Source organism: Phalacrocorax aristotelis, chromosome 1, assembly GCF_949628215.1.
Source record: "Phalacrocorax aristotelis chromosome 1, bGulAri2.1, whole genome shotgun sequence".
NCBI classification, from domain to species: Eukaryota; Metazoa; Chordata; class Aves; order Suliformes; family Phalacrocoracidae; genus Phalacrocorax; species Phalacrocorax aristotelis.
The window spans coordinates 120,871,499-121,118,747 of record NC_134276.1 but is presented as its reverse complement, the minus strand read 5'-3'; the positions used below and the strand labels follow the sequence as shown (position 1 = coordinate 121,118,747).

Genomic DNA, 247,249 nt, shown 5'->3' with positions numbered 1-247,249 from the left:
AATGGGGCATTAGTTACCTTACGTAGTCTTCGTTGCAGTTAAAGCCATCAGGTGTTAGAGCAGGCAAACGTTAGCAAGCTCCGTGTACACTAAAACTCTGGAAGAAGCCGCATACAAAGGAGAAATTTTGTTTTATTTATTGTTTATATTAGTAGGTAATTCTTTCTGACTCTGCAATTAACTTTGAGCAATAAGCCAAGGAAAGCTTCTAAAAAGCTCTGCAGGGGGATAATGATTCCTTAATCCTGTCTAAGGAGATTTTAATAGAAATAATATAAAATCATATTAAACTTAAAATGATTCCTTAAGGACAAGACAAAGCTCAGGGAAGCCCCCAGCAAAGATTATTTGATTTCAGAGAACATCGGATTATGTCTCTAAAACTCCTCTTCCATCTGTTTTCTAGTGTATAACGTTTTGTCTCTTTCCTTTCAAAGTCACCTGTACCAGGTTGCCCCGGTAAGATTTTTATTCAGTGGAAAAAACGAGATCTGTTCGCCCCTTGGTTCCTTTCCAAACAGGAGGACTTCCAAATTAACACTGGCATCCTACGCAGCTTGAAACACCCTCATGTGGTATAAATGAAGTATCGAATAGCTTGCTATTGTCAAAGAGGTGACTCGCAGATGCCAGGGCTTGACCTAAAGAAAAGAGCAAAGGCAAGAGAGAGTAGCAGGCAACGTACTGATGCATTGCACTGACATACTGATCATATGCACTGACAGCGAGGCTAGGACGGGGGGGGGGGGGAAGCCAATATTACAAAGGATATATTATACGACAGACATCAAAGTATTTGCAATGGACTTAGGAAGTGCAAAAAGTTCTGTGATAGGCGCGGTGGTTTTCTGACTCAATGTGAAATGGGGAATGAACAGCGCTATTCGGTCTACTGCACTTGAAGAAGTGGCGTTTTAAACACAGTGATGGCTGCAGAGCTTTGTGATTGAGTGTACCTGATGGTTTTAAATGTTAAATAATTCCATTACAGTCAGGGTAAAAATGGTAATGAACAGCTTGGAAGAGTCTGAGTATACTTACATGAAATGCTGAGCAGTTAGCTTCTCTCTGTGAGAGTGAATCCTGCAGTTTTCTCCTCATCAGTAGCAAAGTGACCTTTAAAGCACATGGATGAGACAGAAGCCATTTCAATAACTTATTTGATCTATTGTCTGCTGATGAATTGCATGTAAGGATTTGGAATTTACATGGCACAGTAGATTTTTGGACCGAAATGGAAGATTTTGAAAACATTAACTGAAAGCTTTTTACCAGTAGCAGTGCGCCCTGTTGAATAATGGGACATGTGTTATTAGGGTGTCCAACACGGTAAGGAGAAGGAGGCTACACTCCTGGTAGCACTTGATGTTATCAACTTGTTTTCAGTTGCTTTAAAGCACTTTTAAAACTTCATCGTCCTGGGTTTATATTCTGTATATGGCAGTCAGAGAGCCATGTGTTAAAAACGAAATAAAACACATTTGTGTGTTTGGAATTGGCTACCAGCGAGGCCCATATGCCTCTTAGTGTTTAAATAGCATCAGCCTGATCCGCACAGCTAATCTTTTTACTACGTATTGGAAAATAGGAGGGTTAGGGGGTATGGGGTTGGGATTTGAGCTGCTATGTTGTCTGGGCTGCCCATGACATTGGCTTGTACTCTGCACCGAGGCACAAGGGACTAGCTGAGCTCCTTCAGTAAATCCACATCAGGCATAAATACGGCTGTATAATCAGTGGGGAAAAATGGATAGTAAAGTTTTAGTGAGGCCATCCTCATTGCTGAGTGATTCATACTTGACTACTCCAGAAACGTGGAAAAAACCAACAACCTACTGACCTTGACATGGAATTAAAAAAAAAAAAAAAAGTCAGTAATATGATGTTTTTCCAGCCTGCTTAGACATTCATTTTTGCAGCCACTTAAACACATGCTTGAAGTGGAGCATTTGAACAGTCTCAAGTGATGAGACCCTAGATATTTTGTGGGTTTAGTCTGTGGAAAATAAAATTGTATTATTAATGCGCATTGGTTCCCTCTGGCCACTGCAATTAATGGACACCATTGCAGGGTTTGGTACTGATTACAGAACAAAATTACAGAGTTTTGCGGAGATGGAAAGAAGTTGAGGTTTTGGGGAAGGGAATGGGCAATTTAATGCTCTTCTTTTCAAGAAAAGCATGAGAAGGATTTTTGGACCATAGGAAAATTCTTCTAGCAGTTACTGCTGGCAAGTATCTGTGCATTGCACCCGATGCTCACAGCTGAAGTCTCACCCTGCAGTGCTGAAAGGATGCATCTCCTCATTCTCTCGTCATTTTGGTTTTGAGCTGTTGGCGTCCTGCATGGTCTAAGTGTCCTTTGCTGCTTGCAGGTCTAGAAAGCATCCTAACCACAAGAGCCAGGGTGTACTCATGCTGCACATCATAGCGTGGGGATGCCGAAACTAGCTGTGAGCAAGTGAAAAAGTCATTGTGCTGTGGGAGCGTTGGAGTACGCTGATGCTGTCATGTGCTCCACGACTATTAAAAAGTGATGGCAAAGAGTCAGAGACTTTTGGGAGGCTGTGAAGGGAGCACGTTTGAGAGTATTCCCACTCCACCTTTAGTCCCCCTCCTTTCTAGCTGATCTGATGACGGCAGTGGACTGCCAAGACCTACTCTCCTGGCGGAGGCTACTGCCCAAAGTAGTGGCAGTTAGACTCCCTTTCCCACACCAGAGCACACCCTAGCTGCTCCCCTTCACACTCTGCTGTCTGTCATACGCACTCCATCTTCTTTATGTCATTTGAAAGATGGGAAATGCAGGATGGGGCCTGGCAAAAACACCAAAAGTACCGTCTCAGAGCTCAGCCCTAATACTTTTGGCTCTAGACTACAGCTTCAGTGTTCAGGTTCAATGACCACAGTGAAGTACTGCCCCAAATGCACAAAGATGTTCTTGAGAACATGCCAACCTCAGTGAATTGGCTATGCCTGTGCTGCAAAGCCTCCCCACCCTGGAAAGTTAAGCCGTAAAGCAGCCGTGGTTGCTAACGGTGTTTAAGGAGTTCCCATGTGCTGGTTTGCTGGGCAGTCCCAAGCCGCAAGGGTAGGAATGTCACTCGTGAAGTAACGTAGTGATTTAAAGAAGATAGACTTGCAGGGATATGGACCAGTAGTGTCACCAGTTAAAAATGTTGGAGCTCCCACATAACACCCTTCTTTCAATTCAAGATATAAATTTAATTACAAGAGAAAATGTTTATGAACCCATACCTATGGCTTTGAATAATGTGGCCTGGTCTCTCCTACATCAGAGGAACGCGTACTAGGCAGTCTTAACAGGAAGGGGGAGCAGAGCTGCAGGACAGCTGGAAGGATCGAAACGTCTCCCCCGTGTTCCGCCTCGAGGGTGAGGAGTCCTAGGTCAGGAGTGCTTTGTGAAAAACCTAGTATTGAAATTGCACTGGTTTAAAGGTTTTTCAGTATCAAAGCTCTAAAAGCAAAATGCCTTTGTTCCCTTCCTTGAAAAGGAAAATGCAAATTTATGGAAGGAGATAGATTCTGGATGTATTAGTTGAAAATATTTACTTAACATATACATATTTACAGATACATTAAGTTTATACATACTTTATATAGTTCAATTAGCAGTTTTACTGTGTATTAATGAAAACATTCTATGACTAATGTGTAAACTTTAATACACCAAACGAGAAATATCCACTTATTTAAAAAATACTTCCTTACAGACAAAACAGAGGAGTTCTGAACTATATACCCTTGGTATTTAGTATTCAGCCTTTAGTAATCTGACAGTGAAAAATTATCTTTCAGAGCAATGTTTGGTTTTTTTCACTAGCATATGATGCAGTGGACTTCAGTGTTGTATACCTGGTTGTCTCTATGTCCTGGGTGAAGAGTCTGGAAATAATACCTTTGTACATATTTGTAAGAAGCAGTTAAGAGAACTTCCTCACAAAGCATTATCCTTCAAAGATATGTAACAATGCAAGGGAGAAAAAAGACACCTTAGAGGATCCCTTTTGTCCGTTGCAGCAAATCCAGAAATTGTTTTGGACAAAATGCTTTACCCGACAGATAAATGCAGTGGAAGGCAGAGTAGGAGACTGCTGGGGAAAGGGAATTGCTGAAAGAGCGGGTGGAAGGGATTGAGGCCGCTGCATCTTGATCCTTAAGTCTTCCGCTGTGGTGTTGACGCTTGTCAGGCGCAGGACATAAACTGCTCCAGCTAATACTTACTAACCAGTTGACATCGTAAAACCATGGCGTTGGTCCTACGTTGGGGGTAACTCCTCTGGTGCTACAGTAGAGTCAATATCAGAATCCAAGCTCACAGCCATTTCCTGGTACACTTGGGGTAGCTGTGTGTGCGTGCGTGCGTGAGTGCCCGCGCATTCACGCTGAACAGGTGAGCGCATCACCACACAGCGTGTCACCACACAGCGCAGCAGTAGAAAGTCACAGGTACGTGCAAAGCTTCACAGCTGGTGCCATCAGCAGGGAAGGGCGAGCCAGCCGGCTCAAAGGGGTCTGAATTTGGGGTGACTAGGACTTAGGAGCCCTATGTGGTGCCACCTGTGGCAAGAGGACATTTCGTCCCTCAACTGACGTTTCTCTAGTCCCAGGCCCCTCTGTTCCTCTCCTCTGACACTATGTGACAGACACTATTCTGGTTTCATCAATCAGGTGGTGCAGAAAGAGGAGAAAACCGATGGTGATGGGTCTTTCAGGTGTTGCAGATGTACTGTGACAAGTACTTCCCACAACAAGGTGACACAGAGGTGGTTTTACCTTTTCCCCCACAGACAGACCCATGCAATGACATCGGGACACGCATCTGCGGGTGTCAAAATGTACGTGTCTGACTGGGTAGTAGAGAGCAAGCCTGAAATGCAAAGTTGGTTGTGCTTTGCTTATAATTCCGTATGATAGCTCAAAATATTGCCGTGTGTATGCAAAGCAGGTTATTGACGGGAAAAGCAAAAGTCCGTTCCTTTCTTCCCGCGTGCCTTCCGGCCCTGCCGGCTCCGCGCCTGCCAGCCGCTCTCCCGAGAGGGCTTTGCAGGCCCTCCTCCCGGAGCGGCGGCACGCCCCGCTGCTTCCCAGGCCCCTCAGCCCGGGGAACTGCGACCGGCGCCCGCGGCTCCGGCGGCCCGGCCCCGGGGACACCCCGCAGCGGCCCGGCGGGGCGGGGCGGGGGCGGGGCGAACAGCGGGCAGCCAATGGCTGGCCGTCGGGCCGCTGTGACGGCACCGCGCCGCACCTGTTACATAAGGGGAGGGGCGGGTAGCCGCTACCGTTCCTGGTCCTGGCCCCGCTCGGCTGGTCCCGGCCCCGCTGGGCTGGGCTGGGCTGGGCTGGGCTGGGCTGGGCTGGGTTCGGCTCGGCTCAGGTCGGCCGGGCCCGGTTCGGTTCCGCTCCCCGGGCCGGCGATGAGGCCTCCGCCGGCGGGGAGAGAGGATGGGCGGCGGGCCGCGGGGGCCATGGCGGAGAGCAAGGCGGACTGGATGGGCTCGCTGCCGGCGGCGCTGCGCTCCTACCCGCTCTCCAACCTGGCCATCCCGGGTAGGGCCCCGGGGCGAGGAGGGGCGGTTTGGGTGCCGGGGCGGCCCCTGGGGATGCGGGTGGTCCCGTCCTGTCCTCGTCCCTCCTTCGCAAAGCGCTCTCAGGCGGTTGGGCTGGGCCTTGCTGGGGCGGGCCCTGCCGCCCTAGGCCTGGCCCTGAGGGGTTCGGCCGTGCTTGGAAGCCGGAGGTGGGGTGTTGGCTTGAGCTGTGGCAGACGTGGGGGAAGCCTCGTAGTCAGGCGTCAGAGCCTGGCCGGGTTGAGCGCCCGGCCGTGAATAAGGGCTGGCCTGGGCCCGGTCCCTCGCAGGAGGGGAAGGAGAGCCTAATCTTCTGTAAATAGAGGGGCGAGTCGCTAACCTGTTGACCTGCTTGTTTTCACTGGCTTTAAAAAAAGGTAGCTGTGATCTCTGGAGGGCCTCTTAAAGGTTTCGCACGTTGTTTAAGCACGGCTAAAAGCAGATAGGGAGGAAAGTTTGTTTATGTTGACCTTAACAACGGGAGGCTTATCAGAGGGAAATGTCTTTCATAGCAGAACCTATGTATGGCTTGTCAGAGGGGAAAAAAAGAGTAGAGCATGGTTATGAAATATCCCACTGCATGATGTTATGCTAATGAGACTAAAATACTGTAAGTAGTTAGAAATTTTTCTCCCTTTCCAGTCAGCTTCGAGTAACTAACTCCTAGTTCCTGTGCAGAGTTTCTAGGCCAATAAATTGGCAAGGATAAGTGTCATTGCTTCTGCTTTATGGATAGATAAACTCCAAATGAGGAAGATGACAGATGACACTGAAGTTACTTGGGAGTGAGGCTGAATTTCCATCTGTAAGTGGCAAAAAAAAAAAAAAAAATGTAGTGTTGCTTGTAGATGTCAATAGGGAAGATTTTAGGGGCAGCTACTCTAGCAGCTCATTCTGATGCTGGATGTTAGACCCTGGTTATTAGCAGTACAGGCTTCACTTTCACAGTAGTGCCTTAGCTTGTCAAAACCTTTTGGGTACATGTTATATAGAGAACATGTGGAGATACTTCCCTAGAAACAGAGTAATTTCTTTTTTTTGTGCCAGCAGCGATAACCAAAGGACATTTGAAGCATGTAGAGGGCTACACACCTTCTTTGGAGTAACACAGCACTCGCTCCTCTATTGCCTGAAGTAGAACAGTTGAAATGCCTTCTTTTAATCAAAAGTAACACCCTTACCACCACCACCCACCGAGAGTAGCAAAATCACTTTATGTAACCCTGTTCATTTGAACAAGGAAGGGGAACAGAAAGGCAGTTCAATATTCATATAAAATACAAGCAGCTGCAGATTTTGAAACTTCTGGCAAAGAAAACATTCTCTGTTTTAGTGAACCGTAGTCAGCAGTTTTTGTTGCTGTAGCAATTTAAGGGTTGTGAAACTCTGCAGAACATTATAATGTAGATTGTTAGGTGCTTTGCCACTGTCCATCGCTTGCATGATGTTTGTAGCAGAGGAACCAAGGAAATGAGTTTTTTCAGTAATGCCACGGTGCTTTTAATATGAGTATTTTTTGAAAATTGTTGCAGTGTATGTTTATTTGTGGTCAGAATTGGTGTGGTCAGAAAAGACATTTTGGGAATTTAATTTTTTTTTATTTTAGTCCAATTATTGTTTTGCTGAAGTGGATTGTTGGTGTGGTGCTTGACAAAGCAAACTTTTTGGGAGAGAAGGTGGTGTTACTAGCAGTGTGCAAAGAATGGATTGTACAAAACAGGTTGTAGTTGAGGCATTTGTTTATATGTGCTGAATAGCAGTGAAGGCCAATGATATCTTCAAACAAGACTTGAAAGGTAGGCTGCAGCTCAGTTGAGAAGTATTTTTGTCCATGCTTAATACCTGTATGTGCATGTGACAGGTGTGGCCTGCTTTTGTCCATCTCCACGTGCATTGGGTTTTGCTGCTAGAATGATTGACTCAGCTGTTACTTGGGTTGTCTGTTTTCCCCTCCTTCCCTCCCAGCCACTATTTGTGGGTAGGAGCAGAGATGTAACTCTAGTGAAAGTGCTGGAGCAGTTGAAACCTAAAACTTTAACTTTAAATAAAGTCAACATTCAAAAACCTGAAACTGTTGTTTGTTGGTTGGTTTTGATTTTCTGACCTAAGTTGCACTTTGGAGAAATACAGATGTGGAGAATAAGATTCTACTTTTTTTAAAAAAAAAAAAGGAAAAGGGACAAAATGTTGGTCTGATAGTATACACAGAAGAGAAACTGCTTAGATGTAATTAATTATATGGTATTGTAAGTGGGAAAGTCTTAACCCTCTTCTATGAAGGTAAGGATGCCTGAATAGCGTTCTACTTTTTTATCTGTTGCAAACAGTTGTGCTTGTAGTGCTGCTTCTTTTGCTGGCATTAAAAGGCAACTGTGATCTTGGGGGGGGTCCTTTTTAACATACACTCATCTATGATTCCCTGAGGTATTAAATGTGTGAAACATTCTACCTGAGGACAGAGAGATTTAGAACTGAAGGGTAACAAAGAATGTTTGACAGGTGTTTCATGAGGTATCCAGTTCGGTGTTCACATGCTGATATAACTCTGCACTCAAAACAGAGAGGATCTGAAAAATTTGGGGTCATCCTCTAAGGGTTAGGTGCAATCAGTTCCAGAGTTCAGGCTTTTCTGTTTTTTTCTATTGGAAAAATTCTAGACTAAATTCTAAAACAGCGTAATCTCGTCCAAGGAAAGGAGATGAGCTTTCATGTGTGATGTCATGAGAGAAGGAACCTTTTGCAATGAGAAATAGCAAAATATCAAGTAACTATAATGTCATCAGCTCACATGCATAGAACATAGTTAACAAAATTAACCACCTTCAACAAGTGGTGACCTTGTGTGAAACACTAGAGGGTTCTCTCTTAATTATCCTCCAGACTAATCCTCTTTGAATGTGGGCTTAAAAATGAACTCTTAAACATTTTGATGGTGAGCATGACCTTTGGCAGGGTAATATATATTATAGTATATGTTTAATCTCCAGCTGTTTTACTTTAAACAATTTTATGAACTTGTGTACAACTGTGACACTTACTACTTTCTTTGGCCATCTCTTAATCTGCATCTGTTGGGTTTTTTCCTCCCCCTGAGGAATGGAACATGAGAAAAAGATGCAATACTGTCACTGGTCTGCTTTCAAAGTAAATTTGCTATATAATGAATTTGCTGGAGGAGCCTAACCTTTTTGTCGCTTGTATACTGATAATTCATGGCACTGTGGCACATCCAATTTGTAATGTTTTTTTTTGACGACTTTCTAAGTAATTTTTGCAGTCTTGCAATTACTAGGTGCTAGAGTCTGAGAGGTCTCTGCTTCTGAAGGTATAGCACCACTTTTGAGTTTCACTGAGCTTTTACATGAATACTGGTATTAGGACAGCTGATTCAATTAGATCTACTTTCTGAGATTATGATAAGCTTGTGCCAGTTGTGTTGAGACAGCAATCTAGCAGATGTTAACTGCTTCCTATCAGTGCTTGCTTATAGAGCGTTTTATTAGTCCAGCCTTCAAGGTGTTGGATGAATGTGATGAGCAGAAGAGTAGGCAGTTCTGTTTTCCATTGGGTCTTGGTAATAAGGCATTTACTTAATCCTGCCTGGGTTATTCCATTTTTGAATAATTAAGAAACATAACATAACATATAGGCATACTTGCTATTTTTGATCAAACCATATTCCTGGATTGGTCACCCATTTTGGTTGGGATAGTCAGTTGTGACGTTTTTTAGCAGTGCTGATTTTCTTATCTTCTAGAATAAATTTATGAATATTTAAGTAAGGATCTACTGGTATAGGGGAGGGTAAGCAAGCTCCTTCTTGCAGCAGCACCTAGAATAGTTGTGGGTGCCATTTTATAACACAGGTAAGCTAGTCAAATGCCTCTTCTGTCCCTGGCCTTCTGTCCTCCATTCCTTCCAACTCCCATCACTTGAAAACCCAGGATTCCCATTTACCTCTTGTTTGCTTGTTTGGTCCTACAAGTGTAAATGAGTGCGTTCAGCAAGCTAACATGATGGAACGCTCTCTGTTGATGGTAATGGTTTCGGGAGGATTTTCCTGGAGGAGTGGTTCTGTTCCTGTGAGAAAAGCTTCCCAAAGCAACTCTGTGTTCAGACAAACCCCAGGATGGGTGCAGGAGCATGGTGGTTAACCTGGTATGTCAGTGTTGCAGATGTAAGCAAGAAAGATGAGGTAGGATGGCCGTATTTAGGAAACACAGGGGACTATATTTTCTTTCACATAGCTTTAATGAACCTGCCATTGAGGAAAGAATTAAGCTTAGTTAGGAACAAATTAATTTCAATCTGAACTAAGCTGATTTTGAATTGAGTCTTTAGAAAAGAGCTGAAAAACAGAAAATTTGGAAAACAAAATGTTTTAGTTTGGCATTTCGAAATGTGATATTAAAAACAGTCATTTAACACCAATGTTCATGTCCTAGATTGTAAGTGTTCTTTTTAATCTTGAAATATAAATTTCTGTGTTGTAGGTCAAATTTTGTACGTTTGAATCTGATTTGAAGCCCAAGATGTTTTTGTCAGCTATGCAGGGTGTCCTGCTGGCATGGAGCGTGCAGGCAGGGCAGCCTGCATCTCTGGGGAGGGGTAGGGCAGCTCTTCAGTCATGGCTTCTGGTGATGCACAGAGCCCTTTCTGTCATCTTCTTATGTAATAGGTTGTCCTCTGAAGGTATGTGAAAGGATAGCCAGGATCTCATTTCTAAGCAACGCAGAGCAGTTGCGACATGGTGCTACTCCTGCCTGTATTGGGCTGGACAATTGGTGGAGAGCTGGCTATAGGATGCTGGGTTATAGATGGCTAAAGCTGATGGAAGAGCTCAGTTTTACAGTTCCAGAAGCAATTCTTCTTAACAAAGAAAATAATCTTGGTTCAAATTTGGCTAAAATAAGGCTACATTGGAGAGCTGAAATAGTTGTTGAAATATCTTTGTTTTTCACTGATCTCTGAGAAGAGATGGGCCCCTGGCCTTCAAAAATAGTAAATGTTGGTCTTCTGCTTCAAACTACAGCACTTGTCAAGGTGTTTGATTCCGCCCTACAATGCATACACTTTTTTAATTAACTTTCTAACTATTAATTTAATAACTTCCCATAGTTTTTACATGGTAGTGTCAGTATGACTGTAGCTGAAGCTTTTGGTGCTATAACATGCCACTGCTTTTGCCCTCTGCCAAGAAGAGCACCCCAAAAGCCTGAGGCAGAGACCTAATGGTTTTGATCTAAATGATCAAAGCCCTACAAAATGAACAGCCCTGGAAAACAAAGCTCTACAAATACAGCTAGCAGGCATCCTTAATGAGGAGCAGCCCTACCAGATGAGCCTGTAGTTAAGCCTAAAGGGGGGATACAGGGCATGGAGGGGTGTGTTTCCTGTGATGACAAGCTGCTGTTGGGTGGCTGCTGGGTGCTTGCTGTGCTCATGTGTTAGGCATGTGGGGGAATGCCTGGAGCTGGTGGGGCCCTGGGGATCTTCTGTTCATCTCCCCACCCACTGGCTCTGGCCAGCTCTGCTGTCCCAACAGTGCAACTCTTCACCAAAAGCCCTGTGAGCAGCTTGCCTTTTAGTTGGCCAGCAGAACTCAAATGGTTCTTAAAAGAAGCAGCAGCCCTGTCCAGTTACGAACTGGCCACTAGGAGGTTATTAGATTTGATTTTCTTCTCTCTGCCTGCATGACCCTGAGGCAAGCTGCTGAACTTCATAATGCTGCAGTTTTCTTGTTTCTTTGTTCATGGGCCGGTGTGTGCTATGGGCATGGCTCCTGAGGGGACAAGCAGTGGTGAGTTTGAAACTGCATCCTCCTTCCAAACAGTACTCCTTTGGAGTCCTAATTAAAAGGATCATTGAATCAGCTAAACTAGCCATCTGTTGGGTTAAAACTCAAAGGGAAGAAATATGTGAGGTTAATGTTCTGATTCACCAAGCTTTATTTTCCATCACAATTTAATTGGCATCTACCAATCAGTGAGGGAATAACCATTAGAAGAAAATATCTGCATAGGTATGGTGATGTTGATATGATTTGGTGGACTTGACAGTATTACGTTTATAGTTGGATTTGATGATCTTAAAGGTCTTTTCCAACCTAAATCATTCTATGATTCGTAAATGCAGAATTTGTGGAATGAACTCTTCCTGAAAGGACAAGTAACTTGATTACCTTGTTCATCTACTTCATTGTAGCAGCCAATCTCAACTCTTGTTAGGGAGGGGCTATTAAACAATCTGCACCACTACACTGATGAGAACATCTAATGGAAGTTGTCCCAAATAACAAAGTATTCCCTTTATACATCCCTATGTGAGGAACTGGTATGGTAGATAGTGAAATAACTGTACTGGGTCTAGGCAGGAGTTCCACTGAAAAGCCAGCCTCAGATCTTCGGGTTTCTCCTTTTTAAAGCACTACTGTTATTTCTTTAGCCAAAACTGACTTGTTCTGGAAATGCTGCAGAGTTTTCTTACCACATTATATGAAGATCTTAATTTTTTTTTTTAATCAGGAAAACTTTCTTCCTTTTTTTATTAAAATCTGTGTACCCTAGAGAGTGATTTCACTGCCTGGTAAATGAGTGCAGAACATGGCAAAGTTTTACTTCAGAGAAAACAAGTCGTAATGTTGATACTAATATTTGTTGCTGTCCTTCTCTATTGTGTGAAAGTTCCAGTTTGCCTGCTCTTCCAGAAAAGATGTAAAAAGAGGGAAAAGTACTGTATAATGAAACCAAGAAAAATTTTCCCGAGGGCTCATTCTCTTCTGAGAAGGCTCTTGGTCCACACATTTCTGAGTGGCCACAAAAGAGGAATATAGGACTCTAAACTGATTTTTTTCTTTTCAGAGCAGGTGGATCCATTAAGGCTTTGAAATGGTAGAGAAATACTGCCACTTTGTGCTTTCCCATGCGGACAGCTGAGGCGACTGATGAATGGGAGGTTGTTGCTTCATCCCAAAATACCTTAATGCCAATAACTCTGAGCAGTGCCAAATGGATTTCACCTGGCTGGAAAGAAAAGCAAACTACCATATGATATTGTGACCAAGACAGTTTTAACAGTCCTTTTCTCCATTTGTAGACATCTTATTTCCCCTCAGTCTGTCTTTCCGCCCTGAAAGGGGCAGTGGGGGGAATTCAGGGTAAATCTTTCATAGGGAGAAGTTTTCCTAAGAGGATTTGGTGTGTACTAGGCTTTGTCCTCCCTAATGAGACTGCTCTAAGAATAACTAGAGGATTCTTTTAGGATTCTGTTAAAATATAAATTTTCATTTCAATAGGTTTAGATAATTATCAAAGGATGTTTGTTATTCCTGCCTCCTTTTGCTGGGCAAGTCAACATGAACCATTCGATTTGCTTTTCATTAGTGAAGAGCTTGTAAGATTTTAATCTTTTGATTAGGAAATCTGGATTGTTAATGACCTGAATCCTGAGGCCTTCTGGGCTTTGTGAGGCACTTTTATTTATCCCATTTTTCCCTCAGTTCTGGCAAACACAGGACACCTGGTTTAGAAGAACATTTGTGGGACATACTTACCTTGCTAGCCCTTGCATCCTGTGTTTCTGGAACTTGATTACTGTGCTTCTAGATGTCTTTGCTATGTAATGCTCGCTGTGCTATGTCACGTGTGGTGTTTTGTAATGTATGGGGAACGTACTTTGTGTAGTGAGCAAAGCTTGCTCTAACAAGTTTGGCATTGCTACAGCTAGGGTGACTCTTTGTCCATAGATGACCCTTTAATGCTTTTAGTGGGTTGGTACAGTGTGTTGACTTTGCTTCTTACAAATGTTTAACATGACAGAAAGGTTTTCTTGTATTTTCATCATCCTGTTAATATTCCATTAATGTGAAGATCAAAACAAATTTGTCTGATTTCGTTAAACTTACTGATAATTCATGCTCCTGCCTTTCTGCTTTTCTGCTTTCAGTCTTGTTTCTTGGTTAGACAGATTTTTGCAGAAAGTGTCTTGGAGTTCTTGTCTTGTTTTCATGTAATTGGCAGTGCACAAGTATGTTCTATATTGGAAGATCTCTGTACTTTGCCATGTATTCATATTTCTAACAACCCTTAAAGGTAAATTTTCAAGCTTGTGAAAGGACACTGGCATTGGTGAGGTGATGCCGATTCCTTTCCCTGTGCTGCAACTGTGTATGGAGAAAGTAGTGATGCAGAAACAAGAGATAATACAAAGCAATATAGCCAGTAATTGTTGAAATTCAAGGCTTAATAACTTTATGTTGATTAGTGTCATTTGTTTGAGCTACACCATGGGTTCATTTTACTATCTGTGACTAAGTAGCATGACAAATAGACACACTGGAAAGTTAGACTTTGCTGCAGATGTGATGATAAAAGGCTGCTTTCTAACAATTAGCACAAAGGCTTCAACAAAAAAGTCACCCTGAACAGTGAAATACAGTCTATTTAACATACAAATTGAATTGAGAAGTGATCTATTTAATATACAATTAATTTGAGAAATTAGTGTAAGGAGAATAAAAAGGGATTTAAAGGTATGAATAAAAATTAATCCACAGTTGCACTTGCTGGGATAAAATTAAGAGGCCTATTCATCATTTTAACAATATGATGTCTGGAAGATACTACTTTAATGCTGTTCTAACCATATCACAACCTTTGATAGTTAAATATTGGGGCATCTGATGGCATGTGACTCTTTTCCTTGACGCTTCCAATCTTTGTCAGATGAAAGAAATGAAACCAAAATAGAGTAGCCATTGTCTCTTACACTATAAGAGCTGCCAGCTGATTACCAGTCCCCCAGTTTTATTTTTCTTTGAATGTGCAGACTTTCGTGCCTAAATTTAATGCTTGCTGCTTCATGCTATGCATCTTTGGCCTATTGGAAGCAATTGGGAAGTCGTCATCTCTTTGTTTTATTTCCTGTGCCTAGCTTGGTTTCAGGAAGGGCTGGGTACCGGATTGATGCCGTGTTACTGGAGCAGCTCAGTAAGGTTTGCAATCTGAATGCTAATCATCTGTTCTAGTGTAGTGACTCAAGAAGTGTGCTGCATGTGCAAGAACATGCCCTTGAGGGAGTTTGGACTGGGATTCTGGCCTCTGTTCACCTAAAGGACAATGAAGACTTAGGTTTTCTGACTTTTCTGTGCCTTTTGATTTCTCACTCTGTAAAATGGAAGTTATAAATACCTGGGTTTGTTAGTTGCTCTGTTCACAGTCAACAAGCTTAAGGAATGGATTTATTGAATCAATACAGGGTGTTATGTATTTTTAAGATGTCAGGTGTCATCTGAAATGTTTTGCTGACAAGACTTCCTGAGATGGGTTTTTTGAACTTTCCTGAGCAAGTAGTCAGTATAATTTGGAGAGATGCACACCATTTGGGTAGGGGGGCAACACAGACCATAGAGGATTTCTTATACATGGAAAGGACTCTTCTCTGTGTGCTACTATGAGTTTTGTGATCCTTCCTCAGTTCTGCCAGCCCTGGGACTGTTACTATACAATGAAGGTTACAGCATCTGAGTGAGTGTCTTAAGGCATCCTTATGTTAGATCTTCATTGGCAGTGTGATTGTCTGTGTTAGAGTGGCTAATAAGACTGGGCTGGTCTGCCTCATGTAGACTGTGTGGTATAGGCTTTTGTCTTTGAAACTGTACAGGTTTGATTTAGATTATACTTTTTCAAAAGAAATCATGCTGCATCAGCAACCAGCCTGGCTCATGCCATGGCTACAGAATGGCTAGGCCTTTGATGGAGTTTAGGGGTAGAGTGAAGGAGAACAGGGATTACTGACGACGTGATGTGATCAGCTTAGCGTGTAGCTTAACATCACAGCTAAGCTATATTAAAAGCCAGTGGCTGAGCTGGTAACATAACACAGTGATCTTAAATTAAAGAAGGGCCTGGTGGATGATGTGGATCCTCACCTAGATCTTACCTCTCAGCCCAACAAGTATCCAGTGCTGTTGCTTTTCTTTCTCTCTGGAGTAAAAATATTCTGGGTCCAGGTTTGGCCTGGGTATTTCTCCCAGTTGGTGTCTGGCCTTCTATGAATGATCACTGAAAATATAATTCTGCTGTGTTTTTCCAGCGTCAGTATTGATGATGCTCCCCTGTCCTCCTTAGGAAGTGGTCTTCTACCAACTATGAAAAGAGCAGCTTGTTTTTCAGATGCTCCAGCTCATGTTCTACTTAGTTATATCTAGGTATACATGTTGACTTCATTGTAAATGACAAATCTGATTTCCTAGGCTTTTAAGCAGAGCCCGAGGGAGGGCAGAGTTTTAAGGATCTTCTGTAACTATAGAAGCATGTCACACGTAGTTCAGTTTCTTAAACAGTTGCCTTGTTAATGAGCGTAGTTCTTAAAGTATGCATTGAAGAAGTTGCAATGTGCTTGTGGCTTGTTTTCTTTCTCGTTGCTTTCTAGAGCTAAAAACAGAATTTTGTTTGTGATAGTGCAAGGAGAAATTTGGTCTTTCTATCCTGAAATGTGCCTTTTATGCAGCAATCTGCAAAAGGAAAGGCTTTTGTAGCTGTAAAGCATGTAATCGGACTTCGGAAGACAAGCTGTTTCTTAACTCGGATCTGCTTAGACAGCTCTGAATTGACAATATATTTGTTGCCAATAAAGCTGTCATTCCTTTGTAAGTCAGATTTATCAGTGACACTGAGGAGTATAATGGTGTAAGTGACTTCTGTAGACAGCTCTCTAGAGGCTGCACACAGTCTTAGTTAAAATGAAAAGAAATTGTTTCTTATGAGCTTATTCTAGCATGTTCAACAATTTAGTACAGTGACCTAAATAAAGAAATTAAAATGGATGGAACTGAGAACTTTAAAAAGAAAAAGCGAAAGCCACCAACATCCACACAAAGAACAAAAACCCCCATGACTACTCTGTGCAAAGTGACTCAGAAGCAGAAGACAAGTGCAATTGAAGTCTCCTTTCCAAATATTGTAGAAGCTTGAAAGGTTCATTCTGCTGTATGGGGTAGTGTATGAAACTCAAACATCTGTAAGTTGCAGCTTGCAGTATGAGCCAGGCCTTATATGGCTTCTTCTGAAATGTTTGATGTTTGATCCTGTATTTTGTTTGGGGTTACACATTTGGAGGTTGGGAAAAAAATCCATGTGTCACTCAAACTGACAGCTACTCTTTGATGTAGTTTACTCTAACAGGTACTAAATAACTTCTTAAGGTGACATCTTTTAAAAACAGCTTTTTTGTTACTTGTCACTTGATTCTAGAAGACTGAATGGAAAGCCACAGAAGAGGCATGTTTTTACAAAGACTGAAAAATTCATGACTAGTTGATCAGAATTAGTCTTTAGTGTTCACTTGTAAAGCCTGAAAACTAACCTTCACGGTGTCTTTTCAGTACTTTTGAACCTGTTGAAATTCACACAGAAAGGGCATTTAAGGTTGTGAGCTGATGTTTGGTTTGCGCACAGTCTGTACCTCCATCTGGATTAAAATGTCCTGACAAGATAATCCAGTTGAGATCATAATCTTGTTATAGCTCTGACCTTGCATCACAGGAAATGCATCAGTCTTCAAATGGGCACTGGTACGCAAATAAAAAGTTTGGGTAAAGGAGGTTGTGGATGCCTCAAATGTTGTCTTAAAATTGGAAATGAGAAATTAGGATTTTTTAACAGGATTGCAGACTGAGGTAGAGGAGGAAATAGAAAAGTATAGTCCCAGAAGCAGAGACAGGAAACCTGGGGTGTGCAGGAAGGGAAAATGGAGATGCTGGCAGCTTTATCCCTGAGACAGCTGAAAATGGTGACTGGGGGTGAAGATTTTTTCCCTGTACTTCCAAAAAGTGGATGTGCAGGGAGCAGGTGGGGTTTGGCTCAATAGGGAACCTGTCATCTGCTGTCCTGAAGAAGAAGAAAGGGAAGCAGGCCTGTTAGAGCTCCTGTAGTGTTTTTCCTGACAGGGCCTTCACCGGGAAGTCATGCCTGGAGCAGCTGCAGCTTCTTGGCCGGAATGCTGGTGCCTGGTGTCAATGGTTCGAAATCCCTGGTAAATCTCAGTCTGTGGTAGAACAGCTTCTGTCCATCTTCGCTTTATGCTGCTCTGCTACAGTGTAAACTGAGGTACACTGCCCTATTACTCTTTGTTCTGTTACTGACTTGGCTAAGCTCGGGGTATTCTATTGATTCTGAAGCTGTTATTTTGGAGGAGTTATGTTATTTCTGGTTTGTTTCCATTTACTGCTGAATTTTCAGTTGGAGGGTTTTTCCTAGTAAGCACGAATTTTATACTGAAGACCCAGTTTCTCTGCCAAGGTATGGGTTCTGTTACAGGAGCTTTGCCACACACATTATTTTTGTAGGGACTGGTGAGTTTGATTGTTGGTTGTCTTTTTTGGTGAATTTTATATTCACCATACCTGTGGTCACTCAAAGGCACTGCCAGGTAAGACATGTTCATGAACTTTTTTAATGTGAGCTCAGTATCTAACCACACAGTAATTGGTGGTGTACTCAGTTGTTTCACCTTTAAGTTCACCCAGTCGTTGCCCACTGTTCAAACTATAGATACTAATCATTTATTTACTATCTTGAGGCTAAAGTGAGATATGCTGGTAAGGCACATGTGTGTACAGATCCTTCTGTCCATCACATGAATAAAGGTGTCTCTTCCAAGAACTTTGGTGTATTAGGTCACGGTTAGATTTACCAGGTAGAATGAAAATAAAGCCTCAGGTTCTTTCAGTGAAGCTGGAGTCTCATTTCAAATTGGTGATGTACCGGGCTCTGGAAAGCTCTGCAGGTAGAGTGATAGTTTGTAAGTGATTCGCAGTTAGAAGGAAGCTTCCCTTTACCACTGATGTCTGTCTGTCTTATAGTCATGATTTTCAGAGTGCATTGAAATTGAGAGTTCACACAAGAAAACAGTTCAAACTGAGAACCTTAAGCAAAGCTCTTGTTGTACAGTTAGGGAAAATTAAGGTGTAAAGGATAGTCTGAAAGACTTACAGCAGAGTTACGCTCAAGTGTGAACTTGCCATGCACGTAGGACTTCTTTCAGTTTACAGGGCACCTGGGTATGTGCATTTTGGGGGAGTCCATTTTCTAAGATTAAATATTGGCTTTTTTCTAGGGTCACATGATTCCTTCAGCTACTGGGTTGATGAGAAATCTCCTGTGGGACCAGACCAAGCCACAGCCATCAAACGTTTGGCCAGAATTTCTTTGGTTAAAAAGATCATGAAGAAATGGTCAGTGACTCAAAATCTGACTTTCAAAGAGCAGTTGGAAGGTGGGATCCGCTACTTTGATCTTCGTGTATCTTCCAAACCTGGGGAAATAGGACAAGAGATTTACTTCATACACGGCTTGTTTGGCATCAAAGTATGGGATGGGCTGATGGAGATTAACACCTTTCTTGAGCAGCATCCCAAGGAAGTAATCTTCTTGGATTTCAATCACTTCTATGCCATGGATGACAGCCATCACTACTTCTTGATCAACAGGATCCACTCAGCATTTGAATCCAAACTTTGTTCTGTTGAATGTGTAGAATATGTGACATTACAATACATGTGGGAGAGGAAACACCAGGTAGGGAAAGGATGTGTAATGTTTTTCAAATCCGAAAGGTTAAGATGTAAATAGAGAAGCTGGATGTGGTTCCCACTCAGTGGTATTGGACCAATGATGCTGCTGAGGGTCAATTTAAAGCCTGCTAGGGCCTCCTTTATGTAGTGTGCATGTTTCCCTCTGTTTATGTGCAGCTGTGTAGCCTTTCCATCCATGGCGTGGCTAGGCTGTGTCCTGCTCCCAAGCGTGTTTGTTAAATGATAGTATCCTTGGGGCCTTGTGCTGGTGGGGATTTGATGAACTGTCATCTTTTTGGCCAGTGTGAAGCATATAAGCTTTAACATGACTAAGGTATGGTGCAGAATTTCGTAGCTCCTTTGCAGCCATCCAGATCTATAGTGGCAAGATTAAATGCCTCTTCCCTATGGTAACAGCTCCTGTGCATACACACAAACTGGGAAAAGGGTTTCAGCAATGGCACATAATTCTTAAACCATAAAATACGTGAGGTTTTGAGGAATTCCTCTCAACAGATTCTGTCAGTGCTAGGTTCCAAAATGAATCATTTGAGTTTGGGTGTAAGGAAGCGTTGCATCTTTGTGCTGTCCTCTTACAGAGAACCACCTTACAAAGCATAAAATAGCTGACTTCTGATTTAGAGAAGACTTTGCTAACAGCAAGACTGACTTTAGCATCTCACAAGTGGAATGCTGTTATGCCAGTCAGCCCAGTACACTTTTGCGCTTAATAGGAGTTATGGAGAAGATGGCAACGCTGCTAAAATCCTTAACTTCAAGTACAGATGTAATAGTCTGACAGTGCTTTGAAATGCTTTTAAGCTGAAGTCTTTGAATGACATTTCAGTATACTCCCAGCAACTTTTTCAGTTTAAACTGTTGACCCTTAAAGCCTGAAGCAATCCTGTCCTCATAGCTAACCAAAATGATCTTTATCTCCTTTGTTGGCAACAGTCCAACAAATTTACTGACACTCACGACTCAGGAGCAGCTTCTTTTTGTTTGGTCCTCTTTTCACTGCTGTGCTAGCTGGAACAGTACTGTATAAGCATAAACCAATGCAACATCCTGTTTAAATATAAATAACATAGTTCTGATATTGGTTTGTTTTTTCTCCTTCTTCGTTCTGTTAGGTTCTCATATTCTACCACTACCCTTTGTATCAGGAGTACCCCTTCCTGTGGCCAGGGAATAAAATGCCAGCACCATGGGCTAACACAACCAATGTGCACAAACTGTTACAGTTCCTGGAGACCACTCTTGAAGAACGAAGTCGTTATGGGACTTTTCATGTTTCTCAGGCAATTCTCACTCCTCGAGTGAAAACTATTGCACGGCATCTAATTCGTGGTCTGAAGAACACACTTGTTCATAGGTAAGGACTTCTCTTAGATCTTAGTTCTTTACTTACTACGTTTCACATTAGAAGAGGCACTGAGTAAGCAAGAAACTATGAAATGTTTGCTTAGAAGTAAAACTTGAAGCAAAACTGCATGTTTTCATCATTACTATTGCTCACGAGACACATTTGCAGTCTTTAAAAAATAGTTACACAGATATCCTGTTACTTTATTATTTTCAATAATTCTCTAAGTGTGCTCTCTGGTAATTGGAGCTCTTTCTGAATATGATGTGACCTCATAAAGCATGGGCTGGACCTGTTGTTTCAAACCAGTAATTCATTCCAAATTGGCTGAACTTGAATTTAGGTGGAAAAAACACTTGTGCCACAGAGGGAGACTGCCTGTTTGTGGGCTCAGTTTTGCATGTCTGTACAATCTGTCTGATTTGAGTAGTGGCCAGATGTGTATGACGTGGGGCAGTATTTTATCTTGGGGTTTTTCAGCAAAAATTAGATTAATAATTTGACTTTTTTTATACCACTGACTTGTACAATTAATTCGCCCATGAGTAAGATCATAAGAAGACAGTTTTGCTTTGAGTAGTGCAGAGTGCCAGCGATTTTTAATAACATTAACAGCATGACCAGGATAGGTTCCATGTGACTTTATTTTATGGCATTATCACCTTGTTGGCTAAAAATTGCTGGAACGGTAACAGTCCAGGTGGGATCTGGTCTCCTGGCTCACTGTTTAATATTGCCTGTTTTGATGTCACTACAGTTTATCTTGCCGTAATGCTATTAAGTCCTAAATTAACACTTGTATAGGTGGTCCATTGGTCTAATTTGATCAGCAACTAAGCTTAATATTAAGCAGTGAGATAAACATGCACCTTCAACAGCCAGTTCATGCTCCCTTTGGGACAATCATTGGTCACTTTAGAAGTATTATTATTTTGAAGTCAAAGTCAAATAACTTAGCTTCTTAAAAAGCCTTTCTAAAAATGGCAAGTGTTGTACTTTTGCAGTAACAAGTTGTTGATAGAAGTAAGGAAATTCCAGGTGAGGTATAGACCATGGAGTTCTGTCTCCTTCCTGTTTACAGACATTAATCTAGCAGAAGATAATTAAATCCAAGTGACGTTTGTCACAATATATTCAGGTGTCCACTCTGGGTCGCACTTTGTCCACATCTGTGCAGTCAGTGTTAGACACTAGATGGTGCTTTAAGACTGCTGTCACAAGTTACACAAATTTAAATGTATATGCTCAGTGGGGATATTTAACAGAAAGCATGGATATAACTTATGTCTGCGTACTGTATATTAAATATACTGTTGCCTTGTGATTTAAAGGAAAGATTGTACTGAATTTCTATTTTTAAACTAGTAAAGGATCATCTAGTTTCATGGAATGGGCGAGCAGTTTTGTCTCCTGGCACAGATCCGTGCTGCAAGCCACTGGTAGGCTGGAAGCCTGCCCTTGCTCCATCCCTTTCCCTCAGCCCCATCCTTGCCACTTGTTTGAAAGTAAACTGTGAAAATTTAAAATAGATGCTGCTGTTTGCTAAAGCATGATTGCTCATATACATTTATACATGCTAGCGGATTTGCATGTGTAAATCTGCCTTTGCAGTTCTGTGTAGATGTCTGCCTTCTCATATGGAAATTTTGCCCTCAAGAATATTTAAGTGTTCTTGAGCTCTTGCTAAAGGAGAAATGTGAAACATTCACACTTAACTGGCTGAAGTCTGTGTCCCTTGACAAGGACAGTAATTATGCCTTCACTCAAGTTCTCAAGATTTTTTTTTTGTTTTCTGGAACAAGAGCTGTGGGATGTTTTTAGGGGGTTTTTGTTTTTCTTCCTCATCACATTTGCTAATTCACTTGCCTACCATCTTCTCATGTAATTTTGTATGTATATTATGGCACTAGTTTGAATAATTCTAATGTATATTATGGCACTAGTTTGAATAATTCTAATGTATTTAGTCGTTTGTCTCTAACTGTACTGAAAACCCTGGTGTTTGCATGTTAAAGTGCAAAACACCTTGTGCAGACTCCTGCCTTGTACTTTGTCCAAGAAATAACTTGAAATTTCTCCCCACTGTAGAACTTCTAACTCCATTTAACTCAATTCCTGACACAGCTTACCCTTCTCTGGTTACAGTGATGTGCGGTGGGATGCTCAGCTCTTATAGAGCTGAGGCCTGGAACCTGGGTTTGGTTTCCCTGATCCTGTTGCTCTGGGTGGGTCTGGAGGCTGAAAGGAGTTTGGTAGAAATGCAATGTGCTGCCCCCAACAACTTTTCCTGCCCACCCTAACGCAGAGGTGGGCAGGGGGATGTCTTGGGCCAGGTAAAGCCTTGCTTTGTGCTACACTGAAGTCTACTGTGAAATTAAGCTTTCAGTTCAACAGGTACTTGGATAAGAACAAACCAGGAGGAAAGTGTAGTGCAGCATTAAATCCTGAAGGTACAGTCTGCTTGGTGAATGTAGAGTTCACAAATGTTATTTTGTATGCGTGGTAGTTTGGACTCGTGACTGACCAGTATTCCTATTTGATAGCTCATGACAGCATGCTATATTAAGCACTCTTCTGATCAGCCAGTTGCTTTTTTGGGTGGAAGTCAAAACCTGATCACAAATGTGAGATAATATAACTTGTAAATGGCATGTTGTATTTGAAATAGAGTATGTATAGAGAAGGTTCTCTTCTAAAATGTTTAATTTTCTTTATTTCAATTTCTTTAGGAACCTGCCCATGATTCTGAACTGGGTAAAAGCACAGAAGCCAGGTGTAATGGGTGTTAACATAATTACATCAGACTTTGTGGAGCTGGTTGACTTTGCTGCTACAGTTATTGCATTAAACAACCTCCTTTTAGAAGAAGATGAATCTGCGATTAAGTCCTGACTGCTGTGTCCCACTTGTGCTCTTCAGTGGACGTCTTTGAACTATGCTATTATGTTTTATTTATTAAGTGAAACATGTTGTAATCTCTGTTTATTTAAAAAAAATTCTAGAGGAAACATGGTTAAACATCAGAGGCAGGTCCCTTCTCCCAGTGATGTGTGGAACAGAAAGTGCTGTCTGAGTGCTGCTGTGTGTCTGGCTACATGTTTGACTAAGTTACGCACACATCTGCCGCAGTCCAGCCGTGGTGTCTGCCTGCCAACAAGAGGCTGGCCTCCAGAGCAGATGTACCCGATTATGGTGCACGTCTCCCTGGTGACTGGACTCACCGTCCCCTTGTGTACCCATGCTGCGTATTTCTCAACACCAGGGCTCAAACCAAGGATTGCTGCTGATCCCTTAGCAGCAGGCTGGCTTAGTGACCTTAGTGACCAGGCTGGCTGAGATGGTATTGTTCTTGGACCAGCTCAGTCATAGCTGGGCTCAGCTGGAGGCTGCTGCTGTATTCATTATGCTGTTTCAGATACTACCTCTGACTTAATTGAAGAAACAATGTTGCTGCTGTTCAGGGGGAAGCTGTTACACTGTGTGGAATATCCAAACTGTCCTTTGGGTCGAAGAGCTTGGGAAGCTCTGCCTCTTCAGACTCCGAACTCTACTCCTGGACCTTTTTGTTTTACTTTAACACATTTATTGCAACCACGTTTGTGTGCTGCTTTTGGCATTAATTTGGAGAATATTTCAGTCTTCAAATTATGATGATGATTAACTCATAAGTCTGAACTCGTGTTGAGACATTTGAGAAGCCACAGTGCAACATTCCTCTTCTGGTCGCTGGTCACTTTTTCCATCCATTGAGCTTTCTTTGAGGAGAGCCTCTCTCTCGGGCAGCCTTTCTCTGGAAGGAGGTGGGCTGTGTGGGAATTTGCTTGGTATTCAGAGAACTGGAGCTGACAGGGACTGCTCAAAACCCAAGTATTGAATCTCTGACTTGCAATGTGACAGTGAATTCTGAAACCAGGCCCAAAAGTTGTGCTTGTAGTCAGGGAGCCACAGCTATGGAGGAGGTATTTCCCCAGCCTGTGCCTGCTCGTGACAAAGTAAGCAATAGTCACACAGGCACAGGCAGGTGTCAGTGCTGCTTCTTTCTGTAGTCATAATCATTTCTGTGTTGATTCACAAGATAACGTGACCATATGTGCTTGAGCCAATGTGATCACATGCTAGTACTTACAAGCACTTAACTGGCTAGCTGATAGCAGTCCTACAGTCTGATTTATCTTTTTTTTTTTTTAAAAAAGACAAAAGTGACTGATTAGCAGATACTTCTCTGCTCAATCGTCTTCCTGAAGCAACTGTTGGTGCACTAATTATTCAGTGATGATGAATTTGTATTAATCTCTAGACTATTTATAATAGAATGGATCATCTTTATAGATATTTTATCCAAAAGAAAAGTGAATCTTCAGTTTTATTTATTTTGTTATCATATTCTGTATCTGCCATCATAGTCTGACAGCCCAGAAAAATCCAAAACCTCTTTGCTTGCTTGTCACAAACTCTGAACTCAGGACAAGTTTAGATAAAGGTTTGCAAACCTTCCATGTGAACCTTGGCCGGGTTCTGAGCAGACTGTAATCTGGTTTATCTGTTTGTTGTATGGTTTTCATTAGAGTTCCTTGAATTTCATTTAACTGAATCCTTTTTGCTAAGGGAATTGGGGGTGGGGAGGGTGTCTGTCTAAAGCTGTCTTTCTCCTTTCCTCTTGTGTTTCAGTGATGGGGGAAGTAATGAAAATCAGTTTTTGGGAACTAAAGCTCTATTTTCCAGTTCAAAACTGCATTTGAAAACCCCAGCAGAAGGTTTTTCTTATTTTTGGTATTTTTTTTTCTTGTTGATAAAACAGGTTCCAACAGTTTCAAACAGCACTATTTTGTTTGATAAGTTATTTAAAATACCTGGATTTTCCTTAGTTGAATTTTGTGTTTACCTACTTTTCTCATAGCCCAGCTGACACTTGATGATAGTGTTAAATGTATGGGTTCGGCTTCAGTGGTCTTTTAGCTGCAAATTGCCTTAGAGCTCAGAACTCAGAAGAACTTGGTTTGAATGCTGATGAGGCAGAAATGATGTTTGCAATGTTTCCTGCAGAACTGGAGGACAAAGGGAGAAGATGAAGTGAGTATGATGTTTGCATTTGACTCTTAATATATTTTGTACTGTATATATCTACCTCAAGAGATTATCAGGCTTAAGCAGTACTTACATTGTGCATGCACAGTAATGACTGTTATCCTTCTGTTGCATTTATTTGAATAGGGATGTGATGGTTGTAACTCAGGGCTTTGACTAGATATTTTTAACTACAAACTCAGAAGTTTTTCTAACATATTTGCTGTTAGCTCTTTCCTCTCAAAATAGTACGAAGGCATGCTAGGTGTTAAGGGTGTTAGCAGAGGGAGAAGAAATAGAAAATAACTTTAAGATTAATGATGAAGTTGGGGGGGGGGGAGCGGACCGGACCACTTCTTTAAGTTTTGGCCTGTCTGAAGAGACTTGTGTATCATTTCAGAACAGCGCTTGATGTTACGTCTCTATGTGAGGAACCTGGCAGTCGCAGTAGTGAGTTGGGCAATTGGCAGATACCCTGTGCAGGCAATTGTATCTCCTGTGGATCCTCTGGGCAATGTTAATGCTGATGTTTAGAATTGGTTTTAGGGTAGTCCTAAACTGTCCTAAGCAATGTGAACTACCTCTCTTTTGTTACACATTATAGCTTGTAACAAAACTACCTGTATAATAGGCTTATCTGTCTGACACAGCACTACAGCCTATCCAGCATTCCCTCACGCTTTGCAAAACAGAGCTCATCTGGACTTGGACTTTGGGCTGGGGACTCTATTTTCCGGCATTATAAAAGTAAAAAGGTGAGCCAGGCAGGAAGGGAGGATCAAGGAAGTAGGGCAGTAGTTTGCATCCCGTGCCCGCATCAAAGGCGTGGCGGCGTTTTGCCAAGTTTCAGGCAGCAGGATGGAGCAGGTCTGGCAGGTGAGTTACAGTGGCTGCAGATTGTACTGAGAAGCTCGGCTGAGACTCTGGCCTCTGAGCAGGCTGCAGCCGGGTAGAGCATGGAGCAACTAACAGCCTGCAAGGTCACGTACATATGAGCTTGAGGAAAATGAAGGTTGGCATGAATGCAGGAGAAGGCTGGGGGTTCCTTGCTGTTGATGTAGACCTGCATCTGTTGAATACAGTGATCATCTTGCTTTTATCTTCCACAAGCAATAGGGTTCACTTTTAAACAGTTTAGGTGGGAAACTCCCCTGGAAGAATTGTTCGGAGGACTTGACCATTCTGTAGGTGCTGGGAAAGGAAAAGCCAGGAAACCAGTAGCTGCTTGAGGCAAAACACTTACTTGAATTGCATATTGTCGAATAATTAGTTGTATGGTTCATTATTACAGATTCAGGTTACTTACATGTTGTGTTATGACTGTCATTTCTCTTCCTAATGGGCAATCACTGAATGCCCAGCAAGTTGGTGGTATGCCTGTTCTCCTGGCACTGATTGCTGCCATGTGTGATTCAAGGGCACGCCTCTGTGGCACAGGAGACCTCTGCATGTATCCCTGATGGGGAGCAGCAGGGAGAAGGTTATTAGGAAGCATATATGAGCGTTTAGCATCTTACTGTACGCTTGTAGGTGAAAACAAATGAGTTTTTAGTAGATATTGCAGACTATCAATTGCTCAGCTCCTTATTTGGGAACTACTGTCTTAAATATATTCAACAACTGTGGAGCTGAGAGTTGTAATGTTGAATTTTTGAGAACAAAAGGCAGATATCTGCTGTCCAACTTTATCTCAAGAACTGAAGGGATTCCAACTTGCAGGTGCTTTGCTGTGATGGAGAGGATCCCACTGGAGGCAGTTTCAGGCAAGTTTCAGGGGTGCTGTGGTCAGTGAGAGGTGTCAGACTGGGAGTCTCAGAGCACAAATGCTGCTTGCAAAAAGGCCACCGTTCTGCTAAACAGACTGGAGAAGAAAAGAATAAAGTGAAAATAGTATTTTTGCTCCTGACACACGCTGGTCTTTGCTGTGTTGGTACCGAGTTAATATGTTGCAGTTCAGAAAGCACCTGCGCTGTAAAGCTGAAGAAGCACTTTTGAGCAGGAGTTTTGGCTCAGAGAAGTAGGGCACCTGCCGAGATGCTTATCTATTGTTCTCATCTGGCTAAGCCTTTGGAAATATTTTCTTTGCGTACCTGTCTCAGGTGTCAGAGTTCATTGTTGTATCATCTAGCAGATGAAGGTTTAGGACTTCTGTAGATAAACAGAGGGCATGGCTGTTATGATTTTAAAATGGGGTTACCCACAGAAGTCTGACAGACCATGTGTGACTTGAGGTTTACTTGAATATAAAATATTTAATACAGAGTCTATATGTAGTTTTAATAAGACTTGCATCTAGACTTGAGCATATTGTTACCCATCCCTGATAAGCAAATTCTTCAGTCAGAGGACCACTGTTCAGTACAAAACGTCAGGCAAATTTTCAGTGGTTTATTAAGCACAGAGAACTTGTCTAATGTGAAGAACAGAACTGATGCAAAACTTCATTAGAAATTCAGATCAGGCCAAGATGTAGTTGTTTTAGCAGTCGAAGATGTTTTTTGTTTTTCTGTGTCTGACAAATTCCTGTTCCACCTTTGGTTTTTGGCTCGACAGTTAGGTAGAAAAGCCAGAGCATACAGTGAAGAGCAAATAAATTTTATGCTCAGGACATGTATGTTGGGCTAACTGTGGTAAGAGTGTAGTGACTTCCTTACATTGACACCTTCCAGTGGTAGTCCTATTAGCTGTTTGGTTTAGGTTGTTAAATTAGTCTCTATGTATTTAAAAAAATCAGTCCCACTGACTCAATATATCTATCATGTTGAAGAAATATGTGTACTTCTGTAAGTGTTGTTGTTTTTCTACAAGTCTTACCAAGTAAACAAGCTGTACCTTTTAATTGTAGGGACTGGAATAGGAATGTCAGCTTTAGAACTGTTTGAATCTAATTTATATTCCTGAATATTTATGTATTGTGTGTTGTTCATTGAAACAGTACTTCTCTTAGCCTTTGTTAGACCTGTGGTAACTTGGGTATCTCACTTAAATTGAACAGCAATGTATTCTCTGAAAAAAGTATAGATCAGTACATCCTGTATAAAATTAATTCTGATGGTTCTTTGAATTTGCTGAATGTCAAATGTATTTTTCAGTTGGATTTTCTTATTTGTGCTATTTATACCATGGAAGGGGGCAGAGTGAATACAGGTGAAGAGGAGTTACCTATTCTCTATTTACATTTTGTGCAGTTTCTCTCCTTTCTCTGGCACTTTGTGCTTTATCCATGTGTCCAGTTCAGTTTTGTGAAACCAGGATGCCTCATTGGAATTGCAGATAAACTGAGGTTGACATCTGTTTGTTTCTGCTTTACTCTGCATCTAAATCATTGGGGTTTTTAATCCTGAAAATAAAAGCACAACTTGAGCTAACCATCTTCTCTGCATGCTTTGTACTGCTGATAGTTCTGATACATGATGACTACATTGTGAGTCAATTAACATCAGTTGAGCTCAGTTACTTTTCTGATGCAGAGTGGTGTCATTGAAGGCTGTTTGTTGAGGTGCCACATCTTGCTGCACTTGTGTCCCCTGGGTAGTCAGACCTCAACAACATGCTTATTTTTAAGATACACTGAGAACCTCTCTGCGGAAAGAGTAGTGTAATGTGATTGGAAAACTGTAGGCTTGGACTCGCATGCATGCACAGTTGCCTCTCTGCTTGAACACTGGGATAAAAGCCTGCTAATGGACAGATCCAGCTGAATGATCTTTGTGCAGCCTGTATGGCTGTAATGCAGGTGATGAAGCGCTGGGGTAACACTTCATCAAGAAACAAAATAGTGATAACTCCCAGAGCCTGGGCTAATGTTGGATGCTTGTAACCCAGTGAGATCAGTGAAACCCTTCTTTTGGGTTACTTTCACCTTGCCTGTCTTGAATTTGGGAGTATCAGGGGCAGGGAGAACGGATAACCCCAATTCCCTTGTGTTTTCAGACACTGGTAACTGATGGGTGCTGTGTTTGTAGATTTATTTTTGTAAATCCTAAAGGTAGAGCTGGGAGTTCAGAGCCTAATCACTGCTGTCCCTACCTGTAGTCTCAAACCTTGAGGTAAGTATTTACAGGTGTCATGGTTTAACCCCAGCTGACAACTCAGCACCACCCAGCTACTTGCTCACTCCCCCCTGCAGTGGGATGGCAGAGAGGATTGAAATGGTAAAAGTGAGGAAACTGGGTTGAGATAAAAACAGTTTAATAAGGAACAGCAAAAGCTGTGCACACAAGCAAAGCAAAACAAGGAATTCATTCCCTACTCCCCATGGGCAGGCAGGTGCTCAGCCATCCCCAGGAAAGCAGGGCTCCATCATGCGTAACGGTTACTTGGGAAGACAAACGCCATTACTCCGAATGTCCCCCGCCTTCCTTGTTCCCCAGCTGTATATGCTGAGCATGATGTCATATGGTGTGGGATATCCCTGTGGTCAGTTGGGGTCAGCTGTCCTGGCTGTGCCCCCTCCCAACTCCTGGTGCAGCCCCAGCCTGCTCGCGGGTGGGGTGGGGTGGGGTGAGAGGCAGAAAAGGCCTTGGCTCTGTGTAAGGGCTGCTCAGCAGCAGCAAAAAGATCCCTGGGTGTCATCAACACAGTTTTCAGCACAAATCCAAACCATAGCCCCACACTAGCGGCTATGAAGAGAATTAACCCTACCCCAGCCACAACCAGCACAGCAAGCTAGAGTAGATTAATGGTGACTCATACATAGCTAGCCAGTGGCTTCATTAGTCTGTCTGAAATGTTCTGTAGGCAGGGAGTGTGCCACTAGTTTTTATAGAATATATACCAATGCAGCATATGGCTAATGTGAATGGCATATGCTGCCAGTGTGTGTGTGTTTGGCTTTTTTTTTTTAAATTGGTGGTTAAATAGCTTGTAGTAGCAGTGTTACTTTTTCCCCCACCTTGTCCAAATACTGTTTTCCCAGGCCAGGAATCATATGCCTTAGAGGAACCTTGGGCACAAGAGTAAGCATGATTTCGTCATATTGCTTCCCTGGAGGGTTTAATAGATCTCTTTTTCAGTCTGTGTGCCTTTCGGCAACGCTGCACAAAGGCACACGTGCATATATGTGCACATATATGCACAAAGTAGATACCTTTAATGAGGTATGAGCGCAAAACCTAGATGCATGTTCTGTGACAAATTTATGCGTGCCCTTTATACCTAGTTTCGTTGTTGCCGCAAACCTGTGATTAGCTGTTCAAACAGAATCATTCTGGAATTGCATGTAGCTTAGTATTTGCCTCTCAGGAGATACTGCTGAACCTGCATGCAGATTTTTAGCAGTGGAGGATAAACTCTTCCATGCTGTCTGAAGGAAAGCCAGCTTGAAACCTGATGTATGCTGCCAAGTGCTCTCATGCACGTGTAGCTGGAAGGTGAGCAAAATGCTGGCAGCTCTGGAGCTGAGCAATGGTAGCGTCACCAATTCTTCTGATCAGTTGGGTGACGCACCAGCCTTTTGCATAGACTAGAAAAGCATTTGACCAAAAAGCCTCTCTCCAATTTCAATGTAGTAAGTGGGGTCAGTTTGTCAAGCTCTCGGGTGAGCAAATGCTGGAAAAATAAACCAAGTGATCTTTGAACTACTGCTGGTTAGTGAGTCCAGCTGCTTTTCTCAGTGATCCAGAGTTCGATGCTTGTTTCTGCTCTGCACAGCTGATAGCAGTGCTGCCGCCTCAGCCCAGACAAAGTGGAATCTTCTGCAGAAGACGGTGAGAGTGACCAGGATCATTAACAGGTAACTTGCTGTATGGATAGACCGTTAAGATAATCATGCTTAAAATCAACTTTCCCTCAATTTGCAGATTTGCTTTAAATTAAAAGCAAAGGTTGCTTCGGGTAGAAAACAGCTGGTTGTTTTTACGTCCTTTCTCATATAACTTTTATCTGCAGTAGAAGTAAATATACCTTGGGGGAAGAACTGCAGGATGATGTAGGGACTGCTTGAGGGAGAAGCTACCATCAGTCACCTAGCTGTGTAGGTTTTTACCTGTAGATTCTACAAGAGTTCGGCCTCAGTCAGTAGGTACTGTTCCTTTCAGTGACCAGTGAGAACACGTGCCTGTGGTAGAACTGTTTACATGGCCAAATCCATGAATTAAAAAGTTTTCAGCATAATAACCTATGGGCTGAAATTGTGTACAGTTGTGAATTAGTACTTCAGAAAGGTGAGTGCTTCTCTTGTCTACTTCATAATCTTTTTTTGTTTTCAGTAGTTTAAAAATAAACCAAACTTGTGTATTCCAAGGTATCATTGCTTAGCCTGGCATCTCATTTAGAACCAGAACTAGTACAGGGGTGATTTTGTGTTGCCATATCTGTAGCGAGCAGTTTCTCAGTGGAAGAAAGGAAGTGACCGGCAGTAGCTTAGGAACTAGTGCATCAAGGTAGCTAGCCAGTACTTGCCTGAAGAGGAAACTGTGTGATACAATGTTGGCACATAATGCCCCTTTATAATTGAGGCAGACACCTTAGCTGCTGGATGAACCTTTGAAAGAGTTCTGGTGACTCAAAAGTTGCTGAACAATGAATTAGTTGGTCTTCATGCAAAGACTTGCAGGTTTCACTGAAATGACTGAAAAGCTTGACTGGTGCATGCAAAAGCCAGATGGTATCTCATGCTTGAGTTTGAAAGGCTAATTTCTGTGTTTGATTAGAGATGTAGATGCCTTTGGTGTTTCACCTCTGTTATAATCACGAGGAAATTTTGATGCTGTTAGTGGCAGGTACTGTTTAGGTTGCTCAGCAGAGGGGCAGACAAACAGCTGGCCCAGCCACGTCCCCCCAGCCCCTCACTTTGTACTGCAAACTGCACCTTGGCACTTCAGATGTTTTTGTAACTGTAAGACCACTTTCTCTTGGGTTGAAAATTTGGGAGTGCAAAGTAGAGAAGAAATTGAAAGCTGAGTTGTTTTCTATCATGTTGCTTCTTGCAAATACCCTTTAAGAAAAGAGAAATAAAAGACTGCTTGAGGGAATGTTCCTCCCCGCATCAAAGTCATCTGGCAGACTGGGTGGAGAAAAACATACATTGTTCGGTGAGCTCTGTGTAAATAAGAATTAAAGATGGCGAATATATTTTCCTGAACTTTCTGCTACTGAGTGTTCACTTCTAATTTTGCTTGCAGCAACTGAGCAAAAGGTTGGCTGGGTATATTCCTGGGTGTCTGCCTGCTCACTACCCCAACACCTCCCCTGCCCCACAGTGGGATGGGGGTGAGAATCAGAATGGTAAAAGTGAGAAAACTCGTGGGTTGAGATAAAGACAGTTTAATAAGGAACAGCAAAAGCCGTGCACACAAGCAAAGCAAAACAAGGAATTCATTCCCTACTCCCCATGGGCAGGCCGGTGCTCAGCCATCCCCAGGAAAGCAGGGCTCCGTCACGCGTAACGGTTACTTGGGAAGACAAACGCCATCACTCTGTATGTCCCCACTTCCTCCTCCTTCCCCAGCTTTATACGCTGAGCATGATGCCATATGGTGTGGGATATCCCTGTGGTCAGCTGGGGTCAGCTGTCCTGGCTGTGTCCCCTCCCAGCTCCTGGGGCACCCCCAGCCTGCTCGCTGGTGGGGTGGGGTGAGAGGCAGAAAAGGCCTTGACTGCGTAAGCGCTGCTCAGCAGCAATGAAAACATCCCTGGGTGTCATCAACACTGTTTCCAGCACAAATCCAAAACATAGCCTCATACTGGCTGCTGTGAAGATCATTAACTCTACCCCAGCCACAACCAGCACTCTGGGTTTTCTTCCAGCTTGAAACAGCAAAAACTAAAATCACAAGTACAAGAAAGAAACAAAAAGCATTCTCAGAAAGAGAGGCTGAAGCTATGGAAAGGGAGGGGGAAAGGTATGCAACAGAGATGGTCCTCCAACTTGCCCTTTGGAAAGGAAAATAAACATCTTTTCTTTTGGGGCTGGGTTTTTTTTTTTGAGACAGAACAAATTATTACAAGATTTCACTCTTTGAATCACATCCAGTATAAAGTTCATGTGGTATGCTAAACGCAGTTCCATGTTTACAAAAATACTGAAATTGACTTGATTGCATCCTTTTAAAGGACTACACTGGCAGCAAATAAAATGTGCCAGGCATTTCTCCTGATAAAAATAACAATCACTAGTATTTCAGCCTAAATAGCTCAAATGCCAACAGTTTTTTCTCTAATTTTATATTTCTTAGAGGAGTCATGATTTGAACTCTGAAGCATTAGAAGCAGCCAACTTATCCTGTGTGAGTGGTTATTGCTGGAAAATGTGCTTTGGTCACTGCCAAAATAAAAGTGTATCACAAAGATAATCCTCTTCTGGCCTTCCATAGATCTGTCTTGAAAACTGCCCTTAGTAACAGGACTGTCTGAGAATGAATGACAGAAGCTGTCTCACCATTTTGCCTTCTTTGTTGCACACTGCAAAAGTGTTTATAGAGTGATGAACTGGTATTTCTCAAGACTGTTTGTTTTTCTCCCCTCCCCCCGCCCCGTATCCTGCATGTATTCACTGGGCAGCCATGCACAATGTTGATAATAACACTTGAAACCAGGCAAATATCTACAGGCTTTAAGATTCCAAAATTAATCTAAAACTCAGCGTAGGTTTGCTGAGATGACAGGTCCACAAGGGAAGAACAAGGCTGCTGCAAGGATAGCTTACACTAGCAACAGCTAATGCAGTTTGGAGGATCCTAGTAACTCCTACCAGGTAATCATTTGTTTTCATAATACTATGTCTGGAAAGAGATTTGGCAGTGCCATCTTCACACCACCTGGATTTTGTGCACTAGGGGAATTGTGTTCTCAGATGGTTATTTGAATGCTGTCTCCTAGAAATAATTACAAAAAACTCTAGACTACTAAAAACTTGCTTGGTTTTGGCAATAAACTAGATAATTACAATCTCTTCTTTTTGCATTTATTGCCAAGGACAAGGACTTCTGAGTAGCTTAATTTCCCTTCTGCATTTAGTTCCTTCCTCCTGTCTTGGGGCTAGGTTTGTTCCCTTTCCAAGGCTGAGGGATAATGCAGGTAGTGTTAATAACATGCACCAGAGAGCCAGCTTCTCAAGATCATGATTATAGTGAAATTCTGTTTACCCAAAAGTGAAACAAAAGAGTATTGGCTAGTGAATTTGTTCTCTGCTGTGTACTCAGAACAGAAGAGGCTGTAGAAGCTGTTACAGCAATGCTTTTAGCAGAGAATGAGGGAAATGAGCTGAAAACCAAGCCTCCAGAGGACACTGGAGCTCCAGCTAAACGCATGTGCTTCTGTGGGTGGCTAACAAGCAGCCAACTTGAAATCCTTGTTCTCCTGCCCCACTGGCTGTGAGTAGTTGGCTAGGGTGCTTTAGAAAAGACGAGAAGGGAAAATCCTTTTTACTGTCCTTATGCCCACTGAAATCTATTGTTTAATAGACAGGTATGTGCTGCTGTCCCTCCCCATCTCCCAGCTGGCACTGGTCATTGGATCCAGAGGCTCACCAGTGTGGTGTCCCAGGTGTCTACCACATACTCTGTCATTACTAGAGATGTGTGGTTGCCCTGTCCTAGTCCCAGGATCTTGCTTTGCTTGGGTCTATATAGTTTTAATGGTCTTTGTGTACCCTTTGTGCCTGTGGAACTCATCAGTGGGATTTCCTTTGTGGGTGTCAAGCCCTGCCAAAATTAGGAAAAGTTCTGAAGGAGATGAACTGAAATAACTTATGTTCATTTAGAAGAAAAACCGACTACCTTCTAATATGCTGAAAATTACAGTGGTGATCATTATACCTGCCCAGATCACAGAGGTGTTGCACTACACACATTAAAGCTTGAGAGATGCTCCTGCTGTAGTACCGAGGATGGCAAATATGTAGACCAACACAGGCTCTAGGCTAAGGAGACCGAAACTGAACTCCCACATATGGACTCAGAAATGCCTGCTGTGAAGTGCAGGGCTGCATGTCCCACCTGGCTCTTCCTGTGGGGTGTGAGTGTGACACACCTCCCTCGGGAATGTAGACCCCCAGGGTCAAAGTTAGGCTCAAGTATATGTTCCAAGATACCATCTCTAACATTTCAGGGCACCACGCCTTATTCTTCACTTCTTGAAGACTCCTGTGCACGGTAGGACAGGAGGAGAGAGGCAAGTTGGTAGCTTCTCGTGTTAGGGATCTCAAACCCATGCTCAGACCTCTCTTTTGTTCTCTGTCTTGCTGGATTTCTGTCAGTCAGGACACATCTGCTCTGCCTAGTGAGCCTCATCATTAATGCTGGTTGTGTTGTTTTCCTAACACAGAGGTAGCTGGCGTGTGTAGTCGTGTTCCCTGAGAGAGTTTAATTAGATTAGGTATGGCTTTCTGGCTCCAGGTTGAGACAGTGTTCAGACTGACTTTTTTTTTTTTTTTCCAGAGCTGATTGGTCTAGGACTAGTGTTGAAAGCTGCCTTTTAGTTTCAAAAGCACTTAACAGTTGTACTAAATTATTACTGTTGGCAAGATGCCGCCGAATGGGACAGAGTCCAGTGAGGTGGTAGAGCTGTTCTCTTACTTTGTTCTTTAATAACAACCACAAAAGACCACCTAACACTTATCAAAGTTTTCCCCCCTGATCTGATGGGAGCAAGAGATATTAGCACTGAGTCTGAGGGAAATGTGGGCTCTTGCTTCCTGTGCTTTTCTCTTTTGTGCGTGTCAAGTAAAGGAAGAGGAAAATTCAGAAAATGCAAGGAATTCTTGTGTCACTTTTCTCCTTGCTTGTTTAAGTGCTTGAGAGCGAGAAGCTGGTACCTTAGCAGGCTTTCCAGACTCCTATTCAGAATATAATTACACCATGACACCTGTCACTCTGGTTTTGATACCTGGAAAGGAGGCATCCTTCCCCCAGGGGTATTTTGGACTCCTGTTATCATCCTGGTGGATGAGTTGATTTGCTGGTGTTTGTAAAACTCCATTTGCTGCTCTGTTTCAACACACCTTTAGCTGACCTGTGCTCTAGAGCACAGTTAAACATTGCAGGCATGCTAAAGGAAGGAAAACAATCTCTCTCTTAACTTGGAGTGCAGCACTTAAACTCACTGGTGTAGCAGAAGGAGCAGTAGATGTGCGGTGGTTGGTGCTAAACTGGTTTGGAGAGAACTGGGAACAGCATGAACTACGGAACTATGAACTCTATACCACAGTAGGATGGATAAGTTAGCATCTATCTGCTGCAGACCTCCTTTTGTGGGGGTATTAGAGCTTTAAAAGTATTGTGGGTTACAGAAGGAGCATTTGGAAAGGGTTTGAGATTGAGCTCCAGTGTGGCCTTTGCCTTGCTCAAGGAGAAGGTCACCAGAGATGGTTAATAAAGCTTTAGCTACTGAGCTCACTAAACATTCTTCCAGTTCAATGGCCTGTACAGGATGATGTGTTTAGTCAATGTTTAATTCCTAAGCAACAAATGGTGATTGTCATACTAGAAGGCACTTCTGGTCTTGACTGAAGCTACGAAGGCCAAGGATTAAAAAGGTCATGTGGGGAGATCTCTTCTGCAGCCTCAAAGCTCTCTCCTATAGGTCGGGTCCCTTCACAGTAGGAGAAAACAGGAAGAAGTTCATGCTGCCTGTTGTGGTTTAACCCCAGATGGCAACTAAGCACCACCCAGCTCCTTGCTCACTCCCCCCTGCAGCGGGATGGAAGTGAGAATCAGAATGGTAAAAGTGAGAAAACTTGTGGGTTGAGATAAAACCAGTTTAATAAGGAACAGCAAAAGCCGTGCACACAAGCAAAGCAAAACAAGGAATTCATTCCCTACTCCCCATGGGCAGGCAGGTGCTCAGCCATCCCCAGGAAAGCAGGGCTCCATCACGCGTAACGGTTACTTAGGAAGACAAATGCCATTACTCCGAATGTCCCCCCCTTCCTCCTTCTTCCCCCAGCTGTATATGCTGAGCATGACACCATATGGTGTGGGATATCCCTGTGGTCAGTTGGGGTCAGCTGTCCCGGCTGTGCCCCCTCCCAACTCCTGGTGCACCCCCAGCCTGCTCGCTGGTGGGGTGGGGTGAGAGGCAGAAAAGGCCTTGGCTCTGCGTAAGCGCTGCTCAGCAGCAACGAGAACATCCCTGTGTGTTATCAACAGTTTTCAGCTCAAATCCAAAACATAGCCTCATACTGACTAGCTGGTATGAAGAGAATTGACCCTACCCCAGCCAAAACCAGCACAGTGCCTTAAGGCCAAAAAAGGCTTTCCAATAAAAAAACAACCCCCCCCCACTTTTTAAAAAAAAAAAAAAGAAAAAAAAGGCTGTAGGGAGAAAACAAAAGGAAATTTTAACTGGGATGATTCAGGGAAGGCAGGGGAAGCAGGAAATTGGAAGATGTCTACCATGCTTTTGGTGACAGGAGAGGCGCATGTAGCTGCTGCTTTGGTGGGCAGGGGAGAGGCTGTAACTGAGAGCAGGCTGTGACTGACAGCAGGGTGGGAAAGGTGCAGCAGCTCAAGTGGCAGCAGCTGTCAAGAAGGGTGAGGACTGCCTGTACAGCTCAGATCTGGAGAGGAGATGCAGAGAGAACTGCAAGCAGGGACCTCATGGAGTGGAAGAGACCTGAGTGGGATGTCAGGTAGAAAACTCAAGAAGCTTTCTTGTTGGATGAGTCAGAAATGAGAATAGGTCTCTTCTCCCAGCTGAGCCTCTAACCCTGCCTCACCCTTCTCCAAGATCTGCCCACTCCCAAATGGATATCCTACCTGCCCTCTTAGCAAATATTGTGCTCTTAAAAAGGTGCCGCCCTTGTGTCTGCACAAAGCACAGACTTCAGCGTGTGTGTGATGCTTCTTGAAGAAAATAACATCACTACCAGACACTAGAGTGCTTATCTTGTGTTGGATGACTCAGTACTGAAGAAGGACTGTCATGGCCAGGCCTGTGGGGTCTGAGCAGTTGCCAGGGCTGTTTATCCCTAAGTCTGGCCTTGTCTTGTCTGGTTCTGCTTTTTCAAAGGACTCTGTTAGCTCAGGCTTCATGTGGGGGTGCAACACTTCCACCTCCTGTGAAACCAGCTCAAAGCATCTGAATTTTACAAGTCGGTTTATAAAGTGTGGCCCAGGTCAACGGGACTGGCTTGGCTCTTTTGGCATATGTGCCAAGAGGATCTACAGGGGTTCACTTCTGCACAGGTGCTAGAAGGATCAGTGTGATTTGTCCTTTATTGTCCATGTTTTATATATCAACAAGTATAATAGTAATTATTCTGTGTTCTTCTAATTCTGCTGAGTAAAGTACACTAGGATTTTGTGATACAGACAGGCAAAGAGTAAGTGCCATTCAAATCACTGCACCTTCCAGATTGTGACTCAGAGTTTGGGATGACTTTCTTAAAGGCAGATAGAGCTATTATAATGTGGTGGGTTTTTTTAGGCTGTTGCTGAGCCTGGGCATGTGTAACACAGACCAGAGTTCTGCTTCAGTTTTAGAAGATTAAGGCAAGACTGAGTAAATTATCTCTGATCTACTAAGACTTCCACTGCTTAACTACTAAAAGCAAGGCTGCAAGCTAATGGTAGGACTGACCTGAAGCCAGGACATACTAATTCCATCCTAGACATTGACTTCAATGCTGATTTAGTGGGCACCAGGAATAAATTTTCATCCATGTGATTTCCAGCTGTATTGCTGATGTATATTTCAGTCATGGCAGTGCTTATTTTTGCTGATGAGTTGATGCTCTTGTAAACATGTAGGGCAGCTGTGCCTAAGTAATCGTTTGAAGTCTTTACTTTGTATTTTTTTAAATTTCATGCTGTTTACCTTGAGAATGAATTTTGAATGCTGTATAAAAGTGGCATGTCCTATGAGCATGTGTTAGCTCAGTGTATCAGCAGGAGCGAGCTGTTCCAGCAGCCAGGGTGCACATTCCAAAGCAATTAGAACAGTTTCATGAGTAAATACTGCTCAGCAGCTGATAAAATACCTTTCAGATGTCTTCGTAAAACAGATTCAGGTGACCAGCGAAGAACTACTTTCTTTAATCTTTGCAATCAAATGTGAAAATACTTATTTTGATTTTAACAGCTACTTAATTTTAAAATGGTTGTGAACTGAAAGTAGTTAATTTGTTTTGTTAGAATAGCCTGCCACTGAGTCACAGGGGAAAGAAAAGGTGACAATCACAGGTTCCTTACCCCTGTCTGCTTCCCCAGGGCCCCTGCCCTCTCAGAGCATAACTACACATGCAACTCATTTGATGCTTGGCTCAACAGAGAGGATGAAAACTTCTAGGGAGGAGGAACAAGTGGGGGGATGGAAACCATAAAAGGAGGGTTTCCTCTGCCTATAAACCAGCATGTACGTAACTGCAATTCATCTGGGAAACTCAGCAAACTCTAAAGCATGCCTGTTTGCTGCTTAGAAGGAGCACGGCTGCAAGCTGCAGCACTGCTTCCCAAACTTCTCGGACCAGCAAACCCCTTCAGTCCTCAGCTTTTCCCCATGTTGTCCCTTGTCACAGAGCTTTGAATTCCCAACCTCACAACTGTGGTGTGATGTCCTCACAGGCCCACAAGTTCTCTGTATTCCCCAGCTGTGAGAACCCCTGACCCAGCGTACCGTTTGGGTACAAACATAGGCACTTGGCAATTTACATAGTCCAAGCCCAAAGCTGAAGATCTTTTTTCCAGAAACATGCTTTCAGAAACTAAACAAAACAGTCTTTTAGATATGGGTTGGGTTTTCTTTTTGTCTCCCCTGTTTCTCTGGTTTTATTTTATACTATTCTTCGTACCTCTTGGCTAGTGTTATTACTTTCTCTGGATTGATTCCTTTTTCCACATTGCCTCTTTGTGGAGGATGGATAGAAAACTACGGAGGAATAGTTTTCCTTCAAACATTTTTGCTCCTGGACAGTGTTGCTGTGATGAGTTCCATGAAAAGGCAGACAGTGGGGAAGGATATACCGGGTACGCCATGGGAATTCTCAGTGCAAGGACAAAGAAGGCCAAGCATGTAAAGAGAGAGGAGCACAAGCTCTCTAAGCAAGGCTTGAGCGCTGAGCCTGGAGAGCAATAGGGAATGGAGGTCAGCCTCGAGTAGAGCCAGCTGAAGTTCAGCCTGGACAGTGCATGAAGCCAAACTCCAAATCTGTTTGCTTTGACTGGGTAAAATAAGACCTGCGTTTGCATGCTGTGGTCCAGGCCCTGGCCAAGCACACAAAGCATTAGTCTACCTGAGTATGAGGAGGAAGTTGTCAGATGTGTCAATCTACAGCCCAAGCCTGCCATACAAGCACACCCTGAATTTTAAGTGTGTGTGTAGCCCTGGTCCCAATACCGCATTTGAAAGTGTGTCCTTCATCCTGATGAAGAGAACAGGACTTAGAGATGATTTTAAGCACAAAGTTGCCTTTTTGTTCTGCACTGTACCGAAGCACGCAGATAGAAAATGTACACAAAGATCTGTTTAATTTCATTCACTCCAGCTAGCAGAAGTAGGACTAGCATTGATTTGGAGGGGGTTTTGTGCTGGTCTTGTTCTGTTTTGATGTGGTTTTCCTGGGGAGGGTTGTATGTGATGTGGTAGCATGAGAAATTTAAGTCAAAGAACTGGGCTTAGTAGTTTTCTGTGGATATCCTGTGGGGTTGCTGGTGGCACATACCTGGCGAGGTTTCAGATGTGACCAGCTCTGGGAATATATATCTGCTGCCTCTTGCCCAAATGCTTTCCACCCCTTGCTCACCCTTCAAGCCTGTTTCCAGAACAGCAGCTCATGGTTACACTTGGTAGAGCCTGGTTCTGCTGGAAACCTTGGCCAGCTCGGTCCTGGACCTGGAGCCTGATGTGATATCTGAATATGTACAATCCACTTTTCTTCTCCCTGTCTCCCAAGTCTAGTTATAGAATCTGTATTTCCACATGGCCTTTTTTTTTTTTAATCCTGAGTTAAGCTAAATAGGGAAATAACTGTTGATTGTATTATGAAGCCTTATTTATGGAATGGTTGTCTTCCTCAGCTTGACTCAGTTTAAAAAAAAAAAAGAAAACAACACAAAAAACCAAAACAAATGCTTCCAGAATATGAGGTGACTGTGGCTAAAGCTTTCCAACATCTCTGGGGCCTTCAGTTCACAGGAAGTGTCCTGGTTTTAGCTTGCTGGGAGCTGAAACCTAAACAAAATCACGAGCTCAACCTTATTTCCACCCTGGGCTCTGCTACATTACAGGCAAACATACAAATTTTACCTAGACGATTGGAAGAGCTTTTACAGGACTTTGCTCAGTTTTAAAACCTTGTGGAAAAGCAAAAAGAAGCTTCTATAGTTTTACATTTAATTTCAAGCTGTAGTCAGAGCCTCCATAGTATGTTCTTGCTTTGGCTTGGAGAGGGAGCTGCCTTGGCCATCAGCCAGCTGGCAGAGGTGTAGCTTTCAGGCCTCCCCATGGAGCCCTGCTCTCTGCAGGTCAGCAGCCCAGCTGCAGACAGGAGAGTTGGGTACTGGACAATTTGGCACACTCTGTCTCTGCTGGGTAAGGATGGAGTGGGCCGAGCCCCTAAGCTCCCAGAAGCAGAGAGAGGGTCTGTATGACCCTTGGGACCTGGTGCTACCTACCAGCATTACCTCAGAAGGAAGGAGGTGTCTCCATCCTGCAGGACTGGAAGAGCGGGGGTGGGATTTCTTTGTCTCTGTTTTCTAATCCCACACTAAATGGAACAGTGCTGAAATCTGCTGCAGTTAGCTCTCAGCCCTCCACTCTCAAAATGCTATTCGGACTCACAGCTTTATTAAAATCATTATAGTAATTTTTGCCTAGAAGGCATTACAGTACTCTTCAAACTGGAAAGTGTTTGGCTGAGGAAGACCCCAGAATCAGGCACTGTTCAGATTGAGGCCTTTCTCTGTTTTCACAATTTTAACTATTTAAAGAACCAACCAAACAAACAAAAAAATCACCTGTCATGCTTCTTAAAAATCTAGTGGTTCCTACCTACACCAAAGCTCTCATGTTGGCACGACCAACAGCAGTCATGCAAGTGGGCCCACATGATATGAGGTGTAATTTGCCCACAGAGGAAGAACTTCTGAATTCCTCTTATGTTGACTTACTCAAAATTTATGAGTTTGGATTACAGTTTTCTCTCAAGTCTTTTAATCACTTGAGACCTGGATGGTTCTGCTGCATCAATGTAGCTGTTTAGTTCTTTGCTGTAGGCCACGGTCTTGGCTTCAGGTACAGAACAGTACGATGAGGTCTGCAGTTTTGGGAGTCTGAACCCAGTGACCCCGGATAAACCTGGCCTCTGTCCCTGCTGTCTTGTGTGCTATGTGGCAAAAAGTACATATTTCTCACTTTTAAACTTCTTGGTTTTCTACTTTGCTAAATGCTATTTTGAATCGTTTCCTGGAAAAGAGAAGCTTTAAAGCTATTCCTTCACCTTTAATTTGGGCAAGTAGGCTGAGTGCTGCTAATATGACAATGCTGAAAGGGATTAGTTAGCACATTAACAGTTTCAGTCGCTAATCTCCTGTAGAACATGGGGCTTTGGAAGTGAATAACTGCTGCTTTTCCCTAATGACCTTCAACTGCTTGCTTTGCTTGGATACAGGGTATTTCCTCAATATCTGCCTGAGACCAGCAAGCAGTGTGCTGAGATAACTCAAAAGGTATGGTGCTTCCAAAAAATATAGTAGTCAGCTGAGGTGCTGAGTCATAATTAAAGTCCACCTTATGGAAGTCTATACCGATGATGATCAAAAAAAAAGAAAACGCTTGGTGGTATGATCAAGGCTTCATTTCTCAGGGGAGCCAAGAGAAGCTTCTCAGTCACACAACGCCCACAATGCCTAATCACATCTCATAAGTCCTTGCTAAGTTAGAACAAGTAGCAAAAATCAATTTTTCTGAGTTTCTGCTTTCACTTCCAGCTTGTCGAGAAATTTATGCTTCCTCTGCCCCCTTGAATGAAGATTTGGTCCATGTATTTATTGCCTCCATGATGGTTTTCTTGTACTTGTATGGAAAGCTAAGTAACTCCAATGTACACGTACTTCAGCTAGAACGGTAGGAAGCTGCTTGCTTTTCCTGTGTCCCAGATGCTTGTAGTTTCAATGCACACTCATAATAGGGATCTTGATCTCTGGGTTCCCATGAAACAGCTGCATGCTTCTCAGATGTGGCAGGTTGTGAAGCACAGAGTGCTGGAGGACAAGAGGTAACGTATTCATGTTTGAAGAGGCACAGAAGAAAACCAAGTCAAAGTTCTTCCATAGGAAATGTTTGCAGAGAAGATATTTCACCTGTAGTCACAGAATATTCATCCCATCTCTTCTTCTGTAAATGCCTAATAGTTTGTCCCATTAGAGAGACAGCCATCTCTGGCTACTCCTTCAGAAGGAACTGAAGTTCAATGAGAGGCTAGAATTAAAATCCTCAGGGACATTCAGTATGTTCCACAGCCTACTGGATTCCCTCCTGTGTGCATTTCAGAGGAGTGCTTGCCTCTAATCTGGAGAACGTCCGTTCAGTATCTGTTAGCACATCACACTATTTTTATTTCAGGTGAAGCTCTAACACAGTTTTCTTCAGTATAGCTTCCCATTGCTGCTCTCAGCCTTGGTCTCCTGCCCCTTCATCTCCTTAAAGCTCACTTGTGTTCTCAAATATTTTTTGGAGGCCAGGTATTCAGGGCAAAGTAATAAAAAGAAGGCATCCTCTGTTTAACAAAAGGTTAACAAATCAAAAAATAGCTCCTTAAAGCTGTGGGCAATTTCAGGCCAAGTTTGCATTTTTCAAATTCTTGCTTTACCTTATTTGGTCAAGCAAAATGGGATCCAGCGGTCCCTGGCGACTTGGCTATGAGGAGATGGGGCTTTGTTAAGATGAAAGTATGTGCTTTTTACTTTGGAGACACATGGCTAAACATGGGCTGTGTTAATAACAAATCAGTCTGTTTTCTGGCAGAGTTACAGCTTCCCAACATCCCTCAAGTTAAAAAGGCAAGTGCACAGCAGCCCTTCGACGTCAAGCTTTGTGACTTTGACAGCGACTGTATTGGAAGGTGGGGGGGAGTGGAGGGATGTGCCAACATTGAAAGTGACAAAGCTTGTTTTGATTTCAGTGAGTACTTTGGGTAGAAGATACCTAGAGTTGTCTAAAACAACAACTTGAAATGAAACCAAGCAGGCCAGAGAATGAGAGTTGAGTATTTTTGTGAGATGAAATTGTGAGTCATCTTTTTTTTTTCCCCTATATTTTTTTTCTTTTTTTTCTTGTAGTCCTTTTCCTGTGAACAACTATTCTCCATCTGAAAAATACAAGGAGTCAAACCATAAGATGGCCAAATAATACGCATACTTTTAGGGAATAAATATTGACTTAGGATCCTATATCAGTCAAGTGAGACAACTGAGGTGTGCCTTATAAAATGTAGCTCTCAGGAAAGGAGCGGTATCAGATTAAAAAAAAAAACCTCTGCTGGCTGCATACTTTATTTACCTATTCACAGGTGTCCTCTAAAATATTGTCCCTCAGTGCTTTGTTAGGTATGAAACCTGTTGATGGTTGAGCTGAGGTGAAGAGTATAAAGTGGACAGTAATGGAGAAGCACAGACATATTAAAGCATGTGTTGCATAAAGCTTTAACTGTATAACCACTTGTTGAATTTAAAAAAGGTTGCAGAATCCTTGCAAGAGCAAGGGGAGGGTATGGCCAGAGGCTGCCAGGGAGCCTTCAGGCCCCAAGCAGATGTTAGGAAAAAGGTATAGGTAGTGAAACAGCTCCTACTGCTTGCTTGGGCACTGCTGATGGGACAATATAAGCTAGATTCTCATGCTAGTCAACAAAGAGATTTAGATCCTCAGAAATAATTGCAGGCCAAAATCCTTATAGATGGTTTTCTGTTCACAAAAAAATGAATTAGAAAAAAACAGCAAAAGTTTAACTTTTCTATTAAGTGGGACTTCAGGTGAATGATGGAGGAAAGGCTGAGACATTAGGTCCTATGAGACTTTGATTAGGTACATATTACACCTCAAGCTCGGTTGCTTCAGGAGCTTACTAAGTAGGTGAAGAAAACGTGGATCATCTAAAACACTGTTTGGAGATGTTGAAAACGAGACAGCCACAGGAGCTTGCAGGCATGCCAATGACATGGCGTGTGTCAGTGCAGCTGCATCATGAATAGAAGCAGATGGCGGGGTCAGTTGCACCATGGCTACAACCCTGCCTTGATATCTGTTCTTAAGAAAGTCATTTTAAGCTTGCCACAGTTTCCTCATGTGTTTATATATTACTGCCTGGATTGTACAAATGTTTTGAGTAGAACTGGTTGAAAATTTCTTGAGAAGAGTTTTGCAGAAAATTATTTTGCTGAAAAATAAAAATTCCACATAAAAAGGGAAAACTCTTCCTGGACAGTTATTTTGGGATTTTCATGCTCTCTGTGTTCAAAATATTTTCCATGAAAAGAAGAGATGGATTTTAAAGTTAAGAAGTCTTGCCTTCAGGCTTCCTGTGACTATTTGTACTTTGTGGTGGCATGGAGGAAAATGCTGGTTCCCAGTGTGTTGTGTGGATTAAAGTGTCGGCAGACTTCTGAACATGTGAAGTGTTACAAAACCTCTGTTATTTTTTATGTGAATAACATTCTCAGTCTTTTTGTAAATGATTTTGAAAGCCAGAGGGCAAAGAGTTCCAAAAAAAGCCAAGTGCTGGCTTTCTTACTCTAATGCATTTTCATCTCCAAGGGGGACATAACTTTACTGGCCACTGATTTTTGAGGGGTTGTGGGTTTGTTTGTTTTGGGTTGGGCTGGGTTTTTTTGAGTTGTTTTGTTTTTTTTTTTCAGTGCCCAGGTTTGCACCTGAATATTTGTAGGAGTAAATGACTTTGGTTGGAGTTGTAGGTGGTTCAGGACTATCACAAGTTATGCTCGATGCCTCTCAGGCTCCACACCAGGATTAGGAACTTTCTCCCAGAAGTTTTGCTGCAAATTTTTATTGCAGCTGGTGCTGGTTTTTTACCACTGTTGCATGATGATGAGCTGATATTAGGAGAATGTGACTGCTGAGGACCGATTTCACTTGTATGTCTGATGGTTATGACTTTGAAATGTGTGATCTGTTCAGGAGCCTGCTCTAGACTGAAGTTCTGGGGTTGCTGGAGAAGGGGTGAGTGAAGGACTAAGAGCTGAATATAATTAAAGTCCCCTTAAAATTGTGGCCTGTTTTACTCCCTATGGCCAGGTACCCAAGGCTAGTGATTTTGACTGGTTCTTCTGCGTTATATCTAAAGACAAGCTATAGGATTTTGATCAGATATATCTTCGCATGCACTCAGAGACTGTCAAGAAAGTATGTATCTGTGCAAAGGTGGGGATGCAGCAGGCTTGAGGCATTTCACAGGGCAAAGACCTGGCTAGGAGCCAATCTGTTCCTCTAGCTTGGGCAAAGCGTGCCACAAAAATGAAACTGCTCCTGCAGCCCCTGTGGGCTTTTTAGTGAGCTTCTGGAACGCAGTTATCAGATTTCTGCAATACTAATGTTATCACTGTTCATGCTGCCTGTGTTTTGACTCCGAGCACCGCCCACGTTCTCAGAGCGTGGAGATGGTTTGCGAGGCTTTCTCTGTGCCGGCTGGCTGTGCCCACGTACCGAGGTACGTTGGGACAAGGCTGGGATTCATGCCTGAAATGCCTGGTGCATACCAACAAACCCACTCCCACTACCCGTCTGTTTGGAGGAGGCACGGCAGACCAAAGGGCCCTCATGGCCTCTGATAAGCTAATTACTGGTGGCTCAAATGTTTATGGGGTGGAATGTGCCTCCCATTCAGCATCTGACCTGTGCTGAGAAGCTGCCTTTGATGTGTTATTTCATGGGCGAATGGCTTAAAGTGTCTGTGCAAAGTCAAAAATTGTTTGAATGATGCATTATCAGTGCTCCTTTACAACACTTGAGGCTTCTCAACTGTCTGTTTTAAAATACTAATAAATACAGTGCATTGGAGCTGGTCACATAAGGTGGCTTTATCAGGCATAAGGGTCCCTACGAAGCAGCCATGTAGCCCCTTCAAAACGAGTATTTTGTGTGTCTAATTGCACTGCTGCTAATTGTAGTCATTTTTTATGACCTCATCTACCCTTCCAGCTTCCTCTTGGAAGGATGGGCACGGCTCCATCTCCCTGAGGCAACTGGAGGCAACAACGTGCTGCAGCTGATGGTGGTTGGCCGCACCAGCCAAAGCTTGACACTTGAGAGGGGAATATCTGATTTGGGACCCAAAGCTTGCTCTTCAGATAGTCCTAACTAAGAGTAGGACAGGGAGGAACAGCCCCTCGTGTGGAAGGGGAGGCTTGCAGGATGAGGAGGAGACTGAGGGAATGGGGTCTTGTCCAACATACCAAAAAAAAAAATATTCTGTAATAAAGTAGAATATGAACTCCAAGCAGGATAGTTATTTTGAAACCACTCAATTGATGAATGTTAGATTCTTGAATCAGGGAATAGGGTTTGGGTTTTTTTTTTTGTGGTGGTGTTTTTTTTTTTCCCCAGGAAATGAGAAGAAAGAAGGGAAGCATGCTTTTCCTTTGGAAACAATAATGCGGGATTTGGATTATCAGATAGCAACTGTATTGATGCAGACACAATAGCTGTCTGCCAAGAGCATGCAGAAATTGCATGCTCCCAGCAAACATTGGTATCCACTGTGGGAAGCATTGCTGATGGCCATGGATGAGGCCCTCCCAGAGTAGAAGGTTTCTCCAGCATTACATCTCAACGTGCTTGGGAAAGTTTTGACGGAAAGGTTTTCTATAGGATAGAGAATGCAGTTTTATCAAAATTAAAACACTTCCTATGAAATTGTGGATCTTGGAAAAGAAAACTTGGCAAAAATTAGAGTGATTAGTTTCCTCTATTTGACTTTAGCTGGATAAAATCAGACTATCTCATTTTGAAATGAAACATCTATACCTAATCAGTCTTCTCTGGGAAAGTGGTATGTTTCATTTGGTTTGTGAGAGAATATACTTGACCCAAACTGTATTTGATATTTTAAGATGCATTTGAAAGTGAAGAAGGTTTGTTTGAGACAATGTTTCTCTTGACTGAAATACGACATTTGCATGTAAAAGATTTTTATTGGTCTTAACTTAGAGTTGGGACCTTTTCAGCCTTTCATCCCTGTTAAGACTGAAGTATTCTTAAACATCACGATGTTTTTTGAGAACAGAAACTGATTCTTGACTGGCTTATCTACAATGAACCATTTAATTCAAGTATCTACCTAACTGCTAAAGAGCCTTCAGGACACTAGTCTTTTAATTATTTCATTTAGGCTGCTAACCTTTAAACTTTAAACAGCATCCCACTCTCCATTCGCAGCATTTTGCCAAGAGATTCTAGTACCATGTGGGAAGACAGAACAGGCAGAGGAGACATAACCAGCCCAACATTGCCCAGCACATCAGAGCTTGACTTGGTTTAGTCTCCTAGGAAGAAAAAGAAAATGGTGTATCACTGGCAAGCTGTGCAGGATCAAAAGCCCCGTTCATGTTGGTGATCACAGAGGGGCAGGCAGGGCTAGCTTTTCATCAGTGTGACTGTACTAATGCCCAGGGCCCCTCGTCTGGCATTGCTAGCTGGTGGATCCACCTGATCTGCGTTGTGTCTTAGGGCTGATTGATACCATAGGCACAAAAGAGGGGAAGAGGGAAGGAGGTGGCTGCAAATGCTGAAACACCACCTACAGGAGACCCTGCAGGTCCATGTCCTACCTCCTCCATTCTTCTGTGCAAAATTACACTTGGAACGGGTTGATAGATGTATTATTGTTATTGCAGGGCACCTGCATACAGACTTCAGAGTACAGCTCGTGCTGGGTGGAGCTGTTATTTTGGGCTTTGTGCACCTCTTGCTGCTGAAAGCAGAGGCAGCAGCAACCTTAACAGAGAGCAGAGCCTTTTCCAGAGCTGAACCTTGGAGGAACAATGCAAGCATCTGCTGGAGGTGTTGTTGGGAAAGTGGGAGGAGTATAAATAGGACTCTCCTTAGTAGCTTCCTGCAACGTAAGGGAACATACTTAAAAATTATCCCATTCATGGACATCTCTTTGTCTACACTCGATATGTTCGTTGTCCTCAGAAACACAGGAAGGATAATGAGGACACTGGTCTTCTGTTATGCTGTAGTGGTCCAGGAGGATACCACGGTTGGATGGAAAAAACATGAGATGAAAAGATCCAAAGTATATTTTTGATGGGGAAATGAAGTGTGAGAGACAAAGCAGGAGTGGAAATGAGAAATCCCTGCTGGCGTACCTTGCTTTAGAAGGAGTCAGCAGAGGCCCCCTTGCTGGCAGCAGGGCCACCGACCTCCAGCAGACTGGAAAATTATTATGGACTTGAGCGTTAAGCAAAACACAGGGCCTGGGAAAGGGCATGTTCTTTGGTGGGGTTTGAGAGCTATTTCCCTCTGTCTATTCTTGTCTTGCATAAATATTCTAAACTGGCACCAGTCTGTAGCCAGTTGCAGCCAATGTTGCATATTTTACGTGTACCAGCTTTTTGTAAATGTGACTTAGAACTGCTGAGATCTGAACCTATAGGTTTAATTTAAAAATGGGAGGGATGGCTTATAAGCCTTCATGTAAAAGGAAAGGTTTTAGTACATGGATATTTTTAAACATGTTTTGGCATCACAAAGTGATGCAAATCAAGCACTGATTCTTACGTTGTACCTAGAAATAGGAAAGGCTGTATGGAAGAGTTAAATAACACTGAAATTTGAAAGGTTAAACTAGCAGCAAAAAGAGGGTTAATGCAAGTAAAAAATAGCATGATTTCTAAGGACACAGAGCTGTTTGATCAGACTTGATATTGTGTCTGTGTGTCCTTTTCTGCCTGAAAACTCTTTGCATCTGTTTTCCAACTTTGGTTAAGCATGACAGAGGGAGGGAGGTATTCAATGTAATTAAATTTTGCCAAGGTTTATGAAAGCCAGCAAAAGGGTGGAGAAGCCATTGCTGTCCTCCAGAGAGAGCTTGGATGTGATTGCAACGTTTCGCAGGCACCAGAAAATCCATGGAGGGGAGCCCTTGTGAACACCTCTGCTGCAGGAAAAGCCACCTTGGGAGGCTGCTATCCCCCCCTCGGGCTTCATCAGCTCCCACTTGCCTCGGGAACTGCTTCTAGTATAGCTAAGAGGTCCCTGTGTAGCAAGAAAGGAGCGCAGGCAGTATTTGAAGAGGTGTGGAGATGCCATAAGGCTTTGTAAAAAGAAATTTAAAAAAATTAAATAGAAGCAATAAAGAACAAATAAAAAGAAGCCATTAAAAAGGAAGCAGCTATGTGTGTAGTCAGAGTCTGTCACTACCCCTGCCTGCCTCCCTTGTGTCTGTGGCTGGTGGCTCTGTGCGCTTGCCACCACCACTTTGTCACCCCACCGGCCGGGGGAGAGAGAAACAGCCAGTTAATTCCTGCTTTGTACTGGAGGTAGGCTCTACTCTTAGCATATTCATGGAAAATATTTGTAGTGGGATGGTTACACAATGATGTGCTGAGCAGAGCCCTGTTTGTTGGAGAATGGAGGTAGTAGAGTGTTGCAGTGGTGATGGGTACTGTCCCCTCCATGCAACCCCAAAGGGTTGCATTAGGCTATGAAGCAGTTATTAAATTGCAGAGAACCTGCTGGACTCTCCACTGCTTGCTGTCTGCAATCAAAGACACGTTCATTACTATTATTACTGGGAATTCTATGGCCCACATTCCAGGGAAGAGGATAGATTTAAGGCTACCTCTGTCTTCAAAAATTCTGTAAGTGTGTAAAAAATGGAAAGGAAGGGGGAAAAGAGAATGTGCCTTTTACAAGGTTGCATTTTAGAGATGTTTCTGCATGCTTTTCCTAGTACTGCTTTCCCAGTACTAGATGGTGGAGTTGTTCACTGGACCTGCTAAGAAGAGGTGCAATTTAGAGGTCCTGCATAACTTGGGCCTCAAGCATCTCATTGCAGTGCTTGGTTTCAGAGAACTCATTTCTTCTTGCTATGGGGATTGGCCGTGGTTGCTCTCAGGTGGCATGTGTGACTGTAGATTTTCAGTGGGAGAGGACAACTCTTTGGAAGGGGTGAAAAATAACTCCTGCAAGCTTGTGGTCGTTTGTGTGGAGCAGGCTTAGTGTTGGATGATGAGTCTGGTGTTGGTATTTAGTCTTCCTTACTGCTGATCTAAGTCTCATCTTGGTGCTTACAGGGAAGAAACCTGCTCCAAAGTGTCCCGTAGCCTGTGTGAGGGTGGGATGTGACAGTGCTGGGATGATGCTCAACAAGAGTGAACTTAAAGTACCCCACCCCATGGTGTCTGAGTTATGAAATGGCATAAAACCCGTTCTTTAGCAATCAGAGCTTGCATATTCCTGATGATGGCCAAGATAGGAATATTTTGCTGTGGCAGGAAATCCTGCTAAAACAGCAGTATGGTGTAAGTGGCAGTTTTGCTGCTGACAGTTTTCACTGGAAAAGTTGTGCTCTTTTAGAAGTTCCTCGTAAAGACCAAGTTACTGTTTTGTGGTTCATTTCCTATATTGTGGAAATGATGTGCTAGCCATATTTTATGGAGTAATATGTAATGGTGTTAAATTTTTTGCTTTAGCTAAGATTTATGAAACACTGAAGTTTTATAAGTGAAGATAAAAATCACAGGGTATTGCAGTAGGCAGTTTTTTGAAACTGTAATGTTCCAAAAGTTTTCATTATGCCAAGATGTTTCTCCTGATTTCCAGCTTTAAATGCCTATTGAAGGCAAAGATAATTGTTTTTCACACAAGTCAAATGACCATGCTCACTTTGCTCTTCAAAGTGAAAAATCCACTGACCAGTGTTAATGGGAAATGGTGCTATTAGAGTCAACAAGGAGTAGTTTCTTCAATGCCATGCTTGACTGTAGAAGTGAATAGTACAACTGTGAGCAGTAAAACAGAATTTTGCTGCAAAAGGGTTTAATTTAGCAGTTTTGGAAATCCAGATTTTGAGTTTCTCTGAGACTCAGCTGATGTAATTTTTTTGTGTGTGTCAATTAATAATTTTAGATCCAGGCCTCTTAGACCTCTGGCTTCATCATGCTATTGTATTCCCCTTGGAAATTAAGGGGAAATAAAACTGAGCATGTGCAGACCATGTTGATCATTGACACGGTCAGCTGATGTTTTTCAAATTAACCTGCACTGTATTTTTGGCCCTGTTCATTTCCTACTCTTTTTATGTTCTTTTTGGATCCTGGCTTTGTTGAAACTGGTTGGACCCTAAGTCTTTAAACTTACAGGTGCAATTCTTCTTTCACTCTGCCTTCTGCAGGGTGCAGCCAGTAAAAATATGGTTTTGTTTAATCCAGCACAAACACCAGACATACCCTGGGTGTGTGTGTGCGAAGGGGAGTGGGATCTGGTATGTAAAGGAGAGGTGGCTGCCTGTGAGGCTGGCTTTGCTCCTCATGAGCACTGCAGTTAACATGGGCTTTGCTGTCCGCCAAAACCCCTTGAACAGGGAAAAAAGGAATTTTTTGTTTGATGCAGCAACAGATCAAATCTCTGTGGTCCTCTTGAAGAATGATGTTTCAGGTTTCCCAGAGTTGTTGTGGATGCCTCATCATTAGAAGTGTTCAAGATCAGGTTGGAGAGGGCTTTGGGCAACCTGATCTGGTGAAAGGTGTCCCTGCCCATGGCAGGGGGGTCAGAAATAGATGATCTTCAAAGGTCTCTTCCAACCAGACTATTCTATAAGAACATCTTAGGGCCTGTTCTTCAAGGGGGTGGTGGAAAGAGCTGAGCAACAGGTAATCCAATTCGCTTCAGAGAGGGCTCAGGGACAGATATTAAGAGATCAGGTTTTGGAAGAGAGGGCAAAAGGTGGCTGCATCTTCAGAGAGGGAACACAGGACACTTGTCACTCTCCCTCTTCTGCTTGGTAAATCTGGGCTTGCTGAACATGTTTTAATCTGCCTGTTTTCTGCTAGTCCTCTGCTGAGGGAAGCATTTGACCATCCCTTTTCAACACAGAAGTAGTTTACATCAGTCTTTAAAAGCTGATGAACCCAGTGTGAATGTGTCCTCTATTAATCAAAGCTTCTGAGTAAACATTGGTATTGTCTTGCTTGATAACTCTAGGGAAACACAATACAATAAAACAGTAGATCAGAAAAGCGCTCCTGAAGAAGTAGTCAGGGATCATCATCCAAATGAAGAAATGCATCAGAGAGGCCTGAAATCAGTCGGTATTCTCACCGATGTCTTGGACAACAGAACAGTGATTCATGATTAAATATATTTGATAATGGAAAATTTGGGCTAGGGGGTGGGGCTCCCCTTAGCAAACCCTTTGCTTTAGGCAACAAGCTTCTGATCCAAAATAGCTGAGAGAAACTGGAAAAATGATTTGAAAATCAATTCCAGTGCAGGCAAGACAAATGTCAGTTTCTGCACTGTAGCAAGCAATAATCAGTCAGTTGGTTACAAGGTGGGAAACAAGTGGAGAGGTTGCAGTTCTGCAGAAAAAGATCCAAAAGGACAGTGACTGAGACAATATATTATAGTGAAAAAGTCAGTTATTCCACAAGGTTGGACAGAGGTGAGAAGACATGCAGAGGGATCCTGCTCCATGTGAAGAAAATAATGGTAATTCCTCAGCAAGACCAACTGGAGGGACTTGAAAGGAATAAGAAAGACCAGGGCCCTACATTGTGAAGAGAGACATGGGGTTGTGTAATTTGGGGAAGGCAAGGCTGAAAGAAATCAACGTTTTTCAAATAAATGAATTGTTTGCAAAGAGAAAAACAATAATCTGTTCTTTCGTCCACAGTGGCCAGAACCGGCATTAAGATGATTTTGCTGAGAGTAACAGTAGCTGGGATGGGCAACCTGCAGAATCTGTGTTCAAACCATGTAGACCACATCTGTGAGGGATGGCACAGGTGCAGCTGATCCTGCCGGGGGGCATGGCTATGTGGTGTGAATTTGAGATCCCACTCGGTCTTGTGTTTCTGTGGTCAAATGAGGTGGGGGGGAGGGGGAGGGGGGTACCCTTAACCTGTGGTGATGCAACATTTCTGCAAGTGCTTTCTTCTGCCTTTCTTAAACCCCATGCTTCCAAATCCTGCACTTGGACTCATCCTCTTTGTTCTGCCTGCTTGTTGACATAAATTATGCAGCAAGTCCTTTCAGGCAGGGGCTGTGTTTACCTGCCTATTTATCTGGCATCAGTGAGGCTCCAGTGTTGACTGGATCTTCAAGCATAAACAATAACCATTGTCAGAGTAGATTATTCAGAGCAGAGCAATCTGAAGTCATTTGGTTATGAAAGGCTCCCCAGAGCATGAGTGCTTGCTGTGACCCAGAAATGTTGGCATGAAAATTGATTACATGGTAGGATTTATGTGGCAAACCTGCAGTTCTTCCTTGTGCAGACAGCACACAGTGTCATGGAGATGGCGCCTATTGTGTGAAATGTATGCGAAGCCTTCCTAAAGGGAGCACAAACCCTAGCCATGGGAAAGAGGGCTGAAGGAGCCCGTTTGTCAGGAAAAGGGGTGATGAAGCTGGAGAGAGAGTGTCTTTGGAGTTTCTGAAGTGAGTTGACTCGAACAATAATTGCTGGGGAGGGAGTGAGATATAGGGTCCAAAGAAGCAGGGTATGAAGCCAAGTGACTCCCTTTGGACACGTCCTCAAAAGGGATGGCAGCTCAGTTGCTTGAGCGCCGATTAGACAAAGCACTGAAGAATACCCAGCTGTTTGAAATGGGCCAAAAGCGTTTTTCCTCTTCCATTTCTCTGCTCTGCTGCTGTGTGCCTCTGATGAATGTTTCTGCCAAATCCTGCTTTCTTTTGGTTCTTTTGGGTAGAAACTGGGCATAATTTTTACCTCCTCTGCCCTGTTTCAGACAGCTTTGCTGCTGTTACTGCTGCAGCCTGGCAGCAGCTGAAGGTACAGCATCTCTTGAATGGGGATTCAGGCCCTGGAAACCATGGTTATGTTCCCCACCGAAATAGTGGGAATTGTTGAGAAGGTCCCCAGCTGTATTACCTAGTGGGGGTCTCTCAGCTGTTAAGGACAGCCACCTGGGCAGACACACTGTGGGGGCTCTATGCAAAAAATTCTTAAAACAAAATTTTGGATTTCTCTAAAAATAGTTTTAAAATGCAAAATTTGTGCTTAAAAAAAAAAAAAAAAGCCAACCAAAGCCCCCAAAATGGCTAAAGGTCTTAATGGGGACTCTGTGAAGTCTTAGTCTGAAACTATAAATCTGCCCCAAAGACTAAATGCAGGAGAATAGCTTGAAAATGATCAAAGCCACTCTTCCAGTGCATTTTAACTAGCACAGAAAGGGAATTTCCTAGTAAGTCGTAATTAGTATGTGAAAGTGCAACATGTTAAATGCCTACAAAGTATGCTCAGCTCAGAGCAGCAAAATTGTCATCCTGATTTCTGCACTGGACAAGTTTCAAAAATACAGAGCTAGCAAAATAACGCAGCAAGGAGAAGATGTGCGTGTCCAGCGTGCACGTCTCCAGCTGTGGCAAATACCCCATACAACAAAAAAAACACTAACAGAGCTATGAACTTGTGTGATAGTTTCATATGCAGTGAGACACCGTTTCTTTCTTAATCCATACGGTGATAAGTTTAAACCATGAAGTGTGAAATGTGATTACCCTTGTCCAGTGTTTGAATTAGGGGGCTGTAAGGAAACTTCATCGCTCCAGCTTGCATGCGGGAGGGGAAAACAGGCACAAAGACCAAGAGCTGCTTCTGCGTGTCTCTGTGAGGCAGGGCAGAAATAGAGTCCTCTTCCACTGACTCACTGAGATTTAAGTACGATGAAATAGAAGCATTAACATTCTCTCAGGAGGGGTTTAATAGGGGTTTTCAGTATGGACAACAGCTGCTATTGAAGGTAAATGAATGACAGGTTAGTCTGTCCCCGCAAATTGGAAATCAGTTCTTGGGGAAAAAGACACAAATGAACATTTAGCTAGTGCCAGGCTTTGTGAAGATCATAACCGCTTATGACATAGATATGGTCACAGTCTTATCTTACCTTTACCTGAACATGTTAGTTGGCACAAAAGTCAGAGTGCAGCTGCGTGTGAATTAACCTGCACTTGCAGATTATCTTTTTAGCCTAGTAACCTCATCCATTTTGAGTGGGCCTGCTGGTTACATTAGGAGAGCAGTTGAAGGAAAGCTTTGTTTCATTTTTCAACAGTTGACAAGATCCTGTGTCTGCTTTGGCACATTTGTGATGCTGCTCTGAGTAGGAGCAGTGATGTGGAAAGACTACCACTTCTTCTGCCTGCTGTAGAACAGAATTGGGGATGCCTCATGGTATTGCTTTGAACTGACAAATAGATGTCAGTTTTGCCCCCCAAAAAAAGCATTTTACACCATGCCTAAATGAAACATACACAGGTGTGTCTACAGAAGTACAGAAAATAGTACAGACGGTGGGCTTCGGTTTGCCATGTACTGACTTGGAGCCCCTTCCTCTACCCTGCCCTAAAAGGTTTCTAGTGCTAATTAATAGAAAACCTGGTGTGCTTTGCCGTTCATCTAACACTGGCACTTTTCACGCCATGAGGCTGGGAATTCACTTTGGGGTTGCATAATCTTTCTTTCGAGTCTGTGCTGCCATTTGAGCTGTTGAGCTCATAGCAAAGCCATGGTATTCACTAAACTGTGTGTCAGGCTAGAATGTGTAAATAAGAACAGCTGAAAACTAGTGGTAGTTGTCACTGAAATACCAAGTGAAAGTTCCTGTTGCTTCTTCACTTGCTTTTCTTTTCTAGACTGAATTTCCATGGTTATCTAACCAGTGATGGTAGCTTTCTAGAATCAGAAGTCGCTGGCCTTCTTTGGAAGCAGCTGTGTGAGATGTTTTGATTTTAACAGCGTGGTTTCATCTTAGTGCACTGGTATCCTGTGATTGCCTTTAGAGACACAAATCCCATAAATACCAACATTCATAGCTCTGTTTGCTGTAATTGCTTGCAAGCACTTGACTCTGCTTGCAGTTGCTTGGGCTTGGACATGTTATAATATTCATGAGTTATCAATGGTCCGTATCAAAGGAAAAAAATCCATTTTGTTAGCCAAGCCTGGAAGCTAGACTTTGAGAAATCCACAGAGTACAAAAAAAAAATATTAAAAATTCTCAGCTTTAGTTTGGTGGGCTGCTAGGACAGAATGGTGTTCTTCACCAGCCTATAAAATGCTGCACAACAAATACATTAGGGTCTTATTCTTTCTCAGATACTTTCCACTGGCCTTTGAAAACAAACTTATTTTTATCTTTTCAATATTCACTTCATGCAAGCTATTGTGTAGACTATTGGCAAGCTACCTACAAAAAGATTCAATTCTGGTTGCGTGTCACCCTTTTCTATCACATTATTGACGTATTAATATGTTTTCAAGCATAAGTCTGTGCACTGAGATGTTTCAGGGCTTTTTTTTTTTCCCAGCCTGCTGTGTCCTTGAAGAAATTCTGGAGGGATGCTGGAGAGCTGTCGTCATGCTGGGCAAGTCTCACTGCTGAGCACAGGGGTTTTTGCTTGTAGGCTGAAGCCTCCAGTCTGCCTCCTTGACCCAGTTCAGTGGCTTTGCTGCTCAAAAAGAAAAGGCAGTGGAGGAAATGGGGTGGCTTCAGCCTGGAAGCCAGGAGAGGTGGAGAGAACCCCGTGTTTGGCCCACTGCGGATTCAGCTGGTGTTCTGGGGTGCCTTTAGTGAGCCCCCCTATTCAGCAGCAATAGCTTTTTTCATTCATGGCCTATCCTAGGCTTTAACTGCCAGCATGTAGCTGCAAGGCTGTGGATCCCACACCAGTTAGACAATATTTGAAAGGTCCATTATTTGTTATAAAGTAAGCAAGTACAGATAGGAACGACATAGCTTGAGCTATGAATCACATCTGAGTCACATTAGAGGTTACAAGTCCAATTCTACTTTCATCTGTAACAAGTGCTGTTCTGCTATTGGTGCTAATACATGCAAAAACAGGCGTTAGTACAAGAAAGCTTTTAGTATGAAGTATGCATCTTATCTTGTTTCAGACTAGGTATTTCAAGAGTGTCATCACTTGTATTTCACAGTTGTCAAAACAGTTGAATACGGCAGAGGGGTTGTTTCTCATCAGCAAACTTTGCAGCCTGCCTGACTTCAGATAATAAATCCCTTTGTAGCATAAAATGTTTTCCTATGGAGAAGCCATTTATTAACCTTTGCCTTCATTGAAGTCTTAGTAATCTGCTGCATACAGGAGATAGCTGTGGTTTGGATGGGAGAGAGACAAGAAGAAACATGGCAATTTATATTTACATATTAGGCAATATGTCTGGATGATGGGGGATGTGATAGAATTAATTATGTAGAGCTGCAGTGACAGCTAAGAAATGGAGCATACAAATATGGACGAAGCTTTTGACTGTTGCTAGTGCTGGCCACCACAAATAACAGTGACTATGAAGTTGGCCCTGCTTGGTTAGTTCATTATTTCAAATTAACTCTAATTTCCTCCAGATGTATGTGACATTAGTCATTTTTGTATGCTATATATAGTTTGCTTAATATATTTTGGATTATTTGGTATGCTTACTCTGGGCTTGGTTTAGTAATCCTGATGATGCTATTTTTATTCCCCCACACATGACTGAAACATGCTGGAGAGAGCATTAAGGGATGAAAGGAAATGCATTTGGGTATTCTAAATTTCATGATCTTGTTAATATTGATCAATGTTTTTGGAGCCACAAACACTTTTACAAATACTAGGCAATCTCCAACTATTTGCAAGAAATCAATATTTTGGTCTGGTAAATGAACACAAACTAAGCTATGTGTTTAATTCTTTTTTGTTTGTTTGTTTTTTGAAGTGTGCTTTATTTTTAGCTTTCTTTTCTGCTCCCATGATACTGTATTTGATGAAATTGCTGCTAGCCACAGGGGTTTGTGTTTGTCACAGGGTATCATTTTCCACAGGAAGTTAAAACTCTTTGGCTTGCTTTTTTGTTGCTCCTACATGAACGCAACATAGTGCAAGAAATGCATTTTTTGGCATTGACAGTCACTCTTCCACTCCTCATGCCTACCTGCTGGTGCACAAAGCACAGGAAGCTCCTCACCAGTGCCTCCAGGCAGCTCTCATGCCTAGTGTCAGCAAGCACCTCTCACATAAATCCTTTATCCTCCTGCTGGAACTCCCTCTGCCCTCCACCATCTCCTCATTGTTCATCGCTGATGCTAGGTCTTCACTTAGAAGCATGGTCCCCAAAATTAGTTTACACCAGTATTGCCACTGGTAACAGCAGCAGCCGGCAGCAGCTCTGGGCTTTGCACTTTGTGCATGAGCAGAAAGAGATGGTTGTCAGTTCAGGCAGTGTTTCGTTAACATGTGAAGTATCTTGGCATGCAACTTGTCTGGGAAACCCTAATGAAGATCATTCAACTCCTGCAGCAATGGTCATCTGTGGCTGGTTGTAGAGACTTGAGGAGATGTCAGGGACCTACCCCTAGAGCCTCAGCTGTGAGCTCTTACTCTTGGTGCCAGAGCTCAAAATATTATCTGCTTTTCTTGGATCCTTGAAAAAAGATAAGAAACAAGTGACATCTGTCTTGCACAGCCCTTCTTGGCATGCAGGTAATGGATCTAATGACTACCAAAAGAGACTTAAGAGTGGAACAGGCAACAGAGAGGCACAGGCTAAAAACTTTGCAAGAATTCTGTGTACCTCCTTGAGATGTTTGTTTCATTTGTGTGGCTTTTAAAATTTAGGGTTAATTATTTGAAATACAAGCTAAGCAGGATACATAATTATAGAAATCCCTTAGTAGCCTTTGGAAATCACAACTTTTTTGCTGTTAGGTTCCACTAACCTGGGGAGGAAAATACAGCTTTATAATATCAGGCAATAAAATGAAACTTTACCCTAGCTAAGACCTCCTTGGGTATTTGTACAACTTTCTATAATGCTTTATAGAATCATATAATCATTTAGGTTGGAAAAGACCTTCAAGATCGAGTCCAACTGTTACCTGCCAAGTCCACCACTAAACCACGTCCCTAAGCACCACATCTACATGTCTTTTAAATACCTCCAGGGATGGTGACTCCAACACTTCCCTGGGCAGCCTGTTCCAGTGCTTGACCAACCCTTTCAGTTAAGAAATTTTTCCTAATATCCAACCAAAACCTCCCCTGACTCAACGTGAGGCCAAGTCCTCTCATCGTATCGCTAGTGACCTGGGAGGAGAGACCAACACCCACCTCACTACAACCTCCTTTCAGATAGTTGTAGAGAGCGATAAGGTCTCCCCTCAGCCTCCTCTTCTCCAGACTAAACAACCCCAGCTCCCTCAGCTGCTCCTCATAAGACTTGTTCTCCAGACCCTTCACCAGCTTTGTTGTTCTTCTTTGGACACACTCCAGCACCTCGATGTCCTTCGTGTAGCGAAGGGCCCAAAACTGAACACCGTACTCAAGGTGTGGCCTCACCAGTGCTGAGTACAGGGGCACGATCACCTCCCTGTTCCTGCTGGCCATGCTATTCCTGATACAAGCCAGGATGCCGTCGGCCTTCTTGGCCACCTGGACACACCGCTGGCTCATGTTCAGCCGGCTGTCAGCCAGCACCCCCCTGGTCCTTCTCTGCCAGGCAGCTCTCCAGCCTCTCTTCCCCAAGCCTGTAGTGTTGCATGGGGTTGTTGTGACCCAAGTGCAGGACCCGGCACTTGGCTTAGTTTTGGAAATGTCTCACGTACACAAGCATAATAAATCTTTTGCTGTGTCTCAGCTGTAAGCAAATGGCTGTCTCTGAATGGTCCATGCAAATGGTTTTCTATACTTGAGGGGCAAATTGTATGACGAGGCAATGAATAGTAAAAACATCGCTCTTCTCCACTGGAGTGCAATACATTCAGCTGAATGTATCGCTCATTTGCTCCTTGAAGTTCTTTTTTGCTTCTTAAACAGTCAGCACTGGTTGAGTAATCTTTTTTTCATATAAGAAAAACAGCTCTGATTGCAGAGTCACTACTTTCTGTAGTCCCATAGTGAATACATCTCAGACTCATTTCTCCTTTTGGGCCTACGTGTAGAGGAGTCATCAATACAAGATACTTCGCAATTACCTCTGCTTGTTCAGAGAAGGCAATTAAGCATGTGATTCTTCATCTTGTAAAACGATGCTTTGTCTTAATGGATCATATTGCAAACAAATTGTGATGATCCATTGAGTACACAGGTTAAAGCACCGCAGTCTCGTGCGAATACTTCTGCAGCCACAGGTGGTGAATAAGGCAAAAGCATAGATAGGCGGCAGCAGTCTTTCCATGAGGGTCTATGATGTGGTTGAGGGAGAAAATTATTGGCACAGGGGGGAAAAAATGAATCTTCCATCTCTCACAGAGTCACTGGTATCCAGAATCAAATACACCACTGTCTCAATCTTTCCAATGTCATCAGTTTTGATAATTATGTATGTGCCTGTCTCTAATAAGCAGTAGAACTTACCTAAACCAGAGTATGTCTTTTTGGCCAGCCATTACTTCTGTGTGTTTGTGGGCTTACTTGGCATAGGTATGTGATTACTTTACTTTGTTAGACAGTATTTGAAAATGGTTTTCTGTGACGATTTGGTTTGTGAGCTTAAACAGGCCTGTGACTGACACAGGGAGCAAATAGACTAGAGGAGGATGTCTAACCTTTTTCTTAATGAATAAAGCAAATATAAATAAAAGAGTGAGGATGGACTCTAATATGGCCGAATTCAGTCTGGTATTGTGAGGTATTGCCTGTTCACGCTATCCAGCTTGGGCTTCTCTGGTACCTATCAAAAGCTGAGGTCCCTGGTATGTGAGAGCAGGACCTCTGCCTGGTGCCTCCCAGCCTCTATGGATGGCTGCTTCTGATCGGTTAAAAAATACATGTATTAGTAATGATTAAAGAGTCAGTCAGAAAAGCAGTCTTTTCAATTTTGTAAGGACTTAAGATACACCTGCATAAAGACTGTAGCTGATTTAGGGTTTGAATCAATAGGAACATTCCTTAGGCTATTTCTGCTGACAGATGATTTTTGCATAGGAACAGTTCTTAAGCTTATACAAGATCTGTTTTCAATTTTAAATCACATTCTTTGTTTTAGCTAGCTTTAAACACTGGCACTTCCAACATACTTATCTTCTTCATTCAAATTGTGTCACTCTGTGTCCTTACCTTCTCTGCACCTCCAGAAGATATTCCTGATTTTTTTCCAACGTGTCTGACCATATTACTTGGACCCCTGGTTGACGTCAGTGAGCATGGACAGCCCTGGCATGCTGGGGGAATAGAAAGGGAGGTGGCTGAGTGCCCCCTGCCACCCCAGCTTACGGCAGGGATCACCTAGGGGCCTGGAACCGGTAGAAGACACCACAGGCAGGTGCATACCCATCGCCGTGCCTGGCTTCTCTACAGCCATGCAGCTCCTCTGGCATTTTGAAGGATGTGGGCATGCAAGAGATGTCTGCAAGGACAGGAAGGTAGAACAGACATATGGGGTTGTGGGAGAGGCTGAGACAAATCCCAGTAAATCCCTGTGCACACTGGATGCTGTGAAGGTCTATGGCTGCACTCCTAAAGGCGACTGTCAGCTGGCCAGAAAATCCAGGACTTAGCTGGATGTCTGCAGGGGTTTTATATTGTCCAGCTGACCGCCTAGGGCACTTGGCCCACCTGAATAGTTGGATAAGGCAAGGAAAGCCTTTCCGCAGGCAGCCAGCTTGGAGCAGGAGCATTGCTTCGGTGAAGGACAGGACTGTTCCCTTCATCTTAGATGCGGTGGGAAGCCAGCAGCTGTTGCAGTATCTGATTAGGGATGAGTACTCTCACGGCAGCCAGCAGTCCCGCAGGGCTCACACACAGGGGTTCAGGCCATTGCTGTCCCAGGCAACCTGTGCCATTAATAATCTGCAGAGGAGGCTGCCTCATGCTGTTGCTTCCCCCAGGGAATTAAAAGTCCCCTTGGACCAGAGCTGCCTCTGCCCTGTGGCATGGGGCAGTTGGACAACTATCTGGCAGCTCATGAAAGAAGCTAAAAAGGATTCTTGCGACATGGCTCCCAGATACTCTGTTGTCTCTTCTCCAAAGGTTTATTGGTGTCACAGTTTGCTTGTACATCTGTGATGTGAAAGATTAGAGGGTGCGTGAGGAGACTGGTCTTGTAATGTATCCTCCTGCAGTAGGTCCCTAAGTTAGATGCTGCAACTACCCCCATTCTTCCCCTGGCAATGAAAACAGCTGTTTAAAATTTACTTTGAGTACTGTGACCTAAACCTGCATGTCAATCATGGGTGACCCACAAAGACATCACTGATGAAGGCACGGGCTGAAATTGCATGGCATGCTTTTCCAAAGCAGCTACTGGCATTGTCTTTCTAGTTTTTAAGACTCCATGAAGGATCTGAGTTTTCAGATGTGAGGTCCTCAATGCTGTCTGAAAACCGAAGCCTTCTGAGCTGCTCTGCGTGCTGCATATGCAGAATCAGAGAGATCCAAACTCACAGTTACTTTAGAAAATATAGACTGAAATATTTCAAAATTAATTCTTCATCTTTTAATTTCTGGGAATAATTCTGCTGACATCACCGCTGACATAGAAATTGTCGGTCTTTCAGTTTCATTACCATTGCTGTGAGTACCATTGCAATGGGGGTGTTATAATACTTTCAACTCTTATAATGCAAAGAAAAACTCAGCTTTTTAAAAGACTGTTTGCTCTGGCTGAACTCAGAGAAAATTCTAGCCTTTGCTTTTGTTTGGTTTGGGTATCAAAATCAGAAGTTTGGTTAAATGATGACTTTTTGCAGTCTTTTTCTGCAAATCTAGGTTGCTTCTTGCATATGACAAATCAAAAACTAAGTGAAGTGTAGCAAGACTTCAAAATATTAGCTTTTCCATATGTGACACTTGAGAACAAGACATTCAAAGAAAAGGCTTTTGGCTTTCCACCAAGATGTCAGAGACATTTGGGATTAATTAAAATAAATGTTAATTGCCAAAGACTAAATGGAAAAAGAAAACATTTTGGGTAGAGATAGAAAATTATTCTGACTCTTTTCTATTACACTGATGATAAGGTCTAAGTTCCCTACTCAGACTGATACAGATCTGTAATAATTCTTCTGAAATCAATACCTAACCTGTCTTTATACTGCTGTTCAGAAAAGTGAGCTCAATATTGCTCAGGTACTTTCTGCAACTCTGATAAAAGACTGCAGTTCTCTTACACAAATCTCCTCAGATTAAGCTTTTAAAAGGATTATATTAGTCTTAAAATGTATGTTTACTGGTTCATCATTTCAAATTGAAAGAAAGTACAGACCAGCCTGTGGAAAATAAAGCCATGTTTTAATTGATACTGGTTACATCCTGCTAAAATATTTTCTGAATCTTAACAATAAGTGGAAACCTGTGTTTAAAAAACTAAAATGCTGCTTATTAGAGAGGCATGGATGCATCATATACCGTTGACTAAATTTGCTTTAACAGCCTAGTTGCAGGCATGGAGCATTAGGAGTAGTAACCAATGAAAAGCAAAAATGAGAATGGCGAAGTCTTATTTTGGTTTAATCTCTAAAAGGACAACCTGACAGTTAAAAACAAATAGAAAAACCTGCTAGTCTTTTACCCCCAAAAAACCCAAACAAAAAAAACCAACACAGAAAACCAAAACCCAAACAACAAAAAAAAACAACCCCTAAAAACCTGGTAAAATACTGGATGATTCTCCCATTACAATCCCTACAATGGTTCCTAGAAAATGGGAGTTATTTTCTTCAGATAAGTCCCTGATTGCACATATTTTCACTTTACTGAATTTCCCAGACCCAGCAGGATACACCTTGAGCTCATGTGCTGAGATAAAAGATAACATTTAAAATTCGCCTAAACCACACGGGATGTCAGCTCTTGCAAACTGAAGGTGCCCCGTCGATGTTAACATTTCTCTGGGGCCAGTCTTTTTTGGCAGAATGCCTGCTTGGTCGTTTGGCTCTTTCTGAGCAGCAGCACAGCTGTTTGGGTGGCATGCGCCGATGCTGTTTGCCCAAAGGGTTCCTGCTTAAAGATAGTAAAAATCAGAGAGGTTTGCTGCTGGAGATACTAATATGGAACTTCATCCTTCCGAAATGTGACTCTAATGGCCTCTGAATGAGCTAGGCAGTGTTAGAATGTCATTCATTTGCCTTCTAGAAAGTGACTCTAAAAAATGTCCGTGGTTTGCTTTTCTTTTCAATAGCATGCATTCAGAGTCCACCAAGAGGCGCACACAAAACTTACTTGTTGGTCCTTGTGCTCTTTTGTATTTGGCCTAAAATGGTTTATCAAATGTGATCTGAATTTGTGCTTTTAGTTCCAACAAACCTGTGTATTTCTGCAAGTAATCTGTTGCTATATTACATTAATGCTTATTTTTATTGCTATTTGTATATCAAATTTCATGGCACAGGGGTGCAGAGCATGCTCTGGAGTTAAATTATTAAATGTAGTGTATAATACAAATGACAGAAATAGCAGGATAAAGTAATTTTTATATGGTATTTGTTGTATGTTAAACAAGAAAAATATTTCAGTCATGTTTAATACAGCAGAGAGAATAAAATTAAGAAAAAAGAACGGTAGATTTTTAAAATATTAGCTTAAGTTAATGTTAAAGGAGTATTAAATTCTTTAAACGCAAATCCTATCTCCTAAATCACACACCACCCCCCAAATCAAAGGGACAAATTCAACATTAAAACCTTATCTTGCAAGGCAGAAGGTTTAGAGCTGTTCTCACCAGGCCCCCAGTTGTGCTCCTCCAACAATACAGCTACATACCTACCTTTGCATGGGAGCCTTGAAGGCAGAAAATGCATCACAGACTACTTCAGCTTCTGAAGAAATAATCTAATTGTGCACAAGAAATGACAGTACTGAGTAAAGAAAAAGATAGATAATTGTTTTTATTGGCCAGTGAAGCTCATTACACCTTCATTTCAAAACCACAGTACTCCTGTGATTTTGTGTTTTGACCTCTTCTTATGGCATTGAGTCTGAGAACAGGCAAAGCAGAGAACGTCTGTGAGCCTTGTTTGCTATAAGCATTCCTGCCTTTGGCAGCGGCTCTTCTGCTTGCTGTTTTCTGCAGCAAAAATAATGGGGCATTTGTTAAAATTGAGATCTGAAAGCAAAATGGTGATAGGACTTGTACTGGTCACTGGCTGTCATTGGATCTTGAGAAGCCAAAACAGGCTACTTAAAATTGTAAATATGCACACTGTAAATTAAAATCTACAGTTATGATAAAAAATTCTGATATGAGGAAGAAATATAACTTAGTCTTCCCCATTAAGGTCCAGGTAACTATTTGCATGAAGATGAGCAGAACGCTTGGAGGGTGAACTCTAAGACACACTGATAGTTTTTATTTTTGGTATAATTTCACCTGGGGGCAACATATAATATGTTGATAATGTGGTGATTCATAACACCTTTCAGGGTGGGGAATGCACATTTATTGGTATGTTCATCTTGCGTTGTGAATAGATAGCTGGCTTTTTTGAATGACTGAGGTGACCACAGCTTCTTAGGACATGTTGAGCAAAGGATGCTGTATTTTTATATTATTATTACCTCACCACTGTTGTGTTACTGTCGAATCTGATAAAAAGTTAAAGAGAAAAAAAAACCACAAATGTCTGTGAAATAGGTCATGGTGGGAGAGGAAACCAAGTAGCTGAAAAATCAAAGGCTGGCATAGTCTTAAGACTTGCAACCTATGGCTCCTGATGCCCCAAAGCTCATCTTTTGAAGGAACAAGTAAGGTCTTTCAGTGAAACTGTGCTGGTTTCCCTGGGTCACACAGGCTTGAGAGCTTCTGGAAATGTTTCTTGTCCTGGTGCTGTTTGGGTGCCTGTTACTCATGAATAGGTTTCCAGACTGCTTTGTCATCGTTTGTGTTTCGGAGAAATCTGAGAATAAAAAACAAATACCTCATCTTTTGTTTTTCACTTGAAATGTTTTTACAGACACCAAATGAGCCTGCTTTTCATTTTTAGCTATGGAAGAAGCTGGACTTCTCTGAGGGACAGAACAGGATAGCATGAGAAATGGCATGTTTTAGTATTTGCTTGTTTTACATTAGATAAAGATGTCAGATATCGCTTGTTTGCATTCAGAAGTCTCCTTTGGTTAAAGTCACCCTTGTTTCAGTGTGGACTTTACCTTTACACAGCAACTTACAGTGTGAAAGTAACTCATTTTAAATATACAATTTGTATTAAGCCTGCACAGAATTTACAGCTTCAGGTAGATTTTCCTGTTTTAACAGTCTTTAATCTGAATCTTCAAAGATTCTTTGACCAGGGCAGTCTGTTTCTTTCTTCTCCTCTTCTTTATATTCAGTCAAGATTTCATTCCATTTACCTCACTGCCTCATGCAGATACTAAAACACATACTATTCTTATTTACCTTGGGCTGTAATTACTGTATCGCTATGGGTTTTTTTTTTTCCCCACCCCCAGCCAGGAAACAAAAAACAGGGTGTGCTTTTAAAGGCAGGAAAGTAGCTTTAAATATCCTGATAGCAGAGATGCAAGATCTTTTTTTTTCCTTTAAAAAAAAAACAAAACCAAAACAACATTATTTTCTTGAAGACTCTCCAAATTTGTAGCCTTGTGTAATGTTAATTTTAGAGTCCCTTTCTGAGTCTAGAAGTGAAGCTTCTTCTAACAAAACAAGCAGGACTTCCTTTTCTTCTCTCATCCCCCTGCCTTCCCGGGGCCTTACAAATAGCATTTTTCCTGTAGAATAAATAACTTCACCAAAATAGATATATAAACCCGCTGTAAAACTCAGTCTGTTTATAGCTGAAATCCAACTGCTATTTTGCAGCTGGTCTCTGTAGTTTATGCTGAACCTCACAGAAGGTTGTTAGCTTCTCCGAGATCTTTGTTTTGCATGTTAGTTCCTTTTGAATGAGAAATCAACCTTCTTCCTGACCTTTCTTAATGCTCATTTCTACAAGCAATAGGTACAGGAAAGCTCAATAAAAACAGCTGGGGCTTTGTCAAGGCTTGCAAACCATTCACCAGTACACTTTCCTAACTAGAAGCTGCACCAGAGGCAAGAGCTGGTGTCAGGGCTGGATGCAGCTCTGGCAGCCATCAAGGGGTGCAGAGGCAGGTAATGACCAACGTGATTTTGTGACAGGCTGCCTCCATGGTGGTCCCCATGTTGGGGAAGGTGGTGTGAGTCCTGCCAGTGTGCCCCTGCTGCTTCCCTGCCCTTGGACAGCAAAGGAAGCAATTAAAATGGGGGTGAGCCAGAGGCTGGAAATCACATCAGATGAAAGAGAGGTGTGTGGTGCTTGTCCATGGTGTAACACCCATGAGGTGCACATGTCCCTAGGCTGTGTCTCGTGTGGTGAAGCTCATTAGTCAGGTACTCAGTAATGGAGTCCATAAAGAGTATCAGTACCTCAGTACCAGACTTCCTTTGCAGCCTATTATTTAACTCATTTGAAACAGGTTGCTTAAGCCCATACAATGATGCTTGTGTTGCACGGCCTCATTTCGCTACGGAGCGTGCAGAAGGGTTCAGCCAAACTGAGCTGGTCCCCTGAAGACTTCTCACCTGGGAACAAAACTGGGGCCTTGAAGTGGTGAGATAATACAAAACAAGCAAAAGCTCCATATAATTCTCATTATTCCTGCTCTACTAAGCTATGTTGCTTTGCTTTTTGCATTTTTGAGGTGGGGGAAGAGAGAGAGACAAGATTTAATGAAGTAATCTGTGCAGGACGTTTTGTGGGTTAGTTCAGGACAGAGCTAGCATCTTCATTTCATAATAAACTGTAATTTCCAAGCTATAGGTCATGGTCATAAAAGGTTCATGATCCTGGAGGTGATGTTATGTGCCTAGAAGCACGAATAAGAAATGTATTTACAAAGCAAAAATTTTGGGAAGCAGCCCGCTCTTTTTGTCAGAGCTACTCTTAGGTCCTGACCACAAGAAAGCAAAGTGTGGAGACAACTGGAAAATTATGTTGCTGTTCCAGTTCAGGTGGTGTTGTGAGAATATGCAAGACCTAACAAGATTAGAGCAGTTTTGCCCTTTAATTTGAACAGATGCAAGTTGGAGTCACTAGTAGATTTGCATCATAACTCTGGTTCAGCCCTGAGTCATGGGATTATTTCATTATGCTATATTCATTTTTGATGAACCACTTTGCTCCTTTTTTTGTGAGGGTGGGTTAAACAAATGTGAATTCCTCAATGAAATACTTCTCCCTTGTTGAAACTTGAATGGGATATTTTCCAGAGTGCAAGATCAGAAACCACCCTCACACAATAGCTGTGCCAGAGATGGCTTACCAGGAAAGCAGTTTGCCTAGGGGTGGGTAACATTAATGAAATGGGCAAAGGGGACTTTTCAAGAAGTAATTATATTTTGATGTTTCTTGTCTTGTGACATTAATCAATTTTTTTTGCACCAAATCAAGTTGGATGTCACACATTTCTTTGATCCAAGTTGTTAAAATTCCCAGCTCTTGCTCAAGCAGACTGTCATGTCTGCTTTTCATTAAGGTTGTTTGACTATTTCATGTCATAGAAAAAGCGGTTTTTCAGATCACGGCTTTCCTCGTTGTGAATAGCAGATGGGATCGTATCTACCTGACGGTAAAACAAGCCCAGGACCAGGCAGTGACTGTGGATTTTTACAGGAACGCATGTGTTCAGATGCCTACAAGGCAAAATGGGCAGGAGTGCAGGAGCCCAGCACCTACCTCACCCCAGCTGAGCAGCAGGCCCGGGGCATTTGCAAAGAATGAGTCATTTGTGCAGTTCCAGATTGCAGCTGCTACAGCATGGTAGGAAAGAACTAAATCGGAGCTTAAAAACTAGGGGAAGGGACAAACTCAGTGCACAAAGGGACTAGAAGCTAGCTGAAGGATGCAAAGAGGTTTGTAAGAGGGACCTGTAAGATTTGCTTGTAACTCCAAGCCTTTAACGAAGAGAAGCATTTGTCCCAGGGTGGAAAACAAGATCGAGCTACATGTGTAGTCAAGCTAGGCTTGACTATGGTTGCTAAGGTACATGGAGAATGGATTTTTTTTCAAGCCAATGTATTTAAACCAGAGTTAAAATGTCTGAAGAAAAAAGACCATCCTAGCCTAGCACTGATTTTCCTTTCACATCGTACCTACATTTAAATCTGTTTTGCTTTTTCCCCTAGAAATTCGATCCTCCCCAAAGTAGGCTATGTAGCTATAGGAGCAAGACTGCACTGCTCTTGGAAAAATCTGCATGCCTTTGTGCTTAGATTATCTTGCTTTTACGTCTGAGCTGAGCCTCTGACAATTGAAAATATTTGAAGAAGGAAAACTAAACCCTAATAAATGTGAAGGGCATTTGTACAAAAAACACAAACCTTCTTCCCTCTGTCTTAATTGAAATACCTTAAAAGGCTTGCATAGGCTATACAAATAAATACAACTATTCATTCTCTGTATGCTCTTGTGCGCCAGTTTTGAATGTTTTTGTTTCTATTTTTGTCTCCTTATCCTTTGCCCTAATAAAGATCTGTAAGTAAAATTTCTGTCTGTGTCTAAGCTCAGCAGCTACGTGGTCACATCTCCTCCATATCATTTTTCCTGTGAACTTTCAGTTCCTTTTCCTTTATTTGGAATAAAATCAAGCACTCTGTTAATGGCCAGAAGCCTGCAGTGGGAGAGCTGTACCACAGCTCATCTGGGTCTGTGGATGCAATAGGTGAAATGCTGTCAATGTACTGGGACAGTGATGAGTATCTTTAAAGTCACTTTCCTGTAATAGCAACTTAGTTTAAGAGCAGAAAAAGTGCTGGTCTGCTTCACAACTTCTCAAGACCCATTTTCGCCATGTAAAGTCAATTGGCTGTAAGCTGTGGACCCAGCTTGGCTTCAAAGTGCGCCTGGCTCTCCATTCACAAACTAAACGCTCTAGAGAGCTGCCAAATTGGGGAGATTATTCTGTCTCGTTTTCTGGCAAGCTGCGACTGCGTGTATCACTTCATTTATATGCTAATTGAGGCCAAACCTCCAAACAGACATACAATATCAGTGTGACTTGGCTCCGTCTGTATGGTTATTCTGCCTTCCAGCAGCCTCAGTGTGTGTGCTCCGAGCCGGACAGGGTTTAGTATGTCTTCATCAATGAAGTCCTGCGTCCTGACTCCAGCTTTCAGAAAGTGACAGTTAAACTCGAGGAGCACGCGTCACTCACACTAAGGATTACCATGTTGCTGTGAAGGTGAGCTCATGCCGTTTCTTGACTGGGACTCTCCACATGGCAGCTCTGCGGAGATGCTGATATTTTTTAGGCCAGCTGGCCTAATAAGAGGTTGCAGGGGGCACGGCTAATTATGGGGACAACATGTTGAGGAGCCAGCTAGGTAGAACAGCCAGTTTTGTTACCTCCTCTCCTCTGCCAGTTCGTGCATGACTGAATGGCAAAAGCTCGCTCTCCTCTAGACTGCCCATTTTTAAAGCATAGTGAGGATCCATGCTCTGTCAGCTGTTTCTTGAGGAGCACTGTATTGTCATAGAAAGAGCAGGTGCAAATATATGCATTCAGGGCTACTTTGAAAAATATACATTAAGGGCTCAATTTGATTGTTTAGGATGTTATGAATTTCAAAAGCCAAGGATGAACTATTCAGTAAATGGACGCATGCCTCATGCTGAATTTTATGGGATGGTTCACCGAAGGCTGCTGAATGTAGATTGGGAAATGCACATGCTTGTGATACAAGCTCTTTGAACCTTTTCAGAAGAAAGTATTAGTACCTCATCTTTAAAGCAGAGGTGTGACTTTGGCTCACAAGCTTATTTTACCATTAACCCCACAGATTAGGGGTCCGTACTAAGCTCTGAAGTTCTATGTGATATCTTTTCCATAAATTTTTAAACTTTCTTTTAGAAACCTATCAAGCTGTGTTTTTAAAATCTTCTTAAAAAAGAACTGAGCACTCGAAAGTTAGAAAATTCCCAGCTGGCAGTCACCTGTGCGAAACCTTTGCGGGTCTGCAATGCAGCGCAAGCTGTTACAGCCACAGCAGCTCAGGCATGGGAACTCTCAGTTGCAACATGCGTAACTTTTAAAAATCCAGGGCTTGTACTGCAATTCCCAGTCCTGGTCCAGGTGCCCAAAAAGGGGCTTAATAGCCTACTGGAGAGAGCAAATGGCCAAGGACAGGCTGTTAACAAGAGCAAAAATGTGTCAAAAATTCCTGTGTTCTCCCAGGCTGAGTGCATGCTCACAGCTTTGAAATAAGGGATTAATTGAAATCAGGATTCAGGGCTTGGGCTCAGACACCTGCATTGTCTCTTTATACATGGGGGATTTGCTGTTCTCCTCTGAGTTGTGGCAGTGCCCACCTCTTATCCGGGACGCGAAAAGTATGAATTCATCATGAGCTTCCTCCCCTGCCTGAGGCAGCTCAAATTTACACCTTGTGTGCAGGATAATTGGTTTATCCAGTGAACAAATTGGCACAGAGACACTCTCCACCTCATCTTTGGATGTGGAGTCATGATCTGGCCAGAAAAGGAAGGAAGACTCATCAAGCCACAGAATAAAAAGCAAGAGGTAACACGACTGTTTTGCCTAATGAGGAGGCAATTTCCTGGGATGGAGCTGTTACAGGATGTGGTACTTCCCAGAAGAACTTAAGCGTTTTTGCAACCTACTCATCAGATAAAACTTCCATGGGATTTCCAAAGCCTGCCCATGCATTCAGTTTTCTTTGTTCCTGTGAACAGCTTGTCTCTGTTCTCAACAGTGTGTTGCCTCCCGGTTATGACCTGTCGGTTGACAAAAATAGGCGCCAGGTGAGGTTCCTGCCAGGGCATGACCACCAGGCTGAAGAATACCACCGAGCTTGTGCAAGGAAGCGACTCATTTATTTCCATGACACTGTGCTCCTTTGTGTGCTCTGTGGAGCAGGCCTTGGCAAGTGGCGTTCATGCAACTCTCTCTGTTTTAAGTGGAAAAGTTCCAAAGCTGATAAATCTCCTGTGTCAAACAGGTCAGAGAAAGGACATCCCTGTTCTAGGCCAGGATGGTGTCCTTAGGTAAATGGGGATTGTTCCTTGGTCTGGGAACTGGCCCAATATAGGCGTGAGCATTCGGAAGCTGTGCTAAGGGAGATGATTGCAAAGGGCAGGATCGCAGCGGGGGATCAGCCAAGCGACAAGGGCACATGCCCCAGGGAGTAGCGCCTGCTGCTGCACTCAGAGCACCATCCTTCCTTTGCAAAGCTCTGCTAGGGGCAGCAGTCCTCATTCCATCACCCGTCAGCCTCGGCCCAGGAAGCAAAAACAGTGAAAAAACCTGAACAAGCTGGGGAGCGCCAAGTCGGCACAAGTCAGTTCCTAGGAGACTCGTATCTGAAGCACCATCCAAAAGTCTGGAAATACCACATGAACAGTGGAAGCCTAAAGGTTTCTGCCTGAACTCCGTTGCTACCGGTGCTGCAGTTCTGTTACTGGAGTACGATGCTTGCTCTTTAGCAGCGCTGGGGGTTTGAAATTTGTTTGTTCTATGCTGGAGTGAAAGGAGAACTGTTTGAAATGTTACTTTTTTTTACACATATATTTTTCTTGTTAACTCAGTTGTGTTAATGTCTGCATTTGGATGTTAATGGGATGTTTTAATTTGTGAATGTTAGTTTTGTGGTATCAGACACTGACCTGATTCAGGACGCATCCTACTTTAAAGTGGTAGTTCTGCCTTACTTGGAGCAGAGGTTTTTAACTCCAGACTTTCTCAGATGAACACAGCAGGAACTTGAATGTGGGTGTCCCGTTGTCAAGAGCTCTCCAGAGTATGAAAACAGCTTCTACTCATTGCCAAAACTGCCAGCTTTGACTGAAAGGTAAAAATTCCTTTTTTACTTTTTTTTTCCCCCCCAAGATGTTCTGGCTACACTGTGTCTTACCACATTGAGGCTAGCTGACAATATAGGTTAATTTTGAAATGCGTAGAGTTGTGTTTCACAAGGTTATGGATCTACGCTAAGGAAAAATCCGGGTCTTACAGCAAAGAGAACAGCCCATTCACAGATATAACTGGAAAAGAGAATTAGCCGGGGAGAGGAGAGTGACTTAAAGAGCAGGAGGGAGAATGGAACAGGCCATTTTCCTGTAGTACTCAGATTCTACCTGTGTCAAGGAAAAGGGAGCTGCTTCATTTAAATACAGGGCTTCTTTACTATAGGAAGATAGAAGAAAGTGGTCTGCACCTCCAGAACTTTTATGGGAAGAGATCTGGGTATCTGAGAAGACTTGCCGTCAGTGGTTAGTGTCCTGTTGAGTTCTGAGGGACATAAATGCAATGGCTTGCCTGGGTACTAAAAATGCATGTCTCGTGATGCTGGCAGTTGCATGAAGTCTTGCTGAAGGTAGTGGGTGTAAACAACCACCCTTCATTTGAGTCAACTGCAAAGTGCAATTAAGCTTTATGGAATAGATAGCTGAAACAATAGGAGCCATCACCCCAAAAATGAGGGTACATACAAATCTGTTTAAGAATGTGTTGTGTAGGTGGAGGGTTTGATAATAGATTTGAGTTAACATGCAGGTGGCTGACTATTGTTCATGGGGAAGAGAAACCAGAGAGACATTGGAGCAGAATGCAGAGAAGGTATCAAGAAAGGCCCAGCCAAATAAATACTTGCTGTCTGACTGAATAAAAACTGAGTTTTCAGAAGTCAGGCACCTGGCGCTGCAAACAAGCAAGGTGTTACCTGCTCTGAAGTTCTCAGTGATATGTGAGAACTTGTGTTTAAGGAGTTGCTCTGAAATCAGAAAGCTTCGTATCAGAAAAAATGCAGTACCAGGTTCCAACATCTGTCTATCTGCCAGAGAGAAATGATGCAGAAGTATTGGCTAGCTTAGAACATGGTAATGCTCTGATGGATCTCCTCATTACTGCAGTAGTAAAGAAGCAGGCATCTCTGTTTCTAGCTGTAGTTACGCAAGTGAATCTTGTATAGGGAATGCAACTTCAGATTTCAGTGTGGAATTTATGAATGAACGTCAATTAGAAGGGAAAGGCCAGGTCAGAATAAAACACAAACAAGGTCCACCTGGCCTAAGGAGATTCTGCTGGAGCTGTCCACATAGGAATATTTACTTGCTACAGAGTTGAATTTGGCACAGTGAAACTTGCACTTGGGTTTGGAGGTTTGCTTCTCTTTATTGTATGGTCGGCTTGATCACAGTTAACTTTTACTTTTATTTCTGATTACTACAGTGTCCCCCCACGCTCTCTCTCTTGAATGAGCTTTATTTCATTATGCACCTGTCTCATTGCTTAGAAGAAACCAGATTTTTTGCACAATGTTTGCTTTGTTGGCTATATTTAGCATGTGAATGGGTTGTCTGGCTGTGACAGAAAGGTTGTCCCTTATGTCTTTATTTGAAAAAGACTTTTGACAGTCTATTTATAAGCATGACCTTAAGGATTTCTAACATTATGAGTTTGGGCTGCAACTGAGACAAAGTTCAAGACAGTGCCTTCCACAGGTAGTTGCTCTGATTTTAAAGTGTCTGCAGGCTCCAGGTAATTTCCCATACAACTGAGTCTGACTTTTATTGAAGCAGTGCCTGAATCTGACTTTCATTAGTCCCATAAATCACTAAGTGTAGATTTAGATTCTTCTTATGCTTAGATTGCAGAAAATGCAAAGTGAATGGGCTTAAGGTAAAACAGAATCAAAGCTGTACATAATTCTGCTGCATTCTTCTGAACCCCAGCTAGCTCTCTGCTGAGGCACTGGCCAGAGTAGTGGCTTTTCTGAGCTTTCCAGAATGCATTACCCAGAGTTCTACCTCTAGACTTTTGTACGCAAAACCCCTTTCATATGTAATAAAAGTTTTAGTCAGCTTTCAGAGTGAGAATACAATGAAGGCAATTATTTCTCACAAAATAGTGAGCAGTGTGAGATACCACATACCATACATGGAATAAGCCACCAGAGTCCTCCAATCCAGTGCCTCACAAGCACAGGGGTAATAGCCGGTTAGACCCAAAAGGTCTACAAATCACCAATTCTGCATATACCACAAGCCACAAAACACTCCCCAATGCTCTGTAACAGCTTGACGATATATACTACAACCCGTTCAAAGCCACAGGCTGTTGTTTGCCACAGTAAGGCTGTTGCAGTCATGGCGATCTAGCATCTCTTATAACATACCACAAGAGGATAGTGGAGAGATGTATGGCATTTTCAACATCCTAAGCACCAAACACCCTGAAGACCTCTAAACGAAAATGCACTAAGCAATATGTCTTACCACATTCTTTAGCCAGACTTTTGCACTCTGCTGGTGTTACATATGCTCAGTATAGCACGTACACCTTGTACTTGAGCATGCATACACATAAACACATTCCCCAGTGATCTTTCAGAGGTTACTTTTCTGTCTTTATGGCACAATTGTGTTGTGTCTTCTGGCATCTGCAAAGCCAGAGAAGAGAAGTGGTACCTCTCTCCTTCCCAACCACTTCCAAAGCCTGTCAGCAAGCTGCCTGGGGGCTCGGCAGCCTTGGCCATTATCCAGCCCCGAGGCTAAAGGTTTACTGGTCTCTTTGGTTGCTGGGGAAAGACAAAAGCTCTAATCTGTGTTTGAGGTGAAGCAAGTTTTGGGTCCCAACCATCTGAGCAGACATGTCTCCTGAGAGTTTTGTTGCATAGATGCAGAGGTTTTTTTCCTCCCATGTCTTGCTGGTGGCTTTCATTTCCATGAATAATTAGGTGTGAGTTGCCAGGAAGATTCCCCCCCGACGAAAAACACCTTCTGTAATTTCAGAAATAGCTGCATATGTTTGATGTTGCCATATCCGGATGCTTCTGGCAGGGTCGCTGTACCCTGCTCTCTGTACATCTGTAGAAGAGATATGGAGTATTCTCACTTGCTTTTTTCCCCCCTCTTAGACCAAAACATCAACTACAGTAACCAAAAAGATATGTGCTATGCAGGACCCTATAGAATGCAGGTATGTTTTCAAAATGTTTGATGTTTTGTTGTAATTTTGAGATTTAGTTCAGTTTAGGTCTTCATTTACCCCGAACATTTGCGTCCATCTTAATTTAATACATGGAAATAGCAGCTCTGCTAGGGACCAGTAAACTAATTCTCTAAAGCTAGTTCCAAATAAAATGGGCCAGCCAGCAAAAAAAAAATAATCCAAGGACAGTACTATTCTGAGAGCAGGTAAGTGAGAGCTTTGCTTCACATGGAGGATAGACTTCGGCTATTGGCATCCAAACAGATCAGCAGCGTGACATTTGTTTCTCACAGGAAAATCCTTTCCCTAGGGTGCAGACAGGAAATCCAAAATGAGAGGAGGTAAATACCAAAGGACCGCTGAGGAAAGGGGAGGAGAAAGAGCAGAAAGAACAGTGCTCATTTGTTGTGTTGGCTAAGGAAAGGCTCGGGAAAGAAAACTGCATGAGAAATAAGTGCTTGCTTTGACATTTTATGAAGTGCTCTGATTGCAGGATGAACCACTTCTGTGCTGTGAAACCATGGTGCAGATTGCGGTGCCGCCTGGTGAAGTCTTTATTTACTGTGTTCTTTTTTTTCCCTTAAAATGCATTTAATTCCTTTGGGGAAAAAAATTTCAAAATCCATCTTATCCAACTAACAGATGAGATAGACCCTTAAGTTTGTTCACAGCACCTGTTTTTCTGACTACCGACCACTGTGAACCAGCAGCTTCTGTGACGTCCTTGACTCTTTCATTATAAATTTTGGTGCATGCTCAGTGATCTGGTAGTGGATTAGGACTTACAGCAGCACACATGGATTTAACTCAGGGACCTTTTGCTGACCGTACATTGCCCAGGCTAGCGCAGCCCTCTCAAGCTGCTTCCCTCTGAGTACGGGATGGCACATTACAGGCGTAACGAGAGATGGGAGAGACAGGAGCCGATCCACCGAGCCTTGCAATCACTCTTTGAACCCACTCATCAGAGCTTCGTTCTGGACTGATGCTGTCACAGCAGCATCCCCCAGAGCTCAGCGTGCAAACGCTGGGCAGCAACGGGTGGGTAACGAGAGCTAATTTCTTAAGCACAAGGAACAGAGTAAGGATGATGCACCTTGTAAGGAAGGGCCACGCAAGGCTCTTCTGTGTGGTGCTATTGAGGTGCTCTGTGATAGGGAGACTGTGAAACGGGGGCTCTGAAAAGGACATTCTTCCCTCTGGATTTGCTGACTTGAGGTTTTTGTCAGCTGGATCTTTGGGCTTCTTGCCAGCCCAGAAAAAAACAACAAAGGCCATTTCTTCAGTTGCATATGATCAGGGAAGGAGAGGAGGAAGAAAAGAAATGAGGGACTGTAATATTTTTGAAAGAGAAACATTTTTTCCAGAGAAGTAAAAATGTCTCATTTATATAGACACTCAGCCTCTGGTTACTGTGAGCCCCAGCATAATTCTTAAATCTCTGCAAAGTGGCATGGATCACATCGCTTTGACATAGTACAGATGCCTTTTGGCACTACATGGAAAGCTAGGCCAGTCTTGAAACTGAATGTACAATCCTATTGTGGTCAAAAATTAGAAAAGATGCAACATAAAGACTGAGAGGGAATTGTTTGAACTGGATTTGTCCATCAAAGGCAAATATGTAATTTGATTTATCAAATTAAAGGCTTATTTCCACTTACTCAACGTCTTTTCACTCAGTTTCCTAGGTTCTTTGGAGTGTTCATGCTCTTAAGACAATGTTTATCAGTGTTGGGTGATTTCTGTGCCTCCAAAGAAAGAAATAAATAGGGTACTCATATATCCCTATTTTTCAAAACTCCCATTTCAGTTTTTCAGTCATTTAAAACCTGTCCAGCTGAGCCCAGTGATTTCATGGTGGTCCTAGCCCCTGGCCACAGCATATTTGATGAAAGTTGAGCTGTTAGGTAGCCTTTCCCATACAAATTCCAGTACAGCTACATTTTCACATTCTCTTTCTGAGCTGCGACCAGATGCAACTGGCACCATTTTAATCATTGTCAAATTATCTCCAACTTCTCTCAAAAAAAAAAAAAAAAAGAGAGAGGTGAAAACAACATTTTTAATAGTAAAGTGCAACTAACTATTGCTGTCCTTTCTCTGTATAAGCTGTTATCAAGTCTTTGAAGTTCTGCCAGCTTGTTTCCATTACAAGGAAAACCTGATACCAGCCGGAATTTTTGGAGTACAGAGGGAGTGACAGCAATGGTCCTGTTGACTTAAAAACTATGCATAATGTCCTGGTTTTTATGAACACAATAAAGAAACTGGAAACATTTTTCTTTTTAGACATCTCTACATTTTCAGCAGTACTGCACCCCTCAGAAGCTCCATCTATTTAAACTTCTTTCTAATGTGATATCGACAGCAACTTTTCTCATTCTCTCACTTGTTTTCAAGGCTGTTATTTTTCGTCTCTCCTGCCCAAGAGTACTTCAAGCTATCAAATCTTCCAGCCCTGTGTTTATCTGCCCCATGAGAAGCCTCCTGGCTCACATAGCATAGCTTCTACTTCATGTTTTGGGTGTTAGCTTCTGGGTTTTTTGTGCTGTCAGTACTCCCAAAAGTCTTTCAGTCTCCAGTTTGCTTAATGCAAGCCTGGGACCGATGAAAATTGTTATTAACACTTTCAGTCTAACAGCTGGCTGCAGCTAGTGACATAAAAACCAGCTGCCATGTTCTGTTGATCACATGCATCAGTGGGCAGGTAAAGCTTTACAGTCAAGATAATCTGCGGTAAAGCTTCTTCATAGTATACACAGCATGCACAAGCAAGATACAGCCCTGCTTTATCTACAAAACCGGGTTCAATTTCAGCATGTGTACTGTATTAAGCTTTCTTTGCATCAATGTAAAAAAATCTTCTGCAATATGTCATGATTTGAGCCATATGGTGTGTGAGAAACAGGTGGAGCAAAGGCTGAGCAAAAAGCACGAGAAGAGGGAGGAACCATTTTTTTAATAGTCAAGATAAAGGACTACAGTTGTGCCCATCACCCTCCCAACAATTATTATCAGAATAGATAGTCAAGCCCTTCCTAATAAAGGACTTACCCAGAGACTGGAGGCTGAATATAAGAAGTTATCCACCGGCATGCTGCATGCTTGAGAGAGGTGCTACTAACAGTTCTTTGGAGTACGTTATATATGGCCTTGAACCACTATAGCAGGACCATTGTGTCTGACTTATATGTTCAGTGTTTGCAATTGGCTCTTTTTGCTCTAATTTTTTCACCTCCATCAGGGGGTTTTATTTCAACGTCCCAATTGCGTGATTCTCAAACCCGCTAAGACTCTTTTCAAAGTGGTTGCTGGAGCACTTCCTAAGTAAATATTTGTTGAAGTGCTTATTAGCAAGACGATTTCCTTGCATATTTTCTGTTTCCATGAACATTCTTATTAGAAATGTTAACAGAAATGAGAGGCAATTTGCAAAATGTGTTGATATTTCTAGTATAGTTGAATAGGACGATTTAATCAGGATATTTACAATTGCAAGCCTTTTTATTTCGCCTTTTGCTTGACGTCTGTTTTCTTTTTATAACAAAAAAGTATGCAGTTGCATGTTCCTATGGCGAGTAAAAGCCAAAGCAGTCATCCAGCTGTTAAAATTAGTGTTAGGTCTGAATTTTCTATGGATTTCCCACTGCATGGCAGGAAATCAGCTTTCATTGCTGCTTCCCCTCCTCCCCATCTAGCCTCCTATTAGATTAATACCAGAAGCATGAAGTAACGTTTAGCAGAAAGTTGTTGCTTTTAGCTCTGGGAAAACTTGGCAGCCTCTCCAGAAATGAAGGGGGGAGGGGGAACCTGAAACCTCTGTTAACTGAAGATGAGATCTGAGGCATAAGGAAACATTTTTCTCCTGTTAAACCTCTGAGGTTTAAAAAAGCACGCTAATGACAAACTGTTCCTAAGTCTAATGAAGATCCACTGTCAGCCCTTTCCTCTCTTTATGCATTAATCGTCTGGCTCGTACAGGCTACTTTTGTGTCCACATTTCATATTGCTACCTAATTTACGTCCTGTCAGCAAAGCGTATCACTAAGATATTGCATTTCTCTTCTTGGTTAGAATGGGTTTCTAGTTTACAGGACAGTCTGGGTAGCTTTCAACCAAAATGAAGGTTGCTGCTTATGAACGCTGGGATGCCTCCCCAACTGTTTTAAGGTTTCAGTAGTAAAAAGAGGAAGGAAAAAAATGCAACGTCCAAACAAGGCATTATGAAAAAGAAGCAAGACCACCCCCAGCTTCCTAGCTCAGATTTCACAGTGGTCTTTAAACTACAGTACAAGATTATAATTTATTAAAACAACGTGTGAAAGATTGTCATATGTTAATTTCCTGTGATACTCTGGGATCAGCAAGCATATTTTATTGCTTCCTGTGGGCCTAATCCTACATCAGTCAGTGGGAATTTCATTGGAAGCGCGTGGTGTCGTGGCCACAGTGGTGCGAGCCCAGACTGAAGAGCACGTCTAGGGCTTCCTTGCAAACAGGCTACCCAGGCTGCCAGCAGCAGCGCTGCAGGATGGAGTTAGCTGCTCTCAGGTGAGCAACGTAGACAAGAATACATGCATAAATCAGCAGGCTTTACATGGTCCAGCTCCTGTAAAATAGCATTTCCAAACTGCTCATACTCCCCGAATAGCTGAATTTGCCTGCTTTTCAGTTTACCATCATATCATTAGCTGAGGTGTTGCCCAGTAAAGCTTCAGCTTCTGGTTAAAACGCAGGGGCCCTAGCCATGGCAGGCGGGGCCGGTGGAGAGATGCAGAGCTTTGAACGTGAAGTACCCAAGTGCTTTACTCTCTTTAGAGTAAGCTCACGGCACCAACAGCTCTTCCAGCAGCTTGCAGCTTCCCCGCAGGTGTGGAAGGCGAGGTCGCCCAGAACTCTCCCACAGTTTCACCCCCTGTCCTGCCTGCTAGAGGCCAATCCTATTACTGGCATGCTGACAGATGCCCTGACGAAGGTGGGCATACCCAACAGTGGGCACAGGGAAACAGCATTACCAGTAGGATGGTCCCCCATTTTTCCCCAGGGTAACCCAAAATGGGCCTGACATAAAGAGGAAAGGGCAGAACAGGATACGGATTCATCTGGCACTGGGCATATGTGAGGTGTATATGCCATATCGTGCCTTGCATGCCAACAAGCTGTCTGGCACAGAAGCTGCCCTGGCCTCAGAAGCCAGGTTCCTACAGCACCCATCAGCTAAAAACCTGCAGGGAGATGCTGGCCTACCTCTCTGACCCCTTTCCCCTGCACGCTCTGACAGGACCCAAAAGTATTTGATTCTGCGACCTTCTCCCCTACCCTGCTATATCGTTAGGATTTTGTTGAACGGGGTGCAAGTGCGGTGGGGAGGGTTGTAACTTGACTACTATTTTGGTTTAGATCGATCTTGCATTGGGCATTAGTGCATCTTCATTACGTTTATCTTCAAGGGTTGTATATTTTGTCTAAGCATGTAAGGCAGCTTTGAGTAAGGGCTATATAGGAAGAAAACGGTTATAATTTATATTTTTCAATTGCTTTTCATCCCGCCCCTATTTGGAGAAAACCCCCAGAAAGCTGCAACTAAAATATATCTCTGCATCTTATTCTGCCCGTTAGTGCAGGAAAGTAGTAGCAACACTGTGTCATCCTTTGTGCTGCTAATGGGACTTAATTCCACATTTGGGGGCCATCTGCTGAGAAAAAAAACCCTCTACAACCCTTCTCAATGCACATACAAAAACTTGTCAGCAAAGGCAGCTTCATTAATCAGTTGTCAGGACATATTTTAACTCAACTTTGTTAGGCAGAGCTTTTCCCTTTATGAAAGCCACTACATCAATTCCAGCCCAAATGACTCCGAACAGAATGAAGTAAGTTTTGGCAAGCATCCTTCCTTTTGGTAGAAATGCATTGTTTTACCCCTTTTGACTCTGTACTAATTAATTGAGTTTCACCTGAAGGGAAAGAATATTTTTTGCAGGACGAAGAAACCAAATGAGTACGTATTTCAACACAGAGATCTATCTTTACACAGGTTAACTGTGAAATTAAGGTATTCTCTTGGGTTCTTGCATTCCATGCCTTGCTCCTGCTGAGATTTCTTGTATAACCTTGGACAAGCGGCTTAAACGCTTCTAGATGTCTTCTAATTTCCTACTAAAGAAGGTACTGTCGCACTGATGTGACCTACCACATTGTTAGATATGTAAAAGACTTCTGCACCCAGATTTGACAGAGACCAAAGGAGAACAGAAAGCCTTTCCTGGCTTGGCATCAGAGGTAAATCGTAAGGCCCCAAACTAAGGTGTATATAGGAACTTATGAATCAGCCTATTGCTCACTGGGTAAAAGCCAAGAAGGGGCAGCTGTAGGATGAAGATACCCTTGTATCCAACCACTGATTACAAAATTAGTTGCTGCCCTAATCTGTGACTATAATTGTAAACCGGCGTAGCTGTGGCAATTGCACCACGTCTTCTGCCAACCATTTGCCTACTGACTTAACATCTGTGAGGAGCATGGACCAAGGTTTTGCCTGTGGACCTAGTACTTGGAGTTTTCAACATGTTTGCTCATAGATCATATATCAAAAGTGTACTTGTGTACAGAAAAACTTCAGTAACGCTGTAGTGAGCTTAGCTGTAGTATCAGAGTTGGCTAATTAAGCCCTAAGCCACCCCCATGCACAGAAGCATGCTGATTCTGGCAAAGGGAAGCAATTAATCAGCTGCAAAGACAGATAGCCACACACAAGCTAACAGGGTAGAGCTCTTGTGATTTGAAGCAGAGTAATGTCTGGCCTCTGTTAGCAAAAATCCTTTTGATTACTAAAATGTTCTATTTAAAGAAGATATAGCATGATCTTTTAGTGCAGCAAATGGTCTAGTTGCTTTAATAAAAGTGGATACCTTTCCAACAAATCTTGTCTTGTTTATATCTTTAGGCCATTATGGTTACAACATTGCTAGTTCTTAAATGAGTCATCATGAGTTGTGCAGTTTATTGATAGAGACATTTTTAAGGTAACTACTTATTATTAACAGAAAAGTAACCACCTAAATCAGTCGAGTCCTCACTTTAATGGTAGTTCTGCAATGCAGCCATGCTCTGAGCTAAGCAGTCAGCATCGAAGGAGGAGCAGACCTCACAACTGCACTGCAAAGCTAGGCAAAGCCTCACCAAAGTGCAACAAAACCCACCATACCAGACCCATCCCTTAAGCTCTGAATTCAGCCTCAAAAGCAGCCAGCACCTGATGATTCAGAGGAATGCAAAACCTAACCACTTTCTTGCCTTGCAATTACAACCTAGTTAATTGTGTACAACTGTGCAAAGGAAGAGAGTGAGGAAATTCCTTTCTTGACCCTTCCAGCAATTGACTTGTGTCCTGGAGCATGAGATTTGATTACTCATGTAACTTATTTTCCCCAGGCAGTTTCTTCATGATAGCTCTTGTGTGACAATTTAAGAAAGTTTCAGGCCAAGTCACAAGAACATTCCACTGGTTGAACCTCAGCTTACCTGGTTTTATTGTTCGATATACCTCTCTACTGTGTGCTGCATTAACAGGTTTTTAGATTTTTAACTTGGACAACCAGTATAACCACTGGGCATGATTTTTTCCACTGGAACAGTAGTGATGAATGCAGGCATGCTACAGGCTGCCTTATTATTTTGCAGAGATTCCCAATAAGTCTTAAAAACCAAGCTTCTTTCAGTACCTAGAATCCAGCCCCAAACTGTCTTTGATGAATTTACAACAGAAGAATCACCGCTTGCTTTGAAATTTCACCAGAAGTTCTGGTTGTGACCATTGTTATTATTTTCAAGCTATAAACAATTGTGTAGTTTTATTCTGCAACTGCAAGCAACAGCTGGGTTTCTTCACTGAGGCAGTGGTTCAAAACATTCTGGGTAAATGCTGCAAAGCTCTGAATCCTTACAACCTCATTTGTTGCCACATGTTTGTTCAAAAAGGGTGCAATTTAATAATCTATTGGAGACACCAGTTCAAGAAACAGGCTTGGTCTCAAGCACAGCTGCTTGTATCTATGTTGTTCCTCTTCTCATTGACAACTCAACTACTTGTAAGACCTTTTTCAGAAGGGGGCGAAGTGCAGGGAAGGAAGAGGTTTCACCTGGATAATTTTCTTGATCTGGTTTTCACAAATAACTGAGTCAGCCCACCAAAGAAGGTCACAGACTATAGATTGGGAATCCAAATGAGTAGTTTAGGCAGGAAAGGGAAGAAACCAGACCAGTTTTGCCATCAAAATAAAGACTGGGTGTAACCAGACCCGGTCACCAATGGATAGCTTTATCTCAACCGACTTCCTCAGGCTGGGTATTGTGTCTCCTCCTGCAGGCGGCATAAAGCCCAAACCAACTCCCCACTGTGGGCTCTGGCTAATTTGACAGAAATGCAGTCACGTCCACACCTGATGTGGATAAAATCTGTAAAGGTGAGGGACCAGGTAATGCAGAGGTTGTGGTTGTGGGTGCCTGCTCTCAGGTTGCTTCAGTTCTGAACTGGCTGAAGAGATCTCTCCTTCCCTGTTACAGAAGCATGGCACTGAAGTATTTTGTTGCCATTTTCAATGCTCCTGATTAAAGCATACTTTTTGCAAACATTCCAACGTTTGATTTCTACTTACATGAATTACCATGGAAACTAAACTTTTATTGGGCATGCATGTATACTCAGGGGCGGAGGATTTTAAAAGCCGCTGTGATATGCAATACAGTTGACGTAGCCATGCAACTGCCTTGAAAACAGTTAAAGCTAGCTAGGTGGACTGCTGAACCCATCTAAGACTTGTAGCTCTCGTGCAAGTTTCCATACCTGTTTTTTGTGACTTTCTTTAATAGCAGTATTGTTGTTTTTGTTCCAGCAAGAATTTTCAGCTCTTTAGTTCTTGGAGTTCTCACTTGTTTGCAAATTTTTAAGAATTTCCTACTCATAAAATGTCCAAGAGAGCGATTTTTTTTTTGGTTTTTAAATTCCCAGACCCTTGCCTGCTAGACATTCCAACTTATCAAGCTATTTTAGGACCTCAGCTATGGCTGGTTTTGAGTACCTCTTGTTATTTCAGAAATAAGCTTTATTCCTTATTTTTCTCTCCTTCACTGCCAAGAAACAGATGATGCTGACTCGGATAAAATTTTCCCAGCACACACGTATGAAGGGAAATACATGTTCTCCCTGATCCAGCTTTGCTGCCACTTCACCTACTGCATAGGAACTAACTACAGGAACATTTCAGCTGGCATATCGAAAGTCCTTCAGAGTAACAGTTTAACCGCAAATGCAGAGTTACTCCTTTCAGTACTATTAGGCATCATTTTCCCTGGGGAGATTTTTGCAGACTATTACTTACGGTTTTCCCACTTAAAAGGAAGATCACGTGAGATGAAGGGAAGTCTGGCTGCTTTTGGCTCTGGCTGTGGCAGGGTTAAAAGTCATTCTCATCTCTTCCAGCTGTGAGCATGTCCTTAATGTGTTCCTTACACCTATATGACTTTACATTTTTAACTACATGTACTCCTTGCTTGTTCAGTGAACAAAGCAGAAGAGCCAGGTTCAACACTAGTAGTAAATGAAGCACTTGGACGTTTGTGGAGGCATCACATAAGAGGAGCTTATCTGGGTTCTGGCCTAGAGTAACTGAGTAACTAGTCTCAAAAGCTTATCTTTTTATACGTGAACTAGGACACCAGGACAGCCAAGGCCATTTCTCTTTTTTATATTATCTGGTACTGTGGGTGTTACTTTATGGATTCCAGATTTTAATCAGTTATTACAAAGTTTATATTGTGGTACAGTTTTCGCCAAGTAAAATATCCCCTGGAATATGCAAGGCAGGAACCGGATCCCAATGAACCCCATTTCCCCATGGTGGATGGGAACCGTCAGCAACCGCGGTAGCAGTTTACATCTGCCAAATGCCATGTGAGCTTCAACTCATCCCGCAGGACCCCTGCACAGCAGGTACACACTGCGATCCCCGAATTTCCTCCTTGGAAAACAAACGGGGGAAGGTAGAGTGATGGGGCCACACAGCATGAAACAAGATTGCTATGCAGGATACTCTGGCTGGCTGCCCTGAGCACAGTCCTCCAGGCTGGCTCACATCTCTCATCGCTGGAGTTTTCCTTACCAAGCTGACACAATACGTACGCTCGGAAAGCGAAGGTTCGTTATACGCCCTGGGCTCCCAGCACCCACCGATCCCGGGAGCGGAATGACACCTCTCCCAAGGATCTTCACCCTTTTTGTTTTCTTTGGTAACATCTGCAAACCAGGCGTTAGCCTCGCTGCCCCTGTCACCGAGCAGCCTCCTGAGCAGGGACCTCTGAAGGCGTCTGGATCGGCACCCCAAACCACTCGTCAAACACGGGATAAGGGAGGCGTGCTGCTCGGGCAAATATGCTTTGCTGCAGTGGCCTTGGTTTGTACGCTTGCTTTGGTTTGAAAGCCCTGCCAGCGAGGCCTGGCCTGGCTCACCGGCCCGCTCCCCACTTTGGGACAGCAAAATGCTGGTGGTGGCAGCTGCCACCTGTGTGCATCCTTCGCTGACGCATGGGACCTAGACGGGGGTCTTCTGGGGGCCCTGTGTGTGTGTGTGCACCTATATATATACGCGTTTACACACATAAAGGCACGTGTAATTTTTTTTCATTGAAGACTAAGTCACCGGAAGGCTTCTGGCAGGCGGCAGCAGGGTGTGACCCTGGGGCTGGGGTGAGCGGTGGGGACACCCCACCAGGACACGGAGGCAGCACAGCTCCCCTCGGAGTTGGGAGGCCGCAGGCAGCCCCCCTCCAACACGGCTCCCCGTGGATGATGATGAGGGGGGAGGGCGCAGGTAAACGCACCCCCAGCCCCAGGCAAGGAAAACCGGGCCCGCGTCCTCAAAGGGCCGCCCTGTTTGCTCAGCTAATCTCGCGGGCAGGAAATTGCCTGGCGGTTCGTATTTATGGGTCGTGAGGCGGCCGTGGCAGCCCCTCCGCCGGCTGTCCCCGCGGCGGCCCCGTAAAGGCCCCACCGCCCCCTCGGCCGACCCACCACCGCAGCGCTATGGGTATGTCTGCGCCCCCTTTCCCCCGTCCACCTTCCGACCCCCATCCCCCCGTTCAGCTCCCCTTCGGCCGCCCTGCTCCCGCCACCCCAGCCTGAGGGGGAGCGAACCATTCCGCCCCGCGGGGGTGCCCCGCGCCCCAGCCCCGCCGAGGGGCGGCCGCGCCCCTGCGCGGGGCGGTGCTGGCTGCCGCTCTGGGGGCGGCTCCCGGCGGCGGCGGCGGCGGGAGGGAGGCGGTGGCGGCCGGGCAGCGGGATGCGCGGGGGGCAGCGGCGGCAGGAGGCGGCGGTGAGTGCGGGGCCGGGGGAAGCACCGTCCCGCGGGGTGGGTGTAGCGCTCCCGGGCCGCGGCGGCACTGCTCCCGGCGGCAGAGCCCTGCGGGGCTGCTGGCGGGGATGGGGAGACGGTCCCTTCCAGGCGCGCAGAGCCCGGGCTGACGCCGGCTCAGCTGCTCACAGCTGTCCCCGGGTTTTGGCTACTTTTGAGGGAGTTTGTGCCAACCCCCTCCGCCCCCTCCTGCTTCTAAGCCCCCCTTGCCGCCCGGCTCGGCGGAGACCTTGCGGCTAAAAGGGACGGGGCTCCCCCGTGCCCCTTTCGGCGCCAGTCCCCTCTTTGTCCGGGTGTTTCCCCCCGCGCCCGCCCCGGTGCTGGCGGGCGCTGCCGCGTCCCCGCCGGCGAACAAAGCCTCTGCCCCGGGCGGGGGCGTCTCTCCCCGCGCGTCCGTGGGCCGAGGAGGCGAGGGAGGAACGGCGGGGCTTGGCTTGGTTCGGTTTTCCATCGTCAATGATCTACCTGGTGGAGGGAAAGACGCAGCAGGACAGGGCTCTTTGTCCGCGCTTCTTTGTTAGGCTGGTGGCTTTTAAAGCCTCCTGCGGCTGTGCGAAGGCTGCTGTGCCCAGCGGAGATGGGATTCGCCCGGGGCTGAGCCGGTGACGGATGCCGGCTCGGCGTCGCTGGAGGAGTTCAGGAATAGGAATCTGGCATTCTGTCCGATTGGCTTACGGAAGTCAAGGGTTTGGGGCTCCGTCTCCCCAGACAAGATTTAAGAGGTCCTAAGTCACCCCTCGCATAGCCCTGTCAGCAACCGGGGCCAGGGTGTGCTCCGGGGATGCCCGGAGCCGCACGCTCCGTGGGGAATTCAGCCGGGAGATCAGAGGCTTTTCGGAGAGCTACCTGCTGCCCACCAGCAAAAGGAGAAACAGCCTGGAAAGTAACAGTCCCTGCTCTTTCTCCTCTTGCCCCAAAGCTGCCTGAGGAATTTCCCCATGTGCAGAAGTGTAAATAGACCGGCTGTGCTTACATAAAGGCTCGAGAGATGGGCTTTCTGCTCCTGCCTCTGAGTGCTTGTGTGATCTTAAACACATGGCTTTTGTCACCAGTTCCTTTTCCCCCAAACACTCATCTTGTCAATGTGTCATCTTGTCTGTGCACCTTGACTCTCGAATCCCTCTACGTCTGCATCTCTAGGGCAGCTGGGTGGACACGTTGCCAGCCGGAACATTGTGAATGTTTCATTTTTGTGTCACGCATTCCCACTCCTTGGGGGGAAGAGGGAGATGAGAGACGTAGGTTTGCAAGTTCTTACGTTTGGTGAACTTCTCAATTTTTCCTTCCTCTATGTTCTCATAGAGAAGGTCCCCAAAGATAAAGGTGTTACCTTGGGAGCGGAAGAGAGACGGGAGGAGGTGAGGCATGGTAGCGCCAAAAGGAATCGCAAAGGGTGAGGATGGGCTCGCTTTCTTAGAGCAGAAGGAAGCAATGTAGGAGAGAAAGGAGGTGAAGTAATCAAAAGATGGAAGAGTGCCTACCGTTGCTGTCAAGGGGAGGGGTAGGCTGAACTAAGAGGTGACAGAAAAAGAGGTACTTTTACGGCAGCCCCATAGTAACACCTTTCCATTTCCAGACCCAATAGTACCGTTTTTGGTTTTTTTTTTTACGCAGTTTCTTTTCCACACCAGAAATTTATTTCCCTTCCATTTTGACAAATGCTAAATTGCCTCTTCTGTGAGTCCATGTTTTTACTGAGGGAGTGGAAATCTGTGGCGGCAACCAGGACAGGAAGAGTAGTCATTTTTCCCATTTTTTTCATATCGGTTACCCTCTGTACTTATCAGATACAGTTAGCAACCAGTTCCTTCAAAGCATGCAAAGACACCAGTTGACCATTGTTCGGAAGGAACAAAGTCTGTCATGAAAAATTTGGAGTATTTTGGTTTTAGATAGGAAGCAGAGGATGGATGACGTAAAGATTGCAGGTCTACTTTGAGGCTGGCGTTGGGTCAGAAGGGAAAAAGGGGTTTGGATGGGAAGATCTTGTCTGTCTTTCGTGTTTGAAGATCCAGAGGAAAGCTGAAATAATGAAAGTGGGTGGGGGGATTGTTTATGAAGGAATTAATGCTCTGTGCACTGCATGTGGACTGTATTTTCTCCATTTTCATTTGTTAAGCAGTTAATTTTGATGTGTAGTAACTGCCAGTATAGCAAACAGTGCTTCCCATTGAATTAACTAAACAGCTATAACAAGATTCTCTGTTTCAGGTGTTCAGAGCCAATGCTGTTCATTTAGGTTTTGTTTTAGACCGGTGGGGCACATTCACGAGGCCACGGAAATCCAAGGGGAGCTTTCCCCTGTAGAAGGTCCTCCAGAGACCACAGTGTAGGAGTGAACTCTGTAAATGTGACCAGGCTTGTTTTGTCTTACTCAAATGTCACGCAGGTGGGATCAGTTTTTAAGTGAAGCGTTTTATTTAACTTCCTTAATTATATTAAAAGGTGTAACTGCAGGTATGGTACCTATATTTCTTGCCTGGGGGAAGGCAGTCCTGGGATGTGCTAATAAATGCTGCCCTGTATTTGTGCAGGCAGGCCCATGGCTTGGTAGCACAACAGCCACGGTGGGTGCCGCCTGAGCTGTCGCTGTCATGATGTGGTTTGCCAAGCAAGTGTGATGAGAAGCATTTAGTCTGGGGGCATGCTTGCTGCCCTGAGAGTGCTGGAAGATGAAGGAGCATTAAAGAGCTAGAGGGGACGTTTGGAAATATGGGGCAAGCATCTTGGGAAGGAGGCAAATTGAGGAGAAATGGACAAGCGAAATAAGAGAGACAGAAACTGTCAGAATAAGTGGGCACTGGAGGGAACTGATTAACAAAAGGAAGTGACAGGCACAAAGTGGCAGTGAAAGAAATCAGCACAGAGGAAAGCAGATCGTGGGCAAAGGTTGCCTGAGAGAGTGGGAGAATGCAATAGACAGGAAAAAAATTGTAAGGACATCCAAGAAAGCCAAAAAAAGAAAAAGGGAGTAGGTGATCCTTGAAGCTGTTCTGATTAGTTTTTCTAGCTGCTTAGATTTTCAGGGACTTACCTACCTGCTGTGTATGGCAAGCTCTCATTGAATTTGTTAGGGGTATCCTAGGGGCAAGAAACTTGTCTTTAGGGTCTTTTCGATCTTGCACAGTGAGAATTTCTGCTCCTGTACAGTATGAATGTGGATTTATAATTGTTTTTCACTCAATCCCCTTCCTGAAGTTTTAGATTTCAGGAGTGAGAATTATATTGGTCTAGAATATTTATGTACATTTATTACTACACCAGCCGCGTTGTTTGTTTTGGGTTTTGTCAGTCTGCATGAGATATAAGCGATCATAGTCCATCAGCCACCAGAAGAGCTTTCTATGTGGCATATCTGTGTGAATTCTTTAAGTCTCGATTTGCAAATCTTTTGAGCACACTGAAATTTTTAATAGGAGAGGAGATAATGAAATAGTGTCAGAATAATACCAGGGAGCTCACCATTACTGGTGTGAGATGAATCAGTCATTGGGTCAGATAATGGACTCTTAAGCTTAACTACCAGAGAGGTTCCAAGACAGAAGAGGAGTATGGCTTGAGGTTGGCTTGTCCTCTGCCCGCCCTGTTTTCCTCCATGAAGAAAGGAGTTAATTGTTTTAAGAGACATCTCTTCTCATGTGTTTCTGCCTGTCGGTGGCTTTTGTTTGGGCAGAAAAGAATTAACTGGCCTTCTCACCTCAACTTATCTCAGTGAACTAGTCCAGATGAAACAGTGTGACTGCAAAATATCAGGAGGAGGCAGTAATGTGTACTAAAATAATGCGGTTTGAGTAAGTGGTCTAATCTCTTGTCCTACCATATGTGTAGGCATGAGATTAGATTCATTGAAATGTGTACTTCAACAGCTCCAATTTCAGGTAAGAGTAGCTATTATGGCACAAGAATCATAAAGCTTCAACATTTTTGCTGTCATTTTTGTTTGGACACACTTAGCAGTCAGTGTCTCTTATGTCAATGGTTTAAATCTCAATTTGTAGCCACCAAACTAGCGTATTTACACAGTAACGAATGTTTTCATTTTTGATGCGCATTTAAAATTGTCAGTTGTCATGACCTGATTAGAATGATTACGTGGTTTCCGTCTACTGGAAGGAGCAATTGATTTGACAATGCCTACAACATCAGTCCTTATCAAGTAGGAGAGAATCACGCTTATACAGTAGGACAGAATAGTCAAAAATGTCATATTTGGGTGCAATTTTTTGAGTAGCTGGGTTAGTTATTCCAGTAAAATAGATGTGGCTTATGAGGGGAATAAAGTTATTTAGGATATTTTCTGTTGTTGTTGCATTGCCCTTTTTCTGCTGCTTCTTCAATATCCAACACAATAATTTCTCAGAGGAAGAGATAAGCCGTAAAAGCAACTTCCTCTGCCGCTCCCTTTTCCACATCGGAAACCTGCAGGATTACAAGGGAGTGACTTAGTCAAATCTGATTCACAGATATTTGATTTTTAATTTATTTAGTGCTGGTGAAGGTGCCAAGCTGTGAGCTTTGGGAACTAAAACACCCTCTGCCTTTAACCAGACTGTGTGCTCTCCTGCACTGCAGGGACCAATGTGTTGCAGGACCTATACCATGAAAAGCCAGGGACCAAGCAGACCTCAGGGCTATGCTGGCAGGAAATCAGCTGTAGCTTAGGGTCTAGTATATTCTGTTGTGGGGGAGGAGGAGGAGGAAATGAAGAAGAATGTTTAAGGTGACCTTTAGATAATGGCCTTGCCGACTTGCCCAGTTTTTGGCAGAGATGGTTGTGCTCTCTTAAGGATGTGTCCATTCGCTAGTTTGTGGGTACAGAACCTCCACCAAATTATGTGGGTGCCTTTCTGTGAATATATTGTTTTAGTCTGACAGGAGGCTTTAAGGGGCTGGGGAAATATGGATTTACACTTAAGTGTTTTTGGAGGTAAACTATAGATCCCGGTGGGTTTTACTTTGCCATCAGTTTGAGCCTGTCAAGACTTTTGTTTGTAAACAAACGAAGTCAGTCAGGGGAAAACAAACAGGCTTGATTTAATCAGGAGCAAGTACATTGTCCTCAGATTATGCAGGAAAAAAGTTAAATCGACCTGGTAATGGAGTGGTCTGTTTATGCACTTGGGTGTGCTATACTGTGGGAAAGTTAAATCTCTGGGCACCGAAGTCGTCAGCGCTTGTTCACCAGATTTTGTTCAGGGTGTAAAAATTTACGAGGCTTGGTTTTTTCCAAAACAGTGTGTGTTTTACTGGAACAGTTAAAGCAGACCCTTATCATTTTAAAGCCGCCTTGTTTCAGAACAAATTAAACTCTAATGATGATGTGTGGATGGTGGGTTTTTGTCCTTGCCCTCCACTACTTGGGGTTTCGTCTGTTTTGCATGGGTGGCTGTACACTGCTGTAGGAGTTAATGCAGAGAAGTGTCAGAGACAGGAGAGGGGACAGGAGCTGCCGGGAACCACTGGTAATGTTCTGAGAGAAACCGAAAATGAAGGAACAATGAAGAGCAGAAAAGCCTTAAAGGACAGATGGCCAAATTTGAGAGCTTTGTTTAAAACTGACTGTTTATTTTCAGTCAGAGGAACACTTAAGCAATGCCTGAGGCATTGTGACCCACTTGGTTGGTAATGTAAGAGTAAAGTGGGTGCCCTAGCAGACTCTGCTAACAGGAGTTGGGTATGAGCCCAGGCAGAAGTAAAGGAAGGGGAGAGAAACCGTGTGCTGAGTAAAAGCCACCCTAAATCTGTGGACTAAATGCTGGGTAGAGCTGTACCTGTGGCTTGGTTGAGCTGCAGCTCTAGGCTCCTACACCAAGGGATAGGAGTTTGTACTGTAAAGCCACACTGTGTTATAATATCTTAAAACTGGACTCCTTTGTTTGACTCGCCGCCTGTTTGAGTCGTGAATCACTGTTTCTTCTGGTCGTTAGTGAAACAGAACTTAATTTGGCTTGGGCACTGTAGAGATGAAACATGATTGGTAATGCTGGATACATTCACTTCAGATGACTTTATAAATCCCAGATGAAATCATTTTGCTTCGTTCCAGCCAAGGCAGAGTGTGGCATGTGCTCTGTAACGAGAGTCAGCCTCACTGGCTGTTGGAGGAGGCCCTGGATAACCCTCGTCTGAAATAATATGATTTCATGAGAGCAGATAAACTGTGGATTTTGAGCCGTTAATTTACTTAGCTAATTAAGTCATTAATTGTTTCTTGTTTATGTTCACAGTGGAGAGTTTTAGAAAGTTCTTCCCCCCGAAAAACCAATTATTGCTATGTGATGACTTCTTGATCTCTCATCCTCTAAGAAGAGAGATCCGTAATGAGTTCTCAGACTTGAACTGAAAAAATATAAATATTTAACTGTAAAAAAGAGACTTTTTTCCTTTCAGCTATTAGCACACCCAGGTATTCACCAAAGTGAACTGAAGATTGAATTTTCAATTACATAGAAACCCTTCCCTCTCAGCTGTTCTCTCCTTAATGTTTGTAACATTGATTAAGTGGTAGCCATCATCTTATGAGATAGAAAAGATGGGTTTTTTGGTGACCTTACCAATGATTTTAACCATAAAGCAGCAACATTAGAGACACAGGAAATCAAATTATACATTTTCCTGTCTTTTAAATCAACCCTTTCTTCTGTCTTTTTAATTCCAAGTCATCCATATTTTAATTGTCTGTTTGATTATATAATTATATTACAGAACAGTGTGAAATGTTGAGAGTTGCTAGTTTTCTGTGTCAAGTTGAACATGTCCTGAAAAGTTATATTTTTGGTTCTTTTCTGGGGAGCTCTGCGTTTGAAGTGCAGTGTTCTTAATAGAGATTACACAAGCGATATGCCAAGAAGGCAACATAGCGGCAGTTTTAGCAGGATTTCTGTCCCAGTCCTTCACCTTTCATAGGCAGGCAAAAGGCAGAGAGCCAGTTTGACAAGTGGGAGAACCGCTGTTAACTCTTGCCGGGGCCAGCTGCCTGTCAGCCCGCAGCGTTGCCCCCAGCCCCTCTCCTGGCAAGGAAGGCGCCTGGGATACTACTCAGGCTTCGAGCTTGGAGGATGCGAGGCAACCTGGAAGGAATTAGGGAAGGAGTCTTTCTGTGGGGTGGAAGACCCCAGTGGGGTGAAAAGGATGGTAAATGTTTCATGTCAACAAAAAAACCTGTTGAGCATGAAACTTGGGTTGAAAAGCTATCTGCTGTCCAGGCTATTTCCCCCTATCTGCTCTGGAGAACCTCAGTCCTGTGGTGCTGGAGAGGGCAGACGTGGCGGGTGAGATCCCCCCAGGAGGTGCGGCACTCTGAAGGTCTCCTTTCTCACCCTGGCTCCTGGGAGAGCAGCACCGTTTCTGGGGAACGGTACATTGCGTGCCCTTGGAGGAGGCTGTCAGGGTGAAGCCCATCTCACGGTGAGTGGGGGGCAGAGGTGCCTGAAGGGGTGGAAACTCTCTGCTTGGGAGCGAGAAATGACCTCTGCAGAAAGAAAAAGCACTGTGAAGCGAGACCGGCGCAGGGGATTCTGGGGGGAGCAGAGGGGAGGGACAGGGCCTGCCCCCCTGTTAGAGAGCACCTTGCAGGGAGCAGGTGAGGGAGAAGCCAGAGGTCACGGCAAAGGAGCTGCCCTCTGCAGGGATTAGCAGCCAGATCCCTTCTCCCAGGGCTGCCCTCCCAGGAGAATAAGATGAAAAAGCATGGCACGGAAAGTCTGTGCAACTGAGACCTGAAACATTGTGGCTGTGATGACTGCGGTTAATTAAATAGGTGGCTCGTCTCTAGACAGCCCCAGACATCTGTCTCCATTCTTCACTTGTTTTTCTGCCACATTTCTATTTGCTTGCCCAGAGTTAAAGCCCAGAGGACTTACAGATGGTCACCATTACTTTTGTCACTTGATGCCATTTCTTTAAAGCTTTTTTGTTGACCTTTTAAAAACAGATGTGTGTATAAAAGATAAATGTTTTAATAGAGCAACTCACTAGAGATCTTCTATTTGGATTTAGATTTAATTTTAGTCTTTAGTGGCTGGGATTTAATTTCGACATTTCTTTTAAGCCAAGTCTCTCTTGTAGCCATATCAGGTTTTTTGTATTTTTTTTTAAATAAACTTTAAAGAATCTCTTTGCATTCCTAGTCTGGCTTCTTGGGAGCTTCAGAAATCATTGCATGCCAAAACACTTTCTGTGTTTTGGATCGCATACCTGTTTTTGCATAGGTTTCTTCGTGACTGCAGGATGCTGGTGTTGTGTGGGCTGAAATTGGGCTATGGGCTTTCAAAAATAACAAGGTTGGACTTTTCTGCTGAAGATTTTATGATTTTGTAAGGAAGCCACAGGGTCGCAGACAATACTCAGGAGCTGTGACTAGTAACAGCCTGCACAGAGTCAGGATCATAGGTAATAGCTGATTATCAAATTTTATGGACTTTAAAACTGATAGAACAACAGCAGATGGTTGTGGGGTTTTTTTTAGTCTTCACATTAAACATGAAGTGCCCTTTCCAAATACCTTTTAACATATTTCTTTTTGAGTTGTCTCTGGAAATTTTACTATAAGAAAAGCCAATTTTGGTCTATATTATACACTTCAAAAATATTCTTAGAATACACTTCTTAACACAGCATTTTTTTCTTTTGTTACTTTATTTGCAGGTCAAAATTTACCTAGTTAACTCAAATTAGCATTGTTTTAACCATCCTGTAGAAGATGAATATGATGCCAAACAGAAGTAACCTCTCCTCCTTTCAGAATGTTGGATCAGGTAATCAGCTAATAAAAGTGAAGTTTCTTTGTAAATGTACTGAGAACTTTCAGAATTCGTTATTGATTTTGGTCCTTTATTTCTGCTGATGCATGGATAAGATCAGTGCTCTGTTCTTAATCCATATCTAACCTCATTTACCAGGCAAAATAAGGCCACAGCTGGATATGCTGGAGCCAGCCAGCCCTTCCCCATCAGTTTAATGCCTGGCTGGAATAGATACCAGTGACCCCCAGCTAAACAACTTGGGAAAGGAAGAAAAGGAAAGAAGGGGTGGGTGGGTGGAAATAGAATTTCCTTCTGTGTATCTCCAGGCAGCAAATACTTTGCTAAACAGAGAAGCCTCACACTGTATGCTGAAGTTTACGAGGTGAAAGCTTGGGCTGGCCTGGATGCAGGATGGGTTCAGGACATGCCACAAGCCGGAGCTCCCGGCCTCAGTACCTATAGCTTCATCCAAAGGCAGCGTCAGCCAGGATATGTAACGCATCCTGGCATATTCATAAAGTCTCATCCCAAACATTACCCTAAAAATAAACAAAACAAGCAAGATCTGGTTTGTGGGAAGCAGCTATGGTTCAGCTAAACATACGCTGTTGTCCAGTTGGGATTTAACCGTATGATTGCGGGCGCTGTGGTGCTGGAACCAAAAATGCAGAAGAACTGGCATAAGGTATAGTAGAGAAAAGCTGAATCTGAGTGGCTACATGAAGGTATCATGACCTTTTCTTACTGTACTTGTTTGGATTTCAAGTACAATGAACCCTTCATTGCTGTGGTGAACAGGCCTGAAAGTTTCCATGAGCTAACTTGTTTTTTGGCAAAAGCATCCAGTCTTTGTAGGATTAAATGTGCCTTACTGGTGTTGCAAGGGAGTAATAAACAATTATTAATGTCCCATTAATATGTCTGCTAAGCTATTTATATAGGAGCCAGTGGAATTTATGCAAAAGCATTTGAACTTCAGCTGTGTTCAAGTTATGATTTGAACAGTATAATTTTGATATGAGATTAGCTTTCAATGTTAAGAGACGTTTGGAAGAGGGAAGGAGAAAGAGAGATGAGGATGGAAGTTAGGTTCTGTTCCGCAATAGAAGGCTAAGTGTACAAGGTATATACAATATACATTGTGCTTTGTATCTATGCTTTTAAATAGCTTTTACATCTTATTGTTCTTCCTTATAACACAGTGAATATGATGACCGCTTGATCTTTTCCAGATGATTTTGTCTTGCCCTGACAAGAGTTCTGTTGAACGTGGGTCACATTCCTCCTTTTGTTCATTTGAACTTCATCACTGGTGTTGATCAAAAGTTGTGAAAATAGCTAAAAAATTTCAAGTAAAATGTCAAATTATAAGAAACTGTGGTTTCACGGCTCACAGCACTGATAGTTTGATGGAGAGCTCTGTGAACTTACTGGTTCAAAGGCAACTTAGTTGTATCATCATAACAAATATGTTAAAATTACAGCAAATAAAATCACAGTCAGCATAAAAATATTATATTCCATGTAGTAGTAAACCCAAGGCTTGGTTCTGAAGCTGTAAACTAATGTTTCTGGCCACTACCAGAGCTTGGAATTAACACATGCTTGGTCAGGTCCACTATGCTCAGGGTGTTTGAATTTTTTTGTTTGTTTGCTTTGGGTTTTGTCCCCATTCCCCCCCCCAATGTTGACTCCTTGTATCTTCTGCCTATTCAGTTTCATTATTGATGATGGTTACCCTTGTTCTTAAACTTGTGGGTTTGTTCCTTAAAAATTGAGCAGAATGTGTTGTTACACATTTAGACTTACCACAGTTTGCTTAGAGGAAGTCTGTGCAACAGAGGTCTATTGAATGATGTCCTAGAGAGTAATTCCAGAGTTTTTTGCCTTGTTAGCAAGGAAGGTCTGAGAAACTAGGACCTGCTCAAAGAATGCATTGCTACCTTCCACTAGATATCTGAGCCTAACGATCCTCAGTGCAATCAGATCGCATCAGCTCTGATGAGGGGTGGGAATCCAAGTTTTGTGTCTAGGTTCACATAATTGTCTGAAGTGGTACTTGGAAGAGGATTAAAGTATTGCCTCTGAGGATTTTTAAAGGTACTTTACTTGTTTGGATGTTCGGTTTCCAGCCGAGTGACAGGCTGAGATTAGATTTCTCACAAGGTGGCTGAAGTCACAGGTCAAATGTGACCAAACCAAGAGGAAATCCCAGATTTGGCCCTTATTTTCAGAAGCAGCGCACACTGACACTGCAGGAACTGACACTGCAGAGTGCTTATTAGTTCAAAGCACAGCCTAGCACATACAAGGAGCTGCTGTAAATGTTAATGGTGCCATTTCTACATCAGCTGAGGTCGAAGTGCAAGCCTGCTGGGGGTCCTGTTTATCTCCATCAGTGACTGACGTGGTCAGGAGCTGAATTAGTTTCTTTGATTTTGGCAAAGTGGGGCTCTAAACTATAGGCTGGAGCTTGACATATCATTGAACAATAACATCCACCACAGCAAAGGCTTTTTCAGTCATTGTCCTCTTCCAGAATACAAATTATAATTCTGAACAAGCATTAGGACCTGGAACGTTAAACCCCTGTCAGTGTTTTTAATGGTCATATGATTTTGTTGTTGTTTTCAATGAAGTCATGGAGCCTAGCATTTTACGTCCTTCAGGTTATCTTTTAACTAAACTGCTCTTTGCAGATGTAGTTACAGCTTTGTATTTTAAGAGCACTGAGCTGAAACACCTTGAAAAACAGGCCTTGGTTTTGTACTTTTCCATGAAGCTTTGCATGACAATCACAGGGTAGGCAGAAAGGTGACAAACTCCTACTGAGCTTTGAATGGAGCTCATTAGTGTATTGGGGCTCGGATGCACTAGCTGCACAGGTTAAAAGATGAGGTGGTCCAGAGCAGTATCTTACATTCTGTATCCTTAGCCCTGGGAGACCTGTGTTCAGTTCTATACTCTGCTGTCTGCTTTGCATCTTCTCCCTGCACCTCAGTTCCTCAGCTGTAAAACATCAGGACAGCAATGCTTCCTTACTTCATGGACATCTTAGGAGGCTTGGGATTGTAAAGGCTGAGCCACAGACTCATGCGATGGATAGGACACCAAAGAAAGGGTCTAGCCTCTTTCTAACTGTTATTGATTTGTAGTATGATTTTGGTGATGTTCCTCTACCTCTTCTTTTTTAGCGTCCATCTTTTGCAAAAAAAAGGGTGGGAAAGGTGTGCATCCCCTCCTTTGCTTGATGATCTGAGATACATTTATTACAAGCACAGTAATTATTACAAAAAGTGTTCTTTTCAAGTTAATGTGCAGGCATGCATATGCAAGAGGCTACCTACTTGCTAAAACCTTTTTTTTCTTGTTTTCTCTTTCTTACAGATTCCAGTAAGATTATGGCAGATTATAGCCACACACAAAACCAGATGGAATTACAAAATGCTAGTTTGGGAAAGGATTCTGTGGCAAATTCCCTTGAAAATGGTCTCCAGGATATTATGGAAAACCTCAACCCGAAGAAATATTCATCAAGTCTCAAATTTAAAACAAACGGGGACTATGCTGGCTCGTATTTAACCCTTTCACAACCTATGCCAGTTAAACCTAATCCTTCCTCCGGTGTTAAAAACACACACTCTGTTACCAAAATTCAAGGAGGCAAGCAGTTCCCCTGTGAAAGCCCATATCTTCCAGACAAAAGCATCTCTGTAAAGCATTTGGGTTCCGTATCGGGCATGTCTCCATCCCTCAGTGGGTACAGTTTAGGAAGGACAGACTTTGATATTCATGCCAGCAGAGAAAATGAAAAATCCCTTGGACACATAGATAAATTTCACTATTCAAAGTACAGTCAGAAAAACAAATCGTACGACAATGTCTACTTCCCAGGAATGCTGGAGACGAAGAAGATCTCGGGCTCTCTTCTGACCATGTGGAATGGAAGCTCAGGGAACGAGCTGATGTTTTCACCTGCTAGCAATTCAGGGGCAGCCAGCATGCCTTCTAGCCCAAAGCAAGGCAGGAGGATGAATACTGAAGACAGCCTGGCCATTCACATAAAACCAGTTAAGCACAAGGATGTGATGATGGAGCCTCTGGGTTCACGGCCTAGGAAATACTCTGGTGGATCTCTAAGTCATATGGGGATGTACAGTCGTTCCCTACCCAGACTTTATAAATCAACAGAAAGCCAGCTGATGCCATTAAGTTTGCCCCCCAGAAGCTCTCTGGGTAATACTAAAAGGAAAAAACTTGGAGAAAAAGATCTACCTCAGAATGTTTTAGATGCTGATAATTACCTGAATTTTTCTTCTTGCAGCTCAGGGGTTTCACCACACGCAAACTCTGTCTCTGGGAATAATCCCTACGTCAGTTCAACTCTTAGTGTTCCTGCAAGCCCTCGAATTGCTAAAAAAATGCTTTTAGCACCTTCTTCTCCATATCTTTCTGATGAATTCGATAGACTTGGACTCTTGGGAACAAGCCCCAGTAGTTCTTTCTCCCCACTGGATTTTGACAGGTCATTCTCTGTCCGAAGAAACCTTTCCACCAGTTCCATGGAACTTGACGACCCAGATCTGGAAAGTTACAGGCAGACGCCAAACTCACTGCAAACATCCATGCGAGAGCGGAAGAACAGCATTAGCTCTATTTCGGGAAGAGAAGACCTCATGGACTATCACAGGAGGCAGAGGGAAGAGCGGCTTCGGGAGCAGGAGATGGAACGGCTGGTAATTTTTTCCTCCTCCTCTTAGTTTTTTGTGGCAGTTAGCATTTGCAAAATGTCCATCCCAGATCTAGCCATCAGGAGGGTACAGCAAAGAATAAAATGCTGTGTTTTGAAATTCAAATATTGCTTGCTTCAGATGCCTTGCTTATTATTGCAGTCCATGAAGCTAATGCTTAAATAGCGTGCTGCTCTAACAGCTCGGGTAGACAGTACCATTCAGCCATCTTAAAAAAAAAATGTTGGAATCCATGTAAATTGTGTTCAGTCATCCTGTGGGCTCTGTTAAAATGTGTACGTACATAAAACCCACAAATTGCCCTGCAGAGATCCAGCACTTCTTGTTTTAGATGATGGCACTGTTTTATGGTAAGTGGGTAAAAAAATGACACTCTGCTATAAGCTGCTCAGCCATGTGTGCTGTGGAGTCAGGTATACATTGGTGTGGGGTCAACATCCATCATCAGAGCCTTCCCTGCTTGGTTGTGGTTTCTACCTTCTCAGTATTTTCATTAAAATACAGGCCTCCTTCCTTCTCTCCCTCTCAAAATAGAGAATAGCAGAGGGGGACAGAGTTTCTCTCTTTGTGTCTAGTCAGTGTAAAGCAGTGCATAGTGCTTCAGCGTGGGATTAAACTTCATGGTAAACTGTAGTTTATGTATTATTGAAACAAGTTTTGGGTAAGAAAAATAAAGGTCTTCAGAACACGCAAAGTTGGTTGAAACAGTTTCTTATTGAAACTGTCTCTAAAAGGTTACTTAGTATTTCTTTGAAAAATCTTCGTAATGGCACAAGAGTCTTTGACCCTATTAACAGGCGTTCATATCATACTGATTTTATCATCTGCATAGAAACTGAGGTCTTTAGATGGGCCAGTTTGTATTTCTGAGACTTAGGTTTGAGACGTTAACTTTATGTTTGTGTGCTTTAAATCAAATATTTATGTATTTGAGCAAAATGGGGATAGGATATTCTTATACCTTTCTAGTCTGCATGCAGACAGCGAGCCTGCAGGGGAGTTCGCTTCCCAGACAGGGGTGAGGTGAAAACCTGTGGGGAGGTGGGATGCGGGAGCAGGGGCTGCCCATCAGGGACCGCTAGCAATGGCCTGGCACCTGTGCAGGGCCACTGCTCCCATTTTGAGCCGTACCTGCGAGCAGGTTCATCTGGATTGTAACCGGTTCAGATGTCTCCCTCCCATCTCACCTGTGTCCTTGATGCAAGTTGTTGAGAAACCTGTTGTTACGTGGACAGGAGCCTGCCTTTTCACCCCTAATCCACTCAGCACTGTAGTCTGTAAGATGCACGCTGTTGGTTTGCAAGATGTGAAAATGTTCATCTTTGCCTGCTTAGAGCCAGGGCTGTAGAGTCGATGCGCAGGTGTGAGGGGGTGGCAGGCACTGCCCCTCTCCCCCCTCGGTGAGCAGCAGGGAGTGTATGTCCCTGCCCTGCCTTGCCCCCTTTGCCCCCCAAAACCTCTGCCAGCTCCCCTTGAAGCTGTGGCTTCTCAGGAGCAGGTGCCAGGCTCCCTGGCACGAGGAGGGCCAGCAGTGAGTGGAAATGACTGGGTGGCTTAGGAAACGTTGTGCTTGTGCATGAAGTGGGAAGCATATGCAGAAATGCTGGTGGGTTTGTTCTTCTGCTGCCTTCTCCCTGCTGTTCCTCCACTCCCTTTGGAAATCTGCTGTCTTCTCCCTAGTCCCAGTGTTTTGTGTGTGCAAAGTGGTGTTTACTTCTTATCAGAGGGTTTTCCAGACAGTCATGCTGTAAAACCTGAGATAATAAGTCATAAAAGACAATGTAGTAGAGCATATTTGTATTTCAAAGAGACCAGCTTTTTTTTGTGTGTGTGTGGTGAGGGATTGAAGATATGGGCTTGTTTCAGTTCTCAGTAATGCTAAAAATTGTTCTGTTTTTATATTTGGATGTAGTGACTATGTTTTTTCTTCACTATTTCTTTTCTCGCCGGACAATACTTCTGTCAAGTCCTGATTCTTTAAAAAGAGAATTTGCAAACTGTTTTTCCAAACGTGTTAAAGCTTTTGAAAAAAGATAGTGTTTTGTGTGTTCCATATAATTTAAATGTGAAGAAACTTCTTCCTGCTTGAGTTCATCTTCTGTTCAGGATCCTGCTCAATACTTCCCCCCCTTGTTTTGAGCTATCTGGTGGAAGAGTTGAGTATCAGGAGAGTGCCTTCTTCCGATAGTTTGAGGGTCTGAAAAATGCCATAAGTAGGCTTCAAGATTTCTGAGAGGAAAGGAATATATTTGTGTTTTCTAAAAAACAAAATAAAATAAATCCTCACATCAGCTCTTTGTACATTTGGGCCCGACCTGTTTGTTTTATTTTTGTTCTTCTGAGTGGATGGGTCTATCCAAACAGGGTCTTTACATATCCAGCCTCAGTTTCCAAAGAGCAGTTTTGCCTGGCCCTTGTGAAATGTGAGGTGGACAAAGGTTAGAGATCAGGTCTGTTCAGGTCTCTTTTTTTGGGGTGGCGGAGGAAGATGTGAATAAAAAACCCAATCAAACAAGCACCCATGGATAGCAAAACTCTGTGCTTTGGGTTCTCAGCACTGAGTAGAAGTCCAGATTGAATGGCTGGTAGGTAAATCACAGGGGAAATGTAGTCCTTTGCACAAGTATTAGATTATTACATACTGTGGTTTTTGAAGCAAGGTAGAGAGAAGAAAAATGTAGGACTACTCAGAGAACTTAATCAGAACATTAGCCTCCTTTTTAGAGCATTAGACTGCTCTACAGCCCAGCTAATGAAGTGGAGAGCATCTTCATTTGCACCAGCACTGCCTTTGTAGCTATCCTGCTGGCACGGAGTAGTTTTGGGGTGTTGTTTGTTAGCTTCTATTCACCTCTGGGTTCTTTGGGTTGTTTTGTTTTGGTTTTTTTTGTTTTGTTTTTTTTTTTAGTAAAACCTATGCACACATTGCAGCCTGTCCTACTATCTGCCCTTGGTCTCTTCTGTTTACTTTCACTTTTTTTTCTTTTCCATATAAATTATTCTGAGTTTTACTTGTGCTTAGTTCACTTTTTAAGTGACAGAGGCTCCTCTGAAAGTTTGCATTTTGAGCTGCTGCTATGGCCTGTGTCTGAAACCAAATGATCTGCTGTCATTGCCCAAAGCAATAAACAGGGAATTTAAAAAATGGTGCAAACAGTAAAACTAAGTATTGCCGGGTTTTTTTGAATGATTTAAATGTCTGAGTTTTAATGTGTTCCCGTGCACCAAACAGAAAAGACACGTATGTACTTGTGTAGGATTTGGTGTTTCTCTCTCTCTCTCGATTTGCCTTTTATGGCGGGCCTCACCCAAACTAGCTGAAGGGTGGTGCCAGCCTCTTCCTCTGCCACTTGAGGAGCTGGGGGAACGGGAGTTCCTGTTGCTGCCATCCCTGTGGATGTGGTGGGTTGTGGAAGCGGGTGGGATGGAGCGAGATTGCTGCTGGAGCTTGCAGAGGCAGCAGGCTGGTGGGTCACAGTCTGCTTCTGCTTCCTCTCCAGCCCAGCTGACCGGACATTGCGTCTTGGAGTGGGGATGTTTATACAAGTTTTATGGAAGTAGAAGTCAGAGTTAGCTATTGCTGAAGCTAGCCCAGGGGCCTTGTAAACAAGGAAAAAAATTATTACTGTGATCTAAGAATATTCAATGAGATTCAGTTAGCTATTGAATTTTTTTTTTTTAAGAGGAAATGTTGCTCTTTTTTTCCTATCTGAGATAAAGGCTCAACTGTGGTAGCTGCTGGAACTGAAAGGCAGTCTTTCTCTTCAGCCCATGGGGAGGTCAGGGTGGAACAGCACAGGCAACATAGTCAGATAGATACTAAGGCCATCTGTTTTGTTTGATACCTGCTCATTTGAATAGCACTGAACTTGATTTTTCTACTGTTGGTTTTTAGGCAGTACAATCTATTTCCTCTAGATGGTGGTAGGTACTTAAAAATTACATGTGCAGTATTTGTGTGACACCTTCCATAGTCCAGCTGTCTGTACCGGTCTGTAAACACATGTTTGTTAATGAAGTTTTACTAGATGCAAGAATTGTGCTGGGAGAGATTCAGCTTATATGACCGATGCCTGAACGAGCAATAATAAAATTCAAGGAGCTTATTCCATGGTCCACTTTTTCACAGTCAGAAGAGTTAATTCATTAAGTCATTAAGTTTATTCAGCAAGTAGGAAATAATACAGAATATCCCTGTGCCCGGTTTGCATTGATGCATTACAGTTTAGTAGGATGTGCTTATGATAAAGCTTGTGTAAATCTCCCATACAGCTTGAAAAAAAGGTCATATATCTGTTTTATAAATTTATATTGGCACTGTGTCTTTTTATAGACACTCCAATCATAAAGTACCCAAGCTGTATGTAAAAGTGTAAGTGACTTGCCTCTTACAGGAACCCCAGCCAAGTAGACAAAGGCTAGATCAAGGTAATTTTTCCCACCACTAGTATTTGGCAGTCTCTACAGTGTTACAAAATAGCTACTTAACATCAATTTAGTTTAGTAAATCAAGAAGTGCCATATAATAGAATAAAAACCCCGCAGAATGTAACTAATACTGACAACTCAGTAAATTTTCAGGAACATTCAGTTTTACTTGTATTCCAAAACATTTCTGTGGGATCTTTAATAATCAAAGTGTGGATTACATATACTTTATTTCTGAAGCTGTATGTTTTATGCAAACGAACAGTATGGGCCAGGAAGAAATAATTTTCAGGACACCTATTCTCTTTTACAGGACTGAAGTATTGCACTGGAGCTCTAGTCTTCAGGCTCCTGCCCTCAGCATGATTTGAAAAGGAGTGTCTGCATAGGTACAGTAGGGGCAAAAGGGCACTGGTCTGAACAGTGCTGTTATTTTGGAAGCCGATGGCATTTCCTCAGGAGCCGAATATGTGCCTGCAGATATAGGAGCTAATTTTGCAGAAAGTCGTCTGCTCGGTTCCTCCCTGGAGGCTGGCTCTACTACTCCTTGCCACTGATCTCTCCTGCTTTTACCAGTCTTTTTCTTCTGTGCCTGTACTGGGAAGGTAAGGACGAGGCGTGCCAGCCTGGTCCCTATACCCAGTCCTCTGCTCTGAGCTGAGGTGGTCTCTGCAGCACTTCTCCATGCAGGTGCCGCTGCTGTGAAAGGCTGCCGGCACATCGCCTGTGAGAGACGGACGTGAAACACGGCGCTTTTTCTGAATTCTGTGATGCTAGTGGTAACCTCAGAGCCAAAAGACTAACTATAGCAAAACAAGGACTGAAAATTAGAAAATAAATGAAGCTAGAGCAAGAAACTGGTGCAAACTGGAGGGAAGGGGAAGATCAGTTGGCGAGCTGTTCTCAGACCCAGTTAAAGTCTAGCTTTGAAATAAGCTTCTTGGTATCTGACAGGTGCGAAATCACCAGCTCCTTAGAAATGCAGGAAGGAAAGAGAAGCCTTTCTCCTGCCTCTTGTCCATGGGGTACTGACTGTATTTGTACGAAATTAAGTTTGGGGAGTTTCTGTTGCTCTGTTCCAGTGTCTTTCTGCCTTTCTCCCCCCCACTCTTTTTGACTAGCTGCTGCTTCAAGCTTTTGCTATGAAGCTGGTGGTTTGCCTGCCCATGAGGTTTTTAAAGAGCAACAGTGGAAACATGCTGTTCTTCAGTAGCTGAAAAGAGCAACAGCCTCTTCTTCGGGCAAAGGGAGCCCTGGCTGCACCGACTACCCATAATTCTTGTTAGTGTTGGTCACAAAGGATAGACTGCACCTGTATTTTTAATGAAGTCTGGGGTTATCCATTTGCTAATGGCACTTATCTAAAAAGCTTCCTGCTTGTCACAGCTGATTAACCAAGTCTTGCCTTGATATCTAGATGTAGCATCACCTCTACACATTTGTAAAATTCATATATGTGACATGCAGCAGATAAATCCAGGAATCACTGACATGGTTTCTGTTAAAAAAAGTGGGAGGTATTTACCTCTGCTATGTTGGACTATTTTTCTTTACAGTGGGCCAGGGATGTCTCTTAATGTCATTGTTAATCAATAACAGAGGAGGGTGGTTATACCCTTATCCTACCCTTCTCCTTCAGCACCTAAATTTGCAGCCATCCATAGGTGGTGTGTAGCTTTGTCAAAGGCAGGAGTGGTAAAGCTGCTCAGGCAGAAAGTGTGCAAGACCTGTGTACCCCTTTTTGTAACAGGAAAGAGATCCACTGAAAATACAAGATGTTTTAGTCTGTTAGAAAGGACATTTTATGGGGAAATACACAGAAAGTCTTAAAAGGCTTGATTCAACAACCCCCACCCCCCCCGAGCTACTTTTAAACCAATTTCCTTCTTTTGACATACCTTTTTTTCCCCTCTGCTATGTTCAGCATCACAAATAACTTGTGTGGTATTTCTTGCAAAATTATTGACTGGATTTTCCATGTGCTACTGCTTTTGCACTTCTCATTGCAGGGGTGCTTTCCTAGTTTGCTGCTTGACTCGGAAATTTATGCTGGAAACAGTTAAATGCAGGTGTGCTGGAGCTGGAATGAGTTGGCTGAGACGAAATGATGAGAATAGAGCGTATAAAATAACCACAGGGCTTCCTGTCCATAAGCCTCTCAGTACATGTCAAAATAGAAGTGAGAGATATCGGTATTTCTGTAATGTGTCTGAAAGTTCATCAGGAATTTTTTGAAGACTGGCAGAGGTTTTCCTGCAATATTTAAGCTTTATGAGCATCTGAGAGTCAGGAAAAAAAGAATATCCCCCCCCCCCTTTTTTTTTTTCCTGCCTGCTCAGCAAAGGGCAGGTTTGCAGTGAGAGTCCCCTACCTGAGTGCTTAGGCTGGGATGAGCAGCGCCTGCACTTTCAAATTTGCCATTTCCTATTATTGTTGAAGGGATGGAGGCTTAGCACGGGGTAACCTGATATACCATGTTGTTGCAGGGAAGGATGGGACCTCATGTCCCGATGCCGCGTTTCCCGTCTATAACCATTATGGCGACTGTATGAAAGGGCCAGGCCCGGTGCCGACAGGGAGAGCTGCATAATTACCGGCGATCCCAGCCAGCACTTGCACAGCGCTTTAGGAATTGGGTTGCGTGGCCAAAAGGTTTAGTAAGAGGGAGGATAGCAGCATTGGAGGGGTAAGGGAAGAGGCTTAGGGTCTGGCAGTGATTGCCTGGAGGGAACAAAGCTTTGGGGAGTTATAATTATGTTGATCATTTGGGATTGAAGGATGTCTGCAGAATCTGCTGGACCCATTTCGTGGAAAATACAAGCTAGCAATTGCTGCCTCGCAGCTGCCCAGGGCTCTGTTATTTCAGTGGCTCGTCTCTGCCGGTGCCATTACAGGAGGCTTCAGAGGAAACCTGCAGTGGGAACCTGGGAATAAGCTACCTGAAGGCAAAATTTCTGTCCTGTGGTGTTCTCTCGGTTGGGTAGTGCTTGGAAACGGATGGGTTCAGAAGGGTTCTCCAGCTCAGAAACGCAGCTCTTAACTGCGGGTGATGTGGGGTGCTGTGAACGTGTACTGCGTACGACCAGGCAATCTCTTGGTAGCTGTCTAAAAAGCTGGGTGCTTGTAAACTGGTGTTAAATTTTCATGAAAGTCCAATGGCTTGCTGAAGGGAAAGGGCAGGTAATGCATTGCCTGAACTGCTTTGCTTGATCCTTGTTATCACTTGCTGTTGGGCATAGGGAGTGTTAGGACTGTCAGAAAAAGCTGCTTTGCAAATCCTCTTTGCAAATGTAATGCCAGGTAGAGCTTGGAAAGCGAGTATGTCTGCAGTGGTTCCTGGGGAAGGAGGCTGAGGGTTTTGGTCTTCTGGCTTTCTTTTTAAATACTACTGAAAAATAAGAAGGATTTCCTAGAAAGGAGGAATGAGATCATTAGTGTGGGTATTAATGCCAAGTATGGAACTCTCACAGTGGTCTTTTTTTCCAGCAGAATTTTCAATAGGCTTATGGTAAGCAATTTTTGTTATTTATATTAATTTTCTCCTTTAGCAAAAGAAACGTGAAATTACATAAAAGCGCTACCTCTTAAAAATGAAAAGGTAAAAAAATGTCATCTGAAACAGAAGTTACGGGAAGCTATGCTTACAGTAAAATACAACAAATATAGCTTTCTGATACTTTTAATAGAGTATCATAGAGATCTAGAAATCCCTTGGGAATTAAATGTTTATAGCAACTTGAAGCATGTCAGGTCAAACTGGTACAGCTATTCAGATTCTCAAGTTTGAAATATTGGTATGAATTCATAAGGAATTTGAGTTAACTGGTAAGTGAAGATTTTCCTCCACTTCTGTCCATTTGACATCTATTGTATTTCAGACGTGATGCGTCATTTTTCTGTTAATGCTCCTAAAACTGTGTGTTTCAAAATGTGGGCTAATTCTCTCCCAAGAAAGGGAATCAAAGTTAACAAAACAGGAAATCCAAAAAAGTCAGGAATGAGCGAGTTAATGGAAAATCTGTGCGATATTTTGCAGCTTGTTAAGAGAATAGCATAAGTGTAAAATGGAACTATTAGTAATTTATATAGTGAGCTCACTGGGCATGTGTACATACAAACGGGGTATGGTTACAACAACCTGAATAAACAATATTAATATTAAAATTTTCTACATTGGAAAGATAAATAGGTGTTAGGACATTTTATTTAAGTAGCTATTCATTTCTGTGAAATGTACTTCTAATTTTTTAAGTTCTTCTTCCATGTTAACTTTGATTCTTCATATTGCACTGCAATTTATTTATGTATATCTGTTTATTATCTCTAAGTGCTAGACACATGTGGAACTGGAGAACTTTAATGCTTCACTCTGAAACAAACAAACAAAACAAAACAAAAAAAAACACCAGTAAACTTTTTTTAACTTCATCTGTACTTTAGCACACGTGTGACGCTTAGTGTTACTATCTTTTTTTTTTAACTAGGAACGACAGCGGCTGGAGACAATCCTCAATCTGTGTGCAGAATACTCCAAGTCTGACAGTGACCCCACTGCAGCTACAACAGTTGCTGATGTCCAAAAAATTAACAAAGAACTCGAAAAACTTCAGCTCTCCGATGAGGATTCGGTGTTCGAAGACTCCCAAATGAATCTGGAAATGAGGTTCAGAAGCCACTTAAAGTCATCTGCAAGCGACTCGGATTTCTCGGAGCTGAGCAACCACAGTCGCAGCACTGCTTCTTTTCTCCCCTCTAGGGGGTTGAGAGCTGACGAGCACTTCAACGAAAGCACGAAGCCTCCACCTTTCGCTGCTCCTGGCTTCCTGAAGGATGCCACCGAATCGTCCTACCTAAGTATCACACCAAAGGTAATGCTGACAGAGTACCAGCCAGGTCTGACTGCTCAAAATCCTCCTCTAGGAGCTGGCTGCCCTGGCAGGGGCCACGGTTAGGATGGCTTAGGAGTGAGAATTAATCTCAGAGCTCATACAATTTAGCAGCCAGCAAATGATCATTTAATTTTCTGTGGAAGCTGTTGGTACTGGAAGATTTTTTTCAGAGGGGTGTACAGTTCAGGAAGAGTTTTAAGTTTTTCTGAGGGAGAAGGATTTGCTTAAACAATTCTAGCTACTTAAATAAGGAAGGTTTCAGGAACCCTGCCTAGCACCATGCCGGGGTGTAGAAGGGAAGGGAAGCTCTGCTGTCTTCTCCCAGCCTGAGGCTCCTGTTTTCTGTAAGAGGAGGGTGTTTCCTCATGGGCAAAGCAGAACGGTCACACGGGAGGTGAAGAGGAGTTGCCTGAGTCAAATTTACTGTCCTGTCTCCTTTCCTGGCATTGGACCTGAGCCACTTGTCAAATCAGCTGCTGCCTGTCATGGGGCACGCGGTGGCAGCCAGCCTCCTGCTGCTCTAACCCAACTCCTGCATTTAATAAGCTGCAGCTCTTTTCCTGTGTACTTCACACTGCAGTTTCGTTACTGAAGGGAAATTGTCATTTAAAAAAACCAGCTAAGAGCATTCCTGAAAATTTCCCTCAGCTAGGGCGGCAGCAGCAGCCTCCTCCGGGCTGGGGCAGGGGCCTTTTGTTGTCTTGGGCCAGTGCCTAGGCTCTGCTGTGCCAGACCAGCGGTGCAGCAAATCCTGGTGACAGGCAGTGTGTTAAGTAACTATATTCAAGAGTTAGAACCAGAAGCATACTAAGACCAAACAAAGCCATAAAAGGAGGCTTCTGTTTAACAATTTCACACCTCTTTGTGTCTCTCCTTTTACTGTTATTTACACACTGTATGGGCTTCAGCATGGTTATATGCCTAACATGAATTGTATTTAACCTCTGCTTAGCCTGCTTACGTTGTTATAGTCAATAGAAGTGTGTATGTGTAGAAGAAGAGAGAGGTGTGATAGAAAACCACTTCATCTTATGAAGGAGTATCTCTCTGGAAATCTGTCTGCTGAGTCTTTCAGTGTGAAATTACATTGAACAGAAACATGCTATTATAGCTTTACTTGGTCTTTCTGTGTGGAAAAGGTAGTAAGACATTACAAGTAGTAAGACACTTATAAGTAACTGTAGCCTTGTATTTCTTTCCCATTTGTTGCTTTCTTCATACAAGTCAGAGATCCTATTTTAAATCCTTATTAGGAAGCTGAAATCGAAGATGTTGTGTCAGCAATATCCTAACAGGATACCGGACAAAAAGAGGCTTTCCTGCTAGGATTACTAATGCTAGTCAAGGAATACCATTCATTCATACATTGTAAAGGGTGTTCTGCTAAGCCCTGAGAAAAGCAATAACAAGCAACTGTGTTAATGAAACACAGTTCATTGTTTTAAAATATCGAGATCAGGTTTGTCCGGGATAAAATGCCTGCTCTCAGAATAGCCAATCAGTAGCTGAGCTGAGCCTCTTTTGAGTAAGTCTCTGTGGTCCAGTGTTAACGCAAAGCCCTGCACGCAGCCCGCTTCTAATTCTGGTTGTGGACAATGAGCGAGCAGCCTTACCAGAGTAATTGGATCACAAGCCCCTGGGGTCTGACGAACATGAAGAATACGTTTGAAACTCAATACTCTTTGATCTAGCCCTTGCTGGTGTAAGATCACAGGTATTTTCTTAATAATGTTCTTAAATTCTTGGCACAGTCATCTAGTAAGTAAATGGCAATGAAAAGAGCCACATAAAGGGTACTGCTTCCTCAGTGCTACCTGGGGAGACAGAACCAACTTTTGTCCTTATTTTACAGAAGCTGCCTATCTTAATGGCTGGTTAAAAAAATGTCCTATCCTACCATCCTGGCTTTGATTATATGAATAGCTGAAATTTACATAAAAAGCATCTTCATCTACCTGTGTTATTTTTATAAGGAGAAAAACTGGAGTTTTTACAACCTAAATAGCACAGCATGTTAAATATTCTCAAAGGTTATGTTTTAATAATTCCTGTAGAACAAGTAGTATTTACTGTTAAGCATAGTATTTACTTCCAGTGCCTGGAAGTAAAGTATCATGTTTGTTTCTCTTGTATACCTTCTAAATATAGAAATAGCAATATAGTAGATAAGAAATATGTAATGGGTTCAAAACCAGCAGTACTGTACTTGTCTAAAATGAACACAATATGAAAGGGGGAAGGAAAGTCAGTGTTAAACTCTTCTTTTTTTTTTTTTTTTTTCTTTTTCCTTTTTTTTTTCTAATGAACCTCTTGTAACGTGCAACTGCAGATACCAGAATGCACAAGTGATGAGCAAAGAGGGCAGGAGCTCGGTCAACTGGAGGAGGAGCGCATTGTCATACTAAATAACTTGGAAGAGCTTGAGCAGAAGATCAAAGATTTAAATGACCAGATGGATGAATCCTCACGAGAGGTATGAAATACGTTTTGATTTTAAACGTGTTGCTTTTTAGGTATGTCTACCTAGCATAAGTCTGATGGGTTCAGCAAGCACATAGGGAACTTGTGGATGTATGCCACCTTCATATTGTGTGCTTTTTCACCAGGATTAGGCACAGAATCACGGACCTGGCAGTCTCCTACTATGAAGGTTATTTTTCCCCAGCAGGGAGATGGATGTGATGCTCGGATTAGCCTTTCCCAGCTGTAACCGTTATACTCCTAAGTGGAATTAGAACAATCTTGCTTGTTTAATGGTCACTCAATTGATCTACATACCGTGTGCCGCTTGGGAGTTTTATGGTGGTATCTCCTGTGACCGTTTAAAGAGAAAGGAAGTGAGACAACTTCCTTTTAAACCTCCTTGGCTTTGCAGTGGCAAGGCTGTGTTGGCACCCTCTTGACTTCTGGAATCTCACAGTTGCAGACTAAGCTGGCCAGGCATTTGGGTTGTGCTTGCTCCAATTATCAGCAACAGGAAAGAAACAGCTGTTCCAGAAGGGTTTCCTACGGAGCCTGGGCACAGAGAGTTGGCACAGTATCATAACAGGAGGAAGCACAGAGAAGAGATAGAAAAGAAAAAGTTTTGGAAAAAAGAATCTTCAAACTAAAGTTGGTTTGGACTTCACTTTGCAGTGTTTTATTTTGCAGTTTTACTTTCTCGGATTTGTGACCTCTTTTTAACTTATTTTTGTGGCGATAAAACTTACTGTTACCCCCCCACCTTTTTAAAATGTTTCTTTCTTGTGAATAATCAATCACCAACTCGCTCCCCTTCCCCCAGAAACTAACGTGTATCAAGACTACTTCTTAATCTGGACTGCTTCTGAAAGATGTTTTCTGTTCCTAGTTGGATATGGAATGTGCCCTTTTGGATGGGGAACAGAAATCTGAAACAACAGAGCTGCTGAAAGAGAAGGAAATATTGGATCACCTAAACAGAAAAATAGCTGAGCTGGAGAGAAATGTTATTGGTGAAAAGACAAAGGTAATTGAGTTATCTTAGCTAGTTGTGTGCTCCGTTCCCCTTGGTCTTCAAAATACATTTATATGATTAACATATTGATGGAGGTTATTTTATGAAATACTGTCTGTAAGTAAATTCACTTGATAAACATGGAAGAAAAAATAGCTGTCTCGCCATCATCTTCCTGTAACAGTATTGTTAATCCAAGGTATGATTAACAAGCAAAATATAGTATGCTTACGTAAAAAGACCTGACCTACTGTGAAGATATTTTTGATTAACAAAAAATCCATACAGGGCTTGGGTTTGGGTTATCTGTTGTTTAAAAGAACAGTATTAATTGAACTGTTACACTGCCATCCATTGTAGGTTATATATTTGGAATGGAAAAAAAAAAAAAAAAAATCCTTTCTCAGAAAAGGAATAGAATGAAAGAAGGCTGTGGCTTCAGAAGGTGGCTTGTGTAGAATGACACATAAGACATCTGTCAAGTACATAGTTTTAAAGCAATTATGTTGGTTTACTTTGTTTGCTGACTGACAATTTTAGTGCTGCAGAACCTTCTCTCTGGCATTAAGTCAAAGGAATTAATTAGTTCTCCTATACAGTCAGATACTTAGTTGCTGTCAAATACACAGCAAATTATACATAAGCATGTATTTGCAAAATAAGATAGCACTACAATAAGATTTAAAGAACAGAAATGGAAAGGGCCTGCGAGATGAAGCTGCATCCCTCAAGCCAGGGAGAGCTCATTCCCTCCAGCAGGCCCTCTGCTGGCCTCTCCAGGCAGGCAGTTCCCTTCGCCACAGGGGATGTGCCACGGCCAATAATATCTCAAGGTCAGGAAGTTTTTCCAGGGCTTTCAGCCAGTAATGTTTCCTTTTTAAATTTCATCCTCTACCTCATAATTTAAACCTGTCACTTGTGGAAACACTCTAGCTAGTCTCTCCCCGTCTTTTTTTAAGCTTTCCAGAAATATCTGGAAGTCTTCTGCATTATTTGCTTTTGCTGAGACAAGCTGCACATTTTTAGGTCTTTCACAGTTCCCATTTAATTCACGTCTTGCAGCTTGCGTTGTTTTATTCTGAGCTTTTTGTCTTCAATTTCTTCCTACCCTGTCATGAGCCTGAATGCTGTTTTGCAGCTGTACTCATCAAGCCCGTGTCTGCGGAGGAGAATGGTGCTCCCACCTCTCTGCCCTGTGGAGTGACAGCACACATCCAGTTTAAGCTTGAACTTCTGTGGACTTCCCTGCATGTGCTTTTTCTTGCTCTCTTGTACCCCTCAGTGATCCTTCAGCTTTCAGTGTTGCCTGTGGTCACGTTTTAAGTTGTCCGTGGAATGTGTTTTATACTTGCTTTTTAGTATAAAGATGAGTTTAAAGTTGGTAACAGCAGCCAGGGTGGTGCGCGCAGGTACCCTCCAAAAGGATGCTGCTGGAAGTTTTGGTAGGTAACATATCCAGAAATTCAAGAGATCTTTTGCCTTGATATTTGTTCTCTAGTAGCCTCAAAGTTCAACAAAACTAATGGAAATTTTTCTAAAACCTCTAGGTTGTTTAAATTTCCTTGCAATCATGTGATGGCACATTAGTGTGTAGCAGTCAGAAAATTAAAATGCCAGGTCTAGTTTAAATTTTCAGTTGAACTGAAACATGGAAAGCAGCCTAGAAAAAGCACTTATGTATTTTAAAAGGCAACTTCACTCAAAACATTTTTTTCAGTATGAAGCACACCACTAGTCAGATCACTTACAATATTGTACTTGTCTTTTCTTGTGTTCCTTTTTGTTTTTAAACAAACAACAACAAAAAAAAATCCAGCTGTGAGTGTGTGCTCCAGACTCAAAGCCACAGCTCAGTTAATACTGAAATTATCTTTGTAGAAATAAACTCTAAGAGAGCCCACAGGTTTTATTCTGGAAGATGTCTGAAAGCATTACATAAAAGTGAAAGTTTAAAAAAGAAATAGCTTTTTTAAAAAGCTATTTTTTTTAAAAAAATACAAGCTTCTGTGAACAAGCAAAATATAAAGTGACAGCTCAAGTGTTCTGGAGAAAGCAGTGTCAGCCAGCAAAACAGATGGTGCTCATTGTGTCAACAAATAAAACTTCTGGCTGACTTGAAACAACAGTGTTTTCTAAAGCTTGATTTGTGTGTCTGTACGGTTACGGTTGCACCCGTGCAGATCTGATCCAAGATAGGCAACATCTTGGCTCTGTGGTAGTACAGGTCCGGAAAAGGGGTGCTTGGGGGGAAGTGATAGGTGGTCCTTGTTGCTGAAATGATTTGAAACTTATGACCTCTTCAGCAGAATTAAGACTCAGGATTTGGCCGGTAGTTGCTACCCTGCTGATGGTGGTACTTGTGTTGCTTCTTGCAAGAACAGGTGTCCCAGTGTTCACACAGAGGTCAGAGTTTTGTCTAGTTGCCTGAATATTTCACCCCTAATAATACCAGTGGTCTTGGTTTTGGTGGTACTTCCTGGCAAGAAGCTGTCAGGTCCCATCGCTCAGACAGTGGTCACATTTCTGTCAGGGTAAGGGAGTGATATCTGAATATGCTGCATGGTGTCGCCTTGAGGTGAGAGGGAGAGTTAATTTCGATCATGAAACGACGTTGGGGCGTTAGTGTCATACATGATAGAACTTGCCTCTGGAGCAACTTCAGCATCTCCTGGAATTTGCCACTGATCTCGGCACCTGTTTGACAGGAAACCCCTGCCTGGTTGTGTTTCACCCTCACCCATGCACCTGTTTGAAAACTTGTGAAATTCCTAAAAAGAGAGATCATAAACTACAACCTCATTATTGTGCCATCCTAAGTACTTATAATAGACTGTATGTGGAAGTTTTTGTGCTACTTTCTACCTGACTTTTTTTTAAAATGCACTGTGCATAATTCATTTAGATGAGGACATAAAGTTTTGCCAACTTTTGCACAGTTTTAAAGCCACGGTTTAAAAAGAAGTTTCTAGCCCTTGCAAGGCAAGAGAATCAACTGGAAACGGTACTTGATGGCAGAAGGCAAAGATAGTTGTGAGTTCAGTTTCGGGCTGTGCCAGTGTGCTCTTTGTTGTGGTACAACGTCTCTGTGTCCCAACACCTTGCTTGTAAATCAGGAATGGATTTTGCAGGTGGGTTTGTATGTTGCATGGTATGCTGCATTCTGATCTCATTCGAGTTCTGTGCTCAGCCCTACCTGAACACATGGCAGGACTAATGGTGAGGAAGAACGAATGAATCAGTGGGGACGGTGATGTAGCGCACACCCTGTGGTGAGCTGAAAGCGTTTCCCTTGCTTTTGAGTATGCTACCACACACATTGTAAGGAGCGAAGCAATTAGTGTTGATTTACTTAGGTTTTGGAAATAAGAGCTATGAGTGGTTGCTGTTTCAAAAAGAAGATGACAAAATCTTTCAGCACCGTTACAGAACTCAGCGTATTTCTAACTGTGGTGCATCTCTGCCAGGTACAAGTGCTGACAGGGCTCTGTTGTCCTGGCTGGGGTAGCTACTTCCAGAGCTGGGGAATGGGAATGCTGTTTGGCATGGCCTGTGCTTCCAGCCATGCTGGAAATTGTGTTAATGTATGGAGCAAGGTCTAGCTTTGCCTCTATTGTCATGCTTCTTGAGCACAGCTTACAATTGTCTCATTCTTTGTTTTTATTTTTTTTAACTACCACATGCTGCATATTTGGCTTTATCCACAGAAGATGATGATCAACTATGTATTTGAATAGCAGCATTTAATTGCAAGTTCCAGTTACGCAGGGACAGCCCTGATAAGTCACCAGTAACACAATTCGCCAGGCGTAGCTTGAGCTTTCCAGGAAAGAGCTTTGCTACAGATATTGACAAAATTACTTTGCAGCCTGCTCTGGAGAGAGCTGAGCCGGGCAGTACCCAGAAACAAGCAGGCAGGTGAGCCATCTCCCTTTTTCCTTGCCACCCGACCCAGCTTCCTGTAATTACCATGGTAGTCATTCATGTTACTGTACTGTAGGCGTACAATAATGATGCTATTGTTTCAAGTGGAACAGCGCCTCACGTCCCCAGTGCTATTTACAATTATGACTTCCTCCCAATGACTCTTCACTCACGAGACTTAGTTCAGGATTGATGCTTGTCTGTAAGGAAGCTGGAGGAAATGGTATTTGCCCAATTGGACTTGCAAAGTACTTTCTTTTCATACAGTGCTTCCTTAGTCTGTGTAGTTTTAAAACATCCAGTCCAGCATACATGGAGAAGGATGCTTAATGATCCATCATGCCTGATGTCTCCAAGTTGAAGTCTGAGGTTGAAAGTAACAACAGAGCTGGGTAAACAAAGAATATATCAGTGAGCATGAATAAACAGGAACAACTGAAAAAGAGTAATGAATTCAGCAGAAGCGCTGTGGGAGGTAATCATAGCTAAATGGGAGTTTTGGCAGAGAGCTTCAAAACAACTATTTATGTAAAGGTTTAGACTACGTTTTAGGAGAGCGAGTCTATTCCTCTTTTTCTGGGGGACATTTGCCTTATGTCATAGTGGAAATACGTACTCTGGGACTCTCTTATCAAACTGGGTTTCCTGTCCCTTTCTGAGAGCAGAAATCAAGAGCAGCTGGCAGCAGATAACCCATCTTTTTTTGGAATACGTTTAATTTTGTCCACATGCTTTTGTGGAAATATTTTTCAGTCATTAGCAGAATATCTCAGACATGCCAAAACGTTTTAAGCTCAGCCTCTTTGCTGAATTAGTACTGCAAAGACTTGCAAGAATTGAGTCAAGGAAAGAGCAGCTGTCTGATGAGCCACCAACAATCAAAGTTAAATATACTGGTGGTCACTCCTCAGTCCTTTCTCTTCTGGATTCAAAATTCCTGCTGTTGTGTTTTATCCTGATGAACCTTACAAATTTATGCCTCATAGCATAGCCTTTTAAATTGTTCCTGGTCAGGTTCCAGTTCAGCAAGGTGTAAGTAAGTGTTTTAAATGGATGAGTTAACATGTCTATAACATTATCGACCTCCTTAAGACACGATATACAAGATGAAGTGTTTTGAGGAATACTTGCATCCACTGGATATATCCACATAAGGATATCCTGTAGAGAGAAAACTAATGAGGAAAGAGATTATTATGAAGCCTTAAGGAGGAAAATCTGAATTCACAAGTTTTCTTTTGACACAGTCATGAGGGAAATAGCAGATGGGTTGTACCACTAAGGGTAATCCTCTTATTGTCATATGGATGTTGAAGACTGTAAAGAATTTAATTTTATCACTGGAAGTTTTTTTTCTTCTGGTTTGGATTATTATTTCTTTTTCTTCTACATTCATGAAGGGAGAGGGCTTTAGAATCAGGGGTTTTCTTTTGCCCCTCTATCTGTTCATTAGGACAACACATTGCAATGGGTGGAGAATGGGCTTATAAATGCCAAAGAACTTGAGTTGTCTTAGGAGCAAGTGAATGTGTGCAACTATTGTGAATTTTTTTCCCCTTACAGCAGAGGGATTGCTTACTCCGATTTAAAAATGCTTTTTAACATTAGCTTTATACATGCATGTGAAACAAAACCATAGAGATCTCTTATACAGATGCCATCACTGTGTACAGTCTGTTATGATGCATATAATAAATTAGTTACCACTCATGCAGTAAAAAGAACTACTGTGAAATACCTTCTTCTATCATATTGCGCTCCTTTTCATATGCCTGGCATATCTTTTTTCCTCTCCTAATGGCTTCTTTCATGAAACCCACAGGAATTTTGTGTCAAATAACTAAATCGTGACAATTTTTATGCTTCTGTCCTGAAAGAGATCAAGTAATGCAGGAAAAAGCAGTCTGAAAAATATAGAAGATGAACGCGTGCAGTTTGTGCACAGGAGGATCTGTTTCATTTCAGAAGTATTTTTTAATCAGAGTTGTATGTGGTCTGATTTGTATCAGCCATAGCATTGGAAATGCTTTCAATTTGCAAGAGTGCTGGAAGAGTCGGTAGACCTCAAGTTTAACATTTTCCCCATGCGTACCATTTGCCCCTTTCAGCAAGTAACCACTGAAGAGCAGATAACGTTTCCTAGCCTGTTTTCTGTTAGGGAATAGACTATTTCTTACAAATCCGTGGCAAGCGTTAGGCCAATTTTGTCAGTGAGTTGTTAAAGTCAAATGTTCTTGCTCTTCCACTTATTTTCCAAAATGTTTTACTGAACGGACAAACTCTGTAGCATCACACCACTTCCAAGTCGAAAGGAGTAATTTTTGTAGTCTGCTCTTTTTCCTCCACTTCTAGCTTTTGCAGTAGATTTTCAAGAAGGGACAGGATGTTCTTTTGGAGTGTAAAAGAATAAAGTTTGACTTTATGAAGATGAGATGGAGAAGCTTTTCAGAACAAAGAACTGCGTGTGCTTCTCTGTACTTCTCAGAAACCTGTGAGAGTTTTGAGGCTGGCCGATTCCGTACTGAGACAGAGCGTGGGTGTGTGAGGCTTGGTGTGGGTAATGAGATGTTAGTACCTTAAATGCAATGAGTTGCAGATGAGTTGGACTGAGGAAGATCCTGGAGTACTTCAGACTGGAACATTTAAAGTATAAGAGCCTGTTGGATGGGAAGCATTCAGTATTTTTTTTTTTTTTCATCATTTATGGCTTGTAAGTTTCTCTGCAGTTTCTCTTCCTTTCTGAAAATAACCCACCTTTTTTTCTTGGTGTTTTTTGTTGGGGGAGTGGAGTGGACAGTGGGATTTGGAAGGTTGTAGACTGAGCCCAGCTCACCTAGCAAACAGTGACATGGTAAAAATGATAGGTTTCCTGCTTTGTTTTTTTTTTTTTTCCCAATTTTTATCTGGATTTTTGAGAAGCATTCTCTGTTTCATTCATGTTTACTCTGACTCATTTCTGCAGAGTCTTACCAGTTTATGCTGGAAGGTTGTTTCAGAAGGCACATGTGCATGCAGACACATGCTGCTCTACAATTTTGGCCAGCCTGCCTGCCTGCAGAATGGGATGAATGACAAATTGAAAAGTAGGATGACTTCTCTGCAGAAGGGGTGTGGGGTGCTGCTGGGGTTTTAAGTAGCAGTATTGATCAGGCATAAGTCATCCTTATCCACAGGAAACAACACGGAGGTGATTGATCTCTCTCCTTCTTTCTGTTGTTCCCATTCTTCTAGGGGCTATGATTGTCTTTAACGCTGTCCTTTTATCTCCTCTGTGTCCTCATCATCTATGAAATGTGTTGTGTGTATATGGTCTCTTTTTTTCTCTCTTTTTGGCCTAAAATCAATTCTACCAGTTCTAAAGGTTGATTTCGTTTTGTGACCCATGTTGATCGCTTAGTTTGTGTTCATACCATGGGTGCTCTACTGACATGCTGTGTCTGTGCTCTTGACAGTGACACATGTCAATTTTTTCCTATGGCCATCCTTCACAATATATCCTCCAAAACCAATCCAAGCTGTGCCCCAGCATCATCAAAAAAGAAGTCAGTGCTGTTTTGTATCCTGGCTGACCCCAAGTTCATTTACCATATATCTAGAGGCAGACCATAGGGCAAGTTGGTCAGTAGGCTAAGACCAGATGTTACACTTCACTGAGCTGTACTTCTTTTCTCTGGACACAGGATGTTAAGAATTCAGCTACACTACACTTAATGTGACTCTGGAGTCAACGGTGGGGCTGGGAAGCAGTTGCTTGCAGAGAAGTGTTTAACAAGTACAAGCTCATGCGGTTGAGATGAGGATGAGCAGCCGGAGCACATGGGTTCTGTTCACAGCTCTGCTGCAGGCTGCTCTTGAGCAAACGGCTCACCGAGTCAGCCGCAGGCCTGCTTCAGCTGCATCTTGCACTTACCTTGCAAAGTTATTAACCTTTTCCCATCTAAAAGAACTTGCCTTGTTCCATTTATAGAAGAGAGTGTATGAAAAATTCTGGTTATTTATTTATCAAATTACTTTTGTGAATTAAATCGACTTTACCAATGCACAGTCAGAGATGTCAGTGAACTCCACAGCTGCAAAACATATAATGCCTCTCATTGCCGAAAGTGATATTTCCTGTTAAGACTGTTCATTTTGAAGGGAGCCAGTTTGGTGGGATGTTAGCACTTCCTATGCTATAAATAGACCAGATGAGTATCGTTTTCAATCTCAGAGGAATACATTTCTAACTTCTTGAGGGAAGTAACAGTATCTCTGGCAGGATTCGCAGGGAGTTTTATACTTGCTGATGATGTCTCCTCACACTTGAGATTCGACTTGCTTGTTAATGAATGAGAGTGCTTGTTGCAGCGTGTTGACATTTAGAGAACTATTAATAGCTTTAGAGGCACGATACTGCAGCTACTGTCAGAGAAGTCCTTGCTGCTTTAGATTGTTAGGTGGGCAGAAAAGGAAAGTGAGAAATAATGTGGCAGACCGTAGGCTGAATGTTAAATGGACAGCAAGCTTTGTAAGGAGGGGAACTACCAGTTTATCCATAGGTTTCCTTCCATGTTGCAAGAAAGGATGACTCAGCAAACAGAGTTCCTTGGGGACAGAGGGCTAGAAGTAACCCCTCAAGGGTTGCCTGCATCTCACTACAAGACAGACATTGAGGTGCTGGAGCTTGTCCAAAGAAGGGCAATGAATCTGGTGAAGGGTCTAGAGCAGAAGTCTTAAGAGGAGCGGTTGAGGGAAGTAGGGTTGTTCAGTCTGGAGGAGAGGAGGCTGAGGGGAGACCTTATCGCTCTCTACAACTACCTGAAAGGAAGTTTTAGCGAGGTGGGTGTTGGTCTCTCCTCCCAGGTAACAAGTGATAGGACAAGAGGAAACGGCCCCAAGTTGTGTCAGGGGAGTTTTCAATTGGATATTAGGTAAAATTTCTTCACTGAAAGTGTTGTCAAGCGCTGGAACAGGCTGCCCAGGGAAGTGTTGGAGTTACCATCCCTGGAGGTATTTAAAAGACATGTAGATGTGGTGCTCAGAGACATGGTTTGTGGTGCTTAGGGGCATGGTTTAGTGGGACTTGGCAGTGTTAGGTTTATGGTTGGACTTGATCTTGATGGTCTTTTCTAACCTCAGTGATTCTGTAATTCTTCCTCATTGTGCAGCTTGCATGTGCTACATCCTCCCTATTTCTGAGCCTTGCTGCTTTTGTTGTAAGACAAAGGCTAGTACAGGAAGTCCAGGTAATTGAATATGCTGGCTTAGTTGCTAATTTTTAAAGGTTTTAAAAAAATATCTTTTGTGTTCAGGATTTTGTTCCTCTGATTATATGAGCTGAGAAGCTGCATGTGTAAATGAAAATTGAGCTGGGAATTTGGTTGACATTGGGCTCCAATGAGAATGCTTCCTGTTGTTGTTTTTAAATACTGGGAAAATATAATCCCAGCCCCTTGATCCCACTCAGGTTTAGAGATAAAACCACAAAGAAAGCAGGCAGCTAATACATGTTTGTTATTGTGCCTCTACCAAGTGTGAGGTTTTGAGAACCTTGTCAGGAACAACAAAGAGAAGGATTTGGAGAAAGACCATCCCACAGTTTGAAATGGCAAGTACTGTATTCTAAAACAAGTTGGTTTTTTTTCTATGGCATGGGCCGGCAGGGTGCTGCAGAGATTCTGAGCATACAGCACATGCTGAGCCATGCATTTGATTTTTAAAATTAAATAATAGTTGAGGCTGGAAAAGAGGACAAATGAGTGGATGCCATGACAGAATTATAGAGCTAGAGACCATGAGAGGAGATGTGTAACTATAGAACAAGAAGTAGATATACCAGTGTGACTCTAGAAGGTAGCAGAGCACTGGGCTTCAGGGACTCACTTGATTATTTATGCCTGGCATATCAGGCATGTGTTTTTTTTCCATTTATTAACTGCTTAGTTGAAGAAAATGCATCTGCTATCTTGGCCAGTGTAGATACAAGTAAAAGGCATTGAAAAAATTCTTCACGCTCTGATTCATTCGTTCCCAAACTTTGGTCCATAGATAAATAATAGTTTACAAGGTGGTTTTGTGTGTTCTACAGCCAGTATTCAGAGCAATGCTGCACAGTAAATCATGTAGTATTTTATTAAAAGGTTTAAAGGTTAAAGGCATTTGAGGTTGAGAAGCAGTGTGTCAAGTACTGCTGCTCGAGTGGAATGAGAGGAAAGCTGAACTAGTTGGAGGAGACCAGGGAGGTTGAGCAGTCCCCTTGGATCCCTGAGAACAGGTTACAGTACCCTGAAGCAAACGAATTAATTTGCTAAATCACTTAGTGTTTCTGCTGCAACAGGATTCCCTGGCCATGTTACTTCTTTATAAAGCGCTGTCTCTTTTTTCACTGCTTGCTGAATGTACTTATCTGTACAGAGGCACATAGGCATGTAATTCATTCTCCTGGGAAGATCCATTTTCCCCTCACTGCCAGACTACAGTAATTTTCCATCCATTTTGCTTTCTAAAGCTCCTCTCTTCTCTCTCCTTCATCAATTACCTCACTAACATGGCTACCATTTCCTTTTCCTTTTTTCTCTCTTTTTTTTTTTTTTATTAGACAAGTGACAGAGACAAGTGTTTGGGTAGTGGGGTTTAACGGCATCATCCAGGCATGGGTACAAAACACAGTGACAAGGGAGAAGATTAATCACTGCACTAAAATGATTAATGTTTTGTTTTGATCATTTTGCATCCCACCATTGCATTTCAACTAACAAGAGGTTTCTGTCTTTGACCTACGTGATTCAACTGTTTTTGCCACACACTGTCGTAATCACTAACAACTGCTTGGGTTTGAAGGTAATTGTGTTTATTTTCTGGTTCATGCTTCAGGAAAAATTAAAACTTGATGCTGAGAGGGAAAAACTAGAGAGGCTTCAGGAGCTTTACTCCGAGCAGAAGACGCAGCTTGATAATTGCCCTGAGTCCATGAGGGAACAATTACAGCAGCAGCTGAAGAGGGTCAGTAGCAAGTTTCAAGATTGCACTAACTTTTTTTTTTGTTGCTTTTTCTTTTTTTTAAGGATTAAGTGTTACATATTTTGTTTCAAGTATCCAGGAAAGTGTGTGAACGTATTTGCAAATTATACTTGTTGATAGTAACGAGGGTTATGGTTTTTTGTGGAATGCTTGTAAATGGATAATGTTCACGGTGGCGAATGAGTAGAGTGCAAACGGGAGGATGAGAAAACATATCATGTTGAATGTTTTTAAAGCATTGGGCAACTTGCCTGTAGTTAGCACCTTAGGCCTTCTGGGTGGTGTGGAAGCCGTTGTCATGTTCAGGTGGATGGTGGAGCATTGCTCTTTGCCTGTGTGAGTAAAGACAGGAACTGAACTTTGGTCAGCGGGATCAGCCATTTTAGCAGCACTTTCCTGCCACTGTTGTTTGATTCTGTTGTGCACTCCTCCTTTGCAGTGCTGTAAATGGCTGTCTCAATGAAGCCATGGATAACTTCTTTTCTTCAGTAACTAACGTAGCTGTTAGCCTGAACTGTGCTTTGAAAAATTCATTTTGAAGATTATTTCCGCTTATTCAAATAGCTTTATTTTTTCCTACATTTTCAACAGTTTTGCATATTGGTGTAATAACATCTGCATAAAGTCTTAATTGCAACTTGATTTTATTTTGTATTATTTGTAACCAAAAAAGCCTCAATATTGTCTGTGAAGGTACAGTTACTTTCTATGGAAAGGTTTTAGTATTCATTAATGTTAAGAGGGTTCTATGGTATATAGAGGTAGCTTTAGTGGGGGGAGAAATAATTTTCAAAGCATCAGTACAGCAAGCTCAAGAGGCCATCTGAAAGTCAAACTAGGTTGTGGGGGTTGGGGTGGTTTGGTTTCTTTTGTTTGGGTTTTTCTGGTTTTGTTTTTGGGGTTTTTTTCTGGCTTGACTGTTTATATCAGGAATAAGGTCTGTAATAGCAGCAACCAAAAAAGGGGTTTTTTTTTGCTTTATAGGAAATACTCTTTAGATTTTTGCAGAATTCTGTTTTATTTTTTGAAGGTCCAAAAAGTAAAAAAAGTCCAGTTTTGGAAATAACAATGTTAAATTCTTCTGTAGTAACTGAGAAGTTTGCTGGTTTTAAGACACTTAAGGATTTTTGTAAGTTACCTTAAAAAAAAAACAACCCAACTCAAAATTATGTACTATACATACCAAAAAGAAAGGAAGCCTTTCCTGTGCAGTTGCGTACTTGAAGGTATAAATTCATGAGAAGTTGCAGTCTTATTACTGTGGGATGGTAGTAAATCCTTTTTCACTATCATCCCCAAGAGGCTTCTAGAAATATTTGGTTAATTTTTTTTTTTTCAGTTGGCTTAACAGTTTTGGATTTGAAAGTGGGACAAAACTTGAAATGTGGGGGTGCAATTAAATGTACAGTTGGTCCTATTGCATTATTCCAGGCCAATTGTAGTGCAAGTTAGCTCTGGCTGCTGTGGTTGAAGCAGTAGGAGTTATCATTGAATTAGTGCACAGTACCTCTCGGATGGAGCTCAAGCATGACAGCAGTTATGAAATTACTCTAAGTATCATACCCAAAATATAGGAAATGTATTCTTCTTCCCCCCCCCCCCCCCCCCCCCGAATTAGCCCAGCCCAGGATTAAATACCTGAGTTTGCAGCAGGTTATGTTGTGGTACTTTACCTCTGATGCGGTAGGCTTGAAGGTGATGAATTCCCTCATTGCTTCATCTCTGGGGCTTCAGTAACTTCGTCGTTTGTGCCCAGGGGAGTGGGCAGCCAATTTCACTGCAGCAGCTGGCTGCAGGGTGGGTCTGGAGTTTGGGCTGGGGTTGGCAGTGGGCCGCTGGCGCGCTCTGTATGCCTCCTGGTGTCTGCAGTGAATATACGCGCGCTCTGTTGGGCGGGGAGGACGCTTCATCAGAGACTGGTGAAACGTGTAGACTTGTGGAAGGCACTGAGGGAAAGCATTGATCTTCCTGATGATTTATTTAAAGTTGATTAGCACACTTCATCCTTCACTGTTAGTACGAAAGCACAAAAGCTTGTTTGTTCACATGTGCCTGGGTTTATAGAGATACACATAAAAGGAGAATGAGAGTAGATGCCTGGATTCCTGCAGACCTGAAAGGACGCTGTCCAGTGGTAGGAAATGCCTTACACGTCAGGTAAAATTCTCCTAATTTTTGTAGATGTTGTGGGCCTATGGACCTCCCACTACATCCTGAAGTAAGGGCCAGGTTCTCTCCCATCCAATTTTCTCCAGTGCCATTAAAGAAGTAATGGAGATGGCAGAGAAATTTATGGTTTGGAAATCCAATATGGCAACGTTGTATCTGTTGTTTGTTAATAGAATATAAGTTATGCTATTTTGATGTCAATTGTTTTAGTAAAAGGGGAGTATACTTGCTACTTGGTTCAGGAAGCCTACAGTGACAACAATTATCCTTCTTCAAATCCTACACTGCTGAGTAGGATCCTTGTGAAGGTTATGGAGAGGACTCTGTGGACACATCTCAGAGCCAGACCTCGTGCCCCTGCTGCTGTGCCCTGCTCCTGCAGGCTGCTTGGGGTCGTGGTCCCCATGGGTCTGCCTGGCTGGTGATATCGCCGCAATGCTCTTGCAACCGCTGGTAGAGCTAAGGTACTGCCACTTACTGTTTGGAGGGTTTTTAAGTTGAAAATTGACCTGCTTTCAAATTCAGTAAGTTTATCTTTCCCCAGCGGACACAGTGATACGGAATGCGCTGAAATTCTTGTTCCATAGTGCATGTCTCAAAGAATGTAGTGTTTTGTGAGTTCAGCTGGCTACCAGTTGCCTTTCTGGCTATTGGTTGCCTTCTCTGAAGTCTGTTCTTCTGCCTTAGTAGCAATTAATGTGGTGTGAAATAGGCTGAATTTGTTTACTTTCATGGCCCAGGCAAAGCCCTGCTGTTTGTTTTGAATGTTGAAGATGGCTGACTGGTTTGAGTGAAGCATTTCTGTATTGTAGGTAACCGCTTTCTTGTAATTTTTAGCCCACATCTTTGCTTTTGATCTCTTCACTATCTCCTACAAGTGAAAGGCATGTCTTTGAAGAATAATGAGATGATGTTGGTATTTCCTACTGTAACTCGGATTCTTCAGCTTCTGCATCCTGTGTCTGTCTTTCCCTGGTACACTGGAAGTTGGCTCTGAATGCCTTTACAGAGAGAGACCTATCTGCCTGTCTCAGTCACTAACCTTTAGGTCAAAATAAGAAAAGGACTAAGTTTTCATTTCTTTAAAATGATAAATTGCTTACAGGATATAGGTTTTCTCTTATGTAACAAGTTATGCACAATGTGCCTATTTCTGAGAGCTTTACCATTTAATATTACTGTGATTGCTGAAAATCCCTTTTTTCTTCTCAGAAGCCTGGAACTTTTAGGTAGGGATTCCTGTAATGAATACACAGATGTTGCAGGAGAATGATTAGTATTCAATTCTTGTGTTGAAAAGTACTGTAAGTTTTATCTTGTCATCCCTAAGCGGAAGGCAGGTATGTTCTTATTTCTTGGTTTTTTTCTGCAGCATTCAACCTCTTCTCCTGACAAAACCTGGCGCTGGCCCAGGGGAATGCATAAAAGTGGGCCGATGCCCTTTCTGAAGTAAGGCACCTACTGACTAGGGTGGATGACTAGCGTCCTTAATTGTGTGTTTGCACAGGGAGCAATTGTCAGCTCCAGTTTGGTGGTCCACAAGCAGCCTCTGGCTGAGCAACTGGCACAGCTGGACATCACTGCTGAGGTGATGGCAGTGTGCTGATGGCACATAGCTCCACATTCCTTTCATCTTATCTGACTGTACGCCTGTTACTAAAAACAGTGCTGGTACTTGGGCTAGACCTGAAGAAATTCTAAATGTAGTCCAGACTCCTTCATTTGAGTGTGTATTCCCATAGTTAGTTAATTCAGTGTGCACTTCTCCAGTGTTACTGGGATGATACTTTCCGTCCTTTTTGGACGGTAAGCAGATGCTCTCCCAGTTTGGCATGCGACAGCCTCACCAGCTGGGTTCACGATTTGGTGGTGTCACAGCTAGGCTGCAGCAGAGTGACCTGCCCAGCCAGGGCGCGCTTACTGCTGAAGAGGCTCCAGCTTGCTCTGAACCCTGCAAAACAGCTCCCTCACCATGCAGATGCTTCGTCTTTCTCAGCAGGGGAAACAGTAGGAGGGATGGAGAAAGCAACATCAGAATAATGACTAGCCCTATTTGCTCTCTTATGACAGTAGGTCATTAAAAGTGTTGAGCTCCTCTTTGAACGTCTTATGAGATATGTAAATACCATTTTACATTTGATTTTTGTGTTTGTAAGTATAACTAGTCTGGTGTCAGTGAAAGAATGGGTACAATTTTTTTTTTTATTTTATTTTTTGCTTAAGGATGCTGACCTATTGGACATAGAAAGCAAACACTTTGAAGACCTGGAATTTCAGCAGCTCGAACATGAAAGCAGGTTAGATGAAGAGAAAGAAAATCTGACACAGCAGCTCCTGCGTGAAGTAGCTGAATATCAGCGTAGCATTGTCAGTAGAAAGGTAAAAGCAATAAAGCTCTGTTCCTTTGTTCTTTGTTGTTGAGCATAAAGGAGATGAAATGGATCTACAGCCTGCCTGTCTGTAAGAAATAATGAAAACTTCCCTACTTTGAAAAAACTTTTGCAGCAGAGCAAAGGTGATAGCCCAGTAACATCGCACATATATCAAATCATGCACTTCTCCAAAAGGAAATAAATCAATAACGTTCCATGACCCGTTTGTATATTTGCCTATGGAAATTAAACCCTTAAATTTGCTACAAAAAGTACCAGTGTGTTGTTTGTTCTTCTTGAAGAAAGATTTGTACGCTCTGGACAAAACTTATGCTCGTGATAGATATTGATTTTAAATTATTTTGTTAATAACAGAACACCAAGTTAAGAAAATACCTTACTTTTTAAAGCAAGTTGTAAAGGTCCTGTCTCAACCAATTAAATGTCAGTTTTTCAGAGATCACAAGTTGCATCTCTAAATCAGTTCTGTTCAGTATATGGAAGCTAGTCACCATATTATCAAAGAACATGTGCAGTTTTTCTTTCTGTTGAAGAAATTGTCTCTTTACTGCCTAAAACTTATTTAATTATCTCCTTCAGAGCAGTGAGCTGTCTTGTAAAAACTTGTTTTCCTATTGCTTCACTCATATGAATGAGTAAACTCTCATAAATAGGCTCCTTGCTGCAGGTTGTCTTGTGCTTTGAAAATAAACCATGTAAATTGTGATTCTTTTCTTTTTGTATTAGGAAAAGATATCTGCTCTCAAAAAGCAAGCCAATCATATTGTCCAACAAGCACAAAGAGAACAAGATCATTTTGTAAAAGAGAAAAACAACTTAATAATGATGCTGCAAAGAGTAAGTCTTTCAAATACTTCAGCATGTAATGAAAGAGCATTTCATAGAATAAAAGAACATAGAGCATTAGAAAAGCGTCGGTTGTGCAGAAGCTAGCAAGGAGGTATTAACGTGATAAACATCTTTTGTATCCATTAACCTTTTTTTAAAAAAAGCAAACACCAAAACAAAAAACCCACCCCAACAACAAAAAAACAAAAGGAATCTTTTGTAATTAATCAGCAGATTTCATAAGAGAAAACACTAGTGGCATTAAATAATCAAAAGGATTTTAGAGGTATCCCCCTTCTAGGGACACAGCCAGAGGCACCTGGTAGAAGCCTGCGCTCCCTGAGTGGCTGCTGGAAGTGTGCTCAGACAGCTCAGATTTTTTGACTTGTAATAGCCCATACTAGGTCACAAGACGAGCTACTTAACATTAGCTAACATCTGCTTGATAAGAAGCTGTCATGAACACGTCTTGTGCATTTCGCGTTTTGCTTTTAATTGTGAGAGAAGTCATATTTTGTTCATTAAGCAGAACCAGCATTTTCAAAATGCTGAAGGAAAAAACCTTTTTGGTTTCGCTGCAGTTACTAAATAAAATCTTTCACTAACTCTTCATTCAGTACCTCCATTTTTTCTGTTCAGTTCTGCTGTAAGTGGATGAAGCTGAAGCCCTGCTGTGCAGTTTCTAGCCTTCTATCTCAGTGTGTTTCTTTACATACTTCAGAAAATGCTAGCATTTATTATCGTTACATAGCTGTTGGTATTTAATGTAAAATGTCTGGTTTTTAACAGGAAAAAGAGAATCTCTGTAATCTGGAAAAGAAATATTCCACACTTTCTGGAGGAAAGGGATTTCCTGTGAGTCCCAATAGTCTAAAAGAGGTAAAGAGATTCACTGCTTTTTACTTTACCATAAGTAACTGCTAATAACACTTCATGCAAAAGCACTAGAGTATTTAGTGAAGTCCTATTCGTACAATTTTTTTTGAGATGTGATGAGATTACTTTGTAAAGCCATTCATGGAAGTCCAAAAGCATGGGTGAGCAAAAATAGCTTCTCTTGACATTTTCCCCAGATGTGACTGGTATTGCCTTAATCTCTTGCCCTGGAAAAATGATCATTTTTACATGGCAGGAAGGGTTGTGTGGAGGGGCGTGTGTAATTTTCTCAAAATAGACAATTAAATCCCATTGAAGTGAAGAAGAATGAGGTCCAGGAATAATTTTGTTCAAGTACAGATAGAGTTCAGTCTTATTTTTGCTCTGTAGATTTTACCATTGCCTCCCCTCCTTTATTCTAAGGCTCTGCTGTAAAGCATGACAACTGTACATTTTGATCTTTTTTTAAAAGCATTGAATTGAAGACTTCAAGCTATTTTGGTTGTACAAATACCTGTTGAGCTATTTATTTAACTTCATTGAATAGTGAGAGTAAAGGTGTCAAATATTTCTTGCTGAAAAAACTGAGTTAGTTTGGGTAATGCATGATGAGACCAGAGCTTACCTGCAGCTGTCGAGGCTTTGTACCTTTGACAGTACCAGTTAAAGCCTCAAGGTCCATGAGCAAGGTCAGTGTAAGGTAAGCCACAGCCCGTTGCAAAGATTCAGTCAGCACGTATGATATTAGCATTAACTCCCCATACTTATCTTCTTGACTTGATGAATCTGCAAATTGCAGATAAACATGAAGTTATAAATGGAGAAGCGGAAAATCTAGCATTTAAAACACACTGACAGGTATCTGTGGCTGCTTCATTAACTTCTGCTTAAGAGGTCTGTCTGGACTTGCCAGATCTGCTTGTATCGTAGCCCTGAACAAGGTCTGCCCCATCTAATAATGTAGGCGTCACTGTGGGAAGTTGGGCTCTTGAAGTCTAAAGCGACCATGTGTCCTCTCAGCATCTGGGAAATGTGATCTTGCTTATTTGGCCTTGAAGTTCCTGGTGAACCCAGGTGGCCTCCAGCACATGCCAGTGGGGCTGAGCACCCTTCCTCACCGCAAGCAATGCTGCACATGCTTAGACTTGCAGTGTCCTAGGTTGCGTTCTGACCTGGGCATCTGACCTCCCACCAGGACATCTGGCAAGTCTAAGCTTCGTCATCGTTCTTTTGAGATGGATCTGTTAATTTTCTCACTAGAGATTGGGTGCTATCTCTGATTTTTGTCTTTTTATCCACACAATGGTTTGTTTAATCACAGATATTTCAAAATGCAACTACATTAAGTGAGCCTGACCCTCTTCTAATTGAAACAGCTTATTCAGCAGTGTCGTTCACTGTAATGAAGTCAGTTAGGACTTTCTCTAAGGTAAATGAGAGAAGGAACAGCATGGGTTACCTGTTTTAAGCTCAGTGTCCCCACAGGCTCTCTTCTATGATAGAAATGCCTTGCCTTGCCAAATGTTATGTTTGTCTTGGTTCAGTTTTATTTTCATCAGGCACCTTTAAAAAGCAGCCACCAAATGGTACACAGGCTTGAACAGACTGCCGGCACACAGAAGCTAATTTCACCACACAGCTGCTCATGTATCAGTCAAGTCAGACATTTCCCAGCACCTCCTCACCAAAGCACATGTTTGTGACTCTCCCATCCATCATGAAGCTTACTTCCTGCATGCACAGCAGCAGAGCGTAACATGGCCTCACGTAAAGAGTCAGGATGCTTATCCTAGTACTTAAATAACCAAAGAAAATCAATGCTGTTTAAAAGTTTAGCATTGACAAAGATGCCTAATCTGACTTGAAACCATTTATATAACCTAATGTAATAGGGGCCTGAGCTAATGCACAGTGAAGTCATTTGGTTTTTTCCCTTTTTTTAACCCCATGGTGAATCCCCATTGGAGTTGAGAGTCTGAACTGAATGTTTTTTGTAAAATTTACCATCTATAAAAATGAATACAATATTGCATTCATAGACTTGCCAAGTTTTGATTACTGATAAATTGCTACTGCAAGATGGTTATGCAAGTTTTATGTTTAATCACACTGGACTCCATTTTACTGTAATATGGCCACATGTTTTGAGAGGGGAGCTTTAGTATCTTGTCCAGTCTCCTTCTCATTTAATAGTTCGTCACATGGTATCTGAGTCAAGATTTGCATTCCTATTTCTAGGGTGCTCTGTTCACAGTTTGATACTTCATTTTCCAGAATTGTGTATCTACTCGAAATGGCTGATAAAATACATTGGAAATTATGCTAATAGATAACAGGGTTGGTATTTTTCTCAACCTGCCTTCTATGATCTTGCTAAATTTATGCCTTTTTTTTTTTTTTTTTAAAGAAATAGTATAGCAGTCTGTGGCTTCTCTTACTGAATTGCCAATGTATACATACTGGCATGTCAGTGTGCTGGTGCAGTAATAGAAACATAGCCACTTCAGCACCTTCCCAATGCAAAAGTCTCTTACCATCTTGATCTAAAAAATAAGCATATTTCTGTCTCATTTTTATGACATTGCTTCAACAGTGATTTATTCTTCCTTTTGCATACCTTAGTTTTTTATGGATAAGAAGTTAGGACATTTGACTTTTTTCAGCCTGGCATCCTATACATTAAGGATTAGAATCCATATTTTATTTTTTAAATAATGTTTATTCAGTTAACACCATAACACATGTAATAATTGTATTCTGCCATTATATCTCAAATCTGTCTGATAAATCTTCTCTGCAGGCAGAAGCACACTCTGTCCATGCCTTTCCTCAGCCTGTCACCTCCTGTATAACTGTTTAAAGAAAAAACAGGAGGCAAATTGTAATGACTATGAGGCTAACACTAACAGCATCTTACCTGAGTCTCCTGGTACCACCTGAGAGTTAGAAGCAACTTCCAGACAATGCAAATGGAAGGTGTTGTGTCAGCTTAATTTATAGAGCAGCAATGGCTTGTTCTGATGTAAGTTCTGCCCAGTTATGTTAGTCATTTGGTTTACCCAAACTAGCTTAATAGTTAGGCAAGAAACAAATCAGGGTAAGTGATTTTAAACATGGACCAAAAAAAATTAAGAAATAAAAAGACGGGTGAACAAGATTTGTTCTTCCTTTTCCCCCAGTCTGCTTTTCTGAGAAAGAGCTACGTAATTTCTAAAGGGTATTTACATTTCAGTAAAGTTTTTTTGGTCACTTAATGTACATTTGCTTTTTGATCACACAAATGTATTTGTTTAAATTAAGAACAGTTTTCAGAATCAAGTATTCAACATTTGATAAGCTTGATAATTTTATTTTTCTTTATGATGAAATATTTAAACGATAACAAATATTTGGCTGTATCACTCTAAACTAACTTTCATCGTACTGGAAACATTAATACTCTTGCACGTCTTTTGGCTTTTGCTTCTTTTAACTTCTGAATTCCTCCTTTTAGGGCTATATCAGTGTAAGTGAAATTAGTGAGCTGTATGGCAATTCCACGAATATATCCCCTTCCACTCAGCCCCCCACAGATGCTGAAGCAGTTGCCACTGAGCCTTCCACGGCTGTGCTGACCAGCCAGCCACAAAATAAAGAGGTTTGTTGGAGAGACATTTCCCTTTGTTTGCATTGTTCTTTCATGGCTGCCTTTTTCTTTTCTTTTTTTTTTTTTTTTTTTTTTGTTTTGTTTTTGGTAATTAAACATGTAACAAATTGACCCAAAGGCAAACTGCCGTCTGCCAGTTACCGAGTCAGATAATGATTTAATAGTAAAGCTGCAGGACTGCTCCAGTTGTAAACTGTCTTTGATGATGTAGATGTGCCTTGAAGGCCAAAAAACCCCACATGTTTATGACCCAAGCAGCAATAAGTGATGATCTTTGCCTGTCAAATACTATAATATGATGTACCTTTGGAGAAATGGTCTGTGGATACATTTAATGATTACTCGTCCAGTGGTGTTTAGGTGTTAATTTTGTATGTTTTGTAGCTTTTTTGTTGTGGGTTTTTTTTTTTCCCTGTGAGGTGGTAGATGGGGTATATCTTTAATATCTGGGGGACATGGGTAGCTTCTACTTATCTTAGCTATTTCATGGAGTCTGTCCAATCTGTGTCTTCTAGATTATTCTCTCTTTTCCTCATTCTTTGTAATGTTTTTGCCTTTGTAATGACCATAGCAAATTTTTAATGAACCCCTTTTTAAAGGAATGGAATAATCTTATGAATGTAAAGCCACCTATCTTTGTGTTGCAATAAGGGCAGCAACAGGTTTAGAATTTGGCGTTTCTGTGCTGCTTCTGGTAGTTAAATAAGCCTTGAGAGTTGCAATACAACGCATCTGTTTCCTGCTAAATGCTCCAACAAACACAGTGCTAAATCTGCAGCTTGTATGTGCCGTATCTTTTGAGCAATTCCAAAAAGAAAACTCTGTGTGTAATTTCTCTTTTTTCTATAAAGCTAAGATCACCTCTCTGTTCTGGATTTGTGTTTCCTCACTCTCTTTCTCCTCGCTCTATTGCTCAACTTCCATCAGTCCATTGGCCTGAGGTCATGGCTACTCATGTAGATCCTATTCCTTTATCTGATACACCTCCACCTCTGCCAGCTAAGAAACACCGCAGGCAACAACAGGTAACAGATTCAAAGCTGATACCTTGGGATTATTATTTTTTTGCATTTGTTACGGTGGCCATGAGGTTGATTTATGTGTGAAGTTCTTAGAGTGATATGATAGATCACTAGTTGATTGTGCATGCAGAGTGTTGCACTTAAAGGCTTTGCTCATTTAAGGATCAACACAATGCATCATAGAATGAAAATTAACAAAAAATTCTCCTTATACAAACAATCCAGAGGCAAATGCTAATAACTAGGAGCCATTGTAACTGTCAGAAGAGTTGCAGCAACGAAGTACAGGTGGCTGCATTTGAAATCCTAAATTAATTTTTCATATACACTTCAACAATGCCTCTCAAAAGCTGTATCAGTTTTAAGCCACCAATCCATTACAATAACTTGTTAACAGATGTTTTTCTGTGTAATTGGATTCCACTTATACACTAGACTTGAGTTTTATTTAAAAAAACTTGGTACAGGGACATGTACGTAAAATGTGCACATGAATTTAATGTATTTTCTTAATCAGCATGAGTTTAATGTGATATTTGTAGAAACCCTGGAAAGCATTGTGAAGCAGCAGGTGCTCTGTATTTTAGAGTTTGTTCTTTCCAGTGAAGTTCCCAGACTATCACCTTCACTATATTCCATGTAGAGCATAACTGGGCATGCAGGTCAATTCATTTTGTCAAAACTGTGTAACAAATTACATTTGAAGCATTTCAGAAATCTGGAGGAGCGAAAGAAGCAGAACAGGGAATGCATGTACATGAGTGATACTTTACCTCGCAAGAAAACGGCTCCGTCTGTATCACCGCACTTCAATAGCGCTACGCTTGGACGAAGCGTTGCATCTAAAGTACGTCATTGCATGCCTTCCAATGTTTATATAAAAACCTATATTATGTTATAAGTAAGGTTGGGTAGCACTGTAAGCATTATATAACCCCTTAAATTCACATCTGAAATTTACTTTGAAAGAAATTTGTGTTTATTAACATACGGGGAATATCCGGGAAGCCTTCCATACTCCCAGCCTTTATTCTGACCTCTGGAAATACCATGCTGTGGTAGGAGTCTTGCATTTTGATTAACGTATCTCAAGGATTGTATTTCCAAGCTAGTTCAGTTTCAATTCATTGTAGAGGCTCAACGGGTTGTTTTCCTTCTTACCTAAGGTGTCTAAATGGCAAAGATAAAGTTGTGTATACAGTGAAAGTACTCTATTTGTGATGTGGTAAATCAACAAACAGCAGCAAGGTGGAGATATTATTTGAAAACATTTTGGACTGATAGAAGCTGTGCACAACTAAAATATCCATGGCTGATTGATATGACGTGACATTGAATACCCATGACAAAGCACGTTAATTTGCCATTAGTTGCTGATACAAAAAAAAAAAAAAAAAAAAAAGTCGTGAAGTATAGTTTTAAGCACACATTTACAAAATTACAAAATTTCCTGCAGGGACATTTGCCATTAGGACAGAGCAACAGCTGTGGCAGCGTACTTCCTCACTGCCTGGCAACCATGACCAAAGAGTCAGAGTCGAGAAGGATGCACAAAGGTAAGACTTTTTTATTTGAGTCATTGCTGGTAAAAGTCAGTGTTCAGTTTTTTCAGAAAACAAGTCTGAAACCAGTGTTGCTATAATCAAAAGGGCTGTAAAATCAAAGCTTCCTTCTTGGTGAAAAAAGCAATCTGTAAATGGAATTTGGAGATATCAGATGTTAAGATGATGATGTAGGTGTACATGAAGTTTTGAAGTACATGGTCACCAAATATAATCAAGTAAACAAGAAAAGCATCTTGAAAAGTACACATTGGGTTAACTGGGTAATTTCTGTGAGTAATTTTGAGGCAATATATTAAAGATATTACATGTTGCCTTTTTTTCTCTCCCCCCCCCCCCCTTTTTTTTTAATAATTCTTTTCATGTTGTGATTGTAAAAATTGGTTTTCACAGGTGTATATTTTTGCCTGGACAAATTCCCCAGACAGAGATTCAGCACCATGACTGAGCATTTGAGCATCTGTAACTGTGCTATTGTCACTGGTTTTAAATATTTGGGCTACAAAATAGGAAAGGAGAGAGGTGTTTTATCATGGATAGATAGATGCATTTTTTGTAAAAGGGACATGTAACTTCCCTTTAGATCCAGAATTTTCATCTTTGAAACATGAGCTTTTAGGCTATGGCATTGTGTCTGTTGCTTGTCCACTTGAATCGATACACATAATTTCTGCTTTAATTAGATGCATTATTCATTAGTGTCCCATCTTCAAATGGAGTTGCTTCAGTGCCATCTGTCAGGTTTTTTTTCTTTCCATCATCTGGAGCATTGTTATCGACATAAGTGCCAGAGGTCCTTACACAGAGTTGCACTGGCTAAGCCTGAGCTGAGATAGGATCCATCCTGTTGTTACAGGATTGTCCGAGCTAGCAGCTGTTAAAGGTCAAAGAGCCTGACTGAGGTCAGCCATACACACCAAGGTGATGCAATACAGGGATGGAAGAGAAGAGAAGGGATCTGGATGCTGGGAAGGGATCATGACGTACTACATTCACTTTATAGAACTGATCCAGTTGTGATTTGGGATTTTTGAGCTTTAGTTATGCAGCAGGCCTTCCACAAACCTACCGTGTTGTGGCTAATTTTTCCTGAAGTTCTTTGGGTGTGATACCAAAGGAGCTTTACGCTCAGCTTGGAAAGCTTCATTTATGTAATTTGTTTGCAAAGGTGGAATTGCTTGTAAGTACATTCATACTCATCGTTATGCTGTGGTGCAGGAAACGCTTGTTTCTGTTTGTAAAATCAGTAAGGATGGTTTGGCTAAATTTTGACAACGGAACATGTGTTTAAAGTTGGAAATATTTCTGTAAAATGGTTTCAAAAGAGCATTAGTATGAGACCTAAAACATAATTACAAAGTGTTATCAAATCTAATATAGGCAAAGATAAGAGTTTTAAAAATAAACTGATCAGTTTTAACGTTCCTTCTTTTTGTCAGCATACAATTAAGAAAAATCCTAAGAGTAAAGCAGATTTCTTGACTTAAGAATGAGAAAGGAAAAAACCCCACAAACCAAAACTGAATTATGGCCTCACAAAGAAGAGAGGCAGGGGAGAATGAGAGATGTATTTGTTAAGGCACTTGGCACAGCACTTTTGGCATATGCCATGAAGAATCATGTGTGCTGTACTGCCTGCCATACTAGAAGATAACCATTATTCTTTGAAAGATCCAACAGTTGAATGGAAATACTAAGTTATGAAGAGAGCCTTTACAGGATTAATTCGTATGAGGAAAGAAGAGAGTTCTAGATGGCCTATACTGAAACATCAGCTTTGTCAAAGGGAAATGATTCTGCTGACAGGTGCTTTACTTGAACTCTCACAGGATTTGCAGACAGTGTCTTCAAACACAAAAGGTATAGGAACGCAAGGATTATTTGTGGCTTTACTACCTCTTAGTAATTAGCGAAGGGTTTATCCTCTTTGCGTTCGACATGGAGCAATGTGAGTTTCTTGCTCTTGGAGTAGCTTGAAAAGTAGAACCGCTTTATCTTGCTCTTAAGGGCCATTGTTTCTAGGTTTCTTTGTCTCAGTAACACACCACAAAAGTTTTTGCATGGCTCTTTCTGCTGGTATGAAGGTATCCCACTGCAGTGCAGAACTCAGCAAGAAGAGAGATGTCCAAGTCAGGTGGCTAGAATCAGATCCTACAGCATTTCTATCCAGCTATACAAAAGGACCAGGATGTGCTGGACACACGTGATCATCCACACTGCATAACTGTCTGTCAGCATCCCTCCCCCAAATTGCTCTGGGCTGCTCCGACTAGCTTGCTCCACAACAAATGAATGTGGTTTTGAAGGGGGACAGCCCTACGCCATGAGATAGCCACCAGCCCAGACTGCGTCAGCTCCGGCTGGAGGAACAATCCTCGGGCATCTTTCATTCAGCTTTATAGGCATAGTCTTAATGAATGTTGTGGTACAAGCAGGGAGGGCTCCGCATTCAACGTGGCGTGATTTCTGATTTCCCCTAGCACCTCTTCCGATGGTCAGTGCATGGAGGAAAACCAAGCTTTTCTTGCAAGTCATGAGTAAAGGATGTGCATTTCTGTGGGACAGTGAGATTTGGGAAATGTTTTGAACATGGTGTAGTATTTAAACATATCACACAGTACAACTGAAATGGAATACTATTGTCAATTAAAATTCTGGAATCTTACGTGGCTGCCACTAAAATCAGTGAGACTTGATTCTGCAACTAAGATTAATTTCAGCAGACATCCTTAAATACATCACTGAAAACTAAGCCAAATCTCACGTCAGTGGGCATCCTTGGCGATGTTCTTTTATTCCATCACTCTGTGATAAATACACTGTATTTCTTACCAAAACATTCTTGAGGGAGATCAGATTTGCCTTTTCAGACTAAGTGAATGTTTTGGAGTAGTAAGATTTTATACCAAATCAGTGGAACTCTGCAAATGTATAGATACTGCTTATACTGATAAATATGCACACATTTCTCTTCCTGCTCCAAAAAATTAGTTGTTCACCTAAAATAGGTGATGTAGAGATAAAAAGTGTTCTTCACTTGTCATGTGTATTGAGCCACTGCTTGCTTTCCTTGCGTTTCTTTTCCCACTTGACAGGTTTTTCACTCTGTCAGTTTTCTGTGTTCAAGGTGATGTATCACAAATGACATGGGGGGCTCGAGTTACTGGTACCTTGAGCATATAGCTGCACCAAGTGCATTGGAGCTGGGTGTGCTCAGCTCAGTGGAGATCCAGGGTCTCACATGACAAATTTCATTTCATCCACTCTGGAGCACTGGCTATCACACAGTGTCCCACAAACTGCTGTACAAAGGTATGGTGTGGTCCTGAAGCAGTAGCAGTAGCTTACCGCGTTCTTTAGGGCTTAAATGCATTGAGCAAAGTTCTAGGCCAGATGTTTTGGCGTGTTCATATATATCTGAGAAAAAGTATATTCAACGGTGCCTGGAGGAAGAAGTGGCAGCTCAGCTAGTTTGAAAATATTATCTGAGAATCATCACTAAATTAGTAATGGTATGAGTTTTCTCTAATTTGCCTTCTCCGGTTTGTCTAATTTCAGCCCGAGAAGGTAAATGTAAAAGTCTGAGCTGAAAAAACTCAAAGTAAAAAATGAAGTCAGGAAATGAACAACAGCCACTTGAGTTTGGACATGGATTTCAATCTCTTTGTCTTTGCAGGATCAAGTAATGTCTATGAATAAATTTTAGGTCAGATCCAGTAGGAAATATTTTAGGAAAGATTTTTATGTACTAAATCTTTATTGTAGAATTACCAAAACTGTGTTTAGTCAGTCATGTGAGTTCAAGAATTGTTCTTGAAAGAAACAGTCACTGTCAGTAATCATAGCCTGAGTTAAGAGCAACTTATAAAATGTTTAAGAGGATGTGTCTTTGATATAAATCGTTAGTGGAAAAAAGCTATTCCTTTGCAGCCATTCATGAGGTATTTTTGAAGGACTGTATTTATAAATTCACTGCCTGTGTACATGCCTATGTAAGCAAACCACGTGCCAAAAAAAAAAACCAACCTGCTATTTGGTACAGTCTAGAGACCTCACTCTGCACTGGTTGAAACTTGGCCCCAGGAAGCCTCCATGGGGTGCTGGGTGCCGGAAGCCTGTGCAAGGACAGGCAGGAGCAAGGAGTGGGGGGGTTAGACAAGTCAGTCCCATTGACTGCAGGATGGGCTCCAGAGCTGAGGAGGGAATGGGGAACTTAGCTGGGAGTTAAGATGTAAGATGAGATACAGCACGGGGAACAGAACTGTTTTAACAGAGAAGTTGTGTACCAGCAAGATGACTATTTGTGTTCTTTCTAAGCTCTACAGAAAAACAGTATACCAAGGGCAAGGTATATATGTACAAAGAAATTATAAGCTTTTCAAAGCAGTCTGCTTTTTTCTTTTTTTTTTTGTTTTGTTTTTTTTTTTCTTTAACTCTCTCTCTCATCAAACTCAGGAAAAGCCAGAAAAGGTATGAAAACAACCCTTTACCTGGCTGCATCTAACACCGTCATGTTTTGGCAAAAGTACCGATTGCATCAGCACTGTCAAGTTGTTCCCAAAATCTTGGAAAACTTTTAAATAATTGTCCAATAATGATAGCACTTCAAAAATTCTTTTTTTCCTGCAGTGAAATAACTTGTCACAACAAAACTTCTGATTAATGCTAATATCTACAGAGCTGCAGCTTTGTGCAGGCCTAATTTTTTGCTTCTTTGCTCATTGTCACACAAATAGAGCAGAAAATTCAGACACCTTTGCAGATCGCAGATCTGTAGGTGACAATGACAGGGTAGACACACTTGGACTTCCTACTTTGGCATGTTTCCATACAAAAAATGTGTATTGACGTGTTAATGTCAATCTTTAAAAAAAGAACAAAAAAATGGAAATAAAAGAAAATGTTGTACCATGATATTTTTTTAACATACTTGACAGTGCCACTTTTAATAACAGCTTTCACCTATAGTCCTGACCTCACCATAAATTTGTGGTGGTATATCTGTTTTTGTGATTCCGCAATAACTCTTCGGGATTTTTTTTTTTGTTAATGATACGGTTTTATGGATATTTGCAATATTTTGCTCAACAGTATGGCTGTTAACAGTGTTATGGTTCCAGTTTTACTACAGAGAATACAAGCCAATGCACCAAGAAATATTTTAGCTCTTGTATCAGCTTGGACTTGGCCGATAGAAGTTTTGGCTTGTGGGAAATTTTCAGTGAGGTGCTGGATCTTACGAGGGGTCTAATGTTTTTAAGTGCGTGTTCTGTGAATAGGCACCTGAGCAGTTAAAAATTCCTTAAGCAACAGGTCGTGCCTGCGTGATGTGTAAGTGGGGCTGTAACGGAGGCAGGTTGGTTGAGAGGCTTTTCAGTGTCGGTATGCAGCCGATCCTGATCTTTAAACTTGCCTGTTGCTTACAGCATGAGGAGAAAATGAGAACATCACATTATGCTTTGCTTCGGTGAATGTGTCTCATTTTGTGACCTAACGGCTATGTATTTCTTGCAGTGTTTAGTTACCTTTGCATGATTACATAAATTTAACTGATAAATGTTTTACTTAAAGAATGGGTTCTTTATCTTCATGGAAAGTTGACTTTCCTTTAGGATAGTGTTTGTAAAACTGCTGTGTTTCTCTACGCCTTTTAGATGGGTTTATTTTTCAGTGAAATACAGGATACAAAATTAAGATTTCTGAGTAGTCAAGGTTTTGCAAAGGGCTCAATAGAAAAACATGCATTTGAATAAAGTTCCTTCAGTAATTTATTTTTTTCTCTCTTTCCATAATGAATAATTGATAACCATTTCACAGGAGCAATTAGTCATTCCAAAGGTTCGAGTATGAAAGGTAATTGCTTATCTGCAATAACAGCAGCATTTGCTGTAATAATGGGGGAAAAAACCAAACTGCATATGTGAATCAGTAACACCTGTGTTGTGTGATGCTATTATCTATGACTGCTGAAGTGTATTTGCATATCTTTTGTCTTTTTTACTAATCAGGGCAATTGAACTTTTATTGAAATTTAGTGTTCTTTCAAATGGCAAGCAAAGTCCTATTAGTTCCTTAGAAACCAGCTTTAATTGTCTGTGAGAAACCTTTGTATGGTACAGAGGGAAGTGAGGAGGAAAGAGGAAACTATCTACCTTGGAAATGCTGGTAGGGCATGATTTCCTTAATAATATGGTTTAATTATTCAGCTTCAGTCATGCTTTTCAGATACCTTTTGGAGAATACTACAGCCTTTCCAAAGTAGAGCTGCAGTTGTTGGCTCCCTGAACTAGGACCATCCCCACTCCAGCACAGCAGAGAAAATACCAGACAGTAACCTTGAATGTGCAAATAGAGAATGAGAATGAGGCAGGAAAATATTCCCACTTAAAGCATGCTGTCCTAACATCAGTGTCTTAACGGTGTCTAGTAAAAATTTTTATCTGGACTTTGCTGCATTTGTACATTTGTCTGCGTTTTCCCCTTGTCTCTTCATCTTAAATATGTGGAATGTCAGTGGCTGCTTTCCTGTACAAATGGGAGGTTTTCATGTAGTCTAGCAGTCCTTCCTAACCTCCAACTCTGCCACCAGGTTGGATTTTGAGTCAGGAACATGCAGACAGTATTAAACTTGACTGAGCATCGGAGCTGTGAGAAAGTCTCACTTTGTGCATTGACTGAAGTCAAAGATGAGCAGTGCAGTTGCATTTGTAATCACATGGATTAAACAAATCTTAAAAGGACACTGTAAAATAACTTTCAGCAGTTAAAATGGCAACTATCATTATACTCTCCTCTTTATCAGGCAAGCAAAACAAGCTCTTTGTAAGTCTGTATAAATACTGCTGCATAATTTACAAAGAGCAATGGAGACATGAGATAAAAATAATTCTGGCGAAGTATTTTTTAAAGGAGACGTAGCCAAACAAAGTTCCCTCTGTTCTAGAAGGATGGCTTTTCAGAAAGGATGATTTTGTGGAAAAATAACAGCACAAAGAACTTGCATGTTGCAAGTCTTTGAGCTATAGGGATCTATTTCAATCATGTGGGGTGAACTGTAGTTTCAAAACTCCAGGAAAGTACCTCTACAGTAGTAACTATGACGATGAGACAAATAGCCTATATTATTTCAGATGAAACTAAAAGTCCAACTTGCAGTTACCAGAAGGCAAAGTTCCCCAGACAAAAAATAATCCACATTCAGTAAAATCAAACAAACAAGCACTCAAGACCATTGAATATCAGGACTTTTTTTTTTTTTTCTTAAATTTAATCAGTGTCAGCTCTTGTAGATCCCTGAATTTATCTGCATTACTTTCCAGATTAGGCCTAATTTCTATTTTAAAATGAAAATTTCATTCAGTCAAATTAAATTTTCATAATACACATACAAGAATATAATTGAAGTCAGTCATACTGCTCTGCATGTATTTGTGTCCATCATAGATAAAACAGGTGTTCAAAGATTATGTTTCAGTTATGATTAACTGTGAAATTAACTGTAATATTGTGTACCTGGGTCACAGTGCAGTTAAGACTGAGGTGATGTTCAAAACGCTTGTGCTGCTAACACGTTATGTTCGGGTCACAAAATTTCTGTGTAAAAATAAATATTTCCTCTGTACTCTGTAGGGTATAACCATCAGCGTATCTGTGAAAACCAAAGGCAGAAGTCTCCTGAATTCTACAGCAGAACAGCATCTGAATCAAATGTGTATTTGAACAGTTTCCATTACCCTGATCGTAGTTACAAGGACCATGCCTTTGATACGCTAAGCTTAGACAGTTCTGACAGTATGGAGACAAGTATATCAGCATGCTCACCAGATAACATTTCCAGGTAAATTGTCTTTCTTTTTCTGATGTGGTAATGGTCATAGGGTTATAACGAACAAAGAGAATATGTACATGTTGATGCTACGGCAATGTGAAGGCTGCTAACTGGTGAAGGAAATATAAGATCATTAGACAGGCATAATACTAAGTACTTGTGTAGCCCTTCATAATGAGGTTTAACTGTCATCTCACCTGTTTATTTAAAGATGGAAAATAAAAATATGGAGAGGCTAAGTCATAATGGTGAAGGCCACAGAGAAATCAGTGTCAGTCCTGAGCTGAAACTATGAAGTTGTCAGTGCTCTTCCCAGAGTGGGTAATACCTGAGCTTCCTTCCCTGGTCACTACAGGGAAGGAATTTCCTGTGATAAGAAACCTCTCAAAGACATCTGGCGATGAAGTACACTTGTTCTGCATGTCCAACATGCTAACTTACTAGAGCCTTATGCTGAAGCACTTACGGCTCCTCTGGCAACCTACTTTTTGCCCTTTCCCCTCCTTTTCTGGGTCAGTAAAAATGAAGAGATGACACTGAAAGGCCTAGAGCCCTTGGCTGCTTTTCTCATCCTCAGAGGCTGTCAGCTCAGTCACTGCTCCTTAGATAAAAGGGACATCAATGATTAAAAGAAAAGTCCAGCTGAGTCTCAAAATTGTGTGCAAACAATTTTCTTCTGACAGTCTGGTTTTTATGGTAGTGCTTTCATTTCTGCTCAGTCCTGCCCCAGCAGTTTCACAAGCATAAGTGGAGGCTAATAATTAAGTACAACGTCGTCACGGAATTAAGAATCCCTTGTGAACACAAGGACAGCTTTTTTGGCTAGCACGTTGTGTTTTATTCAGCATCTGTTTCCTGTAACAGGGTTTCAGCCCACTGATTTCCCCTTGTAGTCTTTATCACTGCAATGTTAAGGGTTTCAGAAAATACCAGTGGCACTGATTCTACTGGCTGGGTGGTTTGTTTTGTTTTTTTGTTTTAAAGCAAAAACATTAGGACTCAGGTTTTGAGGGGGTTTGTTTTAAATAAATGCACAGTTAGCAAGTTTCTGATAGCTGGAGACAGTCTGAGAATTAACTCTTATCTCTGCAGTAACCTAACAAGGCAGTGGTATGAAATCTGTCTCTTTTTAACTTGCTGCTCTGACCATTTTGGAGGAAGATGGTGTGTGTCTGAGCTACCTCGAGGCCATCTCATGGAATCTCAAGCCCAGGACTAGGGAGCCCAGACAGCTGTTGAATTTCACTGGTGCTGTTTGCCTGTCTCCTGGCTCTTCTGCAACTTCCAGCCAATGCCAGAATTTAAAAAACAAAATAAAACAAAACAAAAAAATCAAAGCAAACCAAAACAACAACAAAAAAAACACACACAAAAAAAACCCCAGACCCAACCCCCTCCACATAAAACCCCAATCCAAACACCAGCAAAGGACCCATTACAACAGACATTTCAGTTTCTCACAAAGCAAAGAGTGGTGAGGGAAGAAAAGAGCGTGGGCTGATTTTGTTGATAAGTCTTGGAAGACTGGCAGTTAATTTTCCTCGACAAAACTTCCCTTAAGCAAAATGAATTCAGATTGTTTTAGGTGGTGTTTGGGAATCTTTTCTATCCATATCAGACTTTAAGGAAAAACAACTTATCTTCTTTTGTTCTGACATATTTAAAAGAAATAAGGTACATACATTACCTTGTATAAGGTGAGACACACCTTTTTTTTTTTTTTTTCTGGAAATGCATAAAATCTCTCTGTTTTCAGACTATAGAAGAAATAGAACTGCTGTGTTCATTCATGAACTCACCAAACAGTAGCTGGTTCAAGATTCATGAGCAACTTATTTTTTCATGGTTGAGGTTTTGAGATGATGATCTGCTACACATTAATTTCTGTGAGCAGGATAAGCAAATCAAAGGTGAAAGAATTTAACTAAGCTGAAGTCTTTGACAAGCTTTATATGGGAAAATCTAATGCAATTGACTGTCTACTGGGTTGCTCAAATGACTTCATTTATGGTCCTATTGCTTTCACTGAAGTTCTTTGACCCAAATTCTCTAGGCCCATCAGCTAAACATAGTGTGGCCAAACAAGGCTTGGGCACCCAAGTCAGTGGCCCCCTTTTTCTCAGAGACAGTAAGATTTTAGAGCTCAGCTAGATTTCAGATGGGTTATACCTTTTCTGCAAGCTTGGGTTAAATGAGGTATGCTATTCTTGTACTGTGTTGTACCCTCTCGTGAAACATATCCCCAGTATCAGAGAAATGTCTTCTGAAGACTTTGACGCTTCTGACAAAAATCCTGGTCTTACAGACATATAACTTTCAGAGACACGCTCAGAAAACGAAGGATGTTGTTCTTTTTCCTTTTCCTTGCCCAGGACTTGTATTTGGACTATTTCCATTCTACCTGTGACCCTTCACAGTTGGTCTGTATGCTATTAAGTAGCATGAATAAACCTGCCATCTGATACCCACTTCCACTTGAGCGGTCAGATAGGATTTTCTGTACAATCCTAAGTCAAGTTTCTCTCTGCCCTAAACGTTTGAATCCACTCGATTTCCTCACTTTGTGCTTTTAGCCTAATGGGATTATTAATGGTCATAGAGTAATACACCAACTTTTTCTTGAACTGCATAAGATGAAAAATAAAATAGAAAGCGTGCCATGTCAATGCCACAGTTGAAATGGCTGTTAAATTGAGAAGAAACAAAGAAATTATATTGGAGAAAAGAAACAAAAGGGAAAAGGACAGGCAAAGGTGATAGCTGTGTTGTGCTGGGCCAGGATCTAGCGCTTTTTTTGACTACTCTTGTTTCTTTGGCTTGCCCTCTTAATTCTCCTTATTTTTATCAAGCATTTCTTGATGATGAGCTCAGTGAGACACAAAACAGAGACAACCTACAGCCAGAAAGACTTAAGTGGCCTATTTAGATGGTTACTAATGCCAGCCGTGAGGATCCGTTAGTGTGTTTTGCTGGGACATGGTAACCACCTCCATCCATATTCTGTTATCTGAGATAAGATGACAGATCACAGGGGACTGATGATGCATCTTTAGGCACCTGAGTCTGCGTTTTTCACAACTCTGCCTGGGAAATGTATGCATAGAGAGAATACCATATACTTTATAAATAAATTTTTTGTTAGTGCCTATTGCACTGAATTGGATGAAAACAGTATCAACTCCATTCTTAAACTGTTTGATATTGGACTGTAAAGTATGTCTTCAAATACCAAGTATTCTTTTAAATAACTCTGATGGTTTTGTGCAGTGCTAGCACTTCAAATGTGGCAAGAATAGAAGAGATGGAGAGACTTCTGAAACAAGCGCATGCTGAAAAGACTAGGCTGCTTGAGACTAGGGTAAGTATCATTTTATGAGTAGAACTATGAGTGGGCATGTGAGTTAGGTAACATCCTCCTAAATACAACGTTGGACCCGAAATAGTTCACACCTGATAGGCACTTAAAAAATTACCTCTCCCCCCTTAGATAGGTCTGGTTTCACCCTCATACTACATCTTTGAGCCCATATGGAATAGCTGCTATCTCAGTGGGTGAGTTGATGGCAAAATCCCATCAGAAGCTAGGTCAGCATTGCTCCTACGCCTGCTAGGAGAGCTGCTTAAGAACCTTAATTTCTAGAGTGGTAATATTTGCAGTTCTGATTCCAATTCTCGGTCCACTTCGCTGGATATATATTTTTGCCTACTTAAGAGGCAAAAAGGGATTTAGTCCTAGCTAGAAATTACATTGTCAGCTATAGTTTCACATGTAATTGAAGTTCTGCATGTGCTCTGGTATTTAGGAACGGGAGATGGAAGCTAAAAAACGAGCTCTGGAAGAAGAGAAGCGCCGCAGAGAGCAACTAGAGAAAAGATTGGAAGAAGAAACTAGCCAGAGGCAAAAATTAATTGAAAAAGAAGTCAAAATACGTGAGAAACAAAGAGCACAGGTGAGATACATTGACATGAAATGGTTTTTAAGTGCAAGACCTCCCATTTATATACAGAAGGGACTAAATGTATTTCTGCCAATGGTAAATAGAACTGCTTTCAGTTGAATAGATGGATTTAGTATTTCTGAGGTGTAACTGTGCCGCTAAAAGTATGTTTGGGCTCTTAGAGCTTTAGATAGACGCCTGGGTATTAATTTAAAGTTAATACCACAGATATCTATTTAGCATCTTATATCTAAAGTATAAATATTAATCCTGTAAGGTTTGTTACTGAGTATGGGCAGAACAGAATTTTTTAGCCTGAACAGCAGTAATTTGTGAGTGTGTTAATTTTATAAACCATTGGTGTGTTTGGGTGGGGTTTTTTGTGTTTATTTATTTATTATTATTTCTTTTAAAACTTAAGGTATCTGGGAATGTGAACTGTCACTTCTAAATATTTGAAAAATCAGAGAAAGACTATTTTCCAGCTCCACATCTACTCTAAAGAAGAAATAGGCTTTTTCCTAATGTTACTGGGACCATACAACATGGGAAATGTTATTTAGCTAACACAGTGTTACCTCCTACATCTTCTTGCTTCTTGTTAGGTTTTGGAGGTATCTTAAGCTTTCTTTAGGCTCAGAGGTCTTACCTACTGGTTTATTCCACCACAACTAATAAGATCTATATGGTATAGCAAATAGACTAGGCAGTCATTTTATCGTTAGTATACTATAGCAAGACAATGCCTCCATTAGTATATGTATTTGAATGCAGAAGATTCCATAGAATATTTGAATATGTTTCTGCTTTTGTTAGAGCCACCTTTGCTAAATCTTTGTTTCATGAGTTCCTATTATTTTTTTAATGAACATTCCTACATAACTTGCCTTTCTAACTGATAACACCAAATCAGCACAATAGCACAACCCCATAGAAACTTTAAGCTGTTTCAGGTTAAATATATCCATTCCTTTGTTTTGGTATAAAATGTAACTATAAGATGTTAAATTTTAAGAATACTTTACTTGAATGCCTTCTTTTTTTCTAAGAAATTTTAATGACAACTCAAGTGTGGCATAAACAACAATGCTATGCTTATATCTTTATCCCAAATTGGAGCACGCGTGTGGTATAATAGAATGCCCTGTCAGTTACTTCTAATTGGCAGACTTGGCAGAGAGGCTGAAGACTGAATTGGCGGGAAGACAAAACATACCTGTCAAAAACAACTATGATTTTTTTGTTAACTTTTTTCTTTCCTTTGTACAGTGAGAGCCAATTTTTTATTCTTTTCAGCACTTTCTGATACTTAGAAACATGAACTAGAGGAAGGAACTCCACCTCTGCACTTGCCAAAGCTGGTGCCAGCTTGTATCATACAGGACTGCGTAATCTTAGAAGGGTGCAGAGTTCATGTGGGCAGCACAGCTCCCATTGTGCCAAGAGGTTCTTGAGAATGCAATGGGGGAAAGTCCCTTCGATTTGTGACTCACAGTGGGATTCAGTGGGCTAACTTTAGTCGTGGAGCAGGGGCAGATTAGATTCTCCAGGTCACTGACTTCTCTGGAGTCAGGGGGAGAGAGAGGAGGAGATGCTCCCTTCATGAGTCATTCAAAGCACCTAAATTCAGCTTCTGCTCTGATCACCCTGTGATGTAGCTTCCATCTTGCCTTGACTGCAGCAGGACCCTTGGGAGACTTGTCTTCTGTGTTTAAAATGGGGGGTGTTGTGCCCAGATCCTTCAGGCACAGAAAACAAGACCTCAGCTGGCAGAGGTCCCAAATCACTAACTCAGCCTGCTGCTTCTCCCAGCTGATACTATCCAGGCTTGATGCAGAGTCTTGAACTGCAGTCAAGAATGAGGCACTGTTTCCTGTGCTGCTTTGCTGTCTCTTGCAGAGGGGTGCACTTCAGCTCTCCATACTGTATTGCTGACTGTGAACTAGATACCACATTTCATTCATTCAGAAGAAAAGAATTCTGTTCTGTTCACAGTGATCTCTGTGAAACTAACTAGCGATTACAGTTGCCTCATTATTAATGTTTCCTGTAAAAGTGTGTTCTTATTATTTTTATATATTATACTTTGCATGAAAATACTTGTAGCAGTAAAATATTAATGAGTGAGATATGTGTAGTGAGTATCTAGCCCAGACAAATAAAGGGTTTGCTTAACATCATGCAGATGAAGTTCTTACATTTCATCTAAAGCAGTAATACACCTTTACATTTAATTGAGGCTTTAATTCTAAACTAACATTCCTATGCTGTGGCCCGTGTTTTACGGGCTTATCAACCGATGATTTCAAGAAACTCCTATACTCTAGTCTCGCTTTTATAAAGTTATCCAACACTTTGTAAAGTTATAAGTTTTAAGGATTTTTCTTCTAAAGAACATTAGGGCTGCAGCAAAAGCTCTTTTTTTTTTTTTTTCCTTACATTCATTCTTAGAATCTATGGGCAGTTTGTAGTTATGTCCTTGCAGCAGAAAAAGTGAGGGAGAAGTTAAGACTTCTGTTAAAAATAATATGATCTTCTTTTCTTTACTGTAGGCCCGTCCCCTGACTCGTTATTTGCCCATTAGAAAGGAAGACTTCGACCTACGAAGTCACATTGAAACAGCCGGTCACAACATAGAGACCTGTTACCATGTCTCCCTCACAGAGAAGACCTGCCGAGGCTTTCTGATTAAAATGGGAGGAAAAATTAAAACATGGAAAAAACGATGGTTTGTTTTTGACAGAAACAAGAGAACTTTTACTTATTATGCAGGTAGGTTACAGCATCACTACCAGGTTCACCTGTCCCTCTATTTTCCTATCAATCTCAGCTGAGTTATGAACATGTAGGGAGTCCTGAGTAAAACTTATGTTTCCATTTCATTGGGTGTTTTACACATAGACTCAGAGCTCATGTGATCCCTTCCCTGCAGTGTTCAATCCTAATGCCAGGTAAGACAGAAATGAGCATAACAGACAAAGGGGAGATGTGGATAGGTAAGAGGTAGAAAATGGAAGATCATCAGGTTCCTAGTACACAGAATAATGGCTCCACGTAACTATTTTCTAATATTACATACTTCCTCCAATAACAGTATGATTTCTTGTACCCTTCATAAAAGAACATAATTTTTTATACTTACCATGAAAATTAAATTGAATGCTTCTTCAGTCCCATTGCTTGATGTGCTGAAAAGTCTTTCAGGAAATTAGATACTTCTGAGTTTGAGAGTCTAAGGAATTTCAAATGAACAACATGCAATACTGTAAAGAGGTTTCTGTTCACTAAGTTGTGTTATACAGTACCTGGAGCCATTATAAGCATTATTTTAATCTGTTACCTTGGGGTAAACCCAGAAATCTGGAATTTAAGAACATATCTGTCCCTCCGATTGCTGTGTAGATTGCAAATCTACACATGGTTTGACCTTGAAATTTCAGAGGAAGCCAGAAAAATGACTTTGTGTTCTGAATAGTTATTATTAGGAGAAGCCAGACAGGGGTCATTGCTAAGAAGCAGAAGAAAGCGTCAAGTACAAAAAACACCCAAACAGTTACATTTCCTTTTATGACATTACTGCTTTCCAGCAACTCATAAGGAACTTAAAATTGATGGTAGGGTTATGCATTGCTCAGTCCACCTTTTTTAAAACACGTACCTGAATTTGTTACATTCATTCATATGTAGCCACTGAATATTTCGTGTTAGTTTGCAGTAATAGTATGAAGAATGTAACAAACTTTTTTTTAATTTTTGTCCTTAACGTCTGGTTTATTGGTTAGGAAGGCCTGTAACATATAGTTGTGTTCCCATCTGGTACTGATTTTTTTTTTTTCTTCTTTTTTTAGTAGTTATGTTAATAGTTAACAGTTTCAGTTTTGAGTGCAGTGCAGTTGCCACAATGCAATCTGAATTACCAAAGAAAACTTTTCATGTCTCAAGGACTCCAGCCAACAAATGGTTTCATGAGAATTCTATACCAGATGCACAAAAACACAGCTGCTTGTATGCATGAGGACACGTCTAGATCTTTAAATATATAGTAGACTTCCAAAATAGATATTGATGGTGTAAAATCAGAGTAATTGAACTCTAAGTGACTATACTGGCATATTGTTTTAGTTCTGCAAGTGTACTGAACAAAGAACTTACCCTAAAGTCTGACAATTTAGTGTAGCAACTGAAGCATCTGCACTTTCTGACCTGAAGCATACAGGGAACTCTACATAGACTGTTGTGATGGGAGCTTGTGGGTACCTGAAATGCTCTTGTAACCAAGATCCCAGGTAGGGCTTGAAAGGAGAGTGGATCACTGTGCTTGTACTGCACAGACAATTTACTTCTGTATAGCATTGCATTTAGCTTAGTATAATGTGTGCTATAATGTCATAATCTTATACCTCTGTACTTTTACCGGTCCTCCGGGGGCTGGCAGGGAGATTCCCAATGCTGTATCGTTTGGTCTCTGGGATTTCTTTTTGCCATCATATGAAGCTTTGGAAACTGTCTGCAGCTACCAGTAGGACATAAGCTGAGTTTTGCAAGTGTTCAAAATGACAGCAGAATCTCACATGGGACTGATAAAGATGTTCTGCATGAGTGATCAGAGTTAAGGTGATACTTGGGGTCAGAAAGCATTACATTCCCCTAATCTAAAAGTACTGGGAGCGGAAGGAAGCTTGCCCTCCGTGTCACATGCAGTTGTGATGCTTCTTAACACCCTCTGAGATTATTTAACAACTTCTCTTCCATTGCAGGAAAACTGAGGGTACTGTAGACGCATATTTGCCGTATTCCTTTTTCTTGTGAAACATTACAGTTGTGCCTGTTAAGTTCACAATCCTTGCCCTAGCGATTCACTAGCTAATGCTGGGACAGAAAGCAATATCAGATGATGTCTAAAATAGTTTAGAATTGACCCCCTGCAAGTGTCTGCTGCTCTCCATTGCCTTTAAAGGGAGATTAAGTCAGCTGTGTCTCTGTTCTAGATATCAAAACTTAAGTGACAGAACTCCAACCCTGTAATTCAGCTTTGCTCCAGTGGGATATTGGTACCAGAAACACAGTACTGCTGGTAAACAACCTACTCCTTGTTAGGAACCTCCCTGGAGTAACTATCCATTCAGGCGTTCGAACCTCAGGTGCTCTGAAGAAAATAGGGAGGTCCTTTTCGCAACAGGGGCAAACTGCGTCTAATTAATTTGGCTTTTACCTTGGCTGTCAGAGTAGGAGAGTGCAAACAGATAATTATGACGCTGCAGTTGGTGCTGAGGAACTTTTAACCTCCTGTAAACTTTTCCATGTGTCAGAGCTCATAGAAACTTGCCTACGATCTGCTAACCTCACAGTTGAATAGTAAGTATTAGCTTGAGGCTGAAGCAGATTATTATAAACAGGGAAGAAGCATTTTTTTTAATAAGTACAAGCACAAATGATGTTCTAATGTCAAGCTTTTGGTATCAAATTGTATTTCAAATTAGCTTATCAGAACAGTTTTCCTTTGAAGGCAAACTGCTGGTCTTGGCCTACGAGCTATGTGAAGTCTGGCTGGCTTTCACGGAATTGGAAGATTGGATGTATCTCAGAGACATCTGTCCTCTGTTGGCTGATACCAGCCATAATGTTTAGACACTTCAGTGAAGGGAGTGACTTGCAAATAGGTGAGGAAATTGCAAAAGCTTTATTTCTTTGGAAACCAGGTGGAAAAGAAAACATATAAAAAGTAGGAAATGCATCTCTCAACAAAACTGACCAACTTGTAAGAAAGGTTGAAGATTTCTGTGGGATTTCACCAGCAGAATTGGTAATCCAGTTACTTACCAGCTGAACATATAGGGAAATGCAAATTAAGCTTTTGCTTCTCGAAGTACTGCTCATTTCAGTTCTCAAAGTTGTTCTGTCTTTTCCATTTTAGATAAACACGAAACTAAATTAAAAGGTGTAATATATTTTCAAGCTATTGAAGAAGTCTATTATGATCATCTAAAGAATGCATATAAGGTAAACTTTCTTATTGTTGTTTTAACTGAGTATTGTATGGCGGTACCCAAAGCACAGTAGCTGCTGTAAAGTCAAAGGGGAGAGCTGACATTATTAAAAAACCATAATTATTATTAGAAGCTGACATTAAACAAACAGAGAACCCTGGAGTGGAAGAAAAGGAAGATGAAGTCAGATCAGTAATTAGCACTGGCTGTTTTTTATACTGATGAAAGCAGAGATAAGAGAGCATCTGCCTGCCAAGTGATGGTCCCACATGGGATTTGCTGTGAGGAATTCCTTAGTCCAGTGGCAAGACCACTGAAATCAGTGGCTTTGGCAAATCAAGGGAATGCTGTAAGCATCTATCACAGGGAGGGAGTTAACTGGTAGCACCCCCTGCCTCTCATCTGTAATTTAAATGAGCTGTGAAGAAGCTGAATATATCCTTGGCACGTGGATTTGTGAAAGCCAAGGACAGAGTGGGGGAGTTACTCGTTTGGGCAGGCAGAACAATTTGGAGCCTGGCCCTACTGTGAATAGTCCAGGGGAAATATGTCGTAAAAAGTGTTTATGCTAGATGCAAATGCTTTAAACATATCTCTGCTTCCAGTGCCGTAATGTAGGATGCAGTGCTACGGCATTTTGCATTTTATCTTTCTCATTAAACCCTATTGTAAATCTCCCTGCAAGCAATTTTATTTCTGTTGCCAATAACTGGCTTTTCATGTCATTCTTTTGCTATCCTTCTTTCTGTTTTATTTTAGAGTCCCAACCCATTGCTCACTTTCAGTGTTAAGACACATGACCGTATATACTATATGGTTGCTCCTTCGCCAGAAGCCATGAGGATATGGATGGATGTCATTGTTACGGGCGCAGAAGGCTACACCCACTTCATGTTATAATAAAAGGGGGCAATAGGGCATAATGCAATAACGTCACATATGAAGTTAGCCATACGTAGTGAGATCTGAAAAGGCAGTGAATACTCTGAAATGTCCTCCTTATGATGTGCACCCGAAACCTCTAAATGAGATGGTTTTACATATGCATTGAAAAGGGGGGCTTGTTACTTGTTTTAGTTGATCTTTATAGGAACAAAAAAGCTAAAGCTGTTGAGAGAATTGTAGTGCTCCAAAATGGATAATCGGGCAATCTAAATTACAGCATCTGGAATCAATAGTAATTTTCTACAAATTCTCTTATATGGAGAATGTCTTCACAAACTCATACTAAACAGTTTACAAATGTATGTGTTCTCATCAGTATGCAAAAATTCTAGTAATGGAACAAAAAGGTGTAATAAGCATATATTTTAATATGCAGCATTTGACATTTATAGACAATTAGGTGACTTTTTAAAACTTTTAGTCAAGTATTTTATAAAAATATAAACAAAAAGCAACCCTAAGGTACACACAGTTCTTGCCTTAGTAGTTAAGTATTACAACAGAGCCAAAGAGTTATACAATTCCCCTATCATAACCTTTTCAAACTCTTAGATGTACCTAACTTTCTATAAGGGGATGGTGCCAAAACTCTTCAGGACATTTAAAGAAATTAAAATGTTACAATATTCGGTGTGTTCAAACACTCAGTGACACCAACTGTATGTTTAAAGTTTGCATCTATGGTGCTCAACAAAAATGAGAAGGATACCTTTATAAAGATGCATTTTTCCACAAGGATATGACATGGGAACACATGTATTAACTTCCTCATATGAAGGGTTTTTTTCTAATCTTCCCTGTTGAATAGAATGAGATGATTCTAGACCCTAGAGCAACTGTATTTTATGTAGCAAGGTCCCAGCATGGTTCTAACCTTACTCTGTGCCAAGTGAATGCTCTGTGGAAACCTCTCAAACATTGGTCCCCTTGAAGCCAGCACCAAAATCTGTATGTATTTAAATTCTCTGGAGCCAAGTTTTTGGCCCCAGAGAGTTTGTGGGTTTGTTGTTTTTTTTTTTTTAATGCATATCCATACACAATAATGCTGTCAAATAGAATAAAAAGGGAGAGGCAAGTTCTAAGAGTTTACACTAAGAAGTGTATGAATAAAAACCCCTGGAAATTTTAAGTAGCAGAGATTGGGATTCCTAAAACAACAAAAATACTGAGGGTGCAGTGGTCTCCCTTTTCAAAATAAGTTCCAAGTCCCTGAGTAATATTGCAAAAACATAAATTATTTAATTGAACTGAACTTCAATAAAGTCTCTTATAATATGACTTTAAAGAGGTTCTTCTTCAGTAGTCAAACTTATGTGCTATGTGGTTTGTGTAACAGAAGAAAGCACATTAGCCTTTTTTCTTGATGAAAAGTTAATGGCTTTTGATGGAACACAAAGTGAAAGCAGAATAGAAGTATGCTGGCAGAATATTTTTATTATACTTTTTAAACCCTGTGTCTGCAATGAACAGGTTGATTTTTTTGTGGTATACACAGGTGATATGGTTGCTCTAGCATGACAAACATCAGTTTTGACTTGAATCCTGAAAGAAGGGGCTGTTCTTGCAAGATAATTGTTATCATCTGTGCAGATCACAGCGTGTAATCTAATGATTTAAAACACTATCAGAAATAAATTGCTTTGGTTTATATAATTATTTTTCCCTGATGTATCTTGATTTTACTTCTAAGTATGGTTATAAAGGTTTTCTAATAATGATTTTTTTGTATCCTGCATGATGCAATGAAGGCATTTCAATAAACATTTTAAAACATACACTTGTTTTAAATATTCACTTCCTGCTTTGTCTTGAGACATTTCTGCTTGTCTTTCAAATAGTCATACACAGTTCTGCAAGCAATTTTGTATTTCTCTAGTAATGCTTGATCTAACCATTCCATGAGTTTCCCTGCGAAAGAACTACAGAAGATAATCTTTCAGATGGCAATGAAAGTAGGAGCGTACCCTGTTTTACTGCATATACCTAATGTAATACCTTTCTCATTTTTTATGACCCTGTTTGGAAAATTTATCACAAGCCTTGGATATAGACAAATTTTTTGTTTAGCTGCAAAGCAGAAATTGCTGGAGTTTAAGGGTTTCCCAGTTTTCCCAATATTTGACTTAGACATGAGTCAAATTGCAGGAAGCATTAGCTCATTGTAGAAGCCCATGCAGTTTTATGACTTTTTCACTAAGTTTGCTATCATCATCATCACAAAGCGTGGTCTGTTTTGCAGTAATGTACATCAAGACAACATAGCAAAGCATGGTGGTAGGCACCATCTTTTTATGATCAGTCCACAAGCCCTCCAAGCTTACCCCCATGGCAGTCAAGTACCCACTTACCCCGAAGGACATCAGGCAATTGCAAACCACGTAGGCTGTGTCTTAAAAACCTCAGCTGCTGCATCCCTTGACCTACAGCTGCTGACAGGGGCTGGCTGGCACTTGCCTGGGAAAATACCTTTGCAGGCGTTGACCTCTCTTAGTGCTGTTTTCCTGCTTTCTCCGTGGCCTGTGCTATAAAAGGTACAGTGCATAAGGATCTTCTGGAAGGAAAACCTTGTTTTGGCTGCCATGTCTCTGCAAATAAGGCCGAGCAGAGATGGGTAAGGAGGCGTGGGCTGGTCAGAACACCCCGTAGGCTAAGAAAGGTCTGACCCCTCATGGGGCTGGAGGGGTGACCGAGGGAGGGATAAGACTTTGAAATGTTCTTTCTGGCCATCTGTAAGGGCCGGATAATTATGTGCATTATATTATACATGTATCACAAAGATGCATACTTTGTAACAGTTTATACCTGTATATACACAAGCAACCTGAAGTACGGTGGTTTCCAGGCTGGGCCTTTAGCAGCATTGCCTGGTACTGAGAGGCCATCGAGGAGGGTCCCCGTTCCAGAATACACACGCACCAAGGGAAATGTTCATTAAATGTTTTTATTGACAAAACTTTGGTTTCTACTTCACAAATAGGCATACGGCACTAACGACACCGACCACCGCCGCCCCGCTGCGCCCCCCCGCCAGCCCTGCCGCCGGCACACCTGACGGCGCGTGCGCGCTCCTCGCCCTCCCCCGCCCGCCGCAAGGAGGCCGTGGGCGCATGCTTGTGGCGTCTGCGCAGCGGGGCGCGTGCAGCGGCCATGGCGGCGGCAGGGGCGCTGCGGGGGCTGGTGCGGGGCGGCGGCGGCCCCCGCCGTCCCTCGGCTGTGGTGCTGTTGCTGTCGCCGTTGAGGGCGGCCCTGGGGCTCCCGGGTAAGGGAAGGGCCCCGGGGCACCTCTGCTGGCGCTCCGGAGCTGCTCTTCCGCCGCCGGCCTGGGAGCCCGAGGGAGAAGGGGGTGCCAGTCAGTCAGTCAGAGGGGAGAGGCTGCGTGTCTGCGGCGGGTGTATATACCGTGTGCAGTGGCCGCGGGGAGGTGTATTTGCTGTCGGCCGTGCGTGGGGCGGGCAGCGGGAGGCGGCGCCCCTTCCTCCCCTTCAGCGCCATGTCCCGATGGTGCACGGCCGGGGCGCCTACCCCGGGCTGGGGGTGTTAAACCCTGCTCCCGCCCGAGCGACGGGGCTGCTGACAGGTCTTCCCTCCCCTGCCGAGCCTGAGGGGGTGGTTCGGCGTGTGCGCACAGGGGAGGGCAGGCACTGCGCCAGCCTGTGCCTGTCTGCGGCGCCGCTGCCTGCGCGCCTGCGGTTAGTTCCCTGTCGGCTCCTCCTGCTGCTGCTGCTTCCTGGGGAACTGGAAGTACGAGGAAGTGGGCCAGTTCACTTGCCTGGGATGTGAAGCATTCCTACCCGTGGGCTTAAGGCACCTGAAAAGCTGGCGTCCACTTTTGAGTGAGGCGATCCTCTTCCCAAACACATAGTCCCCCTTCTTGCTGTTCTAGACTCAGTGATTGTCTGACTTCTTGAGTTTATTCATTACCTTAAATTTGGCAGACAACTGCTCTTCTTGGTGAGGTAATGAACCTCATCTGAGGTAGCTCGGTGTAGAAGTGAGTGAAACTTACTTGCCACTAAGGAGGCACATTTTCTGTCTGCATAGAAACATGAATGCGGTAGTATTTTGTTGATTTTTTTTTTTTTCTTTCTGCATGCTTATAGTGATAGTGTAATCAGAATAGCTGGTTATTGAGTGTGCCATTAGGTGCTCTGAGACTGGGCTAAGTAGCAAGCAGTTCCTGCTGGTGGAACTGGTGGCTTTTTTACTCTGGTAGCATAGATGATTGCACAAAACTAAGTGTGGACAATGTTGAGTCTTTTATCTACCAGAGCTGTGTTAATCTGCTGCTGCTGTTGGCAGTGGGTAGGTCACAGTGCTGGAGCATTCCCGAGGTGGTTCAGAGGATTTCCTTGGCTTTGACATGTAGCACAGGTCTCAGTCATGGTTTCTGACATGGTTGTAACAATTATAATTGCACAGTGATTCTGATGTGAAGAGAGTTCTGTAGCATCAGGCAAGGGTCCTGTGGTCTTCCTGCATCTGTAACTTGCTTTTATAAATACTAAGTATCACCTTGCACCCTTCAGAAGTGCTTCCCTGTTCTAACGTCTTTCATGGAAATCAGGAGGAGAAACTACTGGGTAGCTGCTCAGTTATTGACGTTTTTGTCTGTCTAAAGGGAAGTCTGAGACTGTGACTCCAGTGAGTTGTGCTTTTGGATTAGCTGGGGTGGTTGCTTTAGGGTTTTGCATTATTCAGGTTAGGATTGCTGCTGGTGCACATACAGTAACTTGTTAAATGCAGAGTACTAGTTTGTGGAATAGCTCAAATAGCGGTTGTGTCTTGTAGCTGCAGTTTAAACCCTGCCCAGTGTCTAAACAGTTCGAGAGCACCTCCAGAGTGCTGCAGGATGGAAAACCGGTGATTTCAGAGATGGTTATTAGGGCTTAAGGGGGAGAAAAATACTCCCTTTCTCTGTCAAGTTTAGCACTTCTTGGTGTATCTTCTCTGTTACTGGCAGGTGAAGAAGTGACTGGCTTACTGATAGAGCAACACACAAACCAAAAGCCATAGCATGGAGTCATCTGAATAAATATACCTTTACTGTGGCAGTTATTCTCCTTTATAAAAATCGATGCATCAGTAGGATAAAGAACTGTCCCATCGTTTCAGGAAAGATTTAATGCTTTTAATCTGTTGTTTAAATGGTATAATTTCTGTTAGAGTGTAGGAAAGTGCTGAATACTAGCCGCATCCTGTATCTCTTATGCATCAACATTTACTCATGCACATGCAAGTTTAAAAACAAACAAAACCTGCAAAACCCCATGAATGTCATCTCTCTGATATTGAGAAAACAAAGCTCAAAGCTATGGAATAGTTAAACAGTGTGATACTGACATGGCCTGTTTTTGCCGTATTTATCCAGTTGTTATACCACTAGGAAGCCCTGATGTATTATTTGGGATTGCACAGTTTTTGTACACTACTGCTGACTTACAGTATTGAAGAACCAGTCGTCTTTTAATCTAAGAATTAAGAGTGTCAAAGTCTTAGAAGTCTTGACCAAGCTATCAGTTTAACAAATTATCTTGCTGAGTGGGATAATAGAGTGGATTAAGTCTCCATAATACCTCTCACTTCCCACCACCCACAACAGCGGTAGAATTGACTGTGAAACTTGGATTAAATACTGTAGCAACTGTTGAGATTCAGCATAGTTATTCATTAGTTAGCATTTCCTTGTTAATCTTTTTTCCTTGTTTGAAACTAACTCAATTTTTTTGATGGTTATTAACGTGAGTAACAGAGTCCAACCTAGTGTTTGCTTTCCAAATGTGTCTGGTTTGTTATCTTGAACGAAAACAAAACAAAGTAATTCTAAGTTTAGGCTGATAGGAAAAATTTTTTGTCATATAATATATTGCAGATCATTTTGACAGAAGTTGTGCTAAACAATCTTTCATTTTTTAAATATTTGCAAAATATTTAGTTTTGCAAAGTGCTATTTCATTCTGGATAAACATAGAACAATCAGAGTACTGGAATAAGGTAACCTCTCCAGCAAGAATACCCCAAACCGTGTAGTGAGGTATCTGTGCCTCTTCTGGAGATGCATAAGAAAATCATAGCTCTGCAGTGGTCAGCTCTGTTTCTTCTTATGGGATGTGTTTAATGTATTGCTCTGTATTTATAGAAGATGTAGCTTTATGTTGGTTTTTACCTGCTGTGCTTCATAGCTGAGAAAAAGAGTAATGTTAAGATGGCATAGTGTTAAAATGAGCTTTTTTTGCAGTGTTCCAGGCAGTAACCTTTAGCTTAAGCAGAAATAGCTGTTGATATGATGAAAAAGGCTAGATGTTATTTTTTTCATTTGGTTTTAAATAATGCTAATATTTTATCATGTGGAAAAATTTAGTCACAAGATTATTTCCCAATTCCCACTTTTGAACTTCCCCATTGTATATCTTCTTCATAGATCTTCTGGATCTGGGAAGTTGATGCAGATGAAGTTTTGACCTTCAGTTTTACTTTTTATTCAAAAATTTGTCACCTCTAGTAATTGTAAACTTAGCATCGCACACAATACTTTAGTCTTAAAATTATATTTTTTGAAAATTAGTCTGGAAAAACAAAAAGGAAAACCACAAAAGTTAAACTAAGCAGATGAAAAATCTTACTTCATGTGAAATGAGTACAGATATTCAAGATTGGTGTGAAACACAAAGACAAATGAAGAATAGGAGATCTTAGCATTTGGCTTCAATCAGCCATTTTGCTAATTGCTGAGTGAACTCCTAATGGCATCTAATGATTTGAGAATGAATTATGATCAGCTTTCCCTACCAGATTGATCAATAATAGTTAGTCATTGAAAAGTATAGGAGATACTTTTTTCTTTTCTCTTGAGCTAAAGTATCCTATTTTCACTCAATATACCCATATTTCCTGAATCTGATTTTATAAAGTATTAGTATTTCTGCTATGGTTATCATCATGATTGTACTAAATAGTTCTTCTTATCAGTTTGCAGGCTGAAATCATCAATCAGGTTTCTTACTCGACCAGATCGACCAAATCTTGCCTATCATAAACTAAAAGGCAGGAATCCAGGGGTTATTTTCCTTCCAGGCTTTAATTCAAATATGAATGGTCAGAAAGCAACTGCCCTTGAAGATTTCTGCAACTCTCTAGGTCATGCCTTCATCAGGTACATTCAGAGTGCCATTCTTGAGAAAATGAAACAAATACCATGGGTTGGGGGAAGAGGTTTTAACAAAAATATGTAAACCTTGGCATTTGTTTTGGAATGCATGCTGTGCTGTACACAAGCTGGGAAGTGTCTGTCTTCCATTTCAAATGTAGGCTTTCTGTCTGTAAAGAGACTGAGGTAAATCAGGAGAACGTATTCTGGAAGTAATTCAGAAAATTCTGTGATAAATTACTGTAGTCTAGCCAATGCTGTGCGTTACATTAAGGCTATAGGCACAAAAATAAAAAAATCCTTAGAAATTTTAGCTTTAGGACCTGAAGTTCTAATTTCTGTAAATTATCACTATAAGTGTGCTTCTTAACTGCCAAAGCTTACGAGGCTATCCAGTGCTTTCTGTGCATTTAGAGGAACATGCATGTGCTTGGTGATATTCTCCTTTGATAGATTAGGTTGAACGCTGAGTTCTGTTAGTCTTTGTAGTTGGGAATAGTTTTTGAAAAAGAGTTTGAACATTTTAAAAATACCTTTAAAACTGAAGTATGTTGCATTTTGGCTGTAAGGGAAATTATTTGTCTGGGAAATATCCTGGTAAATTTGGGTATTGTTATTTCAAATGGTAGGAGAATGCTGCATCATTAAATTGTGCCTGTTGTATTTAAACCTCTTTTCATCTGATTTCTGGTGCTAGTGATACACAGGACCAAGTAAGAAAATACTCAGTGTGACTGAGAGTTTCATTTTGATGGTTGCTTTTTCAGATTTGATTATACAGGATGTGGAAATTCAGATGGTAACTTTAAGGAGTGTACAATTGGGAAGTGGAGAAAAGATGTTCTGTCTATACTGGATGAACTTGCAGATGGACCACAGGTTATATTTTATTTTTAAATACAGAATGCTTTTTGTCCTCAAGATAGAACATTAATCAAAAATATAGCATAATAGCTCTGGTCAACAGTAACTTCTATTTAACAGCTTACACCTGCTCACTTTCAAGCTGAATCATTTGAGAGGTCATATTTGTAGGACTTTCTTTTGCAAGCAGGCAGATCACAAGATCATGGAAACATGGTTTGGCAGGACCCCTGAAGGTTGTTTATTAGAGGCTCCTGCTCAGAGCAGGGCTATCATCCCAGGGAGTCTGAGAAAGCCTTGTGGTAGAGATTCTGCCTGACAGGGAACAGGGAATCATTCCAGTGCGGCACAGCCCTCTTCATGAAAAGTGTGTCACTTTCCCAGTGCTGATGCATTAATGAAAGGATTTGCCGGAATGTACCAGTTAGTATACTCTGTATGATAAAATAGCTTAAAAAAATGAGCAGAAGAAGCATTTGACTTTTCCAGTTATTTAGAAATGACTGTGAGAATCTTGAATTCTCCTGAAACCTGGAAATACCTAGCATTGTGGTTAAAACAATTTAGTGTTATGAATAGCTTTTGTTGACCTCTTTCATTGCACTGAGGCTTTACCATGTGCATTTATTTTAAGAAAGAAACAAAGTATGACTGTGATACTGAATTATTTCAACTTTCATTTTGTTTACAGTGTTTCAGTCTCAAACAGCAATAACCAGCCATGCCAAACAAAAAGAATAATAAAATACCAGATCCTGTGGTGCTTACTCAGGCAAAATTTCCACCGGAGGTGACAGCAGTTCTGCCTGGGTAAGGACAGCAGGATTATGCCCAAGGTTTAAGTAGTTAAACAAAACGAAAACTGATGCTTTGTGAAAGAAAAACAAAAAAGGCTGTTTCCCGTAAAATAATGTCTTCTTTCTCTCTTTTAAGATTCTGGTAGGCTCCAGCATGGGCGGATGGCTGATGCTTCATGCTGCAATAGCACGCCCAGATAAAGTAGCTGCTCTGGTTGGAGTAGCTGTAGCAGCAGACCATCTTGTAACAACTTTTAAGAAGCTTCCCATTGAGGTAAATGATGAGGGTTGGCTTTTGTGCAATCTAAAAAAACCCAAAAGAAATCTATCAAGCGTTTAACAAATATTGTTCAAACTGTGTTATTCCTGCAAGTCTTCTGGTAAGACCTTTTTGTGTTTGTGGTGGAGGTAAACTGAAAATTTACATTAATCTAAAAGTTTGTTACTAGTAGTTTGCTGTGCTTCTAGTGTGAAGGTAGCGTGAACGCTACCTAGAATGTGTTTATATTATTATGGTGGCATATAGGATGTGAAGTCAGATCTCTGCAGTTCAGCAGTCCATTAGATTTCAGTGTTGAATATTTTATATTTGCATTCAAATTGGATCCTCGTGCTTCCAAGGTTGGAGAAGTAGCTGCTAAAGCAACTGAGATGACGTTGGATGAGATGAATCTGACACAGGTTGTGTGTACAGAAGGGGAATTCTTCAGATCAGTGTGTTTGTGAAGACCGTGAGATTTAGGTGGTGGGAAGTCTCCGAGTTGCTTCCTTGATGATGATAATGTCCAGTCCTCAGGAAAGAAAATCAGGTGTTATAGTGTGACAAATAAACATGGCAATAAATAGCTTATACTTTAGAATAATTAAATATTCCCCTGATCTTTTTTTTTTGTAAGGCACTGTGTAGTGTCAGTATTGCTACTTAAGGCTAAGGTAAGATTCTGGAAATACAGTATTTAGACACAGCTATTGTGACAAAGACTGAGAAGACTGTTCACTGGGAAATTCCTGTTTTCCTAGGTTTCACATTGTTTGAGGTTCAGTGATTGAAGCCAGAAAGACTTACTGCTTATTGTGGCTCTATGTCTTTCTTTCTGGTAGATGCTGTCTGAGAAACTTCATTTCATTGGCGAATCTTAACTAGATTAATTTGCAGGAGAGATGTGCAAAGTAGATTTTGTGACACAGTAGTGGTTTTGTCTTCTCAGATGCTGGAAGGTGAACAGGAATAATGCTAATAAAAATGGACAAAGTGAAATTTTAGGCCTGGGGAAATTTTGCTGTGCTTAGAACAGAAAGAGAGTGAGGCACTCTAAAGAACTCGTAACATCTGTCTTGTCTATTTTTTGCACTCTTTTTTTATAGGCACAGAAAGAAATAGAAGAAAAAGGTGAATGGAAGTTCCCGACAAAGTATAATGAGGAAGGGTATTACTCCTTGACATATGACTTTATCAGAGAAGCAGAAAATCACTGTGTGCTAAATAGTCCTATCCCTGTAACGTGTCCCATACGACTCATTCATGGCATGAAGGATGGTGATGTCCCTTGGCAGATCTCTATGCAAGTTGCTGACCGTGTTTTGAGCAAAGATGTGGATGTTATCCTCCGCAAAATTGGCCAACATCGGATGAGTGAGAAGGAGGATATAAAACTTCTTGTGAATACCGTTGATGATTTAATTGACAAGCTGGCAACACTGCCGTGAGCTGCAGAGTGACACACACGTATGGACTCTACACCTGACTCTTCCATGAGTAGCAGAAACCTTGTTGTTAACTAGATGATGCCAGGCCTGTGACTATCACAGTAGGAACTGAGCTTTATCTGCTGTTTCCTTACCTCTGTTTCATAAATACAGATATGTTATTAATGCTGCATTTGCACAGACAGTCCAAAATGTGAAGGAGTGCTGCTGCTGTTTAGAACCTCTCCTTCACCACTTAAACCATTTTTTGCAAGCTTCCTACACTTTTGTACTGAGATGTTGATTCATTTTTGTTACTGTACAGTAAAACTTTACTTTCCCGTGTCTTTGACACCTTTTCAGTATTGTCCTTTTGCTGTAACATTCTTGTATCTTACGTCTGAAACCACCTGTGCAAGGCAAAATACAGCTCAAGTGTTTACTAAAGTGATTGTAATTAGAAGTAGTGAATAACATGAAGCATAATAAACCGATTTCAGATAAATGATTATATTGTTCTGAAGTACTGTTAAAATTTAAAAGTGGAAGGCACACCCTGATGGCGTGCTTGGGGTACTACATAAGGAAGAAGTTAACTTGTAAGAACGCAGGGCCTCAAAGTGCAGATGGAGCTCTCTTACCTGTTCTCATCAGTAGGGTTTACGTCCTCTTCTCCAGGCTGCCTTTTTGCAATAGTTAATTTATGGTTCTGTTATTAAGGGAACAATATATAATCTTGGTGTAAACTGAAACTGGATCAATACAGTGATTATTTTATAGTAACCTCTTCAAAGTGGGGAGTACAGGACCATAGAGCATCAGCGGCTCTTTTCTGTGACTTGAGAACTGGATTATTAGGAATAGTGTCTTGCAGAGTTAGGAATTTGAGGTACATGATTGCAAGCCTGAAAACTTGTAACTGAAACTTGGTAGTTGGATAATTCTTGTAATGTAAATCTGTAGAATTTAGTAGTAAGTGGATTTAATTGCAAATATGACTATTACCTGGGGTATTTTGTCCAAAAATACAGTGCCATTTTGAGAGAGAGGAACTTAGGTGAGAGGCTGGAAGTAGTTCAGGCTGGCCGTACTATGAAACATCAGTCAAAAGTATATAGTTGTTTCTGGCTTTACTATTTTAAGTAGTAAATGGCATCACTGTTGCTGCCTTAAAAGATTAAAGCTCCTGGGAATAAGGTATTTCTAGAGGGTTTGTTGTTTTCAGTGTTAGGATTGTCAGTTGAAGTACATTGTATAGAGATTTGCCAAGGTAGTGGTTTATAATTTAAAAAGAAACCAAACATCTAAAACAAAAACCCAAACCCAACAACAAAACAAAGAAGCCCTAAATTTCAGATGCATTCCTGTGAAGTACAGTTTTATTTAGGCTTGAATATTGCAAAAAACAAGAAGCTGTGATGTAAAAAAATTTTAATTCTGACATGAGAGTAAAAAAGGTGGCTCTAGTTTAGATGCAAACCTTCTAATTCCAGTGTACTATTTCAATTAATCTAGCTCAGGATACTTGTTTGAGGAATTACAGCATTCCATGAAATCTTGTTTCCAAGTGTTTCTGAAGGGAGTAGACTTCTTTTCTCTCTGTATGACTATGCAATTCACTACTTTCTTAAGCTTTAAAACATCTTGAATATGTATTTTACTTTTGAGAAAAATCAATTTGGATAACTTATGCAAATTGCTCAACCACTTCCATTTCTGAAGGTTGAGCTGTGTTCGTATTTATGTATTGTTAAACAGTTGTCCTCTTTATATGTATTCATGTGACTTGCATCTAATAAAACCTGAAAAATCGATTTTGAGAGTTTTAAGGACAGTCAAATCAAAATGAAGTTACTTCAAAACTTTCTGCTCTTAGATTACCTATGATAATTTTTTGAATCCACTTTTGTCACATCTCTTAGATTGCTTTGGCTCTTAATGGAAGAAGTTGAAAAAAGTGGACTGCAGTGATTCTGAAGTAAATAATATTAATTAAGGCCCAAAGTTACCAGTTGTGATAGATTTACTTGTTCACACGTATTAAAGTTATATCAGTAACTGCAAAGTTTCAAGCTATTTTTTTTAATTTGAAGTTAGACCTATAGACATTCAATTGAACTTCAGTACTCCAGGCAGGGGAAAGTCTGCATAAACTGTAGCTGTGTATTTCTCATGGAAGAATTGCATTGTATTAATTCAAAGCCTCACCTTAGCTTTTATTAAATAATCGGTATTTGATGGGTAAAATCTTTTTGTTACAATGCCTTAGAGCAAGCTGAAAACAAATGTGCAGGGGAGTAGCTGTGTAGTAGTTTTCAGGTGCTTGGTGGTGTTTTTTTCTTGTTCCCCCCTCCGCTGTTATTCTGCTGTGATAACATTAAGTGGGAGAAGGGCAGAATAAAAGGGTTGACACAACTGTTGAGGATAAGAACCTGCAGCATTGGTACCTCAAACCACAGCATTACTGAAACTTACTCCTAGGGAGGTTGGGGTTTTTCTGTGTGCCTCTTGTTCTGTAGTTCCCTCTGTTTTCTTCTCTCCTTGCTAAATGGATATTAGTGGTAGCATTTACATTACAGGTACAGCCAAAATTTGCTATGTACAGTGTAAACGAAAAGGCAGAGGTGCTACTTTCTTCATAGAGACGGTATTCCAGAAAATCAGTGAATGCTAGTGCCCTTCTCTCTGTGTTCGCTTACCATTTTATAAATTCAGTCTGTATTCCTTAAATACGAAGAGGTGGCTCTGAGCTGGGCCTTACTCAGACAGACTTTCTCCTCTAACTTTGCCACTAACTTTGCCAATAGTTCCATTGGTATTTGTCTTTGCAACTGTAGCATTTTCCTTGTGTTCACACTGGAAATTACCAGCATGTTGGTTACTGTCAACTTGGAATGTTCAAATGCCTGAGATAAGGGATAGGTGATAACCAGGGAGATTTACAGCCTACCTGTGACTAGCTCTTGTCCTATAAGGAGGCTTTGACAGTCTTGAATAATGTAATTTTCACATATGATGGTGCCATTCTGATTCGGTACTGTGGTTTGTCCCCTGAGTTAATGCCAGTGGCACCTCTTTCATCTTTACCATTAGATGCCTACATAGTGAATTATTTTCAATATTAGCCATGTTTAAAAACAGGTGTTTCTTTCCTCTGTAGAAATACTGTATTAAACTAGGGTATTACACTTGGCACGCTCTGCATGCTACAAATTTTTAGAATTCTTTGCAATGAATTATGTTCTGTTTTTTTCTTTTTTATGGAATTCTAATTTGTTGCAGAATACAAAGTATGCTTCATGAATATATAACATATTTCTTCAATGGTAAGCTTGATTCACACAAAACGATCAGTGTCTTATGCTTTCAAATTTACCAACTCTATCTTGTGCTGCCTGCGGGGGTTGGTTTTCTCTGAATAACTTCATCTACACTTAATTACTTTCAGTAGCAGTCTTAGCTGAAGTTGTTAGTGTTCTCATTGTCTTTCACTTTTGGCAGGTCTGAAAATGACTTCTGGGCTCATCTGTCAGCGAATGTAGTATGGACGTGTTGGGGCTGACACTGCTGTCTCAAGTGCAAGGAAGCTCTGGATGCTAACCAAACAACTCAGCTGCTTGTGTTGTTGATTTTGATCAAATGACACTAGTTGAACAAGCACCTCGAGGTATTTGTCTTACACATAATGCTTAAACTGCCTAACGTTGACTCCTGTTGAGGAGTTAGTTATAGTCATTCAAGTTTCATGAGTAAATAACAAAAAGCTTTTATAGCTAGACGGGAAGCTTGATTAGCATATAATACCAAAGCAGCAGGTAATACTTTTCATTAAAAAGAAACAAAAGCATTACCAGCTGACCTCAACTGTCCCTGGTCCTTACCAACGTTTTCGTTTCAGATCTGTTGCAATATCAAACTACTTGAGACTTAACTTGTGAAACAAACTCTTCAGCCTTCTAAAAATGAAGAAAATGGCAAGGTGCGCGTTTTCATGTTTGGGATTAAACTCTGCAATAGACCAGTATGTGTTGAAAGAGTCTCTAAAGCTTATCCAACTTGTTTCCTAATAAGCAAGTGCTCTTATTCTGTGTATATTGAGCTGTACTTACGCAGTTTTGTATGCAAGTATTTTTATCTTGTCGAGTATGCCTGTTCTGTCTCTTCTGTTGTTTGGCTCTGTATTACATACTTCAGCTGGTTTTAGGTTTTGGTTTTTTTGAGTTAAATAGTATTGTTTCACGTAGTTTCAGTTTAGCTAACTTATTTTCTCTTGCATCAACACTAAATGCAAACAAAGCAGTGTTCACAAAAAATCCTAGCTGGATAGGCCTTAGAAGAACTGCCTCCTGCTGTTTCATTTTCATGTTAATTTTGATTACGTGCTCTCGTGGACATACTGTTATTCAATGGGGCTAGCAGATTTATGGTACCATACTTTTCACATCAAATTAGAACGTGCTTAGAGAGAAGCTTTCAACCAGCTATGTGTCTGCAGCTGCTTAAATGGTTTCAGTGCCTAGTCGTACTGCAGTGCAGAGTTAAACAGTTTCTGAACTAGTGCTGTGGTCAGAGTTGCTATGTTAGGTCTGTGCTTGTCCTGTTTCCTTGGCCCCTATCCCTTCCTCTGGGGGAGGACCCAAAAAGTGTGAGGGAAAATCATGTCCTGGGGGATAATGAGATTTTAACTTCCTTGTTTTAAAGTTATTCAGTTGTGCTGTTATAGAGAGGCCTACCTTACCCTTTCCACTTTTTTTTGTTTTAAAAAGCACTAAAAATTATGTTAAAGATAAAGGCTTCCCTGGAAATAGAAGAGGGTTATGTGTTTCACCTGTCTCCAAGTTCAGCAATCTCTGCTTTGAGCTGATGTACAAATTCAGTCAGATGTGTGAGAAAGTAGAATTTCACTAAAGCTTGGTGAAAATTCAACAGCTGTGTAAGGAATGCGTAGAGAAATACCAAAAATCAGTGCACACTCTCGCTCTTCTGCCGTTGTTCTCAAGCCCAGCAGGGAGAAGAAAGGCAGAGGGAACTCAGCTATTCTGGTTAACAGCAGGCAGCTTGCTACTTACTTGGTTTTAATGCCACTGTGCATGTTACTTTTCTCCTGGTAGATGTTTTCTAGGGGAAGAGATTACTGTAACGGTTGGAAAGAAGAGGCAGAGATAAAGGACAAAAATACACCACTCACAGATTTACTGCTCATAGGTCAGTTTTTATAGCTCAGATTTACTTTGTGAGTGTAGGACCTCATCTCTCTTCTATATTTACTTGCCTAGAACAGAAGAACGTTAGTTACAGCCTTGGCTATGTTATGCATAAATCCAAATTATAGGACATTGCAGTCTAGTTGCAGGCTTGACCTTGTATTTCTCTTTCAAGTCCTGCATATGTATGTTATATGGTCCAATGCCTCTATTCCATTAAAGAGAAATGGGTGTCTTCCTTATGACACAGTAATTGTAGCTTGCGGTCTGCTCACAGGTGAGGAATAGACATGTTCTCAGCCGGCTACAGTGCCTTGATTTCTGTTTGGCAAGGAGCTTCAGCTAGCTCTGCATTTATATTTGGAATGAAAAGCAAATGACAGCTGCTACAACTTGCAGTCACTTGGTTCTGAAACTAAAATACCAATTTAAAATGTTTTTAGGTTAGCACGTGAAAGGTTGTGTTCTTTTTGGGCCTTCTGACCTGCACCATGTTGTCTGCTTGCCTCCCACGTGGCAACGTGAGAAGGTCACTGCTGCCTGTCGGTGGAAGCAGGTGCTCATATCTGTGGCAAAGGTATGCTGAACAGTAGCACACTTAGAGGTTGGGGTGATGTAAATGGCCTGCCTGGACTTTGGCCCTTGAAAAGCAGTCCCTGAAGGACATGGGCTGCCTGGGGTCAGGTCTGGGCCTTATGAGAATCCTTTACTTTGCTTCCATATTGAATATGGTTTGCAGGCAGAAAGTGTGCCAGAGTGTGCTAGTCCTTGGGTCAGTAACTTCAAAAAGCCCCTGACAGCAAAGCTAAATCCCTAATCATAAGAAGCAGCATTTATTTAGTTAGGGGTTTTGATCTCTTTTGTTTGTAAATCTTGCTGTCTCTTTTGACCTGTGGTTCAGTGAAATAACGATGTTACTTCTTTCCTGTTCTTCTGGTAAGTGTGTGCTGCAATATGTAATTCCCAAACCAAGGTAGGTCTCAGAAGGTATTGTTTTTGTTGAGGACAGATTAAAAATTGATAGGATGAAACGTGTTGGTTTTCTTTCAAGGAGCCTGTCAATCCAGCACAAGACTTTAAAGATCTGGAGAATTAAAATGCACAATTTACCTCCAAGGTCATCTAGAGTATTGGGAATGCTGGCAATTATGTCCACAGGATTTGGTTTCCAGTCGTAATAAGTAACTGTTCCTGCTGGCAAGCTGCCTAGAAGGTGGCCAATGACTTAGAAACCCCAGAAACACTTCTGGTCATGGCAGCCTTAAGAGCTGCCTTGTTCTGCAGACCAGAGTGTCCAGCGCATTCTGTTCTGTCCCACAAATAGGAAGGTCCCTCCTTCCTCAATTACTTCGCTTTTAATCCCAAATCTGAGGTGTTCACACTGCACTTGCTTGGGGCTTAACATCTTCAGAGCTGGCACAGAAACCCTTTTGCAGGTGAAAGAAAAGATACTTGCTCAAGTTAGCACTTTTGGTCTTTGAGGCTCTCTAGATTTTAGATCTCAAATTAATGGGGAAGTTAAAATTTTCAAAATTAATGTTGTCCCATGGTTCTGATATCTCTGCTACCTGGTTTGCACAGTTAAAAAGATGAAAGTATTCCAGTAACTTCCTTTTTCCCCCCAGTCTGATTAGTTCTCTTGTGTAGAACATCTCCAGGTATCTTATGACAAAGCAAGGCCATGAATAAAACCAAGGGTCTGCAGAGCACTTGTCTGGCCTTGCAGCTCCCTGAAAAAGGTCCTGTACTTGCACTGAGCTTGTATTGAGCTTAGCATCCCTTCTGCAACTCTAGGAAATTAGACATCGCATCATAGGCATATATGCGGGCAGCATCTTTCAGCAGCCCTTCAGAAGTTTCCTTGTGAAGGGAGGTGCTGTAAACTGTTTTACAGCTTTGGAAAATTTCCTGATGTTTTTTTTTTTAAACTTAGTTATGAAAGGTCTATTATTGCACAGTGGCAGACCTGGGAAATGGAGCCTGGACTTCCCAGTTATTCTAATTGCTAGGTAGCTTTGTCTGATGAGAATCAACCCAGCATACTTTGGAAGATAGTGTTTTGGGATGGCTGAAATACCAGCCTCTTTCTAAGGAGTGAAGTGCCAAACAGCGACTCTAACAAAGGCTAAGGGTTGCTCTGTAGCAGGACAAGTTTTACTTTTCCCTCTGTGTTCCACTTGGAAGACATCAAAAGCTATCGAGTTACCCTGGATCTAAAAAGGGGTAGTGAGCTAATTAATGTCGGTTTTGTTGTTGTTGGTAGCATTTTTTTATAGATGTACAAAGATTTTTAAATTTATAGTGTAATATTGTGATTACCTGAAAGCATAAGATGAGCCGTAGCGCTTACAGGCATGAAATCTTACGTCAAGTATTCAAGCTTCACCTGTATTTTTAGTCATAAGTTCTAATCTTGTGTTACCAAGAAAAATAAGAGGACAGAACCCATTGGAAGCAGTGGGTGAAGTGTTCTACTGGCAGTACCTTTGGTACTGAAAACATGCCTGGTTCTTCCACATCACATTTCTAGCCATCAGGCTTTAGTGTGCCTCTGTCCAACAGAAGGAACTTGAGTTACTTCAGTTCTTCTTTGCTTTGTAGCCGCATGTGCTTGTCATTTCTTAACCTCTGGTTTTGGGGAGCTAAACAGCTGATCCTTCTGAAGTGATTGCTGTAAAGGCTCTAATTTTCAATCCTCTGGCTACTGAATTGACTATTTGAATTTACTTCATTCCTTCACCTCATTTTCTGGAGAGTGATTGTCAGAACTGGATATGATATTCCCATTGCTGTTGCACCTCCCACGTTTTATTTAGCCAAGCCCTTCGGTCACGGTGCCTTATGCAGCATCTGTGCCCACCTGCTCATCTTCCATCACTGTCTGCATTTCTTTTTTACCATTTACTTTTTCATAGGACAGAGTGCTGTGTTCTGAAAAGCACCTCTCTGATGATGGCTAAACTTTGGCTGCAATGACACATTTTTGCCTGCTTTCACGTAGACTGCTTTCAAGGAGTTCCCCTTATCTTTGATGTTTACTCATCACAGCTTGCATGAGCTGGAATATTCTTAGGAGTCTGGCCTTTTTTGTGACTTCTAATAATACATTACATTAAATAGTTTAGGCCTGGGAACACATTCTTGTACAAACTGAATGAAAATATACACAATCATTAATGATTTTGCAGATACAGTCATATTATATGACCTACTAGTTAGCCAGCTTTAATCTCTTTCATGTGTCATGTTGTTTCGGAATCAGGTTAGTTCCCTAATGAACGTGTCACACAGTAGCCCACTCAAATGTATTACAGAGCTTTTAGTAAATTGCATCAACACTGTTGCTTTAAAAGAAATAAAATTCACTCCATTGTTTTTCCCAGGATTGATGGCACAGAAGCAGGCTTATGATTTGATTACTCATACTTTGGAAATATTGGTGGGGGGCTGGCATTTTTCCAATCCTCTGCAGCTTTCCTGGTTTTCAAAGCCTTATTAAAAATTTATATTGATGGACAAGCTTGCTTTTCAGCTTTCACAGTATGGAACAGTCCCTCAAGAACAGGTTGCACAGCCAACATCTGTGAAGGGGGAGACCTCTGCTTTGCAGCTTAGGAGAGTTAGATTACCCATCCCTGCCCTCAAGTTAGGAAACGGGGTCAAAGGCTGATGCAAAGGTAGGTGGCTTTCATGAAATCTCACTGCCAGTGAGCGCTGAACACCCTGGTGTGACCAGAAGCAGCCAAGCATCCTAGGTAGCTCCCTTCTAAACAGAAGAATGCAAGAAGATCTGAAAGTGCAAAATAAAGCTTCTTATCCTTTGTGGGACTGGCCAAAGAGTGAAAGGCCTAGCCCTTAACTGTTCCTTGAATGGAAAGGATGTCAAATTCATGTACTGCCTTTTACTGTGGCAGCTGCAGTTTACTCTTGCTCTGATCTCCAGGCTTGGTTTGCAGTCTTAGTTCCTGTGCATTTGCTGTGCCTTCAACAGTGTGTCCGCTGGGACGGAAAGTGCTCAAGTGGTGGCTCTGTCACGTAGCATACTCCGAGTTACGTAATCAAATATTTCGTAGCGTTTTGAAGCTAGCAGTGCAGAGAAGAGAAAGCACTAAATGAAATGCCTGTGGAGGACAACAAGGAATTAGGTCATCTATTACATTTTTCATCTCTTGAGTCTGCTCAAGCCCAGCAGCATCCAAAGCAGTATAAATCTGGGAAATCGTGGTCTTAAAATGAGAAAATAATGGATGAAGAGACCATTATGAGATAGATAGACAAGGTGCTCTATTCCTTTCCCCCTTTTTCTTCTTTTTAAATGCAGCAGAAGGACTTTGTTGGCAGAGCTGATTGTGAATCCACCTCAGGTTTGTCAGCCTCCTTTCATATCAAGCTGAACATGAATGATTTGCCAAAAGGGAACTATTCCGTAGCAGGGTGGATAACACAGCGTGGATGAAAGACATTTGACAAAGTCTGCGGCAACTCAGAAAGGAGCATTTAATAAAGGATAAATCCATACAAAACAGACCAGAAGAAAAGTCTCTTGTCTTAACTTTCCTTCTCTGCCCTCCCATCACTGCAGGGGTATAATCAAAATTTAAACTACGGTACATGGGCATAGCTCCCTTGCTATCACTGGAGGTATGCTGACTCATACCAGCAGAAAATACGATCCTTGTGCTTTATAGTAGGTTTGCTAGTTTTCGGTGATTTCCCCTTGTTATTAGTGGTTCAAGTTGTTTTCTTGGGACACTTGTACCCATTTGATAGCCTAATATAGACTAATGATAGGGTGATAATAATATCCTATTACCTGCCTTCTCTTCCTTGACTTTCCATCCTATTCTCTGTCCCCGTGTTGAAACTTCTTATCAGCACTTGAACAGGGAAGAGGAGAAATTATTTTTCCCACTCTAAGCCTGTTAACATTGTGATACAGAACAGGGAGAAAAAGGTTTTGCTTCTGCTTTGTGACTAAAAATAAACGAGAAGTGTATTAATTTCTCTTACCTTCGTTTAACAGAGTGAAGCCTGGTGAAGTCCCTCTGTTTATATTTCTAACTATCTGGCGCTGGGATGCTTGGTGCAGTTTGGGTTGATGCAGACTAGGTGGAGTAAAACTGAGGCTGTAGGGTGAACAGCGCAAGGCCGAGGAAACATGCATGAAAACAGACTGCAGATGGGCGAGATAAACAGGATCCCCAGGCTGCGACTGAGTAGGCAGGCCTCTTTAATGGCTCTTAGCAACGCCCCTGCTTTGACCCTCCTCATATGTGAGGAAAATCAAATCAATACACTGTTCTTCAAACCACGATGCTGCAGCAGCAGCAGGGCACTGTGGCAGCCTTCGTCTCTTAAATTCATCAGCGCTTTTCAGTTTGCTGATCTCTGGATAACCGTTCCTGCATCTCTGCTGAGGAAGACCCTGATTGCATCTTTAATCGGATTGATTGAGCTCCCATGTACAACCTTCTTACTAGCAAGTATTAGGTAGGCAATTTTAAAGTGCTTTTGGATTTGCAGGCAGCTTTAACACTGATCTGAGAACTCTGTTGTATTCTCTGTAAACATAGCAGAAGCCTGTCTTTAAAACCCACTCTGGTTTAAATCTTGCTTTTCTTCTGTTTTTGTGGTTGGGCAGGGGGGATTTCTGTTTTTTCCTTCTTTTTTTTTAAAAAAAATGTTGTAGCTGATTTGTGCTTTTGGAAAAGGATATTCCCTCGCTGATCCCTCCCCTGTTCTGCCAAACAGCTATAACCGGTGCCATACAGTTACTTTCAGTGTTGATGAACATCTGTTCAACCGTCTAACGTATAGGGCAGGCTGCTCACTCTTTTATTCTTTAATTTTCCGGTGTGTACTTCAAAGCTGCAGATCGGGACTCTACCAACTAAGTAAGTTCTGCTTTGGTTCCAGAGATGGCTAACAGAGGACCAAGCTATGGTTTAAGCCGAGAAGTTCAGGAAAAGATTGAACAGAAATATGACCCCGAATTAGAGTCTAGGCTGGTGAACTGGATTATTGTACAGTGTGGAGAACAGATAGAGCACCCTCCTCCTGGAAGGCAGCATTTTCAGACCTGGTTGATGGATGGAACGGTAGGTGTTTTGTCCAATTATATACTTGCATGGGTTTATATGCACAGTGTCCTTAATTTCTGTCTTCATCTAAGTAAATTGGTCAGAGTTCATGGCCAGTGCATAAATAGGTATCTTAGCATCTGTTTTATTTCCTTTTGACCAGGAATCTTAGTCTCAGAAGATAATTATTCTACTAGTGCACTGGGATTAGCACAGTGCTTATGATTCTTATGAGTCACGCATGTTATATATGACTATGACTCATTCCTTCAGCACCTTTTCTCATACAGCTAAATGAGATCTGTTTTAAAATCCAATGTAGACTTTTCTCTTTAAGAAATAATCAGTGTTGACAGGGAAGGGGGAAGACACATAGAAAATTTGAAGGATTGGATTATGTCATAACTGTTTTCTTCTTGGGAATAATTCTGTAGCTAAAACATTGTATTCCATTGGTTTATTGAACAACAGGCAGATGCTGCTGTTTGCAGTGGGCTGTAAGAATACGCTAATCATTGAACCTCTGCCAAAGTGACTTCACCAGTATTTCAATTGACATTGCTTATTTTTTTGGCTCGGGCATGTGGTTTCTTCTCTGTCAGTTGTTATATAACCTTTACCAGTGATTGCTTTGTTGTTTCTAGCAGATGAGGATTTATATGGTCAGGCTATTGCCATCAGTTAATGAAAGCTTTAATGCATTTCTAATATACTTTGGTTATTGTCAATTCACTACTTTGTTTTTAACTGAAGAAATTATGTCCCTGATAGAATCTGGCCAGGTCAAAAGCATTTTGCAGCATCATTTCATGTGCAGAAATTGCCTTCTAGTTCAGTGACTGCTTTCTAATTTTGTTTCTGTATTTATCTCTCAGCTGTTATGCAAGTTAATAAACAGTTTACATCCAAAGGGAAATGAGCCCATTGCAAAGATCTCTGAATCAAAAATGGCTTTCAAGCAGATGGAACAAATTTCTCAGTTCTTAAAAGCTGCTGAAATCTACGGAGTAAGAACAACAGATATTTTCCAGACAGTGGATTTATGGGAAGGTAAAAATAATAAACTGGAAGTCAGCTTGCAGTCTTCATTTTACTTTGCTTTGATGTGTTATAATGGCGCATTTTGTCTAAGGCATATTCTCTAATGTAATTAGCTTTTGTTTCTGTTTGCCTTACCTCATTACCATGTTCTTCCGGTGGTGCATTATCTCCTCTGAGGGATCTATATTGCCCTGAGGGCATAACGGAGCCTTTCCAAGCTCATGGTTATCCAAAAGCCCATAATTCTGATAGAAATCCACAGACCTAATAAAACAAATGTTCTCTATGCGAATTATTTCCAAGTAAATAGCAAGTATGGAAAATCCTTATTTTCTGACTACAAGATTTCATTGCAGTTTTCAGATTATAAGCAAAGCTTAAATTAGAGCTATAAAATGCATTCCCAGGAGCATATATGCCTCTGTGGAGAATATGAGGGCTCATTTATGACTAGCAAGAATCAAAACTCACTGCCATCCTAGCTGAGCATCTCTCTCAAAGGATACAGTCTTTTTAGCGAGGTCACTATGGCAACAGCAAAATAATTTCAGAGTGCCCCTGTGGTTTTGCAGTAACCCAGGTGAAGGCAACCTCCATCCCATGCTGAAAGTGAAAACTGTTTGTTCTAGTTCCTGAAGAGCTGAGTCATTTGTGCATTTGTATGGCTGGTTTTGCCCACTTCTGTGGTGATGCATCTCTTCCCGGTGGTCTAACCAAACACACTGTATATCCTGCATCTCCCTGGACAAGGTGATGCAAAACACTTTGTGTGAGGGCTCAAAACAAGGACGGCTGCAGGGTAGTGAAAGGGTCCAAAATCTGCCATGAGTATGAAACGGTGGTAAGAGGAAGGCAATCCATTGAAAAAGCTCGTTTGTGTAGGAACACACATGGAGCAAGAAGAAGCAGGGTCTGTTTTCACAGGCTGTTGGGATATGTGGAAGAGATCACGCCTCTGAAGGACAGTTCGAGGAATGAAATGCTAGGGAGCTCTTTGTGGATAGCTTAGAAGGGAAGGGTGTACTGACAGCTGGAGTTACTGGGATCCATAATGTTCTCAGGGTGCCAGATTTGCTTGGCAAATCCTACCTCTGGGCACAAGGGCAGGATTGTTTCTTCCAGCTCAGTCTTTAGTGTTTCATCCAATCTACCTTTGAATGTTTTAAATGAATGGATTTTCACTTCCCTGGAGTAACACCTTCCCCCACCCCAGCCTAGCAGGATGTTGAAAGAGAAGCTCCATCTATCATGTAAGGGATGATAATAGCTTAATTCAGGTGCTGTTCTTTGCAGTCTTTTGCATTTCATAATGGCTTCACACCATGCAAATGAAAGTAGGTACATCGATCCTTACAATGAAAATGACTTGCTTTGAAGACAAAATGCTCCTAATGATGGTGGCTCTCTCCTCATTTCTCTTCCTTTCACTCATCACCTTTTCTCAACAGATGTAAGGAAAAAAGCTAGTAACTTCCAGAGGACAGGAAGTCAAAACACAACTCACAACCTAGGAGGGAGACATAGAAGACTTTTCTCCACTGTTATTTTAGGACTTCCCAAAACTAATCTGTGTCTCCTCACTTTCCCACTCCCTTTTCATCCCTCCTGCTGCTCATTTCAGTGCTGAGATGAAACAGCGTGCCTCTCCAGCAGTGTGTCACTGCAAGCTTTTTGTGTCTAACCATAACTCTGACCTCCAGCATCTGTGCTGCTTCAGGGCTGAATCCTCTGAACCTGGATGCATTAGCTGGACAGAAAGGACGGTCTCTTTTTCAGTATCTCATAATTACAGTGCTCCTATGCTTCAGGCCATAACCTCTTTAGAAAGAGATGAGATGTCAATGTATGTTTATAGGGAAAGAAAAGTGTGTGTGATTGAAAAACAGCTTTTCTCTGGCACCAATTGTTTTCCGAGAGCTTTTGCTTTGAAATTCTTAGTAATGATTAATGAAAATGTTTTAGGATGCAATCTGCTGTTGGCTGTTTCAAACTCACTCAGTCCATCTGGTGCATTTTATTCATCTCTGCAACTTCTTGGTCCAGGTATCACCTCTCTTTTTGTTGTTTCTTATATAAATGTACTGCATTAGAGCAGCTTTCCCTAATCCATGCACAAGATAACTGTTCACTGTTTTTTACAGATACCTCCCCAGTATATTTTCCAGGCAGGCAAGAGGCAGCTGTACCTCTGGGTACTCGTTCAGCCTTTACAAAACAGCATTTCAGGAACATGGGGCAGAGCAGTTCTCTCTCTTTGGGTCTGAACCTTCCCCTTCGCCTAGAGAAGAAGGCCTTCCGGCCAAGTTTCCCCCAAAGAGCAAGGCTTAGCATAAGAAGTGACCAGCGGGCACTTCCTTCTTGTACAGGCAGTGCCGAGATCCTCTACAGGGCTGTGCTATTCAATGCACGCTGCAGAGGACACTGAAGATGCAAGAGAAATGCCACCAGTGTGGGTCCCTGCAGCATGATTCAGGGAGGCTGAGGCCGGGGGCTGGTCAGGCGGCCCATGTGGCTCTCAGTGAGCAAGTACTGAAGCTGGGGGAAGGCACAGACCACAGTTTTCTGCAATGCCAGAGTCAAGCCTGGCTTCAGAGAATGCATATGATCCCTTCTGTCAGGTGGCTGCAGTGTTAGGTGACTTTCTCAGTGGAGATTTTAAATTTTTCACAGCCCTTTTTATGATGGCCACCACGCCCCTTGTGTCCTTTGCTGCAAGAGGACAAATGTCACAAGAGCACATGGATTTGGGGTCTTCCCTCACCCGCAGCACCCCTCATATGCAGCGAGGTGGCTCTGCAAAGCAGGGCCCTGGCCATGGCTTTGTTTTGTCACGTGGCACTCGGCTCCCACTTGGTCTGATTTTCCCCTGCAGCGTCTCCCACTCACCACTGACAAATAAAGCAGAGCTGAATGCAGAGCGTGGGGGGGCTGCCAGATGGCTCCGCCAGGCTGATCATCATATTTTGCTACCCGTCTTTTGTTTCTTTTTCTTTTATCTGTGTTTGCTGTCATTATTCAGCTCATTCACTTTTAAATCCTTTTTCACATCCCTCTTCATCCCAGTCAGTCACCACGCTCCTTGTTACATGGGAGGCATCCCAAGGACGTTGTATGTGGCATCTGTTACAGCATATGGTACATCTGCTGCTTCAGGGAGCGCTGAGCGTTTCTGCCTCGCACTCTTCCGTGTGCGCCTGTGTACGTGCGCGTGTGGGTCATCGGTCCTTCAGCTGCTCTCTCTTAAGCAAGGACCCCGTCTGATGCAGTTTGTGTTAAAAAATACAGTAAAATGAGGATTCTGGGTGGCCGACAATTTATTTTCTGAGCAAATGGTCCCCTGCAGATAGGATTGCTATAAACTTTAATAGGCTGTATGACAGCCACAGTTGGAAGCTGCTAGACGTTTCCAGCTTTAGAGTGTCTTCGTCAGCTCAGCCAGTGTGTTACACATTTACGCTTGTATGAACCAAAGCCCTGAACTTCATTTACCTCTAGTCAGGGTGGTGCATAGCATAAACACAGAACGTGCAACGCTGACTTCCCTCTACGCTCCGGCTGGTCTGCAGTGATGTTCATTAATGTTGGTCCACTGGAGGCATTTCAGAAATCTGTTATCGTCATCATGTGTCTAGTATCTCATGTTTTTATGAATTACTTATTTTTCAACATGAAGACCTTACAGTCAAAATCAGATCTGTTAACTAGATAAATTATTTTAGGAAAGAGAAAGAACTGGAACAGAAAGAAAGGGAGGGGAGCCATAGAAACACTTATGGAAGGATTTCAGAAGAAGGGAGAGGCAAAAGGCAGGTTTTCAGCAGCTTACCACCTCACACAATTGGAAATACATGCTGCAACCCGTTTTTGCTAGAAAGTTTTCCAAAAGTTACCATGTCTGGATTGGGTAATGAGCCTGTCTGACATTGGTATTTTGTGTTCCGTGCCCTTTTTGCACCAAGTGACACAGTGCAGAGGAAGAACTGAGAAAAAAGGAGTAACCTTAATTTTTAAAAATTTCTGTGTCTTTTTTTTTTTTAATTCACTGGAGAAATCGACAAAAACTGTTGACCAAAAAGGAAAATGTATTTATTATTCTAATTTTGGAAGGAGAGACGGGAGGAGGGGATACCATTTTTAAAATGTAAACCTCTCTTGAAAATGAGCCTTATATTTCAAAGGTGTAAGGTACCCTCTTGGAAACCTGGTGAATTTTCAGCTAGCTGGACCGTGTGCCTCTAAGCAAATGATAGGCAAGTTCATCCCTCTCAATGCAGATGTGATAAAATATCCCCTGAGCAGCTTTCCTCTCGCTGTTGTTTATGGAGGGAACCTAAAGAGCTAGTGATGACCAGATACGTAACTTTTACTTGGCTAAAGATGAGATGAGCCCAGACTTTTTGCAATGAGGAACATACTGTTGTAACGCAGGGAGAGAGAAAGTGGAAGAAGAGTGGACTGGATGGCAGGAACCAAAGGTATGAAACTGCAGTGCATTGATTTTTGGCAGCCTGAGAAAGGAAGCCTGTAGGAAGGATCTGGGGGGGTCATTTGATGGGTAAATTGGGAAGGACTCGTGTGTTATCCGTACAGGACCCCTCCAGGACTGCCATGAGCTGTGTTAGCATGGGCACTGTGTGGAATCACCAGGGGTTAAATGGTGGGATCAGTCTTAGCAGTTCACAGGTGAAGAAACTGAGACACGGCCGCGTTTTACGGAGTATATTACTGTTCTTTGTACGCCAAGGTGATCTCATCCTAGGAGAAAACATTGCCAAAAGTACTGTCTAGAAGGCCTTAAAATAGTATGGGGAAAGGCATTCAAATAGCCAGAGGCCTGGAAACCTGCAAATGTCTGAATTGTAAAGTTTTGTTTTAACGCTGTCCCTTTGATGACTTTTAATAAGCTCTTGCATGTCTGTACCTCCATTTTAGCAACTGCAAAGTAGCATTTATAATGCTATTAATGCAGTTTCCAGGGGAGCTGAGGGAATTAGTTAATACATTGGATGAAAGTGTTTATCAGTGTGCCAAGCTCTTTGTTGTGCAAGGATTTCTTATACTAATTTCACTGTCTGGCTTTCTAGGGAAGGACATGGCAGCAGTGCAGAGAACCTTAATGGCTCTAGGCAGTTTGGCAGTCACCAAGGATGACGGATGCTACAAAGGGGATCCATCCTGGTTTCACAGGTAAAGTCCAAAGCGCAGCTGTTCAGAGCTGTCTTCCCCAGGAAGCTGATAATATTGTCTGTCTTTAGGCTTTAAGGAAATTTATTGGGAAAGGAAGGGAAGGATCTTTCCAAAGTTTCCTTGTAATGGAGAGATTTCCTCTCCAGAGTCTAGAGGAGGGAAGCAAAGACCCAGCAGGCAGCAACATTTTCTACCCTTCACTGGTTCCCGGCTTTTTCAGCATCACTGCTAGGCCCACATCTCACCATATCTTGTTGGCCTAAAGCTACACCTGGGCTGCTGGGGAGGAGCCCTGTGGGAGCTGTGGAGCCCAGCCATGCTGCTGCCTTTTCTTATGTGCCCCCCTCCTCACCACACCTTACATGTCTCGCCTCCCCCAGAGCTGGAAAAGCACTCCTGGTACGGGGTACTGGTACTGGTATGTCGCCCATGGCTCCATCTCTGGTTTCCTCCTGGCAGCGACCCTTTTGAATGAGGCTGTTATGGGCTGCGTTGGTGCACACGTGTGTGTGCACGTGTGGAGACCCTGCTGGATGGTTGGCTTTTGGTAGCGCACACAGTGAGAAGGAGTGCAGCATCCTGCTCCAGGCACCTTTGTAACATATCCGTCTTGCTGTGTGAGGGGCCCACACTGATCACTGAAGAGGAGGCATAATTTTCTTGTCTGTTGATGTTATCCCCAACTCTTATATCCTAGAAGGAGAGCAACGATACGTAGGAAGTTCAGCCACCAGTTTTGATGACGTTCATCTATTTAGCAGCTTCAGCTAATCCTCTATATCCATTTATGAAGAAAAGGGAACTAAAATGGCAGAAGCCATGCAGATATATGTGTCCTAAGAGTAGCTGGCAGGAAAAGTGTACTTCTGTCTCACGTCAGATAACAGACAGAAAAAGTAATGAAGACAAGGCTGTCGTGGTTGTCTGCAAACCCCCATATAGTGACGCCTTTATCAAGCAAAGCGAAGGCATGAAGCCTCTTTCCATTTTTCAACAAACCAAAAATTATTTCATTTCCTAGTCGTCTTTTTTCTCGGGGAGTACCACTTGCCTGTGAAGAATTCTGTGTCTTGGCAAAGATGTTTATTTGCTCTAAAACTCCATTTGTTTTGGCTAGGGAGGCTGAGAAACAGGGACAGGAAGAAAAGGAAATCCTCCCACAGTTAGCCCTCCTGCCCCACAGGCACGTTATTGACATGAGATTCTGCCATCCAAGAGAATTTCTTATGCCGAAATGTCTGAGGCACATTAGCAAAAAGAGTGCTGTCTGCTTGTCTTCAGTTTCCTTGAATTTTCTGATGTCTAGGTGAGGCTCAGCAAAAATAAAGCAACCTTCTCTTGGTTTATCTTAAACCTTGAGCTGGTTTGGCTGAGGCTAAGGGAGACTTGAATTTTAGGTGAATAAGTACAAACTGCTATGCATTCTTTATATGAAATTAGTTTAAATTAACTTAATACAGTGCACAAATAGATTTGTATTTATGGAATATAATTGGGTTTAAAATTGGGTTCAAATCCAGTTACATGCTTTAATATAAACCAGACATGAAATCACTATGACCCAGACAGGCTTATTTGTTTTATGTAACTAAAACAAAGTCCTACATGGAAAAATTAATTTTCATCTGGACTCTTAATTGTGGGTGGGAACAGTTTTCATTGGCATAAATGAAGATGTGATCCCCTCCTTTCTCCCCTTGCCGTCTGTGCTGCCCGTACTGCTTGGATAGCCAATCCGTATTTACTGCAGCCCCTGAAACACCATTTTGTAGGCACTGCCTTAAGGAAAACTGGTGTTATTTCTATAAGGAAATAACATATCGCAGATCAGGAACTGTTTTTTGAGTAGCTTACCCATCCCTTCAGACAGATCAAGCCCTCTCACTGCCACCCAGTGTTAGTCATGAGTCAGGGCTTTCAGGATGATTCTTAATCGCCTTAAGTTAAATTGAAAGAAGTCAAGATTAAATGAAGTAAGAGTATCCATGCAGGGATCTGCAGTGATTAAGATGCCCCCACACTTGACCTAAGCCGTTTAACTTTTCCTTACCAGTGTCTCACATACCCAGTCCCACCAGACCTGACTCCCACTTCTTTGCATGCCCTAGCAAGGTTCATGGATCCATAGCTGTTTGTAATCTTGTGGTGTGGCAACCACAAGCACTGGTGCAAAGTTGGCACAAAAAGATATACCGTTTTGTGGTAAGGGTGGTGCCCTGAGATGGTGGATGGGCCAGTAAGACCTTGACATAGGTGTGAGATACTGAGGGGAATAGACTTGCCCTCACCTCTTTTTCTACAGTCTCAGTTAAAGCCATTTCCACCAACCTAAAGGCAAAACGTTAAGTACACGTTGTTATTTTTAAGACCATCATACACTAAGTGCAGTGCTTACGATGGTAAAAATAACACTATATGATCCAAACTGTACACATAATCAACTTGTATTAGCATATCCAGGCTTCCCTTTAGTCTCTCTTTGTATTTCTTCTTTGCAGTTCTTATTGTTTTTCCTGTTCAGAGTTATTTTTCAACTTTCTGTTGAATTACTCCACAGCACAACTGAAAATTCTAGGAGGAAAGAGAAAAAAAGTAATACAGTGTGTTCCTGGGCTCTTAATTAAAATAAAGTCAGACACAGTGAATCGGAGATTCAATTAGGTAATAGGAGTAGTTCTAAAAACATAGTCTCATGGAGATTCTGGCTGTAGTTCGGTGCCCATGTAAGTATTCTGGAAAAGAAATTAAGCATCAGTGAGGGGGGGTTTGCTTTCTGAGGCGCCCACGGTTCTGCGTGCCGCCCTCCAAAATGGCATGCTTTCTGGCAAGGGCTGTGGGATCTGAGAGCCTGTGGTGGGCTTCTATAAGCCCTCTTACTAGTCTATACAGAAACCCTGGAAACCCATTCTGAAAAATGACAAGTCAGTACTGGTTTCCTGGGGATCCTTCTCACCTTTTTGCTTTGCTGGGTTTTCATGCCAACATGGGTTCTTCTGCAGCGTCCTGGATGCCCCATGCCTAGCAAAGAGCTTATGTGCTTTTTTGGACTCAAGCCAGGGTGCTCAGCACCGTACGAGATCAAACCCTCACCGAGAGGATCATGTTGATGGTTTTCAATCACAGCAGGCACCTAATCTAGCATTCTCATCTAGTGGTGGGGTGGGGAGAAAGGGGGAATTGTAACGCGATGCCATAGGGCAGGGTAACCTGATCCCAGGACAGACACAGCAGGGAGAAAGATTGTGCCTGGGTGGGAACAGAGTCCGGTTGATTGAAAGTCTCCCTCAGACTGGGGCTCTGCCGATTCGTATGGCTTACTTGGTAGCAACAGACTGATCCTCCTCCCTTGTAAATTACTTGTTTTCCCACCTCATATGAATGAAAGATTAATCCTTTAATTACTTAAACTACGTTTCTCTCGCAAGGCAACAGAGTACAAACTGTTGTGCTTAACTACCGCTTTGGCCCTCAGTGCTATTTTCAGGGAAAAGAGGCTCCTTTTAAACTCCAACAAGGTTTGTTGATCCAAAGGGCTTTTGAGACCAGGGACGCGAAACAAAAGTGGTCAGTGTCTCATTGATCAGACCCCATGGACTGCAGCTCTTAAGGGTTATAGGGGTTAACACAAATCAATCCTATCATGAGTGTTACATACAGCACTACATAAATATTTTACCTGTAATAGCTGCTGGGGAAGTCCCTTGGGGTTCTTGAATAAGTGCTACAGCGAAAGTCTGAGGTGTTGTAGGTTTGGCTGGAGCATTACTTCTTACTGCAGGAAGGCAATTAGCCCAGCCAGCATTGTCCAGCCCATGCGATAGTGCAAATGAAATATTGTATTACAGGGGGAGTGCCTGTTGACGTGAACCAATTTCAAATTGCTTTTCATGATCCTCTCTCTGGGCACACACAGAATGACGGCATGTCTGTATGTTGCTTTTTTGTGTGTATCTGGACAGGAAAGCACAGCAGAATCGACGAGGATTTTCAGAAGAGCAGCTTCGTCAGGGACAGAACGTAATAGGCCTTCAGATGGGCAGCAACAAAGGAGCATCACAGTCGGGTATGACAGGCTATGGGATGCCAAGGCAGATTATCTAAAAGCACTTCTGTCTGTAGAGAAAGCACTCCTTCTGCAGCATGGTCTGTTAAAAAAAAAAAAAAAGGAAAAAGAAAAAAAAGCTCATTAGTTCCCTTTCTGCCTGGTTTTTAATAGTTAGCGCTCTCCGAGGTTTAGGGTATTTTTGGTTTGGTTTGTTTTATTTGCAGCTGCAAGAGTTCATCTACGCACTTGGGTTTTTGTGGTGCTGTGTGTCAGTTCAGAGCACGTGCGCACTGCTGCCTCCTACTTTTCACTTCTGAACTATGCAAAGACAATTATTCTGTATTAATTTATTTGCAAAGTGTGATCTTCCATATTTGTCTCACACCGCACTTGTATTTCAACCAGTAACCTCGTTCTTCAATTCAGTGATGATATTGTTTGACCTAAGAATAAAGACAAGTTAAAGACATCTCTTTGACTCTTTATTTAAAGGAGGTAAAAGCAATTAAAACCAACAAACATACGGTGCAGTGCTGAGGAGTTGAATGTTTTGAACGGTTGATCTGTCTCGTCTTTATGCCAGAGCCCTCTCTGGGTGACTCCTTGCTATAGCATTTACAGTCTGCGCTACGTGTTCAGTTTAGTGTTTGTCTAAAGGCACACCCAATGTAATCTCCTAAAAAGAAGAAAAGACACATTATCCATTGAGTTTGATTCATGCAGTCCCACCCAGTTTAGCTCAGATTTCTAATGACTTATTGTGCTGGGTTGACTGCAGCTGGCAAACTTGTGGATTGAGATAAAATCAGTTAAATAGGGAAAGCAAAAGCTGTTTGAGAAGAGACAGCAAAATAAGGAACAAATTCACTACTTGCCATTGGCAGGCAGGCATTTGGCCACTTCCTGGAAAGCAGGCCCTCAGCATGCATGGTGGTTACTTGTTACCACAGACATCCCCCTTCCTCCTCCTTTCCCCTGAGCTTTTGTTGCTGACCACAACACCACATGGGGTGGAATATCCCTTTGGTCAGTTGGGGTCAGCTGTCCTGTGTCCCCTCCCAGTGTCTTGCCCACCCCCAGCCGTGAGGGCAGAACGAGAAAGGGGGAAGGCCTTGACCCTGTGCAGGCACTGTTTAGCAATTGCCACCACACTGGTGTGCTGCCAGCACGGCTTTAGTCACAAATCCAAAGCACAGCACCCTACAGGCTGCTGGGGAGAAGGTTAACTCCACCCCAGCCAGACTCGGTACCCCCAGCGGCAGGTGAGTCTCCGAACTCAGAGAGTTCTTCACAGTGAGAGGACAATCTGTCAGAGGTGAGAACAGGCTGCACCTTGTAATAATTAATACCATATCGAGCAAAATGCAAAACAAAGTGTGCTTTAAATGCAAAGGAAGAAGTATGCTTCTGACCGGAAAACCGACCACAGTTCAAATAATCTGTTATGCTCACCTGTGGTGGGCTGTAAACGGGGCTGGGGGTTCATTTTGGGACAGTTTGCTTGGAAGGTCAATAGAAGAACTTGCTGACGTAGCCATCTGGCCACAGAAGCTTACCAGAGCAGGTGACGTGCTAGTCGGCACAGGCCGCCTCGCAGCTGTGTGCACATACTCTTGGAGGATGCGCTATTTCCTCCGCAGGGTTTTCTTGCTGTTAACTGTCTCTGCCGGTTTCACTCGCAAAGCCTAATCCCTTCTTCCCCACAGGCAAGTGTAAAGGGAAACATGGTAATTGAACTCCGTGGACTTTTTATTTTTTTTTAACTCATGAAGGCCTGAAAATGTAATATTTGGGCAGGTAACAAAGTTTTGACAACTGTCTGAGGGCCTACAGACATAGGTAGGGGTGACTTCTGTCTGCGTTTGAACCTAGTGGCACATGGTGGCAGCTAGTTGTCCGCTAAGCAGCCCTAGAGCCAGCGACACATGGATGTGGCTTCAAAAGTTTCTACCACCAGGTAAACTGAAGGGCTGTTTCCCCCATCTCAGGTGAAGCTCTATCCTCCCTGTCAGGTGAAGGATGGGAATAACACCTCCCCGCTTCAGTCACGCTTTGCTGAAGCACTGTGGAGCACAGCATACGAGAAGTGATGTAAAGATCACTTTACGTGGTTGGGGGTGAGGGGATCCATAGCAGCTGCCACTGAAAAGTCCTGCCCCAACTTGGACCTTTTCTTATACATGTCAGGTCATCTTGGCGCCTCCACTGTGCTCTTGTCAAGCACTTCTCAAGTGTTTGCTACCTCTTTAGGGCTATTTTTCTGTTGTTTCAGTGAATTAGCTCAGCAGAGGATCAGATGACCACCCCAGATGGTGCATCTGGGCTAGGAGCTCATCTTTCCGCTGCGGTGGGGCACTAGCTCAGTGCAAAGTATAACGTAACTTCCCCCTAGATACTACATTAGGTGTAACGTGAAGAGAATAGCAATTTTTCTCACTAAAAGCAAATAAGCTGATTAAGAAGATCTGGGCTGACAGGAAGACAAATGACTGCCACCAGAACTTTCACGTTTGTGAATATGAACAGCACCTGTCTTCTAATAGAAACTAGAAAGTCATAGCCACAGCAGACAAAATGGATGGGTGAGAGGAGCTGGAAGAAGTGCCTTGCAGGTAAGAGGTCCGAGGTGTCACAGCTGGACCCCTCTGCCCCACACCACCTGCACAGGGGGACACAGCCAGCAGGAGCCAGCCCTGAGCTTCGACCTGGGTCTCCCCATGCTGTTTGGCTGCAGAATTGCCATTCTGTATGTCTGGAAACACCATTTCTAAGTGCCATGGGCCAATTGCATTCCCAGGGTATGCTACTGGTTTTCTGTATCCCCGATGCCATGCTGTGACATCACCTGCCCACCTTCTCTGCCAAATTTTCTCCCTGACCATAGAGCCAGCAGAGGGGACCTGGGCAAATGCAGGTCCCAGCCATTAGCACAGCTGACTCAGAAGAGCAGGCAGAGCTACTGGTCAGAGCAGTGCTCCATCTAGCCCGGCGCTTTGCCTCTGGCAGTGGCAAAAGAAGAGGCTACTTAGAGCGCTCAAGTCCAGCCATTTTCTGCATTCCTTGCCCTTCCTTCTCCATCAGCATTTATGATTGTTACAGTAAGTTACATCCCAGCAGAAGAAAGACCATGCCCCAGTTAAACATTCTTTTATCAAAGCTACATTTCCTAATTAAATGTTCTTTCATTAGGTTTGGCATTCTAACTGCCTCATTGGAGTTATAGAAAGTATCGCATGCTTCCACAGCAAAAAAAAAAACCCCATAGTAATTTTAACAAACTGTAGCAGCAGCAACAGCTAAGTGCTCCAGGAAAGAAAATCTATACCCTGTGGCTGCAGATGTGGGACCTGGTTCGTGTGCGAATAACAGCAAAAAAGACTCGTTCCCCAGGATCTTATTTTTGGTACCCCCTCCCGAAGCTCACAACACATTATTTCATTACCTCACACCATCAAACTAATCTAGCTGTTAATATCTGGCACTAGATGCTGCAAAGTATACTTTATTCTGTGGGTTAACCTTATCCTTCCGCATTCCCATATGATGCATATAGAAATATTAATTTTACTATTAATTAAATATTAACACACTTTGGCCTACTAATGTTCTCCTATTAAAATATCCTTAGTAGTAAGCTTACAAACATCTTAAGCTAAGAAGTAAATTAATATTGTACAAGGCTAGTTTAGTAACCAATTTAAGCATGAAACATTTTCACTTCTCTTACATTAAGAATAAACCATCGTGAATTTGCTTCTAATGCATCAAAAGCACTTATGCAGATCTCCCAGAAGTCTAATTAATTTCTATGACAGCCTTCTGCATCGTTACTACTAAAAGGCTTGATATACATTAGAATAGAGACATACAGAGGCTTTGATGGGGTACTGAAGGGTGTGGTGTAAGGGAGTGCTTGGGAGGGGGTGTGCATGTGTTTCCCCTCCTAGCTATTGAGCTCTCTAATGCTTAGGGGAGGCTTCTCTCTGCAGATGGTGGACGTCTCACTTAAGGCTGCGGACTCAGTTTGACATCAAGTGTAAGCTAAGGTAAGACATGCTGCCTATAACCTGAAGCCTGGCTGTAACTTGATCAGCTATCTCAGCTTAAAACCAAAGTAAAATGTTTTTGTGAAAAAGTGCTAAAGTGCTTTAAATAGCCTCTCCTGCCGCCTCCCCCCTCCCCGCCCCAACAGCTGTACTGGAGGAAGGCCCATCATAGCAGGCTGGACCAGAAACACCTTAAACATTGCTGCTGCCCCTGTGCTTCAGTTTGCCATACCTGTAGAAAGGTAAATGACACTTATCTGCCTTCATGAGGGTTTTGTGACCATGACCTGGTTATGCACAATTGCTTGGTAACTTCTTTTCAACATTAAGGTGGCTTCTAGTGGCCTTCTGAAAGGATGCTGTATAGGTGTGTGAGTGAGGAAGAACCACATACATGAGCATGGAATCCAAGTTTATCCCCATTTATGAGGTGAGCAGAAGGAAAATGCAATGAACAGAAAGTCAGCATTAAGTTCAGCCAGATCAATTAAGCTGGACCTTGAGAACAGTTAGGCTAACATAACACAACATGTTTTAAATAAAAACTAATAAAGGTGAAAGGCGTGAAGAGGCTTTGCTCTTCAGTAAATTTGTCTGTAGCATCACTTTGCAGCATCCCTCTGCTGATCAGCATCCCCCGCGCCCAGCAGGGGTGCGAGGAGAAGGTGCTGCTGGCAGCAACAGGTGCCAGCCGACCCTTCCCTCCTGCCTGCAAGCTGCTAGTGCGGGCCGTTCGCACTCCAGCCACAGCACATTCAGACCAAGATGACTTGTTCTGTCAACTGCTTAGGCCAAAACAGAGCCACCAATGAGGAAGGGCAAGGGCTCAAGGCCTCAGAGTTTCATTTCTATGTCTGTAATCGATTGCATTTGGCTCTGGCTGCATTGTTTGGCTTTGCCATTTCTCTTGTGTGAAAGCAGGGCTAATACTCACTTAATAGTGATGGCTTGAGCAGCTCGGGCGTTCACAGGATCAGTGATTGGCTATGTCTTGTATCTAGAAATAAGCTTTAAACATCCGTGGAAGGGAAGCGAGCATCTTTAGATGAAAGAAATTCAGCCACTGACTCTAAGCCCTTTCTGTGACTGCCATGGTAGCTCCTGAGCCAGTGGGTGAGGAGCCACCAAGGCTGCAGATGAGCATGTGTACACTGACACCCCCCCCCCCCAGCTATTTTGTCTTCTATAAACTTCAAAAGAAACATAAAAGCTGATTTTGTAATGCATGCAAGGCAAACAGTTTATGACACCCTAAATTTAAGGCAATTCCTAAATAGGTGGGGAGAGGAACAGACAACTTGTTTTGTGCACAGTATGCTCTTGCCTGGAAACACATGTTTTTCCCCTCTGTGAGGCTTGGTGTCCTGCAGAACAGGCGACATGGGCACGAAGACAGCACAAGTGACTGCTGGGATAACATGTGCAGGCAGCCACCTCTCCACACTCAAACAGATTTACCTATTTGCCTCCCAACAAACAGATTTACCTACTCAAACTTTATTGAGGTTGGTTTTCCCACCTGTATCTCCAAAATAGAAACACCACAGCTCTGTGACTAAGCTCAAGCAATCGAAAACCATGAGGCAAAACGGGGAGGGGGGGGTATGTGTGGGAAAAAAAAGAGAGATATTAACTATCACTGTAGGGGGAAAATCCAGCCTTGGATGGAAGGAAGTTTTTCTGCTCTCATCTTGCAGTGTTCATGTGCACAATGTACATCTTGCACAGTGCATGATGTTGTGACATTCAAGTAAAGTTATAATGCCATTTCTCACATGCAGAAATACATTTGTCTGTAGTCTTATTGGATTTATAGAGGAAATTAGAGAGGTGACCTTTCTCCCTAATGAAATTTCTGTTAAATGGCTTACTTGGGTAGAAACGTTACTCTGTTATTGGGCAGGAGTAAATCCTATGCTCTAGTGAGTCAGTGCTCTGCAGATTGCGTGGCAGGTTTAATGCTTATGTCCAGGTTCAGAAGAAGTGATGCCCAGAAACAAAGGAGCAGTCTCTGCTCTGCTCTGGTCTGAGGATCTGCAGGGCCAGATCCTGGTGAGGGGAGAGGCAGTGCTAGAGAGAAGGGACAGGCACCCCCAGGCATGTGGCTTTCAGGGGTTCGAAGCAGCACAATGTGTCTGAGACAGACCAATGACTGCTGGGTATTTCCAAACTGGGTTTTAAGATAGGGTATGTGTTGTCATCTTGTCAATAAAGATGTAAGGTGGATGAAAGCGTTTGTTTTTGTATAAAAATCAGCTAAATGCTTTGTTTCTCTCATTTTTTGTTAAGGCCGAGAAAAAGGGAAGGACAAAAACAAGCAGGGTTTGTTTTTAGAAGAGGGTTTTGCATTAGTGTTGTTATGAGTCAACACTTCATTCTAAGTTTTTTTTTGTATTAGCTCCCACACATAAAGTAGATGGAAGGACAGCTCTGCAGCTTCCAGCTCCTCCCAACACACAACCCAAGAGATGTTGTTTCAACCGGGTTCTTAAAGATGCCGGAGCACCTTCCCCCATGGATGTGGGGGAATGCCCCCAGAGCTGCTGAGCACCTGACTCGGTCTTTAGGGGTTTGGCCCTTGATTAAAGGGGGCAAAATCACTTCCACATCTCACAGGAAAACAGTCACATAAATGCAGGTCTGGCTTTAAAGTGCTTGGATACCATGGCAACATTGTCTTTCCAAGTGAATAGGAAAAGGTTTCAATGCAAGGAGTTAAAAATCAATACTTCAGGTACAGTTTGGAAGGCATAAGTGGAATACTGAGGGAATCTGTGCATCTGCCAGGAGTGATCACCATCTCCTGGCATCCTCCAAAGAGACCTTTTCCCCTGATCTGCCACAACAGTTCAGATGAGTCAAGCATTGTGCCACAATTGCAGCAGTGGTGTTATATCAAAGCAGCATTTCTTGGATTCCCCCTACCTCAGAAAGGTATTTGGGAACACAGTTAATGGTTGGACTTGGTGATCTTAAGGGTCTTTTCCAAGCTAAGTGATTCTATGATTCTCTGAAGATGGGCTACAGCTGCGTCCCCACCCAAGTAGCAGCTGGAGAAGGTTTTACTGTGAAAAGCAGGAGTCTAAGCTGTAGACAGATGGATTTAGTTGCTAGATTGCACAAAGGAACTGCAGTAAAAGGTTTAGGCCTTCCGAAGGAAAGATAAGATGAAGTAAACAAAACTCAGGCTCATGTGAACAAGCTGAAGTGTGTTTTGCCCTCCTGTTGTGAGAGCTTTTGCTCTGGGTTGATATCCCTAAAGTGGCTCAGCATCGGCAGGAGCTGCTGGGAAATAGCAAAGCAGCTATCAATCCTTCTTGGCTGTTTGATATTAAGTGTGCTTTATTGCTGGATGTTGATGGAGCTGTTATTAACCAGGGCAGCATGGTCACAGCTGAAAGTGAACCATGCAGGAGTGCGGCTGCATGAAGGCATCTGTCTCCTGAGCACACACAGTCCTTGCAGGAGCTGCTGAGGGCAGAGGACAGCTGGCTCACTTGAGAAAGGCTCGCAGCTAAGATGGGCTGACTGCCCCCATGAAAGGTCAATGTAGTCAGTTCTAAGGGACAGACCGGTTGCTCCTGAGTCATGAGAATTACTTTTCAGACTCCTGGGAACTGGTGGAGAACCACTTTGGCTCTCTACAATTTGTATCAGAGATCTACTCTTTAGGATTTCTTAGTGTAATTAAAAAGCGTTTGTGCTTGGGTCTCAAAAAGACACCCACTGAAATCCTAGTGTGTGTTTTGTGAGAGATTTACATAGCCCTGGGGGTCCTGCTTAAAAACAGAAGTTATTTTCTTTTGCTGCAGTGAAATGTTTAATTATGCGAATCCTTCCCCCAGAAGCATTACCATAATCTAAGCTGGTAAAGTGCCAAATACAATGGCTGGAACAGATACGGTGTTCTTGTTTTTGGGTTTTTTTAGTGTTAGTACATCAAGCTATTGCCATAACCTTTCAAGAGAGAATACGAAGAGAGGTATTATGTGAAGGTGATTGCTGTGGTAGGTTTCTCTGTTTTCTGGATGTGAAACACCTGCAACCAGTTGAGTCCAAGTAAGTAGAAAAAAACTGTAGTGCATTTGTAGTAATTGGCTATTTATCTTCTTTCCTATTACTTCTCTGTCTTCTTCTCTTTCTTGTTATATCCTTGTTGTAGGGTGAGGATCAAAAGGAAAATTATTGTTTACAGCCAGATGCAGCAGCCTCTGTATTCTGTAAAATGAATCCATGAATGATTAAACAGTTTTTGTGCTGTTTGCTTTTTAAGTGGGAGTTGTGAAATAAAAGCAAGCCACAGTACTGTAGTGTCACTGAAGCAGGCTGCATGAGTAGACCTCACTTTGGCAGAATATGTTCTGTATTTAAACGCCTGTCTCCGTGTAATATGATGAGTCCCTTAAGAACTGCCTTCTGCAGTTGCTTTGTGAATTGCGCTCCTGATGGAGTCGAGTACATCCAGGCAAATTGGATTGTTAGCTGGAGATAAATGGGCCCAGGGAGCACTTAACTGAAAGAGTGATGATGCTCATGCCCTTCAACTAACTTACTTATAAATGCTGCCTTTTACAAAAGCAGGAGGTATGGTGGAAGGTTTCAGTTCTGAACACTGCTTTCTTTGAGAGGCTGTGTACCAGCTATAATGGGATGAATCATAAACCTTAGCATTCATCTAGAATGAATCCTTAGTTTTGGAGACAATGACATTCAGAAAATGTTACCTTCTTCAAAATAATTTTGAAATAAAAGGATTGATTTTGCTTTCTGTTTAGGACAATCTTCTTAAAATGATATTATTAGTTTAATCTGTACCGTAAGTATAACGTGTGAGTAAGGCTAGCTGAGAACAGTTAGTGTGCTTTAAACTTCAAAACCTTTCCTTGCTGTGATATTTTTAGAGTATCAGTATCAGAAAATGGAAGATGGAAACAGCTGGATTTCTTTGTTCACTTGCAATGTCATGGTGGTGGGATGTGAGCCCAAAACAGAGCACTGTGTGGTCAGCAAAGTCTGCAAGGGACTGAGCTGCAGTGGTCGTGACTGCCGTAAGTGGGGGATGATGCATGCAATGTCCTGTAATGGGCTGAGAAAACAGAAGGGGTTTTTTGATTCCTGGACTCCTTATGTAAACATGAAAAGAGGGATGGGGGAAAATATGGTCTGATAGCAAAGAAAAACTGAAAGCAAACATTTCTTACCTGCTGCTGACTTGCCTGTTCTATACATGTGGTGAGTCCTTAGGAAAAAATGTAAATTGGAAGAATAGCTAGATGAACAGCTTGAAATAATCCATGAAATATAGGGAAAGATAGACAGAATAAAAGGTGTTTTCAGAGAGAAAAACAAAAAAGCCTAGAGTAGAAGGGATGCCTAGGAGGGGGAAAATAGCTGCTCTATTAGAAAAAGGAGGATCCCCCTCATTTCGGAGGAGAAGGGGATGAATGACCTCTACAAATGGAAACATAAAACAATCAGACTTAAAGTCATCAAGACCACTCTTTCTGTCACTACAGGTCACCAAGGGTCTCGAATTTTAGTTGTCCCTTTGGTCAATGTTTGTATATTCTCAGTTAATATTGCTAATTTAAAGCCTATGTATATAGCAAGTGAAGGTGAAAGTCCTGCCGTCTTGGCTGGGAACAAGGGAAGGTGGATCTTTATTCACATCAGTGGGAAATTGTTTGTAACGCAGACAGGTAATGTACATTGCTAAAAGAGAGCTTGCATTTGCTTGTTTACTTGGCTGTCTAAAAATAAGACTGAATGCACAGCAAAACACACACGCTTTCTCCAAAACCTCACCTCTGCACCGGCAAAGATGCTGCACCGGGATAAGCTGTTCCCATGTCCGGTGGGAGCTACTGATCTGAAGAAACAAAAGACAGCGTTCCAGCTGAAGTGTTTTTGTTCTGAGATGGATGCCTATCCATCAGAAGGAAACCAGGACCTCCAAAAGAACAGAATTTATTTTTTTTAAACTGTTTTGCTCCTTGGAGTGAGGAAAATTAACTCTAAAAATAGCTCTCTATAGAATATTATTTATGAGCTGGGTGCTTGTAACTGTGCTTTGTCCTTTGAGATAAAGGCTGTGGCTATTGCAGTTTGCTTGGCGTTCTACAGGATGAATCATGTTTCCTCCCTTGGGATTCATTGCAAATGCAAAGCACTTCTGAGACTTATCATGGTGTCTGGGAGTCCTTTAAAGTTCTCAGGAGGAGGGCTGCACTGAAAATGCAATGTATTATGAAGGCTTGATATAAAATACAATTTCTATAACCAATTTAAACCATAGGAATTGTGTTGTACATACATTTCCCCCCTGCCCTGGAAACATAGGGAAATTGGAGTCTAAATCTATTCTTTAAAATGTTACTAGAGAAAAGTTTGAGAAATAATTAGGCTGAGAAAATTTCAGATATTTGGTCTTTTGAACAGGATCCCAGCAATGCGATGAGTTCAATGTAAGCTGGAGCATGTCCCGAGAAGGGCAAAGAAGCTGGTGAAGGGTCTGGAGAACAAGTCTTATGAGGAGCGGCTGAGGTTTAGCCTGGAGAAGAGGAGGCTGAGGGGAGACCTTATCGCTCTCTACAACTACCTGAAAGGAGGTTGTAGTGAGGTGGGGGTTGATCTCTTCTCCCATGTAACAAGTGATAGGACAGGAGGAAACATCCTCAAGTTACACCAGGGGAGGTTTAGATTGGATATTAGGAAAAACTTCTTTACTGAAAGAGTGGTCAGGCATTGGAACAGGCTGCCCAGGGAGGTCGTGGAGTCACCATCCCTGGAGGTGTTCAAAAAATGTGCAGATGTGGCATTTCAGGGCATGATTTAGGAGACATGGTGGTGTTGGGTTGACAGTTGGACTTCATGATCGTAAAGGTCTTTTCAACCTTAATGATTCTATGATCCTATAAGCATGTAAGGGTAGCAGTGCCCTTAAAGCTGCCTCCCAGGAATGGTTCTTGAGGAGAAATATTGACAGTCACTTGCATATTGATATAATATGAAATATTATAATAGAAATATTGATGTCACTTGCAAGATTGAAAGCCAAGACACCATGAGGCTGTACAAGATCTGAAGCTTATGTGAGGAGAGATCCAGGCTGTCCACATAAAAGCATAGGCATTTTTTGTCTTGTTTGTTTTGTTATGTGGCCATGGCAGTAAAGACTCTTAGGAGGGTGGCTCTGCCAGCATCTCAGATGATCATAAATTAGTTCTCTCCTCCTTTTGACTTTGTGAAACACCATGAAGAATCCATCTCCCCTATTAAAATCAATCCATTACAAGCCTGGACAGGTGAAAGGTGGGAAGATGACCAGCCAACATGAAGTGGATATATAGGGATCGCCCTGTGTCTGAAGGCCAAAGCACACAGACGTTTAGCTCTGCTCTGTTACATGGAGGAAGCACAGAGTCTTGGCAGGCTCTGACATTACTGTACACAAAGGATTTAGTGTGAGGATCTTATCCCATGCTTTCCAGACAGAAAAGGTTACTGAAATTTTGCTGCAGTAGGCGAGCGCAGCTTATGTGGCCAGCTATCTTTACTAGGCACCGTACTCGTGTGATCAGCTTCTGTTTGCTGCGATATTCTCCTGATCCTTGAATAGTGATCCTTAAACAAATCTCAGGTGGCTTCCCCAGTTTGGCAAATTGCTGATCAGACTGATTTCCCCACTGGTCTTGATTAGCTTAATTTTATCTTTTGTGAGGTGATCGCCTCTAACATTGGGAGAGTTGAGCCTGCTTGTGGAAAAATACAGTCTTTAAATCCCAGATAAAGCTTTTGTCCACAGAGCTAGCTCAAGTGGTGTTGCTGCGAGATGTTGACTGATGGAGCTGGATAACATGATGGTGCTGGAGGAAGGTTCACAAGCTCTTTGAGCTGAAGCTGTATGAAGACCCAAGGGCTGAACTTCCATACAACAGACACAAAAGCTAAAAGCAAAACAAAACCCCCTCAATTTTAGTTCAAAGTATGGTACCTTTTTTTTCAGTCAGTGCCTTGTGATTACATTGTAAATGGAACAGATAGGGCTGTTGCTCCCTCCTCTTAATAGCCTCTTCAGTTCTTGCAGTTCCATCATGTGGTAGTGAATGCATAAGGACACTGCCGTATGCAGATATCAACCATGTCCAACCCTTTCAGGTTGCTCTAACCAACATATAAACAGCAGTCTCCGTAAGGCAGAACATAGAAGCAGGCGGGAGAAACAAATGCAGCTTATGTGGATCACAGTAATAAGTTTTGTGTTTAGACTCAGTTTTGTTTCCATCAGTCCAGAGCCTCTTAACCTCTGCCTGTTGTTTCACTGTACTCAGCTCAAGGGCACGAAGGGTATTCAAGCTGGTGATCAACCCCTAATGAAGATCAGTGTCCCTGCAGCTGAGATAGAGCAGTTGCCTGCAAGTACTCAAAGATGTCAAGGTCAGAGGGGATGCAATGACCTAACAAGAACATCGGGAGCATCTCTGGGGAAAAAAGTTTGAACAGGGGACTGTGCGATTTGGACAGGAGTCAGTGCAACTCTTGGTCAGTTGTATTCATGATTAACAGACCTCACTAGTGGTTCATCTTGACTGGTTTGTCTGTGCTTGTGTGTGGTTTTTATTCTGAACACCAGATTTTCTTTGTAAGTTATGCAGTGGTGCTGCCCTGACTCTGCCAGCACTTATAATATTCTTTTTTTTTGTCTTGGTGAGGAGCCTGCCAATATCAGAGCTATGTAATTCAAACACTAAAAATACTTTTGTTTTGACTTTTCTTTTTCAAGTTAACTGGGTTAACTTCCTGGTGTGCCTCGTTTTCAGGTATGCTTTTTCAGTTCTTGAGTTCACCTCTGTAGGTCTTTTGGGTACTTTATTTCTCAAAATTTTTTGGTAAATGAGGGATGACAACAGCAGTGTCTGTCACTTCTAGGGAGTAGAATGTCAGGCTGCCCCATAACGCCTGAACAAAGCAGCAGAAACCCCTAATTCACCAGGCTGAGTGAAAGAGCTTGTTTAACCCTTGGAAGTGCAAGTAATCTAACTGTTTAATAGTAGGTTAATTTGAGTTACTTGCTTTAAAAAAATAATTTTTTTCAAATAGATCTGTTCTGCTCCTAAACAGTTGGAAGTTGTATGTGCTTGCTGTAGTGTGTCACTTCCTAGATGATAACATCACAGGACTCTGAGACCTGTTAGAATAGGGATAAAAGTGGTACAGGTGGCCTGAATGCCCTGCTGAAGTCTTTCAGGGCGAAGTAGTGAAGCCACAAAAAGCTCCAGGTTGGGTTTTTTTTTCCCCAGGCTTTTTTGTTCTGTCCTCTTACTTAGATGATCAGAGAAATAGAAATGAGATGAAAGGTCAAGACTGAAAGGAAGGGGCATGTGTAGGATTTTGAAAGACAGAGGAGAGAAGAAAAGGAGTTAAATTTCCAGCACTGGTTTTCTTCAAAAAGGGTATCAAAGATTTCTCTGCTTAATTGCAAGGAAAATACAACTGTGGAAAGGCAGGGCAAGGATATTACATTATCATTTTATAGGGAATTTTTTTTTGTGGCAAACACTGGGGGTAGGCTGGCATGAGGCTTGCGGAGGCCTTGAACACAGTGTTTCCTGGGGGAGACACTGCAGTCCTGCACACATGAGTGAGATATCTTTGGTCCACTTGCACTAAACAGTAGCCTCATTTCAGCTGGGCATCCATTATGGCAACTGACTACTATGGAAGTGTGGGAAGAGAGGTGTTTTCCTGTTTGCCTTCCACATGGCACATCGGGTTTGATGATAGAGGATGGAGTATCCATTAGTCACAATAGCTGCTGGGAGTCTTAGTCACATGGACTAATGCTTTTGGACAGCACTTCTTATAAGCTGAAGCCTTAAGGAACTTATGAATTTCATCTTTGTTCACTTTGAACAGGGCACCAACTAAGGACCAGGTCACCAACTGAAGCGTGGTTTGCAGGGAGGAGCACAGACACGTTCGCCAGTAGGAGTAAGCACTTTGACTTGGCTTGTCAAACTCTGTTCAGGCCTCACCTATCCAAGCACACTTGACTGAGCACTCTGATAGATGAGAGTTTGCACATCAGCACATCTCATCACCTGAAAAGCTACAAACATTCCCTTTGGCTGAAGTGCTGCCATGACTTGACTTCTGTAGAGGCTGTTATCATTGGCTTCAGCGTTAGCTCAACTGGGTCAACCTCATTATTGTGCAAACTCTCTTTTAAATATATTTTTTATTTTATTTGAAATGCAGCTTATTTCCTAGCACTGTGATTCTCCTAACGTGTTATATTTAATCTAGCAGTATGATGCATGTACAGTGTATCAATATTACTTGCCTTGCTCCCTGCCATACATAGCTGTCTGGTTTCATATAAGCAAGAAAGAAATGGAGAGTAAAATTAGCTAGTGGCCTCATAAGAGGCAAGTGGTGAGAGACCATTAACTGATGGAACTGCAAGGCTTGTCTTCCTTAAAATGCCACAGACTGATAAATGGATGCTGGGGCCAAAAGATGTGCTCACTTAGCCTTTTTGTTCTAATTTAAATTGTTGGGGATACAAATAACTAAGCTGTTCTCTGTATGCATAGGCGAGGCAAATAACTCTATTAGTGCTCGGGAGGCTGCTATGCAAGGTGGTCAGCTGCTTCATTTCAGATGATATGCTGTCAATGGCAGTTACCTGTCATGTCTGGATCTTTGAAGACAGCTCAATTGCCTGTAATTTCCAAGACGATTTTGTCTATGGGAAACTCTTTTCTTGCATCAGAGGCCTCTAGTGCATAGTCAAGCATTGTCAGGAATCAGAAATTAAGAGCTCAAGGAGAAGAAAAAATAAATATGAGCACTGTGAGTTGAAGCTGAATTTCCAGATGACAAAGATCTTGAAGGCAATCACCATGGTATTCATTCAATGGGGAGAAGAAAGAGGTTCAAAGTTGATCCTGAAACATACAATAGTAGACAATTATTAATAATTTAGTAGTTAGCATCCAATTGCCACCCGCTTCCATACTTTGGTAAAAGCCTCATTTCAACTTGTTCACAATTTCAGCTTCCAAAAAATTAAAGAAACAGCTATTGTGTCTCCTGTGATGGAATAGATGTATCCAAAATAATAATGACTTGCCTGTGTATATGCAGATCTCTGCAGACTATTTATACCATGCCACTTATTATTAATATATACTTATTGAAAGTATAGGTATTTGACCTTCTCTAGGTTCAAAATGAAGCTGAATTACAAGCTTTATTGAGAAGGATAGCCAAAACCTTTTCTTCCTCTGTTGGCTGTAATTTGAATAAATTATTCAAGGGACAAAATATGTGATCATACACTGATAGTCTGTGTCAGCTGTGATGAAAATTGATTAAGAATCTTTATTAATGCCTTCTCAAATGTTATCGTAAATCATCATTTAAACCCGTTCAGTTCTCCTAGACATGTTAAGACCTGTGCTTTACCTGAGTTTTAATTAAAGAAAAACAGATAAAAGCAACATGGAAGGGAACTCTTATAGGTACTAAAGCCAGTTTTAACTTTGGTTAACTTTACATTGTGTATGGACTCTTCTTCCTCCTGTGTTTTTGTGCAGCTTGTGAGACATTGTTGCTTGGCAAAGGGAGATTCTGAAATACAAGCAAACTCTGCCACTTCTGATCAATTTGGAAAAAAATATCGTGCTGAGGTTAGTGGCTCTCTAGCCTACCCTGATGTGTTAGTGGGCTGATGCTGGCAAGCTGGGTCTAAGTTCCAATCAGTTAAGGGAACAAGAAAGACTGCCTCTGAACTGATCACAGGAGCAGCTTTGGTCAGGATGATGGGTTTGATAAAATAATTGCCTCTTTTCTACCTGTACTCAGTGGTGAAAGTGTGATTAATCTTCTCTGTTTTGAGTCCTTCTCTGTCACCATTGTGTACAGACTGAGTCTAGAAAGCAAACTTGGATTTACATGCCTAACTTCTAGACAGTCTGAGACAAGTAAGATGAACCCGACCTCCCTCCTAGCATAGCTAGGTTTGTGTAGCACAAGAGAAGCTTTTTCTCCTAAGAAAGTGGAATCACTGGCATCCCAGCTTCCTCCCTCATATCTATGAAATATAGGCAGGCATCTCAGCTGTGGCTTGAGGCTGTCATGCAGATCTGCTGCAGCCTTTCCCTCAATCAGGGACTCAGTGGCCTGGGGGTGGTGTCACAGATTAGACTAACAAAATGGCCTTGGAGAAATGCAAAACAGAAAGTCAGGCTGCCACACAGCTGTGCATGAGGAAGCTACAGCCCTAGGAGAGAATGATGTGAGTAAAACCAAGCGTCACTGTCATTGTGTGAATAAACTGAAATGTCTGTGATTTGTGACGGTGGATCTTGTAGTAGTAGGAAAGCATGAGGAGGTGGGACTGGTTTGGAAGCCATGACAAGGGCAAGAAAATAGGATGCTTCCGAAACTAATCAACATAGGTGTTATGTTGATTTGCATCAGAAAGAGATGAGTCATGTTTTGATATGCATTACTTGCAGGAGGTAAAATCAAATTGCTTAACACCAGTTCATCCATACCATGGCTGCTCATCATTGTTTTTTCAAGTTGATCTGGAACCATTAGTATCTGTCAGGGGAACCAGAGAAGGTAAGCCTATGGATTGCATTGGCTTTGCATTTTTTTAACCTGCAGACTTCTTTTACATAGGGAACATGAATTAATGAGACAGAAGGAAACAGCAGTGCTCACTTTCATAAGACAATTTCATTTCTAGATGTGTTTCCTGTTTTATTACAGTTTGCCAACCTCTTTGTTCTTTGCTTTACTTGGAAACAGAATGCCCTTACCTTGGGGGGCGGAACCCTCAAATGCTAATTTTGCTTTTTAAGAGGAGGAGGGGGGAAGTAAGTACCAGGTACTGCAACACTGCCGTGGGTTAGCCATGGCTATCAGCCAAACTCCCTTCCCAGCGGGATTGGGGGAGAAAATGGAAGAACAGGAAGGAGAGAAAAACAATGGTTTGAGATTATCATTGAGGGAGATTATTTGCCAATTACTGTTGCAGGCAAAACAGACTCAACTTGGGGAAAATTGACTTAATTTATTGCCAATTAAAATAAAAATGTAACTACTAATTTGGGTAGTGAGAAACAAAAAGGCAAACAGTGAAACAACACCGTCCTCCCCCCTTTCCCGGGCTTAGCTTCTTTTCTTGACTCACAACTCCTCTACTTGCCTGCACCACCTACCCCCCAAAACCTGAGTAGTGCAATGGGGATGGGGGTTCTGGTCAGTATACAGTGGTCTCTCTATGCTGCTCCTTCTTTCTCACTCTTTTCCTCTGCTCCAGCATGGGCTTTCCATGCACCACAGTCTTCAGGAATATCCGTCTACTCTAGCATGGTCTTCTCCATGGGCTGCAGCATGGATCTCTGCTCCAGCACCTGGAGGACCTCCTCCATCTCTTTTTCTTTTTTTTTTTTTTTTTAACCCTCCATTTATTTATTTCATACAAGCAGCCCATATACACCTTAAGTATGTGAAAAGCACATAATAATGTTGTTTACTGCGTTGAAGGAATGGCAATAATTTTCACTTCAGCCTTTCCGTGTAATCTAGAGAATATGGCATATGATTTTCTTACCAGGTTTAAAGCACACATTTACTACTATACCTTTTGACTGACTCTTGTTGCTACTTCAATAACAAACAGCAGGGTTATTTTTAATCTTTTCAGGAGAAAATATGTGAAGTTAAACGTCTGAAGAAAAGTGAAATCTGGAGACCATAACTGTGCTTCCTCAGAGCATAAAGGACTTATTAAATAAACATGCAAAAGACTTTGATACTGACAAAAGGAAAGTATTTTTAGGTACAGTGCTCTTTTAATCTACAGACCAGCTTTTGAAATGCCATTCGTATCATAGTAACTCCCTGCGCACAGGATAGTGGAAGGCTTTTGGGAATTACGTGAACACATTAAAAGACCACAGTAGTCCCCAGAAAATTTAATGCAGTTAAAAAAAAAAAGTGGGAGTTGGAAGAAATTATATATAGTAATATGGAATAAAAGAACAGATTTTCCTATGCTACTAAAGCATTGATAAGGCCCAGAGCTTAAAGTATCACTTCATATGGTTAAAATATGTTGCAGTTCTAGATCTAGTAACAATGACTGAGGACATAAATATCGTGCTTCAGGGCATAAGCCAAAGACTAACACACAGACAAGAAATATTTTAGTTTACAAGTATGTTATCTAACTGTAGGGTTTTTTGCCTTGTAGTTGAAGTAGTCTGCTGCTGGTTACACAGGCACAGAGTAGATCGCGCCTGGAACTCACCTGTTACGAGGTCTGACTACGTCTTTTCTATAGCTCTACGCTACTATGTTGCTAAAGTTTTTGATTGTTAGTCTAGGTTTAATGTCTTAAAAGATAAATTAATAGAAGGGTTATTTTTTTAAAATAAAAAGTTAGCGTTTTTCCAGTGCCATTTCTGAGGTTGACCCAAGGAAGGTACTGAGACTGTTAATCACTTAAAAGTAAAGACAGCTCTATAGTTAGCATCCATTGAGGAAAGTACTGTTTTACATCCTCTATAAATATTTAATTACCAAAGAAAATAGGATGGAACTGTTATGGTACAAGTGACTTCCTGCATCTGGTTACAAAAAGGATTCCCAGTTTGAGGCCTGATCTATTTTAGCAATATGAAATATGTTGCCTGGAACAGCTTATTTCTTGGTTACAATAAAATAAAAAAAATTTGAGTGTTCAAAAGGTACATTACAAAATTCTAGAAAAGCATCAAAATGCTCTTCTTGGTTTGCAGTTGTCATCTGCTATTTGCAGCATTGTTACTCAAGGTGCTTACATTTATTTTCCTTCTTTTAGTTGCATAATTTTGCTGTAATATTTACATTTTACTTGCTATTTTTCTTGTTCATGGCAAAAAATTTTGTGACGTTTTAATGATATATAGATTTTAGCACTGTGATGTTGTGTTTTAACAAGTCGGAGTCTATTTTATTTTAAAAAGACTATGAAAAGCCTATTTTACCCAGTCTGACTTTGGTGTCTAAAGTTACGTGATAGCATCCTTCTAATTCACAGAGGAGCAATAGGGCAGATGAGATTACAACTGGAAACTCATCAAAGTAAATTGATGCCTCTTTTGGTCCTGGACATTGCTGTTAGCAGTCTTCAGCTTCAGAAGTAGAACTGGTGCCTGAGAAAAGGTGCAAGGCTCTCTTTCAGCTGGGACAAGCAATAAAATTAATTCTGCTGGAATGGATGAAACAAATGATCACCCAGCAGCTAACCCTGAAGATGAACTAAGTGTAAGTAGCTGATTTAAGCATTCTTGATTTCATACACTTCTTGATACTATTAGATCTCTTATGATATAATTCTCAAGTATTAAACTTAACATCGCAGTTAGATTTGGTATAATTTTTTGTTTTATAACTCAGTCTGAAAATGTTAACATGTTTTTGTATCTTCATGTTGCTGGTAACATGTATTTTCAGACAATTGAAATAATGGGCACCTCAGTGTGACAATATGAAAAGCTTATATTGGTGTTATGGCAGCACGTTTTTCCAAAAATAAATAAATTTTTATGCAAGAAAGGCAACGTTAAAGTAGGTAGAGTGTTTTGCTTTTCCTTAGAAGATAGAGAAGGGGATTACTGCATGGATGTTAACTCGTGACAAAGAAGTAAATAATTCAGTGTATGGTGATAGTCAAATTGCAGCTTTAGCTGGAAACCAACTCTAGAATACAAGAACTAAGTTGCAGCAGAGAGGAAAATTTATTTAAGAATTATGATTGTTATTGAGGAAAGGGAACAGCTTAACTTCACCTTTGTCTTAATATAAAATGTTTATGGTAAACTAATATAACCTAGGGAAATATTTAAAATGTAGCACATAGTGTTTGGGATTCCTATGAATCCTGTGGAACAGAGAGATTTGCCATGCAAGCCTTGATACATAAAGTGCATTTTTTTGAAATAAGGTTAGAATTGCAGTATATGAAATGAAGACATTAGTTGTTTCAAGTGCATACTTAGAATCCAGTGATGTCAATCTTGAGCAGTCTTTAATGATCCTTGACAGGATCTAATTTTTAAGAATCATAGAATCATTAAGGTTGGAAAAGACCTCTAAGATCATCAAGTCCAACCATTGACACAACACAACCATGCCTCCTAAACGATGTCCCAAAGTGTCACAGCTACACGGCTTTTTGAACACCTCCAGCAATGGTGACTCCACCACCTCTCTGGACAGCCTGTTCCAATGCCTGACCACTCTTTCAGTAAAGAGGTTTTTCCTAATATCCAATCTAAACGTCCCCTGGTGCGACTTGAGGCCATTTCATGTAGCTATAGGGAGCGATAAGGTCTCCCCTCAGCCTCCTCCTCTCCAGACTAAACAACCCAAGTCCCTCAGCTGCTCTTCATAAGACCGGCTCTCCAGACCGTTCACCAGCATCATTGCCCTTCTCTGGACACGCTCCAGCACCTTGTAGTGAGGGGCACAAAACTGAACACAGTACTCAAGATGCGGCCTCACCAGTGCCGAGTACAGGGGGGCGATCCCTTCCCTGCTCCTGCTGGCCACACTATTCCTGATACAAGCCAGGATGCCGTTGGCCTTCTTGGCCACCTGAGCAAACTGCCAGCTCATGTTCAGCCGGCTGTCAATGAACACCTCCAGGGCCTTTTGCACCGGGCAGCTCTCCAGCCACTCCTCCCCAAGCCTGTAGCGTTGCACAGGGTTGTTGTGACCCAAGTGCAGGACCCGGCACTTGGCCTTGTGAAACCTCATAATATTGGCCTTGACCCATTCAACCAGCCTGTCCAGATCCCTCTGCACTGGTTAGGTCTACAGCTACAGGAAAGAATGACATGGGAAAACTTAAATATAAAACATTCTTGGGGGAATCTTGATCAAAGTGGCCCAAATTTCAGATGTCAGAACTGGGCATTCATTGAGCTGTCTCAAGCTGTCCTACTGAACACCTGAGCATATAAGGGAACTTTACATGACAAAGCAGAGCTTTAAACAAGCAAACAGGCAATTTGGTTTTCATCCTTAAACAGAATTGTACTCAATAAGGTTTTTAAAGAATACAGAAAGCGGCAGATTGAGTCTTCCTTGAGAATGTGCAGAACAAGTGCAGTTAATTACCTAGATAGAAAATATGAGTCAGAAATTTTCCTGAAAGTTCAGTGTTTTCACATTTTGTTCAGGAAATTATAAATTGCTCTACCGGTTCTTATTACTTTACTCATTACTACTTACTACTCATTTTTCTTCTCATCTGTGAACATGCTCAACTCTGACAGCGAAGATTGCTAGCTGTATTTTTTTCACTATGGGACTGGCAGGATATTTGTGGAGATGTTGCTTATGATCTCTCTGTGAGGATACACAGAGCTGTCTTACTGAAAGCATTGTTAGGGCATAATATCAAAGAATCATAGAAAAAATTACCTTGGTGGGTACTGCTGAAGGTTTTTACATTTTTAAAGAACAGGTCTAACATCAAAGTCAGAACAGGTTCCTCGAGCTATTGTCCCACTGAGTTTTGAATATCTCCAGGGATAGAGGTTCCCTGACCTCTCTGGGCATAGCTCAGGTGTACAGCCCTCATGGTAAAATACATTCCACCTCCCCACCCCACCCCCAGTCTAGCTGGAATTTCCCCTGCTGCCATGTGTGACTCTTGTGGCTGTTTCCTCACCGTGCATCAGTGAGAGGAGTGTGACTCTGTCTTCTCCAAAACCCACTTTAGATAGCAAAATCTATAACTAGATTTACTCACAAGGTCTTTGCCTTCTTGTCTCCAGCTAAACATCCCCAGGGCTCTCAACTTTTTGCTGTTCATCATATCCTCCAGACCCTCACCTCTTGGTGACCCTTCCCTGGAATCACTCCAGTTTATCAACATTTTGTTATACTGTGATGGGCCTAAAATTGGATGCAGTATTTCAGATGTGGCTCTACTGGTGTTGGGCAGAACGAGACAACCACTTATTGTAGATTATTGTACAGCACCACTTTTTGCAAATGGCTAGTAGTTACACTTGTAATTTCCTGGGTATCAAGCTCCATCCTCACACAGTTTTTGTAACCACTGTATTAAATCTAGCATGCCACATTGATAACTCAGAGCGCAGCTCTTAACAAGCTACTTCTTGACTTTCATAGTGGTCTCCTCCCTCCTCAAGTGAAATATAGCTAGTAGGGATGAAAAGCCTTGCGTCCACACCTTTTAGTCTACAAGAGGCCACACACTCTTGCAGTGTACCTTCTGAGAAGCTTCAAAGAATGTAATGATGGTAAATAATAACCTGGCAGCTTGTTGCAGCCTTTCTTCTTGCTGCCTACCCCTTGTAGCTCTGCAGAGGCTAAGAAGGGCCTACTGAGCATAGGGAACAGCCAGATCTGCCCAAGTCAGGGTCTGGTACTGTTGTGTGTGCATCTGTTCTAGCATGATTGTGAATTCCTCGGCGTGTTTCTGTGTGGGCACAGCAGGGAATAGGTGATGGGACAGGGGTTTGGCCCTCAGTAGACTGAGGGTGTCTATGCCCTGAGCAAATAATAGACTAGTTATCATTGGTCTCTGTGAGAGATTCTTGATTTGCGTTGCTGAGATGATGTACCTCTGAGTAGGTCCTAGCCTGCAAGTGGCATAAAATCATCTGTGAGGTGGGGGAGACCCACTTGAATATGCCCTTAAATTGAATCAAGCTATTCCAAAGACAAGGAAAAAGATCTTTTTTTGTCTGGTTGGTTTGTTTTGGTCTTCGTCTTTGAAATGGCAAAGCTCAGTTTCATCTTTGTGTATATGAGCTCCAGAGCCAGGTCTTTTTGTCTCAAAGGCTATTTTGTGCTTGATAGAAGGCTTCCCACTAAAACCCTTGCTGCTAATTGCCAGCTGGTGTTTGCCAACACCTCCACTCGTGGAGAGCCCACAACTTCCTAAGGCAGCCTCTTGAGAGCTTCCTTCTCACTAACATCAACATGTTTTTGGAATATTTTTCCTGAGTGATCCTTATTGATGTGGAAATATTATGTAATTTGTGTTATAGTTGTGATATAAGGAGAAAATTAAAGGTAGAGGTTTTTAAAATATAGTTCTAATTCTGGTGCAGCTGCATATCACAGCTATGCCTGTGTTCATACCCAGTGCACTTGATCATTAATGCCCTGAATGGTCCAGGAACTTGCCAGCTAACCTCTGCATAGATGAGATAATGAATTGACTTCAGAAAAAGTGATTGAACCTCTCTCTCGCTGATCTTCCAACAAAGCCTTTGACTGTTGCAGGAGTTCTCCACGTGGGAATTTCATGAAGTCCCAGAGATTTCCCTAGGGAGTTCTTGCTGTGCCTGAAGCAACTGATAGACGTTATTTGTATGCTTAAATGCATTTATTATCTCTTGCAGAGGAAAACGCCTGGGGGGTTGTCTATTACAAAGAGGTTTTCCAGAACAGGCCAAACTGTAGATAGCTAAGATACTTACAGGAAGTAGAAATTGCTGCTGCAAATCCAGAAATGGTCACATAGTAGTCTTTTATGCCTAGATATGATGGTCAGGAGATATTTTGAATCTAGCTTCAGGAAATCTGGGACTGTAGTTCAAAACAAACTGTCAAGGGGCTGGATATCCAGATGACGACCTTCTCCAGGTCCTATCCCAGCAAGACCTGTGCTGTGTCCTCCTGTCCGCTGATGGGAACTTCTCAGAGGGAGCTGGAAGTGCAAGAGGAGGATGTCTCTACCCACTGTTCCCCATCCTGAAAGGAAGCAGAGACTTCTTTCTGAGGAATGAATGGGTTGAGCCCACTTGTATTGGGATGGTTCTGGTCTGAGAAGAAAGTGACTTTCTTCTGAGCAGCACTGGCATTTTGACCACGGACTGGGAGAAAACAATGATAGTGTGCATAGGCCTGTTTCTTGGTTCTTTAGCAGGGAAAAAACAAACTATAATATTGGAAAAAACATTGGCTATTTGAATGTCATGCTAACCCCACCCTCCCACTCCAGAAAAAGGGAATGAATGGCTGAACGTGTGTCTGCTTCTGCTCCAAACTTGCGTAAGCATAGCAACTCTTTGGGTCATGAGACACTTTGCTGGGTTGTGTTACCAAGCTGCTGGTGAAAAGCTGCTGTTCTGCAGCACTTGTCTGTGTAGATATCTCAGCTGCAGACTGTGCAAGGTAATTCAGCCTTGTCTACCCTTTGGGCTAAAGAGGGCTAATTTACGCTAATGAGGGATGCATGATGCATGCTAAATGAATTAGCATTCGTTCAGATGGTTAATACTGCACAGTGGTGGCATGGTGAGCCATGTTTTTACATCCTTATGCAGTAGGGACTGACTCTTATATCAGCAAGTGTCTGGAAGAAAAGGACCTTACTTTCTGATTGGAGTTTAACTGCTACAAAGTTAACTATAGTTGTGTACATGTAGTAACAGACAAATATGTGTAGGAATCTGTTCTAGTAATCGGTCTGTCAATTGCTATTGGAAATGTTCCACTTTTTTTTGTTGTCTTTCACCTTATTTTAGGTAGCCAACATCTCAGTCCAAATGGTAACTGCAGAAGATAAGTTGGCAAAGAGGATTCTGGCAAGGAAAAAACATGGCAAATTGAAGAAAAAAGATAAGCTGCTGTGGAATTTTCAAAACAAAATAATTCTCTTTACCCTCATTCTATTCATTTTAGGAGTCGTAACCTGGACATTACTGTGGCTTTTCATCGGTGGGTTGCTGAAAGCTCATGCCAATTTCATACAGCACTATCCCTAATAGCACTTTCAGTTGAGTTTAGGATCTCACCTGTCGTGAAGGGTGTTTCTAAAATAAACATGAAACTTATTTAAATGGGGCCTGAAAGAACTTTAGGCATCTTTTTTAAGACTTCAGACAGTTGAATTAACACGTAATTATAAGAGCAGGCAGAGCTGCTAGCTTTAGGAAGTGTGACTGTTTATTTTAAGTGTTATGCAAAATATTTTTTTGCACGTGCGAGCTAATTGCGCAGACCCAACAGTTCCTATGAACTTGATTCCTCAAATTTTGACTTCCACTGTGTTTCTTGGCCTGCTGAAGGCCAGGTAGGTTCTTTGTCTCTCGTGTATAATAGACTGAAAGAAATTAAAAGGGAGTAAAATATAGAAGGCAAATATTTATTTCGAGTCCTGTAGAAACACTGGACAGGACAATAAATTGTCACTTCTGTGGAGTGTTTCCTTCTTGCTTGATGTGTCCAAGTGAGCAGTAAAAGCTATGCCCTCCTCTTTAAACCCCAACACTAACACTGCCTTAAGATTCCTTCAGGATGCTCCAGAATCAGGATGTTGATATTGCCTTCATTATGCTGGTTCATTTGTGTGGTGGTACCTTACCTTGCGTGTAGGGAAAAGGTGCTCAATGAACTTTGGTATTGTGGTAATCATGTAGAACAGTTTGACTGTGAAAACATAGTGTTCATTTGGTAGTCCTTGCTACTGTAAGGCTGAATATATTAATTTGGCTTAGAATATAATCAGAAAAATATCTCACTGTTATATTAAAAAAAAAAAAAAAAAGGAGGCTAACCATCTTCTTTGTTTCTTGCAGTTCAGGCAGAAAACAAAGATGCATTGTATTTTGTTGGACTGTTTCGTGTTGCCAACATAGAGTTTCTCCCAGAATACAGGCAGAAGGAGTCAAAAGAATTCCTTTCAGTGGCACAGAACGTGCAGCATGTGGTAAGATGAGTGGGCTGCTTGCTTAGCAAAAAAGCTCAGAGCTGTGAACAACAGGTGCCGCTTTCAGGTGCCGTTGAGTCTGCTGTAGTGTTCTGCTCCCCTCATCCCCCCGGAAGACTGTGTCAAAGGGTGGCTATCTGGAGGCAGGAAGGAACTGAGTGCTTTCAGCTTGTTAATCACAAACTGAGTTTTGAAAAGGTCTGTTTACCTTCTACGCTTACTAAAAAATTTATGTATTTCCCCCCACAAATTGGAGTCTATGAATAGAGCTCTATACAAGCCCTTCAAAACTTAATTGCCACTTTTGAGACATTAAACCGATGAAGTCTTTTGCATTTAGATTGGTATTTGCTGCCAGTCTTCTGTCTTAGAGCATCTATAATTATGCTACAGCTCTCAAACATATTTACATTTCCTTCTGATGCCAGGTATTCTAAAGACCATTATTCTTCCCAAACATCTTGCATCAGTCAAAGCAGAAGTAGCACTCAGGCAGCTCAGGCTGCTCTACAGTTGGAAGAGAGGAGTGGGGATCTTGGTTAAAAGCGAATTTGACTTCAAAGACACTTGGTGTAGGGAGGAAAAAGACATTTATGTCAGGAAATGCAGCACTGTCCACATAAAGCTTCAAGCAATAGTAAGAAAATTGCGAAGCAAAGTCAGATGCAGCTAAGAAGTTTTTGAATAACTGCTAAGTTATTGTCATCTTATAATAAGAACTCATGTTCCTGTTTTCTAGGTTTATCTTTGATAAGGGGGATGACTCTTCCCTGCACACCACACACCCCCGCTCCCAATAGATGGATCACAAAGGATACCAAGGCAGACTGTCTAGTTTTCCTAGTCCTGCACATTTGTGACTGAAGTGTTTTTAGGCAGGGGTGACACAGAACCAGTGCAGACGTGTCCTTCCCCCACTATCCATGGAGCAGCTCTAACCTGTTGTCTTGCTCTTGTCCCAGAGCATCCTGCTGTTGTCACACATAGTGGAGGGGGTGACAGCAGGTGTGAACTGCCGGCTGTCACCACCACCTACTTGAACGTAACTTGGAAATTTTTTTTTTTTTGTCTGTAAACTTTGCCTGAACTCATCGATGGATTTTACACTGCTGAAACCACACTTTTTGGCGATGTGACTGTTAACTAAAATTGCTAGTTAGTGCTGTGGGAAATTGGTGAGGTTTTTCGTTTGTCTCCTTGAAAACCTTTTGTTCATGGTTCCTGACCCAGAGACCCTCAGAGTGGCAGTGGAAGAACCTCTCAAGATAGGCTCCTTTTCAATAGTGACAGTAATATATAAAATCCCTTGTAGCCTAATCTGGTGAAAGATTGAGCTCCAATCTTTTTATTTAGGGCCTTAAAATAATTGTTCAAATTTTGTATCAAACACTAAAATTTAAGGTCTATTATCAATGTGATTTTTACAGACTTTGCTTCAAAATAATCCCTGATACAGCCCCTTGGGCATTGATTTTAACCATTAAGCAGCAGGATGAGGTCTGAACAGCTTGAGGTACATGCCACCTTGTGGCTTTAGAAGTATGCCTCTTTGAACAAGAGGAATGAAGGTTATTATCACACTGGTGTCATCATGCACATACAATGAACTAGTGGAATTGGGAGCTTGCTTTTCCCCAAAGGCAGACCCACAGCATGAAATGAGCAGAGTTTTTCCTTCTCTACATATATTACGCTCTGTATTGGAAATAAATATGTTAATACAAAGCTGTAGGTGAAGAAAATAGACACAAACTGAACCGAAGTGCAAGAAAATTCCACATAAATGTTAGAAAAATCTGTTTAACTCTGAGGGTGATCAAACACTGGAGCAGGTTGTCCAGAAAGGCTGTGAGTCTCCATTCCTGGGAATATTCAAATGGACATGGCCCCGAGCAACCTGGTGTAGTTGTTGTTGCTTTGAGCAGAGGGGTTGGACTAGATGCTCTCCAGAGGCCCTTTCCAATCTCAGTCTTTCTATGATTCTGTGGAAAAAGCTCCGATAGCTGCACCTTAGTACCAACACACAAAACGTTATGAGTACATGCTTATTTTCTGAAGACTGGCCCGAAGTTTCAGCATCAGGATAGGGAAGCCCCCTCTGTCTGGGATTTGCTGGTCAAAGAATGTGCGCTCTTTCAAAACACATTTATTTGGAAAAAGCATTGCTCTACAAGTCAGCTGGCCATGGGCAGAAGATTTGATGTTCCCTATTAATATTGGACTTGTTAAGGGTGCATTTGCAGAGCTGATCTGTTTGTGTCTGCTGCTCTGCCTAGCTTGGCTGCTGTATGTCTGGAAATGTGCAGATCACATATTCTTTGTGGGAGGAAAAATAGATATTCCTAGGAATGCCTAGGCATACAACATCTCTAGGTATGGCTGATTTTTCTGAAATGCTAAATTCTCATCGGCTTAATACTTTCTCTTTCAGATGAACTTGGTCTACACAGCCTCCTCTTTCTCCAAATTTTATAAGCAGTCCACAGTTTCAGAAGTCAGGTAAAACTGTGGTTAATGTAATTGTATTTCTGCTGGGTAGTATATAATATAATGAGCCACCTAGAGGTACCTATTTTTGGTGGTTATGATGTAATCTTTTGCTATGCACTTGTATTGATAGCAAAATATATTTATAACCTGCACCAATTCATTTCACAAAAATAAGGGCAAACTAAAGTCATATAAATGGTTCCTTTTCTGCTAGGGGTATAATCTAATGTAAACAGAAATAATGTCCCTAAAGAGGTTTGGTGATGCTTTGGCTGATAGCTCACGCAGCAGTTTAACCACTTAAACATGCTCTGTATTATTGGCCAAGTTGAACGTATTTTATAAGCAATGTTATTGCTGTAAGACCATTTTCTACTGACAGAAGAAGGGTTAAATCCCTATACTGCAATAAATCACATTTACTCTAATATTGTGTATATAATTAATGCTAGAGGATTAGTTATTCTAATCCAGTGATCTTTAGGAGATAAACCAGCTCCAATTCAAGTAGGTGTGATTTTCATAGATCTTAAAAGTCAGGAGCCCTCACAGAATCAGCCTGATGAAGATCCCCAACGGGGTGTGAGGACTGTGTTTTGACATTTTGGGTTTTGTGGTTTGTTTGTTGTGGTTTTTTGCTGTTGGGTTTTGGGTTGTTGGTGGTTTTTTTTGTTTGTTTGGTTTGGTTTTTTAGGAGAGAAAATACGTTGAGTGTGTCAAAGCAACAAGGCAAGATGGAAATACACCATAACCTTCTAAATTTGTACTTCATAAGCTTGTGTTGAGAGTCTAGTTGTCAGAAATTTTTCAACATGATGTTAATCTGTAGGACCTTTTTATTTCAGTAACAACAATAATGGAGGCCTCCTTATTCATTTCTGGATCGTATTTGTGGTACCGCAGGCAAAAGGCCAAGTGCTGTGTGAAGACTGTGTGGCTGCCATTTTAAAGGACTCCATTCAGACAAGTATCATTAACCGGACCTCCGTGGGAAGTCTTCAGGGCCTTGCAGTCGATATGGATTCCATTGTACTAAGTGGTTAGTATTAGCACATGCCCATATCCTTGAGGAAACATTTTGTTAAGCAAACGTTTTCACCTTGAGGTAGCAAATTCTATAAATAAACCAAAATATTTATCCAGCACATTTAGCTTCTAATACCAAAATTATTATAGAAAAAAAGAGAGGAAAATGAAAACCAGATTTGTGGTCGAACCAAGGTACAAAGTATCCCTGTGAACCCCTACTGCAAAACTTCCTTTACTTGGAGCAGTTATGTGAAAATTCAGGAGCTAAGCCTGACACCTTGTAGCCAGCTCAGATTTGGGTTAGTCTGTGGCTGTAAAAGTATAAAAAGATGAAGTGTTAAGCTTTCCACATGGACCAAACTTTAGCCCCTCCATTGAAAAGGAGATTCTTGTCACCCCTTTATTAAAGATTAAGAAACAGATTATAAAGCTGCCCATTCATTAAACAAGTCCTGTGTCATTCCTGTCTGGGGAAGAAATTAGCAATGTAGGATTCAAGTATCTGTTTAATGTAATTAGCTGCGAAATGTATGATTTTCAGCTCTATAACCAAAAGACAGGACAAGCTTCATTTGAATGGCTCTGTCCAACGGAAAGTTGAAAAAAGACTTTCTGGCCAAGGGAAAATGACCTCCTGGGTACCCGTCTCAGTCCTTCAATTAAATTTGACTGCTTAATTGATGTACAACCTCTTCTTGCCTCAGGCGCTGAATGTCTGGGGACATGATACCTCCAAAGCTGCTTGCAGAATTTGCAGAAATGAAGGGAGCTTGAGCAGCCTCCCTTGTTGAGATAGCTGTTTTGTCCTGAGTGTTTAGTGTTATGATTAATGAAGTGTGATTGAATTAAACCCTGAATTCTGGACTTTGGGCAAATGTGAAGACTCACACCACTGTTTTTCTGTGCAGCAGGTCTTCGGTCAGATTATTGGTCAACAACGGGAACAGGTAATTCACCATTTTGGCAGCTTCCTGGCAGAGGAGATGTGGAGAACAAAGCTTTTTAGATCATGTCTTAGACTCAAAGATACTGCTTAGTGTTAATTTAAGAGGGTTAAATTCATCCTTGGCATTTATGTCCCCGAGTTGCTGTAAGAGTGACCAAGAGTCTTGGGTGTGACACATACAGAAACTGTCTGCCTTTAGTCTGACTGGTAAAATTTTTAGATTTATTTGGTGGCATAATAGGAAATAAATTCAGTTAGTTGTTTGCTATTCACTCTGTGTTGAAAAGAAGATTAAGCTTTTCTAAACCGGGCAGCACTGAATTTAAATCTGTTTATTGGCTTTTGAGATAAACCGTAGCAATGCTTTTGTCCATCCTTTATCCTCCTTCACTCCCTCTTCTCCAAGGTTAATGATGAGTTTTAATTTCGAATGAGTTCCCTCACAGAAATTAGTTTAAGCAGTTCAGTTTTGCCAGAGTTATGGGAGACACTACTTATATACCTGCTTGGTTTCATGTTCTAAACTTCCCAGTAGGGTTCTTTTGGCAGGGTGCAGAGACTTTACAAGCAGATTAAAAGTACAGTGCACCTGTACTTTTACTACTTCTACTACATGTATAGTAGGTACCTAGAGAAAATGTGCTACGAAGCTAAACAATAGTATGCTAATCACCTTTGCAGACACATGATAAGTCTCTGTTGGGCTCGCAGTTCTCAATCAGATAGGGGTGTGTTGACCTCCTCCTTGTTTCTTGATACAGGCCTACTTTTCATCTTGTGAAGTGGCACCCTTTGAGTTTTTAAAGGGCTTTTTACCTTTCCATGTCTGTGTTTGTGTCTTCTGAGACATTAACTTGTACTATTTCAACAATTACTTTTCTATCTGTGGTTTCTGCTTCTGTTATAAGGTTTTAGCTTGCATGTTTTCTCAGAATTCAACAATTACTTTGGTCAGTGCAGCCAGGTCAAGGTCTCCTAATGCTGCTGTCCACAGATGGACTTCGGGTGAGGCTCTGGGCCATGGTTTGCAATACTTACATTGATACCAGCCCATAACTGCTCAAAATTCAAGTCAAGTTTGCTACAGCATTCATTTGCTCAAAACCTTTCCTGACTTAAACTGCAAAGCGTAGCAGTATCGGCCTTTGTCACATCTCCTTACCTGCATTTTAATTATATAAAATAATTTTGTGCATTGGTGCTTAATTGTATAGCAATTTCATTTCCCAGTTCAGTGTTCTGGGGCAGATGAATTAGTACAGTCAGATCTTACGTTTAAATTTATTCTAGAGTGCATTCCCTAAAGGAGAAGAAAATAAGAACAGTGCAACACAAATATTGATTCTAAGGCTTTTTTTAGAACTTTTAAGGTATCTTTCACAGAAAAGGAGATGGATGATCTGCCGTATTTTACATGTCTTTCAGAGATTTACAATGTAGCCAGCCACAGGTGGCAACTGGCACCTATGAGAAGCATAGTGCTGGCATGCAATGAAGTTGCAGGGGAACAACAATAAGGATTGCTGCAGGACTTGAGAAAGTCCTATATTGGTGCAACTGCATTTCTTGGGGCACCTTGAGTTTGTCTGCTTAGGACCACAGAACTTGGTGCAGAGGTGAAAGTGTTAATGCAGCAGCATGCAAGGAAGGTGCGTTGCCTGGTTGTATTTTGAGAGCAATGGAGTTACTTTGGCATTAAGACGCACCTAGTTATTAGTTCATGCACAGCACTGGAGTGCAGATTTATTGGAGAATGGGTTGGAGAAGGGGCTTGTCACTCGCATCAGCTGAATCTCTACTTACATTGCCGTGGTATCTGGCTATGCAGGGTCTCCTTGAGTAAAGACTGTATCTAGCTTTCCAGGTTTCAAACTGCTATGCTTGCATTACTCCTAGTTCCAGAGCCAGCTCTGGAATCTGTGCACCACGCTCCTCACCAGCGGTGAGCTTATCACATTGTTAACCACTTAGAAATAAAGGTATTCACATAATTCTAAAGATTGTGACCAAAGCTGGCTTTGTTAGGGATGAGTAAATAAGCACAAATAACTATTATAAAAAAGAATGTTACTGGGAAGAGATAAGAACAAGAAGGAAGACCAAGCTTTAAATAGTTATAACTGTAATTCAGTTGAACAGTAGGTGACCCTTACAGATTGTCCCTGAACATTTCTAGCATTAGTTTCAAGTTTGTAAATTAGGAGTGGAAGTCAGACAAAGCCTGCTGCTTCCTGTCTTGATTTACTGCTGGTTAAAAAAACAACATTTAGTTTGAGTCAACAGTTGATAGTGAACTTTCACAGTGCTGTAATTGGTGTTCCACAATAGTAACTATTTCAGAGACTTGTGTTTTAATAGGCAGACATTAATGCAAATATTGACTTTGGATCTTACTCTTCATAATTTGCATTTTCCTCCTTCTCACCTTTCAAAGAGCTATGTTAAGGGTTTTAGATATGACCAAACAAAAAAATCCCTAAGCTTTTGGCTGAATGGGAGCTGCAATACTGAATTTAAATGAAGACCTCCATATGTTTGACTTGAAAGCAACGGTTGTTTCAGCTTAAATGGAAAATTGGGTACAAGTCGGGTGATCTTACCTGAGTTATGGCACAGCCTTTTTTATAAGTGTTTTGTAGGCTAGGCCATATTGTTTACATTTCACTTTGTACTTCCATTTCTAACAGTGACTTCTAATGATGCAAAAGTTTTCAAGACTTGACAGAACAAACGCCTGGTCTGAATTAATTTTGTCCCTGCTTTGAGTGAGGTGTTGAACAGGAAAGGTCCTAGCATCCCTTCCAACCTGAATGAATTGGTGAATCTGAATTTAGCGGTAGCACTTACAGGTCATGTAACAATAAATAATTGAGAAGACTGATGTTTGAATGATAATCTTAAAGAACCCAGAGTAATACAAAAATGTAGCTTGAACTCTAATTTTTAATTTTATTTATTATTAATATCCTAATATCTGTAGGGGTGAGCAATTGAGTTCTGTCTTGGTGAACATTTTCCAGTGAACAATTATTTCATTTAAGTACATTATCCTCTGGGAGCCCCAAAGCTCTTTGTTAACTGCAAATAACTCTTGTACAAAATGGTTGTGCTTTTGTGCAAATACCCTACAAGAACTTAGTTACAGCACCATTTGCGATGTTCTGTAGTTATTGAATAGACTTTTCCTTGACCACAAACTTGTAACTAAGATGCAAACAGAGTGGCATAGGCTACTTTTTTTTTCACATTTATCAATGGTTTCAGACATTGCTTTAGTTTAAAATTATATTTAAGAATTTTTTTTTCATACTTCATGAGGATTTAACAGTTTTGCAGTGAGTACCCAGTGTTGAAAATGCGACATTTCCACAGGAACAAATTGTATGTACGATCTGTACGCTGATCACCTACATGAGCACTTTCCTCTGGATATCCATGCTACCTCAGGGGGAACTATCTGCTATTTTAAGCTGATTGCATCTGTGGGCCATCTTATTCGTCTTTCAATAATATCCCTTCAGATTGAAGCAGATAACTGCATCACAGACTCGTTAACAATTTATGACTCTTTGATGCCAATCAAACATAAGATACTGTACCGGTGAGTATAAATTTTCATTGAGAATTTGTTGACAATCATTTGGTTGGGTTTTTCATTTGTTTTGGTTTGTTTCTCTTTTTTTCCTTCCTGTAGATTTGTTGATGGCAATTTTGGTGTGTTTTAGTTTGTTTTGTCAAAAACACTGATCTTCATAGTTTAGGCATACAACACCTGCCAAAATACCTTTTAACTTTTATTTTTTTAACAGAAGTGGAAAAGTTGATCTTGCCAATAAAAGAAACAGTTAAATATTCTTTACATTTTTCTTTATTCCTTAATTGGAGTGCATCTTCACCTAGCTGCAGAGCTATGAGAAGTTCACACATTACTGGGCGGAATTTTCTGTTTCGTATCGGGAAACAGATGCTAACTAAAAGAAAATGTCAAAATTTCCTCCCCTAAGCAAGCTCTTCTTCTATATGAAGACTAGTGCTCTTCATGTGAAGACTGAAGTGCTAAAACTGTCTCATGGTTATTTAGATACTTACCACTACTCACCAGTTCAGCGCTTTTTTTTTAGCTCCTCTATTTTGAGTAGTTTTAGAGCGTTATTAATATCTGGAGTTAAAGCTCTGATGAGTTGAGGGATGTGGAATTTTTAAAAATTATTTTTCTCCCCCCCCACCCCCTCCTTTAATGATGCAGTAGGCTCGTTTGGGGATTTTTTGTTTGACGTTCCTGGTAACCAGTTCCATGGGTCTCTGTTATACGAAAAGGTGAGGACAGAACCTCCATCAAGTAGATGAGCTCTGTGTTTTGACCCCTTAAGTCATTTTCTCTGGCCTGTCAGTGTGTGTATAAGCCTCAAAAAGAGCATTGGCTTTTCAGTCCTCTTTGAGAGCTGTCCTCTAGTAATCTGAATCACTCTGACTTGTCTATAAAAGAGCAGGTGGTATTCACTTATTTGTTAGTATCTGTAGAAGACTGAGGATATCTGCTATGTAATGCATATGGAAAGTAATTTTATGAGACTAGTTGATTGACTCAGGTTCTTAATTTCTGACTTGAATAACTTGCTTGTCTTTCCCACTCCCTGAACCCAAGCTAAAGCTGTTTCTCTAATAAAATAAATCTTCTACAAGCCCCTCTCTACTACTGGCTTCATTCATTTTTGCTTGGAGTGAAGGCTGAAAGTCAGTACTATATCCTAGAGCTAACCATTCCATCTTCCTTTTCATGTTTGCAATTTCTTTTTTGTAAGAAGTGACTTGCCAATACTGAGTTTCTAACTGGCCTTGTAACGGCTACTTTTTTGTTCAAGAGCATGGAGTTTTTACTGGGCTTTGAAGTAGGTAAGCTCTGCACCTGTGGAAAATTTTTGTGCAGAATGAAAGAAACCTGTTGGGTGTTTGGTTTGGGTTTGGTTGGGTTTTATTGGGGTTTTTTTGTTTGTTTGTTTGCTTTGGTTTTGTTTTGTTTTTTAACCAATTGCTTATGTTAAGTATTCTCTTTTCTTCCCTCTCAGGGGTTGTGAACCAGCCGACTCATTGGTGTCACTTGTGTCCACAAATAATCTCATGCTGGTAATGTTTAAAGCAGCACAAATAAAGGAACGGAAGGAGTTCCATGGATATTTTGAGGTCATTGCACAAGAAAGTAGGTTTGTTCTGTGTTTGGAAACATGTTTAGTGTTTCTGTCTAAGATCCCATGGTCCTTACTACGGATAAATGACTCCTGTATCTCAGTTTCCTTTTTTCTACATGCCTGTCTGTCTCCATCTTCTCTGCAATACTGAGTGTAAGCCTTCCTCTTGACTAATTTAATCTGTGCAGATTAGCTGTCCTTAACTGAGATAGGAAGGGAGAAGCCTGAAACAAGCACTGACTGAATTTGGTTGGTCAGGACTGCAATGTACCAGTAGATGGAGTTGTTATTCCAGGTGTGGCACTGCTCTGGCCTCCTGGTTTGGGGCTCAGTGGTGATGTTAAAGGTGGAAGGAGTTCAGGACTAAAAACTACTTTCAGAAAATAAAACTTCAGTAGCTTTTTCTGCATTTTCTATCAGTCCCTGTCTCCTCATTAACACAAAGGAATCGGTTATCAGTGCACCAAATCAATAATCTGCTTTTTATTGCTTTAAACTTTAAGAAGTGGTCATGAAGTTAGATCATAATCACAAGCAGTACAAGGAACATCACACTAGTAGCACGAGAAAAATCTAACGCAATCCAATGCAAGGAAATTTGAGCTGCTCAAAAAGATGCTGCATACTTTCCATGTTGAGAGTAATTAATCATTAAAACACCATAATAAAAGCATGTGATAAGTTCTCCATTATAAGTAACTTTAAATTCATGGCTGTTATGTTTTTTTTTTTAGTTTAAATTCAGGGCTGGGTTTTCTTTGTTGGTTTCTATGGTGTGCATGTTTGTTTCTAATGAATTCTCTAATTCTGATTCTAATGAATTGTTGAGCAGTCATAAAAGGAAGTTTTAGCTTCAAGGAAGCTGATTAGACTAGCATGTTGTTAATTTCTCTTCTAATTGGCTGCATTTTAAGGCTAGAGATCCTCATGTACTACCACAGTGTAGATGTATTGATATGCAACACTGTTCACTGAGGCTTGTTTGCAAAACTGACTTCAGTGAAATGACCAACATAAACCTTCACAGTTTTTTTTTTTCTCCTGATCCTGCAGAGCCCAGCAAGCATTTCTAGACTTTTACATCCCTTGTCTGTCTGTTGGCATCACTGGGAAGGGTATCTTTTTACAGCTTAAACCCAGATAAATAAAATTCCTAAGGTGCCCTGTTTTGCAATGGAAGACTTCTGATAAGTTTGGATGCTTAGCCCACTGAATAGCTTTGCTAGCCAACATCTGCCTTTTGTTTTTTTTTTTTTCCCTATTCCCTAGGGTGTGGAAAAGCAATAGTGACAAAAGAGAAAGTTGGCTATGAAGGGAGAATCACAAGTCCCTATTACCCAAGCTATTATCCTCCAAAATGTCTTTGTGTGTGGAACTTCCAGGTAACATGAATTAACGTGAATCTCTCTCTCTTAGGCACTGTTGTGTGTTTTGGCACCCAGACCTGTAAGAATAGCAGAAACAACTATGTAGGGAGTAAGCTGCATCCTTACAGATGTAGAAATGACATAGCTGAATATCTGGCTGTGCTCAGGTTTTTTGTGTTGGGTTTTGTTTTGGTTGGTTGTTTTTTATTTTTTCCAGGCACTTAATCTTAACAAAGAGAATATAGTTCCTAAGCTGTCCTATTATAAATGTGAAAAGCTGAGATAAGTTTTTGTTTAGTCTACAGAATTGCTTCACAGCAGAGAATGTAAGGCATTACTGTTTTTAATTCTCCTCTTCCTACCCCTAAAAATTTGGAGGAGGAGAAAAAAAGTGTAAAAGAGTCCTCTTACCTATTTATTACTGCCACTTCTCTGATATCTCTTCTCAGCCTAATTTGTTATGCTTAATAAATTGAATTTTTGTCTCTTAAGATCATAGAATCATAGAATGTCCTGAGTTGGAAGGGACTTGCAAGGACCACCGCGTCCAACTCCTGTCCCAACACAGGACAACCCCAAAATTCACACCATGTGTCTAAGGGTGTTTTCCAAGTGCTTCTGGAATATTGTCAGGCTTGGTGCTGTGACTGCCTCCCTGGGGAGCCTGTTCCAGTGCTCCACCATCCTCTGGGGGAAGAACCTTTTCCTAATATCCAATCTACACCTCCCCTGGCACATCTTCCTGCCATTCCCTTGGGTCCTGTCATTGGTCACCAGAAAGAAGAGATCAGTGCCTGCCCCTCCTCCTCCCCTTGTGAAGAAGCTGCAGACCACGATGAGGTCTGCCCTCAGTCTCCTGTTCTCCAGGCTGAACAACCCATGTGACTTTAGCCACTCCTCACACAGTTTCTCCTCTAAACCTCTTCATAACTTCATGGACCTTCTCTGGACACTCTTTAGTAGCTTGTAGCCCTAATACACTGTGGCGCCCGAAACCGCACACAGCACTTGAGGTGAGGCTGCACCAGAGCAGAGCAGGTCAATCACCTCCCTTGACTGGCTGCAATGCAGGGCTTGATGCACCCCAGGACTCGGTTGGCCCTCTTGGCTACCAAGGCACACTGTTGGCTCATGTTCAACTTGCCATCGACCAGAACCCCAGGTCCCTCCCTGCAGAGCTGCCTTCCAGCCTCTTGTTCCCCAGTGTGTATGTACATCCAGGGATGCCGTGCCCCAGGTGCAAAATCCGGCACTTGCCCTTGTTAAACTTCATACGGTTGGTGATTGCCCAGCTCTCCTGTCTGTCCAGATCCCTCTGCAGGGCCCCTCTGCTCTCGAGAGTGTCAACAGCTCCTCCCAATTTTGTGTCGTCAGCAGACTTAATGAGTATTCCCTCCAGGCCTGCATACAAGTCATTTACAAAGAGATTTTATAAAGAGTACCAGCCCCAAGATGGATCCCTGATGAACCCCACTAGTGACTGGCCACCAGCCCGATGTAACCCCATTTACTATAACCCTTTGAGCCTGACCCATCAACCAGTTGCTCACACATTGTATTATGTGTTTATCCAGCAGTACGCTGGACACTTTGTCCAGAAGGATACTGTGAGAGGCAGTATCGAAAGCTTTACTGAAATTCAAAAAGATTATGTCGACTGGCTTCTCTTGGTCAGCTAGGTGGTTAACCTTGCGATAGAAGGAAATCAAGTTTGTTAGGCAGGACTTTCCCCTCGTGAACCCGTGCTGGCTGGGACCAATGACTGCGTTGTCTTTCAGGTGTTTTTCAGTAACTCCCAGAATAATATTCTCCATAATTTTGCCAGGCACAGAAGGGAGACTGATGGGCCTGTAGTTATTGGGGTCATCCTTGATGCCCTTCTTGAAGAGACAACGTTTGCCAGCTTCCAGTCAACTGGGAACTCTCCAGATTCCCAAGAGCATTGAAAAATCATTGAGAGAGGTCTCACTGACATCAGCCAGCTCTTTAAGTATCTTTGGATGAATCCCATCAGACTCCATCGACTTACAGGGATCTAGCTGGAGCAGCAAGTCCTGCACAAGTTTAGGGTTGACTGGGAGTTTATCATTGCCACAGTCATGGTTCTCTAGCCCTAGGTTCTCTAGGGCTCTGGGGGTCCCGGAGCCCACCATCGGTGTTGAAGACCAAGGTGAAGAAAGCATTAAACATCTCTGCCTTGTCTATGTCCCTGTTTGTGGCATGGCCGTGCTCACCAAGGAACAGGCCAATGTTACTCCTGGCCTGCCTTTTGCTATTAACGTATATAAAGAAGCCCTTTTCATTGTCCCTCAGAGTACTGGCCAGCTTCAGCTCTAACTGAGCTTTGGCTGGATGTATTTCCTCCCTACAGTGGTGAACAGCATCTCTGCAGTCCTTCCATGCCACTTGACCTTGCTTCCACTGGCCGTATACTTTCTTTCATTTTTTCACCTTATTTCTAGAAGAAGATCTCTGCTCAGCCAAGCTGCCTTCTGCCTCGTCTGCTTGACTTCCTACACTTTGGAATTGCCTGCTCCTGTGCTCTTAGGAGGTGGTGCTTAAAAAGTGACCAGCACTGATGGATCCCAGCACCTTCAAAAGCTTTTCCCCAGGGGACCTTACTAAGTAGTTCCCTGAGCAACCTGAAGTCTGCTCCCCTCATATCCAGAGCTAAGGTCTTGCTGGCAGTTTTCCTCCTGTAACCATAGATTTTAAACTTGACTGCTTCATGGTCACCATGGCCAAGGCGGCCCCCAATCTCTATTTCACTCACGAGACCATCCCTGTTAATAAGCAACAAATAGAAGGCGGCACCTTTCCTGTTGGTTGTCTTAGTACCTGTACCTCCAAGTTATCATCCAGATGGTTTAGGAGTCTTCTGGATGTTGTAAAAGCTGTGTGGTACTCCCAGCTGACATCTGGCAAGTTGAAGTTACCCATAGGACAGGGGTGGTTGGCTTAGAGGCATCCCTTATTTACTTAAAGGGTAACTCATCAGTGTCCTCATCCTGGCTGGGTGGTCTGTAGCAGACTCCCAAGACAACATCCACTTTATTTGCCTGTCCCTTAATCCTTACCCAGAGGCTTTCAACTGTTCCATTGCCAACCGCAAGGCCCCTGCATTCCAGCTCCTCTGCTACATACAGTGCCACCCCACTGCCTTGCCTGCCCTGCCTATCCTTCTTGAAGAGCTTGTAACCACCCATCATAGCATACCAGTCACATGACTCATCCCACCAAGTTTCACTTACACCAATATGTCTGGGACTGGGCCAAGGCTTCTAGCTCCTCTTGCTTGTTCCTCATGCTGCACACATTTGAGTAGAAATACTTCAAGTGTGGTTCATTGTGCCCATCACCGCATGGAGCAGTCTGAACAACCTCACTAACATGCAGCTCCTTGAACTTTGGCATGCCATCCTATTGCTCATCACTGACTAGCCTGGTATTGTCCCTTTCCCCCTTCCAATCTAGTTTAATGCTCTACTAATCAGCCCTGCTAACTCCTGAGCAAAAACCCCTTCCCCTTCTGAGAAAGGTGCATCCCATTGGATGTCAGTAGAGCTGGTGATGAATAGGCCATCACATGATCGAAAACCCCAAAGTTCGTCCAGTGACACCAGCCTTGGAGCCATGTGTTGATCAGCTGGGTCTGCCTGTTCCATTTAATATTATTCCCTGCTACTGAAAGGATCGAAGAAAATATTACCGAGTACCTGATCCTTCAACCAACTGCCCAAAGGCTGGGAAATCCCTTTTGATTGCTTCTGGACTTTGCTACGTCTTCTCTCCTGATATGAAGAACCAACAGCAGGTAATAGTCTGAGAACCTTACCAGACTAGGGAGTTTTCTAGTGACATCTCTTACCCTGGCCCCAGGGAGGCACCAGACTTCCCTGTGAGTTGGGGGTCATTTGTCTCTTCTGTCATGCCTGGCTAGTGCATCTGTCTTGGGATGGTAAACTACCATTCTACCAGCTGATCATCTTCTCTGACTCCCTGATAGTCCTCAGCCTGGACACCTCTTCCCAAAGCTCTGTCACCAGGCTGAGCAGTTCTTTTACTTGGGCACATCTCCCACAGGTGAGCTCCCTGCTGCTGCCAGGTACCAACCCAAAACTCAGGCATGCCCTGCAGCTCAGGACCTGGATGGCTGCATGTTCCCTTGAAAGCTCTGTTTGGGTGGCCACAACCAGTTCTTGCTGCTGGAGGGGCCACGAGGGATGCTGAGGGCACAGCTTTTTGCCTGGTGGATACCATGGCTCTTGCTGTTCTCAGGTCCTTGTAAGTGGGTTGCAGCCTCTATTTGATGTGGCAGGGCCCACCCTGCATGTGCTGCCTGTGCCAACTGCTGCGCCACATCCTGCTCGCTCATGCTCCTGAGGGCTGTTTCAATTTCCCATGGTGGCTCCTGGCAGCGCTCTTGCCATGTCAGCCCTGCTGGTGGGATCTGCTGGCCCCTGCTGGGTCCCTCCGTGTCCCCATAGGTTTCCTGGGCTCCACGAACCCACCTTTCCTCGTCAGCACATCCTCAGACACAGAACTTACCATTGCCACCACTGTGCTCCTCGCTGACTAATGTTTTGTCCTATCGGCACAATCCCTCAGACTGTATTTTCTCGGTGTCCTTTTTCTGTACCTTTTCAGGTAAAGCAAATGACCAAAAATTTATATCTGTTTAAAATAGTTTTGTAGTGCCTTGTCTGACGATACTAGTATTTTCCTATCAATGCTGCTAAAATATGATCTTTGACCTATGGTTTGCCCTTAGTGCTTTCCTCTCTAAAGAATCTGGCAATGGAAGCAATGCAGCCTGCCGGTTACCCACCTTTCTGCTTATGATAGTCATGTCTGGTTAAGCTAGTGGTTGCCCACATTGAATCACACCAATCTGAATGGGGTTCAGCTAGCCATGACCTACCTCTTCCTCTTTTAGAAAACTAAGGCAATTACTCTTTTGCTAAACTTCAGGTCTTCAGTTCACCCTGAACTTCTGAGGGAGAAGTTTCTGGACACTTAACATGTGCAACCCTCAAGAATTATTTCTCAAAATAGTTTAATTTCCCAGTAGTACAATGCTGAAACTTCCCTCTTTTCCCAAATCATGTTGTCTGTAAAAGAGAAGAAAAATCTCAATTTCTGGATTCTTGTCCTGAACCAGGCCTTGTTTTTAAAGGAACGTTGCCTTGTCTTGCAAAAAGATCTGTTCCTTTAAATAAGGAAAGTCTAATTAATTATGAACTCTCATGATACTGCTGGCTTAAAAAATCTTTTGGAAAATGCTAAAGAATGCTTGGCTGAGCAGGTGCTAGCAGAAGACTACATTATTGTGGTAGAAATAAATACAAAGGTGACACAGGTATTCAGTGTGGTATCTTAGCTAACAAGCTGCTGGGACTGTGTGTCCCTACACAAGTAAATTTGGATGTGTTTGAGTGCTTTGATCTTGATACAAAAGCTGCTTTCTATGGCCAGTGGCTTTTTGAAGATGAAAGGGCTATTGGCTGGAGGGGGAGAAAGCCTGCAGCTGTGGTGGGGCTTTGCCAACCTTTGCTTTTACTCAAGACTGAATAGCTGGCAGGTGGCTCAAGTGCTGGCCATTGAGCTGGCAAAGTCAGCACAGTTCCCAGAGCATGGCATTGCCAAGCACCGTGAGATAAGTCTAAGGACTTTTGTGTACTATGTCCACAAAAGGAAAAAGAAGACCGCTTGCACTGTCTTTCTTGCTCACAACAGACTCCACAGAAAAGCCTTGGTATAGCGCTGAAGTTTCATAACTATACCATCAGTGAGAAGAATATTAAAGGCTGTGAGCGGGGATGGTGGAAGATTAATGAACACATGTAAGTACTTCTGCATGGGTTATTAGACCAACATTACCAAAATAAACCTTGCCATCACTGCTGCAGCTCAGTCAGGGAGTATCCACAAAGACAGAGATACTTCACTGATGTCTCTTACCATTCTCTCACTTTGGCTGATGATGTAACTGAATCCTTGTGAAATACATATATATAAAAATTTTCTGTTTAAAAGTATCAGAAAGATGAACGCAAGAGCCTTGGGTACTCTTTGGAGAGAAAGAAATGGAGAAATGGGAAGAGTTGAGTGAAGGTGGATGTCCTGTGAACCCTGAAAGAATTCTGGGTTTTCTAGGATCATTGAGCAAGGTCTATTAAAGCCCTTTTAAGTGTAACTTAATTCTATGATTGCTCATGAGGACACCAAACTTAATTAACTTCTCAGTGAAAGCTATTACAATGAGATTGTTGGGAATAGAAGAGTAACTACTTCCACATTCCTGTCACTGGCTCTTAAAAGAGAAACCGCACAGACTGGCTGCCAAGGTACCATTGTATTTCTTGAGTGTTTTTTGTCAAAATATTGCTGCTATTTAGTAAAATACTGTTGCTCTCCCATACACATTGTCCATCCATTTTTTTCTCAATGTTTAAAGGCATCTTTCAATCACTGGATGATAACACAAGATTAGATTTAGGATGTTGACATTTTAAATTTTTTTTTTTAAACTTTGTTCAAAATGGTTTGTTCATGGAAACCTCAGTAAAATCAGGCTTGAAAATGAATTTCTGAACACAGTGCTGAAACTAAGCAAAGTCAGTCAGGCCTTTAACAGTGTAACTGAAAGAATTACAGAGAGAAGAAAAAACTTTCTCTGTTCTTTGATACCGTGCTGTACTTTCAGAGAGAAAATTAAGTCTGTCTGAATATCCTAAAATTATGCCTTGCTGCGAATTTGTTGCTGGTCTAGATGGTCACATAAAAACACCAGTCAAAACAGACAATATTTGGTGTGTTTGTGGGCTTTTTTTGGTGTTCTTTTTATGACATGATTGGAAAGATTTGAGATGTTAAGGATGGCTGAGATATGAATCAAATAAAGGCAAAATCTGGAGGAAAAAAAAAGGGAGGTCCTGGCACACAGCCCACTGCTGTGCAGGAGACTTCAAAGGGCTCTTGGGCAGCTCCCTATTTATGACAATAAGATGATTGACTTGTAGTCATATTTGCATACCAACAACAGACTTTAGGTTCTTCACTGTGGTTTGGTGGGTGCATTGCACCATAGCCCTTGGCTATTGTGTTATTATCTGTCTCCCGAATCCCCTTTGAGCTGGATGCAGCCATCATGACCAGATGCATCCGTTAGGATCACCACTTATTGCCTGAGCAGGGTTGGGGGGGGCAAGCACACTGTCACAGTTTTCCCCAAATTTTAATGGTTAATGAAATGGGGTGGGGGGAGAACCCCACCTTTTCAGCTTCCTACAATTGCAGCTTATAGTATGCATTTTCTGCTATCTTAGGTAAAAAGGGTGTAAGAAGCTGCAGGAGACTGATCTTGGTAAATAAAGACTGCTACCATGAAGATGGTGCAGATAAAGTTGTCCCTAGAGGTTTGAAGGAATATTATCTAATCAGAGACACTGACCTCAACCACAGAGTTCTTCCTTGCTTTTCTTCCAGTGGGCGTGCAAATGTTTCTCTGTCTAGTCAGAGGAGTTACAGCTGATTAACTGCTTTTGCTGAAATTCTCATAGGCAGGAATATCAATGAGTCTCTGTGAGCAGATCATTAGAAGTTTATGTGGACAAAGATGTTGCTAGTGGTTTATTTTTCTTAAAGCCATTGGTGCAATATCCCATTGTCTCTGCTACAGGATGCATGTATCTACTCATCCCCTGAAAAGGTATCCCACTCCCTGCTTCAACATATGGGACAGGGTCCCCTTAATTAGTTTCTCTCTGTAGCAATGGCACCGAGTTGTAGAAGGTGCCTTGCAACCTCCATTTGCCTTGGACCTGGAGAAATAGCTAGTAAAACACCAGTAGAAGGCTTCCAGGGATCTGTAGCTCTGTCTTAAAAATCCCACAGGCATATGGCATCTCTCACTGCGTACAGGAGATTGTTTCCTTGATGTAGCTGTCGCAGCTTTTCCACAGATGAGCAGGAGCTTCCTCTATTTCTGGTGAGATGAGTTTGTTTTATGTGGCTAAGAAGTGGTCAACGCAGCCTGCAATTATTTTTTTTCAATGGTGCTGAGGTTTGTTTGAGGGAAACTGTCTAACTTGTTGGCAGAAGGAGAAATGTAGAAATATCTGTGGGCTAACTAGGGAGGATCAGATGGTTAGGTGGCATTTTGCTATGTGCTTTGGCAGGTTGTTTTAGGTTGGGAACATTGATGACACTAAAATGAGTGAAAATGACACTTCCTGTAGCAGGAAGTCTTCACTTTTAGCCCTGCGAAATATTTTAAATTTTTTTGACAATTTGCTATAGTAGAAAGCTGTTACCTTAACTTTCTTCTTTGCATCTGTTTTTAGGATGTGTAAGAGAAGTCTATTTTCTTAATTGTTTTGTTCCTTTATTTTTCGCATTGCTGGAACAGAATCTCCTAGATCTGTTAAAAGGATGTTTCATTTTTGTAGGGTGAAACAAAGCACATATGGAAACATGAACAAGCTTGGCCATTCCCTGTGGCACGCTTCAGTGAGGTGCACAGGACACCAGGCAGCATCTATCCGCATGGAAATCACTGCCCAATTTCCCTGCATTCACTGACATGAAAAGTAGTCCCGGTGCAATGCCTGGTGCTGCCAAAAATAAACAAGGGAAATAGTTACCTCTGGATCATAGTCCATTAGTCTATTTAACAATAAAATAATCCATTTTCATGTTATTTGAGTTCACTCTAACTGCAAGTGTGCATGCCAAGTGTTGCTAAGAAACAATACGGCTGCTTCTGCTCTCAACTATTTAGACTGATAAGTACTTTTCTTGACCGGAGTCTTAAAGCCAGATGTTTTTCTTGTAAGTGTTGCATTTTTGGAGCATTTTAGTGGAACAGAGAAGAGGGTCCTTATTTCTACTTCTAGAACAACATGTACTGTCAATGTTCATTGGTTTACTACATTTAAATCTGTCTCAATTTTTAAAGCACAATCCAGCAACCCTTCCCTGTTAAAGATGTTTTTTTCTTGGTTGGTTCATTTGTTTGTTTTGGGGGTTTTGGGGGTTGGGTTTTTGGGGTTTGCATGGGTTTTTTTTTCCCCATCTAGAGTAGCATTTGATGAAAGGGGCAATAGAAGTGCATTAGCAGTTGTTGGATTAAATGCTTGCTCACCTCAGGGAGCGTTTAGGTTTCTCTGAGTTAAGTGGCACCTAGGTGGAAGTCCAAGGAAGCTCTTTGCCAAAATAGCAGCTTAAAGTAGATGCGCACCCAGGGGATTTTTCTTCATCTAGACTAGTCATTTGAAGACATGACTTTCAAAGGTAAAATTCCAGAATATTAATGGTGGCTGAAGGCTGGGTGACTACTTAGAAATATTTTCAGTTTCCCTAAATCTATTACCCTCTGCCTCCAAAGTAGTTGGACAAACTTTATCCCAAAGCCTTTGTGCACTCTTCTTCAGGGGCAATCCTCAAAATCAGAGCAGCTAAATCTGCTGTCCACTCTGCTGACATTTCCCTTCCCACCAAATTTACTTAAGTCCTCCAAAAAAATCCAAATCTTTTGAAAACAGATATCAGAAGTGGTGACAAAAGTACCCATGTTTGCCTTGATAAATTTCTTCGTACATCTCCCTTCCTCTAGACTTTCTGGCAAAACATTCTGCTTGCATGTGTGTGGTCATAAAGGATTATGAGCGGCATTTTGGGGAATTTGGGTACAGTTTCAGATTTTGATTCTCAATTAAGGTATGGCAGCTATTTGTATTGCTGAATTTCACTGATGTTGACATATAAATTGTATGTAAGGCAATTTTGATGTAAAGGCTGCTCTAAAACTCCACTGAACACTTTTAGGTACTGCGGTTACTATGTTGATCACCAAACAGTCTTCCACATTGCAAGTTCTGCTGTCAACGTTGAGCTTCAGTGCAGTTCTAAGGTCTCGGAGAAGCCACTTCTGGTGGAGTATGGCAGCTATAACATCAGCCAGCGTAAGATGGATTTTATCTTTTTCAACCCATCTTTGCATTTCAGACCTGTGAAGCAGCGTTTTCCAGTAGGACTTAATTATGTTTACACAGGAAATTCTCTGCTGGGTTTTTGTTTTTTTCTTTCTTTTCTAATCTTACTAAGCCAGGTAACTAGCAAAAAAAGAGCCTTTTCTAGCTCATCAAGGCTATGCAGCAAATGTTTGCAGGCAGGTGCAGCATGCTCTGGTTTCCTGTACGCACACAGTATGCTTTCTTCTCCAGTCCTTTAAAGCTTCCTGTGTGGCTGTGGCCACGGTGCAGTCAGTTGAAGTCTGCTGTTCCTGTTTGTTTTCATCCCCAGAGTTTTGTTTGCGATGTTTCTATTACTACCAAGAATTCCAGGTAATGAACAGAGAGTACGCAATAACCGACTGCTTATTCCAGTGTTTCCATCAGCTTAAATATTTTGTGTGCAAGCAGAAAAAGCATCTCAAAAAAGCCGGTAAAATGGTCTTCCGACTGTGAGGTTTTTTTTCAAGTCCTGAAACAGACAACTGTTTACTGATACTTTTCCCCCTGTGTTAATCTTACATATCCATGCTACTAAATTGGTAGAGAAGCAATGATTTGTAGTTGTAGCTACATGTCACATTAGAGCAATTTCATGCATTACATGTATGTGGAGTATGTAAAAAGATGGTAACTTCATTATTTTATTTTTAAAGGCGAACAATTACGTGATTCACAAGTGACCTCAATACAGGTTACTAACCAAAGTTTTGTTATTGAAAGTGAGGCTGTCTGTTAAAAGAAGATGGCATTCTAAGCTGTCTTGTGTTGTACCAGAAATCACTGGTTGATTTGGTCCAGTCCTAGCATAAAGTCTGCAGTACGTATTGCAGTAACAGCTGAATTGGAACTTTAGAGATGTTATTTCTTCTTTTTTAAATCCCAGATTTCAACATCTGAACTCAATTTAAGTGCTGGCAATGCATACAGACTATTAAATTTAGATCAACTTTATCATTCCGTGGAACAGCTTAGTGACTGTAAATTGAAATGAGCAGGCAGTATTTGGAGAAAGGACACACTTAAGCTGGGTTTTTCATTAGGTTTTTTGTTTGTTCATTTTTTGTGATTGTTTTTTTAACTTCCAGCATGTCCACCTGGACATTTCAAGTGTTCTACTGGCTTATGTATCCAGCAGATGCAGCGCTGTGATGGGATAAACAACTGCTTCGATGAAAGCGATGAACTCTTTTGTGGTTTGTATTCACTTACTAGAGATCTTGACTGCCAAACCCAATGAATGTATTCTCTAGTCTTAGAAGGCAACTGAAACAAAGTGAAATTTTTGGGGAGGGGGTATGGGGGGGAGGAAAGATATTTCCTGCTTCCTCTGTACCTCCAGGTGCAGACTATCAGTGACTCTTGGGTACTTAATTCATAGTGAGTTAGCCAGGGACAAAACTAAGAATGAAGAAGGTATGACACTGGAAAGCATGAGGAAGAAAGTTAGATGTGCAAAAATAGCTGTAATAGACCCTATTTTAGTTTTTCCTCATGTGATAAATGCTGTTAGTTATACATTTCTATTCTATTCTGAGATTATTTTATTTTCATTGGGGAATGACAAATTGTGGTGCATAGAGTGATAATAAGTGTCCATAGTGAAAGAGGGTTAGAACTTGGGCCACTCCACTTGGGGCAGTGTGTCAGCTGGGATAGGTCACCGAACTCTTTTGTGCTTTATTTTCTCCAAGCATAATGTGGCACTCATACCCATCCTTGTACCATGCAGTAAAGCCACTGAAGTGGTACCCAGGCATAGTCAGAAAGGTAGTGTTAGCATTACAAGCACACTTCTGTAGCTGATTTGACTTATGTTTTTAAAGTCGTCCCTGAGTGGAACTGTAACTCCAGCTTCGCAATACAGGATAACCTACTTGCCTGCAATGGAGTAAGTGATTGTGAGAATGGAAAAGATGAGCAGAACTGCACCCACAGTAAGGCACCCACTCTTGATTTTCTTTTTTCTCTTCTATCATCTATCCAATCCTGACTTGGACACTGGATGCCGTATTCAGAGTTAAGAGGCACTATCAAATCTAACTCAGGCTGTATTGTTCTGTTTGGTTTTCTGATATGCTTAAAAACAAGCCATTATTGATTTTAAACTGTTTCTTTTTAATGAGCTCATGAACATATGTTTCAGCAAAATCCTGGAAGAAGAATTAAGTACTCTGGGTACAGGATGGGATGGGGATCTAGGGATTTAAAACTTGAATCCCAGATTTTATCTCTTTAAAGCATATTCTGTGCAAATTATTTCCTGGATCTGTTTACCATCTGTAAAATAACTATAAAAATGATAGTTTCTCTGGAGCAGTTTTCAGGGTTATAAGGTTAATGTGTTTAAAATGCTATGGAAGCTATAAATTTAGCATTAGGCACATGAAAGGTTTGAGTTAACCATTTTGTTAACTTTTTAGAATAAATTGACACCATGACATATGAAAGGGAGCACAACTGGAAAGTGCTGCAAGTAACTTTTTTAAACAGAAGTAATGGTTTTTGACCTGCTTGACTAGACAGTCTGTGTAAATGGTTACAGGATACTTCTGTGTGTTGACAAGAAAAATAGTTTGGGTTTGAGAGGCCTCATTTATTACAAGACACAGGGAAACAGGAAAATGCCAAGGTTGGGGTTGCAGTTTAACTGAATGCAGTTAGTGAGACTGCTTTCACTGCCATCTTTCATTTCATATTTGATACTGAAATATAAAGGAGGTCTTCTTTCCAGAGGACTGGATGTTTTATCTTTCTAGCCTAACACTTGCTCTACAGATAAGTTTTTGCTACTATATCCATGTTCATTAGTGCTGTGGGAAAGGATGGGAGGATATCTCTGTTCAGACTCGGGTAACTTAATGCAAGCCTTAGTATAGACGCAGTTCTACTTGAATAGTTTATTCTACTTAGAGATTTATTTAAGCTGTCCCAGCCAAAGTGCACTTTTGCTATGTTCCATCCTATCTGTTGTACATGTATGAACATTTTTTCTGTGCAGACGTGTCTTCTTGTGTTAAGCTGAGCCAATAGATTATTTTTTTCTCCCACCACAACTATTTCAGGTATTCCTTGCACCAACCACACATTTAAGTGCAGGAATAACATTTGCATTAGGAAACAAAATGCGAAGTGTGATGGTACTGTGGACTGTATTGATGGAAGTGATGAAAGCAGCTGCAGTAAGTCCCTCTCAGATGATCATCTTTTTGACCTTTGAACTTTTTACACAATAAAGCCCTTTATTTCCTCCTGTTTTGGAGCGGATGTTACTCGTGCAGTGGGTATTGAGGTTTTTATTGCATCTTCTCAGTGATAGTGGGGTAATGATCAGCTATCAGTTTACTTCAGGCCTGGTTGCAGAATTTCCTTAGTTCTTGTGGGAGGATGAGCTTACTGTAACGGGGAATCTTAGTCAGCTGTAATGCTTATTGTAGCCATGTTAAGGAGCAAGGAAGCAGTGTTAATTGCAGAGTGAACTTGATTAGCTGGTAAGGCATTTTTGTTACCTGCAGCAGTGTCAGGTACTTCTGTTGGAGTCAGACTGTATTTGGATTTCAGGAGTGGCACAGCTGCGATGAGATTAAAACCACAAACATTTTACTTCTGTCTCTTCTGGATGGTGAAGACCCCAATATTTCACAGATTCAAGATAGGTTTTAGTCTCAAATCTTCCTAAAGTAAGCCTTGTACAAGCTTTTTATTTTGTTTTGCTGTAAAGTGAACAGGTGATTGTCACTGCAGTAGCAATAGAAGTGGGATTGGGAGTAGCTGTTTAAACTGAATATTTTCAGATATGTTTTGTCTGGACCTCAGCTGTTTCTGTCATGCTGCCTGTATCTCAAATCTTCCAGCACCTGCCTTGGATCCAGTAGGACATCTTAAAAGAGTAGCTATGTGCCTACTTGTGTTTGGTAACATCAGTGCTGCTTTTGATTCTTTGGCTGAGTGCCAGAAAGTTCCCAGAGTGTTAACACCTGTGTGTGAGAGTGTGGGACTAAAATTCCTGAGCAGAGGCTTTCTGTGTATGTACTAGGGATGGGCACAAGGCCCTACAGAAGGGTCTTTCTCCATTGGTATTCATATTACAGTGTGCAGCTTTTTGTGCTGAGATGTGACTTCTTGACCTCTGAGTTAGTAATACACAACATTTCAGACTTTCAGTTGTTTCCATGTGAATTAATGATTGGACCACCTAGTTTCTGAAATAATAAATGACCAGACTCGACATATCTGGGTTGCTGTTATAGATATTTTTCTTGCATCGTTTCCGCTGTTTTGGCAAGACATAAGTGTCCTGATGATGCTGAACTTTCTTTCTGATGGACTTCTTTCAGTTCAGGGCTGACAGTGTTACAAAGAGATGAGGGATTGTATATTTTTATGTATTTGTTTTGATGCTTATTAAATCAATGGATCCTTTGACATTTCTGACCCAATAAATATTTAGAAGCCAATTTCTGCAGCAGAGCTAGTAAAGAAACTTATTAAATTTCCCAGGCCAATGCCTTTTTTTTTTTTTTTTTTCCTGGAGTCAACTCTTGTTTCAGGAATACAGTAGCCAAATGGACAAGTTTTCCAATTAAAGTAGGGCAAGGAAATAGATTTCAAAGCATTTCAAAGTGCAAGATTCTTTCATGCCCTATGTGGGAAGTATCCTCATTAAAGGAGTGCACTGGGGATGGAGATTATAACCTGAAGTATCTCTTGCAGGTTGTGGGAGCAGCAAGAGCAGCAATCCCATCTCTCGGATTGTAGGTGGAATGAACACTGAGGAAGGTGAATGGCCTTGGCAGGTCAGCCTCCATTTTGTGGGAGCTGCTCACTGTGGGGCATCAGTGATATCAAAAGAATGGCTTGTGTCTGCAGCTCACTGCTTTCAAGGGAGCAAGTAAGCATTCTTCCCCCTAACTCTGACCCAGACTTCACCAGCATCCCCAAACACCTTTTAGCTTCCAGAGTTTGAACCACACTGAGGTGGTATGTGCCCTCACCTTTCAACTGCCCTGCTGTCACGGGGTGTTCTGGGGTACTTTTTAAAGAGATCGCTTGTTTGTTTGCTCTCAACCAGGCTGGCTGACCCCAGAGCATGGCGTGCTCATCTGGGGATGCAAACACAAGGCCATGCAAAGTTTGTATCTGCGGTGAGACGGATCATTGTCCATGAATACTACAACAGCAGGAACTACGACTATGACATTGCACTGCTGCAGCTGAGTAAGCCATGGCCAGACACAATGAGCCATGTCATACAGCCAATCTGTGTGCCTCCCTTTTCGCACAGAGTCCGCAGTGGTGACAGGTGCTGGATAACAGGTTGGGGCCAAAAGCAGGAAATGGGTGAGTTTTATAGCTTCAGTCCAGCTAATTTTGTTCCCAGGTAAACAGCAGCCTTCACAGCTGTCGGCATGTGTGCAGGACACATGCTTTTGTTGCATGGCTGAGTTGTGCAGGAAGTCATAACATTTTGAATTTACTGTCCTATGGAGATAGGTTCCTGCATGCACATACCGTCATGTGCTCAGGAAAATTGGCTGCTGGTCCAGTGGATCAGAAAGTCCCATGTACTCATGTTGTTAGCTAAGACTTGTAGGATAATGTCACCAAAATCAGGAATAAAACTCCTTAACACCAATGTAGTATTAAGAAGCAGGCATTCTTTATTACAGCACCGGATGTACCGGGAATAATTCCTCCTAGTGTGCATGCAGCAAGTCGTGACAGACAAAGCTTATATTGCTCAGTTTTATACACATGGATTAGATTTCCCACAATAGTTATACATATATCTTCCAACACACTGTGAATGAATATGTTCAATTGGTGTTCTGACTCTTATCTAGGTACAAATGACCTTAGTTCCTTTTATCTTGGTCTCAATTGGTATCTGCTGCTAGGTTGTTTGCACCCCTCCAGGATGTGCCAATCACACTTGTGAAGTTTATGTCCTTGAGTGCATTCTTGTCTGAGGTGCCTTGCAACAATAACACGGTATTGTTTTTTCCCCTTTGATGCTCTTGGAGGTGTGTTAGCACCCCTAAATGGACCCTTTTCTGCTTGCCACAGGAGGATGAAACTGCTGTCTCACTTTTAGTGCCATCAGCCTCTGTAGGCTGAACAGCCCTGTGGGACTAACCCCAGCCGTGAGGTGCCAGCTCCATCCTCGGAGTGCAGCTTGACAAAATGGCCACCCCATTGACAAAATGGCTGCCCCTGTAATGGTGGCCTGCCCCATGGCAGGGGTGGGCCTGGGCCTCCCACCACCTTGTCCTGAGCTGCCTCTGCCCTGGTGCAAATGCTGGTACCTTCTGTCCCTTTTGTAGACGCTTTCCTAAAGCCCTTCCAGCATAACCATATGTGTGATGGCTTCCCTTGGCGTAAATTGTGTAACAGTAGCCATGGCAAGGCCCGGGTCTGCCAGCACAGGCCTGGCCCATGCAGTTTGTCTGCACCTGCAGGGCTGGCCTGGCCTGGCCTGGCCTCACCTGCCCTTTCAGGGCTGCCAGCACCCTGCCCGCCCTGCCACCCCGCCACTCTGAGCAGAAAGGAGAGGAAAATGCATGGTGCAGGGCACAAACAGGTAGTTAACCTCCAGCATTTTGACTTGATGTTGGCAGCCAGGGTTACCCCCTGCCAAATTACATTTAGCCCCTCTAAAAACAACTGTGAAAGAATATATGGTTGTGAGCCAAATGCAGTGACCTAACCAGGAAAGGACAGTGGTACAGGTGTGTGGTGTGGTGTAGTGTCTCTATTTGGCCTACTAGTTAGTCCCCCATCCAGTTGAAAAGCTGATTATTTGAAAGATAAATGTGGTGCCTCAAAAAGAAAAAAGGGACTTCTTTTCCCTGTTCCCCTCTTTTCCTTTTCTTGGTTTATACAACTTGATTCCAAATCAGTCTTTTCAGTACTTTTAAAGTATACTTTATTACATACCAACTTTATCAAATTCTGAAACAAAGTTTTGTGATGTAAATCGGCACTTGCATATTTGAATATGTTGGTAAAGTTTCTTTGGTTATATCCAGATTTTGAGAGGATCGCCTGGTGATATTATTCAAGCTTTTTTTGTTGAAAAAAGGGGACAATTCAGTTTAATTCTGCTTTTCCAGAATAATGTATTTTGCAGAAAGAGGTATTTTAGCAAAATTTTCAGACAGAGAGAGACAAATTTGAGGTATGTCCAAGTTCTTTATGCTGCCAAAAGAGCACTTTGCCTTCTGTAGCTCTGACTCATACTTTTAATTTTGGATCCAGCCCGTTCAGAGACACCAACCTAAGTGCAAATCTGTCTGGTTATGATCTAAATACCTTTGTAAAATCTTGTTTCCTTTTAAAAATAAAAAAAGAACAAATTGAGAAATCTTGAGACATTTTGCAAAAGGTTTTAGAAAAAGCTTTTTGGACAGCCCTAGTGATTAAGCCATTGTGGCCAAAGGACCGAGATCACATTATGTAAAAGTGGGATAAGTAAATGGTTTTCTGTGCTCTTACAGTTAGTGGTTTGGAATCTGGAACAACTAGGAGGTCAAAAGTATCTGTGGATATTTTCTGAAGACTTCTTGTTTTGCCTTTTGAATAGATGAGTAAAATACTAATCTCTGATGAATCATCTTTCTTTAATTTTTTTTCCAGATGATGAAGGTTCAATGATTCTTCAGAAAGCAGAGGTAGAAATTATTGACCAAACATTATGTCATTCCACATATGGGATTATCACAGCTAGGATGTTTTGTGCTGGACTAATGTCTGGGAAGAGAGATGGGTGCAAAGTATGTATCTTAGCACACCCCACATGGAGATTATTTTGTCTTTCATTGTTGTACGATGAGGTGTAAGAATGGACTGGCAAACTGCTTTTGTCAATACACTTAGTTCTGAAAAACAACAATGTAAGAATTCTCTGTCAACAAATCTGTCCTCTGGGTGTTTCCAGAGTTTTGCTGTTTTATATATATAAATAGTGTCACTAAATTTCAGTTGCAGGCCAAGGGATGGTCAGTTTACAAGTCCTGATAATAAATTGAAGTCAGGCAATTTTTGGTACAAGAACCTCTCTGTTGAAGAAAAAACTGAGAAACTAGCTTGTCTTTTTTTCAGGATCTCTCCCTCCCAGTTGGGAACTACAGGGCTATCTGATGAGATGCAGAAAACTAGGCATAAATTTTCAAATGTATAATAAATCTGGTCTGGAAATGCTGAAAGATAGTAAAAGAGAAGTTCTGAATTTAATTCTAGTGAATAGTAGTAAAACTATATATACACACACATAATATATATAAAATATATTATTTTATATTATATATGTTAAATGCTATATTACCTTATATAGAACTTATATAAACCATATATATTTACTACTAAAATAGTAGTAAAACTACATTTTGTACTTTTTTTTTTAATTATGGAGATCTGGAATCTTCAAGACATTCTAGCTTTCACTGGTCTACATAAACGCGAAGAGACACCACAGTGACTCTCAGGGCAAGCACTGAGGGCTTTCTGAGGGACTGTAATACACCAGCTGCTTTTTAAAGATTAGTGAGACCATTGACATTAAGCCTCATTTGCACTAACTGGGGAATTTGTTTCTCCATTTGTCTGTCTGGCCACTCAAGATATAGCCACGGAAAGGCATAATTTACAGGTCTTTTGGCTGCATTTCTGTAAGGGGAAATGATGTGTGAGTGTGCCTGGCAGTTGTTAGAGCTGATCGAAATGTGGGATTTTTGTTTTGTGAAAAATGCTGGTGTTGCACTTTTCTTCTGTCCCAGGAATTAAAGAAAAAAGTTGAAAATTTGACTCTAAATCCAAAATCTTAATTGTCAAGGATGGAAAAAATTATCTTCTAAGTTAAATCTTTAACAACTTTGTGATGAAATTTCAAGATAATTGTGCTTTGAACAGCAGGTAGCTTTACTTAGATCATTTCCTGGTGTCCCTGCCAACCTGAATATCCTAAGTTTCTATAAAGTTAAAGCAAATAGTTTGCTAGCCCTGACAAAATATATGTCTAGAAGGAAGGCAATTCTCTTGCAAAATATTTAAATCTAACCAAAACACCTTTGGTGTTTTGAAATCCTTTATTGCATTCAATGCTTTGGTAAAGTTTAATTTGCTACTAGCTGTCTGTTTCAGAGAGGTTGTGCTACAGCAGGGTCTTACAAGAAAGTATAAGCTTGGTCCAAGGGATCTTCCCAAAATAGTGGCGCTTTTTTTTTTCTTGAATGTCTGCCAATATGTTTCTACAAGAATACCATATAAAAGTATTATAGAATTATGCCATGCTGTATAAAACTTTTGCAGTCTATAACAGATTTCAGGTGCCCTAATTAAAAAGATGTTGTGTGCCTCTAAACTTCACCTGCTGGCTTGTATCTACTAGTGGACAACACTTAGGTTTTTTCCTCCTTAATAAAAGCCAAACAAACAGAACCCCAAATCAACTGAGGGATTCAATCTGTTTCAATTTACTTCTAATTTGAAAGAAGTTACCATTATTAAATTCTTTAGCTGAATTTTTTTTATTTTTTAATAGAGCTTACTAATTTTTTTTGAGTCCTTAAGTGTGTAAGCTATAAATGAGCGTGCATATTAAGTAGCAGATTTTGGAGTTAGCTGTAAATTTGAGGATAGGAAGTTAATTCTGAATTTTAAACCTAGTCCATGAAATGTAATTTCATTATTATTGTCTTCAAAGAGTGAGAGCTAGCCCTCTCTCTTGTGAAAGAGAGATTGTGAAAGATTTTGCTACAACTGTGCAATCCCACCTGCTTGAAGAAAAAAGCCCTGTTGACTGATTGTTTGAACTGTCTAAACAGGAAAATTTAATTGCTATTGGAATTACTTAGGCAAAATATGTTCTAAGGAATTTTGTCCCAGTTTAATGATCTGTATTGTAAATACATACAACTTAATATATTCTTTTTAGGGTGATTCCGGTGGACCACTGTCTTGTCAAAGCAACAGAGATGGAAAATGGTTTTTGACTGGCATTGTTAGCTGGGGTTATGGATGTGGAAGACCCAATTTCCCTGGTGTCTACACAAAGGTGTCAAATTTTGCACAATGGATTCACAAATATGCTCCTTCAGTCTTGTAACTTGAAAACTGTTTTGCTGGAATAAAACATGTCCTGAATAACTTCATTAAAAATCATATTTGGTAAAACTGTTTAGTCGTGGATTTTCCTTGCATGTCTCCCTGCTGACTCAATATTTGGTTCTGGAGAACACATATGGAAGTAACCAATACCTTTTTGTCAAATCTTGGCGAAAGGGGAAATGACCAGTCTTGTGGTAGTAGTTCTGTGCAGATGTCTGGGGACACAGGAGGAGATGCAGTAATAAACTTCTGCCACTTTGTGCTCTTTTTCCAGGCGCCAGCTAAGTGCATGTGCAATTACCAACTGGGAAGCTGAAGAAATAATTGATCAGCTATTTATCAAACATACATAAATTTATACATGTTCCTTTTCTGGGTTAATTGTAGGTTGCCCATCCACCTTGGTAAAGACTGGTGATAATTGTCTTTTGGCAGGAACAGTAATATGTCAATATACTGAGCCCCAGCTGGTCCCTATGTGCTATCACCCTCCTTATCTAAGGTTTTGTTGCCCTCAGCTTTTCCACAGGGGTCCAGCTCCCACCTTAGATAGAAGAAAAAGGTCAATTTATTTACAAATCATCAAATAACACATTTACAATACATCAGCCACTAAGATCTTACAATTGTTCTTACTTTGCTAACAAACGTACGCATAATGTCCACTGAAGAAAATGGTCCTTGAGTCGATAAATGGCTAGCCAGCTTTTGCCACTGGGAACTGGAGAGTCCGAGTTCTTTCAAAAGTTCGTAGTTGCTTTGGTACAATCTTCCACGTGCGCCTAGTGGAAGTCTCATAAA

General features: G+C 41.9%; 5 protein-coding genes across 18 annotated transcripts; all 5 read left to right on the top strand.

Moving 5' to 3' along the window:
• Nucleotides 1–5,293: 5,293 nt before the first annotated feature.
• On the top strand, nucleotides 5,294–28,960 carry PLCXD2 (phosphatidylinositol specific phospholipase C X domain containing 2). The gene is made up of 4 exons (XM_075103940.1): nucleotides 5,294–5,571; nucleotides 18,705–19,165; nucleotides 20,295–20,536; nucleotides 23,257–28,960. Exons 1-4 carry the CDS (start codon nucleotides 5,439–5,441, stop codon nucleotides 23,417–23,419), a joined length of 999 nt encoding a protein of 332 aa, XP_074960041.1. The 5' UTR covers nucleotides 5,294–5,438; the 3' UTR covers nucleotides 23,420–28,960.
• Nucleotides 28,961–30,820: 1,860 nt separating this feature from the next.
• On the top strand, nucleotides 30,821–159,234 carry PHLDB2 (pleckstrin homology like domain family B member 2). 12 transcript variants are annotated; one of them, XM_075103842.1, is made up of 21 exons: nucleotides 30,821–30,963; nucleotides 31,244–31,325; nucleotides 74,403–74,507; nucleotides 97,705–97,814; nucleotides 101,190–102,538; nucleotides 111,466–111,849; nucleotides 114,200–114,343; nucleotides 115,220–115,357; nucleotides 126,119–126,247; nucleotides 130,658–130,813; nucleotides 131,554–131,664; nucleotides 132,445–132,534; nucleotides 136,025–136,168; nucleotides 137,906–138,046; nucleotides 138,656–138,755; nucleotides 146,391–146,598; nucleotides 149,857–149,947; nucleotides 150,393–150,539; nucleotides 153,080–153,299; nucleotides 156,442–156,527; nucleotides 157,274–159,234. In XM_075103842.1, the coding sequence occupies exons 4-21, from the start codon at nucleotides 97,760–97,762 to the stop codon at nucleotides 157,412–157,414; spliced, it is 3,834 nt and encodes a 1,277-aa protein (XP_074959943.1). In that variant the 5' UTR covers nucleotides 30,821–30,963; nucleotides 31,244–31,325; nucleotides 74,403–74,507; nucleotides 97,705–97,759; the 3' UTR covers nucleotides 157,415–159,234. The 12 variants fall into 12 exon arrangements, with proteins under 12 accessions (XP_074959943.1, XP_074959934.1, XP_074959975.1 ...); XM_075103833.1 differs by lacking the exon at nucleotides 74,403–74,507; XM_075103860.1 differs by lacking the exons at nucleotides 30,821–30,963; nucleotides 31,244–31,325 and adding an exon at nucleotides 71,615–71,881.
• Nucleotides 159,235–160,558: 1,324 nt separating this feature from the next.
• ABHD10 (abhydrolase domain containing 10, depalmitoylase) lies at nucleotides 160,559–168,458 on the top strand. The gene is made up of 5 exons (XM_075103789.1): nucleotides 160,559–160,718; nucleotides 164,426–164,609; nucleotides 165,371–165,482; nucleotides 166,401–166,538; nucleotides 167,630–168,458. The coding sequence occupies exons 1-5, from the start codon at nucleotides 160,607–160,609 to the stop codon at nucleotides 167,969–167,971; spliced, it is 888 nt and encodes a 295-aa protein (XP_074959890.1). The 5' UTR covers nucleotides 160,559–160,606; the 3' UTR covers nucleotides 167,972–168,458.
• A 1,764-nt stretch (nucleotides 168,459–170,222) lies between these two features.
• Nucleotides 170,223–189,976, top strand: TAGLN3 (transgelin 3). Of its 3 annotated transcripts, XM_075103812.1 has the most exons (7): nucleotides 170,223–171,617; nucleotides 171,849–171,929; nucleotides 173,598–173,731; nucleotides 179,023–179,252; nucleotides 180,110–180,284; nucleotides 185,360–185,462; nucleotides 189,422–189,976. In XM_075103812.1, the coding sequence occupies exons 4-7, from the start codon at nucleotides 179,073–179,075 to the stop codon at nucleotides 189,561–189,563; spliced, it is 600 nt and encodes a 199-aa protein (XP_074959913.1). In that variant the 5' UTR covers nucleotides 170,223–171,617; nucleotides 171,849–171,929; nucleotides 173,598–173,731; nucleotides 179,023–179,072; the 3' UTR covers nucleotides 189,564–189,976. The 3 variants fall into 3 exon arrangements, with proteins under 3 accessions (XP_074959913.1, XP_074959921.1, XP_074959904.1); XM_075103820.1 differs by lacking the exons at nucleotides 170,223–171,617; nucleotides 171,849–171,929; nucleotides 173,598–173,731 and adding an exon at nucleotides 178,092–178,644; XM_075103803.1 differs by lacking the exons at nucleotides 170,223–171,617; nucleotides 171,849–171,929; nucleotides 173,598–173,731 and adding an exon at nucleotides 178,534–178,644 and having other exon boundaries at nucleotides 179,071–179,252.
• A 24,163-nt stretch (nucleotides 189,977–214,139) lies between these two features.
• Nucleotides 214,140–246,510, top strand: TMPRSS7 (transmembrane serine protease 7). The gene is made up of 17 exons (XM_075103773.1): nucleotides 214,140–214,322; nucleotides 215,183–215,313; nucleotides 217,745–217,812; nucleotides 218,649–218,842; nucleotides 219,741–219,779; nucleotides 223,151–223,379; nucleotides 224,845–224,975; nucleotides 226,234–226,346; nucleotides 232,068–232,174; nucleotides 236,160–236,296; nucleotides 237,433–237,540; nucleotides 238,171–238,281; nucleotides 239,410–239,526; nucleotides 241,058–241,235; nucleotides 241,416–241,684; nucleotides 243,980–244,116; nucleotides 246,276–246,510. Exons 1-17 carry the CDS (start codon nucleotides 214,151–214,153, stop codon nucleotides 246,444–246,446), a joined length of 2,412 nt encoding a protein of 803 aa, XP_074959874.1. The 5' UTR covers nucleotides 214,140–214,150; the 3' UTR covers nucleotides 246,447–246,510.
• Nucleotides 246,511–247,249: the final 739 nt, after the last annotated feature.

Coding starts and splice junctions, on each gene's coding strand:
- TMPRSS7 (XM_075103773.1), top strand. CDS start 214,151: ATGGTAACTGCAGAAGATAAGTTGGCAAAGAGGATTCTGGCAAGGAAA. Junction 218,843..219,740: donor GGATTCCATTGTACTAAGTG/GTTAGTATTAGC, acceptor TTTTCTGTGCAG/CAGGTCTTCGGTCAGATTAT. Junction 232,175..236,159: donor TGGAAGATTAATGAACACAT/GTAAGTACTTCT, acceptor GAACACTTTTAG/GTACTGCGGTTACTATGTTG.
- PLCXD2 (XM_075103940.1), top strand. CDS start 5,439: ATGAGGCCTCCGCCGGCGGGGAGAGAGGATGGGCGGCGGGCCGCGGGG. Junction 19,166..20,294: donor TGTGGGAGAGGAAACACCAG/GTAGGGAAAGGA, acceptor TCGTTCTGTTAG/GTTCTCATATTCTACCACTA. Junction 20,537..23,256: donor AAGAACACACTTGTTCATAG/GTAAGGACTTCT, acceptor CAATTTCTTTAG/GAACCTGCCCATGATTCTGA.
- PHLDB2 (XM_075103833.1), top strand. CDS start 97,760: ATGAATATGATGCCAAACAGAAGTAACCTCTCCTCCTTTCAGAATGTT. Junction 131,665..132,444: donor TAATAATGATGCTGCAAAGA/GTAAGTCTTTCA, acceptor GGTTTTTAACAG/GAAAAAGAGAATCTCTGTAA. Junction 138,756..146,390: donor GTCGAGAAGGATGCACAAAG/GTAAGACTTTTT, acceptor TGTACTCTGTAG/GGTATAACCATCAGCGTATC.
- TAGLN3 (XM_075103812.1), top strand. CDS start 179,073: ATGGCTAACAGAGGACCAAGCTATGGTTTAAGCCGAGAAGTTCAGGAA. Junction 179,253..180,109: donor CCTGGTTGATGGATGGAACG/GTAGGTGTTTTG, acceptor TTTATCTCTCAG/CTGTTATGCAAGTTAATAAA. Junction 185,463..189,421: donor GATCCATCCTGGTTTCACAG/GTAAAGTCCAAA, acceptor GTATCTGGACAG/GAAAGCACAGCAGAATCGAC.
- ABHD10 (XM_075103789.1), top strand. CDS start 160,607: ATGGCGGCGGCAGGGGCGCTGCGGGGGCTGGTGCGGGGCGGCGGCGGC. Junction 160,719..164,425: donor GGCGGCCCTGGGGCTCCCGG/GTAAGGGAAGGG, acceptor TCTTCTTATCAG/TTTGCAGGCTGAAATCATCA. Junction 165,483..166,400: donor AACTTGCAGATGGACCACAG/GTTATATTTTAT, acceptor CTCTCTTTTAAG/ATTCTGGTAGGCTCCAGCAT.